Source organism: Peromyscus californicus, unplaced genomic scaffold (genome assembly GCF_007827085.1).
Source record: "Peromyscus californicus insignis strain IS unplaced genomic scaffold, ASM782708v3 Scaffold_16__1_contigs__length_79575227, whole genome shotgun sequence".
NCBI lineage: Eukaryota > Metazoa > Chordata > Mammalia > Rodentia > Cricetidae > Peromyscus > Peromyscus californicus.
The window spans coordinates 21,567,964-21,856,321 of NW_026294458.1; the positions used below are offsets into that span (position 1 = coordinate 21,567,964).

General features: G+C 43.2%; 4 protein-coding genes and 2 long non-coding RNA genes across 9 annotated transcripts; 4 read left to right on the forward strand and 2 right to left on the reverse strand.

The window, feature by feature from the left end:
• Positions 1–3,307: 3,307 nt before the first annotated feature.
• Positions 3,308–10,143, forward strand: LOC128111501 (uncharacterized). 2 transcript variants are annotated; one of them, XR_008218665.1, is made up of 4 exons: positions 3,308–4,244; positions 5,564–5,647; positions 7,327–7,385; positions 9,967–10,143. It is a non-coding gene; the product is annotated as an uncharacterized LOC128111501 (long non-coding RNA). The 2 variants fall into 2 exon arrangements; XR_008218664.1 differs by lacking the exon at positions 3,308–4,244 and adding an exon at positions 4,268–5,069.
• A 78,718-nt stretch (positions 10,144–88,861) lies between these two features.
• On the reverse strand, positions 88,862–200,838 carry Gtf2e1 (general transcription factor IIE subunit 1). Of its 3 annotated transcripts, none has more exons than XM_052740661.1 (5): positions 200,744–200,838; positions 116,806–117,278; positions 99,347–99,548; positions 92,161–92,402; positions 88,862–90,776 (listed from the first exon to the last, which is right to left on the reverse strand). In XM_052740661.1, exons 2-5 carry the CDS (start codon positions 117,251–117,253, stop codon positions 90,352–90,354), a joined length of 1,317 nt encoding a protein of 438 aa, XP_052596621.1. In that variant the 5' UTR covers positions 117,254–117,278; positions 200,744–200,838; the 3' UTR covers positions 88,862–90,351. The 3 variants fall into 3 exon arrangements, with proteins under 3 accessions (XP_052596621.1, XP_052596619.1, XP_052596620.1); XM_052740659.1 differs by lacking the exon at positions 200,744–200,838 and adding an exon at positions 121,598–121,721; XM_052740660.1 differs by lacking the exon at positions 200,744–200,838 and adding an exon at positions 121,421–121,581.
• Positions 121,794–156,614, forward strand: Rabl3 (RAB, member of RAS oncogene family like 3). The gene is made up of 8 exons (XM_052740662.1): positions 121,794–121,902; positions 125,809–125,900; positions 140,634–140,763; positions 143,762–143,876; positions 146,252–146,402; positions 150,819–150,890; positions 154,244–154,282; positions 154,850–156,614. The coding sequence occupies exons 1-8, from the start codon at positions 121,857–121,859 to the stop codon at positions 154,913–154,915; spliced, it is 711 nt and encodes a 236-aa protein (XP_052596622.1). The 5' UTR covers positions 121,794–121,856; the 3' UTR covers positions 154,916–156,614.
• Hgd (homogentisate 1,2-dioxygenase) lies at positions 168,062–217,339 on the forward strand. Its single transcript, XM_052740658.1, has 14 exons — positions 168,062–168,557; positions 175,912–175,983; positions 176,923–177,011; positions 180,812–180,917; positions 195,707–195,766; positions 197,583–197,674; positions 199,794–199,828; positions 200,817–200,896; positions 201,769–201,868; positions 203,997–204,121; positions 207,612–207,716; positions 209,935–210,061; positions 214,321–214,502; positions 216,999–217,339. The coding sequence occupies exons 1-14, from the start codon at positions 168,543–168,545 to the stop codon at positions 217,146–217,148; spliced, it is 1,338 nt and encodes a 445-aa protein (XP_052596618.1). The 5' UTR covers positions 168,062–168,542; the 3' UTR covers positions 217,149–217,339.
• Positions 217,340–233,762: 16,423 nt separating this feature from the next.
• Positions 233,763–240,449, reverse strand: Ndufb4 (NADH:ubiquinone oxidoreductase subunit B4). The gene is made up of 3 exons (XM_052740664.1): positions 240,184–240,449; positions 235,224–235,370; positions 233,763–233,880 (listed from the first exon to the last, which is right to left on the reverse strand). The coding sequence occupies exons 1-3, from the start codon at positions 240,361–240,363 to the stop codon at positions 233,818–233,820; spliced, it is 390 nt and encodes a 129-aa protein (XP_052596624.1). The 5' UTR covers positions 240,364–240,449; the 3' UTR covers positions 233,763–233,817.
• Positions 240,450–267,962: 27,513 nt separating this feature from the next.
• On the forward strand, positions 267,963–281,570 carry LOC128112012 (uncharacterized). The gene is made up of 4 exons (XR_008218819.1): positions 267,963–268,274; positions 273,690–274,004; positions 275,713–275,974; positions 281,254–281,570. It is a non-coding gene; the product is annotated as an uncharacterized LOC128112012 (long non-coding RNA).
• The last annotated feature ends 6,788 nt before the right edge of the window (positions 281,571–288,358 follow it).

Sequence of the window (288,358 nt, forward strand, 5' to 3'; positions counted from 1 at the left end):
TGTTTGAAATTTAGAGTGTAAAGACTTAACCTGTCTATAGCAATATGAGTTGGGTCTTTGGGAAATGATTGGAATTAGATAACAGTGATTATGGTACCCCCATGATGCAATCCTGATGCCTTTCTAAAAAGAAGGGAGACCAGAGGACATACACACCCACACATTCCCAGTCTACAAATCCTGTGCCACCCCATGACTCAGTTAATAAGACCATCAGCAGCTATGACCCCTAACCTTAGACCCCCCCAGTACTGTGAGCCAAAGTAAAATTACTTTATAAAGTTAATCTGTGATAGTCAGTTAGTAGCAACAGAAAAATTGACTGATACATGGTGAAATTGGTTTCTTTAATAATATCACCTTTCAGATGAAACCCTAATTCTTTGCTTTCACATAACCATAATTTATGGGACACCATGAAAGTTAAGAATTTAAAACAAATTACTTTTAACAGTAGGAGACTTGGTCCCTTACAGTAACCATTGTCTTCAACTGAGTTAATAAAGAGAATGATGAATTTGGAGTAAGGAAATTCAAGATTGAATTTAAAATTCACCATTTACTAGTTGTAAAACAAAACTTCATAAAGATTCAGTCCTCGTCTGGAAAATGAGGGAAATCATGTCAGCTCTGTCTGCCTCACCATAATATTTTAAAAGAAAAAAAGATGCATTAAAAAGTTCTATAAATAAAATTTTTTAAACAAATACAATCTATTAGTGTTGTTGTGCTTGTTAGCTTAAGGGAAGACCACTGAGGAGAATATGGAATACAAACAAACAAGCAAATACATATACAAGAAAAAAATGGAGCTCAATTTTACCATGGCACAGCAGAAAGAAACATCTGTTTAACAACTGAAATAACAGTGGTGATTTTAAAAAAACTAAAAATTAATATAATCTTTGCAGAAGTCTCTCAACAATAGCGAGTGTGAATTTTATCCCAACACATAGCAAAGGTCCTTGAACTTTTCTTTTTCATCACTCTGTACACCTTTTGTCTTCTCAGTTCTTCTCCAAATGACCCTCAAACCTCAAAACATCCCCTTAAGCCAGTCTATTTCTTTCAGCATTTAGACCTATTGCTTCATCCTCCGGCCCCTCTGTCTTCCCGTATGACAGACAAGTTCTTTTTCTGCATCCTTTTCATTCCACTTCTTCACCTCTCACACAGGTTCTATACAAAAAGATCCATAAAGTCCACTGAGAAACATAATGGAACAAGAGAAAAAAAAAGTTCTGGCTATTTGGGGTTATTGTTTGTATGTCACAATAAGCATTGTATTGATTGTCTCTTCATTTTTCCAAATGTGAAGTAAAAGCTCATATTTGAAAACTCATATTTTCCAAGTGGTTGCCCCCTATCCTGTTTACAGAGAGACACTGGGTTCTCTGTCAACTCCTAGACACCATTCCATTTAACTCTTGGTATTTTTCTCTGATCAGCTGTTCTTTCTATTCTTTCAAAGTTTTTAGTAACTATACATTTGTTTGCCATGCATCCATCCACTCGGTCTAGAAGAGAGATCCCAAATACATGACGCACTGCCGTTATCTCTCCTTCTCGTGTTCATTGTAGACATCACATCGCTAATAAATTACTGCATGCTTTCCTGTGGAGCCTAGATTGTAATCCCCATGTTCTGGTGAGCTGTTCTCAAACTTTGCTATATATCCTAAGCTCTGGAGGACTTACTAAAATAGAGATTACCTTGGACTTTCTAATGTATTAGGTCTGTGGTAAGGACCAAGAAATTGCATTTCTAACCATGTTCCCAAGTACTGCTGATGGTTCTGGGTTGACGGGCAGGGGTGTGGTGTGTGTGTGTGTGTGTGTGTGTGTGTGTGGTGTGTGTGTGTGTGTGTGTGACATCCAGACTCTAAGAAACGGTATTCCAGCGAACTACCAGCAACTCTAAAGACAGCTGTCCCATAAGTAGGATCCTGTTGTATCTCTTGTGTTGAACAACTTTTCTCCATGGGTCTATAGAAACCATGTAATGGCCATCTGAAGCAAGTTAGATGCCTTAGTCATTTAGAATTGCAAGTGTCCTATAAAAGCTGTCTCCCCATTGATTCAGAAAGCTCTGGTTTCTTTTTTCCAAAATCCTTCCACTCAATATCACGTATCCTCCATCACAAATCCTTAGTTTTGGACGTAATTCCAAATTTTCATACTTCCTGCTGTAGCACATCAAGTCAATTTCCAGGTCCACCTTTGATGAGATAAAAATCAATGGAAGGAGCTCTGGTTGCCTTAGAAGATAAATTGAGTAGAAATCGGGAGGCTTTCCAACAGAAGGAAAGGGGGGCGTAAGCAGAATAAACCAACCAAGAGACATTTTGCTAGACTTTACCTGCTTCTGTGCAATCAAGCATTCATTTTGTGGAACTAAATGGTTAAAATTTAGGAGGATATGTACCTTTTTAGATACTAAATTTAGTGCTAGATAAAATCTATTTCCCAGTAGAAACTTTTAAATGTCTGGTAAAAATACTTAATTCGATGTAGTAGTTGTTGTTGTTGTTAAACATTTGTTTCTTTTTTTTTTTTAGTTAGTGTCTCTGTGTGGGTACATGCACATCAGTGCAGGTATACACAGAGGCCAGAAGAGGGCACTGGATCCCTTGGAACTGGAATTAGGTTACAGACAGCTGTGAATACCTTCATGTAGGTACTGGGAACCAAACCTGGGTCTTCTGTAGAAGTAGTACATGCTCTATATGCTCTTACCCATTGAGCTATCTCTGCAGCTCTTGTTTTTTGTTTTTCAAGATTTATTTATTAATTATGCATACAGAAGAGGGCACCAGATCTCATTACAGATGGTTGTGAGCCACCATGTGGTTGCTGGGAATTGAACTCAGGACCTCTGGAAGAACAGTCAGTGCTCTTAACTTCTGAGCCATCTCTCCAGCCCCCTCTTGTTTTGTTTTTTAATAAGACATTGCTATAGCTTTTCTTTAGTATTTCTCATGCACAAAGAGTGTGACATTTGTTCTCTAGGTTCTCACAATGTTCCTCATTCATTCAGTGTTATGGTTTTTCACACTTTATTTAGCAGTAAAATCTTTTAGTAAACAAAATCTTTCAATAGAAGACTCAATCAGCCACAGTGCTCACATGGCAAACTCAAACACAGATGGACAGCCCCAAAGGGTGAGTATAAAGCTTCTTAATGAAGGGACTATTCACAAAAACCTGTGCTGGGTAGAGGGAAACGGACAAAAAAGGTGAGATTTCCTCAAGACTGGCGAGTACCACTTCCTCTAGACATGAAATGGCAAAGAGGGGGCAGAATGGTTACCAGAAGCCTAGAAGGGGATGCAGCTGTAGTAGAAGGAAGGCTACCAGATATGAAGTGTGGACTCTGGTAGATGTAAACAACCATGACCAAACCACAGCCACAAAAGAAAAGAGTCAGGGGAGTTGATACCTTTTCCTTCTACCTTCCAATGTCTGGATGTTTTCTTTGATTGGCTGGGCCCAGTCCGAATGCTTGAGGACAAGGAAATTCAGCTGACAAGGTCTATCAGAAGCCAGCCTCCTATGAACAGAGAGGCAAGGTGGAACAAGGCAAGGAAAAACAAAACAACAACAACAAAAAAACCCTAAACAGATCAACAAAGGATGTGCACAGCACAAACCCCCAAACATGAGACTCATGGAACAATTTCTCCTACTGAATCAGGATGGAGAGGTACAGAGCCAATCACCATGTCTCCCTCTCTGCTGATTCATTGGACCATAGAATCTCTGGGGCACCCCTGCTGAATTCTGGTCTAATCCTTATGTTATGAATACCTCAGCCACAGTCAACAATAGGCCTGTGTGCTTTGCACATAACTATGTCCTAAAACCACGATTGTGTGTATATGCTCTTCACCACTGAGCCTTCTCTGCAGCTCTTGTTTTTGTTTTTAATAAGGCATTGCCACAGCTTTTCTTGAGTATTTTTGCATTCACAGAGTGTGACATTTGTTTTCTAGGTTCTCCCCAGCGCTCCCGGTTCATCCAGTGTCATGGTTTTCCAAATTTTATTTAGTAGTAAAATTCTTTGCTAAACAAAATCTTACAACAGAAGATTCAACCAGCCACAGTGCTCATAAGGCTGTATATGTTCTTAACCTGGAGTTACCATACTGTGACAAGAAGGGCACCAAATCTGTCCCTATGCATGTGATCACACTGAGGGCCTCAGAGTCTGGAAGCCTGATGGCTACATCATTTGTATATGATAGGTAGGTTTGTTGAAGACATTTGTTCCCCCATCCACAGGCTCCGAATTGATAGGCTAAATTTGGGAAGACTCATCAGTTATTAAGTGCAACCCTCCCCAAAAGAATTCATGATTAATTTTTGTGTATACATTGAATTTTGGAAAGGATTTTATACCCAAATATATTAAAAATATGTAGTTACTGACAAGAAAAAAATAAGGAGATAGATGAGAAGAAAGGGGAATTAAAAAAACAAGATAGTGGTAAAAAAAGGGTTAAGATGACAACCAATAATATTAACCTTATTATTAATCAGAAAAGCGATCACAGAGAATCTACTGATCAAAAAATGCAAAGCCTAATGCTGCCATCAGTAACCAGAAGCAATGTCCTCCAAATGTGCTCTGAAGCACAGCCTGGCTTCCTTCACGGAGGCTGCTGCAGGTCTGTCAGTCACTGGGCCAAGTGGTGAGCACACCCTCTGCCGCTATGCAGAGAAGTCAGAGGAGGGAAGCCAAAACTGAGACAGGGATGGGCAGGGATGGAGAGGTGCCAGCACACAGGAGCCAGACTGCCAGATATTCTGTCACAGGAGCTGCTGCTTAGATCTCCTGGTTCACTGGAAGAAGGGCATGGGGAAGGGCTGGCGGTATGGGGGTATGGGAAAAGATGTTGCTTTCAGTCTCAGTAGCTGGAGTGGCCTTCACAAGGAGCAAAAATAAGCTGAACAGAAGAGAAAGGCACAGCTGTTCTTTGCTTTCTTAGCTCTCCAGATTTCTTATTTTATCATGTGTTGGTGCAGCTGCACAGCCAGAGGAGCACGGGCTTCCTCTATGCCAGACCCAGGTAGGGATTAAGGTAGAGTGAAATACAGTCAGGCTGCATCGACCCCAGTGCCCCCTGCACCCTCCCACACTGGCCCTATGCCCACCTTCACTGCATGCCTCTCTTCTAGACTGGCAAGACTGGAATCAATAGAAAGCCTTTGTCACACATAAGATGGAATGCAAATCATTTTACATATATTACCATATTTAATTCTCAAAGCAAAAGTATGAGGGAGTACCATTATTATCATATGCTTTTTGTTTTTGTGTTTCAGATGGGAAAGTTAGGAGTTAGAAAGGTCAAGAAACTCAATGGAAAAATAGTAAGCTGCAGTTTGGGCCTTGGGAAGTTGCCTTTAGTAACTAAACTTAAACATTGAGCCATCTTATCTCGATTGTGTATACCCAGAACTCGACTTACTGCCTTGTTTCCTCAGAGTCTCTGGGATTCACTGTTTTTAGCCCTTTACTGGTCATTTAACCTCTGATTTCCAATTGTTTTCTCTGTCAAAGATGCTAGGCTTTTATCCTTATGAAGGCCTGTCAGAAGCCACCCTATGGGTTAGCCAGAGCTGATCAGTGATGTCAAGCATCCAGGTAGGCCTCAACTTATAACCCATTATAACCCCATTTTGACATATTTTAATCTTTGCAATGTAGTCCCACTGTGCCATCAAACTTGCCACCCTTCTGCCATAGGTTTACAGGTGTGCATCCTCACATCAGGAGCCCAGTTTCACAACTCGTAGTGGACACAGAACCCTACCTAGAAATGTAGTTCCATCAAATGCAGAGCACTCCCAAACACTGAGCATCCTTTTTATAAGAAGCTGGACTATTAGCCTGAATCCATGGCAGTATCCACAATAAGTGATGCTCAAGGCAAAACTGAGTACCAGTGAAGAGGAAAACAAGTCACACTCCTGAACCACATTGCCAAGACTTTTCAGAGAATTAAGGGTGATTGAAATGCTCACATATAGGACTTTGATTGCAATTCAGAAAGTCACAAAGTCTTCCTTATTTAAAAACCCATGAGTTTAGAATGGCTTTTTGGTTGGTTGTTGAGAATACTTAAAATAGCTGAAGAGAATGGAAAAAAAAAGACATTTAAAGTCTCTCTTTTTAAATTAGATAATGTCCATTCTTCGTGTGCATATTTTATTATTGTAGGAGTAGATTTTAGACTGTTTGGTTCCTGCATGTATCATGGAGCATGGTGCCTCAGTTCCATGTCCTCTGCTTTCTTTCTTTTTCTGAGTAATGCTTTAACCATTTTTATGGTATATTTGGCATATGGATATAGTCATACATATGCACTCACTCAGATTTAAATGAAAGTGTTATTTTAAGAAAATTCAAAGTAAACTTTATATGAATCACGGAGGCAGTTACTTTGCTGATTTTGTTTTCCTCTCTCCACTCAGCCCCGGTCTTTGTGATGCAGACTCTGTCCTCTGCTCTGGAGAATAAAAGGATATACAGAATGACATGTGTTTAAAGGCTTATCTCAGGGGTTGTTTGTGGGCTTCGTTTTAAAGCTTAATTTCAAGCTTGGGATTCATTTGATTCTTTGTGTTAGGGCAAAGCTGGCGGAGGGAGGAAAATCTTAAAATGACCAGGAGAGAGTGGCTATGGGAACTGTAACAAGGACGCTGATCCTCTGTGGCTCAAGAGGTCTCTCGAGAATCAACCAAATCGGAGGACCTGAGTTGTACTCATTCTCAGTTTCCACTCTAAATACCACTCAGCTACCCATAGTCTCAATTTCTAGGTTTCTTTATTGGAGGGAGGGAGGGGAGATAGAGAGAGAAACCGACTGGCCAGCCTATACATTGGTTCTCATTAAGTCACATGACAACCTCTGTGGTCCATGTACCCAAACAAAGTGGAAGTGAGTTACTTGCCACCAACAGAGTTAGCAGAGGTACATTAGAGATTGTTCCAGTAGATCATATTCTCAAGTATACATGTGTGTGTGGAGTTGAATGTGTGTGAAGGCAAAAATTACAAATATCAATTTATAATATATGAATTCAGGAAAATCTAAAATGGATAAACAACTATCGTTCTCTTTATTTACGTTTTTTTATGATACATTTGCACGCACATGTGGGTCACAGCACATGGGGAGGTAGAAGACAACTATCAGGAGTCAGCACTCACCTTCCAACATCTTAAGACAGGGCCTCCCTTTAATCTCTGCTCTGTGCAGTACCCCAGGCTAGCTTGCCCAAGAGTTTCTGACTAACTCCTTGTCTCTCATCTCATTGTAGAAGTGCTGGGATCACAGAAGCATCCAGTTTGCTACATGGACCCGAGGGATCAAACTCAGGTCACTGGGCTAATAAGGTCCTTGTTCTTACCTGCTCCGGCATCTCCCCAGCCTGGTCAGGGTTCCTGAAAGTCTCTTCTTGTTTGTCAAAACCCTGTATTTTCCCTTTTAAAATCATTTGTATCATTTTATGTGTATGGATGTTTTATCTGCACATCTGTCTGTGTACTGTGTGTGCCTGTTGCCCTCAGAGGTCAGAAGAGAGCATCAGATCTCCTGGAACTGGAATTACGGTAGTTTGTGAGCTGCTGCATGTGTTTGCTAGGAATCAAACCTAGGTCCTCTGCAAGAGCAGCCAATACTCTTAATCACTGAGCCGCCTTTCCAGTCCTGTGTTTTTATTTTAGAGTTTGATCAAATATTGTGCATTAAAATATCTGTTCTTTGGCCCCTAAATTGTACCAAGGCCCAGGGACTTAGGTCATGAAAATTAATACATGAGAACAGCATACAACATAACAGTTGATTACGTCCTACATGTTTATTGGTGTGTTAGTGTGCTCGGGCTGCCATAACCAAGCTTTATAAAGACAGGATGAGTTAAACAGCAGAAATCAGGTTTTTTCCCATCTGGAAGCTGGAAGTCTAAGACGAAAGAGACAGAGGGTTAATTTCTAGTGCCCCTTCTCTTTGCTTGTCCAATTTCCTCTGTATCTTCCAGAGCAGTGGTTCTCAACTTCCCTAATGCTGCGGCCCTTCAATACAGTCCCTCATGTTGTGGTGACCCCCAACTATAAAATGATTTTTGTTGTTACTTCGTAACTGTAATTTTGCTACTGTTATGAATCTTAAAGTAAATATCTATGTTTTCCGATGGTCTTAGACAACTCCTGTGAAAGGGTCGTTTGACTTCCAAAGGAGTCGAGACCAACTGCTGTTCTAGAGTCTTCCTTCTGTATGTCTGTCTTAACATCCTCTTTATTTATTTAGCTAGTTAGTTAGTTAGTTAGTTTTTTCGAGACAGGGTTTCTCTGTATAGTTTTGGTGCCTGTCCTGGATCTCGCTCTCTAGACCAGGCCGGCCTCAGACTCACAGAGATCCGCCTGGCTCTGGCTCCTGAGTGCTGGGATTAAAGGCATGTGCCACCCGCCGCCCAGCTATAACATCCTCTTTATATGTGAAATATGTGCGCGGGTAATGGATGAGCCATATTGTGTCAGGGCCACCCTAACTTTCTTCATTTCAATGTATTCATATATTTCTTCAAAGCGGCTTACATTCTGAGGTATGAGAGCTTAGGGCAGCTGTTCTGAACCTATGGGTCATGACACCTCTGGGGTCGTATATCAGATATTTGCATTATAGTAGCAAAATTACAGTTATGAAATAACAATGAAATAATTTTATGGTTAGGGGTCACCACAACATGAGGAACTGTATTAAAGGGTCACAACATTAGGAAGGTTGAGAACCACTGGCTTAGGACTTCAACACATGAATTTTTGTGGAGTTATAATTTAGCCTATAACAGTCGATGTCCATTATTTGGAACTAGGAACAGAAAATACATTTTCCACATCTCTCCCAGTCTTCTGGTTTCCTCACTTTAACAAGCTACGAATAACCCACCAGAAAGCCACTAGCCTGGTCCTTCTCTGTATTTAAAATCTAATGTTGACATTCCTTGGTTAGGTAACTTCTGTGACCCACATCACCTTAAAGTTCAAAATTTTCCTATAGTGAAACTTCAGTTTCCCAGTCTTCCCAGACTCACTTCCAGCCACTCCTCTTCCACACCATGTGCATTGTCCTTAAAAATCTGTCTGTCCTCCTTTCTTCCTCTCTCTCTCTCTCTCTCTCTCTCTCTCTCTCTCTCTCTCTCTCTCTCTCTCTCTCTCTCTCTTTCTTTTTGAGACAAGATCTCTTGGTACATAGACCCAGGTTGTCTCAACCACGATCCTCCTGCCTCAGACTTTTGAGCACTGGGACTACAAGATGTGAACGATCATACCCAGTGAATTTCTGAACTGGGCATTTTATGTTCTTATTTAGTCTACATTTAAATCAATTTTGTATTACTGTGAAGAGGATGATGTCACCCCACTCCTCCCTACCATTACCTGCGCGCATATTTCAATTGCATTGTAAATGAAATAGCATTTGGGGTTACCTAGAAACCCAGCCTAGGATTTCTGATCGGTTCTATAAATATTTGTTCAGTACCTATCACGTGTCTGGCACTCTTGACATTTATTACATAAAGATGAAAAGCAGAGTCAGGCGTTCAGAAATCCACAGTCTAGCAGGGAAAAAAGACAGACAGAGAAACAAAGAACTGTAATACAGTGTGTCAAGTGCAGGAAATAGAAAGATGCATGCGGTCCTCTAGGAACGCAAGATAGATTAATTTTACCTGGAGTGGTCAGGAAGAGCTTTGAGGACAAGGGTTGGTATTGGAGCTTCAGTCACAGGGCTGCAGAAACAAAGGGAATAGTTATGGGCAGACACCTGCCAGGACTCCAGGGAACCCTGAGTGCTGCCCGGCCCTCTTCTCTCAATGAGGATCTAAAACGTGGGTTGAGCAGCCTTTTCTTTTGAATTGTCAGTACACAAGGAATCTAATTACACCCCTCTTCTCCAGACAGCAGCTGGTGAAGTTTGGACTCCAGGGGGCTCCTCTACACACCTGCCTGTCTGAAAGAAACCACCTTGGAATTCTGAAGTAACTTCTGTCTCAGGAAGAGCCCTAAAACGATTCCAAGGCACCTTTATGCTACGTCTCTCCAGAGAACTGAAAAATAAACTTACTTTCTGGGAAGTTCCTCTGTTACATATTATCATTTCATTTCAAAGTAGCTCTCAGTCTTGACTATTAGATTAGATTTGCCTGTGCGGACTTCAATGACACCAATACACCCCAGACCAATTAAACTAGAATTTCTAAGAATAGGGCCTAGGAGATGTATGTGTGTGTGTGTGTGTGTGTGTGTGTGTGTGTGTGTGTGTGTGTGTGTGTGTCTGTGTGTGTGTGTGTGTGTGTTCAAGCTCCCAGATGATTCCAACGTGAAACTTGTACTGAAAACTACTGATTTAGGGTTTATTGTGTTTTCCCCCTTAATGGAGAATTTAACTGTAATTCTCAGACTTCTCTAGATTGGGCTCAGGCCTACTTAATAGTTAGTTCTCTTGACCCTTAGCCTGAAATGCATCTCTTCTTGTTCTGGCTTATCTCAGTTTTGTAGCTTCCCTGATTTCTCTCAATGTTCATCTTCCTGATGAGTGTGTTCCTTCCTCGGGTTTTAGTCAACCGAGTCCAAGGAAAAGGTCTGCAACTTGCCCCACTTTGGAATCATTGTTTCTACAACTAAGGGATCCCCTTTGCTTAAGGATACAGCCTTCACCCAACTTAAGCTTCCTTAGAGCCAAGTCTTCACAGTTCTTCTTTATGTCTGACCTGCTCTCCAGCCCCGACCTTACTTTCTGTGTACTGTTTAGGGAGAGGAAGAAGGGAACAGAGAACTTTGGAGCCCAGACAGAGAGAGAGAAGGCTTTGGGATTAAGAGATGATAGACACACACCCCTCACCCTGAGACACAAGACTTGGTTTCTGCTCCCCCTTTTTCCTGATTGGAGGAGACCGTGGGGGTTGGGACTGGGCATGGGAGGGAAGACTGAGCTAACCAGCTTATACTCAGGTCAGCAACAGAATGTAGAAGAGAGGAACATAGTGACTGAGAAACCCCGGAGGCACTGAAGGGGAAATGAAGCTCGGACCAGGTGAAGATGCTGATGCTGCAGTCCACTGACTCCGGGAGAGCGGAGTTTTCGTCGCATTAACCAGCTAACGCCTGTGGATGAAGCAGCCCACACAAGTGTTGGCTCTAGCCAAGCTGCTCATTTGTCAGCATTGAAGTGACATCATGTAAATTCACAGGCAGATGCCAAAATTGGTGAAAACCATGAATCACTCAGAGTCTGTTGGCACTCACAGCTGTCTGGATGACCTCTAAGGCCCTTTTGGCTTTTTTTTTTTTTTAAGTAGTACTTTGAGAATTTTCTATAATGTGTTTTGATCATGTTTATGCCCTCCCCTGTAGCATGAATCTTAAAAGTTCTTATTAATAAAACAAACCCGGGGCCAGGTATTGGGGTGAAATGCTGGATGGTCAGAGAGACAGAACAGGCCACAGCCAACCTCACCTGGCCAACTTCTCAGCTGATCTGGTTTCCTCAGACTGGAAGCCTCTGAGTCCTCATATCCAAATGGCTCTCAGCTGAACTGTGCTGCTAGAAGCCTGAAAGCTTAACCAGCCAAATGCTTCTAGTTTCTGGTCCTCATGCCTTATAAACCTTTCTGCTTTCTACCACCACTCCCTGGGATTAAAAGCTCGCTTTCTGGGATTAAAGGCGTGAGTCACCATGCCTGGCTGTTTCCAATGTGGCCTTGAACTCACAGAGATCCAGAGGGATTTCTGCCTCTGGAATGCTAGGATTAAAGGTGTGAGTGCCACTATTTTCTAGCCTTTGTATCTAGTGGCTGTTCTGTCTCTGACCCCAGATACGTTTATTGGGGAGCACAATACCACCACACTCCCCTAACTCCTTCCAGATCCATGCCTTCTTCCCTACCTACCCAACTGTGTATCCTTTATTATTTTTTAACCTGTCAACTATATTTGTGCTGTCCATATACTCTTGATTGTGTGGCTTTCTATTGGAGAGTAGTTGACCTACCAAGGGCCACATATTCAAATAAGACTCTCCCTCACCCAGCAGCTTTCAACTGTCAATAGCTCCTTGGTTAGGGGTAGAACTTCCTGCCCACATCACCCCTCCATGCTGGGGTTTTGTCCAGTTTGAGCTTGTGGAGACCTTGTGTCTGCTATCACCACTGCTATGACTTTGTAGGAGCAGCTGTCCTGCTGTGTCCAGAAGACGCTGTTTCCTATAGTCATCCACAGCCTCCAGCTCTTACAGCATTCTGCCTCCTCTTCCACAATAATCCCTGAACCTTAAGAGGAAGCAGTGTGACATAGACTTCCCATTTCAGTCTTATAATTCCAGTCTGCACTCTAACTTCTTGTTAAAGTGTTAAAGGGTCTTCTTATTAAAGGGTCTCTGTGTTAGTCACTACCTACTGCAAAAAGATTTTCTGATGAAGATGCGCTAATTATATTAGACTGTGGGTATGGTGATAAGTCACTGGAAGTCTGTTTAATACTATGCCCATTTAGCAGAGTAATGGTAGCAGAGTCTCCTCTAGGGCCCAAGCCCTGTATAGGTCCCAGATCTTGGCCCTGATAACAGTGCCAGCTATGGAGCTGTGGAGTGGGCCTTAATTCCAGGCAGAATGCAGTTGGCTGCTCCTGTGACATTTATGCCACTGTTGGACCAGTGGGCATGTCTCTCAGGCTGATCATTACTGCAGCTCATAGGCTCACAGCTGGGTAAGATGGATACACTTTGCTCTTCCAGTTGTGTGCAAAGCACTTTCTGGCACTATGAAAGGTAGCCAGTTGGGACAAAGCTTCCAGGTAAGTACCAAGCTTGATTTCTCTATGCTCTACGATCCAGGTGTGTGGTATCTTCGTCAATAGGGTGCTATCTTTGACTTCAATGTGTGTTCCATTTGGAACACCCACAAAGGTCAGCAATCATAAGGGACATGAGGGGAAGACTCCAAGGGAGGGGTGATAGAATGCAGTGACGTAAGTGAGTAAAGGAAAATAATGCAACAGGAAAGGTGAAATGGAATGGAAGATGGGAAGCAGGGTAAAGAAGGGAATACTGGGGAGAGGAACGTATGAAAACCTACTACTGTAGATACTTCCCACAATACATATAAGCACATATATAAAAAAGGGTTTAAATGGAGTTAGCCCTAACAGGGCAACAAACCCCTTCTAGACACCAGAGACTAACAGATAAAAAGCCCAGGGACCATAATGGGTTGCCTCTTTTGGAGTTGTTGGCCAGCGAAGTCCTATAGATCCCCAAGCATTTCAGGCTATGGCCAGGGATTTTGATTACCTTCCAGAACCCCAGAACCTTGACAGCAAGACCTTTCCTAGCTTTTGGACTCTAACATTCTGTGATTCCAAGTGACTGCCATCAACCTAGCAAGTCCCAAAAAAGTGCACTTGGGTGATTTCCAAACAGCTTGTGTTCTGGTGCTACTTCATTTTATGTGAAAAATGAGGCACTTTCCACGCCAAGGAAAGAAGCTTGCCAAATGGCAATTTCCAACATAGGAACGACCCACTGTTCCTAAACAAACCTCTAAATGGTATAAAAACCCAGGACAGCACATTTAATAAGTCCCTACTAGGGGAAAAGAGGTGTTTGTCAGTGAGAAATCTTACTCTTCCTCCTTCCTGGTCACCTATAAACAGCATTCCCTTGGGTCCATGCGTTTGAAGCCATACCCACCTCCCTTTGCTAGGGACAATCTGTCCAGCCTTCTGTGGCTTTCTAAGCTTACTTGTTCAAAGGCACCATGGGGGTTTTGGTCTCTATTTCTGATGCCTCCAGGTAGTAAACATCGTGCCAGTTCCTTCTGGACTGGGCACCACTGACGGCCGAGAACTCAGCGGAAACAGGGCTCTGCGAAGATGGAAGTGGACCATGTGTTCCCCTTGTGAGCATAACAGGTCTCTGGGCTCCTGCTGAGGGAGCAGCTGTAGCCCCACACCCCATCCTTATCAGACCCTGCCTCCCTCTTTTTAATCACTTGTTCTGGCTGCTCTTCTTCCTGCCAACAATAGCTCGTGATGATTTCACACACAATGCCCATCTCTTCGTGGTGCGGTATAAACAGTGAAATTACAATGGAAAGGATAAACAGAGAACCCAGGGGAAGTCTTAAAATGTTCTCCGTCTAGTCATGAATTGGAAATATTGTGGATTTTGTGTTGTTATCCTTTTTTTTATTTTTGTTTTTAATTCCTATTTCTGGAATTCTCTTACCATATTAAAACCTGTGTTAACAGGAACCCAACTGTGGAAGCAGAGTTCTATGGCACTCTATTTTTGGAAAGAAATGAAGGGTGAGAAAAGAAGAAGATATCATTGATTTTTAAAAATTAGATAAACATGTAATAAATGATTTGATGTTAGTAAGTTAATATCTAATTAAAATTAGATATGATGGATTTAATATTTCTAAAAGAACAAAGGATATTATGATGTAAAATGAACTGGTACAATCTTAGAAATTTTTGTTGTGGACATCATTTGCAACATTTATGGTAACTAGTCAGAAAGACTCATCCATTCTACAAAATGCTCAAACTCTGAAAAAAGATTGACATTATCTAGTAATCCAGTGTCTTCAAATTATCTAGAATTGTAGGACTGATGATATGATCTTAAGAGGGGAATAGTTCAGTTATTTTTTTTTCCAGATCTGGGGATAGACCATATTCCTCAGATGAGAAATCCAAGTCAAATGGGAGAGTTGTGCATGCCTATGATCACAGCCTGTAGGGGTTGAGGCAGAAGGATTATAAGTTCAAGGCTAGCCTAGGCAACAAAGTGAGACCCTGCCTCAAAAAAAAATCCAAGCAAGTAAATAAGCAAACATTGGGAGCCTCGTTGCCATCGTCCTTGGCTACCCACAAGAACTTAATGGGAAGACCCTGCTGCTGAAGACACAACATACTTTGGGCACAGGACATGCAGAAATCAAGTTGATTCTTGTCTGGAAGTGTCCTCTCTGATGGCTACCTTTCATAGTGCCAGAAGTGCTAAACAGACTGCTGGGGAAGAAAAGTCCTCACCACTCTACTCCAGCTGTTATCTCTGTGATCCACAACGATGAATGGCCATTGGTGAAATAATGGCCTGAGTGTTACGGGAATAACCAACCACCTTCTGTGTTGTGGGATACTATTTTAATGGTGTAAGTGTGTGTTACATGTGTTTCTGCTGCTCCTGTTAACGATGCAAAGGTATTACATTTGTTTGATTACATAAAATTAACCTGGGGTCAGGAGGCTGAGTCAGCAACTAGCTGACAGGAAGTGATACTGAGGAACTAAGGGTAGCAAGAGTTCTTAAGTGGGGGCTGAGCAGAAGGACATCCTTCTTTGAGAGAAAAGGAGGAGAGGAGGACGCCAGGGGCCAGCCACCCAGCCACACAACCAGCCATGGAGTAAGAAAGAAAGAAAGAAAGCTATATAGAATAGAGAAAGGTAAAGGCCCAGAGGCAAAAGGTAGATGGGATAATTTAAGTTAAGAAAAGCTGGCGCTGGGCAGTGGTGGCGCATGCCTTTAATCCCAGTACTGGGAGGCAGAGCCAGGTGGATCTCTGTGAGTTCGAGGCCAGCCTGGTCTACAGAGCGAGCTCCAGGACAGGCACTAAAACTACACAGAGAAACCCTGTCTCGAAAAAAGGAAAGGAAAGAAAGAAAGAAAGAAAGAAAGAAAGAAAGAAAGAAAGAAAGAAAGAAAGAGAAAGAAAGAAAGAGAGAGAGAAAGAGAAAGAAAGAAAGAAAGAAAGAGAGAGAGAGAGAGAGAAAGAAAGAGAGAAAGAAAGAAAGGCTGGCTAGAAATAAGCTAAGCTAAGGCCAAGCATTCATAAGTAAGAATAAATCTCCATGTATTTATTTGGGAGCTGGGTGGCAGGCCCCCAAAGAATAAAAAACCAACTACACTTCTGATTGAATTGAAGGCCCACTTCACCAAAGGAAACTCATGTCTGGTACTGTAAACCTGGTCAACAACCTGTGCCTAGGGAAAGCATCAGCCATATAAAAGAACCTGCTGCTTTTATTTTGCTAAATGGACACAATATCAAACTGCCTTCTAAATACTTTTTTATAGCTCTAAATTAGCGCAGCCCTTAGTTCCTATTAGAGAAAATTCTTCTTGCAGTGGTTGGTGCTTAACACATACATGACTATGGAATGGTAAGTCCTAAATTTGAGATCTACATCACTCCCATCCACCCCAACTCAAGGTACATTGTGGAAGAGGGGGCAGAATGAATGTATGGGCCAGAGGTTGGGAAGGACTGTTTTGAAACAATATCTTCTAGACAAGAAGACTGATGCACTCATGAACTCACTCATGGCTGTGGCTTCATGAACAAGATTTACGGAAGACCGGGCCTGTCTATTTCATTATGGAAGAAGAGGGACTATGAAACTTCACTTTTCCCTGAGAGATGATTGACAGTTAATGGTAGCTGGGGAAAAGGTGTATTACTCTCCTCAGTGGTGTAGCCGTTGATACGTTGCCCATACTCCAGAAAATAACCCCCTACCCATACTCATGCAGGCAATTCTATTTAGACTCAATGGGTCTCACACAGACATAAAAATCTGAAAATAGGAAAGGGAATTATTGGGAAGAAGGTTTCGGCAGGAGAAGGAGGGATGAGATAATAGTGGATGAGAAGGACTGAAATTCATTGTATTCATGTATGAAGCTGTCAAAGGATAGAAACATTTCATTACAACTTGGGAGCCTTAAGCTGGATGTGGTGCTGCATTCCTTTAATCCTAGTACTCAGGAGGCAGAGGCAGGTGGATCTCTGAATTTGAGGCCAGCCTGGTCTATAGGGTGATTTCAGGGTAGCCAGGGCTATATAGAGAAACTCTCAAAAAAACAAAAAGATTGGGAGCCTTATAGCAGACAAAAGAAATTGTCCCATGAGTGATCAAGAAGTGTCATTAATCCGCTACTCAGAAAACAGGATGTAATCAGACCTAGCCAGGGAGAGACTGGAACGTGAGAGGAAAAATGGGAACACTAATTGTGAATTTTCACCATGTATTGAGAAAAAACGTACACTTCAGATAAGAACATTTTAAACTCGGGTAAGTTTTTCTCACTTTGTTAGAGATTCTAACAATCCAAATTATATTTAGATAACATATCTAATATAATCTAAATATTTAGATATTTAGATACTATCATCTAAATAATAATTCTAACCGATTCTCTAAGAAAAGAAATTCTGTTCTTTTAAAGATTAGATAATGGCAAAGGTTTTTGTAGCTTTTCTTATTTTCCCGTGCTCTTAAATTATACGGGCACTTTCATTATCTTTTAAAAACTAATATTCTACCACCTTGTGTAGGATTTAAAAAAAAACACTTACCTATTTGTTTGAGTGTACTTATATGTGTGCATGTGCATGAGTGTATACACAGCATACATGTGGAGGTCACAGGACAACTTGTGGGAGGCAGTCCTCTCCTTCCACCATGGGGGTCCCAGGGATGGAACTCCAGTCACCAGGCCTGGCAACAAGTGCCTTTACCTACAGAGCATCCACTGGCCCAACTGTAGCTCACCCCTCCCCAGACAGGGTTTCACTGTGTAGCCCTGGCTGTCCCAGAACTCACTCTGTAGACCAGGCTGACCTCACTCAAAGATCCACCAGCCTGTGCCTCCAGTGCTGGGATTAAAGGTGTCCATCTGGACCCTGATAGCTTTTGATTTGGGACTGCATCTTCCTGCCCAACTTGGTCTGCTCTTAGGCGATTATATTTACTAAGATGAGACAAAGACTGTTAGGAAAAAAAGTTTCCCATGTACAGTTAAAATTTTTCCCCTGACTAACATTAAATGTACAAAGAGTCGATTTCACAGATCCATTATTGGTAAACGTTTAGTAATCACTGAAGACAATATAAGATTCTTAAGAGGGACTGGATAATTTGCACAAAAGTGCCAGAGTGAATGACAGGAGCTCTAGGAACTATGGGAAATCAGGTATAAAATTGTTCCTTGCCAAACACCAACAACAGATTGATTTAAATGACTTACTAAGTACATAGAAAAAGACAGAGCGACCACCAGGTATATGTGTAGTTACCTTTCTTTTTTTTTTTTTTTTTTTTTTTTTTTTTTTTTTTTTTTTTTTTTTTTTTTTTTTTTTGGTTTTTCGAGACAGGGTTTCCCTGTGTAGCTTTGCGCCTTTCCTGGAACTCACTTGGTAGTCCAGGCTGGCCTCGAACTCACAGAGATCCGCCTGGCTCTGCCTCCCAAGTGCTGGGATTAAAGGCGTGCGCCACCACCGCCCGGCGTAGTTACCTTTCTAAAAAGTAATTTTCTTTGTTAAAAATGAGAGGTCTACAAAATCAACACTATAAAGACAGATTTTGATTTCAGGATAGTGCTTCTATATCAGGGACAGGGTGACTGGGGTAAGTTATGATGATCATTTCATTCGGTGTTGAATCTTCTCTGTAATGTCAGTTTTTCCATCACACTATGAGCTAGATGGCAGAAAAAGAGTATGTTTTATGTTTCCTGTATCTTTGGTGTCTAATTTAATGCCTGGAAAATACTAGGCATCTGATGTATCCTTTCTCCCACCCCAATTCATGTACAGTTAAACCTATTCAAAAGGAGCTGCACAATACAGCAAATATAATTCTTACATAACATACTGCAAATATTCTGTGTATGTCCACTATCTTCTTCAACACTCTAATATGAGTATTAAAAATAAATAAATAAATAGATTCCGGCAAGATGGCTCATTGGTTAAGAAAACTTGTTATACTTCCAGAGGAACTGGATTCAGTTCCCAGCACCCAAATGGCAGCTGGCAACCATCCATAACTCCAATTCCAGAGGATCCAAAGCCCTCTTCTGACCTCTGTGGGCACTAGACATGCTGTGCACATATGTACAACACAAAAAAGCCATAAAAAATAAAAATAAATGAATCTTCTAAAAATAAATAAATTTTAGGTAAATATCTCAGTGAAAAAGAATTAAAAATAATAGCCAGGAAAATAAACTTTTTTATATTTTATAATGCCTAATATAATGTTTTGTATATAACATGTATATATAAATATTAATGGAGATTTTATGTTGATTGGGACAATTAGATGTAGTCATTTGTACCTGTACCTCATACAAAAATGAACTCAAAATGGATGAAAGACCTAATATAAGAACCAAAACCATAAAACATTTAGAAAAAAATATAGGTGTAAGTCTTACAATGTTGTATTGCTGAAAAGTTTCTTAGATACGAGATCAAAAGCACAAACAAAAAGAAAAACAAGCTGAATATTATAAAATTTTAAAAATTCTGTTCTTCGATGAACACCATTAATGACATGAAAAAGACAACCCACAGAATTCAAGAAAACACTTGCAAATTACACATATGATCAGGAACTTGCATCTGGAGTCTACAAGAAATTATTACAACTTTGTAATTAAGGGATAATGAATCTACCTTAAAGTGAAATAAAGATTTGAGCAGAAATATCCCCGCAGAGTTATAAGAGGATAGATGTTCCTTATTATTATCTGTGAACGAAATGCAGATGTATCATTTAAACCCCTGGAAAGAATATAAACAAAAGAGCCAACAATAACAAATGTTGGAGAGGACATTAAAAACAAAAAAAGCAAACACCTAGAAACTTCTTAAGCTACATAAGAATGTAAAATGGAATAGCTACTTTGAAAAATACTCGGGCATGTCCTTAAATAAATTTTAAAAATTACCATGTAATCCAGAAATTCCTATATCCAATGGAAATGAATCCATGCCCAGTGTTCATTCACAAGATCACACATTAATATCAACATCACAAAACAAAACATTCCAACTTTTCAGAGTTCGACAGTGTTTAAAGTTTGGTCTCTTAGAGGCCCTAAGTTTCTGAGGCATGTCTCTCCACTTTCTTCCACAGTGATTAATCTCTGATCTTGAACCCCAAAATATCTCAGTATCTGCTTCATGGAGCAATACTAAACACAGAGGATTAAGATGTATCTTCCACTAAATACCACTAAACTAAGGTAATGTAATTGGTCTTTTTTTTTTAACTCACTAGGTAAGAGAGAATAAGAAACTCAACAAATGACAGTTGTTATATATTAAAGTTATATATTCTTTATATATTAAAGAAACAAAAATTGTTGTAGACTATTTATGAGAAGTTGACTGGTAAAATTCCTGTAGACTTTCCAAAAGGCTTGGGACTGGACAGAAACCTATGAACACAGGTGCCCCAGTGCAGCTGATAACCTGGAACCTAATTAAAATAAAAAACCAAGTGATGCCAGTCACGGGTCTCTTCTTTTATCCTTGCATGGGACTAGAAATTGGAAAATAGATCAGAGAGACTGAATTTCAAGGTGATAGGAGCAGTAGGGGAGGGGTGAAGTTGGAGCAGAAAATAGAGGTGTGATACAGGAAAAGAAGAGAAGGGGACTATTCCCCTCCAGTCTTCTGCTTTGTGTCGTCTCTCAAACAGAAAGTTCAGTGTGGTGCTTTCAAACAGTGGATGGGAGATTCCTCCTGCCCCTCCCCTGGAGAAACTGAATCTCTGCAAAAGAAAACTATGCAACAGGAACTGGGGCTTGGGAAAACTTGATGAGAACACTCTGCGGCTGTTCTGTCGCTCTACACTGCCCCATATACAAGTTAAAGAAGGAAGGGTTGATTTTGGTTCATAGTTTCAGGGGACCATAATGGCAAGGAAGGGGTGGTAGCAGAAGCAGAAGGCAGCTGGTCATGTTGTGTCCACAGTCAGAAAGCAAAGGCTGGTGAATGCCATGCTCAGCTCACATTCCTCTTTTCATTCAGCCCAAAACTCCAGTCCATGCAATTAACCTAATCTAAGTATCTCTCACAGACACACCCAGGAATTTATTTCCATGATGATTCTAAATGTCATCAAGACTCACTATTACACTCAGCTACATAGGAAGTTTGAGGCCAGCCAGGACTACATGAGCCCCCTATCAATAGTCCTGAGATATTTTCAAAATCTACAGAGTAAAGTTAACAATGGGAAACAAAGTCATTTTAAAACTGTGACATTTCTTACTCGAAGGAAAGCAGAATCTTGTACCACAAGGAAACAAAATCACGATTGTCTTAGGGTTTCTATTTCTGTGAAGAGACACCATGACTATGGCAACTCTTATAAAGGAAAACATTTAACAGGAATGGCTTAACAGTTTCAGAGGTTTAGTCCATTATCATCATGGCGGGAGGTATGGCGGTGTGCAGGTAGATGTGCTGGAGAAGGAGCTGAAAGTTCTACATCTTGATCCACAGGCAACAGAAGTGAACTGTCACAATGGGCATAGTTTGAGCATAGGAGACCTCAGAGCCCTCCATTACAGTGACACACTTCCTCCCACAAGGCCACACCTCCTAATAGTGCCACTTCCTATGAGCTTATGGGGGCCAGTTCCATTCAAACTACCACAACAATACATTATGCAGCTAGGCTGTAAACAGTATTTATGATGTCATCATAATGTTAGCACTTAATAGTCATTTACCTACAAATTATATAATTGCCAAGAAGATAGAACAGAGACGGGAAGAAGAGGTGAAAGTACACAAAAGATAAACCCTCATTTACAAAACCAAATCTACCAAGTAACATTTAAAAAGGAGAAGGCCGTCCACAGAAGTCTGTGTACATGATTGGGAAACTAAGAGACATAGGCAGGATTGGAGAAGCAGTGACTGGTGCTGAGGATGGGAACATAGACAGGGAACTGAAAGATTGGGCTATAAGTTTTACACTTGACTTTTTAAGTTGGATGCATATATGACTCTGACAAAAATAAATTGTAACTGGAAAATAAACCTCTAAAGTCTCTCACCTTCTCAGCCTAGTAGATCTGAATTACTCTATTTCAAAGGATTTGGGAAGAAGAACAGGTTTTGATAGTGTGTCATCCATTATCTGCAAGCTTTGGTCAGCTCTGAACCCTTTTGCTTCATCATCAAAAACAGGATTCGTGAAACTAAAATAATATAGTGTGGGGCTGGAGTGATGGCTCAGCAGTTAAGAGCAATTACTGCTCTTGCAGGGGACCCGGGTTTAGTTCCCAGTACCCACCCAGCAGCTCACAACCAGCTATAACTCTAGCTCCAGATGACCCCATGTCTTCTTCTGACCTCTGGGGGTACCAGGCACATATGGTGTGCATATACATACACGCAAGAAAAATATTCACATACATAATAAACAAACAAATCTATAAAATAAGACAGAGTGTGTAGCTATAAGTTTTCTTAGGTCCCGACTGGCCCCAAAGTCCTTTAACCACTTATAAAATAATCATTCAGAGGCTTAATATTAATTACCAATTGTATAGCCTATACCAGGCTTCTTGCTAGCTAGCTCTTATAACTTAACCCGTTTCTATTAATCTGTAAGTTGCCACATAGCCGCAGCATTACCAGTCTACTGGCATCTTGCTGCTTCAGTGGTGGCTAAATATAAGCCTCTATGTGCTTACTCGGGATCAAGCTGCTGCGGGACGCAGGAGGGAGAGATTCGTCCCCAGAGAAACCTTCCGGTTACAAGGGTGTTATGATAAACTCATTGTGCCTAATACAGAGCCCATCTTATAACTTCATAAACCACCTTATAGCTTGATAAACATTAGCTATTGTTATTGTTAATCTGGTTTGGGGAAGCTCTAAGACTTCACTCCCCCTTCCCCAATCCCCATACTCTCTTCCCTCCTGGGCCCTGTATTGTTTTTCTTTAGCGTCAGCAGAAACTCTTGCTCCACACTTGTTATTGGCATCGTGCAAACCTCTATCTTCAAATGGAAAACTGTCTCCCACACGTCTGTAAACCCTCCACGAACTGTTTTCTTTAAAACTCACTCCTTTTCGTAATTCCAGGACGTTTTAAAATGCTGAACTTGGGGATTTGGGTAATTTGTCAACCGGATCTAAAGTCGGTTGGTGGACTTATTCTGAAACTGAGGCAGTACAGCACAAGCATCTCAATACTGGATTGTGTTTTCATTTGAAGTAATTTTGGAATGAAGATGATTTGGTCCACACCCACCTAAACCACCACTTGGCACTGTATTCTCTTATGCCTCGAAGTCACACCTGACTCCTTCATTAGTTAATGACTATTTTTTCTCCCCTTATGATATCTCATTCTTTACCTTCCAAACTAAATGTTATGGTACCACTTCCTATTTGTTTTATATATTCCCCCACGACATCTGATGCCTATCCTACTCCACAAACCCTTGATAACCATTACTTGCTTCTACTGATACACACAATGAGGTAGCTTGCCATATTGAAAGGGAAAAAAAAGAACCAGAAATGCAAGCATGTCCTTGAAATCAATCCATTATGAAGAACCACGAAGATCCATCCGCTTGGGCTTCTTCAAAGGAGAAAGTATAGCTGGGAGAGTAAGAACGAGAGAAGCAAGGCCTGAGCAGGGGGACAGCAGGAGTCTGGTTGGTTGGTGGCACTGCACAAATGGAAGGGTAGATGTGTCATCCAAATGATCATCGCTTTCCTCCAAGGAGGCTCAGGTAGGACAGTGGTACCACGGCTGGCAGGAGAGAAATAACTATTATTATTTCCATCTTCAGAATGTGCCCACCACCGAGCCTTACAACACACGTACAGAAACAAACACATGTTTCAATATTTACTCTCTAGGGCCTGAATCCATGATGGTACAGTTGTCAATCCTCCCACAGCCATCAGGCAAATGCTTGACTAAACAGATGGCCTTGCCAGGATTTTTCTCTCTTGGGTAGGAGGATGGAGGCTTGCACAGCCAGAATTCTTAATTCAATATGTCTGCCCGAATACGTCCTCTGAACAGTCCACCTTAAAAGCACTGCATGGAGTAGGGAAAGCAGTCCATGGGAGAGTGAAGGAAAAGAGAGGTAGCTGCTATGGTTTTTTGTTTTGTTTTGACTTGTTTTGTTTTTAAGGAAACCATAGAACTTACAGACTGAAAACGTAGGTTCAGCCATTTCTCATCACTAAAATGCCATGCAACTCTGCAAACATCTTCAGACTTTTCAGTCCTGGTTTCCTCATCTGTGGAACGATGTTTGTTTTGCCTGCTTCTCATGCTTTCAGAAGGATCTGGCAAGTTTAATTTGTGTCCAAAATACACTGGAAGCTGTAAAATATTGTGTCATCTTATGATCCTAGTCTAGTGTCTAGTTCAGGGATTTAAAACCTCAGTTTTTCTAAGGAGGAAAAGAAATATGTTTTATTTTAGGGTCTGTAAAACTCTTTATTTATATAAAAATATTTTTACTACCAGTTGGATAACCAATTAGGGGAGCTTCCCTAGGGAAGACTATTTTCACGTGTTTATCTTTGCAACAGGCAGAGATGGTTACAGAAAACCACAACCGTCAAAATGCAGAAACAAGTGATCTTGTGGTGCCCAGCTGCAGCTGAGTCATCGCCAACACAACTCCTACACCAGAGGCTCAAGGAATGGCTCAGAAGAAAGGGCAGAAAGAGTCTAAGACACTTCCTGTGAGATTGTGTCTCCCAGACCTGTCATAGAAGCTGCACCCATGAAATCTCAACAACATGGCTGCCTAAACAAGACCTCAACGAAGATAATACCAACATGGAAGAAGAAAATCTCATGAGGCCCCAATCCTAGACAAACAGTCCTATTTAACCTTTTAAAAATATGTATCATTCAATTTCTTAATCATACCTAGCTGTTCTTTTTGATTTTCTAAGTGTCCTGAAAGAAAAAAAAATCAATGATTTACAGGTAACCATCCTTTTGGTTACATACAGGATCTACAGAAAATAAATTAACAGCAGAGAGAAAGCAGCAATCTTTCAAAAGACATGCCAAACGGACTTGAATCCTTAAATTCAGCAAACCACTGGAACCAGGAGGCACGATTAATCTTCAGCGTGTTAATCCAATAATTAATCATTTGATGGTCTCAAGAGAGATTTTAGCAAAATCTAGGTCAGGGGACTGGCCATGCTTGATCGCTGATTAGCCTGGAAACCCAGTGGGGGTTTGTCGAATTATAGCATGCTGTGTGCCTTCAGCAGGGCAGCATTTTCTCTCGAATACAATTAGAATTTTTTGGAATGCAAATATTTTTACAAGTTTTCTCTCAGCCTATTTCAATTCAGAGTTCTCATTGCACAGTTTTATTGAGTTGATGTCAGCTTATTTCTGTCCTATGAAGATAAGGTGCCATTCAAATACCATTTACCACATATTTATTGAGTATCTGTAACACAGATAATATAGATAAATGTTTAAATCTATATGCTGTTGACCTCACGTTGAACTAACCAAACATAGTTCCTGTCTCATTTTTAGAATGCATAGCCTCATGAAACAAAGAAAATTAAATAAGAGATAAGTGGTATACAGCCATATCTTATTACTACACTAGGAAGAAAGCAAAAATAATGGGAAAAGAAGACGCAAAGAACAAGTAATGGTGGTGAATATGATCAAAATACATCATATGCGGGAAGAAAACTGTCCAACTTTTTTAAAGTTGGAAATTCTTTAGAGGGTTAGGGTCTCTAGACAGTGATATTTAAGTTGAGACATAAATGATGAGAAGGAACAGCTTTATTAAACTTGTTAGGGAGACTAGCATATGTAGCAGACTTTCTTTGGGCCACCAACCAGCTCCCAAATAAGACTTAGAGACTTAATATTAGTTATGAATGCTCATTCTTATCTTATGCTTTTCCCACTAGCTCTTATAACTTATTTTAACCTGTTTCTCTTCATCTACATTTTGCCTTGGGCTTTTTACCTTTCTTTCATTCTGTATGTTCTGCTCTGTGTCCACCTGTCTACTGGCTGGCTGGCCCCAGGTTTCTCCTTTTCTTTCTCCCTCATTCTCTCTTCTGTCTCCTGTCTCAAGCCTAGATTCCTCCTCCTGCTTATTCTCCCTGACCTCCAGCCCCGCCCATCCCTCTCCTGCCTAGCTTCTGGCCATTCAGCTTTTTATTAGACCAATCAGGTACCTTAGGCAGGCAGGCAAGGCAACACAGCCCTTTTTGTTGTTGTTTTGAAGTTTTCACGTAGGATTTATTTCTCCTTACAGAGTGTTCTACAAAAATGGAATGATTTAAATTCTTAACCAGGAAGTGAATTTCTTTTTTAACATTTTAATTAAATTTTTATTAAAAAGAACTTCCAAAAAAAAAAAAAAAAAAAAAAAAAACACCAGTCACCAAAACTGTCCAGACCCAAAATCTGTATCTTAATGAACTTCTATACAATCAGAACAACCATTCTGAAGTGGTATAATTTAAAACCGTATGTCACACTTTCATTAGTTAATATATTTTTTTATTTTCTTACAGACCACCAAAAGAGAAGATCCATGGCAGGGTCAGAACTAGAAAAAACAATTTTTTCCATGTTCATGACTGGTCCCCATTACTTTGATTCAAGTTTCCATATCCCCCTTTTCCTATCCCTTTCCTGTTTTATTTTCTTTTTTCTAATGTGGATATTTTTTCATTTTTATTATTCTCTGATCTTTTATTTTTAAGCACTTTTATTCTTTAAAACAATTTTTAAATTTAAATACAATTTGATCATATTCTTCCCCTCCTCCAAGTTCATCCAAATCCTCTTCTCCTCCCTACCCACCCAACTTTTTCTTTCTCAAAAAAAAAACCCAAGACAACAACAAAACACCCCAAACCTAGAAAACAAAACACATCACCCAACAAGAAAACAAAAATCCAAACTGTAAACAAATAAAAATGTATACACACACAATGAACAAACAACAAAAACAAAACCTGTGGAGTCCATTATTTTTTGGTCAAATACTCCTGAACAGGATATCTGATCTAGAGTGATTGCTATACCCATTGTCATTCGATCAGAGAAAACTGATTTTCCCTCTTCCTAAAGATATAAATAACAGTGTCACTGTTAACCTTTAACCTAGTGCCTAGGTTTACAGTCATTCATTTATTTACAATACAACAAAATAAAATAAGATAACTGAAAACAAAAACCATCACATCAAACTTTGCATAAGACAAAGCAGCAGAAGGAAAAGAATCCAATACAAGGCACAAGAATCAGAGACCCACTTGTTTGCACATTCAGAAATCCTGTAAAAACACGAGACTGGAAGCCGTAACATAGACACAGAGGATGTGGTGCAGCCCTGTGCAGGCCCTGTGCACGCTGCCTCCACCTTTGAGCTTGTACGTACTTTGCTCATGCTGATTTACAGGGCTTTGTGTTCCCGGTGTTCGCCATCCCCTCTGGATCCACATTCTTTCTGCCTCCTCTTCTGTATGGTTCCCTGAGCTCTTAGGGGAGGAATTTGATGGAGACATTCCATTTAGGGCTGTGTTTCAGTTCAGTTCAGTTCCATGTTCAGTATGTTGTTCTCAGCAACGGGGACCCACCGTCAGTTTACAGACATGAGCCTTTTGTCTCAGCAACAGCCCGGGTTGCTTGGGGATTTCCATGGGATCCTTTCGACCAACAGCTCAACTGAATGCACCATATTCCCACTACTGGAAATCTCACCTGGCTACAAGAGATGGCGGGTTGAGCCTTCATATCCCCCATTACTAGGAGTCCTCATTAGGATCACCTTCATAGATTCCAGGAAGTTTCTACTGCATTAAGTGTCCACACCACTGTCCAAATGTCCACCCAGTTCCAGCTGTCTTTCCCTGTAGTCTCCTCTTCCCCTCCATCCCCCTACCTGACCCACCCCTGCTCCTGTTACCATCCACCTCCAGTCTGCCCACAAAATCTACTCTATGTCCCCCTCCTAGGGAGATCCATGCATCCCCCCTTAGACTCTTCCTCTTTACCTAACCTCTCTGGGTCTACAGATTATAGATTGGTTATCATTTTACTTAATGGCTAATATCCCCCAATAAGTGAATATATGCCATATTTGTCTTTCTGGGTCTGGGTTACCTCATTGAGGATGATTTTTTTTCTAGTTCCATCCATTTAAGGCAATACATCTTTACATCATTAAACAAATGCAGCGCAAACAAATGTAACATATCATTACATCGTTAAACAAATGAAGCATAAACAAATACAACACATCATTACATAGTTAAGGTACTATTCCACAACAAGAACATGCCAAGGAGCCAGTGTCGTTAGCAAAGAGTGGACCACATCTTTAAAAATCCTCTGTAACTGACAGATAAATTTTTCTTATGTTCAAGATACACATGATATTGTTTTGATCTAGGCATGCAGAGTTATTTCCTTATGTAACTGTCATTGTTGGTGAGGAGAATACTGAAGTGGATTTTCTCAAAGGCAGTGTAGTGGAGAAAGAGAAAAGAGAGAGGGGGGGATGGGAGGTCTTTTGGAGTGTGCAGGTCTAAAGGCAGTGTTCCTGTATATAGTTACCTGAGAGAAGGTTGACTAGGTCAACTAAAAACCAAAATTTAAATTGTTGAAAGGCTCTCCTACCAGAAAAAACAGCAGAAACAGTCACACAAAGGCCCCCAAAGACAAACGGTGACATTCCATTAGAAAGCAGCCCAAGTCATGCCTCAAAATTCCAAGCACGTAGAAAAAGGGGATCTGGATCCCCAGAGTTCTTGTGGACCATCCCTTTGACGCCAAGGAGCCAGTTCATAAAAGCGTTGTATGTTAGAGCGGTGTGGACCTCTGTCTCCCCCAAGTCTGCTCAGCCTCACACCCTGCCGGGCCTCAGCTTTACCATTAGCAGTTCCCATGCAGGCTTAGATCCTGAGCTGTCTATGCACTTCAGTGTGTGGAAGGGCTGCTGCGGGGTACCCCAAATTTGTGGTACTTTGTGGGGAATTCACAGCTGCTTTGGAGGATTCTGAAGTGGGCTCTGGTTCTCTGAGAAGCAGCGCTGTAGACAGTTGATGATAAACACTGTGGACTTGACCCTCCAGCAAGGATGACCCCATAGCCTGGCTTGTAACTGGGGGCGGGGGTCACTTGTCCTTGCATCTCTAAGCACTTCTCTTGATTGGTACCTCTTGGATATATGAGTAAACAAAAAGATCTCTCAGCTCAGAGGTTTAGTCAGCCTTCCTATAAGTGAGGGTCATGCTCTAATTTGATCCAAAGACTGCCAGTAAAACAAATAAATAAACAGAAAATCATTTCTGACGTACAGAGCAGTCAGCCTAAGGGGATGGAACACTCAGAAATTACTTTCGATTTTCATTGGCCTCAAGTTTCCAGTCACTTCCAGAGATAGCTGTTCTAATGATGCTAAAACATCACATGTCAAAAACTGTTCCTGTGAAACATTGCACCTCCCTAGAGTCCCCATTGTCATTAGTGACATGTGTATCCTCATTTTATCCTTCAGCATGACCCCAAGTTGAATTTTTGCTTTTTGAGTTTCATACTGGTGCAAAGCCCTGTGGCTCATCTCAGTGCATCTTTCCTAGCTCCCGTTCCTGCTGAACCCCAAGCCAGCATTCCTATCTCTGCCCTGTACACCTCGCCATCCCATCTTCATGAGCCCCTCAACAGTGAACACCCTCCTAAGGCTTTCAGTTCTTTCTGCGCTGCTTTCCAAACAACCTCTCTACCATGTCATTCTCTTGCTTAAGAACTGCTAGATTGGGGCTAGAGAGATGGCTCAGTGGTTAAAAGCACTAACTGCTCTTCCGGAGGGCCTGGGTTCAATTCCCAGCACCCATGTATGACAGCTCACTACTGTCTATGACTCCAGTTTCAGGGGATCTGACGCCCTCACATAGACATCCATGAAGGCAAAACACCAATTCATATAAAATAAAAATAAATAAATTATTTTTTAAAAACCTGCTAGTTCAAGCCATGAACAGTAGTATATACCTGTAGTCCCAGCCACTTAGAAGGCTAATGTACAAGGATTGCTTGAGCCCAGAAGCTGGAGACAAGCCTAGGAAACACAATGAATAAGAGAACTATCAGAGGCTAAACTGTAGCTCAGTGATGGAGAATGAGACCCTGGGTTCCATGCCCAGCACCACAAAATAAAGCATACTAATTCCTTCTAAGTGCCTACTGGCACAAATATTGGTAACCAGATACATGCGTTTGTGTTACTATTCCCTTAGGTTATTTTTTTCATTTTTGCATGGTGTAATTCAAATTGCACCCTAATCAATTTTCTCTTAATATTTTTAATGTGTGCATGCATATTCATGTGTGTGTGTGTGTGTGTGTGTGTGTGTGTGTGTGTGTGTGTGTGTGAAAGAGAAAGGGAGAAAGAGAAAGAGGAAGAGAAGGAGAGAGGAGAGAGGGAGAGGGACACAAAGAGGGAGGAAAGATGGGGGGGTGAGGGAGGGAGGCGAGCTTGGGGACAGAACTGTGTGGTCTCCTCTAAGCCATCTCTTCAAGCTCTCCCAGCTCTTGATGGTTCTTTTGTTCAGTTGCCTACGATTTTAATTTTTGCCTGAGTGGCTCTCAACATCTCCCCATCAATTATTACTGCCATCCACTTAAAATCAGATTCAGACTGAGTGTGGTGGCACACATCTTGATCCTAGGACTCAGGAGTTTGAAACAGGTGAATTGCAAGTTCAAAGTCAAGTTCAAGTCTTCTACGAAGCAAAACTCCATCTCTAAAAACAAAACAGAAATCAGAAGGTTCACTTGCAACATTACTTGATTAAACCCAGGCCACACTGATGACACCTTGATTTTCATTTCCTTGTCCTATCAGATGTCTAAACAGATATGTAAAAAGGCATATACACATGCAAATATATAAAATTATTATTAAGTGTTAATATTGGTTATTTCATGTCTCAAACTAGTTTATATAAAATGAAGGAAAATTAGTACTTTAATGATTCATCATTATAGAGTGAGATTAGGCACAAACTAGATTACGACTAATGCCTTTTAAAACATGAATGAGTGGGCTATACTGAAGCATGCATTTGATCCCAGCAGTAGGAAGGCAGATGCAGTTTGAGGCCACATAATTAGGTTGTGTCTCATAAAAAAGAATGAGTTTTGCTTTGGAAGACTGACATTGCCACTCATTTTTCTTCATGAATATCTAGATGACTTGTGCCATCCATCCATCCAGTCACTCATTTACCCATTCAGTCACTTGTCGAGTATCTCCTGAGTTCTGCATCCTGCCTAAAGTGACATGGAGATCCCAATCTGGATAAGACACTGTCACTACCCTCAAAGATCTCACAGTTCAGTGAAGAAGCCAGGAAAAACTAGACAATTACAATGATAGCAGACACCTGGAATTATCATCTGCCTTTCTAGAAAGTGCTATTTTTCAGTCAAATAGTCACAAAGGCAATATTACCTAACTTTTCTCACCCAAGATGTGTAAACAAAATTCTAAACGGTCTTATTAAATAAGAAACACAGAGCCAAATACAGAGTTAAAGCCCAAGAGTTCAGAGCAAGAGCCACAACTCCCTTTAGCTTACCACTTGATGTCATCCTTCCTCTCAGAGAGAGAAACCTGCTTCCTGTGTGTCTTGAGTTTTATTGCTTTCCTGTTCTGCCTTCTCATTGGCTCTAAGCCAGCATGACTTCCTCATCACTGCCTGTCTATACAGACCTCCTGGTCTCTATGGTTGGCACTGGGATTAAAGACTCAAAGGTCACCACGCTTGGCTGTGTCCTTGACTACACAGAGACTCTGTCTGCCATGTGATCTGATTAAGTGCATGGGCTACCACCACCTGACTTCTATTCCTGGCTCGCTAATGACCTCTGATCTCCAGGCAAACTTTATTTATTAACATACAAATAAAATCACATTTCAGTATAATTAAGATATCACCACAAAGATGATTGGTTCACCAGTAAACAATTCATTCATGAGTATTCTATATTTTTGTTGAAGCAATGATCCTTCTGACCAATGCAATGATCCTTCTGACCAATGAAACAAGACAATATTTCTTGCACTTAAAATGTCTGTGTCTCAGTAAGACAACTAGAGTTAGATTGAACAAACCAATGAGGATCTAAAAAGAAAATTAAGCCTTTGGGACCAAAATTAGAGCTACTCTTATCATTCTTTAAAATAAATAAATAAATAAATAAATGCTCTGAATAAAACAGAGAACTTATAAATAGCCTACTTTTTGAGACCATCCAGGCTATGGAATTTGGATATGCAATATAATTTGGTCTTTCCAGTGAACATTATCTTTTTCTCTTCCCTTGTGCTCCAAATTGAACAGCTCCTATCTGATGGTCAGTCACTGATTTCCTCACAACCTGGCATTCTTTGTTCTTTTGTTTCTGTGATCTTTGGGGCAATCTGGTTTCTCCTAGCGGTCTATTGAGGGTCACTTTAGTGGTGCCATGGTTTACAGCTTTCTAGTACCACAGGTTCAGGAACACATTTATGTGGTAAGATGAAATAGAAGAAAAAACATATTTCCAGTGACCTTGATAAATGAGAAGATAGGACAAGAGGAAGAAAATTCAGTAAAGAACTTTCTAGGTAGTTGATGTACAGATAGAAGCACAGGCAGAGAATAGCACTTCATGGCAGCATAGAACTCTGTAGCTCTGTGATCTGTAGATGGGAAGAAGGAGTCAAGTACATTTCAGCAGCTTGCATACTTGAAAAAAATTTTAAAAAGACTAATGTTCATTAATTATCCTTCATGAACCAAAACGAGGGAGGTGGGGAAGATAATATAAGGAAGAAAGAAGCAAAATTGCCTTAGAATAAAGAACTCTGGTTTTAATCAGGTACAAGCAAGCCTTCCTTTCCTATCAGAAGGATGAAATACTGAAATGGGCTCCCAAGGGACTTGGTGGAATATGCAGTCAGTCAATAAGATTTATTGCTATCCTTGGGGAATCATCATCAAGAGAACTGAAAACTCCCTGAGCTAGAGGATTTAGTTTTCTGTTTGCCTGAAGAAAGGTAGCTGAGCCAACTTTCAGCGTTTGCCCTGGCTCTTCATGCTTTGAAAAGTAAGATTCAGGGAACTTGGGAATCTATAATGCAAAGTGTTTAAAGCTGTATGTAGAATCTGCCCCATGCTATATCCTGAATATATACAAAACCAGAGATATGTGTATGTTATAGGCCTTTCTCTTTTAGATTTTAAATCTGACCCTTTAAAGTTTGTTGATCTCCCTAATTAGCAGTGACTTAACAAAATAGTTCCTAATTTATACTGGTATCTCCTTCACTTATCATGTATGACAGCTGACATTATTTTTAAGCTCAGGATAAAAACTAAAGACAAACTAATATATCTTCATTGGCAAACAACTTAATCAAAATAGTTACATTACAGTTAGCAAATGTGGCTCTGTGGACCTCTCCTCTATCCCAGAACCTAAATCCCCTTTCTCTACCTCTCTCTCACAAATTACACACTTATGATGGCCCTGGAGTATCCTCAGTTCTAGAAATGCGGACCCCATGCTTGTATTTCTTGATCCAAGGGCCACAGAGTAAAGGATTTTCAGGAAGATGAAAGACACTCAGTAAGATAAAAAATAACTTACCTAGCAAAGCAAAATAGATAAGTAAACTAATAACAACACTCCTATTTCAAATTTTGGATCTGCATTGCCCAAGAGAAACACCATTCGAGCTGTATGCATATTTTCAAATTTTGTGGTAGCTGAAAATTAAAAAGTAAGGTCAGATGAATAAGATTAATTTTAAATATATTTTACTTACCCCAATACCCAAGATTATTATTTCAACATAAAATCAGTATAAAAATGTTAGTGAGTAACTAGGCATTGTACATACATTTTTTGAAAGCCTATTTGTCTTTTTCACACTTGAGGAATATCCAGTGTGGACAAGCCAGTGCAAAAAACCAGTCTTTGAACTACTTACCCAACATGTATAAACTAGTACCCATCATGTATGAACTACTTACCCAACATGTATAAACTGCTACCCAACATGTATGAACTACTCACCACCCCGTGCATAAAAGGAAAGGCACAAAATAGTTTAGTTAGCAAATGTGAAATATATTGATAGCACAACAAATTTGTATTGGGTTATAAATCCCTTGGAGGCAGAGACTGCCTTGTTCATCTTCCAATCTCCCCTTCCCTAATCATAGAGAAGGCTTTACACACAGTAGGCGCCGAAGTGGTAAAAGAAAGAATGGCCAATGGTATCAGTTTGTAGGATAAGTGTGTTTTTCTTCCAACACTGACGATGTTGCTGGGTTCACCACGTGTTACTTTTCCGCTATGGCATGGAGGTTCAGGATGAGGTGGACACCTGCCACTGTCAGCAGTGAGTTTCTAGAGCCAAAGCACTGAAATCTTAGGAAAAAGAGTAGACGATCCTGGAGTTGGATTTTAACAACGAGTAGTTCCAAATTCCCCTTCCAGAAGCATCAGGGCCATGAGGGTAGCCTGAATAAGAGGAGATGCTTTTGATTCTGAGAGTCTGGGTTTTGATTTCTCGGGTGTGTTTTTCCCTGATAGAAATCCACGTGGCGATGACCGTAAGGCTGGTTAAATCAGTGATGAGAAGGGTTCTCACGGGCACTAGTAATAAAACTCGGGTACCCTGGGACCTGCGCTGTGTGACTTTATGCAAATAGAATATCTCTTTTTTAAATAATGCTCACCAACATCATTAATCCATTGATACCCCTGAAAGGATAGAAATAAACAATGCTTCCTTTCCTTTATTCCAGGAGAAAGTGAAGTTGGAGAGAGAGATTTGTTTTTTACTTAGAAAATTATGAGGTTTTGTTGTTGTTGTTGTTATTTGTTTTACCAGAAAATCCACATCTACGCACTTTAAAGATCCTCTAAAAAGACTGGCTAAGAGTTTGATGATCCTTGATCTCTTTTTGAACTAAAGGTCACATCCTCCATTTAAAAGCAAGACCCAGAGAAGTCTTATTCGCATAGGAAGCCCATAGTCAAGAGTTTACAAAAACATGCTATTGGCATCGTAGTCGCTTGCTCAGCTTGAACATATGCTATCAGATCCTTTTTTAGAATCATAAAAAAAAAAAGTGTCACACTGGAACTTTGGGTAAAGCTTAAAGTACAAAGCCAGGACAGCCAGAACAATGCCCCCATGACTGAATTTGAGGCTCGGTGGAGAATTTCAGTAGCTTTGAAATAATACATTGGATTTGATTTTTAAGTTTCTTTCCCAGGACTAAAAGCCGAAAAAAATATTAAAACCGAGCCATATTTTGCAGATTAATTTGGCTGGCGGTATTAATGTCTTAATTTGCTATGGCTGAGATCCAATACAAGAGAGACAGTCTTCAAAGGCTACTGCTGGCCTGGACTGGTAGATTATTACCAGGCAGGTGCTACACAAATGCAATTTGAGTTTCCATCTGTGAAATTCATCGTATATTACTATGACTCTGAAGCCAGCCAAGTAGCTAAAGAAAAACAACACATTCTTGGAGGTCAGAAGAATAGTTTAAACCCAGCTCAATAGCTTGACATCTATGACCTCAAATCACCAATTATCAACGTATCCTTTCTGAGCCTCGGGCCTCTCTTTTTTGTTAGAGAGGGCTTGGGGTCTTACTCTATAGCCCAGGATGGCCTCCAGTTCATCCTCCTCCTGTTTGGCTTCACCAGTGCCAGCTCTACAGGCATATGATGGTACGTTCAAGCTTAAGCCTTGGGCTTTTCATGTGGAAAAAAAAGGGGGGAGGGGAAAGAGTCTAGAAGAAGAGACATTATAAAGAGACTTAGAGGTAAAAGTGACAGAAGACCTGAGCTTCACTAGGACCAAAACTATACATTAAAATAACAAAAGATAGTAAAGGTGTCAAGGACAGACTTAGATAAGTGGAATGAGAATAAAGATGTAGACTCAACTCAGTGGATAACTGGTCCCCAGAAAGACATAGGGGAGACTTTTATGATATATTGCCAAGGATAGTGGCAGAATGAATCTAAGCAAACAAACAAAAAACTCCCAAGAATACTGACTGGGGATAGAACTCCATGACAGAGAGCTTGCATTACCTCCAAGGCCTTGGGTTTGGTCCACCACAGTGGGGGTGAAGAATGAAGAGCTTAAAGTGATGGTAGGCCAGAGAGTTTCCAAGGGAAAGAGCTTCCTTTCCTGGTCGAAGGGTGTGCTCTCAAGCACAGGGAAGGCCGACCTCTGGGTGAGGGTACCCCAGGGCGCCCTAAGACTGCCTTCTTCTCAATTTCTTACATATAGAATAAATCTGAATGTCAACAGCTTTGTCAGTCAGTGGAATTCCCAAGAGCTAGATTAATTGGTCATTCAGACATTAGCTGAGAGCAATGTGAAACATGATCTGTACATCTGCTGTCTGTTTGTTTTAAGCAACTGTGTGTAAGGCCATGCTTACACTAGCTACTTAAGATCAGGCCAGGTCGGAGCCTGCTTCCTTGTGTTGAAACTTACAGGAATCAGCATCAGACAGAACAAGGACCTCTACCTTCTGATTTTCCCTTCAGCTTCATGGTCTCTTGACCTCAGACCTATATACCTGGACAGCTCTTTAGTTAAACAGGCCTCAAGTGTGGCCTCTTAAATGTCATGGTGCCCATGGAAGCCACGTCGGCAGACTACTACAAAACCGGTCATTCACTTAACACATGCCGAGTTTCTCTTTTGATCGGGGACGACAGCACCCACACACAAAAGAAAGGTACAGAAAACGGTGAGCCAATGAATAGAGAGGGGACCGGAGAGAAAATAATTAGCAAAGGCTAAAGAGATGCGGGCTGTTAAAAAAATGCCACAAAGCATTTACGGCTTCATCTGTCTTTATAAGCTCGCTCCTGTTTACAGCAGAGAAGACAATTAAATGTGTAGGCTACTCCATCCTAATTTCTGGAGTTAGGAAGGAATGAATGCTTCCACAGAGAGGAGAGTTTTACTGCATTTTCCCTACACCCATCCAGCATGAACACAAATGCATGTCTGTTAAGGCTGGGGGAGGGAGGGAGGGAGGAGAACATGCTCACCGCCAGCACAGGCTCAGCAGACAGGGACGGGAAAGCATTTTACTGGCAGAAATTAGAAATTGTTCTTTCTCACTCCACCAACACATAAGTAATAATGCAGAGCTACCTTCTGCTGCCTCAGAAGCTGTGTTACAGAAAATGATGCCTCAAGGGATAGAAGCAGAAGCCGAGTGCAATAAAACTATACCACCCCACCTTGAACACCTGTAACTGCTGCAAGGAAAAAAATGTTTTTATTCATGGTATCTTTGATGTGGCTTCAATAACACGTTAGTTGATAAATGACACTGATACATTTGGGCCCTTACAAAATCTCCAGAACCGAAAAGTATATGTACCACCCTAAGAATTAATCAAAATTCACACACGCGCGCACACGCACACACACACACACACACACACACACACACACACACACACACACACACTCCAGTGTTTCATGTATGAGATGGTATTTCAGATGATACTAGATACGTGACAGGGGACTAAAATGAGACTCCGTTTCCATACGCCAAAGCTCCTAATGTAATGGGTGCCAGCTACTCCCACATTCCAAAGGTGGTGCTACATGCCCAAAGCAGAGCTTGCAGTTTTGTGAACATTAGTTCATCATCTGTCCCTCCTCCTCTAAAAATAAGGTGAATGATGCTGAGGGAGGTTTTGCCTTGGTTTGTTTTGTAGTGCTAGGGATTAACACCCCCTTGCCCTGGGCTCTCGTGCATGCTAGCTAGTGATCTTCCACTGAGCTGATAGGTTTTAGAGATTTAAAAAAAAAAATCTAGGGAGTTGTGCAACTGAAATGGTGTTTTCCTTCACCCTAATGGCCACCTTCCACCAACATGGCACCTCCAGTGCAGCAGGAGGGGTATAGAAGAAACACCAAAGGGTTCTGAGTGTCTCCAGGACACATACGAGAACATCCTTAGGTTGCCTGGAGTAGTTTGAGGCAGCCGAGTAGAGAGCACTGTAGCTGAACTACGTGCCTGCCAACAACAAAGCTAGGATGCTGCTTTGGGCATTGTAGAGGAAGGCTGTTGGGCTGAAACTGGATCTTGTGTGAGCAGACAACCTTGTGTGAGCAGGAGAAGGGTTGGAAGGTCTCGGAGGGCTTAGAAGTTGTGACCTGGTGAATAAGCTACGAATAAGCACCCCCCTCTGATGAATCTTTGAGGAGCCTCAGAAGCACCTACCAGAGGGTTCCTTTGCCTCTCGGCCACGACCAGAGAAATGAGGATCCACTACATTAGTTCTCATTAGATGTTTCCGTCCCACCCCTCTCCTGGCTCCCTCACATCAATCCTGAAGGAGCCAGAGAGCCCAGTGAGAGGAGCAGAAGACAAGGAAAGAAGCCACATGCTCCCACCCACATCCACTTGCACAGCAAGCTTCCACTTGAAGCAAGTCCAAGTTGAGGGGAAGAAGATGTATCTTTGAATGAAGTTCAGAATTTTTACTTACAGTGAACTAGCTATATTAATTAGTGAATGAAGACTGTTTTAGCGAGTCAAATAGTCAGAGGAGACAGATTTTATTAGCTAATTGTGAGGATACAAGCTGTGAGGCCTGCTCAAGACTCTGTCTGAGGACAGAGGAAGACGGTAAAGGCACCAAACACGGGCAGAGAAAGAAAGCCCAGAGTTGGTTTCTGACTGGACTCTACTCTTCCATCTCTGCCCTCTTCCACATCTGTCCAGAGCTCTTACTGAAAGAAATCACGTTTGCTCCTATAGGTTCCACCTCTTTCCTGGCCATCAGTCAGTAGGCCAATGAAGGGCATTTGACTAAAACCAGCCAAGTGACAGACCAGCCAACAACCCGTGAACATCCTTATGGTAAAATATACAGGAGACCTTGTCTCAAAAAGCCCAGCAGCAGCAACTGTAACGGGAAAGGGTGCAGACACTCGGGATCCTTGGCATGGGAACCTGAGAGAAACATAAACAGAAGAAATAGTGTACTTACCCATGGGAACTGAAACTAAGATGTCATTCAGCCAACAGATATTTACCAAGATCTTCTGTCGCCATAAATATTAAGAAACAAAATTTCTGTCTCTAAAGAACTAAAGTTCTAATGGGAGAGAGGAAAAACAGCCAAATAAATACATGAAATAATCACAGATGATTATTATTTCCCTGGAGGAAGTAAATAAAACATATAGGTAAGAAGCAGTGAGCAAGAGAAAGAGAGATACTTGTTCATCTTGGAAGGCTAGGAAGGACTGTCTGGGGGGTGATGTTTAAACTGAGGGCTGGGGAATAATTGGTCCATGTCTATAAAGAGCTAAGGGAAGGACTGCCCCCAAATAGAGGCAAACACAAACACACTGAGGTAGGAAATTGCTCAGCGCATTCCCAGCACTGTCAGCCGGCCAGAGAAACCAGAGCAGAGTGAGCAAGAGGGTGGATGAGATCAGAGGGGAACAGGAGCCAGATCACGCGGAAGTTGGGAAGTGCTGGTGAGCACAACTGTCTAGTGAGGCAGGATGGAAGTCAGTGTGAACTGGAGGAAATAGACCCTGGTTCAAAAGGCCAGGGACTGAGGCTAGCTAGCCAAATCTATAGCTAACAATGACAGCCATCTACATGACATAATGTCCATCAACAATGGATTGCAGATGTGATGAAGAATTCCTATCACTTCGGAGTACAATTGCCACTGTAACTTCACAACACAATGCATTACTCACGTGTCTGTGATACTGACGTAAGTCAGCCTACCATGCTGACAATATAAAAGTCTAAAACACACAATTCTATACAATACACGATGCTTGATATTGATAATAAATGATTATGTCACTGGTTTATATTACACACTATATATTATTGTTATTTTATATGTCCTTCTTTTACTTATTAAAAAAAGAGTTTACTATAGAAGTTGCCATTTCATACCCCATACATCTTCTGTTTCTTCCCCCTTCCTCTGCCTCCTTCCCATCCTACACCTCCTCTTTCTGGTTCCATGTGCCCCAGATCAGCTTGGAATTCCCAATCTTCTTGCCTCAGCATCCCAAGTGCTGTAACTTGTAAATATATATGGTGTGCCACTGTATACATCTCTGCTGTGTTTCTTGATTGTTTAAAGCTGTTTTGATTGACCTACACTATCTATGTTTTTGTACGTACACTCTGTAATAGTCACGTGATGATGAGATCATTTAATGCTGCACTTTCTCAGACTGTATCTGCGTCGTTAGGTAACACATGACTATAGGAGCTTTCATGTTTGCCAATGCTATATGTCAAAGATTGGCAAGCCTGTCTAAAAGCGAGTAGGTGTCGGATACAAAGGAAACTCCAATTCTCCAAACTCCAGAAGACATTCCAAATATCTAGAAAGGAGCTCAAACTGGACTACAGGATTTTGGGCTGATAGTGAAAAGCCAGCATTCCCCAGGACCTTGTGAAACTGGTTCCCATCTGCCAAAAGGAGTCATTTCCCTTACCTCTGGCAGAAGGGATATGTGGCTACCTGTGATGCCTATCAGCATATCAAAGCCCATGCTGGCCTCCAGGCTCCCTCAGTATCACAGGTACCAGTTGTACATTTCAAAGCCCCTACCCTGGACCTTTTCACCTCCCCACCTCCCCAGGCTTCTCTCCCCCTAGATAACCCTCCCAATCCTGTTTCTCTCTCTCTCTTTTTCTCTCTATTTCTCCCTCCCTCTCTCCTCTTGGTCTCTAGCTTTATTCTATTTTCTCCTGTCTTACAGATAGCCCGGGCCACATCCAGTCTTGTTCTTTTCTCTCTGCTCTGGATTCTTCCAGGTGCCCCTGGATCTTCTCTCTCTTTTACCATGGAGTGGTCAGGTCATATTGCTGTCTGTTTGCTGAGCCTCCCAGTCTCCCACATTCACTAGGTAGTAAATACCTGAGGCTTTTTAGGTCGTACAGTGTTGATAGCAGCTGTTCGGCTTTTCTGTTGCAGCATGAAAATAAGTCGCAGACAGATAACACATAAATGAATCAGCATAATATTATTTGAGGACACTGAAATTTTGAATTTCATATGATTTTCATGTAAGAAGAAACAGACTTTCAGGGTTAGAAAGATGGCTCAGTGGTTAAGAGCACTGGACCAGGGTTCAATTCCCAGCACCAATGTGGCCACTCACACCTATCTGTAACTCCAATTTCAGGGTATCCACTACCCTCTTCTAGCCTCAATGAGCACTGCATACATATCCATAGACACATATGCAGGCAAAACACATAAATAAATTTTAAAATAGAGATTTGTAAAACATTTGTAAATAAAAACAAAGAAATGGCCTTAGCTCGTGGCCACAAAAAAACTAATTCTAAGGACTAATCCCTCAGTCATAGTTTCCCAACTGCTGTCCTAGATTATTGGCTGGCTAATAATTAATTTGATATCTTCAAAGCCAAGACAGATGCAATTCATATATTCATTTCACATAAAAAGAAGCTGAGGCAAATATCTCAGCACAACCAAGATGTGAAGCCAGGCAAACATGTCTCCAGATCACATGACGTTAATTTTGTAATGCAGCCTCGCACTAGGTAATCAGACTTAACAAACAGAAGAGACATCTGGAATAAAGGACAAAGGACCTTCCAAATCTGTTCCTCCAAGGAATGCGAAAACTGTGGGGAGGTCTGGGCTGTCAGACCGAGTTTTCAGAACTCTATAAATTAACCAAAGGGTTGAAATTATCAAAAGGAATTTGTTGAACAAAAATGATCAAATCTTCATATAAACAGGTTTGTGGTACTATTTAAAGAATTATTTATGTTAATTTGATTATTCACATTACTGTTTTGCCTGAATATATATATATACACACACACACACACACACACACATTTTGTGAACAAGAGCCAGAAGATGGCATTGGAGATCCCTGGATCTGTAGCTATGGATAGTAATGAGCTATTATATGGATGCTAGGAACTGATTCCAGATCCTCAGTAAGGACAGTGAGTGCTCTTAACCACTGAGTCATCTCTCTACCCCTAGTTGGTGGTATTTTAAACTTGCCTATCTCCCACCCCCACCCCACCCCCCACCCCCTGCTTTTTCCAACTACTAAGTAACGCTGGAAATCAGCAGCTTCAAAAGTACAATAGCTGTAAGAGGCTGCAGCCTTGTGGCCCCTGTGAGGGGGCAATGGCATGAAGCTCCCCCATTCCAGACAACCATCCTTGGTTTTTCTTGTACACCAAAAACTTGGAAACTGCACTCACAGAGTTTTACTTAATATGACTTGGAGCTCACTGGGTGTGAACAGCCTTTCTTTGGGATAGATGTCGAAAACGATCCATGATAACTGTTTAATGGCGTGGCTACCTGTGAGGAAGAAAAAGCGGTGTTGGAGTCAGTGGGAGACTGGCCAAACAGAGTTAAAAAAAAAAATCAGAGAATGAGATATCCCTAGAAAGCTTTAGAAAAATCCCAACATATTCCTGAAAACATGGGGATGGTGGCGTGAATGTCTAGGTATGATCTGAGACCTGAGGGGGCCATAGTCTCTGTAGCTTAGCTGAGACCGAGGCACCCACAGAAGCAGAAAGTGAAGGGTAACAGCACAAGGTTGTAAATTGTTGGAGTTTCTCAATAGGCACACAAGACCCATAAACAATAACTAGAGACTGGCTTAAAGTATTTAAGGAAATCATTGTGCAATCATTAGTTACCACTAAGATTACTAAGTACAGGCTTCAGTGACTAAATTTGATGGAAAATGAAAAACTGGCATAATTAGATTAGGAAAACTACTAAACAAATAAATAATAATAAGAGTATAATCAACAGGTGCTAGAGAGATGGCTCAGTGGTTAATAGCACTTGCTGCTCTTCAAGAGGACCCAGGTTCAGTTTCCAGCATCTACACAGTAGGTAGCAACCATCTGTAACTCTAGTTCCAGAGGATCTAGCCCCCTCTTCTGGCTCTCTTAGGTACTGCACATGAATGGTACACAATACATACAGGCAAGACATCCAGACACATAAAATAAAAATAAATATTTAAAAGAGTAAAGCCAGCATACTTTGATGAAAAGAGCAATATTGTGTTCAAAACGTACACATTAAGTAATTTCAGTGGCTAGTTAGCAACAAAAATTTAAGGTATATACAAAACAAACAAGCAAAAAAGGCATTCAGCAGAAATTGGTTACCAAGAAAGCCAAGACACTGGATATTCTAAGCAAAGACTCTATAGCAGCCTTCACAAATATGTTCAAAGAAAGAAAGCGACATGGAAAGAACCAGTGGACAGCATGGCAATGTCTTACTAAGTGGAATATCATTAAACTATAAATTCTATTTTCTAAAAAATAGAAATGAAAAAGAATCAAGCTGGGTATGGTGGCACACACCTGAAATCCCAGCACTTAGGAAGTGGATGTTGAAGAGTAAGTTTAAGATCATAGCAAGCTCATGACCAGCCCAAACTACATGTATCCAAAAAAAAAAAGTCAAAAAAAATTTTAAAGATGCAAATATATATTCCAGAGTTGAACAGTATAATAGAAGTAGGAACTTTACTGCTATGACTTAGTTGCCGATCAGAGCTGGTAGGAGGCAAACATAAACAAATTTGAAGACAGATGAGTTTCTATTATCCAGTTTTAGGTATCAGGGAAAAAGCAGCTAGTGGAATCAAAGTAACAGAACACTGTCAGAGCTCTTTAGGAAACTATAAAGCTTACCAATACACATAGAATAAGAATTATAGAAGGAAAGGGGGTAGAAAAAGAAACAAAGAAATAACAGAATACTGGCTTCAACTTCCAAAATTTGATTAAAAACATTCAACACACCCAAGAAACTCAACAATTCCAAATGGGAAATTGCCAATATTCTCAGAAGTCTAAACAAGACACAGGATGAAATATGGTTGGGAACTAAAACAATAGATGATGCTGTAATCAATGAGACATGACGGAGAGACATGATGAGTTCATCATGTACCAAGTGGTCTTGATAAAGCTGCTCTATAATCACAAGCTTAATGAGGTGAAGGTACTCAGATGATGCATTCATTCAAAGTGAAAAAAGTAAAGAGACAAACCGCAGTCAACAAAAAATTTTACATTCTGTAAAATTATCTTTCCAAAAGAAAAGAGAAACTTAGAAATTTTCAGACAAACCAAAAAGAAAACAACTTATGTCTGATATGCCTGCCTTATAAAAAAAAATAACTAAAAGGAGAATAAGAGAATGCTTGGAAGTAATTCAAACAAAGCTACACAGACAAATAAATAGATAAATAAATAAAGATCACCCAAAAGTTAATTATTTAGGTATCAAGGACTGTTGGTTGTTTTCTTACTCTTTATCTCTCCGGGGGACCGCCACCCAGCTCCCAAATAAATCACACACGGAGGCTTATTCTTAATTATGAATGCCCAGCCTTAGCTTGGTTTGTTTTTTGCCAGCTTTCCCTAACTTAAATCATCCCATCTGTCTTTTGCCTCTGGGCTTTTACCTTTCTCTATTTTTGTATACCTTTCTGTTTTACTCTGTTGCTGGTTTTGTAGCTGGGTGGTTGTCCCCTGATGTCCTCCTCCTTCACTCCTAGATCACTCCTCCCAGATTTCTCCTTCTATCTATTCTCTCTGCCTGCCAGCCCCACCTATCCTTTCTCCTGCCTTGCATTGGCCATTCAACTCTTTATTAGACCATCAGGTGTTCTAGACAGGCGCAGTAACACAGCTTCACAGAGTTAAACAAATGCAGCATAAACAAAAGTAACACACCTTAAAATAATAGTCCCTAACAAAGGACCACATGAATGCATTTCTGTTGTGACTCATTTTTTTCTATCTGATTTAAAATATAAAAATATAAATCAATAGTTATAAAACCTTGTTAATAGCTACAACATATACAAATATAATTTATGTGACAGAAAAAGTATGGAGGTAACAAAGCTATTTTTTTCGGGGGGGGGGGGGTGGAGCTTTCGAGACAGGGTTTCCCTGAGTAGCTTTGCGCCTTTCCTGGAACTCACTCTGTAGCCCAGGCCTCGAACTCACAGAGATCCACCTGCCTCTGCCTCCCGAGTGCTGGGATTAAAGGCGTGTGCCACCACCGCTGGCACAAAGCTATTTTGGAATATATTTTTAAGCATGCTATTGAAGCTGAATTGGTATTAATCTGACCTAGATCATTAAAACTAAGATTTTAATTTAATCTTCAAGAGAATCACTAAGAACATAACAGGGCAGTGTGAAGGCTCAGGGTGGGGTGGGGTGAAGACTCTTGTTACCAAATTGGATGAGATGAGCTTGATCCCTGGAACCCGTATGTTGAAAGGTGAGAACTGACTTCCATAAAGTGTCCTCTGGTCTTCACATACACACTGTGTCACAGTAAATAAATAAATACAAAGAGGAGGAAATAACCAAAATAGTAAGAATAAATGACAAGAGAATGCAGTGTACTATAAAATATCTATTGAACACCAACCAAAGTTTCACTATAAGGCTGGGTGTGGTGGGGCACACCTCTAATCCCAGCACTTGGGAGACAAATGCAGACAAATCTGTGAGTCAGAGGCTAGCCTTGTCTACATAATGAGATTCAGGCCATGCATAGTTACATACTGAGATCCCATCTCAGAGAAAGAGACAGAGAAACAGAGAGAATGAAAACAAACAAACAAAAAACTCTTTGTCCTGGCTAGTTTTGTGTCAATATGACACAAGCTAGACTCATTTGGGAAGAGGGAACTTCAACTGAGAAAATGTCCCCCTTACTGGATTGGCCTGTGGGCAAGGCTGTATTTTCTTAGTTGATGATTGATGCGGGAGGGACCATACCACAGAGATTGGTGTCATCCCCAGGCTGGTGGTCCTGGATGGTATATAAAGGCAGTGTGAACAAACCATGAGAGCAAGCCAGTAAGCAGCACTCCTCCATGGCCTCTGCATTGGCTCCTGTCTCCAGGTTCCTTCCCTGCTTGAGTTCCTGTCTTGACTTCCTTCGATGATGAACAGTGATGTGGAAGAATAAGTCAAATAAACCCTTTCCTCCCCAAGTTGCTTTGGTCATGTCATGGTGTTTCAGCAGAGCAATAGAAACCCTAAGACAAGCCCCAATCCAGTTAAGAATAACACAAAGTATGTCCTCCAAACACATTAGTATAAAATTAAAAGTCACTATCAGAAGGAAATTTAGAATTGGGAACTCAACAAATAAGTAGAAAATTTTGAACAACATACTGATAACTAGTGAGCCAAAAGAGAAGTCATGATGAATGAACTCTGGCCCTTTCTGTGTGACCTGAATTAAAGCAAGTCAGGAACTTGCCTGTGTCTGTTTACTTCTAATTTTTCGTGCAGAATAACTGATTACACTATATTAGACTAATACTTTATAAAAGGAACATGTTATCAGATGTTTTCTATTGCTTTTTTTTATTACTAGGCTTGCCATAGGTAATTTAATGTTGTTTAACCTTACTCGTAAAATGTCACCATTGACACACTCAGTTTACTGTGACAAGTGCTTTAGAAATGCCCTTGAGAGTTAACAGACACATTTGCAGAGGATGGCGACATCCGGTTCCACAGGCCAGAAAGTTTAAAGCCACCCTTGATTTCTTCATAGTCAATATCTAATTCACAAGCAAATTCTTCAAAAATGCCAACGCAGTCCCTCTTCTGACGGGCTGTCACCGTCAGCTCTGGGTCATCACACTGTCCCACCCCCTTCCGCATCCCCCATCCCTCACCCCAAAGCTGGTTTCTCTGCTGATGCTCCTACAATCGAGCAGCAGCAGGCAGAACAACACTGGTAAATTGCAAATTAGATCGGGACTGTCCTGACTATGCCCTCAGGGACCTGCTTCATCTGAGCTCTGAATGCTTCTCTGGCCCTGATGTCTGCGACTCTGGGCATGCTCACCGCGGCTGACTTCTGGGTTGAGCCCAACACTACAAACATGTGCTTGCCTTTAGCTCTCTGTTCTCGCTGTTTCTCAGCCAGGGACAACCTTACGTCCATGGTTCCTTCTCTTCATTCATTCCGGTCATGTGGAATTTGACTCCTTCAGGGAGGTTTTCTCTCACTATCCATCAGAAGTAAATCCTGCTCTATCCCATCTTCTACAAACGCTGTGTCGTAGCATTCATTGCTACCTGACATTGCATGTTTTTTAATGCCGATTGCCTGTCTCTTCCTAGTAAAAGTTGAACTCCGTGTGTTTGTCTCTTGTTTACGGCTACACTTTTTTAGTTCCTACCTATGACGTATAATTCTTACCTGGCACATAGTAAAATGGAAATTAACTATTGATTGGAAAATGAAGGGGCAGAAACTTTATCTTGAAGAAATAGGAGGGCTGTAGGGATGGAGGAGAGCCAAGTCCAAGTAAAAGGTAAAGCCAGAGGCAGACAAACTATGGCCCCAGGACAAATCGGCGTCTTGGGCCTTTTCCAGTGACTTCACTCTTTTCCTTTCTTTCTTTCTTTCTTTCTTTCTTTCTTTCTTTCTTTCTTTCCTTTCCTTTCCTTTGCTTTTCTTTTTTTTCAAGACAGGTTTTCTGTGTAACAGCATTGTCCTGGAATTCAGTTTGTAGACCAGGCTGGCCTCAAACTCACAGAGATCTGCCCGCCTCTTCCCCCCAAGTGCTGGGATCAAAGGCATGCGCCACCACGCCCAGCTCACTCTTTTTTTTTTTTAATTATTTTCTTTCAAGATTTATTTTTATTTTATACAAATTGGTGTCTCGCCTGCACGTGCAACTATGTGAAGGAATCAGGTCCCCTGGAACTGGAGTAACAGATGTTGTGAGCTGCCATGTGGGTGCTGGGAATTGATCCTAGGTCCTCTCTGGAAGAGCAGCCACTGCCCTCAACTGCTGAGCTGTCCCTCCAGCCCCACTTAACTATTTTTATAAATACGTTTTTTACTACAACATAGCAGAACTCATTCCTTTGCATATCTTCTAGGACTTATTTCATGCTGTATCATCAGGGTTAAATAGTTGAAACAGAGACTATGTGGTACACAGAGATGGAAAACATCTGCTATCAGGCCTTCACAAAAATTCCACTGAACTCTGATTATAGTAGCCGAGTGAGCAACTCTCTTGTGACACCCCTACCTCAACACCATCCTTCTCTTCCATGTCCTCCCAAACTCCATACTTAAATCTTCATCAAAACCCTTTATTTTTAATAAATTTCAACTCTGCTTCAAAGATAAAATAGCTAAGTAAGGTGGCCAGATACCTGGCTTTCATAGTTGGTGGATTCTGAATTTTACATATGAAAATTTTAGATCATCAATATGATCTGCGCTGTGACCACGAGACGGCGATAGCTGTGTACAGCTGGGACAAGAACAATGTTGATTTACCTAAACAGTGAATCTGCCTTTTTCCCCTAGAGGAGTTCTTGTTTCTTGTACTTTCACCTCCGGACTTCGCATTTTCCACTTATAAGACCTTTGGTCTGCCTGTTGAAGCATTTACGTCAACTCAGACTGATAAACGATAATAGCCCCGACAAGTCAGCACGCATGTTGTAGCTATCCTTTTCATGGAAAGTGGGGAGACTAAATTCTCTTAAGCTAATGAGTTGATCTCTTCAAATAAAATACCAGTGTACGAAACAAATACAAATCTTTTCCAATTTTCAGATCAAATGTACACCCTCCTCCACGGGGGTCGGGGGAGTTCTCTGCTCCACTAGATGAAATTAAACTCAGCCTCTTTCACCTAAAGCATGTAGTTATTCCTCTGATGAATATGTCATGTTATGCGTTGATATGAAATTGCTTGAGAATAGATCCATACCCTTCTATAAAATAGGAGTTCTTCACTCATCTGACTTACCTTGGTGGTTTCTGAATGCCCCATAGCTGGGCCAACACGTGACCCCAATAACTGTGTGTTGCCTCTTAGCCTCCACCGTATCTTTTCTTTGTCTAGAGCTTGTCAGTCTGCTTTGGGGGATGTTTTGAATGTGGCCCCCAAAAGTTCATGCCTACATTGGAAATGGCAATCCTCAAACTCCTGTTAATGGTGGTTAGAGGGAAGGCATGTTGACAGGCAGTTGTGGTGAGATGAGGTCATTACCATAAGGTTCCCATGACATTAGTGGCTTGGTAAGAAGAAGAAAGACCTGAGCCAGCATGCCTAGGGTCCTTTAATATGAAGACTTCCACAGTGTTGTGATGCAGCTTAACAGTCCTCATCGTGTGCTAACAAGACACTAAAACATTATTTTGGACTTCCCAGCCTTCATTTCATAAGCCCCAAACTTCTATTCTTTATAAATTCCCTGTCCTCAGGTGCTTTGTTGCAGCAACAGAAAATGGACAAAGATGTGTCCCTTCTTCACTTATGGATCAATATAAAGTATATAATTCTAAAAAATAAATGTGTCTTTGACATTGAAATTTTTTTGATACAGGTTTTCCGTCACCTCTAAAGAACTCTCATTGTGTGATAGTTTTCTTCCCTAGATACTGTTTTCCCGCACTCCCTTCTCTGTCTTTAAATCACAGTCACCTTCGTGCACTCCACTGAGCAGTGGAGCAGAAAAGAGAGAAAAAGAACTTTGATTTCCCTGTGTTCCCAACTCCCTGCTTCTGTGTCTCATCGATCCAAAGTCCTTGCAACCTTTTCTGGCAAGAGCTGGCTGGTGAGAAGTGCCGCAGCTTCCCTGCCCTGAATGTTAAGTGCCAGAACCCAGAGGCTCTCTGTGGCCCCACCCTCATCAGAAACATGACTTTTGCTATTTTTATATACGACATATGTTTTGCTAAGAAATCATGAAAGCAGGAACTTGTAAGAATAGAGATTCCCACCACGCCTGTAGAAGGCCATGGGCCAGCCCGGCTACTGTCATCAAAGATCCAGAGGCAAAAGGAAAGGGATGTGCTTCCTTTCTGTCCCCAACCCTAGCTGGGCCTGTGGCCCTTCTGCTTTTTCCGGCTGCTGCTGGGGCTGACTCCCAATCCTCTCTTCCCAAGAACCTACCAGATGCCGCTGCCAGACTGAAAGGGAAGAAGAATTGATTTCAGTTTCCAACTTGAGAATGTCCTCACTGCTTTGACCTTGACCAAGGCTATTTCCCTTTCTTGACAATCCTCAGCCTGTTAGCTCTCCACATAGTGTTGGTGCATTTTCCTGGAATTTTTTTTCTTTATTTCTTCTCTGTGGCCTCTCATCTTGCCTGGCCTCATGCCCTGACCCTTTCCAAACCCAGCAGGGCCTCCCAGCCAACCAGGATAATGATGGGCACCAAGACAGAGATGAGACACTGGCTCTTGGCAGGTTGGCAGATACCAGGAAGGACTGGGAACTAGGAGGGAACTGGGGCTGCCTGGTCCATCTTTCAGGCCGAAGAATTGATCTGACCCTTGTTAATGAAGAGCACATGGTACTAATCTTGAAGTGGGGTGACCTTTGTCAGGAATTATGCCTATTTTTGTCTCCTGACTTTATTTATAAGATGAAAATACCTGGAAGGCACAGATATTCAGGGAAAGATAATGTCAGGACAGTGGTCAGTGATCCTTGGAAGGAACCAGTAATTGCTTTAGGCTAAGAATGAGAGAAAGTCGTACAGGGGAACTCAAATTTGATCAGACTATCCAACAATAAGATCCAAACGAGATTAGGAAACTCCATCTCCGAGCAATTATACTTCCCTTTCCAATGACTATATCTTATTGCCAGGACCTGGGGCCTGTCTAGGAAATAATGATTCCTGTGCAACACTATAGAAATACCCATTTATCCAATGGTCCATTCCTCCTCTCCAGGAGCACATGCCCACCAAAGGTAGGATGTGACTCTGAGTCAAAGTATGGCTTTATCGCTCAGATGCACAATGAAGATCCTTATTCTACAGAGTAGAAGTCAGGAATGGACACACAATCTGGGAACAATTTGCCCTCTAAGGATTTATGAACTGGAAGCTTGGTCCCCAGTGGGGTAGTTATTGAAATGGAGGAAACTTTGGGAGGTGAGGACTAGTGGAGGCAGGGTAATTAAGTCATGGTGCCCCAGACCTCAGAAAGGATGAGAATGGTGGTCTAGTACAGTTGGTTAGTTCCTGCAGGAGTTGGTTCTTTAAAAAGTGAGCCTGAATGCCGGGTGGTAGTGGCGCATGCCTTTAATCCCAGCACTCGGGAGGCAGAGACAGGTGGATCTTTATGAGGCCAGCCTGGTCTACACAGCGAGATCCAGGAAAGGCACAAAGCTACACAGAGAAACCCTGTCTTGGAAAAAAAAAAAGTGAGCCTGAACCCTCCCTAGTCTCTCTAGCTTCCTGCCTCACCATAACATTACTCCACCTTGTACAAACTCCCACCATTAGGACATTAACTATACTGAGCATTAGCTGGAAGGTCTTCACCAGAGCCAAGGAGATGCTGACACTGTGTTCTTGGACTTCCAGAAATAGAATAAAATAAACCTCTTTTCTTTATAAAACACCAGCCGTAAGTATCTTGTTATAGCAGCCCCATGACTAAAACACAGTTATATCTAAGTTTGCTTTATTTCTCTAGACCTCAATTTACTTCTCAAGCAAAAATAAATGGATTCTTTCCTTACAGTCTCTTCAAGGCTCTAATAAAAATCTTCTCTTCTAGATGCCTTTGGTGTACCACACTGAAGCAAGAGGGGGGAAAAAATGGCTTTCAGGTCTATTCACTTCTATCTGCAGCATGAAGGGAAATTCTTCTCAGAGGACCCGCCATATAGCCTTAGACACAGGGGAAAGGAAGTGGTCGGAGACTGCTATGCCCCAGAGTCCTGGGCATCGGCATCAATTCCTTAGAAAAGTAGTGGACGGTCTAGAGATCACCAAGAATCTTGTTTCTCAAGCATCATTTCTTCCCTCCTGAGTCTCGACCAGTTCAAGATCTAGGGAGCAATGTCCATTAGAGGAACAGCAAACTGGGCAGACACGACCAGGCACGGGGATAATTCTCCCCTCTCCTGTGCCCAACCGTTAGATTGGAACTAACTCAAATAAGCGTGAGCGTAGTGAGAACGCTAAGGCTGGAGGCAGTCAGTCACGGCACTCCTTAAACTGCATGGCAGGGTCTTGGAGGAAGGTCTGTTCAGCCTATCCCAGCAGCTGCCCACATTGAAACACACACACACACACACACACACACACACACACACACACACACACACGGCAGATTAATGCAAAACCTAACCTAGGCTCCCCCAACAAAGTCATATGAACAGAGAGTGAAGAGAAGTCAAAAGAACCACTAAGCCATGAGTGAACAGAAAGGGGGCTTCCAGGCATGGGTAAATTAGGCAGCTAAAGTGGAATAGGATGCAAGTTAAAAAAAAAAAAAAGCATCTACACAACAGGATACAGAATTTTCCCCTGCTTCTTCTCTATCCCCTTAAGAAGCTTCAGCAAGGGCCCGCATTGCTCTTTAGAGTTTCCTACTTTGGGTTTTCTTTAGCCTCTGATAATGTGCTCAACAGAGACTTTAAGTAAGAGCTGGAGACCTAAGCTCAATCAGCCCCACTCACAGAAAGAGTCTCCCAGAATCCTTGTTTTATCTTGTTGATAGTGAGGTCTCACTGCTTAGGAAAGGCTGACCTCAGACTCACAATCCTTCTACCCCAGCCTCCAAATACTGGGATTGCAGATGTGTGTACCACACCTGGCTTCTCAGTATATTTGAGAAGTATGTTAGATCCAGAAAATTGTGTTTCTCGTCTTTTTTCCTGAACACAGTGGCTCAAATGAATGAAGGAAGCTGGGAAGACAAGGGTTTTCTTGGTGGAGCAGGGGAGGAAGATACTGACTTGTGCAGAATGTCATCAGTGCCATTTGCTGGAGATGGAAACAAGAACCTAGACCAGAGTCTTTATAATCCTGAAGTTTATCAAAGAAATCTAAGGCTGAGGCTTAAGGAAACTGGACTAGAGGCTGCAGTGAAGCCACATTTCAGAGAAGAGCTTGAACTGGGCCGAAGGTCCATTGTTCCTCCCCTTCCTTAACATCCTGCTCTTGACTTGTCCATCAACTCAGGAAACAGACCTTATCTCCCTCTTCTGGTGTTGCTGGTGGCAGAAAGAGCAGCAGGGCTCTGTTCAAAGAGGAGCTGTTACAGCCAAATAATGGGATGTAATGAGTGTGTGAGCCACTCAAGGAGAGAAACTCAAATCTGCTGCAGAATTCGGGGCCTTATTTGCATTTGAAAAACAATCTCATTAGGGGAGCATATTAGATTATAAGACATTCTCCAAGAAAGTATTTTAGAAGAACTATAGCACGCACGTGAAAATGTATGTGCACACGTGCACACACAGAGGAAGATACATACTCTTAATGTTGCAATAAAAAGTACATGCATATTTTTTCAATTGAAGACCAATAAATAGATCACTGGAGGTTCCTAAATCTAAAGAAGGGAAGACTTGTGGGTAATTGAAAAGAAAAGGACCAGGAGCCGGAGGAACAGATATTAGAAAAAGGCATATGAAGGGCTAGGAGAATGGTAGAATTAATGCTATTTAAAAATAGTTGCATTAAAACCTTCCTAATGGGATCTAGTGCATTTCATTGACTTGGGTGATTATAGAAGCTGCTCCCATTTTAGGCTTTTTAATTGGGTGGTTATAAACAGATGCACACAAGGCATCATTGCTGGTTACTAGAATTTTAATCTGCATGTTCAATACAACAGTGCAGTTCAGTTCATCAGCTGGAAAAATCCTACAATTTAAAGGACTTCACATGAGGGCCTTGGAAATGGGTCAGTGGTTAAGAATACTTCTTCTTGCGGAAGACCCAGGTTTGATTCCCAGTGCTGAAATGTCAGCTTATAAACATTTATCATTCCAGTTCCAGGGGATCCAATGCCTTTCTGACCTCTGTGGGAACCAGGCATGCATGTGGTGCATAGACATGTATGCAAGCAAAACACTCATACACATAAAATAAAATAAATAAACCTAAAAAAAATATCTATTACAGAGGATTTTATGTACTACCACATAGAAATCACCCCCAAATGGCTCCTTTACTCTCCTATTCCAATATCAAGGGTTTGCATTCCTGAAACCCCTTCATATTAAGCTACTTGTCCACTTCCATTTTCCCTCACTCTTCCTTCTCAAATCATTTCATAGTCTTCTCTGATGTCAACCAGTATAGGCATGGAACTGTTGCAGGATATTTGATCACGTTGTGAACCCCAAGATTGCCTTAACTTAATAAAAATCAACCTTAGGTCAAGAGGCAGAGCCAGCAGCTAGTTGACAGGAAGTAGCCATACAGAGCTGGGGTCTAAAAAATGAATAGAGAAAAGCACAGGAAGTAGTAGGCAGGGACTTTGAGTTTGGTGGTCCTTTTTGGTTTAGAATGGCAGAAGGGAAGGCTCTTTCTGAGATGCCTGCTAAGGAGGAAGTTCAGCTGGTTGCTCTTCTGCCTCTCTGAGCTAGCAGGTTTTCACCCCAGCATCTGACTCCTGAGACTTTATTAATAAAATCGTAAGATTGAAATTCAGTTTTAGAACATGGAGCTACTTATATTGCAAAAGATTTAATTACCATCTGTCTTAGGGTTTCTATTGCTGTGATAAAACACCATGGCCAAAAGCAACTTCAGGAGGAAAGGGTTTATTTGACTTATACTTCCAGGTACATTAAAAGGAAGTCAGGGCAGGAACTTAAGCAGAGCAGAAACCTAGAGGCAGGAGCTAATGCTGAGGCAATGGAGGAGTGCTGCTTATTAGATTGCTTGGCCTGCTTTCTTGTAGCACCACCCAGGACCACCAGCTCATGCCCACTAAGGAGTGGCCACTCACACATCAATCACTAATTTTACAAATGCCCTGTAGGCTAGGCTACAGACTGATCTCATAGAGGCATTTTCTCAGTTGAGGTTTCTTCCTGTCAGATGGCTCTAACTTGTGTCAAGTTGACAAAACAAAACAAAACAAACAAAAGAAAAGAAAAGAAACTAGCCAGCACATGATCTTTCTCCTTTCTTTATTTTAATAAGAAAACAAAATTGGTTGCCTTCCCTAGTACCATGCAGCCTGGGTGGAGGCAGATGTGCATAGGCCTAGAACCCCTATACTTCTGCAGATCCGCTGTGCTGCTTGCTCTTCAATGGCCCTCAGAGAACAACTTTCTCATCTTCCAATTTTCCCTCCTGAGAGCTTCTGCCAGCTCATTACGGTTCCCCTATGACATGGAGATCAATAGTACACACACAATATGTTTGTACAAATGCAATTTCGCATGCCCTGGTTTGCTTCCTAACACGTTTGGTGGCCTTTTGGCCTAGTTTGTACATTGGGCATATGTCTCACTGTAAGTAAGCTGTTGGGCCAAATGCCTTCCCTCTACAAAGAAGGCTTAATATGGGAGAAAGGAACTCAATAGGAATCATCTACTTTTTTTTAAAAGGTTTAACATAATACAAACACACAACAGAAAATCAGATGTTATGATCCAAGGATAGACGTGTAGACACAGCATTTGTCTACCACGTATAAGGCCCAGAATTCCATCTCCAACACCATACACACAAAAATATTTATAATCCCATCTCTCTGCCCACTACTGTAATTGTCATACACCTAATTATGGCTTCCTTCATAGGTGTCCCTTTTAAAATCATTGTTATCTTTCCTTTACCCAACTTACCTGAAACCCAGTATTCCAGCATTGGAAAGCATCTATAAGCTGTCTTGACCTTCCTTGGAATTGATGAAAAGTCACCCTGAGAATGTGGATACATCTAGAGGTCTATCCAACACATAATTCAGAGCTGGAAAAAATTAAACATTCTATGGTTAGAAAATGATAGCATAGATGGCTACTTGCCTATTGAGTACCCTTAATTCTCATTTATCTTGTTAAAAGAACTTTCATTTAAAAAATCTGGGGCTGGTGAGGTGATTCAACTGGTCGGGACCTTGCCACCAAAGCTGAATTCAACCCCCGTAGTCCACATGGTTTGTCCTCTGGCTACCACCTGCATGTCACACATGTACACATCTACATAGACACACAAATGCATTTACACACACACAATCTAACCTAAGTGCTAAACCTGGAAATTATATTTCAGTAATCTGCCTTCTAGTTAGGATTTGTCATATCAAGCAGAAGTGCTGGGGGAAAAAAGTGTAAGTAGACATTATGAAGTGGAATATTACAAGAAATATTCTTTTTTTTTTTGGTTTTTCGAGACAGGGTTTCTCTGTGTAGCTTTGCGCCTTTCCTGGAACTCACTTTGGAGACCAGGCTGGCCTCGAACTCACAGAGATCCGCCTGGCTCTGCCTCCCGAGTGCTGGGATTAAAGGCGTGCGCCACCACCGCCCGGCCAAGAAATATTCTTTAAAGGAGATTGACTGAGTCAGTAAATAAGCGCATGCTCATCCTTCCTTTCTTCCTCCTCCCGATGTGGTGGGTATGGTGGTTACAGGCGCAATAATCTCAAAGGTGGAAACCACGAGCTAAAGATGTTGGCATTAAAAAAATAAGTTTGGGGACTCAAAAAATGGCTCCATGAGGAAAGGGCTTGTTATACAAACATGAGGACCTGAATCTGGGTCTCCAGAAGTGACACCAAACAAACAACAAACAAATAAAAAACCCAAAAGGACATGACAGCATGCATCTGTAATCCTAGCTTTGGGGATGGTGAGGAGATACGCAGCTGAAGGCCCACTGACTAGCCAGTCTAGCCAAAACAGTGAGTTCCAGGAGTGAGAGCTCCTGAGTCAAAGATTATGGTGGAGAGTGATGGGGGAGACACTGGACATCAACTCTGGCTTCTGCACGTGCACATATGGAAAAAACACCTGCACACACTGTGCATTCACACAAAAACACACAGATGCACGCACATGGTCGGGGGGGGTGGGAGAGGCTTAAATAGTCGTTATACACCATACTGCTACTGTACTGGGTCTAGACTACCAGCTTCCCAACTTCATGTTATTTAAGAGAAATGTATTCTATCTTCTTTAAGTCTCACTTAAAAAGAAACATTATCAGCTCTTTGAGAATATTGTTCAATGTATTTCGATTATATCCATTCCCTCCCCCAACTCCTCCCAGGTCCACCTCGCCTTCCCTACCCACACAACTTTGAGTCCTCTTAACAGGGTAAAAGTAATTTGAAGACAGAAATGCGGAAAAGAGGGCAGGGGACAACACAAAAGTAGAGGAAAGAAGGTAAAATAACAGTAAGGATGTCTTTAAAAGTCATAAGGAATCATATTACTTACCTAAAATTACATACAATACCTATAAGCTTATGTGTATAGTATGTGGAGGCCCACAAAGGTTTCCTAGTGAGATCTGACCTTGCTTTACCCAGCAGGGCTGCTTTAGAGGATTGCTTTACTATGTGTGTGGTTACCAGGTGATTGGAAGGGTCTGCACTTGGCTGTGCTAGGGAGAGCTCTTTTGCTCCACCCCTTGGCATTCCTATAAAAGGCCCTTTAGAAGATACAGGAGGGGCTGGTGGATATTGATCCAGGCCCTCCTGAGGCTATCCTGTGTTTCTGTTTCTCTCCCCTCTATCTTTCTACCTAATATCTCTTACCCTTCTCTCCTCAAGAGTACCCTGGGGAAAAAGTGGGGGCGGGTCCTCCCACAGTGTATATGTAGACATAAATCTTTTAAATGAAAATTTCCCATCTGGGCTGGCAATGCTATCCCTATGAGCCATAGACTATCTAACAAAAACACGAATACGAGGCGCGAGAAGTCCCTTACAAGTTGTCAGTCAGGAGAGTGCAAGAGACTCCCCAAACATTGTAGGTGATTTACTGTTGCCCTTGGTTGCCTTCCAGAGGTGCACTGTATTCTAAATATTTAGCCTTTTACCCACAGGTAAATGTAGCTCTCCTCCCTCAACAACAACAGCAAAAACTTCTCTCCGCAACAGAGAGAGATCATTACCCAAAACCACAACAAATGCAGAGACCAGGAGGTCACGAAGTGCCCAGGTTCAACTGGCCCATTCACAATACAACTCCTGTGCTCGAGGTCCAGGGAACACCACAGAGAAGGAGGCAGAAAGAACTGTAACGGTCAGAGGAACGGGATGTGTGCTGTGAGATTGCATCTCCTAGAAACGTCAGAGAAGCTCCGCCCATGAAGACTCAACATGGCTGCCTAAATAAGACCTGTGGAGGGGTGACACCAGCAAACAGGCTAACATGGAAGGGGGAAATCTCACGGGGCCCCATCTTAGACAGAGGACTACAGGTAACTAAGGACTGCTGAGAGTAGGGGAAAACTGTCTTCCCCGGGAAAGAGTCCGCCAATTGATTATGCAGCTCCGAGTGGTCAGCCCTGAAATCATATACATAGCAAGCAACATTATAGAAACTGAGAAGCTTGCTTTATAGATTTAGGACTATAAATATATATTTAAATGTATTGTATACATATATAATTAAATATATACTGTATACAATTAAAGAAAATGAGGCCAGAGATAGGGAGGGGTTGGAGAGAGGAAAGAGGAAAGAGGAAATTCTGTGGCTATATTCTAATTTCAAAAAACTGTGAAGTCCAGTTTGCACTTCCTACATACTCTTGGAGGTGTGGCTTTCCACTGCAGCGTGGTTGACTTGTCAGAGGTCACACTCTTAAAAGAAACTGTCCCTCTCCTAGCAGCTTTCGGTTGCCAATAGCTCCTCGGTGAGGGGAGCCAGAGCACCAACCTCCCTTCTCTGTGCTGGTGTCTGGTCTGGTTGGAGCTTGCACAGGTCTTGTTTGTGGATGCTGTCACAGCTGCTGTGACTTCATGTGCGCACTGTCCTGCTGTGTCCATGTGTTTCCTGTAGTCATCCACTGCCCTGACTCTTACATTCTTTCCATTCCTTCTTCCACAGTGATTCCGGAGTCTTTGGAGGCCAGGGTGTGATATAGCTGTCTCATTCAGAGTCCAGCATTCTGCAGCCTCTTATTCTCTGCACTTTATCCAGTGGTAAGTTTCTGAATTAATCACCATCTACAGCAAATAGCATATTCTCTGAGGAGAGCTGAGAAACATATTAATCTATGGGTATAACAATAAGTCATTAGGAATCAGTTTAATACTCTGTCCACTTAGCAGAATAATAGTAATAGGTTCTCCCCTAGGGCCTATAACCTGTCTAGCTAAAGGTTCTTGACCTGATAATGGTGCCAGGTGTGGGTTTCATCTTGTGGAGTGGGTCTTGAAATCCAATCAGAAAGTATTCAATAACTCCCATGATGTTTATGCTGCTTTGGTATCAATGGATACGTCTTACCAGGCCAGTCATTATTATAGCTCAAAGCATATCCAGCTGAGTAAGATTAATAACTCCTTTGCCAGTAGCATACACAGCTCCTCCCAGCACTAGACAATAGGGATGAAGCTTCCTGCTTGATTTCTCCATGTTCTATATAACTCAAATATGTAATATCTTCAGAAATAATCTTACCTTCAGGTTCTAGAAGGTCACTAGTAGCATTGGCAATATATTGCTTCTAATGTTTGGGGTTCCATGGGACCTCACTGACCAACAACTCCAAAAGAGATAACCCATTCCTGGCACTGGGCATTTTATTTATTAACATGGTGGCTGGGAGGGGCATTCTGGTATAGGGCAACTTCATTTTAACTCACTTTCTCCCTGCCCCCACGTCGTGTGTGTGTGTGTGTGTGTGTGTGTGTGTGTGTGTGTGTGTGTGTGTGTGTGTGTGTGTGTAGGGGGGGGTGCTTCTACAGCAGTATGTTTCCATATAACTTTCTACATGTCTTTAGTGTTATTTACCCCTCCCCCCATTCCCTCTTTGATCAAATGACCAGTGGACAAGGGATGGAAACAGCTCTGAAATGCTCTCCAGAAGAGCCTCCCTGGAACACTCGTGGGAGCACTGGGTCTGGATCCTTAGGTATTTGAGATTTTTCATCCTTTCGATCTATGTTCCTCCACTTTCCACATCAATACATTGGCAAAGCCAGAACTTCCGCCCTTGGACTCTTTGGGTTGGGCTCTCTTGAGTCTTAGTGTGGAAGTCCATTTTGGGTCTAGATTTACTTAAAGAATACTCGAGAGTATAACCAATATACCAGTGCTTTTGGCTGCTGGTTTGTGGAGAAATTCCTCAGAGGGCAGCAACCTCTTCTAACACTACCAACAGCATGTCCAGAAAGCAATAAAGAACAGGATTCCAACTGAAGGATTGGAGTTTGTGACCCATGGCAAAGAAAAGCCAGAAACTTGGGAGAAGTCAGGAAATTGAGATTTTGTCTGCTAAGGCTGTGAAACTAGTTATGAGATTCCAGGAACTTAAGAGGGGAGTTTTGTTTCTTCCTTCTTGGTGTTCTCTTCTCAGTTCTAAAGGATCAATTGTTGTTCTTGCTTTGACACAATTTCACTTGTGCTGGCATCTTGCAGGAACTCTGTGTGCATCTTGGGGTTATGGTTGTAATGCATGGTCTAGAATCAGCTCTAATAGCTTTGGATGTACTTAATATAAACTGGCATGCTTTGGCTGCAGTGGACATTAGGTACACTCCATGGGGGTCATTATTCATGAGTGCAGTTGGTCAAGACCTCTTTTTCCTCTCAGGAAATGAATGCTCTAAACAGAAATCCAGACACAACAGTTTCAATCAATGTTTGGTTGTATTTTTGTATAGTAACAGTTATAGTTGCTGTGGCCTGGGCTAGCAGAGTGGAAGACAGATTTACTCAGCTCCTTCCTTAGCAAGGTGTTGGATTAGCATGTAAAAGCTTCAAAAATGATGTAAACATTTTGGAGCTCACAGCATGACTCATAGTTCCGGCACCTGGAGTAGCTGTGGAAGAACCATGGCAACATCCATTGGTGATTATAAATTACTTTGGCCAAGTATTTTCTCCTTGAATTCTAGTAGCTGTCTTTAAGCCAAGTGCATAGAAAATAAATCTTCTTGGTGTAGATTCTCTATTAATAAGGCATGGATACCCCTCCTGGCTAACAAGGTTTTAGTTGTGCTATGGTGCTCCCACTTTCCTAAGAGTTTGAGACAGAGAAACATGAACAAGATCATCATGTCTACCCTAGGTGAGACTGCCTTGGCTACCCTGGATGAGCCTACCATGGCTACCCTGGAGAAACCCACTATGACTACCCTGGAGAAGCCCACCATGGCTACCCTGGATGAGCCTACCATGGCTACCCTGGAGAAACCCACTATGGCTACCCTGGAGAAGCCCACCATGGCTACCCTGGAGAAGTCCACCATGGCTACCCTGGAGAAGCCCACCATGGCTACCCTGGATGAGCCACCATGGCTACCCTGGAGAAGCCCACCATGGCTACCCTGGATGAGCCCACCATGGCTACCCTGGATGAGCCCACCATGGCTACCCTGGAGAAGCCCACCATGGCTACCCTAGATGAGTCCACTATGGCTACCCTGGAGAAGCCCACTATGGCTACCCTGGAGAAGCCCATATGGCTACACTGGATGAGCCTACCATGGCTACCCTGAAGAAGCCCACTATGGCTACCCCAGGAGGAGTGGGCCAGAGAAAAGTGACTTGGAGTGGGTGGAAGCTAGAAAAGGGCTCTTAGCACACCCTTGTCAGGCTCAGCTCTCAGATTCATCATTACTCTAGGAAAACAATGCAAACTCAAATCAAAGATATCACAGATTGGACCTATCCTTACAGGAGCCATTCTAAGACTTGGGGCCACCAACGGCCTCGACAGAGACTGCTCAGAGAATCCAAACCAAGCCATTTCTCCCCTGGGGATTCTCACTTGCCCATTCTGTTACCTCAGTACTTTACCGCACCAACAATGGTGACTAGGCAAACAAAGGACCTCTTCTCAGGTCCTATACAACAAGAGAATACTTTACCACACACATAATAAAAGAAAATGAATCGAAATCTGTGTGTTATAACTCCGTGTGATTTTTTTCCTTTCAATTCTCAGTCTTCCCACAGTTTATGTGATCCTAATACATATTAATGAGTGCAAACATTTCCTGTACAGACCCTAGCCAGGCACTCTGCAAGCATATTACATATTTCATGTCTTAATCTTCTTTAGCATTTTTTAAAAATTACACATAAGGAAACCAAAAACTTAATTTCTCAGTGACTAACTTGCATGTGACTCCAGGTATATCCAATATTACAGTCAGAACAATTAGCTACTATGTTTATTTTTATAATAAAATGCATACTTTAACTGGGACAAGGTAGCATGTACTTGCAGTCCCAGCATTTCAAAAGGCTGAGTCAGGACGATGCTGAGTTTGAATGCAGCCTGGACTGCACAGTGAGACTCTGTTTCAAAAATAAATGAATTGATGCATACATGCATACATTTAGAAATACCTTAAGATATTTAAATTAGAAACTTGTGTCATGGATTTGATTCAGAGAACTGAACTGTTGTAAAAATAGGAGGAAGCATGGTATGGTGGTCTACGTGCACTAGTATATGGTGGTATAGATGCAATATTATATGGTGGTATGTGGGCAGTCATATATGGTAGCATATATGCAATAATATATGGTAGTATATGTGTAGTAATATATGGTGATATATGGACAGTAGTACATGTTGATATCCATGCATTAGTATATGCTGATATCTGTGCAGTAGTATATGTTGATATCTGTGCAGTAGTATATGTTGATATCTGTGCAGGAGTATATGGCAATATATGTGCAGTAGTATAGCATCTAAGAACCTGAATTCTGGAATCAGAAATCACAAACCTAACATCCAGTTTTCTGTCTCGCTATCTCTGTGATCCTAGACAAGTTACATAAGTTCTCCCCATCATATTTTCTACATCTATGAAATGGAGAGCATAATGGTACCTACCACTGGATTATTGCCAAGATTAAATGAATTATGATATATGAAATAACCTAAATAGTGCCAGGCACATACCAAGCACTATAGTTATATTTATTATTGCTGTTGTTAATATTATCATTATCCAAAAATACTTTGGAATCAGGTTTATATTCTCTTGTGGTGCATGAAATATATTTGTTCTCCATTTCCAGGCACACCCACCTCAAATCCTTGCAGCTTCAAAGTGCTTATGTGCCTTTCTGTATGCTCTTTGGGTGATGGGTTAGTAGAGGTGAGGAACTCTTAGGTAGTCTCACGTTGGAGCATTGTTGCCATGGGAACCAATCTTGCAACTAGAGAAGCTGTTCTCAATTTGTGGGTCACCAATCCTTTGGGGTTCAAATGACCCTTTCACAGGAGTCGCATATCAGATGTTTACATTACAACTTATACAGTAGCAAAATTACAGTTATGAAGTAGCAATGAAGATAATTTTGTGGTTGGGGGTCACTACAACATGAGGAACTGTATTTTAGGGTCACAGCATTGGGAAGGTTGAGAACTACTGGATTAGAATTTGGAAATTTTAGGCCCACCCACAGACCTCTGAGGATGGGAGACACTGAAGGTTGGGTTGATCACCAATGACCAATCACTTAACCAATAGTGCCTATGTGAGAAAGCATTTATAAAAATCTCATCTCAGGGAACTGGTGGACAGATGCTACATAGAAGTGAAGTGTAGTGGTATTTGCTCTGCCCATGACCTTGGGCTATGCTTCTTGCCATCGTATATGACCTCTTAAAAGGGAAGGGAGAGGGGTCACGAGGTCCCTTCTCCCTGGTTCCTGGTGTGAGTGGACTGCCAGATGGATTCACTTCCGGTCAGAACAGAGGATGACTTCAGCTGTTTAGTTGGTTCTGTATTCATGAGTGTATTTCATCAACTTATATCCTAATGAATTCTCTAACACTCCTTCAGCAGACTCCCACGGATTTCTCGCTTTAGCGAAGGCTCATGTTCCTGAAAGAACATGGAAGCTATGAAGATTGCTGCCCTGTTCCCCTGGACCTTGTCCCATGCATCTTTTCATCTGGCTGTTCACCAGTACCCTTTCCCACAATCCTTTATAACCAAAGCAAAAGCAAAAGCAACAATAAATGTAACTTCTGAGAGATGCTCTAGGAAATTCATTGACTCAAGGGAGGTTAGTCTAGGGACTCCAGTTACACCTAGTGGGTCAGAAGCAGGTACTGCAACTAGGGGTTTGCAACTGGCATTGAAATGAAAGTCGGTCTTGAGGGACTGAGGCCTCAGCCGTGAGCTCTAACCCTGGGTTGGCTGTGTTGGTTAAGTATGATAAGCAGCAGCCAGGTGGTGGTGGCACACACCTTTAATCCCAGCACTCGGGAGGCAGAGGCAGGAGGATCTCTGTGAGTTTGAGGCCAGCCTGGTCTACAAAGCGAGATCCAGGGCAGGCTCCAAAGCTACACAAAACAACCCTGTATTAAAAAAAAAAAAAAAAAAAAAAAAAGAATGGTTACCTCGAGGAAAGGGGAAAGGTCACAAGCCACGACAAAACCCAGTATCAGAGCTTTATTTGAGGGGGCAGAAGAACCAGGCCTGGGGGAGACGCACGTGCAGAGAGCAGAGAGAGAGAGACAGAAAAGAGATAGTGGAGCGGAAGAGAGAAGAGAGAAGGGAGGAGGAGGAGTCTGTGTCTGGCTTCTTGAGGAGCAGGCGGGCTTATGGAGCTACGCCAGGCATGTGCTGATTGTATGGCCACACCACACGCCCATAGTCACCAGTGAACACTGATGGCGTAAGACGCAAGACCCTTTGCTTAGCTCCTGAACTGCACACGTGCGGTCATGCAGCTGGAGTGAGGGCAGAATCCTAACAGTGCTACCCACCGCAGAATGGTCTGTGGTGTGTTGTGTGGAAGGCCTGCACACATCTGGTGTCGGAAGTGCTCAGTTGGGTGTGTCAAAGTAGGAAAAACACTTTGGTTTTCCTTGTTTCTTAGATCCCCTGAAAAGAAATTTAAGATGTGAGTTTCTTAAGCTCCCAAATAAGGATTTCAAGAATGAAACAACCTGCTTTCCTAATGGGAGAGCTTCAAGGTGACAAAGATCTGAGACATAGTTCTCAGTCTTTGGGATGACTAGATGTACCAGAGGAAGTCTCTTGGTACCGTTGTTGTTAGCACAGCCAAATCTCAGAGCAGAAATGTCCATCTTTTCTTTCATTTTACTAAAGGCTTGTTTATTGTTCCTAAAGACAGAAAAATAGTGTTTAGGAATTACCAAACAGAACACAGAAAATAAAATACCATGTGTGGAATAACAAAGATTTCTGCAACAGAAACAATAATTACCTAATAGATATTCAAAAAGCAAAGTGAGTCCATTTGTTATCTGGCAAAAGGATGAGAGCATGAACCACAGTTCCCCTGTGGAAGAATTCCTAAGTATGACTGGTTTATAGGATCAGGTGCTCCTAGTGCCACAGAAAGTGGCTGTGAGCCCAGGCTTGCTCCTTCAGATAATGTGTAGCATCCAATCTGGGACACACTATGCATAAAATAAAAGGTGAAGCTACAGCCGTGAATCCAACTAGTGCAAAACAGACGTTATAATGTTTCATTTGATCCAAGGAACAGAACTCAAGCTGATGATGCTTTTTCACTTCTCAACTCACCTCTGCTCCATGTCAAGGTTTCCTCCAAGGCAGCTACAGCTGAAAAACTGCCAGATACTCAGGGCACTCCCCTCCCCCGCTTCTCTCTGAAGGACAATGGTTCAGCTATTTGCAAGCTCTTACTGAGGCTGAACTGAAATCTGCCTTCTTTGACTTCAGCTCTTTGGTCTAGCTTTACATCTTGACAAAGCTGAACAAACTTATTCTACCTGTCATTGGACAGTATCCTAAATATTTGAGGACAATGATGTAGTATTCTTTTGATGAATGATTTTCCCCCCTCCGTCTCTAAGGTAAATGAAACCACTTCCACTACCTTGGTTTCCCGACCCTCACCATTCTATCAACCTTACTCTAGTTGGTTAATAGCCCCCAAGTAATGTGGTAACTACCACAGAACCCAATATTCCAATATGATCTGACCACAACCCGTTGCAACAAGACCCAGAGGTGCCTGTAATCTGCACCTCGCATCCCTTCATGTAGTTAAAGATCAGTGTGTTCTTTTTCTTTTTCAGCAGAATGGTGAATCACAATGTTGGCAAATATTCAACTTGTGGGTAATTACAGTCTCCAATCCTTTCATATGAACAAACTCTATCCAGGTAATCACCTCAATCCAGAATTCATGGGGCTGGTTTTCCTTTTACTCTAAACATAGAATTCTGCAATTATTTCTGAGATATCTCATCTTATTGAGTTAGACAAGACACTCTGGACTGTCTAGACAATGTTAAATTCTGATTTAGCTCAGTGGCTGTCTTTTCCAACTATGTGTCACCTGCAGGTTTAGTAAAAATGTCACTGAACCTCTTGATGTGTTGCAAAAGTGAAGCAAACTTTTCTGACATTATTGAAAGTATAGGCTTGAGTATGAGATGCAGAATGACTTCAAAGTTAGCTAGAGCAATTTATAGACAGCCTTTTTCAATTCTCTCCAGCCCACCTGCACAACGTGTAATACAAAGCACACAAAGAAGAAGAGGCAGCCTATTGAACGTGGGTAGTGAGAAAGGAAGAAAACAGAAGGAGGCAGCCTCACCTGTGCCTCCCTCCCTTTTCTAGGTGTTCTGCTGGACCTGGCAGTTTGGGGATCTGGTCCAGGCATTACCTCTTCATGATGGGTATGGGTGATGTGTTTATAGTTTCTCTTAGACTCTGACTCTTTTAAAGTTCCCTTCTCCAAGGGAGATAAAATGACACTGTCCACAAAAATCCACTTACATAGGCTGATGTGTGTTCTCCTTCCTTATAGACCATGAATCACATAATCTCAAGTTGAATTTTAATAAATGTCCTACATAGTTATCCGAGTAGGAATCCATAAATAAGAAAATAGAAGATAAAACTGTATAGAAAGCACCTGGCCCTAGAATTGGGCCTGGCCTCAGGACTGGCCTCTCAACTTAATAGTCCTATAATCTTGGGCAAAGCTCTGTTCCTCAGAGATGGATAAATAAAAATAGAGTTGATGTGTGTGGTGGTTTGAATGGAAATGTCCCCTACAAGTTCAGATGTTTGAATCCTTAGTCCTTGGTTGGTGGTGCTGCCTGGGGAGGCTTAGGAGGTATGGCCTTGCTGGAGGAAATGAAACACAAGACGCAGATTTTGAAGTTCCAAAGCCACATGACATTCCCAGTTCATTCTCTATGCTTCCTGCTTGCAGTTAAGACCTGTTCCTGCTGCCGGAACTGCCACATGCTGACACTATTTCCTGCCATGATGGATTCTTAGCCCTCTGGAATCATAAGCCCAAATAAACTTCTCTATGTTCCCTTGGTCATGGTGTTTTATCACAGCATTAGAAAAGTAACTGATGCCATGAGATGAGAATTAATTGCAATATGATGCAAACAGTTCAGTATCTTCCCTGGCAGTAGCTGTTATGAAATATTCTTTTAATATGTGCTCAGTCAGCTTTCTTTGAAAGAAGATTTATGAGAGAGAGAGAGAGAGAGAGAGAGAGAGAGAGAGAGAGAGAGAGAGCGAGCAAGAGAGAGCCTGTGTGTCTACAGGTGCCTATAGAGGCCAAAGGAGAGCATCAGATCTCCTGAAAATGGAGTTACAGGTGGCTGTGAGTGGCTTAGGGTAGGTGCTGGGAACCAAACTCAGTTCATGTATAAAGCAGCAAGGACTCCCATCTGCTGAGCCATCTCTCCAGCCCCAATGTTCAGCTTTCTTTACCTAGCATTCCAATGCTATGCTTTGATCTAAAACAATTAGGAGACACACTAATAGCTGTCACTAGGTCCTTTGAAACCTAGTATGGTAGAGATCTAATCAACCTTCCTTCAGTTGATAGAAATGGTGCACCAAAGGAAAATGGGAAACAGTAAGTGAATGGCCAGGTATCCTGATTCTCACCCTGTTCCACAATGGCCTTTATTTTATTCTGTAAGTAAATCAGAACTAGCTGTATAACCAAATGCAGATTTCGATGTTAGTGTATTTTGTAGGAATGTGATAGTCATCATTATGGCATATATTTAGAAGATGTGTATTTATATATGTCATTTTGCAGAGAGAAACTATAAGAATTATCTATAAATACACATGCACAGCACTGGGAAGCTTGTGCTCAAAATTCCCGCATGTACTGTCCCTGTCTGCTAACAGTACAGCATGGTGAAAACAACACAGGACTTGAAACTGAGTGAACTTGGAGTTAAATCCCATCACTTACTGCTTCCACGACCTTTAGCAAGTACTTAACCTTTCTGAGCCTTCATTTCTTCTGGAAAATTTATGGAACCATTCAGTGGAACCCATTTGGGGAACATAATGCCTGGATATAAAAAGATGGTCACCACACACTGGCACTTCTCTCTTTCTTTGCTTCCCTGTCCTTGGTGCTCTCGGAGAAGGCAGAAGGCAGGCACTGCCACGAGTTGGCAAGGTTATTTTCCTTGTTAAAGGTAGGGGGAGTATCCCTTAAGACAACCTGAAAGTGTAAGGTAGGTCCTAGAGTCCATCAGCTCAGGAGGCACACATGAACCAGTTACTTACCACTCCTTCAGATCATATCAGGTCTTGGTTTTATTGGCTGGCCTTAGTGCACCCTGAGACAGGCTTGTACCTCCAAATCTCCAAGTTCATAATCATGTGGCTTGTCAGCTGCTGTAACATCATCTTAAGTTTCCTTATGTGTTAGGTATTGATAAATCTTCAGGAAAGGGAAGCAGAGAGAACGAAGGAAGAAAAGGGAGGGCGAGAGGAAGGAAAGCTCAAAGATGCAATGGGGATTGGCCCTCGTGAACTAGGAAGTAACGTTGGCCCTGAGAATTAGCATATACAATCATTCTAAAGGGGATCTGAGGAGAACATGCAGAGTCATCTTAACTCGGTGTAAGAGGTTATGAAACAAATCAGATTTTCACAGGAGTTGTTCCCTGGCCTTAGTTAGCATCCCTGGGAATCCTCCAAAATTCTCATCTCCTTAGACCCCTCCCTGAACCTAATACAGTAGAATTGTCCCCACACTACACAAGTCTGTATTTCTTTACAAGGGCCCAGCTGCTGCAGCGGTAACCCGCTTCTCTGTTCAGCCGACACTTGGGGAGCCACAGTTTCCACACAGGAGGTCTACTGAGGATCTATAGAAAGACCAGTGTACTGTACTGTCCCAAAAATGGGCCAGCAGAAGGAATGTGGGGAATGGGGGACTCTTGGCACACTCTGGCTCATGCAAGCCTAGTTCTAGAACAAAGTTCCCCACTGAGATGCCTGAAATCCTAAACTGTCTAGGCGGTGGATTTCTGCTGAGGAGGTGGGGGTCCTGGATGAGCACAGCCTGGTGATGATGAACATTTCCATCCTCCGGCTTCTCTAGTCAAAATTCCCTGCTCCCCGAGCAACCTTCTGATGAACTCTCTTCCCATGTAACTGGTCTACAGGGAGAGAAGGGGCAGGCCGGGCCAAATGTTTCCCACTGTAAATTAATAAACTGCCATGCTGGTTATAGATCCGTCTCTTGTGGGTTAGCGTGAGTCAGCAGCCCCGAGTCTGATCAACTCAGAGCCTCTGCCAAGACCAAGTTCCTGATGCTGCAAAGTCGAGGGCTTGACCCTGGACCCCAGGGAATTGATCAGACAAATGTGTTCCCTCTGGGCCTCAGGAACCAGGCAGTTAGCCTCTCCAAGAGAAAGACGGTGAAACGGAGCCCGGTTCCTAGGGAAACACACTGTGGAAGATCGTTTGCACCTGCTTTCTCGGGAGCATAGGGTAGGGAGGACAGGGAGTCTCTGACTAGCATGCTTTTTAAGGAAGGCCTTTTCTGTTTCCAAAGGGCTCCTCGTGGCTTAGCTCTGTTTGATACAGGTGACAATCTGTGAGGTTGGGGAGGGAGGGAGCCAGAAGACAGAGTGGGGGAGGGACGGAGGAAGAGGCACAGAGAGGATATGAATAGATACATTTTTTTTTCTTTCCTTAAGTCAGAGATGAGGAACCTGAGCACATAGCCCCTACCCAAGGACCAAAGGAGAGTCACAGCTGGGACCAGAACCCGGGTCTTTTGACTCTGCGCATGGAACTCTTATTCCTCTCACTTAACATAACACCCTACACAGACCCCTAAATAAGCATTAGAAACACCCAAATGGGACAACAGGGCAGGAAGAACCATGTATGTTTGTGAGGTGGGGGAGATGAGGGGCCACGAGACTGGGGGAAGGGCATGGATATGAGGGGCAAACTGGCAGAATAGGGGAAAATCAGAGCAGAGCAGTATGTTTTTAAAAAGCATTCTTATTTTTTTTTAATGTTTGACCAAGAAGACTGGAGACCAATTGAACAGATAATTAATTAGTGGAGCACCTACTGTGTGCAAGGCTTCATGTGCTAAATGTTACCAAGAAGAGCAGAGCTTAGGGAAAACACTTTACACAGATATCCTAGGACCTGCTGTCTCAGCTCTGAAACATTCACTGGTTCTTGCTTCAGTGGAAAACCCTGACATGGTCTATGGTGTCTCCCTTACTGCTGGCAATGTAAGAACTAAAAAAAAAAAAAAAAAAAGCAAGGAAGCAGGAAGGAAGGAAGGAAGGAAGGAAGGAAGGAAGGAAGGAAGGAAGGAAGGAAGGAGGAAAGAAAGAAAGGAAGGAAGGAGGAAAGAAAGAAAGGAAGGAGGAAAGAAAGGAAGGAAGGAAGGAAGGAAGGAAAGAAAGAAAGAAAGAAAGAAAGAAAGAAAGAAAGAAAGAAAGAAAGAAAGAAAGAAAGAAAGAAAGAAAGAAAGAAAAGAAAGCAAGCATTCTCAACATGTGTTCATTCCCATGAGGTGATGATGATGAGTGATCTGGAATCTGCTTCCTTCTTTAAGGGCAGCATCGAGAGTGGCCGGCCAGCTCTGACCACAGCACTACAGGGGGAATGGGGGAAAGAGGCTGACTTTAGTCTGGATTCTGGCAGCTTAGACTGTTTAGACCTTCAGGCTTGATGCATGTCACCAGGGAGAATGCACAAGAAATAGGCAAGTGTGTTCTGAACCCCTTTCCTATCATTGCATTTTATTTAGTGATTTAAGTCCTGGGTGACTTCACTGTGACAGTTCCCAAAATGAACTGACTTTAAAAAAAAAAGCCTTATAAACTTGCACGAAAACAAACTCTTGATTTCAGAGGCCCAGCCACCGCAAAAAGGGCATGTCCCTGGGCTCCTCTTTCTCCTGCTCTGACACAGGTTTCAGCAACGTCCACAGCGGGACACCGGGCTCCAGCTGTTAGCTCCGGAGACCGCTGTTAACTAGCCCAAATGCCACCCCATGTCTCTTCTCTGTCTTCACATTTTGCTAGCTGGTTGATCCTGTCTTTTCTATAAATCAGTATATTCTGGGGTGAGCACTTGAGAGTGGTAAAGGGAGAGAGAGCTAGCTGCCTGTTCCCCACCCAACTGGTTCATGTCTGGCTGGATCAGCCTCCCACCTCTCCTGCTGATTCACCAGGCTCGGTCTATTCAAACAGATGGCACTTCTATTTAGGTATTTTAATAGCATGTATTTAAGATACCCTATTGAGAATCGGATCTGACAGGGCTTTGATGAAGCATTGATGTACTGAAAAACCAGGCTCACGAGGCAAATAACTTCATCCCCAAAAGCCGAATCCTCCAGACCAACTCAACAAACACGGGCTCTTAACTGAGGGCCTACTGTGTTCTGAACACGCTCAGCAGTTAAGTTGACAGCCAGAAAAGCAGCAGAATGCTTGCCACATGCCCTTGGGAATTTGTACTTTCTCTGGGGAGAAATGGCACATGAACAGATGTCTGCAATTTTATAAACATATTTGATGACCTACTATGTGCGAATCTGAACAAGCAGGCAAGTAATAGGGTAGGTGCCTACACCAAATATTCAAGAGACAATCAAGGGACATGGACTCTCTTTTGTCTTTTGTGACAAGGAAAGTGAAACATAAGATCTAACACTTACTAAGCCTCAACTGGATGGAACTAGTGTTCCCAGGGCAGCCTGTTCCTTCCTGGTGACATGCCATTGCTTCTGTGATTGCCCTAACCTGAGTCCCCAACTCTACCATGTTTATTCCACTCTGCTCACCCTAACTCCAACCCCTGCTTTAAGATTACACTTGGCTTTCTCCAAAAAGCTTTTGTTCCTGCTTCCAACCCTCAGGCAAGAATGCCCCATTTCTTTTATAGCCTTTGTGGTAAGTACCACATCCTTTGGGGGTCCCAGCTTGTAAGTAACAGCACATACTATCTTGTATTGGTCTTGAATCTTTCGAGCTTGGTAGACTTGGGCTTTCAACAATATTGTAGGATACATTGCAATTTATGTTTGTTCAGTTCATCCAATATTTGCCCAGCACTCACTTAGGTACCATTTGCCAGGGAAACAAATACACATAAGAAAAAAATTATTTCTTTCAAGGGGCTCACACATATATTTGCTGCCCTGATATGGAATATATTTGTTTTCTTTCTGGAAATCACTTAGCACAGTGGCATGTACACAGTAGGTCTTGGTAAAGGGATGTTATTGTTACCTATTACTTCTTTGAGAGTGTATGGGCTAATGAGAAGTAGAAATAACAGAAAGGAAATAAGCTATTTCTACATTTTTTTGTTTGTTTCTTTGTTTTTGTTTTTCGAGACAGAGTTTCTCTGTGTAGTTTTGGAGCCTGTCCTGGATCTCACTCTGTTGACCAGGCTGGCCTTGAACTCACAGAGATCCGCCTGGCTCTGCCTCCCGAGTCCTGGGATTAAAGGCGTGCGCCACCACTGCCTGGCTATTTCCACAATTTTGAAGTTTACAGCAAACTCAACTCAGGTGGCTTATACAATAAAGGGGATTTCTTGACTTTCCTAAGTGAAAAGGTCCAGAGGAGGGTGGTGATGCCAGAGTCAGTCAGGGCTTCCCCTTCCTTTGCTCTTCTCCCACTGCTCACCTGACGCTGGCTTCACCTCCAGGCTGGCACCAGGTCACTTCCAGTCGCTCCAGACTTTGTATTCACACATAAGATCCAGAGAAATGGGGGACTTGTCCTTCCCGGTTGAATGAAAAAAAGAAAAAAAAAGGACATGACTGCTCCTAGGTACAATGGAGGAGAAGGTTTATTGTAGAGAAAAGAGAGAGCACAATCAGGGGTAGAGACATCTGGGAGAGTCCAGAGTGAGCATGACCAAACTGAGCTGGGCCATGTGAGGAGTTGGGGGAGTGGGGGTGGGGTGCCGCTGGCCAGGAGGGAAGGCCGGGGCCAAGAGAGTAAAGCATAGACCAGAAGGGTGAGATCACCAAAATTGCTGGATTATATAGGGAAGGGCAGCTCAGCCCCTGGGCTGGAGAAGATTCCTAGGGTAGGGGCCAAGGTATGCCAACCAGGAGGGCCTTCCAACAGGTAGGGACTGAGGGATGCTGGGAGAACCTGGTGGCCAGCATACGCTTTGATATGTTAATGGGCACCTCCATTAGCCATTTATCCCTGGTTTGTGAGACCTATCACGGATGTGTCTATAAAAGTGCAAAGACATCCTTCCTTGAAGTCCTAACAACCTTTCCTTATCGTTTTATTGTCACAACTGAGCCATAAGCATTTTTCTTAACCAACTCATTGGTGACTGAATACTAGGGACTGCTCATTTCGGCCAGGTTGCTGACCCCGGCACTGTCAAAAAAACAAAACAAAACAAAAAAAACCAATAACAAAACAAAAAAAAAAAACCATGAGATTGTTCTATCTATTAGATCTGTCTTCTTATGCAATGGTAATTTAACCTCCAAATCCCAGCGGCTTAACCCAGCAGAAATATATTTCTTGCTCTCACAGCACGTCAGGGTAGGCTGACAGGGGGAGCTCAACCATTATGGTCACCCTGGGACACAGGATGATGGAGGCTTCATCTTTAGAAGGGCTTAGCGATTACTGCAGAAGGGAGGAAGCTGAAGTATTCTGTCTGCTAGTGGCCTGTTATTTCTATTCACAATTGATCAAAACAAGTTACATGACCGCCCCACTCACTAACTTCAACAATTGAGCTATGCCGCTCCAGGAGCATATATGCTTCCTTCCCCAGGAAAGGGATCCTTAGAAAAAAATTAGGTGTTATTCGAAAGAGTGCAGGCTGAGTAGACAGTTGATAGATAGTGTTTACTACAGAACTTTCACGAAGGCAAACTGGGCCCAGAGAGTAAAGGCACAGAGAAATGAAGATTATGAACAGATCGACAAAGGCCGGTCAACTATGGTAGGAACCATGCACAGCTGCAGGGGACAGATGGAAACAAGCAGCAAGACCAGGGAGGGGGGTGTGTTTCTACCCCTGCTGCTGCTCTCCCTAATACAGGACAGGGTGCTTAAAAAGACAACGAGGACGGTCTGAGGAAGACAGGGGACTCAGGGACTTACATTGCTCAGATCTCAGATTACTGGGACGTGGCCGAGTTGAAGAATGGGCAGCAAGGCCAAAGCTGTATCACAAGGAGGCAAACATCACATTCTTTCACTAGGGTATGTCCTTTACAGTTGACCCACAGCAGTTAAAAAGACTCGGGGTGCTTGGTACAGACCATTAAACAGAATCCAGATGATGGAAAGCGAAAGGCCACGGTTTGGAAAGAGATCCTGAGACAAAGGCAAAGTTTCTATCCCAGTGGATTCACGGCGGCGGCGGTGGTTTGAGCAGAAACGTCTCCACGGGAGAAGACAGTGTAAGTTTACATCCGAGCCCCGTTTCTACCCAGGGGAGCCAACACAACGGGAGAGCAACGTCTCTCGCTCTGCAGTCAGGAACCTTAGGTGTAAGTCTCAGCAGTGACTATAATTACCTCGACATAGGCAAATCATCAAAAACATCTTTCAGCTTGTTTCCTCAGCTGAAGAAAGGATGGCAGCTCCTCCTCTGCCTTCTTCGGGCGTTGATGTGAAGATCTAAAAAGGTAGTAAAACGTTTAGCCTATGCATGGAATGATTGGACCAACATAAGACAGAGACCCACTCAAACTGGCCTAAGAATAAAATAAAATGTATTGGGTCACATTCTAGAAATACTTGCCTGGAAGTGTGGCAAGGGACTTAGGTATTGGAATCTTTCTTTCTCTGCACTGCCCTCCTACCGTTCTGTCTGTTGGCTTTATTTTCAGGCAGGCTTGTCCTCAATCAGTGGTAGAGATTGCCCTTAGCAGCTACCAATTATACTCCACCAGTGTAGCAGCCCTTGTAGGAAAAGGGCTCATTTCAACAAGTATCCCCAGGGAGCTCTTGCTCTCTGGTCTGAATCATACACCCCTCTCTGAAATGATCATTTCCACAGTGAGCTGCCTGCTCCGAATACAGCATGCATGAAAGATGGGGAAGGAACGCACACCATGGGGAGTGAGGGAAAAACACCCGTGCAGGAGCAGGTTTGAAGAGCTGGCTGCAGGCGTGATTACGGTGGAGGATTCAGAAGCGAGGAGGGGAAATGTCAAGGGAAGATCTGAGGCAGAGGAGGTATCACTTAGGAGAAAGGCAAGTTCCAGAAGGGACTTAGCAACTGCCGTTTGTGAGAAGAAGGACACAATGTATCCAACACCTGTGAAGAGATCCACCCTGAGAGACGCAGTGACCAGCAACATATTTAAAAATTCCCAAGATGGCTCAACATATACTTTGAGAACTGAGCTTAGGAGAGGAACAGCTGTCACTGTCACAGACATTCAGTTAGTTCTTGGCTTGGTGGGTATTCTTCTGTTACTGGGCAGGAGGCTGGTGTTAGAAGCCGCACCAGCAGGAAGGAATGTGATAGCTTGCTGTGGCTGGAGATATGGACATAGATGCCCACAGTAACATCCACAGATGCTACAATAATTTTACAGCTTAATGAATCTCCATGGGAAAAAAAAAAAAAGGAAATGATCGCAAGTTACTAACAGTTACAGCCTGTCAAAAAGACGTGACATGTGATTGACACACACCTCACAGTTGGTCCTCTCCACCCACACACTAAACATAAAGACCCACTCTGTCTTGCCTTTCCCCTAACACGCCTACATGTACATTATGCCTGCACACAGGGCCCAGAGCAGCAGGGAAGGATCCTCTTGGAATGTTGTCAGAATCATTCTTCAGACCGCCCAGGTAGGTCACTACCCTGAAATGAAAAGCTGCCAGCCTTCCCCTTTGGAAGCCAGTGGAAGAGGGCTGATTAAAGCTGACTTCCAGCTGAGCAAATACTGTGAGAGGCAACTTAGCTCCTGATCCACCTTCTGGATGCCAACAACTGCCGTGACCGCCGCCCCTGATACTGGTACATTCGAAGCACGTTCAGACGGAAGGGCCTCACCTCGCTGCTCAACCAAAGGAAGACGCCAGGCCACCTCTGACCCTGGATTTAAAGGCTCGACTGTGACCAAATTGGAGCAGACATCACAGCTCCAGGTAAAAGCACTGGGAGACCATGATAAATCTAAACTTATGGTCTGAGTCCTAGGGGTGATAGTGGACAATGAAGAGGAGTGAATTCCTTTGAGGGAAGAGAGATTCAAAACTCACATGCATCCCCATCTCCTAACCTCTCCTCTGCAGCTATTGCCAGCAAGTGATGGTGTTCTCTTGGGACCACCACAGCCAAAGCAGACATCTTGGCTACTATTCCCTGGCTACTTACTCCCTATTGATTGACGGTAATTGTTGCACAGAGTGTAGGAAGAGAGACTATTTTTAAAAGAAATAGTACACAAATATTACTACTGTGTAAGCCAGCAATTCTTAGATTTACATCTGTCCCAGTCTGCTTTCTGTTGTGCTGATTAACCACCATACCAAAAGCAACTAGGGGACGTCAGGGGTTGTTTCATCTCACAATTCCCAGGTTGCAGCCAACACTGAGGGAAGCCACGACAGGTGTTTAAGCAGGAACCTGGAGGCAGGAACTGAAGCAGACACCATGGAGGAACACTTACTGGCTTGCTTCCTTGCTTCTTCTCAGCTACCATTTTAATACAAGACCACCTGCCCAGGCTACCTGTGAAAACAGGTACTTAATATCAATACACAGATGTGCAGAGCAGCACTACTCACAAGAGTTCCTAACAGAAAAACAGCCTAGATGTCCATCTACAGCTGAATAGACAGACTCAAATACATAGTCACAATATTAATACTATTCAGCCATAAAAAGAACGAGATTTTGACACATGCTTCAATGTGTAAAAGCTGTAAGAATATTGTACTGAAAGAAACTGAATGTAACAAACCATACCCAGTTTATTCCATGTATATAAGATATTCTTGAACTCACTGGCACAGGAAACGGCTTTCTGGACAGAACATTGATAGCACAGGGACAAAGATGGACAATTAATAAACACAACCTCATGAAACTGAAGAGCTCCTCTATGACAAAAGGCACCATCATTCACACAAAGTGGCAGATTTCTACAGAATGGAAAAAGATTGTTTTCAAAGTACACATCCAACAGAGGGCTAATATTTAAAATACATTTAAATAACTCAAAAAAAAACCCCTCCTGGATATCAAGAAAACAAGCAACACAATTAAAAAGTAGGATACAGATCTAAACAGGGATTTTTAAAAAGAAGAAACATAAATGACTGAGAAGCACTTAAAAAAATTATCAACATCCATAGTCATCATGGAAATGCAAATCAAAACTACTTTGAGCTATCGTCTTACAGCAGTCAGAATGGCCAAGAATAATAAAACAAATGACAGCTCATGCTGGTGAGGATGTAAGGGGAACGAACACTTATCTGTTGTTGGTGGGAGTGCAAATTTGTATAGCTATTATTGAAAACAGTGTGGCAGTTCCTCAGGAAGCCGAGACTCAATCTACCTTAAGATCCAGCTATATCACTCTAGGGCCTGTACCCAAAGGATATTTCAAAATTCTCCTACAGGGATGCTTGCACAACCATGTTCATTGCTGCTCTATTCATAACAGCCAGAAATGGGAAACAGCCTAGATGTCCATTAGTGGATGAATAAAGAAAATGTAGTAGCCGGGCGGTGGTGGCGCATGCCTTTAATCCCAGCACTCGGGAGGCAGAGGCAGGCGGATCTCTGTGAGTTCGAGGCCAGCCTGGGCTACCAAGTGAGTTCCAGGAGAGGTGCAAAGCTACACAGAGAAACCCTGTCTCGAAAAACCAAAAAAAAAAAAAAGAAAAGAAAAAAGAAAATGTAGTACATTTACACAATGGGCTATTATTCAGCCATTTAAAAAGTATGAAATCTACAGGCAAATGAGTGAAATTAAAAAAAAATCATTCTGAGTGAGGTAACCCAGACCTAGAAAAACAAATATGATACGTATTTGCTTATATGTGGATGTTAGCTATTACATCTTCAATAAGCAAGCTACAATCTGTATAACCACAGAGGTTAGGTATAGAGTAATGGAATATGGTAGGGATGGATATCCATAGGAAGGGAAAATAGAATAGATAGTTACAAATGGGGGGACAGGACAGGGTGATCAGGTGGAGAGGAGGATAGAAGAGGTGGTAAGCAGGAAATACAAGGAAGGTCAGCTAAAACTAAGGGCCATTTGAGGGATCATACGGAAACCTAATATAGTAGAAGTTTCTTAAAATACATACATATATGAAAGACGTCTAAATGGAGTCACCAAATAACAGAGGAGACAAAGCCCCAACTAGACACCTCTTACCACCAAATGAAACCTCCAGTGCTCGAAATAGGTTACATCTAATTGAGATGTTGACCAAAGGATTCCCAGGCAACTGCCAAGGCTATTTAGGTTGCTCTCCACAAACTGATGATAAGGCTTCGCTGCTGAAGACAATATCTACAGAACTCACTGAACACAGAGGAGTCAAACTGGTACTTATCTAGAGCCTTGGTCACTACTGACTAGTGTTAATGGTGCTGGAAGGTACTCTGCACATCACCAGAGGAAAAAGGTAAATACCAACTCAGCTACAAACCCTGAAATATGCAACGGTGACAGCCTGCAAGATGCACTGGTGCAATAGTGGTACCTGAGCTGTGGAAGTAACCAACCACTACCTGATTGGATTGAAGGCCCACTCCATGAAGTAACCAACCACTACCTGATTGGATTCAAGGCCCACTCCATGAAATAACCAACCACTACCTGATTGGATTGAAGGCCCACTCCATGAAGTAACCAACCACTACCTGATTGGATTCAAGGCCCACTCCATGAAGTAACCAACCACTACCTGATTGAATTCAAGGCTCACTCCATGAAGTAACCAACCACTACCTGATTGGATTCAAGGCCCACTCCATGAGATGGAGCAAATGACCAACACTGCCCTAGTGGCCAAGGGTCTGAGACTAGATAGTTCATAGGTCTAGCAGAAAACCAAATACTAGATCTGCAAAGGACCATTCCCATAAAATAACTCCTAACGATACTCTGTTATACTAATATATCAGTGCCTTGCTCAGCCATCATCAGAAGCTTCCTCCTGCAGCAGATGGGAGCAAATACAGAGACCCACAGCTGGACCATGTGCAGAGAGTGAGAGATCTTGGACTACTCAGTCTTAATGGACTAAACGTCTCCATTAAATCGCCCTCCTCAGGGTTCGGGGGATACTGCAGAGGAGGTGGTGGAAAGATTGGAAAGATTGTAAGCCAGAGGGGATGGAGGACAGCAAGGAATCAAGGCCTTTAAACACAGGAGGACCGACACGCATGAACTCAGAGACTGTGGCAGCATGCACAGGGCTTGCACAGGTCTGTGCCAGATGGAGTCCTAGAACTGAAAGAAGTGGACACAAGCCCCTAACCCGGAAGCTCTCTCCAGTTGATATACTTGTGAATGAAAAATTAGTTCTCTCCAATTGAGTCTCACTAGGGATACGACCATCTTAAGGGCAGGCCCCATGCCCAGCAGTAGATGGCCAACACAAAACGAACTCAGTGGCAGCTTTGGAGGCTCTTTGTCTCATGTTTTCTATGGACTTCTGCTTTGTTTTCCTTTGCATCTGTATTACGGCTTCCAGTTTGTTTTTATGGGATTCTTGTGTGTATGAACATATCTGCCCTGCGTTTGTGTGTCTTGTGCTTTTTTTTTTTTTGGCTCTTTTCCTTGTTTATTGTGTCCCATTCCAGTTAGTTAATTTTGTTTTATCTTGTTCTGTTATTATTCTTTAGATGCCTGTTTGTTTTCTAACATGAGACAGAAAGGATGTGGATTTGGATGGCAGGGAAGGTGGAAAGGATCTCAGAGGAATTGGATATGGAAAAAAAAATCTATTTTCAATAAAAGAAAAATAGTGGGATATTTAGAAAAAGTAAACCCATAGGATAGAAAACGATGGCAGGGGTTGGTGGGAAGGTAGAATTAGACAGCCTAGTGGTGTTCCTGGCTCATTACCACTGAGGGCTGTGCAGATGCCTGGGGTCTGGTCAGCCACCTGAGACCATGTTGGTGTCCCAGGGCCATGTTGCCACTGGGCCATACTGATCTGGATGACCTGGGCTGCCATCAGGGCCATGGTAATGTCCAGGCCCATGTTGCATCTGTAGTCCTGCTGCACCTGGGGTCTGTGTTGATGTCCATGGCCCTTGTTACCACAGGGGGTCATAGGAACCACACGTTGAAATCCGAGGGCTGTTCTGAGCCGGCCCTGCCCTTCACTGGTCCTGGGATAACTGGCCCTCCCTCTTGGTGGACATGGCAGCAGGAAAGTACCCCTCCCACCCCCCCAGCACTTGGGAGGGATGGCCGTAGCCCTCTCTACCGGGTTGGGAGAGCTGGCCCTTCACCTGAGGGCGATGGTTCCCGCACCCTGAACTGACCAACTCAGTTGCCACCTAGACCCACATCCTGGGCCTTGAGTTGGCCCACCCTAACATCTACTCCATTGAAGACCTGCTGGAGTGTATGAAGGAGCTGGTCCTGCTCCCAATACCACAGGACAAATGAAGAGGTGTTGGAGAGGTGGGAAAGATGGAGGAGCAAGGTTTTTGTTTGTTTTGTTTTGAATTAATTTGGGGGGATTTCTTTTAGGGGTATGCTGCAGGGGTGAGGGGCAGATATGGAGGGACTGGGAAGTAGGTAGGATTGGGGTACATGATGTGAAATTTCCTAAGAATCAGTAAGGAATTGTTGTAAAAAAAATAAGTAAAATCTAAAAATAAAAAACAAAAAAATAGAAATAATTTTATTTATCAAGTAGGATATAAATAAAACATAACTCATATTCTTAGAAAAAATGTAAACTAATTATCAGCACCATTTATCTCAGTAATACATTCTTCTCCTTTGTACATAAGTAATTTCACATTTGTGATATATCAAACTCATAAATATGACTGTATCTGTGTTTTAAAGCTCATAAAATTCCATGAAGCAGCAATCCTTTCAACGCCTTCATTTGATTTCCACCATTCACATACTGTAATCCCAATTTAAAAATAAAGATTTTAAACTAGTTAAAGAAAAAAAGCAAGCAAGAAACAGCCTGGTGCGTGCTGGGTTTCCTTTCAGATAGTAACAGCACAATGGACTGAATAGCGGTGGTTACAAAATATTTTGAATATATCAGATGCCACTGAAGTTTTCACTCTTTCACAATTAATTGTATGTCATGTGAATTTTACCATTCAAAAAAATGTACACTGACTCAACTGACAGATACAATGTTCTCTTTTACCTTCCCTTTTTTCCAATTGATAAAAAAGGAGGATCAGCCATTAGCATCCAACAAATATTTGTCCAGACAAGGCAACCCTCAAGATAGAAGACTCTGCATCTTTGACAACATGAAGACCAGTACAAAACCACCGATTTCATTATCAGAAAAGTTAAATTCTTAGTTGATTAAAAAAAAAAATGGGAGGGCCTGAGGATGTAGCTTGGTGGTAGAACGTTTTCTTAGCATGTACCAGGCCCAGGGGTCAATCCCCAAGGGTGTGAAAAGTAAATTAATTAAACAGAGCACAAACTGTTCTTGATACATTTTTCTCCTTAAAGGAGTATCTTCGCATACATGAAATAAGTTCATGTACAAGCCTAAGATTAGATGCATTTGTAAGATGGACTGTTGGCTAAGTAGTTTAAATAGTTGCTGGGGAAATGTCATTTGTAAAGATGCTCTTTTAAAAAGGACAGGGTGGACAGATAACACAAATCACAGACATCGTATGCAATGACAAAAAGAAAATGCACCTTTCATATAAACGGGTCATAGCTTACTCGTGGTCTGGAGAAACTGTCCTAAGTGTTTGGTCATTCATTCAGCCAATACATACTGGGGGCTACCACCTACATGCCAGGCTTTGAGCCTGGGAAGTGAACCAGGCGCTACAGTGAGCAAGAAGCAGAAGGCCTTGGCTTTCGTGGAGTGGGGTGAAGGTTCACCGAAAGCACAGGACAATTGAATTATAATATGTATTAGTATAGTACATGCAGATCAGCACACGGGGCTCCCAGCTGTCCTGGTTTAGTCCTCGAAGCTCCTCCACTTTTGGCACGGCTTCCTTTACTTCAAAGATAACACCTTTCCCAGTATTAGGCTATTGGACTAGTGAAGAATTTGTCAGATTCTTATTAACGCTGCTGCCAGTTTCTTTCAGGAAGGAAACAAAGCACCCCACCCCAAACTCCCCCATCCCACCCCAAACTCCCCCATCCCACCCCTAACTCCCCCATCACACTCCAAACTCCTCCATCTCACCCCCAACTCCCCCATCTCACCCCTAACTCCTCCATCCCACCCTAACTCCCCCATCCCACCCTAACTCCCCCATCCCACCCAAAACGGTAAAGAATAAGGCAGAAGTGAAGTCCTGTTACGAGTCTTTCTCTGTCCCACCAGCTCCCAAATACCAACACAGAGACATATTAATTATGAAACATTGGCCTTTAGTTTAGGTTTGTCCCAGTGGCTCTTAATTAATATAAATTAACCCATTTATATTAATCTACATTTTGCCTTGTGGCTTTTTACCTTTCTTCCATCCTGTATGTCCATCTCCCTCCATGTCTCATTGGCGTCCCACAAGAGCCTAGATTTATCTCCTCCTTCCTCTCTCTCTCTCTACCAGGAAGTCCCGTCTATACCTCCTGCCTAGCTATTGGTCATTCAGCTTTTTATTACACCAATCGCAGCAATATACAGTCATACAGTGTACAGATACCCCACAACAAAGCCAACCTTCCCGCTAGATGATGGGAGGAGCAAAGGTAGCAGAGCCTTCAGGCAAAAATGTGTGAATGGGAACTATCAGCTGTCATTAAGTATAATACTTAGGGCTACAGGGCTGGGGAGACAGCTCAGCAATTAAGAGCTCTGTTGCTTTTGCAGAGGACCATTGCTTGGTTCCCAGCACCCATTCCAGCAGGCTCACAACAGCCTATAACTCCAGTTCCAGGGGATCCAAGGCCTCTGGCCTCCGTGGGCACGCACCCACATATGTGCACACATAATTATTTTAAAAAGTACCCTCGACTATGTCTGTCCATAGAAATACTCAAAGCAAGCTACAAATGTGACCTCTTACGGAGTTTTCAGAGTTCTAATGGCCACTTTAAAAGAAGGAAAAACAGTTAAAATTATTTTAATAGTATTTTTTCTTTAATCCAGCACATCTACAGTGTTACTTTAAAAAAAAATCAATATAAGAATTATATTGTGCTATTACTCCCCATTTGAAGTCTTCAAACCATGCGTGTATACTCTTCAGTTACAGCATATTTCCATTTGGGTCAGATACATCCCAAGTATAGACAATGCAGCCCCAGGAATCACTAAACTTCCTTTTGCACAAACATCAAAGCTAATGGCTCCCAGAACCAAAGCTTCAAGATGTCTAGCTGTGCCTCAGCAACTGTATTCCAGCACCCCCTACTGTCAGAGCCCTAGGCACCATGAATCACAAGTGGGCATAATTATCTGATTAAGAACATAATTAACTAATTTGCAATTCAGGCAGGAACAAAATGATCAGCTTCAGTACAGAAAAGGTCAGATTCCCCTACTGCTAACTCATCTGCCCATCTCTCCATTCAACACTTAGGAGTCGACTCTGAGGCAGAATTAATTCTACATGCTAGTATCCTGTCCTCTGGTGGCTTAGTCTCTTTTGGGGGAAGGATGATGGGGATAAATAGGACATTGATTTCAAGTTTTAAATTTGCAGTAAATAAACAAAACAGGAAAATACAGAGTAGACAGGAAAACAGAGAACTGGTTTCTCAGAGGTGGCATTTGTGCTTAAGAATGAAGTAACAGGCAAGAATGGGTTAGTGTTTTATACTGACTGTAACTAGACCAAGGCCTAAGGCAGGCAAAAAGATGCTCTAGTCAAACTAAGAGTTTTCAACAAAGAAATTAGTGGAAGAAGCAGGTAGTTAGAGACCAGGCCAAATAGGGACTGGTGGAAAGGGTAAGAGATCTGGAGGTCATCGAAATTAAAATCTGATTATGATTTGTTACTCTTTTAAATCCCTCTGTGGGGGTGAATGGTTAAAACCTTGTGTGTTGTGGAAGCAGAGAGAAGAGCTGGGGGCAGCTGCAGTGGCCACGGGGAGAGCTGACACAGCTGACAAGAGGGTGACAGTGGTGAAGCCACCACATCAGATTTATAGTCTATCTCCATTCATCAGCAGGTCCAGGTCAGCTCTGCCTTCAGAGGTAGGTTATATAAGTTAGATTATATTTTGAGTCTGGCAAAACTGGATAAACCTGATGCAGGGTAAAGAACGCAAAAATGGTCAATGATTATGACTTTTAGGTTGACCTTGTAGGTAAAATGGTGGAGTTGTCTGCTGAATATGGAAAATCTCCGGCCCCTCCTGGTTCCAGTCCTGATGAGCAGTGCCAGCATCCATGTAGAAACTTCAGATTCATCCCAGAAAAACCATCCTGTCCAAAGTCACCAAATCGTATTACTTCTATCTCTTTACCATCTTTCAAATCTGTCCCCATCTTCCTATCCACATGGTCTCGGACACCAAGACTATGAAACATGGCTTTATTATTCTCCAGATGTAAACTCTCATCAAGTCTTAACACTTCACACTGTTCTTCGGCTCAATACCACCCAACCATCTTTTAAAAGATAATTTGGCAGTGTCTACTGCAGTGTAAATGGACACGTCCTGTTGATTTGGATGTTTTGTGTGCTAGGCTGGCCCCCTGTGTTGTGGGAGTGCTGAGATGGAGGAACATTTAAGAGTTGGACCTGATGATGGTCACATCACCAGGGATGGAAGGGGGACTAACGCGGCCTCTCAGAGCAGGTTCTTGTAAGAGCATGTCACAATAAAGTAAGTCCATTCCTTGTACTCGGCCTCCGCTGCAAACAGCCATTTTTCCCTTTCCACCCGTCTGTGTTGCTGCCAAGTGGCCCAACAGATGGGGATGGCTGATCTTGGGACTTTCAGCCTCCAAACCTCACTAAACAAACCCCTGTTCCTTAGAGAGTATCCCGCGTCGGCTACTTGTTACAGCAACATAGACAGACTAACACACCCTTTGGCTATTTCTCTTAGGAGTCTATGTCACAGAAATAACCAAAAGTAATGAAAATGTAAGGATAGGATTAGTCATCGATAAAGGAGGTTGCATAAAACCATATTTTAAAATTCTATATAGCTCTAATTTTTACAAAAGCAAATGGCAGTGTATATAATTCCACTTATACAGAAGGGGGCTAAAGGCATAGAAGATGTACGGAACAAGCAAACTGTCAACAATGGTTTCCTCAGAACAGTGAAATGGGGGTGGGCCGAGGAGTTCTCAGTTTTTACTATCTATATTTCTAACTGGGTAATTTAAAAACATTAAATACATTATGTAACAATGAGACTATACAACCATCTTGTATGTCTTAACACGATTCAAGAACCTGGCACTTGTACCCTTTCTAGGCTGATTTCACAGACTTATTTACATTGGGTAGGCGATAATGTACTTTTGTATGATGGGAATCGTGGGCTGACTGTTGAAACTGGGTCATGCACTAGGCCTAGCGGCTTTAGAAGTGAATTCGAAAGGCTGCTTCTGGTACTCAGGACATAAAGCTCATTCTGAAGCAAGGCCAGTTATCTGCTCCTGCACTTAAAGGCACTTGGGAATTGGCTCATCCCTTTAGCTCTCCAAAGGAAGATTTCATTACCTTCCCCTTTCTTAACCCACTTTGGCTTCACAGGTTTTAAGAGTTATCTGCACTAATCCTGTTCAGTTTACTTTATTTCTTTTATAGCAGGGGGAAGAAAAAAACATGAATAGGCAGTGAGTTTACCACAGTACCAGTTTCTTTCTAAAAGTCTCCCTTTTCCGGGAGAGAATTTTTAGCTATTAAAAATGCGATTGCAACCCAGCTGTTAAAGGTAACATAGCTTTGTCGAAAACAAAGCACAAAACAAATAAGGAAGCGAACTGTGCCAATTTCAAAACTCTGAAGGGCTTTTTCTTTATTCCCAGTGGTGGGGCATCCAACCTGCGGTCTGGATGCTAGGCAAGTGCTCTACTAAGGAGCTCTATTGACTCAGGTGACTCTTTTTTTTTTTTGGTTTTTCGAGACAGGGTTTCTCTGTGTAGTTTTGTGCCTTTCCTGGGACTCACTTGGTAGCCCAGGCTGGCCTCGAACTCACAGAGATCCGCCTGGCTCTGCCTCCCGAGTGCTGGGATTAAAGGCGTGCGCCACCACCGCCCGGCGACTCAGGTGACTCTTGATGGTCAGAAGGAGAAACTGTTATTTTATACTTCCTTTTTTTAAAACTTGGGAATAAAGAGAAAAAGCAACATCTTTTTGACTGTGGTCCTGGCTGGAAATTTAGGCATGGAGCCAACTGATGGGATAAAGTGAACTTGCCCTTGCTGTTCTCATCTCCTGCTGGTACCCCAACCTCTTATGATAGCAACCGTTATAAAATACTCATTTCTCCCTTAGTCATGCAGATGACTAGAAATTAAGCACCAAAGCAAGATGGGGAAATAGAAACCCAACTATCTGCCATTCATTTTGTGGCTTGTGACACTGCCAATTCCAAATCTGCCCTCTACCTTGGTCTCTCCATTAAAATACTCTTCACCTGGTTTTGACTTCCTTCAGCACATCACAAGGCATTTTTTGTGGGTGTTGTTTAGCTTTATTAAAAAATACACACACACACACACACACACACACACACACACACACACACACACACACACACACAAAATTTGCCTCCATAATAGCTGGAATAAACCTGGGGACCCTAGTAGAAACGTTCCATAAACGACTGTTGAGAAAATGGCCAGGAAATGTCACACTAGGAAACAGCACTGCATTGGAGGTAAGGGTGTCTGGTCAGCCAGTGCTAGGGTTAACACCTCGTCCCGATTTCCACTAGGATCTGCTGAATGCATTTTTAAAAGTCATTTAAATTTAATATTCCTTAAGATGATTTGTGAAAAGGTGGGGGGAAGAGGCTTCAAAATAAACAGAAAGTACCAACTTCAAGGGCAGATCAAATAATGCAGCCCCAGGTGGGCCTGGATCTCCTAGGGCTAGGGTAGTTTAGCTCCCTAGTTTTGGGGAAAAGTGTAAGTGAAAGTGATAGATATCCAAGTGTACAGGATATGGGATATAGTTTAGTGGGGGGGGGGGGAATTTGAAGGAAAAAAAGAAAACAGTTAACCTCCCATGCTGGTTCCAACATTAGGGAGCCATCTTGATAGGCCTCTTTGGATGTTACAGATGCTTTAAAGGCAACCATTTGAAAGGAACAGGAATAACTTAAACACATGAAAACTTTCTAGGGCCTTTGGGAAAATGGATGATGTGGAAAGAAAAAAGAAAGCTGAAACTTTAGTCAAACTTGATGGCAGAACTTCTGAGAATGACTGAGAGATTCTTAAAGAAAAGGACATAATCCCCTCCCTCCCCTCTTCCTGATTCCTCCTGCCTCCATCCTCCAGTGAAGTTCGCTACAACACAGCCTGATGTTAATGGAACCCAGGAGTAGTATAGATGGAGAAACCAGGGTAGCAGAGAGGTAGGGACAAAGAATAGAAGCCCCTTGCTTCCCTCCCCTCAAAGGAGAGGTGGTTTCCCAAAGAAATCATACTAGAAGTAGTCTTCCATGTTAAGAGTTCCGTGAGCATCTTAAGGGCAACGGAAAAGTCAGGCTACATGGACGGCTCACATGAGCATAATGATAAGATAGCCAAGCGCATCCAGAGAAATTGTGTTCCTGCCTATCCTTCACCACATGCCGCGGGTGGCAATAATTCCTAATATCCTGGGGTCCCTCTTTACTACATGTTACTACATGTATTTGCCACCTATGGGGCTAGATTCACCCTCAGTAGAGGTTCAGTTGGCAGCACTCCCATTTTTGGTGTTCTGTCACTAATTGGCTTCTCTTAACAAGTTACTGAGCAGCTTGAGACAAACATGCCTGTCTGACAAAATAAGAGCAGGCTCTCCTGAGGTCACACATGTTATTGAAATATAGAGGCAATAGTCAAAAATTTACATATTAAATTATATTGTCTTATTCTTTTAATTTGATTAATCTGGGCTTTAAATATGAGAAAAAGAATGCACCTAAATATCTTAGCATTCACACAGAATTTGCCTTTGTCATTCCACTATTTCTGCATATAATCCATTATCCATGTGCTATTTTCTAAAATGGGAATCTCTCTATTGTGTAGCACACTAAGATTACTGCATATCCCATTCCCAGTATTTTCACTCACACATACCATCCCTGACTCATGTTTGTTCCAAATGCTCAGTCAAATAAAACAGCTAAGAAAGTGTCTTGCAAACAGTACCAGAAAATGTGAATCCTTTTACATGAAACTCAATAGGGATGGATACCTTTCCTTCCTAATGCCTTCTTAGGAATGACTGTATTTTCCTTGGAAAATATTTAGTTCCTGGTTAATGCACATTAGTGAGTACAACCATCTCTCTAGTCTAATTCAAACACTGCTTTAATGAGTTTTATTAATACATTTTTCCACAATAGAAAAGCACACTCATACACATACTCATATAAAATGCAACAAAGAACATATTTTAAACATTAATCATGTTTTAAAAAGTAACATCTTTCTAGAACCATGAAAGTTTAAAAAAAAATTAAAAGCTGAACAGTTCATGTGTTTAAAAGATAAACACATAAAAGGTATTTTAGGGTAATTCATTGCCCCCCCCCAAAAGTTCAGTTGGCATCCAATTGCACCTATGATATTAGATGATGACCAGAAGTCTCGGACATCTTTAAATGGAAGAGTATACATTCTAGTTATGCTCCAAGATGTTAGAGCTAGAAATTAACAAATTTTAAACAATAATAAGTAGACTGTTAATATTCAGTCATCCAACAACCAGGTAAAGGAATCATCACTTTATACAAGGCTCAGATACTCTACAATGCTGTTTCACACACAGACTACAAAATGATAATTAAAAGTCACAATGGAAGAGAAAATACTGCAAAATGTAATGGTTGTAGACCTTAGATGAAAGCCCTTTATCTTTAAAGTTCTGCCTTCAGGGATAACACCACGCTCCATGACTACAATCCTTGAGGTACGATGTTCAACAACACAGGGGAGGCACTAGAATATAATGTCTGACAAAGGGCTCTGATGTGTTTACAAGACCAGAGGGAGAGTGGAGCCATCAACAATTCTCTACTGCTTTCTACTGGAAGGGCTCCTTAATTGAGAGCACTGGCAAGAGGCCTCTAGACCAGGAGGGAAGTGCTGACCAGGCTCAGCTTTACATGGCAGGTCTACAGAACACACTGGGGCAGTTCTAAGGCACTGTCCCCACGCTCTCAGTCCTTCAATCTTGGACACAGACTCTTCGCCCTTGTGGGTGCTCCTCTCACTTCTTCATGAGGGTCTACACAGCCTGCTCTGCTACCTGTAACCCTGGGCACATGGGCGTGCTCTCCTCTCCTTTCTCTCTGTCTCCTGCACTCTCTCTCTCCTTTTACAGGTTGTCCCCAAACTCAATTTGGAGGAAAGATGAAGTGTTTGGGGTTCCCCTAACCAGTGATCTGCTTCTCGGTAAACTGCTTTGGTTGGCAGGACAAGGAATTTTTTCAGATGCTTGACCAGAAAACACTTATACTAGGGTAAGTTCATCCTAGGGTCTGTAGGTAAACAGTGAGAGAAATAGGTCTTCAAAATGAAGGAAAAAATTAGATAAGGAATTACAGAAAAATATTAATACTTTAGTAAAAAGAGGGAAGGGAATACTTATAGCCCACCTACCTTTCTTGAAAGTTTCTGACATTAAAAACAAACAAAAAAGCCAACTTTCTCTCCTATTATGCTTTTGTACTAGATTAATAGGTGCTTCCATCAAGAGGGCAGGAAGCCACTTAAGCACTTGGTGGGGAGTTTCTCTCTGAAATGAGCTCAGGATGAGGAGAGAGCAAGGAGAGCTCACTCAAAGAGGTCCTCAAACATTCGCTGACCCATGGCTATGTATGCTTCCTTCTCCTCTGGTGTCATCTGGGCTACCAGCTCTGGCCGTTGGCTCACTTCACTGTAGGAGAATGGGCAGCCAGCCACCATAACAATGGGGTCATCTGCTACTTCCTCAAACTCATCGTCTTCCTCATCCTCGTCCCGATGATGGCTAGCCACAGCTGCCGGCCGGGGTGGGGAGTCCTCATCCGACTCGCTGGTCTCACTCTCCGAATCGCTGCCATTGGCAGCGGTCACCGGAGCGGCTGCTCCCACCGAGGCAGCTGCCGCAGAAGAAGTCTTTTTCTCATGAATGAGTAGAGCCCGCATGACCTCCTCATTGTCATCAGGCCCTGCACGGGCCTCCTCACGCTCCTGAAATGTGTCCATATCGATGCCACCTGGAAGTCAAAAGCCAGAAAGTCACGATCCTTAAACACAAAGAGCATTCACCTGTAACTAATGAAAAACAGACTTTTAATGTGTTATGTTTCAACTGATAAATAACATAACACAGACTTCACTGGTTCCATTTTCTGAGCTGCTGTTTGTTCTACAGAATATCTAAAATGTTTCTTAAAAACTAAAGCTTACGTAGCACAATGACTAAGAACATGGAATTTACAGGTTTACTAAGTTCACATGGATGTGAATTCTCTCCCTCCCCCACACAAGCTGTACTATTTTGAGCAAAATTTTCAATTTCTAAATTTTAGGAGGCTGACAAAAGGTGTACCTTCTAAGACTCTGGGTAAGATTGTGTGGGATAATGCCAAGAGGACCAAGTATGGTAGCTGCTATAACAGGGAATGAGGTCACGGCCCTTCACCTGGCCCAGAGTAAAAGCTAGAAATGGCCTCTAATGTGCTCCCTCCTCCAGGCCATCTTCCTCTGACCCATCCTCCCGCCCTTACCCACTGCTCCAGCTACAGTTGGTGTTCCTCGTAAACACAAGGCGCACACTCCCTGGGGTGGGGGTGGGGGTGTACTGCCTGTTGGCCCTGACGGAGTTCTTCTTTCTCACTTCCCTGTGTCCTTTATGTCTTTACCAACTGCCGCTTCACCAAGGTTCTGTCTTCCCCACAGCACTCACTTTATACCTCGATGACTTAGGCTACTGCCTCTGTCACTGTCTAAGGATAAGGACTCTGTCACAACAAACTTCTCTTTCTTATTCACTGTGACCCCAGGCACTAGAACAACACCTGCCACCTATTAGGCGCTGAGTAAGAATTTACTGAATGAATCAACAAATGGTAGTTTCATTTTCCTGAAGCAAATTACACCAACTTTAAACTCATTAAAAAAGGTGCATGGAGGACCCATATGTATGTATAAGCAAGCACTAATACACATAAAAACAAATAAATCTTTTAAAAAACAGATTTAGGGCTGGAGAGATGGCTCAGAGGTTAAGAGCACTGGCTGCTCTTCCAGAGGTCCTGAGTTCAATTCCCAGTACCCACATGGTGGCTCACAACCATCCGTAATGAGATCTGGTGCCCTCTTCTGGCCTGCAGGGATACATGCTGTATACATAATAAATAAATAAATCTTTAAAAAAAAAAAAAAAAAAAAAAAAAAAAACAGATTTAAAACCCTATTTATTGTTTTCACTAAACCGAAAGACAGTATAACATGTTGGCTGCTTTTAATGCTTATTGCTCAATTTCATACAATGAATTTTCATTAAAACCAAGAATTATTCAGGCATTCTCTTTCCAAGCAGATTTCATTTCCTACCAAATCCAGGACATACCCATCTTACTGACTTCTCACTCTTACCTTCCTTCATGTCTTCAGAGCTGTATGCCCCTTGGACAGTGCTCTCTCTCAACCAAATGGGCCTTTCTTTGGCACATTTCCCCTCCAGCGAGGTGCGATGAACGTCATCTTGGTCATCCATATTAATGACAACATTCTGAGTATATAAGTCCTCATAAGAGGGGCCTTTGCTGGTCCAGGCTTCCCGGTGGTGCCCACCTGCCAGACCAGCAGCTCCAGTAGCAGTTGCGGCTCGGTCCTTGCTGTAGAAAAAAATTAGAGAGGAACAAGAAGAAGAAAAGTTACAGTCTGGGCATTGAACAGGAAGGACAGCTAGAGAGAGGGTTAATGCGGCAGTCATTTGAACAAAAGCTACTTAACTATCCATCAGGCATGCATCAACAACTCTCAGAAAGCTCTTCTTTAACCCAGGGTGAAAGCTGGATGGATTCCATCATACTTAAGTTCTGCAAACACTGTACCCTCTCACATACATGAAGAACCAACGTTTCAGAGACTGTTACCTGTCCATTAATTTGTATGGGGAGGAGAAGGAGAGTGAAAGTTACTAAAGATACCATTCTGGCCAAACAGCTCCCAGTCATACCTTCCATGAAGATTTTGTTTAAAACTAAACAAAATCAAGATTGTATCTTAAAAAGATTTTCTGTAGTTTAACTTTAATCTAGGGTGGTTTTGTGTGACCATGGGCAAAGTTAGGCAATTACTCTATAGGGCCAGACCTCAAGTTAGAATTAACAATCTCCCCCTGCCACTCAGTAAACAGAACACTCTTCAGAATGCAGTCCCTTTTCTATCCAGCTGCATCTTTCTATTTCTATACCTATACTGATTACCTGCCCAGCCATCCCCAACATCCCCAACAGGGACTCTGATCTGTTTCCTGGTCTGGTTTGCTCTTTACCTCTATGGCCTTCTGGGCCTGACGGGAGGTTCCTTCTTTCTCCAATCACCCGGCTGCCCCATTTATATGAGCTTAGCCAAGTTTGCCTTCTCCCTTCTGCTTCCTATTTTCCCTGCTTTCAAGTTTTCAATCTCGATCTATAGAGATTTGTCTCTAACGTGCCTGCTTAGAGGTTTCACCCCACAAGCCATCCCGTTCCCTGAACTACCTGCTCACTCCATACCTTTGTAAGGTTTTTCCAGTGCCCACACTGGACCTTATGATTTCCCTCAACTTCTCTCACAGTTCTCTAAATCATTTTCCTGCATTCTGTTATCCTTTTGGAAACCAGCTCATCCTAAATCTGACCAACATTTCATTAATCTTCCTCCCTCATGAGCCACTATGAACCACTGTCCTTGTTCTGCTAAGTTGTGTTCTCTCTTTCTCTTTCTCTGTCTCTGTCTCTGTCTCTGTCTCTCTCTCAGACTACTTCAAAGCTCCTTGGACTGTCCATCACATGCTGAGCTGAGGTTCCTCTGATGTGTCTGTGTCCAAGAATCTGGCTACACGTCTCTTACAACACCGTGTTTCTGACCATTCTCTAGAGGTAGTCTCCGGCTTGTCTCATCCCTCCTGCCCTGCTTCTGTACTAGACTTTTGAAACCAAGAACTAAGCTCCTTCCAGTTATTTAACGCACACTTTCCAGCTACTGCCTCCACATTCTTTTCATTAGCCTGCCTGCACCAGGGATACTCTCTACCATTCTTGCCCACAGCCTTTCTTCCTGGTTCTATCTGGTCTCAATACTTTTAACTCCTCCCTGCTGTCTCCTTACTCCCACTCTGGATCCGACCAAATACATCCACTCCATCTTTCCATTTCGCTTTCTTTGGTGTCTCATGCTACAGATGCAAGCACTTGTACCTTCTTCCTTCTGTTCCTTTCTGCATTCAATGATGGTACTTTTTGCATGGCTTACCACTGGTCTCAATTTGGCCGTATCTGTCGCTAGACACTCTCCCTCCCTAATCGTGAAGCTGCCTTTACTGCGATCTGACTGTTTCGCTTAGCAATCACGTTCCTTTCATTTTCCCATCCTGCTCCATTTCTGGTTTCGTGCTTACACTACATGCTGAGTTCCCCCTGCCCATCTCGCTGTTTCCTCAGCTCCTTGCAGTGCTGTGTCTATCCGCAGCCAACATCTTCATCTATCCTCAGTCAACATCTTCATCCTGCTGTATGCAGCCTGCTTTTTCTACCTGCCTCCAAATGTTGCTTCCAGAGTCAGCTAAGTCCAGTCAGGAGAGAGAAGAAAGGCACACTGCTCTAGCGTGGACCTGTCTTTACTTTATTATCGTTATTATCTGTCTTTATCAACTCTCGGACACTGTTTCTCTTTATACGTACTCCTGAACACAGCATCATAGGGCTAACTTTGAAGACTATCTCATGCAGTCAAAAGAGGTACTTTGAAGAAAGAAAGACAAGAAAAATAGAAATAATAACCAGAATGAATGAAGACGACCACCCTTAAAATCTTATTTTTCAATGTGTTTTTTTTTTTTTATAGAAATTCAAGGTAGATTTTATTTGGGGCATCAACTAAATAACAGTAAGTGTCTACACCTCATCAATGGGTTAACTTACTGAGTTAAACATGAGAATGCCTGTGATGTGGATGGTAATGTTTCCCTACTAATCTCAATTTTTGTTTATCATTTTTATTTAAATATTAATGGCTAGTTGCTCAAAAGAACTTGGAACTTCCCCAATCAAAGTAAAATTTAGCTGGTTTGAGTACCAATCACAAAATTTCATCCCCCTTATCAGATATTGGTTTAAAATAAATATACAAAGTAATTCTAGCCAATAAGACATTGGGGAACAGATAAGATGAAGGGTGTTTTCCAGGAATGTTTCTTTAGTCCTATTTTAAAATAAGATACAAGGAAAAAAATGCCATCTTCTCTGCACTTGGATGCTTTCATCCGCAGGTAATCAGGACACATGGCGGCCTTAGGGGAGTTCCCCTCATAGTCCTAAGAGGGCAATGCAACAGGGGAGAACAGAGATGGAGAAAGAAATCTAGACCCTCAGTGTGCGACTGAGTTATGAACTGTACTAAGTCAGAGCCTCTGGTCACAGAAGACAAGTTAGCACAGGCAAAGGCATCCTAACTGACACATGGGGTTAGGGTTAGCCCACAATAACTGATAAAGTTACAGAATTCTCCATACAACTGGAAGGAGGAAACGCAATTAGCTCACGACTCGCTATTTAACAGTAAATAACAGAATTAAAAAAGAAAAAAAAAGAAGTCCACTAGAAAAAAATCATGCTGAGGCAGGCAACCCAGACCCAAAGGACAAACATGGGGTATGTTCGCTTCTATGTGGTGTGGGTGTTAACTGTCAGGTCTTCGGTAAGCAGCCTGCAACCACATAACCATGGAAGTCAGGGACAGAGCAGGGCACTGGAGGGTGGGGAGTACGAGCTCCCGAGGAAGAGGAAACAGAACAGACAGTAATGGATGGACAGGGGAGTAGGGGTGGACTGAAGAGGGAGGATCAAACAGGGAGGGCAAGAGAAGGGGTAAGAAGAAAATACAGAGGCACAACTAAAACTAAGAGCCATTTGAGGGGTTGTATAGAAACCTAATACAGTTTCTCTCTCTCTCTCTCTCTCTCTCTCTCTCTCTCTCTCTCTCTCTCTCTCTCTCGCTCGCTCTCTCTCTTCTTTTTGAGACTGAGTTTCTCTGTGTAGCCCTGGGCTGTCCTATAACTCGCTTGGTAGGCCAGACTGGCCTCAAACTCACAGAGATCCACCTGCCTCTGCCTCCTGAGTGCTGGGATTAAAGACGTGCGCCACCACCCCCTGGTAGCTTCTTAAAATATATCCATATATGAAAGAAGTCTAAATGGAGTCACCAAGTAACAGGGAGACAAAGCTCCAACTAGACATTCCTTGCCACCAAATGAAACCTTAGTGCTGAGAACAGGTTATATCTAATTGAGTTGACCAAAGGGGTCCCATGGGAACCCTCCCCCCAAACCTAGGCTACTGCCAACCCAGATTTAGGTTGCTCTCCACAAACTGACAATAAGGCTTTACTGCTGAAGACAATGTCTACAGAACTCACTGAACACAGAGGAGTCAAACTGGTACTTATCTAGAGCCTTGGTCACTACTGACTAGTGTTAATGGTGCTGGAAGGTACTCTGCACATCACCAGAGGAGAAAGGTAAACACCAACCCAGCTACAAACCCTGAAATCTGCAATGGTGACAGCCTGCAAGATGCACTGGTGCAATAGTGGTACCTGAGCTGTGGAAGTAACCAACCACTACCTGATTGGATTGAAGGCCCACTCCATGAAGTAACCAACCACTACCTGATTGGATTGAAGGTCCACTCCATGAAGTAACCAACCACTACCTGATTGGATTGAAGGCCCACTCCATGAAGCAACCAACCACTACCTGATAGGATTCAAGGCCCACTCCATGAAGTAACCAACCACTACCTGATTGGATTGAAGACCCACTCCATGAAGTAACCAATCACTACCTGATAGGATTGAAGGCCCACTCCATGAAGTAACCAACCACTACCTGATTGGATTCAAGGCCCACTCCATGAAGTAACCAACCACTACCTGATTGGATTCAAGGCCCACTCCATGAGATGGAGCAAATGACCAACACTGCCCTGGTGGCCAAGGATCTGAGACTAGATAGGTCATGAGTCTAGCAGAAAACCAAATACTACTGTTCTGCTAAAGGACAGTAACAATAAAATGACTCCTAATGTCATTCTGCTATACTCAGAGATAAGTGTCTTGCTCAGTCATCATCAGAGAAGCTTCCTCCTGCAGCAGATGGGAACAAATATAGAGACCCACAACTGGATAAAGTGCAGAGAGTGAGAGATCTTGGAACACTCAGTCCTAGATAGGTTGTCTTCATTAAACCCCTCCCCTCAGTGATGAGGGAACTCTGTAGAAGATGAGGCAGAAAAACTGTAAGAGTTGATGGGGATGAAAGACATCAAGAAAACAGGCCTTCTAGACACAGCAATACCAACTCACATGTGAACTCACAGAGACTGTGGCAGCATTCACAGGGCCAAGCCAGATGGGGTCTTAGTGCTGAGAGGGGAAGTGGACACATGCCCCCATCTTTAATCCAGAAACTATCTCCAATTGATAATCACTCACAAAGGGAAAATTAGTTTTCTCCAATGGAATCTGTTTTTGTTTTTTGTTTTCCTGATAATGCTTTCTCTGGGCTTTCCCCCTAACCCTCTTTTCCCTTTGCTTATATATCATGGTTTCCAATTTTGTTTTATGAATTTTCTATGTGTGACTATGTGTGTCTCAGCATCTGTATGTATTTCTTGTGCCTTTTCTTTGGCTCTTTTTTATGTTTGTTTTGTCCTATTCTGGTTTATCTGTTCTTATATTATTATTATTATTATTATTATTATTATTATTATTTAGATGCCTATGTTTTCTACTGAGAAAAAGAAACTGTGGATTTGTGTGAGTGCAGAAGTGGGAAGGACTTAGAGGAGTTGGAGGAGGGGAAACCAGATCAGAATATATAGTATGAATGAAAATCTATTTTCAATAAAAAAATAAAGATGGAACAGAAGCTCGAGAACCCCACACAAACACAAGAGCAGGTCGGTGGGTCTGAATTCACCTCGGTATCGGAAAGAAGGAAACAAGGACAGAGCAGAACAAGAGAACACTCCCTGACACCAGCTCTCACTCAGAACAAGAGAACACTCCCTGACACCAGCTCTCACTCAGAACAAGAGAACACTCCCTGACACCAGCTCTCACTCAGAACAAGAGAACACTCCCTGACACCAGCTCTCACTCAGAACAAGAGAACACTCCCTGACACCAGCTCTCACTCAGAACAAGAGAACACTCCCTGACACCAGCTCTCACTCAGAACAAGAGAACACTCCCTGACACCAGCTCTCACTTAGGCATCTCGAAAAGTAATACAGTAACTCCTGTGGGCTAGAGAGAAGGCTCACAGGTTAAAGGCATTTGCTGTTCTTGCAGAGAACCTGGGTTCAGTCCCCAGCACCCACAGGGTGGCTCACAACTATCTGCAATTTCAGTTCCAGGGGATCTGACACCTTCTTCTGGCCTCTGTGGGCACCAGCCACAGATGCAGACAAAATACTCACACAGAAGCTAAAAGTAAATAAATCTTAAAATATAATGACTTTTCATGACATGGAAGAACTAAGCCTGCCTAGCAATTCAAACACTACAGCACACTGAAGAAAGAGGAAGCAGCCACTGTTAGCAGTATTAGCTCAGGGGTAACTATACCGTAACAAAGTCGCAGTAAAACTAAGTAAGACAAGAAGCGTGTGTTCAAAATGTTTCAGAAGAATAAAACAACATGCTCCATGTTCTCACTCATACATAAACCCTAGCTTTTAAGTCATGCATGTGTGCATGTGAGGGTATACATGTGGGTGCAGGTCATGGAATTAGAAAGAACAAAGCTAGGAAAAGGGAAAGGTTTTGAGGCACGAGTGGTGTGTGTCTGGGGTAGCAGAGAATGAAATAACTGTGACATCCAAGTGGGAACAGGACAAGGGACTGCGTGGGATGCCACGGTGTAAGGCAGGGGCATGGGGGAGAAATCAGGGAGGAGGACCAACAAACAAAAACAAAGTATGTATGCAAAGGCTATCACAAAACGTACATGCTAATAAAAAAAGCAAACAAAAATCTATAGGAAACTGCTGTACTCCTGAAAGAATTTTGGCCTTTAAAAGTTGACTACAAGCCAGGCAGTGGTGGTGCACACCTTTAATCCTGGCACTTGGGAGGCAGAAGCAGGTGGATCTGTGAGTTTGAGGCCAGCCTGGTTCCAGGACAGCCAGAGCTACACAGTGAAACCCTATCTTGAAGAACCAAAAGAATTATGAAAAAATTTAAAAAAAAAAAAGATGACTAGGAAAATTCAAATATTCCCAAGAGGCACAACTAATTTCAGATTAGCTACCAATTGGCTGAGTGCTGCAGGCCCAACCAGGAGTGGCTGAGGTGAAATCTGACTACTTAAAGATTTTTGCCGCAGGCCTACGTTGTACTGCATTCAGTCCCAACAAATCTGATTATGGCACAAGTTAATAAGAGAAGCATGGCAGAACTTAGAACCTCTGTGACATCTCAGTCTTTAGTCTCTAGAGTATTCACTCTAGCCCTCCAAAATGAAACCAATGCAAAGTGTAAAAGGTCAAGCAAGGCCCAGGCTTCCACTCACCTCTGCTTCAGGGCTGGGATTTCTGTGGGTTCTGGTTCAAGTATCTCATAGGCCAAGTTGACATCCTCTGTCTCTCGAAGCAATGCATAAATGGGCTCAATTTGTTCATTAAATCTCGCCAAAAGTGTGCGAGCATCTTTTTTGGGCATTGCTGACTCATCTTCTTCTACCTCTGCTTGGCAAAAGGTACAGCGGAAAGTTCCTACAGAAAACGTCAAGTCTCAGGTCAGAAGAGGGAAATCGTCCAGATAAGCCTTAGTTCCATGCCTCCACCAATGTTATAGTAAAACTTGCACACACAAAAATCTACAATTTTCTGTCACATTTACCACAGATCTGTCCATCTTTATATATGCTCATCATTTCATACATTTCAAAATTTCATCCCTAATAGCAGTTTTTGAAAATCACAACATTTCTAATATAGTTATATTTATTTTAACTTACAGCTAATTATTTACACAGGTTAGTACTGAATTTGTACCCTTTTCCAAAAGCTTTCTTCATACATTACACATTTGGATTATTATTTTAGAAATGGCGAAATAAATACCTAAAACTAAAAGCTTTTCAGGGTCCTAGACATTGTCAAAGGGCTATTTCTTTTATTTGGTTTTTTTTTTAGAAGTTATTTTTTAATTATATGTTTGCGTGTGCACACATACACGTGGATGTGCAGGTGCCTGCAAGGTCAGAAGACAGTAAGGAATCCCTGAAGTAACAGGAGGCTGTGAGCTGCCTGATGGAGGTACTGGAGACTAAACTCTGACCCTCCAACACAGGCATCGAGTACTCTCAACCAACGGCTACCTCTTTAAGGACTATTGTTTCATGTTTATAAATCAGTTGTATTTAAAGATACGTATTCAAGTCAATCTCAAAAAAAGTCCAAGAAACTTATTTTTGTTTTCATATCCCTTACAGTCAACATAGAACTGCAGTGATTTCAAAACGTCCACCTTTTCATCACTGCTGTCATTTTACTAAGTGTGGCCCCCACTGTAGCTTACAACAGCCTTTATAAGCATGCTTTTTGATCTCTAGGCTCTCCTCCCCTCCAAGTCCCAGTACCACACTAGTTATTACCCTATCCTCCTGGTCTAAAGTCTATTTGATAGCCCAATCTATAACACCTGCAAAATAATATCAAGACACTGTAAAATTTGGTCCCAAAACATTATAATCCAGTCATAAACACCTGTGATTAACAATTACTTTATTTACACAGTGCTGCTTTTAAAATACTCCCTTGCATTTTTTGATCTATACCCTAATTCTGGAAAGAGCTAGCAGAACTATGGCTCTCAAGGAATTCATAATTTGTCCAAAGTCAGACAGCTAACACAAGAAAATAACAGTACCTTTAACTGTTGTACCTGGAGTGTTTACTAAGTACTATGTAGCGTCAAGGTCACTCAACTAGCTGGGGTAATGGGGAGGAATCAAATCAGCTCAACTATGATGTTAAACTAATGTCTTATTACATAAAGTCTACCAGATATGCATTTCCAGTTTGGCCTTACTCCCAGACACGCATTCTTCCTTTCCTACAGAACTTACCTGAGGGATTAAGGACGATAATTAAGTACTAGTGCAGAGCACATAACAAGGACTTTCCCCTCCTCCCCTCTCTTCCCCGGTAACAGAATAAACAAACTAGGCATTTCTATTTCAGTATGACACCAAATCCTCCAGACATGTTCCCAATTGAATACGTTTCCATGCCTCCCACCCCCATGGCCAAGAATAAGTGAATGCTTTGATCACATATCACTTCTAGAACATTACTCGTCCCAATTTTCTAGGGTAAGACAACCCCTCAAAGCTAGGAGGCAGCCCAATGCTCAGAGCTAGGCTGGCTTGTTTGTCAGAAAGAATTTCACATCCCATGTAACTATCACACAAGTGAGCCAGAGCCAAGCTCTGCAGAAGCCTGCCTCATAGATAGGCATGGCCTCTGCAGAACCATGAACAATTTCCAGTGAACCTAAGCTACTACTAACTCTTTACCAATCAGTTTACCCTTTTGCTAGTCTAGTCATATATGTAAGATTTATTAAAACAACCAATCAGAACTACCCCTATTTTTCTTTAACATTTTAAGTGAGATTTATTCTAGTGTGTGAGTGTGTGTGTGTGTGTTTATACAATCACATGTAAACACACACATACATAGTGTAAGTGTACAATAGTCAGCTTTCTCTTCCAACTCTGAGTGTAGGTCCCATGGGTTAAACTCAGGTTCTCAGGCTTGGACGTAGGTGCCTTTACCCACTGGGCCAGCCAACAAACATATAAGACCATTTTTTGAATCCTCTAGAAAATTGCCAAAGTTTCTCTGTAGTAGGAAAGGCCCATAGCATCGAGGAAATTGGCTCAGACCAGTAGCCAAGGCATGTGCATAATGTACTCCTTAAGAGCCAACCTGGAGTCTGCCTGAGGGCCTAGCAACAGGAGCTGTCAAGAGTTCCCGGTCAACATCAGAGTTCCTGATCTTGCAGTCTGCCTGAAGGCCTAGCAACAGTCGCTGTCAGAGTTCCTAGTAGGTGCCGGAGTTCCTGATCATGCCAAGTCTGCCTGAGGACCTAGCAACAGTCACTGTCAGAGTTCCTGATCATGCCTAGACAATGAGGGATGACCACACAGACTGGGTGCTGGGAGGAGGGTATATAAGGCCTTCCCTGTTGTTGAATAAATGAGTTCATTATTTGCTTTCAATGGACTCCCGGTGTCTGTGTTGTTGACACCTCACCTTCTCACCCCCTCCCCTGAGGGCAACGTTAGAATCCAAGCAACATCTCTCAAACACCATGCCACTAAAACAGTTAATCACACCTCTTGACAAGTAGTTCCTCTTGCTATAGAAAGCATGCATAAATTGAACTGTCTGCTATATGCACTTCTGAGTAGAGAGCAGCACAAAGATTCTGGAGTAATCAGGGCTGGTAAGACAGCTCAGACAGTAGGCAAAGTGTTTACACTGAAAACATGAGGACCTGAGCTCAACCCCATAACCCAGGTTTAGAAAAGAAAAAGAAGGGCGAGTAGCATGTACTTATAATTCCAGTACTGGGGAGACAGGCAGATCCCTGAGGCTCAATGACCAGGCTGCCTAGCCTACTAGGCAAGTGCCAGGCCAGGGAGACGCTGTGACTTTAAAATAAAATAAAAAGGACAGCATCTGAGGAACCAACACTACAGGCTGCTTGCTCCTGCATACAAACCAACATGTACACGCAAAAGACATTAGAATAATCAACTGGACAAGGCTACCATTTAGCAACGTTAAAAACATGAGTAATTTTCTTTTTCGATAAAGAAAATTGGTTGCTTTTGGATATTTGAATACAGGCTATTCATTAGCTGTGAAAACAGATATGTTTTAGAAGCCCACTTATTACAACGACTGAAAGCACAAGAGAGGCGATGATCAGACTAGAAAATTAGATGTGAGAGTACAAAACACAGGAGTGGTAACTAATGCCCAAGTAGATCACAGTACTCAAAGAGATTCAGGAGAGCAAGTATAAGAATCAAGGTACAAACTCAAGGCAAGAAAGATCCTTAAAACAAGAGATGGCAACTTCATATGGAAAAAAAAATGCAGGATAACTAAAGCAATCCTGTAACAATAAAAGAACTTCGGGAGGTCTCACCATCCTGATTTCAAGCTCTATTGCAGAGCTAGAGTAATAAAAACCACTGGTGGCATAAAAACAAACAGGTGGATCAACGGAATCAAAGACCCAGAAGTAAATCCCCACACCTATGGACACTTGATTTTCAACAAAGAGGCCAAAGTTATACAATGGAAAAAAGAAAGCATCTTCAACAAATGCTGCTGGTATAACTGGATGTCAACATGTAGAAGAATGCAAATAGACCCATATCTATCACCATGCACAAAACTCAAGTCCAAATGGATAAAAGATCTCAACACAAATCCAGATACACTGAGCCTGATAGAAGAGAAAGTGAGATATAGCCTTGAATACATTTGCACAGGAGATAACTTCCTGACAGATTACCAATAGTGCAGACACTAAGATCAACAATTAATAAATGGGACCTCATAAAACAAAAGTTTCTGCAAGGCAAACGATACCGTCAATAGGACAAAACGGTAGCCTACAGAATGGGAAACTATTTTCGCCAACTCCACATCTAACAAAGGACTAATATCCAAAATATATAAAGAACTCAAGAAACTTGACATCAACAAACCAAATAATCCAAATTTTAAAATGGGGTACAGACCTAAACAGAGAATTTTCAACAGAGCAATCTCAAATGGTCAAGAAGCACTTAAAGAGGGAGGGGAAACTGAGGGCAGGATGTAAAATGAACAAACAAACAAACAATTAAATAAATAAAAACAAGAGACGATAAAAGCAGAGGGCAGGCTGGTGTCTCAAGAAAATAATATAGGACCAATTTTTCAAAGTCAACCAGAACTGAAAAGCAGACTGCTAACAAAAGACCAGGACTTCAGAGGTTCTCGATGGTGTACCAGCTTTGACTACTAATTGTTCCCAGCTGTCTCCCCTCTCCATAAAAACATAATATATGCAAGACGTGTTGAGGAGCTCAAGAATAAGCCATGCAAAGTAAGGTCATATACAGCTTCCAAATACCTGCTGAACTAAGAACACCCACACCAACGCAGGCCCGAAGTTGACAGGTGGAATATGGTCATCTAGAGACTATCAAAGAGAACCAAAAGTGCTTTTGGAAGAAGTCATCTAGTTTAATAGTTCATAGAACTTTGCTTTTAAAGGAAGGCATCTCACTCCTCACATGTTAACACAACAGCAAGAGGCGCTGGTAGAATCTGGCAATCAAACAGCTAACAACCTCCTATGACAGGTCTTTCCTATAGTCACTGCATCCCAGAAGGCTCTCCCTCAGCAACGTTACCTAAAATCTCAACACAGCCCTGTCTTTCCACTGACCTTGAGTGTGTCACTGCACAATATACAATTTTTATTATCAACTTAGTTTATTAGCTTACTTATCTTTAAAAATGTCATACCTAAATTGAAATAGAACTGTTCTCTCAAATCCTCCCATTTCTTTATTGAAGGCAACATATATTCAGATTCAAGTAAATAAATCAACATGCTTGCTAATGTAGCTCCTGTAATAAAATTATGGGTTACTTCTGGGGAAAAAGAACATGCCTGCAAGCCATGTGTGCAAACACACTCTTCACATCACCATTTTGTAAGAGAACCACAGGGTACCAGTCCATTAACTTGAATAAACTGATTTTCATGAAAAAAAAAATAGGAAAAGAATCATATATATATATATATATATATGAAAATCTGAATTCTAGCTAACCTCATCCAGATTTTGCAAGAGTTAATTAAAGAATGGCCATTTTGTAGTTTGAAAAGGGTGGTTTTTATATTACTGTCAAGAACTATGAAGGATTTGAGAGTTTACTCACTTTGTAATTTAACAAACTATTCAATAGTTTCATGGAAGCTGACTTTTTTGAAGCCTTCGAAGGCAGAGATAGTTTGGAATGAAACTGCCCAGTATATATAAAAAAACAAAAACAGCCGGGCGGTGGTGGCGCACGCCTTTAATCCCAGCACTCGGGAGGCAGAGGCAGGCGGATCTCTGTGAGTTCGAGGCCAGCCTGGTCTCCAAAGCGAGTTCCAGGAAAGGCGCAAAGCTACACAGAGAAACCCTGTCTCGAAAAACCAAAAAAAAAAAAAACCTCTATGTTTATATGTTTATTTAATATCCAATATTGTATCATCTCCCAGAACAAAAGATGGACATATTTAAGCCCATTAAAAAAACTATAGTTTCTTTTGAAGTTTAAGGATTTTGTTTGTTTATTTGTTTGAGATAGGGTCTCATGCCACCCAGGCTGGCCTCTAACTCAGTATGTAAGCCAAGGCGGGCACTGAACTCCTAATCTTCCTGCCTCCACTTCTCAAGAGTGGAGATTACGGGGGAACACCATCAGGCCTGGCTTTAGGGTTTCTTTCTTGTTCACATACCCAGTGTATGCAGTTACCACCTGACCCTCTTGTATCACTGAAAGGAAACTGGAGTTTAGGAACTGGCTTAAGTACAGATACTAGCTAATATTACTTCCATGAATAATAATTACTTAGGTTAGTTCCTTGACCCTCAGTTCCTACATCGTTATAAGAGGACCAGGTGAAAATTGAACATGTAGTTGGTTTGTTACAGGAAAAGAAACCCTAAAGTTAAAAGGAACCCAGATCTTTTATAAAGAGTATAAGCATGCTCCTTATAATGCTACTAAATCACCAAATACTGAGTATTCAATAAGCAAGCTCTAGAGGAAGATAATATTTTTATTATACTAAGTAAGCACTTTTTGCTCTAAAAACAATGATCTCTTATTACCTAAGTCTGCTTCTATATAACCATTCTTGAAAAAGGATTTTTAAAAGATCAGTGAATACCTCTACTTCTAAGACAGAGTGAACTGTCCCCTTTAACCATATCTGGCAAACATTTCCAGAGAAAGTTGGGCTGACATCTGAGTCCTGTGTGACCACAAAAGCACAAGTTGTAAATAAGGAGCAGCCTGTCAAAAGCCGAATGTATAAATGTGACATTTTATGGAAAATGATGTCACACTAGTTTACCATACCACCATCATTTTTATGAACTTTACTACATTATGAAGATGCAAATCAGCTTTTCCAAAATCAGAAGGGATGGTGGACTATGAGAGAGGGACCACAGAAATTCAGCACATACTAAGAGCGGTGGTGAGATATTCACAAAGAACCTGTCACCAATAAGCTTAAGGTTTAACAGAGAAGCAAGTTACCTGGAGATCGAAATGATCAGGGCCAATGCAAGAAGAAATTAAACACACCAGTGTTTTAGAGTCCAAAGAAGCTATGTGACTTCTGGCTGAGGTCTGAGAAGGCTTATCAGAAGGCCATGATAAGCTCTGCTTTTCTGAGATAGGACTTATAAGATAGAAGTTTATTCCAGAGGCCAAGGAAATATGGGGAAGGAAACAGGCTGTCCCAGATCATCATCAGTAGGTAGTAAGCTGCAGTTTCAGTCTAGTAGGAATACAGTTATCAAAGAGAATGGTGGTCCTGGGGTTTATAAGACAAATGGGATCATAGCAAGAGTGCCTTAAACAGTAAGCTTTACTCTGGCTTTAGTCACCGAAAGGTTTGAGAAAGAACATAGGGCATCGAAACTAATATTTTAAAATGTTGCTCTGCTCTAGCAGCAGAAATACCTAAGCCCTATCCAGGAACACTGATCCAACAGGTCTGGAGTGGGGAACAGGAACATGAATTTTCAAAGTTCCACAAGGAATTCAATATACGGTTGGTGGAGAACTGCTATTAGGTCATTAATGACAACTCTTCATGTGACTAAATCACTCGGTACTAAGGTGTACGGACAGACTGCCAAGTACAGGAGAAGACACTGGAATTGAAAACCCAGTGCACATTCCATCTTTCCCACAGGAAAGACAAGAATAAACCAACCAAACAAGCAAACAAACAAACAAAAACAGAGCAAAAATACTGAAACCAAGTTGTGTTAGAGAGAATATGCAAGCCAGATCTTACAGTGTGGGAGCAGAGAGAACATGCAAGCCACACCAATTCCGTGGGCAAAGTCTGACAATGATGGGACTGACAAGGAAAGGGGTTATCTGTTCTCACAAACCATCAACGAAGAAAGCTACTTTATAAATACTCCCATGCACTCATCAGAGGCAAGTCTGAATAATAATATTGTCCAAGTTTGACACATACGAGAATAAAGGCTTAGAGACACTAAGTTTACTAGATTACATCTTGAAAACAAAAACCACTAAACCTGGATTCAAAACACAAATTTGTCTGATTCAAAAGACTAAACTCACTGTACCAATCCAAATCACACAACCTACTCCAACTTCTCATCTCTGCCAACTCTGATCTATCAACCTTGCTTAAGTCCTCTTCTTAAGAAGGGCCAGAGAAAGGAAGAAATTGTATCAAAGAACTGAACAAGCATTAAGTGCTCATCACATGGCTGGCATTTACTTAGCTGACCATTAACCTATTGTGTTTGCTAGAAGGATCAAAGTAAATCCAGTTGCAAATAGGCATTTGAAGTAGGGAGAAAAAGATACTTTTACAAAGAAGCATTTCAGAACAATTTTAGGGCCATCTATTTGATAGTACAGCAATGTCCTTGCTCTGTAATGAAGGCAAGTCACACTTCAAAGAAAACGGGAAAGGAATTTCTACACCATGTTCACTTTCCAAATATAAGAAAAGGACAAAACTGAATTCAGAGTGGAGAAGGTGGAAGATAAGGACCTGAAAGAAAGGGGTAAATGAAAAACAACAAAAAGGTCAAAAAAGCCAGGAAACAGAAGAAAATGTAAGTGCTGATTATGCTGGGCAGGGCCTGCACCTTGTCTGCCTCTCACAAGTTAACTTGCTTTAACTAATGCTACCCAGTTGAGTATTCAGTCAAGGAGATATTAAGCACAAACAAAACCAAAGTGAAAAGCCTGGTTAGCATCCTCGTTTGACAATGGAGTGCTTGGGACATTCATAATCAAGAAAAGGGGCAGAGATAGCAACTGATGACACTCAGGGACAGAAGGCCACAAGAGTCAAATCCCCAGACAATTAATTACTAAAAACTGCATGCCTCTCTCCTCCTTCAATGACAGGCAATCAAAGGGCTACATACCGCTGTCCATGACTCGCTGTCAAAGATCTAGCAAAGGTGTCCATCAGACTGACATAGCATTTAGCCACTTTTCCTTCACTTTTTTTAAAAATTTTTAATTTAAATTTTTAAAAACAAATTACAAAGGTTAAATTTAAAAATCAAAATAGATCAGACCCAACTACTTTGATAAAGTGCCGTGCTGCAGTGAGTCACAATGCAGCCCACATCCTCAGGGCTGGACAGGGAGAAAGGAAGATCACATGACTACTGCACAGAAGCCTCAACCAAAAACAGTAGGTCTGATGTCCCACGGCTTTTCCACTTTATGCTTTCCTAAATCCAGCCCATCCTATTCTGAGCTCTCTTCTTGATGCTCATGTTCACTGGCAGGTAGTCAAGATGAAATAAACAATAAATAAACAACATCGACTATGGACAAGTATCAGGAAAAAAGGGAAAGACAGAAGAAACAGTGCAAGAAGGGGATACTGCTTCATTTCTTTCACGAGGAATTCAAGGGAGTCATCTCTGATACCACAGTAACATGAGTGGACACTCCACAGCGGGAGGAAGGCCCACAGGCACTTGGGCAGTGATCCCTGCTGCTCACAAGATACAAGTAAGATGGCTGCTGTGAACGGGGGACAGGGCAAAAACAGTCCCAAATCTGAAAGACTTTATCAAGTCTGGCGCTCTGACCTTCTCGAGTATAGAGGTTTGGGGGCATGCCGAAGGAACAATTGCCAGGACCTGGTGTACTCTTTAGGAGTGGCTGGCTACTACCTACTTCTTCAAAACACTGTCCATTACTTTGTTACAAGCTTTAAGAGTTCATTTAGGGGGATACATATATCAAAATATTAAGTCAAATATTGATATCTCAAAAAGTCACTTATAATTCTGTCCAATTTTCAAACTACTTTCCTAACGCAAATGGCTTCAGTTTAATTGGATATGGGAAAATAGATGAAAAAAAAATAATCACTATTATCTAACACATATGACAGGAACATAATTAGTGTACCTATTATAAAAATAAATTAATCCATCCCTTAACAAACAGCAACTGCAAAAATAAATGTGTACATAAAAGGCCAAAATACGGTAGGTTTAGCATTTTTTGAAACTGAGATCTTAAATGTACTGATGATGTACAAAATACAATCCCTCCCCCTAAACAGAATTTATCAAGGGAGCTATCTGGCTTTTGTCTGCCCACAAATGGACATTTAGCTAGTTTAACCATCAACTATTCCTAGGTTCTGGAACTCATCATAAAGAGGGGGGAATATAGCATGGCTGGGGGGGGAAGAATAAAAAAATGGCACACGGAACTACAGTACATAGATAACTACTAAAGCTTGCAATACATTTTCTAAACCAGGCTTCAATCAAGTTCATCTCAAAATACGGTGGACAGGCAAGAAGTCTGAGGTTTTGACACATTTGAAAGACAATAATCAACTGAATATTATGCCAGAATCAAAACTAAAAAGCAACTCTTCACATGTAAGTTAGTTCTTATGTCAGCATTAACATACAAAAATAAATTTTAAAAATAGAGCTCTCGGTGCTGGAGAGATGACCCAGTGGTTAAGAGCACTGGCTGCTCTTCCAGCGGTCCTGAGTTCAATTCCCAGCACCCACATGGTAGCTCACAACCATCTGTAATAGGATCTGACGCCCTCTTTTCTGGCATGCAGGGATACATGCAGAGCATTCATACATAAAATATAAATTAAAAAAAAAAAGCTCTCAAACTGTCAAGATCAAAAGCCAGGCGTGATCACAAATCCAGGCGTGGTCATGAATGACTTAAATCTCAGCTCTCAAGAGGTAGAGGCAGGGCTGGTCTACAAAGCAAGCTCCAGGCCAGCCAAGGCTACATAGTGAAACCCTGTCTCAAAACAAACAAGCAAACAAAAGACCAAAAGTAGCAGAATTTGGGGGCTAAAGCCATAGTTCCGAGGTTCAGAGCAGTTGCTGCTCTGGCAGAGGCTGCGTTTGCTGTTAGCTTCCACACCACTGGGTGGCTTACAACCCCCTGTACCTCCAACTCCAGGGTTGCTGACACCCTCTTCTGGCTTCCTGAAGTACTGTACTTATGTGCACATACCCCACCTCCTACACACACACAGACACATATACACATAATTAAAAATAAAGTAAATCATTTAAAAAGTTGCAGAATTTTAAAATAAAAACTCTAAATCTTTGAGATTTCCCTAACTTTTGTGTGCGCGCTTATGGATGTGGTGTATCCACATGTGCGTATGTGCAGGTGGACACGCCCATGTGCACAAGCCCACATTCACACTGATGGGAGGACAGGTCATTGGATAGTCTTCTCTGTCACGGCCTTATCCTTTTGAGGCACTCTCACTGAACCGAAAGTCTGTTTGGGCTATGCTGGATAGCCTGTGAGTTCTCTGGATCTTCCTTCACCCTGCAATACTGGGTGGGGTTGCAGACATGCATGACCAGCCCCAGCTTTTACCAGGGTACCTGGGATTTCAACCCATTTCTCTCATTCTTCCACTCCATAGCTTTTTGGCATAATTTTCTAATTAATGCATCTTGCACACAATTTCTAAGACTGAGAACTCAGCAATTGAGCAAACAATCCTAGATTTCTTGAGTTTGTGCTTTGAGCACTTCGGCAACTGCAAACATTGCTTACAAGACATCTGCTCTAAGCAGTAAGAGATGAAGACAGGAAAAAGCAATTGGTCCTATTAAGGTACATTGACACATCTGAGTTTCACAGTTTACCAGAATATTCTAAATTACTCCTAACTCATCAATAAAGGAGGTCTATTCCCATTGCTGTCTTTGAGACAGAATCTCACTCTTCAGCTTAGGATGGCCTGGAACCTACTAGTTTAGGCTGGCCTTGAACTCGTAGCACTCATCCTATCTTGGCCTCCTGAGGGCCCAGATTACAGGTGTGAACCGCTATGCTCAGTTACTGTCAGCTATCTTTGAGTTATTTAACTAAAGATTGTATTTAGCTAGTAAACATTTTTTTATGCTAGTCCTAAAATTGACTATATCTTTTCCAGGGAATCAGAGAAAATCAGCTAAATCCCCATAAAGACTCCTATACACTGCCCTGATATTCTTTGCAGAGCATCCTAGCAGCCTTTCCATCCCTAGTCTTGTGCCATTACTGTAGAGCTTCTAAATCAAAGAGTACAACACAGGCATGTGGGTGTGGCCCCCATACACACAGCATTTGATGACTTAACTACATCATCTCTAAATGTCGATGTCAAGATTTTATTAAGTAAATGTATCCCTTTAAGAATTTCTAATTACACCCTCTCATAGTTTATTTAAAATGAGTTTCTGTGGTCTCTAGGTAATCCATAATAAAGGCTTCCAATGTATTTCTAATCCCAACATTTGAGAATTTTATTCTTACAATAAAACCACAGTGCCACATAAGCATTTATAGAAGTCACAAAAACCACGTTCTTTTGGCATATTCTTACTACTGAGAAAAAATTTTAGCAAGAATAAAAGGCAATATATACAAGAGAATACAAAGCATCTTATTTACAACAGAGGGCAAAAAAACAACGTACTCATGCTATGGCAGGGAAAACTAGACCTATTAACTATATTTTGAATACTATAAAATATTACATTAAGCAACCAAGAGACCAAAAATATTCTTGGCTACAATTATAAATATAGGTAAAATATAAAAGGCCGGTGGTTTGGGTGATTTCTTTTTTTTCTTCTTGAAAAATTTCTCTGAAATTACGGGTGCATATTTTTAAATTAAAAATGGAAAACAGCTATTTCCATTCCATCCAACCCTAACATATAAAAAGAGAATAACACATGTTGCTAAACTTAACTCAGAAGTGCCATTAACTACATCACATGTGGCTGAGAGTGCTAAGATAGAAACACTAAATCTATTTACATTGTTAGAAAGCTTGCTAAATCTTAAAGCATGCACTCAGGAACCACGAGATGTTATTCTGCTCATCTGAGGGATTTCATGTCATGTCTGTTTTAATTATATAACCTCCCCATATTTCTGGAACTGAAACAGCTATTTTTGTCTGATTAAACTTCTGAAGCCCAGAACTGGTGGGCAAAGACTACCAGGCTTGTCCAACCTGCAGCCCACTAGCCATATGCTAACTATGAATGCAGTCCAATAAAAAAAAAAAAAATCATACGTTTACTTAAAACATCTTTAGGGTTTTTTCTTTTCAACTGCATTGCACAGTTCTCCAGCATGAACTGTGTGGATGACCAGGCTGTGTTGCTTGCTAAGTGCTGCTCACACTGAAAGCTACTCAAAAGGGGGGGCAGGGGAGAGAAAGGATCTACATATACCAAACATTTACAGTCAGACCCAGGAAGATCAAAGGTAAAGCATGAATGACAGATACGAAGAAAATCTACAGGGGTTGGAGACTTAGCTCAGTAGTAGAGTGCTTGCCTAACAAGTGCAAGGCTCTGGGTTCGGTCCTCAGCTCCGGAAAGAAAAAAAAAGAAAATCTACAAACCTGTAGGAAAAGGAGAGAGGGGTAAGGAAAAACCGTACTAAAGCAGGAGCTCACTGGCCTGTACCTGAATTAACAGTGAAAGAATACTTACTCATTAAATACAGAACCCCTGCTCCTGGGGAGGTCATCTGGGAGTTACTTCCTTTGGTTCAGTGGCAAAGAGCTGCCCACATTTGAGTTAAGAACTTTCACCAAAACTATCAAAGTATGGGAGGCTCCAAATCCAATTACTGAATGTTCCCTGATGGCTAAAATAAACCACAGCTCAACCGAAAATTACGGAGGAAGAAATAGAAAAAGGGAAGCTTTCTGGTCCATCAAATAGCTAGTGGATGACAGGTCTATATTCCTAGCACCTAGAAGGTAGAGGCAGAAGGATCAGGAATCAGGTCATCCTCAGTTACATACTTGTAACATCTTCAGTTACAAGTTCAGTCGGGGCTACCCGAGTCCCTTTCTCAAAACCTAACCAACCGAACGAAAGAAGCCCTTTAGTCATCTCCATCCTTAGACCAGAGACACCATTAATCTCTAGTATCGACTTGTGAGGAGTGTAGAGGACTGAGGTTAGACTGAAATCTACTGTGTACAAATTGCAAAGGTGCGTAACTATTATCAGAGTAAGGACCAGCCTGCACCCCTGCCTCATGTATGTTTACTTCCCATTTTCTCCACAGGAAGGTAGGAGAGATCAAAACTAAACAAAACAAGAAGGAAGCAAAGGATTCTAAAGAGGATGTGCAGATAAAGGAAGAATATCAAGGTATTAGTAGTTTAAGAATTAAAGCGCACACAAATGCTTATTACCTCTGAATTAACACACAGAATGGGGCCTAACATCAACCAATCAGCACATTTTGTTCGTCCATAAAGCCCAATGAAAGCCACATTATTATCAGGTGGCAAGTACATTCGAGAACAAGAGTCCTTAACTGATTACAGATTTTCAGTTATATTAAGTCAGGCTGCACCACGAGCAAAAAGTCACCAACTAAGCTTTAGTACAAGCTTCTGAGAGTGCTCTATTCTGAGTGACATCAAGGGTTAAGTGGCTTTTCTTGCTCTCCCACACCCCGTCTTCCTACACTCATGTTGACTATTGACCTCATACTGAAAATACAGTCTGTTGAGACTAGCTACAAAACACTCACCTCAGCTTTAGTTTTCTTTCAGAAAAATCTTTTCATGCCTTTATCCTATATCAAGTCATTTTCGCTAATAACTCCAGCTATACTTTGTAAATCAAGACAACTTTTCCAAAGGCTATCTGTTGACTGCTGTGGGATGTCCTGTATGCTGTGAATATATGTTGCTATGATTGACTGATAAATAAAACGCTGATTGGCCAGTAGCCAGGCAGGAAGTATAGTGTAGGCGGGACAAAGAGAGGAGAAGGCTGGAGAGAAGAAGGCTGAGTCAGGAGACACTGCCAGCCGCCACGAGGAGAAGCATGATGTAAGATACCAGTAAGCCACGAGCCATGTGGCAAGGTATAGATGTATAGAAATGGGTTAATTTAAGATATAAGAACAGATAGCAAGCAGCCTGCCACAGCCATACAGTTTATAAGTAATATAAGTCTCTATGTGTTTACTTGGGGGACGCGAGTGGGAGAGAAATGTCCCGATTGCTGGCAGGCTGGGACACAGGAAAACTTCAGCTACAGTTGATCACAACTAGTTTCATTCACACTAATCATGAGTGAAATTCAAAGAGCAGCACGGATCAATTACCTCAATGACTTTTTAGAAAGCTTCACAAAAATTAAATAAGACTCAAATGATGAATAAGTGTAGAAGCATATTACTACAGATTATCTTTCTGAGGAAACAGATCACCTTTCACTGACATCCAGTACGTTAAGACAAGACCACGGCAATAGCAACAACAACAAAATCCATGAAACCAGAACCCCAAGCTTCTGTAAGAAATTAAATTTCTGTAATAAATTTCTATTAGAGTAAATGGCAAAAATCCCAAGACATAGGTAACCTATTTATGAAGAGTTCTAGATAAATTCTAGAATTTCCCCTGGTATACTCAAACAATGCTTATACCCAGGATAGATAATAAGAGTTTCTTATGATCAAGATCCACAGCCAAGCATTGTGCCTCATACCTTTTTAAGGTTTTTAGGGGCCTGAGGTAGGATTACCAAGAGTTCAAAGCCAGGCTGACGGACATAGTGGGCTCCTGGTCATCTCTGGCTAGAGTGGAAACTCTGTCTTGAAAAAAAACAATAAATGAGAAAGAGTTCTAGTTAGGTGTGGACCTTTGAATAAAAAAACACCTCCCACAGGCTCAAGTATTTGAATACTTGACCTCCTACTGATGGTACTGTTTGGGGAAGGTAACCATTAAGAGGTGGACCCTTGCCAGAGGAAGTGTGTCACTGGGGCCAGACTCAGGCCCACTTACAGTTAGCTCCCTCTGCTTCCTGCATGTAAATAAAGACATAATATCTTAGCCTTGCTGCTCCAACCACCTGCCACCATGCCTTGGCCACCATTACGACTCTCCCTCTGAAACCGTAAACCAAAATAAACTCTTTCTTCCAGAAGTCAGTTTGGGGCATGCTGCTTTATCACAGTAACAAAAAGCAACTAATGCACGAGGCACAGTGGTGGGGATCTATGATGCCAACACTTGGGAGACAGAGGCAGAAGGGTCAACAAGAGTTCAAGGTCAACATAGTGACTTCCAGCCTGAGCATATAGGGAGATCTTGTCTCAAATAACAAATGACAATCAAAACAAAAAAAACACAAAACCCTCTCCTAGATAAAATAAGCCCACTGCAAGGTAACAAGACAAAACTGTTCCAAGTATTTGATAAAAACTGTCCCATGCCTAGTTTAATTTAAAAACAACCACTGAACCCAGCACGTCAATGTTTCTCATGTTAATGCCAGACATACTGTATTTTTGGAAAACACAGTTCATAAATTGTGTTAATGAAAGTTCTTCAAAGTAAAATATCTGATTAAATGAGGCAAATCATGTATGATGTTAACAATTCTCTTCCATTAATTGATCTAAATTATTGATCCATTTTTTAAATTAAAAAAGGTTCCCCTCTTACTTGATCTGGCTAATTCTCACTTACTCTTTTAGGTCTCAGCTACTCCTCCCTCTAGGGCATTCCCTCAAATGCAGATCACAGGCCTAGTCACACACTTCTACTGGTACAATGCACATCCACTAGCAAAGCATTTACGCATATTGTCGTATATGAAGGGACTCTGGCCAGCCCAGGCCTGGCAAACATGGCTCTGGCAGGCCTTGCCCTTCTCTCCCATTCCCTCTGCCTTGCTAAAAACCATTAGATTACATTCTAAAGCTAGCACCACAGTCTATTCCCTTATGTGGCCTCCTGGGGCTGACTACCAAGGTTAAGCTATCAAAAGCCCCCTTTGGCTCACCTAATTAACACACCTAATTAAAATTAAGCACCTCATCCTAACACAGGGTTTTGGCTTTTACCTTTATAAACTGCCACTTTCCTATGTGCCATGCCTGTCTCCTCTCTATCCAGAGGCAGTCTTTTGTCCCTCTGGGACAAATACCCCTACCCCCTTTCCCTTCTCCCTGGTCCCCTACCTCCTTTACCACTGCATCCTAGCCCATTCTAACACAGACCTCCCCTTTTTTCTCCTCTTAAAAATTACACCAAGGTCATTTGCTGCTGTTTTCTGCCTGAGTCAGAAAGCAGTTACTTTAACTTTTCTTTTCTGCTTAATAAAGGATCTCTCTGTGAAAACAGGTGTTTGGGTGTGGTTTGTGCTTAATCTGGGGTCCAAGAGGGAGGCCCTGCCATGCAGGGGTCTCCTTCAATATACTTATAAGCTTGTTTGAAAGTGATAGCCATAAATAGACATTAAAGTAATTTGCTGAAGAATGAGGTCACATGTAAAGTCAGACTAGCCCCAGAGTGGTAGAGAATCAATCCTGAGATCAGGCTACAGCAGGAAACAACGGGTGGAGGGCGGGGCTTCAGGAGAGCCATCAGTGGGAAACCTCCACGGACAAGTACACTTTCTTGTGAAGAAAAAAGGCAGTACAAAAATCTCTCAAAGTTATATGTCAGCCAGCCAAGACAGCAGGGCTGTATGCTGATTCACACTGATCTATTTACTCCTACAAAGCCTATGATTTAGAACAACTAAAAATAATAAGAAGAAGAAGAGTACACATCTTATTTTACTTGATTCATAAACTGGTTAAGTCTCACCTGTCATAGGTTCAAACAGCTGATTAGCTTCTAGGTCAGTGAAAGTACTGGAACAGACAGGACATTTGAAGGAGGCCCGATTGGTGGAGTTCCTCTCATCCGTTTCAATCCGCCTTCTCATGTGGTCCAGTTTATATTTTACTACGTTAACCAGAGTGCGATAATTGATGAAGTAGTAGTTATGGCGCGTGGTTTTCCCATCGGCAGCAGTCTCTACCCTCATTCTGCATTTGATGAACTTGTCTCCCTTTAAATTATTTAAAACAGATCGAAGTTGCTTCCGATCAAACTTGAGCAGCTCCAGCATGTCCTCTTCTTTTACACAGGGGTTGCGGATCAAGATGTCCAAAGCCAACACGTGCTCAATGCCGTAAAAGCCCCGGATTACATACTTGGCTAACCGCTTCAATGCTGCTGGAACCTCGGTGAGGACATCAGGGTCTGCCATCTTCAACAGCAAGCTCCAACTTCAACTATATGGATGGGGGAGGGGGGGGATTAGCAGGCAAGAGGACATGACAATCATTTTAATCTACAACTACCTCTCACTGGTAGCTATCATTATTCTTAAAGTGCCACAAAAGCATTCAGCATTCTTTTAAAGATCTCTAACACTTAAATATTTAACAGAAAGCCAGGATTCTTCTCTATAGTACACAAAAGACTACACCTAAAAAGTTTAACATAACCCTTAAATAGTTACTTTTATGATCAACAGTGTGCTCGACTCCAAAACATCATCTATTATTTCTGACAATGATATATTACATCAACTCCATTTTATTTCAAAAAGAGAAACAAAAAATCCCTTGAGAGTGCTCACTATTCTAGCATGCTCTCTAGGAATGGCTAGAAATCCAGAGATTGCTAGCAATTACCCTAGATTTTATTTCTTTTCAGTAAAATTTCCCTGCTAAGATTCAAGAATGTTTTACATAGTCACACTTTCACGATGAAATCACAAAAAAACTCCCCAAACAATAAACACATAAGTAGCTGCCAGTTGGGATAACAAAGTTAAGGACTGTCATAACTGAAGGAAATCACTGCTAAAACAAAAGTGCTTTAGCAACTTTGCAAGTTAAATCTGATCATTAAGTAAACACCTTCTAGATCTTAAAAGCTGGAGGGAGGGGGAGACGGGGGAAACAGATACCCTTTACTACCAGGTCCCTTGAAGAGCAAAGCAGAGCTGACAGTGTCTAACTTCTCGGCCATAGCCCAGCAAGCTGACCTCTCCAAGTCTGACTTGTGACGGCACCTGGCTGTATTTTGGTTGCTGTACGAGCCTGATCAAAGCCTTAGATAAACTCAAGCCCTGCTTTACTCTCAGAAGGAAAATGGGGTACTGTGATGAATGAAAATGCTAAGTGGTACCTAAGAGGACTTATTAACTAGGCCAGCTTCCACATAACTTTACTATGACCAAACTGAAACTAGCCAGCCGAGCCACAGGCTACACCTGGAATTTCTGGGTAATAGAGAATTTTTTTTTTTTTTTGGTTTTTCAAGACAGGGTTTCTCTGTGTAGCTTTGCGCCTTTCCTGGAACTCACTTTGTAGCTCAGGCTGGCCTTGAACTCAGAGATCTGCCTGGCTCTGCCTCCCAGTGCTGGGATTAAAGGCGTGCACTGCTGCTACTGCTGCTGCTGCTGCTGCCGCTGCCGCCGCCGCCGCTGCCACCACCACCCAGCTTAGAAAAAATTTTAAGACATCCTGCTGAACTATTTCTATGAGCAGTCATATTGTTATTAATACCAGTTTTCAAATGAATCTTTAATTTGAACCTGAAGAAACCAACCCTATTAATGCTTCTTTCTGTAATAGTATCTGCAGCACTATATTATTAAGTCCTAAATAACCAATGTTCACACTTTTTACGGGGGTGGGGGGTTGGGTGGGGAGGTGGAGGGGGTTAAGGCCATATCTACAATAAAGGAAAAATAAAGTTACAATATATATTTTAATCCTCAGTACTCAGGCATAACCATTACACACGTGGGGATAACAAAGGAGCATCTGGACTCACCAGGTCCAAACTGAAGTCTGAGAGCCTTTCTGTCACCCTAGATGTTTAAGAATGCCTGGGTTCACTACCAACTCAGAATCACAGCACAGAATCAGATACGTTTTGATCTCCTTTCCAATTCTGTACTTAAAAAACCAGATTTTGCTTTTTGTTTTACACGCCCAGTTGCTGACAAAACATACGGGTTCAGAAGCATTCGAAAGCCTGAAGGCCAGACAAATGTCAGCACAGCCTATCATTTTCTGTCTTACCTTTCATTACTCTCCACTGTCCCCATCCTCACACACTCTAAGATTCAGACCACTGGTTCTCAACCCTGACTGTAAAGTAGAATCCTCCAGACAGCATTTTAAGCATACTAACTAACCCTGGGCCCCATTCCCAGCAGCTTTGTTTCAGCTAATACAGAAGGGCCAGATTAGGAATGCCCCTAATTTTAAAATCCCTTTAGATTAATCAAATATGCAACAAAGTCCCTGATCATCGCTCCAATCTGTCCCATGGCTATTTCGCGCACAGGAAATGAACATCCTGTATGGAGAGGCCCCTGTACTACTTGTTGTTCAGCCTGTTTCCTTTGTCTGATATACCTCTGGGGTCTTGATCAGTGCAAAGGAGTGACATCAAGACTTTTCTAGTCAATAGTTTGAAGCTTGACAATCCCAGGTCAATTTCTTAGTGTTGGCTCCAGAAAATCCACAACCTCAGTTTCTTCACATATGAAATTAAAGTGCCTTCCTCACACAGTTAATGTATGAATTAAATCAGATAATTAATATAACATGTTCTGTTTCTGGGCTGGTATATGGGTTCAACTGAACTATTGGCGTTCAGAACAATATCCCCCATTTAACTGATTCTTACGCCAGGGAGTTGATATGAAGGTGGTGGCATTGTGGTTGTACCGGAACAGTAGTAATAAAACCTAAACTTAGGCCAGGCGGTGGTGGCGCACACCTTTAATCCCAGCACTCGGGAGGCAGAGCCAGGCGGATCTCTGTGAGTTCGAGGTCAGCCTGGGCTACCAAGTGAGTTCCAGGAAAGGCACAAAGCTACACAGAGAAACCCTGTCTCGAAAAAACAAACAAACAAACAAAAAAAAAAACCTAAACTTAGGTAGAAATGCAAGGACATGATAAATGAAATTTACCACAGAAACAAAATCAAAAGGACCCAACAATGTACCAGGAAAAGATGGTAATAGCTGTTTTGAGCCATTGTAAGGAGGGAAAGTACCAGAAGCCCGTCTTTGATGAAATACTATGCTATTCCTCTGAAGACATACACAAGGTAGCTGAACTAATGAAAGCTCAGGTGGGCTACGTGGTTCAAAACTCTCCAATTTTAAATCTTCCTTCCTGACCAGGGCCTTCACCCCTTCACCTCTTCCCCAGTCAGGATGAATCAAGATTGTTCGATCTCTGGATTTAAGCTACTAAAATCAAGTTCTGAAACTGACAGCCCATATGAAATGTTTTCAACATTTTATGAATTGGTTGTCAACATTTAAACATCTTGAGTGCGTGTAAATTTCAACTTTCCACTCCTCTTGAAAAATTGGAAGTCCGTGAAAAACAAGTGAGTCCACATTTCTACATTAGTTAGTTTCTATAGCAGTTGACACTTAGAAAGGGACTTCTCTGGTCTGTTAAGCCGTTTTGGTGTAATAGCTAATGGTCTTCATTCTCTTTCTCTGTTCACAGTAAGCAGGCATCTCCCGACTTCACCCTACTCAGTTCAGACCCATACTCTAATTGGACAAACATTTAAGGACTACTGTGCCCCAGATGTGGAGTTGGGAGAAACAAGTAGAAATCACTCTGCTTTTGCCATAGTTAGCCTCATGTCCACACACCGTTTCCCTCGGCCCTCAAAGCTAAGCGCAAACCTCTCTCCTAACGTCCTCAGGCTTTGGGTGATGCTTCCTGGCCTTCCCAAATTCCCAACAGTAGCATCTAATACTCTCCTTCGCATTTCCTCATAATTTGTACAGTTTCTACCTACATCTCTAAGGCCGGAAACTTCATCTTGTTCACCAACACTAGTACCTAGCATAAGCTACTCAAGTACTTAAATCAAACTTTCAATGCATCTTCTGGGCACGTGTTCTTGTAGCACAGACATCCTGCCAGCTTCCACAGAATTAATTCACTTGTTTCACACCTGCATCCACAATAATGACAGCAATAAGCCATCCTTTTCTTTTTAAACCTGTAACTGCTTTAAGCAAGGAGTTACGAGATTAAATTTGTGATTTTTTTTAAAAAAGACTACGCTGGATGAAGAGTGGAGGATAAAAGAACAAAGTGGGTGCAGGACGCCCGGTTAGTTAAGACTACTTCCAAGTACTACTTCCCAAGTTCTAGGAGAGCTTGGATTCTACACAGCTTCTACAGTTTTTCTGTTACTGTACTTCAGGAACTCTCCATCTCTTCGTACTGTAAGGGGCCCACGACGGAGGAAGTTCCGGACCCTGGTGCCCTCCACCAGCTGTGCTCAGGGGTGTCCAGACCCCGAGACCCCACAGACCCTCAGACGCGCCCAGGGGGCTCCCGGGCCACAGTCGACGCCGCCGAGCCCGTCCTACCCGAGGTCTCACAGAGGCCGCTCCCGGGCAATGGTTCTTTGGAAGACTAAGAAGAGGACCAAGGCAAGAGGGTGGTCGAGGAGAGGGGACTAGAGAAGGCGGGGGCGGACAGGAGAAACCATGAAATCAGACGCCAGGTCAGAAAACCGGGAACAAAGATCAGGGAATAAGGTTTACCCAAGCGGACGCTCGAACACTCCCACTACAGCTGCCTCAACTACCGGCTTCAGCCAGCCCACGCCACGCGCGAGACGCGGACACACGCCTAATTCCTGCGACCAGTTTGGAAACCGCCCGTTCATCCGCACGGCGAAGCTTTCAATCAAACCAGTCATGCTCTGACCGACCAATGAGATGCTAGGCCCTGCCCTCAACCCCTGCTCTGATTGGCTGAGGATCCAGGAACGGGCGTTACCCTTAAGGAAATCGTGGCAAGATGGCGTCCCTGGATCGGGTGAAGGTTCTGGTGTTGGGAGACTCAGGTGAGCCGCTTAACCCACGTCTGGCACTCCCGACACGCCCGAGCTACCCGATACCCCTCACTCTTCGCTGTTTTACCCCCAAACTTCCTAGCGTTTGGGTTCATGGCCGAAGTCCTTTTCAAGACCTTAAAACTACACTTCCCAGAGGACTTTGCTCCTTTTGACGACGTGGTGGCGTGGCGGGAGGTGGGGGGCGCGGAGCCCGTGTCTTTCTCTGCCTTTGCATTTCATTACGTCGGTCTCCCAGGCGACCCCAGCCGAGAGGATATTGTCCATTCCTTTATGGCTCTCGTTAGGCATACATAAGTTGATAAAACCGCGCCTTCAGGACACTTTGTTCATTAAGTCAAATATACACTAAGAATACACTGACATGTATTAATTCCTTTAATTCTAGAATCAGACCTTTAACTCCATTCTACAGATGATAAAAAGTGAGGCGAGCTGGTTCGAACCCAGAATCGTAAGCTGTAGCATGCAAAGTGATATTAGATGGTAGTCATGATTTCCTTTTTAACTTCCTTGTTCTCATCTAATAGTTGACTGCCTATTAGGTTTCAAGATGTACGAAATAAAGAAATTTTATAAGGGCCACAATCTGAAGCATCTTAATGCTAAGCACAGTTTAATTTAGTGTCAAAATCTTTTTTCTACCTTGAACATTTTAGAACTGCTATTGAAGTCTTTATTTCGCTCTCCTGCCTCGTTATCCTTCTCTTTCCCATTTCCAGCTCTTAAGAACTTCAGTGTACCCTGGCCATGCATTGTGTAGATGCGCTTTTCTGGAGATGACACTTTGTGCTCTAAACAGACATTTTGCTGGGTGCTTGGAAGTAGAAAGGACATATACCACAAATAGCTGACTTATTTCATTCTAAGACTGAAATCAGTCGTAACTTCCCAAAATCCCCCCCGCCCCCCACTTTTTTTGACATTTCACCCCTTTTATAATTTTTTTAAATTTTGTTTATTTTTGAGATTATAATTTTTTTTTTCCGAGACAGAGTTTCTCTGTGTAGTTTTGGTGCCTGTCCTGGACCTCGTGCTGTAGACCAGGTTAGCCTCGAACTCACAGAGATCTGCCTGGCTCTGCCTCCCAAGTTCTGGGATTAAAGGCGTGCGCCACCACTGCCCAGCTGAGATTATAATTTAATTAGAATGTTTCTCCCTATCCTTTCTTTTCCTCTAAACCTTTAAATTAACCCCTCCCACTTTTCTTCAAATCCATGGCCTCTTTTATTTGTTAACCGTTATTGTGTGCTTATTTGTATTTGCATATACATGTATATTCCTAAATATAACCTGTTAAGTCCATAGAATGCTACTTGTTTATATGTTTTCAGGACTGATTATTTGGCACTGGACAAACAACTGGTGTGTCCTGGGTAGGACATCCTCTCCCGTTCTCAGTTTTACTTAGTTGTCTGGTGTAGGGGTGAGGCCTCATGGGTTTTCTCCCCCTCCCCCATCCAGTGTGGTATGTTCATTGGTGTCGTCCTTGTTCAGCTCATGTTTGGGCAGTCATGTTGGTGAGACTTCATGGATGTAGCTTCTGATGTTACTAGGAGACACAATCTCACAACAAACTCCCTGATCCTCTGAGTCTTACAGTCTTGCCTCCCCTTCTTCTGTAACGTTCCCTGAGCATTATTATGGTGCAAGAGTGTCTTATAGATATCGCCATTGGGACGGGGCTCCACAGCTCTGCATTTTGATTGGTTGTGGTTTTTTGTAGTGGTTTTTTGTAGTGGTTTCTGTCTGTTACACCATGAAGTTTCCTTGATGAGGAGTGAGGACTACACTTATCTGTGGGTGAAAGGACATCTGTTTATAGATTGATGTTTATGTTTCAAAATTCTTAAAGAAATGGATAGTTAACCACTTGCTGTTCCCTAGGATGTTGTCTGTTCTTACTGCTGAGAGCTTTGTTTCCTTTTGGCTAACACACCTAAAGCATTTAGTTCACAGAGAGCTAAATAAACTATATAATATTAATACATAGACATGCTGATCCTTATATAGTTAAGCCAACTTTGGGCTTAAGCATGTATCAAGATGATAACTAGCCAGGCAGTGGTGGCACATGCCTTTAATCCCAGCACTCGGAGGCAGAGCCAGGCAGATCTCTGTGAGTTCAAGGCTAGCCTGGGCTACAGAGTGAGTTACAGGAAAGGCACAAAGCTACACAGAGAAACCCTGTCTCAGGGGGAAAAAAAAATAACTAAAGCCCTAGGTAGCCTCCAACAGGAACTTACATGTAAACCCTAAAATCAACAATATACTCTGAAGATGACAGGCACTATGCAATAAGTATAATGACAAAGATGATTTTGAGTGCCCTCAAATCTTAAAGTTCATATGTAAAAGGATATAATAGGAACCTAAGAAAATGTTTGCTTCAGTTACATGAGATGTTTAATTCTTTTAATATGTAAAGAGGTCCTATAGGGCTGGATGTTTCTCCACGGTAGAGCACTTCCGAAGCATGTGCAAGAACTTGTATTCAATACCCAGTATCACAGTATGACACAAAAGGTCGTGTAAGTTAATAACACTAAAACCCATTATTAGCTAAATGGGCAGAGTACATCAGCAGAAAATTCATAAGAATGAGAAAAATTAATTTGCAAACATGATCATAATATATATCATTGTGGACTTTTTTTTTTTTTTCCAAGACAGGGTTTCTCTGTGTAGCTTTGGAGCCTGTCCTGGAACTCACTTGGTAGTCCAGGCTAGCCTCGAACTCACAGAGATCCGCCTGGCTCTGCCTCCCGAGTGCTGGGATTAAAGGCGTGCGCCACCACCTCCCGGCTCATTGTGGACTTTTAATTACTTTCCACATAGCTGAGAACAGAAGCCAAGGCTCCTCAGCAAAAACAACAAAGGCTCTTAATGGCTGGACCATCTCTCCAGCTCTTCCATCTTGTATTGCTCTTGTTGTTTGGGGGGTGGAAGTGTTTGAGACATGGTCTCACTATGTAGCCCTGGCTAGTGTAGAACAAGGCTGGCCTAGAACTCACTACGTAAACCAGGCAAGCCTAGAGCTCAGAGAGTCACCTGCCTCTGCCCTCAACCTTCTTTTTATGACGACGACGTCTCCCCTTGGCCTGGAGCCCCGAAGCTAAGGCTGTCGGGCTAGCACACTGGAGGGATTGCTTGTCTCTGCCTCCTCAACACCGGCATTACAAGCATGCTCCTCTGTGCCTGGCTGTGGTGTGTCGTTTTGTGGATGCAGCTCTGGTTCTCAGGCTTATAGGGCAAGAACTGAGCCTCAGCCAGTTTTTACTGTTCCTAAGTAACTGTGTATATGGTCACAATAACAGCATGTTCGTAGAAAACCCCATATGTTTAGCAATAGTGGTCTAAGGTGATTTTTTCATTTTTATACTTTCTTAGTTGTTAGAAATACAGCTTTCATAATAAAAAGTAAACATGAGTTATAGGCCTATATATAATATCTCACACAGTGAGATTTCCTGACTCTTTCATACAATTAACAGTTCATAGTCAGTTAAATGAATGAGTGACTCCACACCATTTCCTCTCCACCTAGATCTTCAAGAGGTGCCCTTTAGTGTTAGTGACAAGATTACCTGAGCATAAGAGATCTAGAAAGAGATAAAATACTGCTTCAACATAAAAGGCCACAATGAAGAAAAGAGAGTAGAATTATTATTATTATTATTATTCAGAGGATAAATCTGGGGTGAAGTGGTTAGCTGCTTTTTAAAAACCTATGTGTGAGAACTAAAGTCCTTTGAGTATGGATCATGACATCGTGAGTCCTGTCACTGATGGAATTCAAATAATTTTGTGACATGTTCCCTGGCTTACGGGCAATGGTGTGGATGTCCCATTTAGGGTTATGTATTCAGCTGACTAGAGCCCTTGTATCTTCCACAGGTGTTGGGAAATCCTCGCTGGTCCATCTTCTATGCCACAATCAAGTTCTGGGAAATCCATCATGGACTGTGGGCTGCTCGGTGGATATCAGAGTATGTGTTCTTATTTCAGTTTTCCTTAGTTATATTAAATTACAGGATTTACTTAAAATTAAGTAATAATGATAACTGGGATTGATTTAAGTAATAATGATAACTGGGATTGATTTAGCTCCTACTGTGCATCAATACTGTCATTCCTTATTTAATCTTAAGTCATGAGAAAGTAAAAAATGACCAAATTCCTTCAACTCATAAAGCAAATCAACACATGAACCCAGTTGTCTGATTGTACAGGCTTTTATTTTAATCACGATATTTTGAGAATTCAGTTAATATTCTCCATAAATAATTCTGCCTAAACCTATAGCTCTAAGGCTGCAAACTTGTGCCCAGAAGTACAGTGTAAAAGCAGAAGCTTCCAGAGCCTCATGTAGATCACCTGTTCTGTGTCACATTTAGGTATTCAGTGCAGTTTCACTGAATTAAGTGCTAATGTTTAATTCTGGGCAAGTCTGTCATCTGTTGTCACGTCTTCTTACCATTGAATTAAGAACAAATATGGGGCCTGATTAGAACAGCTCAGCAGGGCAAGGCCCTTGCCATCAAGGCTAAGGACCTGAATTCAGTTGCTACCAGATCACATGGTGGAAGGAGAGAACTGACTCCAGCAAGGTGTTCTCTGGCCTCCATATGTGCACCCTGTCACCCCGCAAATGTACACACAGGGAATAAATAAACATAAAAGAAAATGGGAGGAAATAGGAAGAGATGGTAGTTACAGTAATAGCTATTTTCTTCTGTTCTTTGGAGCTATGGTGTAGGCTCTGACATGTCAATTAAAAATCTTCCATCCAGTTAGTTATTATTCCCTCCTAAGGGAATTGATTTTCTCCAGCTGCTTTTTAAAGACTCTTTTTGTCTGGTGTTTTGCAGTAATGCTACCTAACCTACATCTTAGTCCATCTCAGTCACACCCACTATCCTGTCAGAAGACGTACTGCTCATGTTTCATTTCTCAAACGATCCTTCTTCTGTTTGTCTCTCTTCATCCCTCTATTCCTTCTTTTTGAATTTCTAACGCATTTGCTGTTTATATCTTCATCCCCATATATCCTTTTTTTCCCCTCATTTTTCCTAGCTGCCTTCTGGAAGATGCATTCATCTCTGCCTTCCAATTGACTAAAACTTCTCAATTATACCTAATATAATGTTAATATATTCATTCTGTTTTTCAAGTAATATAATTTTTAACTTCTTGAAGTGTCTATTCATTCTTTAAATGTCAAGTTTTTCAAAATCTTATTTTTCATTGTGGATTTTATTTTTAATTAACTTATTTTCTACATAGTCATTTTGTAGTTTATTTTGGATTATAGTATCTTTTTTTTTTTTTTTTCAAGACAGGGTTTCTCTGTGTAACAGCTCTAGCTGTCCTGGAACTCGCTCTGTAGACCAGGCTGGCCTCGAACTCACAGAGATCCGCCTGGCTCTGCCTCCCGAGTGCTGGGATTAAAGGCGTGCGCCACCACCGCCCGGCTGGATTATAGAAATTTTTAAGGTGAAGTGAACATCCTACTTGTTATATATGTTTTCCTACTTTACAGAACAAATCTTGTATGATTTGTAATTCTTGGAAAATGTTCTATCTTTTAGAGATTTTTCCTTGTTTATGTACATCAGTGTTTGCTCAAATGTACATCTGTGTACCACATGTGTGCAGTGCCTACAGAGGCCAGAAGAAGGCATTGTATCTCCGAGACTATTGTTACAAATAGATGTGAGCTGCCATGTGGGTGCTGGGAATCGAACCCAGGTCCTCCAAAAGAGCAGCCAGTGCTCTTAACCCCTGAGCCATTTTTCCAGCTCCATGTTCATACTTTTCTTTAAAAAAAAAAACAAAACCAAAAAAAGTCCCACATCTTGTTAGGGAAGCCCTGTGTGCTATGTTGTGCAAAAATCCCCATTTGCTTTGTTTCTGTTGTTGCCCAGGGACCTAGCAAGTTCAGTGGTGCTCAGAATTGCTATCTCAGACTTCCTGTGCCATCTAAATCCCATGATTCCCCTACCACCTGATTGGCCACAGGCCTGAGGTTTGCATTTCATGTGTATCTTTTATGTATTCAATGGCAGCCCACCTATAGTCCCTGACAGGATTCCTTAATCTATGGACAGTTTTAGCTGCCTCCTCCCCTGACTGAGAAGCTCATCCAGGGTTCACATTTCAAGATGGGGATGGCAATCTATTCCTTATCACTCACCCACACATGCTTTTTCCTTAAAAGCTGGAAAAGGAGTCCACCATTCCTAGATTCCCACTAACATCCCAGGCACCAGCCCTTAAGCTGTGTCTGAGTCTGTGGCATTTCCCTCACATGAAGGTTTTTCTTCATTTCCAGCATCTATGAAGATCTCTTCCTTTCTCTTCCTCGATCACTAGTTTATGTTCTCTCTCTTTCCCTCTCTACTTTCTGCCCTTAAAATATTTTTATAGCATTTCTTTGAGTTTGGAGTAGAAAAGGACTATAATCATTTCAGCCTAATATGTGCTTATATTCTTAGCTATGTAAGAAAACTAGCCGGGCGGTGGTGATGCACACCTTTAATCCCAGCACTCGGGAGGCAGAGGTAGGCAGATCTCTGTGAGTTCGAGGCCAGCCTGGGCTACAGAGTGAGTTCCAGGACAGGCTCCAAAGCTACACAGAGAAACCCTGTCTCGAGAAAAAAAAAAAGAAAGAAAGAAAGAAAGAAAGAAAGAAAGAAAGAAAGAAAGAAAGAAAAAGAAAATTGGTTCTGGGTAATGAATTCAATAGCAATTTTATCTAGGTTTGGGAGACCCAGTAACATATTCTCGACAAAATTTCCTTTAGACTTTTCTAACTCCCTTCCTGAGATGATCATAGCACATTAAAAAGAAACTTAGGCCGGGGCGGTGGTGGCGCACGCCTTTAATCCCAGCACTCGGGAGGCAGAGGCAGGCAGATCTCTGTGAGTTCGAGGCCAGCCTGGTCTCCAAAGCGAGTTCCAGGAAAGGCGCAAAGCTACACAGAGAAACCCTGTCTCGAAAAACCAAAAAAAAATAAAATAAAATAAAATAAAAAGAAACTTAGACCCTGGATCAATTGCCTTTTCTACTTAAAGAGAGTTACCTTAAACTAATCAATATACCTCCTGAGGCCTAGTTATATCATTTATAAGAGGGAAGAAAATTACACAGTTCCTGACTTATGCACAATTTTCTGCCTCTCCTTTTATCCTTAGCCCATCCTTCATTTCCGTCCCCACCCAGGACCAAAGAGGCTCATGTTATCGTCTTTTGTCTTGTGTGTTTTCACCTCTGTCTTATTAAAGTGGCTAAAATCCACTGCATTTTAGAATGGGTGTGCCTGTAATAATTATCTCTGTTTCGTTCCCAATCCCAGAGGAAGTATACCACATTAAGTACAGTGTTTGCATAGGAGTTATATTTATATATGGTGTTGGGGGTTTGACCTAGAGCTTTGTGCACACCAAGCATGCACTTTACCACTGAGCTATATCCCCAGCCTCAGTATATGTACAGAATAATATAGATTTGTACATACATATTATTTTAAAAGTTTCCTGTACTGGTTTATTGATGAGAGTTTGTATCCTGAATGGTCATTGAATTTTATTCATTCTGTCTTCATATTGATCATTATTTTCCTGCTTTATTCTGTTTATTAATTTTTAAACACTAAACACACCTTGCCATCCTGGACTAAATCCAAACACACACACACACACACACACACACACACACACACACACACACACGCAACTTTACCTTTATTTTTATTTGTACAGGTGTTTTACCTATATGTTACAGCTGTGTACCACATGTTTGCAGTGCCCTCAGAGGCCAGAAAAGGGTGTAGGATCCTCTGTAACTGGAGTTTGTGGTGATATATTGTGTTCCCCAATATATTGTGCATTCTAATAAACTTATCTGGGGTCAGAGGACAGAACAGCCACTAGATAGACATAGAGGCCAGAAAATGGTGGCACACATGCCTTTAATCCTATCACTTGGGAGGCAGAGAGCTGTCTGGATCTCTGTGAGTTCAAAGCCACACTGGAAATAGCCAGGCATGGTGACTCACTCCTTTAATCCAAGGAAGTGATGGCAGAAAGCAGAAAGGCATATAAGGCGTGAAAACCAGGAACTAGAGCTAGTTAAGCTTTTAGGCTTTTTTTCAGCTGAGATTCATTCTGGATGAGGACTCAGAGACTTCCAGTCTGAGGAAACAGGATCAGCTGAGGAATTGGCAAGGTGAGGTAGCTGTGGCTTGTCTGCTTCTCTGATCTTCCAGCGTTGACCCCAATCCAGGTTTGTTTTTATTAATAAGACTTTTTAAGATTCGTGCTACAGGAATTACATACAGACTGCTGGGTGGGTGCTGAGAACCGAACCCCCGTCCTCTGGAGAAGCAGCTGGTGAGCTCTTAACCTTGAGCCATCTCTCCAGCCCTGCCCTCTCCAAGCTTGACAAGTTAGTCTAGACAGTTTTCTAGGATCTAGACTCAGTTATCTAGTATTTTTTTTTCAGACATTTGCACCTAATTTCATGAGAAGATTAGCCTATTTACTAATTTCATTGTGGGGTTTTGATACTGTGCTAACCTGTTCTTCAGAAGGACTTTGTAAGATTGATGCTATTTATCCTTTGAATTTACAAGTGAAACTGTGATTTTCTATGTGGGAAGTTTTTTGTTTGGTTTGGTGTTTTTTTATTTTGTTTTGTTTTTTGAGACAGGGTTTCTCTGTGTAACAGCCCTGGTTGTTCTGGAACTCACTCTGTAGACCAGGCTGGCCTCGAACTCACTGAGATCTGCCTGCCTCTGCCTCCCAAGTGTACCACCACCATCCGGTGGGAAGTTTTTAAGTTCAGTAAAGAAAAACAAGAAAATGAAATGATTGCATTTATTCCCTTGTTGATTTTGGAGATTTGTGTTTGAAAAAGAATTTGTTCATATCAAGCAAATTGTTAAACATTGTTTCTCTGGCTTAATTTCTCTTAATAAGACAGTTGAACAGTACAACCATTACTGCAAATCCTATGGATGTTTTTTTTATTTTCTATTTTTTTAAAATTCTGATAGGAGTAATTTATAGCTTTTCTTTTAAAAAGTGTGTAGGGGCCCATATGTAGCCTGGCACACATGCAGTGGGCAGAGGACCACTTGCACGAGTGTTTTCTTCTTCTACCTATGAGGTCTGGGAATGGAATTCAGGTTGTTGGGGTTGGAGGCAAGCCCATTACTCAATGAATGATCTTGCCAGCTCTCGTTTCTTGATCAGTCTTGCCAATGGTCTAGCTCAGACACGTTTCTGTTTTGGTTGCTTTTCTATATGTTTTGGTTTTGCGGGCAAGGTGGAGGGGGGAGTAATATGTGCATACCCGTGCAGGTGCAGGTACGAGCGGGTATGGATCCCCGTGGAAGCCAGAAGTTAGCACTGAGTGTCGTTCCTCAGGAACCACCCATCTTGTCTTTTGGGACAGGGTCTCATCAAACTGGAACTCACCAAGGAGGCCAGGCTGTGTGGCCATCAAGCCCCAGGAATCTACCAGCCTCTCCCTTCCCAGCTTTTGGATTATGAGCGCATGATTCCACACCTAGATTTTTTAAAACATGGGTGCTAGGCAGGGAACTCAGGCCCTCATGCTTGCCCATCACGGACTTCACCAACTGAGCAATCTCCCTGTCCCTGTTTGTTTTGAATCTCACTGTGGTGTCCATACCTCTCTGGGCTTAATTTGCTCTCTTTTTCAAGCTCCTTGAAATGAGTAGTTACTTCATTGATTTCTTTCAGGCTTCTTACAGAGCTCTGAGACATGGAAATTTCTGTCTAAACACAGCTTTAGCTGCCTCGTTATTATTCAGTTCAAAACACTGTCTCATTTCCATTGTGATTTCTCCTCTGGCTCATTTGTTATTTGAAATGTGTTCCTTAATTTCCAAACATTTGACAGTGTTGACGATCTTATAATTACTGGTTTCTAGCTTATTTTCACTGTGCTCAGAGAATATATATACTATATAATTTCATCCTTTAAAATTGCCGGAGATTTGCTCCATGTCTTGTTTTATGGTCAGTTTTGTTAAGTAATTGTTGAGTATTTCATATCTAGGTCAGAAAGAATGCACAGATGCATATTTTGTCATTGCTGTATGCAGTCTTCTGTCTATTAAGTCAAGCTTGTTAATTGTCTCTGCTGGTTTGCTTTTTCTTATCTGTTTGATCATTTTAAGGAGTTAATGTTGTAACCTTTCACTGTATTTGTAAGTGTGTCACCATCTTCTTCCTCCTCCTCTTCTGCTTTATTTGCCTGTTTTGAGATATACACTAGTTTGAGATTGTTTCAATTGCTTGAAGGATTTCCCGGAATTGAATTCAGGTTTTCAGGCCTGTGCAGCAAGCACATTTACCCACTGAGCAGTCTGACTGGCCCCTGGGTTTAACATTTTATCACTGTACGTTTTATCACTGTAATATGTCCCTTTCCTGGTTGGCAATGTATTGTGCCTTGAAGTGTATCTTCTCTGGTCCTGAAATAGTTTAAACGAATTATTTTTAGTGTTTCTGTAGTGTGTCTTATTCCGTCTTTCACTGAGCTGTTACATGCCATGTCTCCTGTTAAGTAGGAAATAGACAAAGTTTATTTTAATGGTCAGTCTGATAGATTCTGTCCTTTAATTTGGTTTATGGGTCTTGCTCCAGATATTCCACATTTAGAGATATATGTGGCACCCAGGAATCTGCATTTTAAGAAACATCTAAGTCAATTAAGTAGAGATGAATGGGATGTTGAATCAGTTTTCCAGATGAATGTAGGTCATCAGTGGCTAGTCCGGATGCTCACAGAAAACTGTTAAGGACTGCAGTAAGAACAGAGAGAAGGGAGTATAAACGATGGTCCAGACTCCAAACAACACTAGTCTCTTAGGTAATGGTAGAGTAATTAACTGAATGGAACTTTGGGGACAAGCAAGGCATTTCAGAGTTTTCAACACAAGAGTGTTGAAGAATAAATAGCATCGGAAAGGGCATACCAAGTTGTGTGTTAGGGATAGAGATAGTTATTGTTATTACAGAAAGGTGAGGCTAAGAGTAACAGAATTTTGTAATCATAGGGTAAGGCTCCATAGGGAAAGTAGAAATTCTTGGAGGAAGGAATAACTGAGGTCAAATGATAAGTAGTTTGAGGACCAGGATTCAAGAGTTCCAACAGAGCCCCTCCCCCATGTGTGTTCAGTGAGGAAAACAAGTGTATGAATGTCCTGAGTGTAGCTGGCAGCAAAGACTCCAAGCCAGACTTTGTCTCTGCAGGGCCCCCTGAAAGGAAGCTTGATCGTTTCTGCAGTTAATGCTTTTGTGTAAGTCCTAGAGAGCACGTCAGCCAAACTAGATAATTCTTAAAGATCTGACATGCTGAAGTACCAGCAATTCCTTGAGAAAAATCTCTGCTTTGGGGATTACCAAGTTAAGAGTTTCCTTGAAGTCCTGTAGGTCGTGGGGGGGGGGGGGGGGGGGGGGGAGTGGTGATGGTGGTGGTGCTTCTCCTCCTCCTCCTCCTCCTCCTCCTCCTCCTCCTCCTCCTCTTCCTCCTCCTCCTCCTTCTCATTACAGAGCTCTAAGAATTCTGTGTAGCACGAAACTGCCCCAAGGGAAACTGGAATAAAAGCTGAAGTAGGAGGACAAGGGTCCCGAGAGCAGGCTAAACAGCCCCAGCTATATGCAGAGGACCTATTCCTGGGAAGCCTGCTCTTTTCTGAAGGGAAACTGAGCAGCAGGAATTGGGGAGAAGGGAGGCTGGAGGTGACTGGGAGGAGTGGAGGGAGGGAAGGCTGCCATGGGGATGTATTGTGTGAAAGAAGAAGAAATAAAAAGGAAAGGAGAGGGGAAAGTTATAGTAGACAGAGCTCATGGAATGGTGTGACTGGTCTTAGTGGAACCAGTGTGGTGCTCATGATTCCCTTGAAGCCAGGCTGACCGAATAACTCTGTCGAGGACTAAGGCATGTGGGCCGAAAGGGGCCTAGCTTTATTACCGCTCCTTGTTGATCTCTGGCTTCCTTCTCCAAGAAGCATGTGTCTCATGAGTGGTGACATAAGGAAAAGGCATTTTGAAAGTATAATCTAAAGTTGTCATAGAAACGTAAATCACGACTATTATAATAAAATGAGCAGTTGTTCCCTGTAGAGAAATGATGTAAGTGTATAACGGCCTTAGGAATGTCTTAGAACAGTGAGTCCTGGAGCTTTCCCGGTGCAGTCATTGCCGCGCCTGTGGTGGTGGGCCTGCAGGAGGGAACTCTAGGACTAGATTCCGAAATACCCACTCTTCAGAACTCTCGGACACAGTTGCCCCACTGAACTCACTTTAGGTATGTTAAGTAAGAGGCAGCTAAAAATAGAGACGACGAAGGTGATAATGTGATTGTTTCAAGTGTTGCATGAAGTTAATGAATTTACTCAGCCATTATAACATTCTGGATCCTTCTTCTGTGCAGAGGCCCCTAACTGAATTGAACAGGGAGTTTTATTTTGTGCTATTCTTCACTCCTGGTGTCTGACTTTGTTACCTCAAATCTAATGGACTGATAAGCACATGGCTACTTCTAATAATGACAACAAGATGTTTAGAGCTCAATCTCTTCACAGATTATAAATAAGGAAATTGATTTGTCGTTTCTAGTTCACTTTAATGGGATTTTAACTCTCTAACTTGTACATTGCATGCAATCAATACTTATTGAATTTCTCTTTGGGTAACGAAACAATGTACAGGCACTTGGGGAAAATAAAAAGGCATTGTTTGTATCCTCACTAGGGATATGAGTAGGTTTACTTGGTTTGTATATAGTCGCTTTAACGTGACAGTGATAATGACAGCTGATGTTCTTCAGGGCTTGCTCTCGTTAGGAACCCATGTCCATAGTAGTTCATTGATTTCCCACAACTCTGTGAGTTGGGTATTGTTGGTACCACGTTCAGCACGGGGAGCAACTGAGGCCCAGAGGCGTTGTGTGATTTGTCAAGGTCGTGTTGCTAGCGAGTGACAGAATTGGGATTCAAGTCCAGACAGCCTGCTCCAGAAGCCTGTGGTTCTTAATCACTTTACTGCCTCTTATTCCAGAACAATGTAAGGAAATCAGTACGCTCAATGTGGTAACAGCTAGCTTCATGTGGCAACAAGTTTGAATTGACTAAAATGAAAAAATTAGTTCAGAGTTGAATGAGCCATACCTGGATGGTTTGGTTCCATTCTGCTGGCAGTTAGTCCTGGACATGCGCATCACTGAAGACAGAACCACAGGGCAGTACTAGTGAACAAGATGATCGCAATCTGAGAGAACGTGAGTGATGTGTAGAAGATGCTGATGATTGGGTGCTGATGATGGCCTGAGTTACTGGGTAGGCGGACTTAACCCTCCTCCCAAAGGCTTATACCATAGGGAAGAGAGAAGGAAATCAGAAGAAATGCAGTTCTAAACATGGTAAAGGATGCATCTCTGAGCTGTCTGATCATCTGAAGTTGATCAGAAAGCATTTGATAACAAGATAGTAAAGTTCAGGGTAATTTGGAATTGCAATCATGTATATAGAAATCATCCTAAATCGTGGTAATCAATGAGTTCAAAAAGATGAAGGAAAACCTTGGGGTGTATTTAAAGAGTTGACGTTCCTAAAAGAGGGGTCATAGAAAAATGATCAAAGTAGAATATAGCTAAAAGGATGAACTACTACATGAGCAAACCTGGGAAGTCCTGAAGGGAGCAGCACTGGACTTCACTATAAAATGCCTGAGCTACAAGGTGGGAAGAAAGAACAAACATCGGGAAGTTAGCACTGACCTCTGGACGTGTCATTACATACTAGTGGCAGAAACCGAATGGAGTGACTGGGCAGCCGGGAAATAGACACAGGTGTGACTCAGTCTCCCATGAAGGTTAGAGTTGAAGAAAGGAAAGAATGGTATAGGACAGAGGGGAAGATCTTTTTTAAATAGATAAAATGAGCTTGACTGAAGGCAATTGAGAAGTTACTAGAAAAAATGTTGGCAGTAGCCTCTATCCCATTAATTCAAACATCCAGGACAGTTGTTGCATCTCTAGTTGCCCTGTTTGTCCCACTTTTCCTTTTCTCCCAACACTCACCTAAGAATAATTCTATATATAGGCACAGTTACTAAATTGAACTTGTTAGCATCTGTTCTTTCTTGATGTGTATCACTTCCTTTATTGAATTTATTTCCCTTTAAAGGTTACATTGAAGCCCTCAAGTGAACTGAACCCATGTGTGGTGGTTATTTGTTCAGGAGACATGTGAGAGGGAGTGGCACTGAGGAGTGTTGCTCATTGTTGATGACTCCCATATAGTCCTGCTTCCTGTTGAGAAAGCCCAACTGAATTATCATAAAGCACTGAATGTCTTTAAGTATCAGATCCTTGAAGATTTAGTTTAAATAAATTTTTTTAAAAGCATCTTATAGTTAAGCATTACTCTACCTGTCATGTTAGACTCTTAATAGAATGGCAGATCCCACTTACTTGTCAAGAGCCATGCTTAGTATACTGTTAACTTTCTTGTAACCTACAGTTTTAAAGTCTTAGGACTCACTGCATATGGATTCATTTAGCTGAGTATTAATTAAGCAATTGGGAAGGAAGAAAGACACGTCTTCTAATTCTAGAAGGGAATTTGAAAACTTTGATTTGGGAAGGTATTTTGTGGTAGAGGAGAGTATAGATGAGTCATCAGAGTGACTTAGGAGTATGTATACCCAAAGTGACAGGCTAACAGGCTAGTGCATTACAAGGCTAAGAAGGCATGATCTGTAGGAGTTGTGTTACAAAAATACAGGGTTTGATCCTGTCTCAGAAGCTTCAGGGATGGTCCAGGAATCTATGTTTTTTTTACCAAGTTCTTATTCCAATTTGCTTCATCTCATAACTACACCTAAGAAAAACAGAAATTTAGTAAGCAAACTAAATATAATAAAACCTTGAAGGGTAACATGACATAAATATATTAACTTAACAAGCATGTTGTGAGTGTTGAACTATTTTCTAGGGATTCAAAGATGAATAGCACGTGACCCCTGCTCTCTCAAGCTCACACTGTGAGAGAAGAGACCATGGGTGTTCAGTAAGACAGAGCGAACAGTGAGATGACAGCAGCGTAGAGAGGGATACAAACATACAAGAAGAGAACCTAACACGCCCTGGCTTGGGGTGTAAGGGAAGGCAAGCTCATGAGGGGTTTGTGGACGGGGCCAAGCTTTTTCATAACAGATCACTCACTCCCTATTTAAATAGTTTTGCCTCGAATCTTTGTAAAATATGTCATATATTTCCTCACTTTCTTAACCTTTTTTGTTTGGATGATTTGGAGTAGTTATGTGTTATCAGTTATTTATGTCACATAGCAAAATAGCAGTGCTTTTGATCGCAATTTGTAACATTAATTTTCATTCTCTAAAACAGTGTCTAACGTCTGTGAGTTTGCTGTCATCATTTTCTATCTTGTTGTCTTTGTCTGTTCCTTATCTCCTTAATGTCAATGTGACTATCTATAGAGTACCACATGTACGCAAACGCTTTTCTGGCCAAAGGATTTCAAACTAAACAAATTAATTCAGCAAAATACAAAACGTTCTGTTGAGTATAGTATGTGAAGTTTAGTGGATTTTATGACATCTTTTAAACAGTTAAGTTGTCTTTTTGTCATTAATATTTTAAAGCCAGTAGATGCTTTAGAGATGTATAATGTGTCTCTTTCCTCAAGAGGCTCAGCAATACCAAGGCTGGTTCATAGCAGAGATCTAAGCCCAAGACCAGAATAGTTCCATTCTGTAAAAACAGCAGCTCTCCAGTAGAGAGTTATAGCAGAATCATTTGGAGATGTATATGCCTAGGCCTCACCCCCAAAGAACCTGATTCTGCTAGCTTAGCATGCCTAGTTTTCTTTTTTGGAAGGGAGGGAAAGAATATTGAGATGTAGAGAGTCAAAGTCCCACAGTATAGCCAAGGCCAACTTCAAATGCATAATCCTCCTGCCTCAACCTCTCAAGTGCTGAGATTACAGGTATACAACCCACCTGGCTCTATATATTTATTTTTAAGTTCCTTTGAAAAGTCTGATGTCTATTCTACCCTTGAATTATCATACATCTGATTATTGTATATCAGAATTTGTTCCCAAATAGTTAAATATTTGAATAGTTAAATAGGCAATCAAAGCCTAGATCATGAGGGATAAAAAGAGATTGACATTTATTGTGACTGAGAAAACCATTGGACTTTTGTAAGCATAGGGTTGAGATGATCTCACTTGGATTTTAAAATAATCCCTCTAACCACTTTGCGAAAAACAAATAGATGGGGACTGCTTCTAGTAGGCAGACTGGCTAAGAGACCATGTTAGTTAATTCAGGCAAAGAAGTAAACGGAGCCATCTCCCTAACGATAATATTGAGGTGGTGATCAAAGGAACAGAATTTGCTGACAGAGAGCAGTTGTGGAGTGGGCAAGGAGGCAAAGTTCACTCCTAAGGTTTTGACTCAGCTTATTGGAAAGATATCAAAGCTGTGTCACCAAAAGGATTGCCTTTTGTTAAGACTGTGAAAACTGGAAGAGGAATGGGTTTGGGAAGAAGGCAAGGATATCACTTTTTTTGATAGATTAACTCTGAAGTGCCTATTAGACATTCCTCGTGGTAGCCTGGTTAATGTGGTAGTCTAAAATTCCCAGGACTTATATAAATGTTTGATTCATCAACATACATAAAATCCTAAGAGTAGATGAACTTGCCGAAGAACAGGAATTGACAGAAGAAATAGAAAGGACACTCCAGCAGTAGGAGTGAGAGAGTGAGAAGAACCCAAGTGACACTGTAAAAGACCATCCAGTGAGACGGGGGACCCACAGAGTGGGTGTCACAGGCACCAGGTGAAGACAGACTGCAAAGCACAGGAGGCGACTAAGTGGTGGAGTGCAGTGAAAACTCTCTCGACCACTGACATTAGCGATGTGGAGATCATTGGGAATCTTGATCAGAAATAGTTTGAGAGAGATTTGCAAAGGCCATAGAGAGAGGAGTTCTAAAGAGAATGTGACGCCAGGGGATAGGATGCCCTCTTCTGACCTCTGTGGGTATCAGACATGTACATGGTACACATACATACATGCAGGCGAAACACTAGGGCACATAAAATAAAAATAAGTAAATATTTGAAAAAAGGAGTGTGCGGGCCAGGAAGATCGCACAGCATGTAAAGGTGCTTGCTGCCAGGCTTGATGGCTGAGTTTCATCTCTGGAACCCACTCTGTGGAGGAGAGAACTGCTTACACAAGTTGTTCTCTGGCGGCCACTTATGCATCATGGTCTGTGCCTCCCAAGTAATAATCATTATTATATACATATACATGAAAAGTATAGCACCTTCTAGTCATAAGCTGCACCGTGAAATCTCAACAATATGTTACCTAAACAAGACCTACATAAAGATACTACCAGTTGACATGCCAATGTGGATGGAGGAAATTTCACAAGGTCCCACCCCTGGATGAAGAGCTACAGGTAATCAATGGCTGCTGAGAAAGAGAATCCCTGGTAGAATACCCAATCCCAAGTTGTCAACCCTAAACATATCTACATACAGGAACACTAAACAGATTCAGTAGATGTATGTGTATACATACATATACACATATACACAGTAATAATTGAAATCGTGAATTTGAGGAGTGGTGGGGTCAGAGGGCAGACACAGTAGGAATTGGAGAAGAGGAGAAACAGAAATAGAAATGTTGTAAATACAGTACTCATGTATTGAATTCTCAAAAAAAATTTACGTTTAAAAAGGTGAGGAAAAATTGAGCTGGAAATAGGTAACTTTCTGGAGCCTTCTATGAAAATGAACAGAGAAGCATGGTAGCTGAAAGAAGACAAGGCATATCTGTATGTTGTTGAGAATTATCCAGCAGAGGAGGAAATGCCATGCTGGAGCTCGGGAATGGTAACTGCATCTTTGCAGGATGAAATGGAATGGGATTTACTGCACAGAGAATTCAGACCTAGCCTTAGGGGCACAGACAGCCTAAGGTAATAGCAGAGGCAAGTAATCCTATGGGCATACATTCGAGGAGGCAGAAAGAACGGGTGGAGGAAGTTCTTTTATTATTATTATTCAGTCCTAGGTGTTAAAAGTTACCTCTTCTTGGGTCTAGAGAAGAGATACTGGAAATTTCAAAAAGAAGCAAAAGTATGAAATTATTATCAGGGAAAGGAAAGTGGACAGCAGAATTGATGGGAGGCTGACTCCGGGGGACACACTGGAATTAGAAAAGAACTCAGTCTGCTGGGATGTAGTTTTCTTAGCTACACATTCTGGAAGCTGAATTTCAGGGGCAGAATGGAGGAAAAAGAGGCTGTTGCCAGGACTGGAGTTTTGTCAGATGAATGAGGCTAAGAAAGATAGATAGTGACAGAGAGTGGAAGAGTGGGTCATGGGGCTTGTGCTTAGTGGACGGAACTAAAGCTTTGAGAGCAGGAAGGGAGTTGTCCGAAGATGTTCATGTCAAATATAGGGTCAAATAGGACGGAAGATTGGAGTTGAGCTAGTAAAGAGCAAGCGTGAGAGAGAGGAGGTGATAATCAGAAAGGGCAGGGTGCTGATAGGAGTGTCCACTGCTTCAGCTGAATGAGGTGCTCACCAGTTTGTGTGGCGGCTTAATGACTGTCTTCATTAACCCCTTAGGTTCATGACTACAAAGAAGGAACCCCAGAAGAGAAGACCTACTATATAGAACTATGGGATGTTGGAGGCTCTGTGGGCAGTGCCAGCAGTGTGAAAAGCACAAGAGCAGTGTTCTACAACTCTGTAAATGGTAAACGCTTTCATTTCTGCCATATTTTAATGGTCTAGAAGTATTATTGTCTGATATGAAGTGCCGTGACCTGCTGGGCTTATCTTACTGTGAGGAAGCTGATGTGCTTAAACTCTTGATTTAAATCTGCATGTCACAGTCTAATCTGTTAGCCTCTGGTGTCTAGCCGGGGGATTGGTGCCTTGCTATAGGCTACTCCATTTTTACTCTTTTATGTATATATTATACACTCATTTTAGAAGCTCAACAGTGGTAGTTTTTCATACATCTTTTTCAAAGGGTATTTAGTGATATTTATCCCTCTCCATACTCCTTCCTCAACTCTGCTCTTCCACCCCATCCCAAGTTTAACCCTTCCTGTTCCATTCTTCCCTTTTAACCCTTAGTACAAGTTCATTCTATCTCACCTCCCTTTAAACCCCCTCCCCACGACCCCTTAGTAATTCCCCGGCCTCTGTAAGTATTCCAGATGAAACATATCTGAAAATAAGTACGCTTTCTTTTCTTCCCACCTTGATGAACCAGGCTACTAATCTCAGCAGAAAGCCTATGAAGTGTCTCTGACCCCTTAAATTAGACTATATTCTCATCAGATGTCAGTCAAGTTAGCCCCAACTTGACTTTTCGAGCTCATATTCTATAAAACAAATACCTCAGCCTAAATGAAGAAAGAAGACTTAGAAAAGAATGCTCAAGTATTCTTAAGAGTGTGAAAGTTTCCCCTAAAGATCCTCAAAAGATAAAATTCTAAAGTTGTTTCTGTTTTGTTTCGGTTTTTGTCCATCTAATAGCCAACCTAGGTGAAAGTATCTCGTTCTTGTGCCCCAGTGAGATTTTATTCTGCTTTTCCATAATCTTTTGCCATCAGAACACTTGACTACAGATTCGTGTTACCTCAAAAATACGCTCACCTGAGCAAGACCCGCACGGCAGCACCAGTGGATGTGCCAGTTGGATGGAATAAGTTTCACCAGGCCCCGTCTCCAGGTGGAGAGCTACAGGGCAATTAATGGCCGCTGAAGAGAGTCAGTCCTCGAGGGAGGGATGATCCCAGTAGGTGGTTCAGCCTCAAGTCGTCAGCCCTAAACACAGAAACAAGCAGCAATACCAGATACCCTCAGCAGGCTGTGTTTATAAATGCATACAGATGTAACAGTCATTGAAGGGGACATGAATTTGAGAAGGAATGGGGGACACAGAAGAAGTTGGGGGAGACGGCAGGAAGGGTGGAAATTAGATAAATGTACTCATGTATGAAATTCTAAAAAGATAATTGTAATTTGAAAAAAGAGTGTAGAAATCTATGGTCCTTGTATGACAAGATGATGTTCTAAATTCCAACAGGCATTGAGGTTTTTTCTTTTATCTCCATTTTATTACAATAATTACCTTTGCTTTTTCCGTCCAGGACTTTAGTTGATCTATTTACTTGTATTTCTGAGCCATGTTACATTTTGTTATTTTCTTCAGTCTCAAAAAATCCATGTCTTTTCTACAATTCATACTTCTTTTTTAACGTTTATTTCTAATTTTTAAAATTTTATATAGATCTTTATTATTTTATGTTTATTGGTGTTTTGCCTGCATGTATGTCTGTGTACCATGTTGAAGCTTGGTGCCTGCAGAGGCCAGATGAGGGCATCTGATCCCCTGAAACTAGAGTTACAGACAGGTGTGAGCAGCCATGTGGTTGCTGGGAATTGAACCTGGGTCCTCTGGAAGATCAGTCAATGCTCTTAACCACTGAGCCATCTCTCCAGCCCACATCCATACTTGACTACGTCCTCTTACTCTCGTCTAGTGGTGTGTTTCTTTTGCTAATTGAGATGAGACTGGGCATATTCACAGTGGTAATGGCTGTAGACTCTTGTTCTTTTACCTCAGTTAGTTCATTCTTCCTCCCTCCTTGTCCCCCATTTTTCTTTCCCCTCATTTGCCTTTTGAGGCAGGGTCTTGCTGCGTTGCCTTGGCTGGCCCCAAACTGAAGTTCTGCCTCAGTTTACCAAGTGCAGGGTTATAAGCATGTGTCACTATAGTGGACTCAACCAGATCTCTTAAAGTAATGAGCTTCCATAGCTAGCAGTGAACTCAAAGAACAACGAGATTAAACTGTTGAGTTGATGAGATTCAGAAGCTCTACAGTTCAATATTTGTTTATTAAAGAATAACAACTGAGGGGCTGGAGCGATGGCTCAGCAGGTAAGAGCACTGGCTGCTCTGGGGGAGGACCCAGCTCTGATTCCCAGCACCCCCATGGCAGCACACAGCTGTCTGTAATCTCAGCTCCAGGAGATCCACGGCCCTCTTCTACCTCCACAGGCACCTGCACACATGTGTGTACACAGACAGACACACATACACATAGATAGAAGTGAAAATTTAAGAACGGAAGATTAGCAGTTGAGCTGAAAGTGTAGCACAGACCTGTGTCTCGGATCTGAGAGGAAGAGGCAGGAGTCTGAAGAATTGCAGGCCAGGCTGGGCTGCACAGTAAGCCAAGCCAGTATCCTAGGTGCAGAAGACCCTGGGTTTTTTGTTTTTTTAAGGAAAAATAGCAGTTGTAACAATTAAAGCAATGCTATTTTAATACGGTTTACCAGTGCAGAAGCCGTATAATTTTTGAATGACTGTAATCCGTTAATAAATAATGTTCTTCATTGGTGAAGTGCTTCTATAAGCAGTTCCGAGCATGAAGTTGGCACTCGGGGACTGCTGGATGAGAGTATCAAAAGGCATTCTGAATATTTTATGACATTCTGCTAGTCTTTGGGAAAGAAAAAGAAAACATTTTTAAAAGTATATTAGTGGCAAAGCTTTATAGTTAGTTTTTTGAAAATGTTTAGAAAGGACATTTTGAAATACTTGTCTGATTTTGTTAGTCATACTTGAATACTAGATCACTAAGCCCCTGAGATTTGTACTTACTAAGCTTGTCCTTGTTGCTTGTAAAGTAAGAGGCGCTGATGAGTACTGACATCATTTTACTGGTTTATTTTAGGTATTATTTTAGTACATGACTTAACAAATAAGAAGTCATCTCAAAACTTATATCGCTGGTCATTGGAAGTTCTCAATAGAGATTTGGTCCCATCTGGAGTCCTGGTGACAAACGGGTAAGCCTGGAATTACTTTACAGTTGATTTTAAATATGTCTGCAACCCTGAGGATTCACTTTACAAAATAAAACTTGGTACGATGTGTGATTGGTTCTATATTTTAGCCTATACATGGTCTTTCCATTATCTGAATGGCATCTCTGGTGGCAGTGGTTTTTATTTTGATAAAATCTAATCACTTAGTTTTCCTACTCTGGATTTGGCTCTAAGAACTGTTTGTTTAATCTCAGATCTTCTGTGTTTTTTCTGTAAGTTTTATAATTTGGGGTTTATATTAGATTTATGATCTGCTTTAATTTTATATAGTATGTGTGATTTGGGCTTCAGTTAGTTTTAGATTTGCATGTCACTTGTTCCAGCATCGTTTGTTAAAAAGATTATCCTATGTCCACTGAGTCACCTTTATTGCTTTGACAAAGTCAGTTGACCGTATCTGTACAGGTCGACTTCCAGACTCTGTTCTATTGGCGTGTGTGTCTACTCCCTTTGAAAGCGTGAGCCTGTGTGACTAGTTCCTCCTTAGAGTTCTGACCCTGTAGCTCAGTACAGCCATTCTCTAGCATGCATGAAGTCCTAGGTTCAATCCCTAGCACCACTTTAAAGAATAAAATAGCAAAATCGAAAACCCGATTGTGTCTTTTAAGTATATTTCTTGGCTCTTAAATCTTATTTCAATGATAGTTATAGTGTTGAAAAGATGCATAATTGGTTTTGTTTTTCAAAGGGTTATTGTGTATATAAAACAATACAGATTTCTGGGGAAGTGCTAGCCATATCTGTCCATAATAAAATTCTCCATCAGTTTTTTATGTAATGATTTTAAAATGATTTCAAGATCTAATTTCAATTGGATGGTGGTTTTTATGAAAGAAGTGATAAGGAAAACCAAAATCAATGTGGTATAATTTTCTTTTAAAATTAATATTTAAGTGATGAATCATTGTATGCACTTGTAGTTCAGTAACTATAGTTCTTGATAGAATGAAAAGCTAACAAGAAAAAGAAGAGAGCAGGTATATATACTTACATGTAATCTACAAGAGATTATATAAGATTTCAAATAGCAGAGTGTATGTGTCGAAGATGGTATTTGATAGAAAACACAAATTTTTCCACGAGAGGATTTGTGAATATAAGAAAAAGAATAATTCTGAAGGAAGGTACCCCAAAAACCTCATCCTCTAGTAATTCAAATTTCAGTTCAAACCATGTCTCCTAAGTCAGGCATGTGTAGGTAAGAAGGTGCTGGTTCATAGGCCTTGAACTTGAACTAGTATTGGCTTTAGTGCAAATAAAACAGATGATGATATTTAGATGAGATGGGTTACGTAGTTCAAGCCAACTGTGTTCTGAGGTGGAACTACAGCTGAGGCTCTGTAAGCTCATTGTAAAGGATAGAGAGATGTAGTAGCCCTCTCCTCCCATCCCAGCTTAGATTGCTCAAAGAGAAAGACAAGATAGAAGAGAAGCTGTGCTCCAGTGGGTTTTATTGATTGAATTATGCAGTATTGATTGTTCAAAAGCAGATTTTGCTGACTATTATAAATAGAGCTTATAACATGTCAGAGATCTAGCGCTACTTTGCTTCTAACAGGTGAATAGAATTTCAATTAATTAACAACAATGGACTTTATGTTCCTTTCAGTAATGAGAAATATCATTCGTATTGTTACTCAGCCCTTTGGGTAAAAATGGAAATAAAATGAATTATAATAGACCCCCTTCTGTCCCTGAGAGATTCTGATGGTTGGTCCTTTGTCTCTCGTGGCTATCATGTTAGGATAATTATTTGGTTCTAATTCATCTGCCTTTTATTATTATGTTTAACATTTCAGCTGTTTCCTTCCACTCCCATTCCAAGCTCTGTCTCACCTGGGCTCTCTTTACTCCAGCCTGCAGCTGCCCTACTTCTTTTCGCTCTGAAGAGTTGTTTTTAACTACTCATAGCCAGGAATACATATGCAAGTTAGAGAATGTGTGCAGGGAGTGCCTGCACTGCATGCCAGGCCCTTGGGTTTTCCACACACTGAGCTTTAGACCCACGTTCTGCTTCTACACTGAAAAATTGTGAAGCTGGCACCTGTTGAAGACAGCGTTGTGGACAGTTAAGTCACATTAGGCCCTCGATGATCCAAGTTACCTGTTAGACACACAGGAACAGCAGTTGAGTAATAAGATGAATAATTGGAATTCAATGGATGATGGGTTGATAATGAATCACATGGAAGAAATTAGGGGGGGAAAGATTGCTAGGTGATGAGGAGGAGTTAGTTAATTATCACCAAAATTGTGTAAGCATCTTGCATTTAAATACTACACATCTTCATTGGAAAGGTAAATTCTATTCACTTCTTCATGGTTATTTATCACAGGGATTATGACCGAGAACAATTTGCTGATAACCAAATCCCACTGTTGGTAATAGGGACTAAACTGGACCAGATTCATGAAACCAAGCGCCATGAAGTTTTAATTAGGACTGCTTTCTTGGCTGAGGACTTCAATGCTGAAGAGATTAATTTGGTATGTGTTTTCAACAATATGCGTCTGCATTATATTCTAGTCAAAGAGGCTTTATACTCAAAGTAGAGGCTCATCACACACAAAGCAGACCAGAATCAGCATCTAGAATGTCACATGAGGATCTCTTTCACTTTGAACTTGCACATTGATCTGTGGAATCCTCAAACTGTATTCTGTGAATAGTACAAATCATAGACTCTTTCTTGAGAAAACTTAAAAAGCATACCAAGTTCAAAAGAATCATATCGATTAAGGTGACACTATATGTTGGTTATTGTTGCTTTTGAAAAAGTCTTTTAGCCCCAGCACTCAGGAGGCAGAGGCAGGCAGATCTCTGTGAGTTTGAAGCCAGCCTGGACTACAGAGTGAGTTCCAGGACAGCCAGAGCTACACAGAGAAACCCTGTCTTGAAGACCAAAAGAAAGAAAGATCGAGCCTCTCAACAGCTTACAACACAGAATTATCTTAAGGGCACACAAACAGATGTATGAGAAAGTTACAAACTGTAAACTAGGAGTGCATCCTAAAGACTAATGTATATAAAGTTTTGCATCTCGAACCTCACTGTGAGAGCTAGTTTAGTGAGAACAGAGGGCTAGCGAGGCTAGGAAACAGCTCATACAAACCAGTTCACATTCCCCAGTAAAGACCTCCCCTGCAGCTTCAGTGATGGCTACACGACATCATTGTTCATAAGCAGGCTTGCCACATCATCCGTCAGCACTGTCATTCCAGGTGTGCAGTGTTAACTGTGGAGAGTACGAATGGCCAGCGCTCTTAGAGCAGTTCTCCACCAGCTGCTGTTTTAAGGCTTTACAGCTATCACATCACATGTACCATCTCCACATCAACCTGTGAACTCAGACACTGACCTCCATTTTAAAGATGAAGACAAGAGAAACATGTAATCAAGCCAAATAAGGCACTCTGACTGTCCAGCCTGGGTTCTACAGTTACCCCTAATTCCCACCTGATTTTCCTTCAACTAAGATTTAAAATGTTGGCCCTAAAAGAACTCTGAAATCATCTATACCCACAGTTACCCTAAGCTCGCTGCCTATTATTACCAACAGTGCCAAGGAACGTCTTTAGTGACTATCCTTCAAGTTAGAGCTTTGTGTCCACAGTGCTGGCAGGGACAGTACTCTGCTGATGGTTTCTGAAATGTGGTGCTGGCCTCATCCATAAGAAACATACACTTTCCCACTGACTTACAGCCTCTGCAGTACTGTCACTTTACAGATTACTCAGGTGAGTCTGGTATTTTTTGCTCAGTGAATCAGCATCTATAAATACTGCCTCTACCCCATGCCTGACTCACTTCTGCCTGCATCCATTGTTTTTTATTGTGCAGTGGAATGTGTCCCCCTTTTTTGTAGCTGCCACCATGGAATGCTCAGTGTAAATGCTCAGTGTAAACATCCTGGGTAGTCAACGTTGGGCCATAGTATTCCAGAGGATCCCTACCACATAAATTATATAAATATGGTACCTCTGTCGAATCTGTGCTGCTGTTACTTTATTTGCACATTATTTTCAAAGAGAAATTTGCCATGAAATGCACAGTTTGTTCCAGTAGTAACTTTATGTGCTTCTGAATATGTCTTTGTCTAGTGCCTCCTGGTTTCTGTGACAGCCAGCTAAAAGCATAGTATTCCTCCTTAGCTTACAAAGGCTAGGCCAGCTTCAGTTGTTAGCAAAACAAAAAGATAAACAACAGGACTTGAGCACTTATAGTTTCCCAAGAGTTTAAGTTTAACATGCCTTTAGTTTCTCAGTGTATCCTTCAAGACCACAGCAGAAATAATATAGAAGTGGGTAATGGGGATACAAGGAATTATAGTGCAGGAGAGCAGCTGAGTATGGGAGTTTCAAATAGAACTTTAACAAGCAACTCTAAAACGTCAGACTGCGGCTAATATGACAGCATTACTGTCACTGTTTCTTAAACCTGTGGAGAAGAAGCATGATCTAACATTAATATATCAGAAATGAAGTCAGACTTTCTTTCTGTGGATGCAAATGCAAATTATTTGAATAAAAATGGATGCTGGGGTTATTTATATGGTACTTTTTCTCATGTGTGTCTATTTAGTTTATAGTCATTTGCCATATTTAGACAAGCTATTTAGAGCTATTAATTTTCAGGCTTTCCCTCAGCCATGATTAATGACAGATGACCCTTTCAACTCCAAAAACTTTTATTTTATTTTTTTTTTTTTTTTGGTTTTTTAAGACAGAGTTTCTCTGTGTAGCTTTGAAGCCTTTCCTGGAATTCACTCTGTAGTCCAGGCTGGCCTCGAACTCACAGAGATCTGCCTGCCTCTGCCTCCCGAGTGCTGGGATTAAAGGCGTGCGCCACCAGCACTTGCTTCCAACTCCAAAATTTTTACCCTAAAACACATGGAGTTTCAGATTTCCTGCTCAGCTTGAATTGTGGAACCCAATAGTTGATTTTTATGGGGAAGATGGGAACTTGTTTTTTGCTATTTGATTTAGGGGTTTTTTTATTTAGTAATTTTAACTCTTATTTAGAGTCATCATTTAACATTCTGATGATGAAATAATCAATGCCCATTTTGCAAAAACATCTAATGCAGGTCTAAGGTTAATTTCTTATCTGTCCCAACTGGTACAGAAATGTGTTCAAACATTATTGCAAATACAGCAGAGAGCATAGTGATATACCAAGGTAATCAATCCACATGTGGGATTACCTGTATTATATTAAATGAATTGGTACTTAAAAATTCAATCTGGCCGGGCGGTGGTGGCGCACGCCTTTAATCCCAGCACTCGGGAGGCAGAGCCAGGCGGATCTCTGTGAGTTCGAGGCCAGCCTGGGCTACAGAGTGAGTTCCAGGAAAGGCGCAAAGCTACACAGAGAAACCCTGTCTCAAAAAACAAAAAACAAAACAAAAAAAAGAAATTCACTCTGATAGCATCTTCTTACAATGAAGAAGAGAATTGATACTCCATTGTCTGCTGTGTGACGGGCATGCAGTAGCTCATTGACTCTCACAGAACTAAGTCGGATCGTCCCCATTTCACAGTTGAGTAAGCCCAACTTCAGATGACTCAAGCAGGTTACACAACCTGGAAATGTTGGCACAGGTATTTGAATACAGAGATTACTGGCTTCCAAGATTCCTGATTTCCCTAGTATTTTATAATTATAGTCAGCCAGCTTCCCCCTTCCCCTCCTACCCCTCCCTTTCTCTTTGTGTGTGGGGGGTGGATAGAGAACTATTACAGTTTCTGGCCATTGTTTAAAGTGTGATCCTTGAAATGCTGTGGATGAACAAAACAGGAAATGGCTTTTAAATGTATTAGAATGAAACATGTGAGCCTGGCTGTTACAAAAACATCATTATATCATTAAATATAGCAAGAGTAATTTCAGAAATTTCTCAAGGGGCACAGAGGGCCCACAGATGCATACAAGACACTTCTCTTCACAAAAGAGCCTGAGTGGTATCTGCACAGTTTGGTCTTGGTGGCATTTGAGGTAAACATCAAAGCCTACTCCATCTCTTGAGAGGGCCGGCACTGGTAACAGGCTATGATGGTGTAAGGCTGGCATTCGCCAGCTGTTGTGATTACTTCGTGTCCCAGATTGTTTCCCTCCTCCGAGTTCCATGTTCCTATTTAAAGAATCTTACTGAATACTAATACTGAATTCTATTACTGAATATTGATTATATTATATTGATTATATTAATAATAATAATAATATATCTCTTGCTTATTATTATCAAAACCTGCATGTCTTTGCAGTATATGAAGAAATGGAGAAATCTTTGCCAACTGTTTGTTCTTTGGCCCACTAAACCTTTTTTTTTTTTTTTTTTTTTTTTTTTTGGTTTTTTTTCGAGACAGGGTTTCTCTGTGTAGCTTTGTGCCTTTCCTGGAACTCACTCTGTAGCCCAGGTGGGCCTCGAACTCACAGAGATCCGCCTGGCTCTGCCTCCCAAGTGCTGGGATTAAAGGCGTGCGCCACCACCCGGCAGGACCACTAAATCTTATTTTCATATTTCCAGCCATTATGCAGCCTGTGGAGTACTTCATTAGTTGAACACTTAGTTCCTGGCTTTAAGTGTGTCCTGTTTGTAATGACAAAGTAAACATATGAAGGTCACCTGATCAGTCCCTTTGTTCTGCTAATAAACTGCTAGTAATTCTGCTTCCTTCAGGAATTATTTGATGATGATGTTGGCTCAGTATCCTCCAATATTGCTCAAATGGCAAAGCCTAAATGGCTTTCCCTTCTTTGGTGCTTTCCTGTTTGTGCATCATAATCTGAACATCGCTTTGTGTTTTATGAGAGTTGTGATGATTTAGTATGAGGAGGGCACAGTGGGGACAGTGGTACTGGCTTCCCTTCCTGGCTCTTCTGTATGCGTCTTTGTTTTCCAGGATTGCACAAACCCACGGTCCTCAGCTGCAGGCTCCTCCAATGCTGTCAAGCTCAGTAGATTTTTTGATAAGGTAATGGCTTCAATTAAGTTATTTTTAAACTTAACATATGATAGCTTAAACTCTTTGTAGAATGCTGTGGCCTTTTGTTCCTTTGCCCAAAACTTCACAGCCTGAACACCTGTTTTGATCTCTCTTATCTGTTGGAATAATTGCTCAAGGCCTGCTGACGTACTTATTCCATCACTAACATTCTCTAAGCAAAGAGTAAAGGCTATTGGATTCAATTCGGGTTCTTAAAACACTATCAGAGCCCTCCTTAAAACATTTATAGTTACCCATTTTTTTAGCTCTTTGTGTAATTATTCACTATTCCATATCACGAAAGACACTGAACAGAGATTAAAGTCTTTTGTTCTCTTAGCTGTTACTATTTTCCATGTAAATATTACTATTATTTTATAAATTACACTGTCTCCTTGAATCTCTGTTGTTGCCCCGTGAGAAGCGCTCACATTTCTTGTGTAGCACCCTCTTGCACTGGACTAGAATGAGAATGTGGTGTGGCTCACACACTGTAAGTTAGAGTACTACTCATCTTCATCTTGGGGCTGTACAGCTAGCTGCCTTGCATAGTGCTGATTTTGTATAGCAAAGTAAAGGACTTTTTTAAGTGTGGTTCTTAAGAAAAATACTTTTTAGTGCTGGAGAAATTGCTCAGTGGTTAAGACAATTGCTACTCCTGCAGAGGACCCAGATTCAGGTCCCAGAACCCACATCGAGTTGCTCATAACCACCTGTAACTCCAGCACCAGCGAATCCAATACTCTCTTCTGGCCTCGGGGTTATACATACAATCAAGCAGGTACACACACACACACACACACACACACACACACACACACACACACACCACATATACATATAAATAAAATAAGTTCTAAAGTTTAAGAAAGACCCTCCCCTTCTTACAGATCTTCCATACAGGTCATTTTTCTTTTAACTATTTGAGTCTCCAATATTTGGCCCCCTTTTCAATATGTTACTGTGAGGTTCAATCCCCTATGTGTCCAATAGGAAAATGTTATCTCACTCACAGCTTATTAACTGGGGTGTGGCAAGAGGGACAGACGTACACAGACACTGATTCTCACGGTTCTCAGAATAGCCAACCCTTCAAGCCAGGGGCTAGGAGATTAACAGCTTCTGATCACTGCCCGGTGCTGCATAGACATTAGCACTTTTTTTGGAAGTGGTGCAAGGGATTATATTTCCTCTCCATATTGTTTTCAAACCTAAAATGTTGCAGCATTTGCTTGATTTAGATCCAAGTCCCCATCTAATACAAAATCCTATCCATAAGAATAACATTCTATAGATCTGTGTTTGATCTGGAAAGGTTTCAGATCTGGACCTTTGGAAAGTATACTTTTAGATGTTTTGTTTTGCTTTAATTTGATTTGGTTTATCAAGACAGGGTAGCCGTGGCTTTCCTGGAACTCTGTGTGTAGACCAGGCTGGCCTCGAACTCTACCTCTGCCTTCCAAGTGCTGGGATTAAAGGTGTGCACCACCACCCCCCAGCTTGTTTTAAGTGTTTTCTAATATAAAAACTCTAAGTCCCATCCTAGAGAAATAATGGATTTTAGACCGCCATGACCAAAGCTCTCAGCAGCGCTTTATTTTAAATAAATAAATAGTACTTTGATTAGATTTAAGAAAGGAGCAATATGAGTAAGAGAGGCCCTTGTGAGTTGGGGGTGAAGGATTCTCAGCAAAAGAGAAAGCTCCCTTTGTTGTCTAGATCTCATGGAGTCCGTCATTAAGGAGACTGCCTGGTCTGCACGACATGTACTGATATGAAACCAAATCACCTGCCAATGCAGTTTGCCCTTTTTCTGTGGATTAAACCTTCCAGAATGCCGGGACTTGTTCTACAGAGGGACCCAAGTCCCCTGGATTCTCTCAGCTGGTGGTAGTTCTGAGCCAGAATGATAAGGTTTTCCTGTCCCGCTGAGAACCAGGAAAGACTCAGTCCTTTGGGGCTTGGTGTTTCAGGGTATATACTAACCAGAAACCAGCTTTTCTGCCTCAAAGGCTGATAAATGCATCTTTGCCCTGGGTCTCTTGTGGCTTAAATACTAGCCCAAACATAGTCTTCAAGAGAGAAAGCACCTGAATAATTTGTATTTTAGTCTATTGTGAGCAAGCTGTCCCAGGCTAGAAAGGACAGGCCATGCTCTCAGTCAGCTTCCTGAACGTCATCACTCCAGATGTGAATGCCTTAGTCTATCTACATCTCATCTATAATCACAGCAGCACCTCCAGGGCCAGAATGGGATTAGTATTTTATATAATACTCTCCACTGCCTGAAAGCATGATCCTTAAGCCCACTGTGTTAGGACACATTTTGTGAACTTTTTGCCAGCTGCAAGTTTTATGAAGATGTCTCCACTGCTTCAGCCTGCTCCTCCTGCCGACAAGTGCAGCAAGCTCTGAAACTACTGAGTAAGGATGCCACTGAAGCCCCAAAGGGAAGCTCACCGACAGCTTGATATCATTCCATCATCCACATGCAGGATGCACAGAATTCCTCACTGCCTCCCACAGTCCCCTCTTGAGAATAGATGCACTGCTGTAGTGATTTGTGTTGTCTTGTGGATCCTTTGGACCTGACTGCTAGGAAACTTGGCCCAATTGCTGCAATACTCTAGGAACCTGTTGGGACATCATTCTGTCCTTATTTAGTTTTTGTGTGTTATTTATTTGTGAGTTTTGTTTTCTTTTGAAGCAGGGCCTTGCTATATAATCCAAATCGTTTGAAACTCACTAAGTTGCCCAGGCTTGCCTGGAACTCCTGATCCTCCTGCCTCTGCTTCCTGCGTATTGGGATTGATTACAGAATCTCACCGTTATAGCATGTGGCACTGTATCCTGCTCATTGGTTGTTTAGTGTATCATTCCTTCCTTTTGGAATGAGTAGGCATTAGTGGAAATAATCTCAGTTTCAATCCCATTAGCACCAGATTTTAAAGGTGTGTGTGTGTGTGTGTGTGTGTGTGTGTGTGTGTGTGTGTGTGTGTGTGTGTGTATCTGTCTCTGTGTATGTTTGATTGTGTAGATACCTGCAGAAGCCAGAAGGTGCTGTGGGATTCCTTGGAGCTGGTTGCAGGTGGTTGTGAGCTGCCCAGTGTGGGTGGTGAGAACCGAATTCCAGTCCTCTCAAAAAGAACAAGTGCCCACCTGCTGAGCCATTCCTCCAACCCCAGCACCAGATTTTTAGCTCACTCTATTAAATGTCTATAGATGTTGAAAAGATTTTTAATTTGGCAATATTTCCTATAGTTACATTAATGACCATTATAATTTGTCACTTTTCCCAGGTAAATATGCTAAGCCCTAAAGTCTTTGCTTGTTTCTCACAGGTCATAGAGAAGAGGTACTTTTTTAGAGAAGGTAATCAGGTTGGTATCTATCTTTCCTTGATAAAATGGATTCTTAAATTTTGAAAGAGATGGTTTCCAGTGTTTTTCCCAGAGGGGATTTTTTTTTTTTTAAAGTTAGGAGACGCTCTCTGTAGGTATAGGCAATTTACTTTCTCCTGGCCTCTTGAATAAAAAGGAGAAAACCTAAGCAGAGGTGAGTAAGGAGCTGCACTGCCAGAAGAGTCCAGGGATGAGGTGACCCTGTAACATAAGGACAGAAGGTAGTTTGCTTCAGTCTTCAAAGGGGTTTGTGTAGAGTCTTCCACAGCAAAGACCATTTGTGTTCAAGTCCAGTCGGTGAGTTCAGCAGGTCTGTCCTTTCTGACTCCAGACGACACTGCCACCAGTTTGCTGGCAAATGTTTTCCATATTTGGAGAGTTTCTTTTTATTATTTATCATTCTATGGTTTTCTGAGTGAAATCTTAGAGAGCTGGTTTTGTGATGAGCAACAGGCTGGCATGCGAGAACCTGAAACAGGAGACAGTTCGGTTTTAACATTTGCATCTTTCTGCCTGAAGCCTGACAGGACTCTTTCTTGCCTCCAGATTCCAGGCTTTCCTGATCGAAAGCGGTTTGGAGGAGGAGCGTTAAAGAACTTCCATTATGACTGAGTCGCACTCACCCTGTGGAAGAGCGAGCGGTGGCAGTTTGCACAGCTTTCCTCTGCCTGTGTCAGGCTATTAACTTCTCAGGCTTTGATGAAAACATCTCAAAATGCTACCTCACCCTCTCATGGAAGATTGAAAGAAAGCAACGATGTGGAAGCTCCTGCTTGGCCCCTGTTCTCTGTGTTGCTCACCTCCCTGTCCCTGTTGATAGCTTATGTAAAAGCCTCCTGAGGACATGAGATATTGTCAGAGCAGTGCAGTAAAGGAGCGGTGTCGAGGACTGCACAGAAGACTGACTCTGGCTCGGAACCGGAGGGCGTTGTAGGTCTGCGATTTTCCCACACTCGCTGCTGAAGGCTTAATTAAGTACTTCAGAAACATACCTGTGTTGTTATACCTTTTTGTGGGGAAAGGTCATGTTAACCACCCCTGAGTTATCCACCCCAAGCCATCTCTGTCATTTTTAAGAAGCCAACTGGTGTTATTTCGATTTCTCCGGCCTCATTACACACAGGGATGCCTAAGAATAGCAACCCTGTCTCCTCTTCCCTGGAAAAGGCTTGGTGTCTGGGAGAGACGAACTAATAGCAGGAGTTAATAGAAATACAGATTAATAATATATGGAGACTAGACCAGAAAAGAAGGCTTCTGTGAGCCATCGATGGCTTCTCCGCTCCTTAGGGTGCGGCTTTCCAAGTGTCTCTGCTTTCTGTTTGGAAATGGGGTGAAATCTGAGAGCAGCACACGGGCAGTAAGAGACTTACTGCCTCTTTGGTGTTTGTTGTTTTTCTGGTTTGGGTTTTAGTTTTTAGAGGAAATTCAGCTCCTGAAATGCCCTTTAATATGATGAACAGTAAACTAAGAATATTATCCTTGAGTTAACACTGTATTTAAGTAAGTTCCAGAGTAACGCATTCACATAAATTATGCACCACTGTTTGGGGTTTCATAATCACGCCACAGCTTTTTAGCAGTGATATGTATGTGTTTGCATAATTGTTCATCAGTATTTCCTAGCCCATCTTTTTTGCCAGTTTAATTCTCTCAGCCCAGTTCTTCCTTAGTTTATAAAATGGGTTGCAAAAAAGGGGCTATAATTGGCTACTGCGTTCAACACCTTATTATCCAGATTCTGCTCTGCTGAAGCTCTCTGCTCCCTGGTTTTGCACCAAATTAAAAAATAGTAATATAAATGCACAGTTGCAGTTCTTTTAAAACCAGGTAAGAACTGCTAAGTTCATCTTCCGTTCATTTGGACTAAATTTCAGAAGGACTCGGGAAGGCAGGGTATGCTGGGAAGGAGTATGAGCAGCTCAGAAAGGTGGTCCTGGGGATTGGAAGAGCACTTCTCCTGAGCCGGGCTGTTCTGTCTTTACCTCCTCACTGGCAAGACCAAGGCCAGTTTCGGCTTCTTTGCTGGCTTGATTGTTCTCTGATATAATTGTATTATACAAATTGTGATCTGTGTGTGGAATTTGGCACAAGTATGTTGCGGCAGAGGCTGTAAAGTTGAGAAAGTAGAAACCAAATGCTATACGAAGTCCTATCTAAACTATCTAAAACTCTTCATATTTCTTTTCAAAGTTAAATCATGGGGCATGAAATGCAACTCAACAGTAGAGCATTTACATAGCATGTGCAAGGCATTAGATTTGTTTCCAATATCAAAAATTTTAATAAAAAGTAACTAAGTTAAAACCCATTCCTTTTTCTCTCCTTTCTTCTTAATTAAGAAACTCATTCCAATTTCTATCATATCTTTCCTATTAAGAAATAAGCAGAACACTGTATACATAATAAATAAATAAATCTTTAAAAAAAAAAAAAAGAAAGAAAGAAAGAAAAGAGCTGGGCATTGGTGCACATGCCTTTAATCCCAGCACTCCAGAGGCAGAGGCAGGTGGATCTCTGAGTTCTAGGTCAGCTTGGTCTACAGAGAGAGTTCCAGGACAGCCAGAACCGAAGTACTCCTGTAGAAGAGAGAGGAGGCAGGGAAGTGGGGGGCGGGGGAGACTGGAGCAAAGGGTCAGTGGTTAAGAGTACTTGCTGCTCTCGCAGAGAACCTGGATTTGGTTACCAGCACCCACATGGGCAGTTTACAACTCACTTCCAGGGGATCCAGCACCTTCTTCAAACCTCTGTAAGCACTCTGCATACATGTAAAATAAAAATAAATAAATCTTTTTTTTTTAAGGATGGGGGGATAAAAGCAACCCATCAGCAATGGCTATGGGATCAGACTTGATATATTAATAATCTTCAATTCCATTTCTTCTACCAGCTTGGTTCTTTGAACTATAGTTTTTCTTTATAATTTTATGAACTTTTTGTTTAAAAAAAAACTTGTAAATAAAATAAACATCACACACCCAAATTAACCTGACCCAAAGTCTATAGATCTCAGTGAGCGTCTGTACGGTTAGAGCAGCCATTATGAAGCTGGCGAGCTTCCCAGTGAATTTTACACTTTTACTGTCAAATATATCCATTTTTGCACTTAGTTTTGAGCTATAGTTTTCTAAGAAAAAATACATTTTAATCTAATCATCTGAAGTAAATTTGTTACAAGTATATGTAGCAGCAAATAAAGCTGTTTACCAAATGAGTGTTATTTGCCCGACATCCTCAAGAGAATGTTCTTGAAGCATGACTGTTGGCATTCTGACCCGCCCCTTGGGGACCTGCCCTGCGTCCTGATGTAAATCCTTTAAGGAAAAACCCTGCCTTCTTCTTCCTCTTCCCCTTCCTCCCTGCCTCGTCATGATGTGTGCTCACCTCTCCTTTCCCTCCCTTTCTCTTGCTTCCTCTCTCCGTCTTTCCCTCTCTCTGTCTCTCGTCTTTCTAATTTAGTAAACTCTATTTGACATGTGCCTGCATGGTGTGAGTGACTTTCCACTGACAGCGCCCCAGCCCAGCAGCCCCTCTGCATGGCGTGTCTCCCCCACCCACCAGGGCACCGTGGCCCAACCCACCAAGGTCTCCTGCACACTTTATCATTACAATGACTTTTAAAAACTTACATATACTACTTGTAAACAATAATTTAATATAATACAAAAAATAAATGACTGTAACTGCCAGAATTATCTTTTGATGTATTGAATCTTAATTATCTTCTTGATAACACAAGTTGCTAGTAATAGCTGTTATCCATTGCTGTTTTTCTCCCTGAATAACTCCAGAGCTCTTGACCAGTATTCTCATTCAGTGTAGAGGCAACCAGATATTAAAACATGGATGCATTCATCCGCCCCTTGGGTGGACAGGACCCTTACTTGGAACCTAACTGAAGATTTAGGTGGTCTCTCTACCTCAGTGCCACTGGGGTGCAGACACACTACTCTATCATACAATACCTGGGCATCTTAGAAAATAGCTAAAAAAATAAAAATAAAAAAGTGAGGGTACTCACACCCCTCCTTATTCCTTCTCCCCTAAAGCGGGTTGTAAAACCAGCTGCCTCTTCCATGAACTTGCTCACAAAAACCTTCATTCTACATGTCTGCTCTTCATCCTGGGAGGAAGGAGCATTGTCCTCAAAGATGGAGATACAAGCAGAATCTGAGAAGTATGCCTTACTATCAGGCACACCCAGCTTGTTCGAGGTTCAAACCATCTGTATGCTTTTCTCTTGTTAATCTACCTGTTGCTGGCGCCTCCACCATGAATGAGAAAAGAAAATGTCTTCCCTTACCTGGGGTGTCCATCTATATAGTCACTGTTACTTTTCTGTCCATTTTGGGTTTGTTTTTTTTTTTTTTTTTTTTTTTTTTTTGGTTTTTCGAGACAGGGTTTCTCTGTGTAGCTTTGCGCCTTTCCTGGAACTCGCTTTGGAGACCAGGCTGGCCTCGAACTCACAGAGATCCGCCTGGCTCTGCCTCCCGAGTGCTGGGATTAAAGGCGTGTGCCACCACCGCCCGGCTAATTTTGAAGTGGACTTCTTGGAACTGATGTGCTGGGCCATCAAACTGGCATGAGGTAGGTGTTCCTGATTGCTGCCTTTTCCCTCATCTCAATGGTGTATGTGTGTTAGAACACTTAACAGGTAGAGCTGTGGGTAGATACTTAATACATAGTGGTTTCATTGTAGTTTTTTTTTTGTTTTTTGTTTTTTTGTTTTTTTGTTTTTTCGAGACAGGGTTTCTCTGTGTAGCTTTGCGCCTTTCCTGGAACTCGCTTTGGAGACCAGGCTGGCCTCGAACTCACAGAGATCCGCCTGCCTCTGCCTCCCAAGTGCTGGGATTAAAGGCGTGCGCCACCACCGCCCGGCTTCATTGTAGTTTTTAAAGTACAGGTAACATCCTGTTCTAAGTAACCTGATGGTTTCAGTGGAATTTCGACATTGATTTAATGCCTTAAAATTCAGAAGACACTGAGGGAAAACAGGAGAAGAAACGAGAAATGCATTTCTTCATAGTTGAAAGACAGCTAAATCACTGCACAGGGAAAAGAGGGGTGCCAGGAAGTCTAACCCTGGGCCTCAACTCTCCCAGTGGACGTTTGCCAGTGCACAGCATACAGTTTGCCAGGGCTCTTCCATAGGATTAAAAACTATGCACCTTCCAGTTACAACTAATCCGCACCTCTGCAGTAGAACTCCAATCAGTTGCTTTCAAACTTAGAATTGTATAAAAATCTCTTTTAATGCTGGATTTAAATTCAGATTCCAAGGTTTTATCTGTTTTCTTTCACATCCGTTAGTTCTATGTTATGCAATAAGATAATAATTTTATATTTTGGACATTTTTAGTTTTCTCATGTGTGAGGGTGGGCGTGGGGAAGCATGCCTGCAGAGGCCAGAAGACAGCATTGGATCCCTGGAGCTGGCATTACAGGCAGTTGTAAGCTGCCTGATGTAGGTGTTCTCACCTGCTAAGCATCTCTCCAGCCCCTAGATTATATATATATAACAGACAAACCAAGTGACCCCCCAATGCAGGAAGTGAGTCTCTAGTCTTTCTGAAAGACAGGCGAACTAAGAAATACAGAATACATAGATTGTAAATCGTGTACTTTATGAGTAACATTTTAACAAAGTTTACCAACATTCAACTTTAATCTCTACTTAGTGATCTGGTCATTTTCTCTCCCTCTCAAAGCCATGCCACCTACTGGTAAACCAGGAGATATTTATCTTTGGTATATGGCTATCATTCTTGGGGATGCTATTTCCTTACAGGTATCTATTAGCTCTTTCTAATCAGTGTTCTGCTGGCTGTCCTAACACACTGCATCTGTTGACCGGGTTTTGTTTTGTCAACTAACTAACTGTGATTCTCATTACGCCAACTTCCTGAAGTTTTCCATTTTCTTGGGAGTGGAAAGGGGGCACCAATGGTCTTAAAATGGATTAGCACAAGCATCAATAGGCATGTAGGCACAGATCATTTTAGGGGGCCCATTTTGCCATTTTCGGTGGACTTCTGCGTGTTTATCTTTAACAGAATTGAGCTGCTTATGAATGCAGCCCATTGCTGGTTCTTTCTTCCTGCCTCAGCTCACTGTCACTTTAGTCCTTGTTGGCAAAGGAACAGCTCACTTGTACAGTAGTGCTGTGGTAGCCTTCCCCAAGGTGCGCATGTCTTCCAGATGCCAACCAAAGGACAACTCTAAATAGTTATTCACTTAAGGACTTTGCCTGTACCCATCCCCACCATTATTTTTAAATAGACCTGTCTTAGGTGTCTTCATCACTGTTCTACTGCTGTGAAGAGACGCCATGACCAAGGCGGCAACGCCTATAAAAGGAAGCATTTTATTAGGGGCTTGCTTACACTCCCAGAGGCTTAGTTCATTATCATCACAGTGGGGGGCAGGGCAGCAGACATGGCAGACATGATGCCAGAGATGGACCTGAAAGCTACATCCTGATCCTCAGGCAGAGCAAGAACCTGGGCCTACCGTGGGCTTCTGAAACCTCAAAACCTGCTCACTCCCAGTGACACACTTCCTCCAACAAGGCCACACCTCCTCATCCTTCTAATCTTATCAAAGAGTCCCACTCCCTACTAAGCAATGAAATTTATTAGCCTACAGGGGGGACATCTTATTCCTACCACAACAATACCTAATAGGCATGTGTGAAAATGTCACATTGAAACCCATTATATTGTACAATTGATAGATACTAGTAAAAAGCAGAAGCAACCAAAACTAAGATCTGAAAATGTTAAATAACTGTCAACAATTTTTTTTTTAATTTGGAAATCTCGAAAACATTGCAACAAGGAAGTTTGAAAATAAGTAACTGTCAACAGTTTCTTTTAAAACAACATTTTTTAAAAAATGTGGAATTCCTGAAAAGAAAGCTGTAGTGAGAAAGAGCCAACCCAGTGCTGCTTGCTATTGGTTGCTCAGAACCTATTTCTGAGGATGCCGCCCGCACGCCTTGGTCACGATACAGAGAAATCAAGCTGGAATACTTGTGCCCTGCTGACTAGTCCTCAGTGCCCAAAGATGCTCTGCAGATGTCGGGCGAGATTGCCATCACCAGTCTTCTCAGCCTTGGACCATGTGTACAACAATATCAACTAGCTAGAGTCCAGCATTATAACAATACCGGGTCTGTCACTGGGTAGCCAGCCCTCATCTGATTGGATTTGATACCCACTGCACAGGAAGGAATTTGTGTCTGGTACTGTAAGCCCCAAGAGCCCATGGCTCAGATATGGCCCCTAGTGGAGGAGCGGTTGCTGGTTTCCTACATAGACATGGCTTGCCCATCAAATTGCCTTCTAAACTAACTACTGTCAGCTTTGTTCAGAGAACCTTCTTCTGGTAGTAGTTGCAGTTACTGCCGGGACTCCTCACTGGACAAAGGACTGAGAATAAATGACAATCGGATGCACAACCATAAATGAAATGTTTGTATCATGCCCTCCCAGGCTCAGAGAACATTGTAGAAGGAATAGAAAGAGATGGAGAAGGCTCAGGTGATGGCAGATGCTGGCTTCTAAGCATACCGTGACTGTTGCACTCTTGAGAACTCAGCTGCTGTGATTGCCTACACAATTGGATCCATCAACACCCTGTCCTGATGGAGGAAGACTCCATGCCCCCACCAAGGATTTTTATACAGTTAATGGTTGGTGGGGGAGGAAGAGACATTCAGGAAGCTGGCAGACAGGGAAAGAGGGACATAAATGAGAAGGATGGCATACTTCTGGCTTCTTCACCCAGGACAAAGATCTGACAGGCTTCACCCCCTCCCCTTGGTAATTCCCTTTTGACTGACCGGTCTAAACTCCATGCATCCTAGGCAGGTCCAGACACGGGCTGGGGGCCAGCCAGCCCACTCTTCTTTGACTAAGCTGGCTTTGACAAAATGAGAGATAGGAGACCACTCCTCGGCCACTGTTAAAACCCCCAGCCCTCTAAGAGAAAAACAGATTTCAGCGTCTGGCTCCCCTTTCCACTTGTGAAAAGTAGCCTGTCTCTTTAGTGGGGTGGGACACATGCACTTTACTTTCAATAAAACTCATGTGTTTGCTGTGACTGGTTTATTTCCTGCCATTTCAATCTTTACTTGACAGAGAAAACAAACCTGACCCAGGATTCTTAAGACAGTAACAGCCCCCAAACCTATAAACAGACCCTCACCTGTGTTCTCTTAGGCAACTGACATGTTCACTGGAACACGAGAAACCAGAAGTCGTGAAAGTAGAAGTGGGGTGTTGTGGAAGAGAACATTTGTTTAACTATGTAAGTAAGTTTTACATTTGTTTGTGTTGCAAAATATTTGTTTAACCGTGAAAAGATGTATTGATTTTGTTTATGCTGCATTTGTTTAACTATATAAAGATGTGTTGCTGTTTTACCTTGCCTGCCTAAGGTGCCTAATTGGTCTAATAAAAAGCTGAGCAGCCAATAGCTAGGCAGAGGAGGGATAGGCGGGGCTGGCAGGCAGAGAGGAAAGGGGAGCCAGCCAGCCAGCCCAGAGGCCAGCCAGCAAAGGTAGGGTGAGGAGGAAGCCAGCCAGACATGGAAGAAGCAGGAAAGCAGGATGGACAGTTCATAGATGAGGTAAACGATCACATAGATTAATAGAGATAGAAAAAAAAGCCAGCTAGAGACAAGCCTAAACTAAGGTTGAGCATTCATAATAATAAGTCTCTGAGTCATGATTTGGGGGCTGGTGGGTCCAAGAAAGCCTGCTACAATGGGGCCAATTGGGAGGAAGAAGAAGTGTGTGTGGTGGAGGGAAGAGAGTAAAGAGGCAAGGGGTGAATGTGATTGGGATATACTGTATACATGTGTGAAGATGTCATAAGGAAGCCCATTATTATGTATAATTAATTTATGTCAATACAAAGGAAAATAAGCCAAGGCCTTGTCACATCCTTCCATGACAAAGCTTCTCTTTAGCCTCTCAAAGTAAGAAACAGGATAAAAAATGTTATAAAAATTAACTTTTTTATTTCCCCAGTCCTTTCTGAGTAAACAGGTTAGACAAAGTGTAATATTCAGTTAAAGTAAATGGTCCCAGTAGCTGGGAAATGAAGCCTTTTTCAATCAGGCTTCCAATTATCCCCTTTCAACACACACAAAGAAACCTAAGTAAGGTGTTGAATTATAGATCATTAGAAGTAATACTTGATAGTAAATGACTGGCTTTTGATACTGAATTTAGAAGTGAGTAAAAAAAATAAAATCTCATTCATTCATATCTATTTTTATGTGAAATTTTCTCAAATGTAAAACCATAAAAAGCAGGATTAAATGATACAATCTTGCTATTTCAGATGTATGGGTTATTCATTCATAAATACACAAAGGAGGAGAGAGAGAGAGAGAGAGAGAGAGAGAGAGAGAGAGATTTTCAGGGCTGGTAAGATGGCTCAGCAGGTGAAGGATCCTGCTACTGAACCTGACAACATAATTTGATCCCAAGACCCACATGGTGGAAGAAGACAACCAATCCCTTACATCAGTGGTTCTCAACCTTCCTAGTGCTACGATCCCAACCATAAAATTGTTTTATGTTTTACTCATAACTAATCTTGCTACCATTATGAATTGTAATGTAAATATCTTAAAAGAGTTTGGCCGGGCGGTGGTGGCGCACGCCTTTAATCCCAGCACTCGGGAGGCAGAGCCAGGCGGATCTCTGTGAGTTCGAGGCCAGCCTGGTCTACAGTGCGAGATCCAGGAAAGGCGCAAAGCTACACAGAGAAACCCTGTCTCGAAAAACCAAAAAAAAAAAAAAAAAAAAAGAGTTTGACACGCTCAGGGTCGTGACCCACAGGTTGAGAACCACAGTCTTAGGTTGCCCTCTGACTCCATAGGTGCACTGTGATGTGTGCAACACCCCCACCCCACAAAAAAATAAAGTACATTGAAAATTTCCAGAAAGTTTGTATCCCACATTTAATGCAAAGTTATCTAACTGTGTCATATTTCAGGCCACTGATCTAAAGAGTGGAATGCATGCTATAAAAGTCCTGAAAGTGCAGTAGCGGGGCGGGAGGGAAAGCTGGGGTTTGGGGGTTTGATTTTTATTGTTTTTCTGAGACAGGGCACGCTATGTTGCCCAAGCTGGCCTCTGATCCCTAGGCAAAAGTGAACCTCACCACCTACCTGCCTCAGCCTCCGAAGTACCCGGGATCACAGGCATGCGTCACCACTTAGGACACTTGGTTTTGATCCTTTCCCCCAACTTGGGGGTTTCTGAGCATTTAGACCTGTTCCCCAGGAGCTTCTTCAGAGAGTGAAGTTCCTATCTGCCAGATCAGAAAGCAGCAATCACCTGCAGGCTTCAGCTCTTGCGTTTCTATTCACTGTTCCACACATGCCCAATATTGGCTCCTCAAACCCCCTCCTCACTCCGAGTTTTACAACACTGTTTTTTGTTGCTTACTGCATAGGTATTGTCCCTCTGCTCTGGTCCAGTACTCCTTTGGCTTACCCCTACCCCCGACCCCCGACAGTGACCGTCTCATCCTCCTGCTGGGTGTCTTTTTAAATGTGGCTCCCCTAGTCAGGTCACTTGTGTTTCCTCAGCTTCGAAAGTCTGCCCAAGCACTCTGTTCTCGGAAGGCTTCTCAATAGGACCTCCCACCCACCCCTAATTTCAGTCACACGGCCCCCAACACAGTGTACTTCACTGCCACTTCTCTGTCCACACATGCTGTTCCCTCTGCTCAAGCCCTTTCTAACTCTTACCCTAGGAGACCTGGTTCAGAATCATCTCCACCAGGAGGCTTTCCCTGGCCCTCCTAGTCTGGGCTTGGGGCCTGTCTAACTAATCCTTCCAAGTAATACCCTGGACCAGGAGTCACTAGCTTAGCACGGAACATACACTGTTGAAATGGTCCTCAAGAAAAATGAGTGAATGACTATGGGCGTACGTTAGTTAAAATAGGAAGGAAGCCATTAGGCAAAGACTCAAGGCTACCCGTACCTGAGGATTTGTAGTCTCGTTCCCCGGATGTGTGCCTCACAGTACCTGGCATAGTAACTCCAAAGCAAATACTTGATTTATTGAATCATTGTTATAAAAATAGAAAAGGCAGGGAAAAAAGTTCACCCACATAGGAGGAATTCCTAAAGCCTATTAATAGGTTAATTCTGACTTAAATAATTTCAGGGCCCTAAAGAAAATTTCATCCAACCGGGAATCCGTCATCACTTTCTTACTCCTTCAGTCTCTCACATAGTGAAACTTTTTTTTTTTTTTTTTGGAGACAGGGTCTCTCTCTACATATCCCTGGCTGTCCTAGAACTCACTCTGTAGACCAGGCTGGCCTCAGACTCACAGAGCTCCACCTGCCTCTGGCTCCCACGTGCTGGGATTAAGGTGTGCGCTCCACACCCAGCCGTGAAACACTTCTCGAGCCTGTCTCTGAAGCTGGCTCCATAGAAAAGTGAAGCAGCGAAGCCTCCCCTTTGTCTTGTATTGGCTCCGCTGTATTGTTTCCTAACCACCAAAGCGAGTTAGTAGAAGCGCCAAGGTACTCAGAAATTCAGAATTGAACAGGATTTCCTTCCTCTTTCCAGTCTGCATACTGTCTCATTAGCCTCAATAATACAGGGGTCTCCATACACTTCCAAGTTTGCATATCAATTCCAGAGTTTATATACCTTCTAATGTCATTTGTCTATGCTCTAACATGCTGAGATTCCCTGGAAGCTGCCTGCCAGAAATCAGTCCACAAGTTTGTATCAACATCCCTTTTTTTTTCAGCTAACGTGGCCCCTAAGACTGGCCCTCCATGTGGAACAGCTCATACACAGACAAATCATTTCACTGCAACCGCAGTATGCCACAGTCCTGAGCTCTGAAGGGTGCTTAGTCACATCATCTAAAGGCAGGATCTCAGATTGGCAGCCTGGATCCATTTTAGACCTGAACACGTGATTTTTAGCTATATGGTTAAATTATCTGTCATTGTTAACCAGCCACTCCCAAACTTATCCGTGTAAAATATGCCGTTCTGTTCACTCACAAGTCTTTGAGCCGACAATCTAGGCTCGGTTTAGCTAACAGTTTGTTCTCACCTGGGATCGCTTACATGTCTGCAGTCATCTGGCAGCCAGATTGCCTCATCCACATGTGTGGCAGTTAGTGTGGGCTATGGAGCTGCCGCCTGGCCCCTGGAAGATAGTGCCACCTCTTCACACGTTAGTCTGAGACCACTGGAAATATACAAGTATCTATGGCCAATTTTTCAAGCCACTGTTTTCTCACGTCATGTTTACCAAGATCCAGAGAAGAAAAAGACTCTATCTCTTGGCTTGTTTTTGTATAGAGTCCCACTGTGTTGTCCAGGCTGGCCATGCACGCAAAATCCTCTTGCCTCAATCTCCCAAGCGCTAGGGTGGCAGCTGTATGCCACCATGCCTAGCTAAAGACTTCCTTGGTGGAAGGAACAGTAAAGTCACATTCAAGGGGCACACAGAAATGTGGGGAAGAAGCTAGGTAATGCCTGCAACTTACTGTAATGGCTTCTTTTCACCTGCTTCATTCCTCCTCTCCTTCCTTTCTTTCCTCCCTCCCTCCCTCCCTTCCTCCTTCTTTTCCTCCTTCCTTCCTTCTCCCCCCTTTCTTCCTCCTTCCTCCCTTCCTTCCTCCTTCCTTCCCTTTCTCTCCCTCCCTCATTCCTTCCTTCCTTCCTCCTCCTTTCCCTCCATTCTGAGATGTCCTATGTTAAGTTACATGCCAGTCAATAGAGGAGTAACGAGGTAAGAGAAGACCATTTAAACTCACAACTCGAGGTTAATGAGCAAAGAAAAACTCTTTCATAACCCTCTTCTGTGTGCTGAGGATCACTCCTCAGGGCCACACTGCATTCTGATTTTGGAACCAAGCAAGCAAGCAGTAGCAAGACTTCTCTTTGTGCACTGACCTAGGCCACTGTGGCCCTGTGTGTCCTGCCCGTCTTATCTGTAACCAGTACAGGTTCCATGGAAATGCTTTTTATTTCTTTTCTCGCAAATCGTATTATAAAACACCCCAGCCCTTGGGCTGGGTGGCCATGTTCTAGGTGTTCTCTAGTCCTGTCATTCATGTATTAGGGACTGTGGTCCTTTACCTTTTAGTTAGTGTCTACCCAGCCCAATAAGCCCTTTACTGTCAGAAGCCTCTAGCTGCAGAACTTTGTCTTAGCATTCACTTCTTTTTTGCCAGCATTTCAAGATTAGAATTTCGCTTCTGGAAAATCACCTTGCCTGATCGACTCAGCCGTTTTTCCTTCCCGTGCTGTTGCGTCTGAGTTTACAATAGTAAATCCTACTTTACAAAATTGTTCTTGTAAAATGAAGTGAGGTAACGTCTGTGGGAAAAAATCTGGCCCAGGCCAGCCTCGGTATATGTTTCCTTCCTGAACACCCCCAGTCATGAGGTCTCTACCTTCCAGTGACCGCAACCAGTGGTCAAGATGGAGGACAAGGGAGTCCAGGAGAAGGAGGCTGGACGGTGGTCGGCTCTCAAGGACTAAAGGCATTGTTAGGAAGCAAATGACTAAAGAATTTATAAACGTTCTAAATGTATTTTCAGAAATTAAGATGAATGACAGTTAAACATCCCAGCTTGCTTTAAGTGCAACACTTAAGGCTCTCGACAGTTCCAACCCTGGGAGCTGAGCTCATCCGTGGGAGGCAGTGGCAGGGAGTGTCCAGTCCTGGTCCCCTCCTTCCCGCAGCTCTTCCACTTGGGGCAAAGCACATTGCGTTTTCTCCATAGGCACTGATTACAGGCCCTGCTCCTTCCCGGCTTGAGTCAGGACTGAGAGAGAATTCTGTCACATCTGGCAGGTGCTAACTCCCACAGTTCCTTTCTCAGTTAGCATTACATTCTCTGCCTTTGGGGGGAAAAGAAAGCCTTCCTTAAAATGGAACAAATAATTGGTCAATATTTACCTCCGGAGAAAGGAACCAGTTCTCTGCAAATGCCCTCAGAAATGACCTGGGGTTAATAATACAAAAAAAAAAAAAAAAAAAAAAAAGTTGTGCAAGAATTTTAGATGCAAGCACGTTGGACTTTCTGCCTAATGTGTCCGTTAAGCAACTCTGCCTTGAGTGACGTGCTGACCAAGGAGACACGGTGAACTGGTGAAACCCAGAACGTTCCGAGAGAAGTTTCAAAGCGAGACAGAGGCGCTGGTGTCTCGTAGACTCCCTGGCCCGGGTTAAAATGGCAGAGTTAAAGGTAAGGACCCTTCCGGCTGGATTTGGATTAAGATGGGAGGATCTACCTAGGGGTGTCACTTACACAGGACAGTGGGCGCACTTAGCGTGTGTCAAAGCCCCAACACTAGAAAAAGAACTGAGAAGAGATGGAGAGAACGTGAGAGAGGAGGGAAGAGCAAGAGTGGAGAGATAGCTAACTGGTTTATCGTGCCTCCCTCGGCAAGAATGTGTGGAGTTTTCTGGTGTCAGAGGTGAAGAAGGCTTGGGGTGGGGGCTGTAGAGATGGCTTGGTAGTTGCGAGCACTCGATGCTCCTCCAGAGGACCCGAGTTGTTCAGCAGCTCACAACTCTAGCTCCAGAGGCTCTGACACCCCTTTCTAGCCTTTGTGGCCTCTGTAGGCTCATGTGCACACACACACACACACACACACACACACACACACACACGCGCGCGCGCGCGCGCGCGCGCGCGCGCACGCGCACACACACACACACTTGAAGGGGCCTGACCTTAGGCCCTGCGTTCAGATGCTACCTTGCAGTGTTGGTGGGTGATGACGCTGATTGCGCTGAGGACACGCGGGAGAAGTGATGAAAGAAGGCAATTGTATCCTTGCCTTTGCTAATTTCTGATATGGTCTTGTGGATCAGTGGGCGTGTTGAGAGCTCCCATTCTAAATGGACACTGAGCATTTCTCTCTGTGGCTCCTGCTCTCTGTCATCCTTGTGGCTGCAACTCCGCGGACTGCTTCAAGGCCAGCCAGTTCAATGTGCTCAGTCTGCTTAATCGTTCGGTAGCTCAGACTCGGCTGTGGACAGTACTTTTTTATTTAATGTGCCATTGAGAAGAATGAGTGGGCCACGTGCTACAGGTGCTGTATGAGTTAGCACCCTTCACAGTAACCCTGGGGTGTAGGTGCCCTTTTTTTCTATTTTTTTTTTTTTTTTTTGGTTTTTCGAGACAGGGTTTCTCTGTGTAGCTTTGCGCCTTTCCTGGATCTCGCGCTGTAGCCCAGGCTGGCCTCGAACTCACAGAGATCCGCCTGGCTCTGCCTCCCGAGTGCTGGGATTAAAGGCGTGCGCCACCACCGCCCGGCCCTTTTTTTCTATTTTAAACCAATAAGGAAAACAAGGTTCGTAGAGACTAAGGCACTATCCAAAGTCCCTGCTGGTAAATGATGGAGACCAAAGTAGAACTTGGGTTTCTTGGAGTTCAAATTTCAGGCCCCCAAGAGAGGGTTGGGGGCACCTGCTAGCCTGGTGCCTTTGGGCCAGGGAGAAGAGTGTGTTCCCAGTGTCTAAAGCTCACTGCATGCAACCAGAACTAGAACGTCCGGGCACATGGGCTCAAGCTGAGTGGCACAGACTACCTGGGCCTCTTCCTGGGATTAGGGATTGAATGTTGCCAGGATGCTTTTCAATCAAAGCTGGGATGGTAAATCAAGCAGCTCTCTAACTAATAGGCACCTTAAAGGCCCTTAGCACCACAGCAAAAGAGTTTTTCTTCTTTATCGTCACACCAGATTTAGAGTTAGCTCTCATTCGGTGCTAGTTCATGACATAGCCATTGATGCATGATGGGAATTTTGGAGAAGCTTCTGGAAGGAAGGAAGCTGTTCCTAGGTGAAGCAACAGGGGACTAGGCCAGAGGACATACCATGTGTGAAGGTGCAAAATATGCAGGATGATCTGTGCATCCCGGGAACCGAGTGTTTCAGCTAAAGTGGAGCTGCTGCATGAATAGGGGTGCCCAGGAGGGGACCCATGTGCAGATATGAACCGAAGGGGAATGGGCCCAGATAATGGAGACTGTTATGCCAGTGGTTCAGTTGAAGATGTGGAGGAGGGGCATTCCTCAGAGCTTTGTTTTCTGATAGAAATCCTATGAGGAAGCTCATCAAGGCATCCTTACCATTTATAAATAAATCATATCCAAAATCCTGTCCTGCTGCAATGTTTAAGCAACTTATTATGCATGCAAATGGCACCCTGGCCTTTGTTCTCAGTTTCAAAGGCTTGCCCGGCCTGCTGTCTAATCTCCAGAAGGAAAGGGCATCTCCAGAGGTCAGGAATCTTACCACAGAGAGCCAGACTGAAGCGCACCCATCCCAATCAATAAACATTATAAAACCTACTTTAAAATGTTCCTCGTGTTTCCTCCATCATTTCAACGGCTGTGTCAACACCAAACCCGGAATGAAGTCACATTTACATAAAAGCACGGCTAGAGGAAGAAAATTCAAAAGCTAAAGTGATGGCACGAGGTTTAAGGTGGAGCCACCACATGCTTGAGGATGTCACTTCCGTGCTGCCATTTCACAGATGCACAGCTGGTCTCACATGCAGACTTTGGGCCCCACCGGCGGACACTAGACTCGCTGGCTTTGGGTCTGAAATGATTCTTAGGGTTAGTGAGAAGGGGGATCCACTGGCCTACGGTTTCCTATTGGGCTACACCAAATTACTATAGATTTACTAGCGTAAGACAACACATGCATTCTCCTGCACTTTTGGAGAGAGGATATCTGAAATCAGTCCCACTGGGCCAACATCAAAGGGTCAGCATGGTTGAGCTCGTCTGCAGGCCGGAGAGAAGAATATTTCTCTGGCTTCAGTTTCTAGAGAGGCCGCATTCCTTGCCTCACAGCTCCTCCCTTACCTTCAAAGTGTATTACTCAGATCTTTGCTTCCTCTTTTTCAGCCAAATTACCTTTTACCTCTGTCCTAACAGAACACACGTGATTTCACTTAGAGTGCCTCAAATAATCGGGAATCTCCCTATCCCCAAAGCTGATTACTCAATCACATCCGCAGATGTGTATCTGCTCACGTTTCCAAGTTCATTCTTAGTTACCTTGGGGCAGCCGGGAAATTACCTCAGGCCGTGGGCGAGGCAGCAGAGGTTAGGGAGACCTTCCTTAGACTCCTTCCCAGATAAAGGATGGAGACCAGAGGAGACAGCGAGTAATAAGGTGACAGAGACCAGTGTGAACGACCGACTGCCTCTCCTCAGGTTTTTATTAAGATGAGCATGAAAACTGCAATTTGCTCCCATGACTTGAGAGGTAGAAAACCTCTGCTCTCCTTCCTCAGGCCAATTCAGGAAGTCAGAGTTAATCTGTCTTAGGATACGTTTGTTTTTTAACTTTGCAGTCAAAGGCAGTTCTTTGAACTGTATTTTTCAAATACCTTTCAAGGTATTGAGAGAAGAGATGGCTAACTCCATCTCTGGCCATGGGTTTACCTTTTAGCCTTTGTTTGCTTTGGGACAGGAAGGAATAACAACTTGTTTTTGGCTGTCATTAATTTATCTCTTAGCTTTAGAGCCAGTTTAAGCTCTGCAGTGGTTCCTCTACCCAACGGTTATGAACCCCAAACTGCTGCTCTGGTTCATTGGTCTGTTTTGTTTCATTTTTGTCTTTAATTTCTTCCAGACAGGGTCTTGGGTAGCCCAGGATGGCTTTGAACTCACTATGCAGAAAGGGATGACCTTGAACTCCCAATCTTCTTCATCTGCTTCACGGGAGAGATCATAGGCTGGGCCACCACCCGAGGCTTCTGGTTCATCGTTAACTAAGCCATAACAAGCACTTTGAGGGCTGTTTGCCAAAGGGCTGGGATTTCAAAGTCCTAAGCTGTCTGTTGAAAAGCCTGCCTCTTAGTCTCAGGCCATAAGAAGTAAGACACAATGATCATTCCAGACCATTGTTCAGCCTGCAGCAGCGACCTGCGTGTTTGCTTAACATCCTAGAGTCTATGATTCTGTTAAGGTTAGCCAAGAGAACTGGATCCTTCCATAGGGAAAAAAAAAATAATAATAATAATAATAATAATAATAATAATAGAAGAGCCCTGGGCCTCTGTCTCCCCACACACGTCCCTACTTCTATAGGCCCCAGCACAAGGAGACAAGGTGTACCATCTGCTCCCCACATCAGGTGTTACCCAGAACCTGACTCAAAAGGACCCCTTCAAAGGACTAACAAGTAAATCACATCCTGGGGGCCAGGCAAGAATTGAAAAACTGGATGCCAGTGAGCTGCCAAAGAAGCGACTCTACCCAAGTCACGTGGGCCCCAGAAATGTATTCTTTCATTTAACAAGTATGCATGTATTTCTCTTGGAGAGAAAGAAAATCGTATTTTTATATAGCACCAAATTATTCCGAAATCTGAGCTGAAAGAAATATAAACACACTCGCCTAATGTCAGGTTTTTATTTCACTTTTTGCAGAAGGTGCATCTTTATATAATCCCAGAGGCAGCTGAAGCTGGAGTGCCTGGCTTTTCACAGCTGATAAAAGCAGAGGCCGGAGTCTGTCCTTGGACTCAAAGCCTTGAGACAGCAGCTGCAAAACACAGCTCCCTCCTCCCTCCCTTGCAAAGCTTTCAGTGGCAAAAAAAAAAAAAAAAAATCTAACAAACGCCTCTATAATTTTGCTCCTGGAAGGTTAGGAAGACCAATGAGCTAACGGTGACTCAGCATCTTCCGGCCGCCTCTTAAGCCACTTCCATGAGGTGGGAAAAAAAAAAAAAAAGATATAAAATTGCTACCTCCCTCCCCCTTCTCTCCCTCCCTCCCTCCCTTCCTGCCTCCTTCCCTCTTTCCCTCAGAGCTCTGGTGGCTCCCTCCTAAACCAACAATTGTTCTTTCCCCTCTACCTTAGAGCACAGCCTTCATCAAATGCTTCAGAATCACTGATTCCCTTTTTTCCCCTTGTTCGGAATACACTTAGGACCTTTGTCCCGAGGCCAGCGGTAGCAAAGACCAGGGAAGGTTAATCAGTGAATCCACCCCTGCCTGCCAGAAAGCTCTGCTGGACAGGGCAGCTCTCAAACCTCCCCCCCTCCCCGCAGACAGGAACAAGGCCACAGCCCCACCAAGAGAGGCAGGCCTCTGTCATCCTCAGTGGCGTCTGTCACAGGCTGATCTTCCATTCTGTGTCACAGAATGGAAGATAATTGGAGGTCATTACTGATTCTCAGCAGCTCAAATTCAGTCCTGTTGGTGGTGAGCAGGAGGGTCATTTTAAGAGAAGAAAATTGTTACTCCGTGGAGGTTCGGGAGAGTGGATAGGCTCTGCCATCTCCCCAAAGCTATAATTCCAAACTGCATGCGGCTTGGAACAAATCTCATTAGAATAGAACTTGGTTGGGGGTGGGGGTGGAGGGGAGATTCTGATAAGTTTTCAAAGAGTTTTTTAAAAACTGGGGGGGGGGGGGGGGGTTGAGAGGTATAGCTCAGTGGTAAAGCGCATATGCATGAGGCCTCAAGTTCAATCCCCAGAAACACCTTCCCTCCACCCCCACCCCCAAAACCCCTGTGTCTGAAGGCAAATGAATAATTTCACTGCCGTTGCTTTCTAGGTCATAACATTTCACATTTCATATTCCTTCCAAATATAGACACTGCTGGCCTGATCATCGCTCACACATCCAGGCGTGTTACATCTAGCTCATTCTTCCCAGAGCTGCCAAGAACTTTGTAGGGCCTACCCTCCACCCACATCCATCCTTCTTATATCTCTTAAAGAACTGTGCTCAGATGGCGGCATTTCACTCACCCAGTCAGGCTGCACTCTCCTTACCCTAGGCTAAAATCAACTCGTGTTTGAGTTAGAGCAAAGGGAGTTCAAATCCCACTCACCACAGCAATCATGCACTCTGAGGACTGGCTCTGGGGGCTTACTGAATAGCTTCCATGGGCCAAGACACAAGGTGCACAGAGGTAAATAAAACTGGCATAGTCCCGACCTTCAGGAAACATGGAACAGCAAAGAAGCCAGGCAGTGACAGACCTACACCAAAAGTCAGGTGCGCTAAGCATTGCAAGAGTGAGTCTTGGCTCACAATGGATGAGCAGTAAGTGAGCCAAGCTGTTGCAGAATCTGCTGTTCTTCCTCAACTTGACCAAGAGATCATAAGCATGATTTCATGCAACCATTTTGTAAATAAATTTCAAGAGAGGGGAACTGAGCTGTGTTCAGGGGGCTAATGAAATTCCAGTGGAGCTGAAGTTCGGGGTAGCGGAGGCTTCCTGTATAGATCCGCCACAGCTCTCACAGTTTGTGGACCAGCGTATGACTACGTCAGCTGTGCCCTTGTTTTCCAAGAAGCAGGACTGACTTCGTTCAAACCAGCAGTTCCTTGGTCCTAGCTCAGCTGTCTGTGGATAACTGAGATATTCTTTGAGGATCAGTTTTTATTGACTTTACCAACTACCATCAACAAAGCAGTCTTTACCATTGAGGGGAGTATAAATTTCAGGAGACCCCTGTAAGTTATCTTGTTGAGAAACTTCATTTTGCCCTCTGTGTTGTGAACCTAAGAGATGGCAGTCATAGTAGGCTCCGTTCCATTGTTTGGAAAAGATTCTTGGCTGGAACATCTCCTAAAAACCATTCTGTCTTTAACCCTTCTTTTCTTGTATCCACACAGATGCAAATACACACCACACACACACACACACACACACACACACACACACACACACACACACACACACACGATGACCCAGGTAACATTGGCTCCCGTGGAAGATGTTTTCTAACAGACATCTTCCCGTCTCTTTAAAACCACATACCTCTTCCCAATTTGGGATTTGGGTTTCTTGTCTGTTTGTTTTAGGGTTGTTGCAGGGGAAAAGGAGTTGCAATGTAGAGCCAGTAAGTTCCTGCTGGTTTGGAGTTGAAATAGTGTCTGAGCCATCTCCCTCCCAGGAATTTCCAGACAGAACTAAAATTAAAGAGCATGTTCTTGAAATGGGATCATTAAAAGCAAGCTTATAACATCAGGCAAGAATGGTTAAGGGCAGAAAAGTCTGTGCAATATCCAGTATTCCTCTCTGGTTAACTGCAAATATTTAAAATGCACAAACACATATTGTATTTCCTAAATGGCTCAGCAGCCAAGACAGAGCAGATATTACAATGCATGGCCTTGTAGTTATCCTTGCCTTTGTAGAATGGCAATGTTGTAAAATGCTCTTTAAATCCTGTTAGGGGCTGGGAATATGGCTCAGCAGGTAGATCACTTACAGCTCAAGTGTGAGGACCAGAGTATGGATCCTCAGAATGCACCAGCTTAGGAGAGGTGGGGCCCGCAGGTCCTGCAGCAAACTGGCTAGCCAGGCTAGCAGTGAGCCTCCAGTTCAGAGAGAGACTTTACCTCAGTCAATAAGGTAGAGAGCAATTGAGGAAGACACTCAGTATCAACTGTGGTCTTCCACATCCACACATATATTCACCCACACCCATGTAAAAGCATGTGCACACACACATACACACACACACACACACACACACACACACACACACACACACACACACAAATACATCCCAGTAACAATGAAATTTGTGTCTTTGTCACATGCAGTACATTTCTGGATTTGGGAATGAGTGTGCTTCAGAGGACCCTCGCTGCCCGGGTTCCCTGCCAGAAGGACAGGTAAGTGTGAAGGGAATTCTTGGAGAGCTCCAAACTGCAGACCTAGAAGACAAGCCTGTTGGCCCAATAGCTCCATCCAACACAGCTCTTCTAATTTGGCAGACAAACTGTCTAGTTTGCAAGATCACTAGGACAATGGTGTTGCAGCATAGTAGTAACAAGAATATTAAAACTGGATTTAAATTGGTGATTAGCTACAGCAAAGGAACCAACCCAAATTAATGAAATTAACTACAGAACTTCCAGGATATGCCCCAAAGTCCAAGGGTGGAGGAACTTCCTGGGAGCCCCCTTTGAAGTACATCAGATATGACCATGATGAGAAAATAAGTTACTTGAGAAATATATGCATGACGATGTCCTCACCAATGCTGGTTATAATAGCAAAACTACTGGAAACAGGTTTATTTTCAAAACATTTTAGTGGCTATTTCATGGTATGTAAAGTACTTATAGACTGGGCATAGTGGCATAGCCCCGTAATCCCAGCACTCATGAGGCAAAAGCAGGGGATCTGGAGTTTGCAAGCAGGCTGGGCTACATATCAAGACTTGTCTCAAAACAAAACAAAAGAAAAGCTCATGACACGGTGTGTCCATTTCAAAAGAAAAACTCCTGATCATTATAGGCTTATATGTCACATAGGATCCTCACTTGGAGGCAAGAACAGAAAGAAATATATGAATATTAATATTGAGCAGCTTTGGTTGGTAAGTTAATGGGTCATCATATACGTTATGAATTTTCCACAGTAAGCGTGTATCACTCTTCTAATTGGAGGAAGTCACAAAGATATTCCAAGTGTCCATGGGTGGGTGATAGTAATGTACAGTGGCCCAGAGCCTTCCCCTTCAGGCCAGGATCTCTCCCCACTGTGCTGATTGGTGGATGATGCTTCCGGTAGTGGAATGATGCTGAGTGCTGCCTCCTTTGTTTTAGAATAATCCTCAGGTCTGCCCCTACAATCTCTACGCGGAACAGCTCTCGGGATCAGCCTTCACTTGTTCACGGAGCACCAATAAGAGAAGGTACACGCGGAGATCAAGTCTGACGTGCAGTCTGGAGGACCTATATCCCAGCCACAGTCTCCCCACGGTCCTCCTTGTGTGCTGCGTTCTAGGGTAACATCGGGGACATCCAGGCTTGTTCCCAGCGAGTGATTGGCAGAAGAAAGCTAGGGAACAGCGGCAAAAAAGCACCCAAGTCCAGTCCCATTACAAAGTCTCACTAGAACTTCACGAGAAATGTTTCTCACACTCTGACTTTCCTCTAAGGATTATTTAGTTTCAAACTGCAGTCAGAGAAGATTCAGACGTCTTTCTCAGCTGACTAGAAGCATTATGTTCTTTGCGTGAAAACCGATAATCCAAGCTGGAGTGCTTGAAAGGTCATGTATTATGGCCCCACGTGGTTTGAATTAATAGGGTTTTTCCTCTTCGGAATTTGCCTTTCCCAGAAACCAGCACATTCATTAGCACAGTATGGCATGTTCTATGCTCACTCTAATCCTACAAGTCACCTCAGTGAACTTGCTTTCTAATCAACGTCTAAGGAGGAGGTTGGATGCAGACCTGAAGACCCAGGAGGCAATTATGTGTTGTGGTTTGGATTCATAGTATCTAATTGTAGGGAGTTCAGGTCAGGTATGTGTAAAGAATGACGTTGCTGACTTTGGAGATTTGAAGGAGAGTTGGAGTGGTCTTATACTGCCTAGATAGAAGGAGGAGGTGGGTTTGCCTCCACTGAGTCCTCCTGAGAAGCAGATGGGCCAGTGAGCGCAACAGCACAAAGAGCCACATGTATGGTAAATATCACCTCCCTTCATGATGAATCATGTCCACTTTGCAGGTAGGCAGGCAGGCAGGTCCCCTGTGGTTAAGTCCTTGCTCCTACTTCTACTGTTGAATGGGTTGACCAAGCTGTCTACCCGCTCAGATCCTCTACATTTGTACATTGGATCCTGAGAGATAATGTAGGTGAAGGGATAGGATCTCTTATATTTGTCAAAAATCAAGGATTGAGCTGGGCATTGTAGTGAATGCCTGTAATCCCAGGGCTTGGAAGGCTGAAGTGGGAGAACAGGAATTTGAAGCCAACCTGGACTACATATCCTGCCTCAAAAAACCAAACCAACCTAGCAAACAAAACACAAAACAAAAGTGAACAAGTAATCAGAGTTGTTCCTATTGTTATTTGGCTATCTCTTCCTCTAGACAAGATAAGGTAACCCACAAACCATATCTGTTCTTATTTATGACTACCTGGCCTCCATGACTGTGTGCTTGACTTCATGGTCTATCTACACTCCGGCCACCCGGTCTCCAGAATCTGCTGCCTGTCCCCATTATTCAGCAATATCTTCAGCCGGCAGGAGCTGAGCTCTGTTCCAGGAGGCTGAAAAGGAGCTCTTGGCATTTCATTAAGAAGCTGGCAACATTCCCTGCATCCGAATTAAATCTCTGTCCAGGGCAACATAGTGTAGCCTGGGGAGTTTTCTAAACTCAGCTGAAAAATAAGGGACACTAGGCATGGCTCACCCATCTGCTTAGAACTCTCCAAAGGTATGCACAAGTAATGTATGAAAATGCTCGAACCTCCAGCGGGAAAGTATGTCCCTCTCTGTCTATAGATGGGTCGGCTTGGTATTCTCAGCTACTCACTTAAACACCAAAGCATTAGGAACACCAAAAATATTAGAGAGTCCATCTATCTCTCTGGAAAGCAAATGTGTAAAGTTTAAATTGTGGTAAAAACTCAGATGATTAAGAGAAAGCAATTTAATAATCATCCAGTGAGTGCCTAGGTGAACTTTTAGTGCTTACCATAACCTTAGGAGCTAAAGATGAAGAGGATAGGATCCAGAAAGTTGTTGAATCATACCATCAGGGCTAAGACATACATATGTGCTCAGCCCCACAGACCCCTGGGAGTTGGTAAGGTTTAGTGAGTCCAAGATCTGACTGAAGTCATTGCATCGAGAGCTGGGGAAATCAGATGGGAGTGGAACAAATTGAGCCCACTTATCACCTGCATGCTCAGTGACTAGACAGGCAAACTCCACTCTTGAGATTGGACTGTCCTGGGGCCTGGTGGGCACAGCAGGTCTTCCACTGTCGGAGAAGGGTCCTTCTCCCTCCTTAGTCAACCCCTGAGAAGACTTATGAGGCAGTGTCCCTCTCATCTTCAAGATTCCCTCAGCAGACTCTTTTTCCCTTCCTTGAGTCAGATCTGATCCTGGAGAAGAGACAAGCTCAGGCCTTGACGTCCTTGACGTACGCAATGGACAGCGAAACTTAGTAAAGAAAAGGAAAGCCAAACAAAACCATAAATACAACTCATTAAAGCCTGGGAGTACACTTTTTATAACTACATAGTAGAGAAGTGAAAATTCTAAAGCTTCTCTCAACTAATGCCAGAAAGACCAAATACAACCCGATTGAAATCAATATGGGATTCTACAAGCAATTCCTAGAAAAGGGATGAAGGACTGATAAATAAGCAAAACTTATTCAACCTTATTCAAAATAAAGGACACATTAAAAATAAGATACTATATTTCACTTTTAAGAGTATAATCATTGCCGGGCGGTGGTGGCGCACGCCTTTAATCCCAGCACTCGGGAGGCAGAGCCAGGCGGATCTCTGTGAGTTCGAGGCCAGCCTGGGCTACCAAGTGAGTTCCAGGAAAGGCGCAAAGCTACACAGAGAAACCCTGTCTCGAAAAAAAACCAAAAAAAAAAAAAAAAAAAAAAAAAAAGAGTATAATCATTGGAGCTTGAGAGATGGCTTAGTGGGTAAAAGCATTTGACCCGAGTTCAAATCCCCAGCACCCACATAAAAAGCCAGTATGTCTGCCCTCACCCCTAGCCTCAGAGCTAGAGAGCACCGAGACAGGAGGGTTGTCAGAACTTGCTAGGGGCCAGCCTAATTCTAGGTTTAGTGAGAGACCCTGTCTCAAGGGAATAGAAGGGGACTTATAGAACAGGACACCAATGTCTTATTCTGGCCTCTGAATGTACACAGGTATGTGTACCCATGCATACACACACATATGACCACACATCATACATATACACCACATTCACATACAAAAAAAATTAAAAATAAATATGTGTCTAAAAAGTGCAATTATAATAATATCCCAGATTGGGGATGATGTGGGAATGAGTTCTTGCCTGCATCATTAGTGTGTAAAGACAGTAGTCCTACAATTTGCCAATTTTGCTTATATAGGCATTGGAGATATCCAAGGAAATATATGAGACAAGTGTTAAGCTCTGCATATCTAAGGAATAGCCATAAAAAAGCTGGAGAAACGCTGATCACCCCCAGGGACTTTGGAATTTATGGAATTATTTCACCATTGTTATAAATCACTTTGTAATTTTAAAGGACTAAGCTGATTTCTATTTTAAGAAATAATGAAGGTAGTCCCTGTATCAGGCTATCGAGAATCCTTGTCCTGACTTGAAAGGCAAGAATTAACGTCTTATGTTGCTTTTCTGTGGATTTCTGTGCGCATATTCCCCATGGTACTTCCTTTTCCCTTACAGTTGTTGGGAAAGGCAAGACTTCATTTTTTGGCAGTATGTGAATAGGTAGGAGCCAGAGCCTCAACCTGATGAGGATGGGTGTCATGGAAGGAGTGAAAGGCCAGAGTAATGGGCAGGAGATGGCTATTGAGAAATGATGAGTCGCTGCTTCTCACATCAAAACCCACAGATGGTTGCTGGTTGAGTGTCTTCTTGACAGCACCTCCAGAGACAATCTGTGTCCCCTCAGAACATTACCAAAAACCGTGTCTTTCTGTTTTTCTTCTTTCCCTTAGCTGGCTGTATAGGATTCTCCCTTCAGTTTCTCACAAGCCCTTTGAGTTCATTGACCAAGGCCATGTCACTCACAACTGGGATGAAGTTGGTCCTGATCCTAACCAGGTAAGCTGACCCCATGAACTGAAACACACCATGTATCCAAAGCCTTGAACAGAAATGCCCAAATCTAGGCTGAAGTCATTGAAAACTTAGACTGCTTTTTAAAGTAAGTGCTGGCATGTCTGTTTGTGACTCATATTTGAGTGGGGATCTCGAAACGGATTGATTGATTGTGCGTGTGTGGGGGGAATAGGGGAAGTAAGCATGTCTTTTTGGTTTAATGCCATGTAGATAGGCAGGGGCATGGTTCAGACTGAGGTATGATCAAACTATCTGCACACACAGGTCTTTATTGTTGACCTCCACTTATCACGGAATGTAGGAAACACCTTCAGTACTGACATCCCTACAGAGAGACTTCTGAAGTCTGGTATAGGGATGAGAGAACTGCTGAGAAGGGTTCTCTAAGCCTTGTGGTGACAGACTGTTATCACGTTCTCTTCCGCCTCAGGTACATCCTTTTGTTTTTATTTTTTTGGTCCAGGAAGTTTCCCCTAATGACCAGCACTATTCATATCCTCAGCCTGCAGCAATGACCCAATACTATACCAGACAGAACTCTTTAAAGCCAAGGAAGTCTGAGACAACTCCTTTGTCTCTGTGTTTAGGTACATGTCTCTGCTCCCCGGTGTGATATCCTGCAGAGAAAAACAGACCTGGGTTTGCATCCATCCCTGGGCCTGATGCTTACCAGCTGCCCTTGAGCCGTGATGCCTCACTTATAAAATGTGCTGACAGCACTGGCCTTGAGGTGCTGTGGTGAAGATTACACACGAGAGAGTAGGTGTGAACGTGTTTGCATGGTGCCTGACAGGTAATAGGCAAGAACCCTGATTGGGATACAGCTGTCCTGATGCAGTCACTTACAGGCTGTGGTAGTCCCTGTAAGCCTCAGGATTTATATTCAGGTCAATTTAGCTCTTAGTTAGATTTTTTTTTTCATTCTGAGGACTCTGTCTGCACTTCTGTCTCATTTCTCTCCCAAGTCCAAGGAAACCTCTTGCTTCTCCTTCTTGACTCATGATATTTCATCGATTCCTGAAAATGTCTGCAAATGTCCCTCTCCTAAATGCTTAGCGTTCGTTTTGTAAGGCGAAAGCCAGAAAATTTCAGTCCTTTTGTTTCCTGCCTTGCTGTTTTTCTTCCCATGATTACAGGAACTCAGAGGACTGAGTAGTTTGAAGGCTAAATACTTTCTCCAGTAAGGACAGAAATGGAAGCATTTGGAGTTGTCAAAAATGTATCTTAAAATATTGTCTACTTCAGTCATTTTTCAACAGGGATATTTTTTCTAAATAATTGACCTTTAACTTTGTGTGACTTTCTCTTTTCTGCTACTGAGGATTGAACCTAGGAGTTTATGTGTGCTAGGCAAGAACTCCAACACTAACTAAGCTATCTCCTCTCTTTTTACTTTTTATTTCATAACAGTCTCACTAAGTTGCCTAGGGTGGCCTCGAACTCACTCTGTAGCCTGGGCATATCTTGAACTTGGAATCTTCCTGCACCAGCCTGCTGAGTAGCTAGAACTGAGGACCTGAGCCATAAGCCTGGCTTTTGGGGAAGTTTAGTGGTCTAGCAGATGCTCTCCCTGGTCCCCTCCTGTGTATCTCCTTTCAACCTAGTGGGAAAAAGCCAGCCCCTGCCTCGGCTCTAACCCAAACTCCACAGATGCAGTCCCCACCTAAGTAAGGACTGTAGGCTTTTATCCCATCTCAACATTTAGGAATTAGCATGGCAGAGCTTACTCACTTTACCACCTTCCACTTATCTCCCCAAGGGCCATAAAATCTGTGCTCATTCTCTGAGTTCCTGTTCGACCTCTAAATGCATGAGATGGACAAAGTGAAGGCACGAGCTGGCAACAGACAGAACTCAGGAGAAAGAGAAGCAAGTATATCAGCGTTTTGGGTGGAGGAGGGAGTCAGGGCAGACTGGTTACCTAACAACCAACAGGTTCCAGTGCTTAGAAACTGTCATCACGAGCTGCCAGCAGTATGAGCCACGGAACTTCACCGTGTACAGAGATTCTATCATGTAGATAAACACTCCCAGGTAACCTCGGGGTGCTAAATCAGAACAATAGGTGACTACTGCTGGGTTGTGTCATGCCAGTGACTTTTAGTTTCTTCTCTTTCTCCACAGTTAACCTTTCCTTGGGTGAGACTGCTAGGCAGGGAGTTCATGACAATTGCATTGCTTGTGGAAGATGGTTTCCCAGTCAGATAAGGACATTCCAGGCCCTCCCCGGGAGAGGAAGATGCAGACCTGAGTCTGACCTTGACTCCCAGACAGCTTCTTTGTCTCATCATGCCCAAGTGTCCCTTTGGGGGTTTCTCTTCCTGAGCCTCTAGAGTTAAATTTCAGAATTTCTGAGTTCTCTCCCAAAGTTGCCCGTCTGCTTAGCAACAGGACTCTATTTTCACCAGAAAAAATAGGAAGCGTGGCACCTATGGGTTTTATAAATGCCAATGCGATGCTTATTATATGCCAGTGTGGGAGGATTGAGAGGGCATTTGGACCACAGAGAGTTTTCCAGCTCTTTATTCAGGTGGCACAGGAAATCCTCAATTATAGTTCTCTCTAATAGAGCCAAATCTCCTATCACACAAAGGAACAAAGAGACTGTAAAATGACCAAACACGAAGAAACTAGGTACAAACGACATTATCTCTGAAAAATCTCTTAATCGACCCTAAAGTATAGGCTATATGATCCTGTACAGGCTACCCACAGAAGGAAATTCCTTGGTAAACTAAATTGAGAACAACTGAGCTAGACTAAATGAATGCTTACAGGGCAAGTTTCCTAGGCAGATTGGAGGAATGCGCCGGTGGAGATCACATTACTCATGTTAAGTGGGGAGGGGCAAAAGATCCAGTGTCCTTGCCTGTGCACATCATTCCCAGCAGCTGCCTCAACATTCAAACTTCAGTCTTGTCCGTAGTTGTGTGAGCGACAGTGAAGCCATTACTTCTTTCAAATGGTTTTATTAGGGGCAGGGTAGGTTTTAAATCTAACCTTTAAGGAAAATATATAACAAAACCTTCTGCAAGTATGAGGTGTAAGGTCCTTGGGAATAGGCTTTTATTACCTGTTGTTTCCATGACTACCGTGCTGCGCTTTGTTTCATGTGATTACACCTCTTCTTAAGGTCATTTGGAGGTACAGGTTCCATTTCATAGCATCTGTAAAAATCACAAAGTGTAGAGACCAGCAGATCTCCGCAATAAACTGTTTACTGATTCATAACAGGTGCTAGCCATAAAATGAGAGACAAGGTTCTGGGACAAGTTCCCATAGTCACCTACAACCTGGGTAGTAGTTAGCTGATGTCCGTCAGACCAGAGCTAAGGGTGTCCCTTGATAAACATAGGGGAAGAAATGCACCACACTGGCTATGGATGGGAGCAGTCAGATATAACACGGAAGGAGAAAATCTGTAGACAGAAGGGCAGTCCTTGAGGAGAGTTGTGGTCACGTCTGGATTGGTTGAGGTTACAACAATTAATATGTAAAATAGGATTCTGTGGTCCTGGTCATCACTGCAACTAGATTTAAGTCGGAGTTTCAATATAAACCGATATTTTATTGGTTTTGAATTAAATTCTGATTAATTTCTTTTTCTTATCACTTTGGCCTCTGTCATTAAGTTTGGGACACATCAGAATTATAAAGTTAACCTTAGGTCAAATACGATTCTTCTAGTTTGAATCTCTTTTTCTCTCTCCACCTCCCTACTGTGTTTATGTGTGCATGTAAGTGTGTGTGTGTTTCTCGGGATGGCTTCAAACTCATGATCCCCCTGCCCTGCCTCTCTAATGCTAAGAGTGTAGGCAGGTACCACCACATCCAGCCTTGCTTTCTTGTAAAAGTATCTAATTTCTAAAACCTCAAATGCTGTAGGAATCAATAATGTAGAAAGTGGAACCCTCTCACCCTGGGCAAGAGTCACACGGATTTCTGTTGTGTATGCTAAATCATTCTGTCACAACTAGTCAACATACATTTTGCAAAGAAGTTCCTGACACTGTGTTTAAAAGCTTGAGTCAATGGCAAGAAACCAAAACAGCTGTGTTGGAATTGATCGCTGCTTTCTAGTCCATCCCTAATTCACTGACTACCCCCTTTCCTGGGTTTTCCATTCTAACAAGCGCATTGGGGTTTCCTTTTTTTTTCTTTTTTTGTTTTGTTTTGGTTTTCGAGACAGGGTTTCTCTGTGTAGTCCTGGTTGCCTTGGAACTCACCGTGTAGACCAGGGTGGCCTCTTACTCAGAGATCTGCCTGCCTCTGCCTCCCCAGTGCTGGGGTTAAAGGTATGCAGCACCACACTTGACTTGACACTGTGACTTTTTCTTCTTGGACTTGTTACCTTAGCCTTGTTTCGAATTCCTTGAACACTTTGCATATGGCAGTGACCGAACGTCTTTTCCCCCTAGTGTCTCCTCTGCTCTCACACTGGGAGAGACGCGCCTCAAGACTCCTCAGTACCTTCGTGCTAGCAGTGTCGTAGACATAGCAGCCCACGATCTTCTTGACCTGTGATCTGCGTCACCTGCCATCGGCTCCCCTTGCCTGATAGACACTCTGGCTATTCTTGTACACATCTATCCTTTTGTCTTCATTTACTCCTTGACAAGTTAATATCTCTTTCCAATTTCATGCTTCATTAATTAACCACAGCATTCTGCGTTCATCACTTCCCCCTTCATAACCTTTTCCAAAGATGGACTCCAGGCTCTCATGACGGAAGTCTGAGGAAATTATATTTAGGCTCCTATCTGACAGGCCTTCCTGGCAGAAGCCTGTTTGGTAGGTGTGTCTTTACCTGTCAAAGCCCGATTCTAATACTCAGTAGCTGCACCAAGTACCCACGTTAAAGGTCGCTGAGACTTTGAAGATTCAAGGCTTGCTTAATACTTCCTCTAGTCTAACCTGAGTCCTACAAAGACCACCACCCACCAATAGGCTGTTGTGACGATCATCCTTGATGCCCTCCCAGAAGCCCGGGGACAGCCCTACCACAGGCTTCATCTTCTTTAGTTTATATTGGATCCGAATCTGAGAATTAATGGAAGCTCTCGAGTGTTTTTAAAACCAACCTTTGGAGGTTAGTTCAGTCTGTTAATATCTCATCTAAGAAGTATGCCTAATTCTCTCTATCAGATCTCTTCCCCTAACTTGTGGAAGCTCAGAATTGAATGAGCAAATCTAAATCCAATTCAAGTTAACAGATTCCAACTCACATTCTGAGTCAGCAATCTTTTCTAGAAGCTGGTCTTCTAGAGCTTGTTTTTATTATAATCCCTAATGTTTGATGGTTGGACAATCAGACCCTTGACACAGTTAAAGCCTAGACTATGGAAATTACCACTTGGGTTTCAACTAGTATGATCTGAACCATGTGGGAATTATTTCAGAATTAATTAAAGGTCATATCATAGAATTCCTTCTGTCCCAGAACACGCAACTGATCAAAAATGCTGCCAAACAATCCATCCTTCCAGAATATTTTCTAGTGAACTTATCCAACTCTCCAGATCTTGCCATACTGACAGACTCTTTCCTCCAAAATACCTTAGGCCTTCCTGCCTTCCTTATCCAAGTCTCTCTCAGCTGCTGCTGCCTCCCATCCCCCACCACACCTCCTCCTCCTCCTCTACTCTCCCTCTTCCTCTTGGCAGAGTGAACCTGGGTCTCCCGCTAAATATGGGCTCTACTCCCAGTCCTGACAGACATTTTAAGAAAATAATTTAACCCCTCACATCCAATTACCCCATTAACTCCTCCATCCTATATAAGTCGTCCATCCTGACAATTCTTAGAAGTTAACCTTGTGCTCAGGAAGCTGAGATATAGTTGGGTAAATAACAAGATCCTAACTGAAAAAAAAAAAAGAAGAAGAAGAAAAGAAAAGGGTGAAAAAAAAAAAGAAAAAGAAACATCCCCCCCCCCACCCCGCCCCTTTTGTCCCTGAGATGAAGACCTGTTATGTTTGCCCAGTCTGGCCTTGAACCCCTGGACTTGGGAAATCCTGTGTCTCAGTTCCTGAGTAGGTACTAGACTAATAGGGGACTACATCCCCATGAATAACACACTTTTATTCAAAACTTGCATAAAAGTAGCAATGCCGAGGAATTCCACCAATGCAGAATTAACTACATCTAATGTTTTGGCTTATTCCTTTTCATTTTATTCCTTGTACATATGCATGAAGAAGTATTCCTAGAGTTCCATGCAAGCAAGTACCAAAAATAATTGAAAACAACATCAATCCTTCCTTGATTCTCCTTAAAACATTAACAAATGTCTATACATGTCCTGAAGCATCACTTTGTAAAATCCTCTTCCTCATTTTACCCAGACTCCAAGCCTTTTCTGAGCTGGGATCTTCTCTCTCCTTCTCTTGCCTGCCCCAAGCTCTTTAGTTCGACTTTTCTACACTCTACCTTCTGCTCTAGAAAATGGCGTCAGTCACGGAGCTTCCCCACCCGCTCTTCCTAAGACACACAGACTGATATCCACAGTGAGACTGGAGTTCAAGGATATCCAGTGAGAATGTGCGAGTCAGAATTACTCTCCATGGAGTAGGGAGGAGCAGGGAGAGAACTAAATATGAATAATTAAAAAACATTATTTGCATGTGTCTACTATAATTAGCTCATGATGTAATAGTTTCATTTAAAAAAAACTTATTTTGTACCTTTTCCCATGTCTTATACTCCTGTTGGTAGATTTTTGTTGTTGTTTGATTTTTTGTTGTTTTTTGTTTTGTTTTTTTCCAATACAGGGCTTCTTTGTGTAGCCCTGGCAGTCCTGGATCTTGCTCTGTAGACGAGGATGGCCTCGAACTCACAGAGATCCTCCTGTCTCTGCCTCCCAAGTGCTGGGACTAAAGGTGCGCCACCACTGCCTGGCATTACTTTTTTTAATTAATTAAATTTATTTAGTGTATGTGTGTGTTGTATACACAAATGCCTGTGAGTGCATGTGTACACACACACACACACACACACACACACACACACACACACACACACACGCTGCAACACTGGTGTGGTAGAGAAGTCAGAGTTTCAGTATCTCCTGCCATGGGGCCCCAGGCATTTATCTCAGATCTTCAGGCTTGGTGACAAGCACTTTGGTGACCATCTGTAATGCTGTATTATAACCCATGTTGGTAAATGGATTCTACTGTCACATTCTCATACTTTCCATTTTCACTGTCATAAATCATCTGTGGCGATTTCAGTCCTTGTCTCCCCAGCGCTCCAAAGCATGAACGCTGACTTGCCTTTTTTTTTTTTTTTTTTTTCCTTTCTGAACCTCAGCCCTTCCCTGGGTACCAGGGCATTGCAGTGACTCAAAATCCACAAAATCAAATCAGGACTCTCCAGGTCCTGAACTAGACTATCACCTCCCCCTTGTGGCCATCTCCCTCCGGAAACTGGGGCACTCCTCACTCCCTTTCCTCTCCTTGTTTGCCAAGGACGCCACAACAAAACCAAAACAGGACTTGAGGCATCACTTTCTCAGAGCTCTGCTTCCCGAGACTGAGGCGGCTTTCTTCTGCTGTCTTGCTCCTCTGTCTTCTCACCTCTCCCTTCTGTTTCGTGCCTGTTCTTGCAAGGGCTCACATCCTATTTAGTTACCAACCCTATTTAGTTACCAACCACTCCCCTATGTATGCGGTCAAGAGTCTACCCCAGCTGGTCACCGTGATACATGCCTACAAGCCCAGCGTTCAAGAGACAGAGTCAAGAGGATCATGAGTTTGAAGCCAGCCTTGTGAGACCCTGCCTCAAAAACAAACAAACAAACAAACAAACGTTTCTATCACATTCTGGGGATAAGGATATATGAGTGTGTGGGGGGGGGGTCCAGACCATAATACTCTTCCTCACCCTTTCCTTCTAAATATCAACTGGCGAAATTCCCCGTTGTTGGACTCTCTTTACCGCTCGTACAAAGGGACAGGTATTGATGAAAAATGCCTGGGTGAGATGAACCAAGAGGAAGAATTCCTTGAGCAACTGAGGAATTTTCCACCTCACTTCAAAAAATTAAAGTGTGGGCCACACTTTAAGAAATTTTGCAGCATTTACTTCGGAGATATCTCTAGTTTTTCTCCTGCTTTTCCTTAACTCTAGATAACACAGAACTTATTTCCATTTACCTGGAGGAGGATAACAGCCTCATAACTGCTCCGATACGGCCTCCTCATCCTCTGCCTGACTCAGCTTATTCTTGTCTAAAAGTCTTCAAATCCTGCAAACACCCCTTGGTCCCACGGCCCAGTCTGTCAAGTGCAGGCTCCTCCACCAGAGAGGAAGAGCCTCATGCACTGCCATGAGTTTTTAAAACCTCTTAATTCAGTGGTTCTCAACCTGCCTCATGCAGTTCCTCCTATTGTGGCGACCCCCCAACCATAAAATTATTTTTGTTGCTCCCTCATAACTGCCATTTTGCTACTGTTGTGAATCAAAATGTAAATTTTTTTTGGAGACAGATGTTTGTCAGAGGGGTTGCGACCCACAGGTTGAGAACCACTGCTCTACTTCCTGCCATGTCCCCCCCGCTTGCCGGCCACACTTGGACCATCCCCATTCCAGGAAAATGCGCTAAATGGTTCTGCCTTGATGCTTTTTGTTTTTCTGTCTTCCTGGAATTTTTCTCTTCCCTTATAAACATCTATCTGTCAAAATCCCACGAATAACTTAAAGCTGGTCCTAAATATAAACACTGCTTTCTTCCATTGAACTGGAGCATTTTTTTAGGGTGTCTGGGAGGAGCTCAGGTCTCCATTGTCTCTTTCTGTTCTGCATCACCTAGCACATACCTATTTCCAAAAATCACAAATATTAGTTGAACGGATTCTCCGGTAGCTTGGCTCTCACCAGCCTATAAATAGACAGGATTGCATTTCTCTAAATGCATCTTCTGGCACTGGCCAGCACTGCAGTGCATATACTGCCTTGGGCAGCCTTTTTGGACAGCTTGCTAGCTCTTTTGTGTAGTTCATCTCTATCACCTTACATTTCACTCCCTGGAAAGATACTGGAGCTGTGTGCAAACCAAATGATTTCATGTATACAGATGTCAGATAGGCCTTGTGCCAGGACATATTCCTGAAGGAATGCTTCTATTTATGTATCTCTTCAAAGCCATTTCCACTATCTGTTTACTTTCCTACTTGGGAAATCTTCACACGTTGGGGTCTTGTGTAATGTTCTCAGAGTGGCACTGACGGGCAGTGGTAGGACTTTTAGGCAATGAAGCCTTTAGGTCAGTGTGGTTACAGTCTCAAAGGGGAGTACAGAAACCCACTCTCTTCTCTCTTTCACTACCTGACTCAGAGGTGAACGATTTACCTCCCTCATAACATTCTACCCTCATCAGAGGCCCAAAGCCTGGGGCTTCTCACTCTTCTACTAGAATCTCCAAAACTATGAATAAACCTTTTCTCTTTATAAGTTAACTGACTCTGGCATTTCATTATCATAATAGAGGGCTGACTAGCACATTTAAACCATAACACTGGATAATGAATATAAAATTCAGGAGCAAAGTCACATTGGGAATCTATGATGACTCTTTTTTTTTTTAAGTCCCATGAAAGACTTTAGGAAGTCTAAACAAATTACTGTGACTTGGGTCCTCTTTACCTGTCTGTCACCCACCACCTCAGCCTTTCTCTCCTTTTGACTGGAGAGCTACTGAAGACTTTGGGAAACTCCACAGCAGCCCATTACTCCAAAGATCTCCAGCAGATCAAGCAAAGCCTGATCTCTCTCCGCATAGATTATACTTCCTCTTCTCCTGAGACTGATAGATTTGCTGAAGTGAGTCACTATTTCATCCACCCCCTCTTCCCTCCTTGGTCTAAAAGTCAACATTACTGATTATCTTGAATCTCCTCCAATCATAGCTGCTGCTGGCTCTGGCTTAAGCATTACGGCTAAGGTTTTATCCACAAGTTACTTCCAAGTTCTTGGATGATGTCACCAGCTTGGAATAACATGTCTGCCTCTAGTCAACCAATGTGAAGAGAATCCAGGTCACCCAGGGTGGTTGAGTCCATGGCAGTTTTGGATGGAGTCAGTGAATCAAGGACTCTCAGTATTGAAAGGGATCTTCATGTCATCCAGCCAAACTTGAGTCCTCCAACTTCAGACATATTGAGGCTTCTTCTCTCTTGTTTCCTTTTCATCTCCAGGTATGAATTTTGAATCTCCTTCATTAAATGTTAACAGGGATCCTCTCATCCCCCTCCTTTGGAAATGCTAACGAATTTTTAATTCAAACATCGAACACCCTTGGAAATGCTTTTCAAACTCTTTTTAGCACCTCAGCTTTAGTGAATAGAAGTTTATTCTCCAATAGAATTTGCAAAAATGAAAAGCCAACTATGTGACACACTGATAGCCCTGAAAGAAAAAGTCGTGGTCGGGACTTCAACATCCCTCTTTCAGTAGTTGACACACTCACCGGACAGAAAAACAGAGCAACTTTATACACGTGTGAGGAACTGATTTACACGCTGGAAGTAATATTTGAACATTTATAAAGAATGCTCTCCATGCTTCTATTTATTAATCTCTTCAACCATTCAATAAGTATATATTCATACAGACTATAGTCTAGATATTAGCTACTAAAATCTATGCCATTGTTTTTGAAAGACTTAATTAAATTTCATATGGGAGGAGCTATTCAGTGGTTATATATAGTATGAAAAATAAATGGTTATGAAACTGTAGCATTATATTATGCCATGGCTTGCCACTTAAATAACAGGAACAGTACCCTCAAGGATTGGAGACTGGGAGTCTAATAACAAGGTCTACAAAGGGTTGATGACTGGTAATGGCTTTCTTTTTTGCTTTTTTACTTTTTTGGGGGGTTTTGCTTGTTTTGTTTTGTTTTTTTGTTTTGTTTTGTTTTTGAGACAGGGTTTCTTTGTGTAGCCCTGGCTGTCCTAGACCTCATTCTGTAGATCATGGTGGCCTTGAACTCACAGAGATCCACCTGCCTCTGTCTCCCGAGTGCTGGGATTTAAGGCATGCGCCACCTCTGCCCAGCTAGTACTCTGGGTTTTATTTTATTATTATTGGACAAGACCTTTGTATATATCCCAGGCTGTAAAACCTTCAGTTCTCCTGCCTCAGTTTCCCAAGCACCTGGATCTAATTCTTCTTAGGCTATCACTCCTAAATTGTATTATTTGATTTGACCTTATCTACCACTGAAAGGCCTTACCTCCCAGGCAGCCTCAATGGAGGTTAGCGCTTCAATATATAAACTGGTGTTGGAGGGGGAGATGGGTGTCAGTCCATATCAAAGAGTTTTATCAGTCACAAAGTGTCCCTTTACTGTCAGATGCTGTTCTATAGGAGCTCGTGGAATTATAGTCCCTTCCATAACCCCATTGTGACCTATAAGGAAAGCAATTCAAATAGGGAAAATAATTTGCCCACAGAGGCAATAGCAGATGCCAAATCTTCTGGTATGCCCCGTGCATGGTCTTATTGGCCTGGGCTTCCCACAGTGACTGCTCTGCAGCAAATGCACTAGGCTGAGCTTCCAGCCTCAGCAGGGAAGCTTCTGTTCTGTCCTCCAAGGACAGTTTCTGTTCACCCCTCTTCACATTCACCAAAACATCACATCAGGGCTCCTGACCAAAATCTCTTGCCTGATGATCCAAAGTTGAATTCCTCTTGTGGTCCAGGCCTTATCAGAAGCACATCAGGATCTTTATTACTCCTCACGATATAGGCTCTGTACCATCTACTGCCATCAGCCCCAACAGATGCATTCATTTTCTCCCTGGACCATCTGTCGTTTGAAGACGACCATTTTTACATTGGTGAGGAAAGGCTTGTTGGGGCTTCCTTCCTCTGGAATGTGGGTCCTGTTGACGCCGGGCTTCCTACATCAGCACACGTGGCTGCATTTTCACCCACCACCTCAGCCTTTCTCTCCTTGTGGCTGGAGAGCTGGAGAGTGCTACCGAAGACTTCGGAAAACTCCGCAGCAGACCTTGCCAACCCATCAGGCCTCGGGCTCAGTCTTTCCCACTCACAGAAGAGCCTCTTTTCTGTGAGGTGGGGCTTCATTTCTACCCACAACAGATATCCCACCTTTAGGCAGATTACACAGGTGTCCTAGTACAACAGCCCGGTAGCCAGCAGCAATTCACTTGCTACTAGGCTGTCTCCCTGCCCCTCCCCATGCTCTCCCTCTCTCTCTCTCTCTCTCACTCTCTCTCTCTCTATATATATATGATATTATATATGATATATATGATATATGTGATATTATATACATATATAGTCTTATATATTTTTATAGTACATGTTTATAAACATATTTATATATTACATATAAATATTAATGCATATGATATTTCTATATAATATATAATTACACATATACATATATAAAATGTCTCTCCCTCTTTCATATCCCCTTGCCCATCTCTCTTTTTTCCTTGGATTTGCTAACTCTTAAGCTTGTATTATTTAAACATCGCTGCTGTCTGGAAGTTGGCATTGCCACCACCACATCTGGCTTGAGATACCATGGTTTATTTGGTTCAGCTGGATGGCTTATCGCTTGATTGACTGGGTAGATTTTTCTAAGCATGATGTTTAGTTCAGCAATGCAGTAGTCACCGAATCTCTGAGTGCCGGTTGGCTGCACATAGAGGAACGTTTATAAAATGATGATGCCTAGGTCCCACTTTCCAGAGGTTCTGATTTAATTTGGCTGTGGTTTCAAAGGCTGTCCAGTTGATTCTCATGGGTATCCAGGGTTGAGAATCTCTGGTTAGCGCTGAATGGTTGCCAGGGCAACGATTGATCTGATACTTAAATATCTTCCTCTGGGAAATCTATGGTGATGACTCTTTTTCAGGTGATTTTCCTCCACTGCTACCAGAGAGAGAGGCAGTAAGCAATGGTTAGTCGTAGACCATGGCCACCCTTAAAGCTGCAGCAGTACTTGGGTGGGGGTGTTGCTCCATGGGAGAGCATGTGCTGCATATGTACAGAGTTCAGAGTTTGGGCCCCAGCACATACACACCATCCTACATGCACAGTACTCAGCTATGGCCCTTCCTGAGGTCAAGGGAATTTTCCTCTAGGTCTGTAGTTCTCGGCAGGATATTTGACTCGGAGGGGTGTTTTGACAATGGGGGTATTTTGAATCGCTACAACTTGGAGGAATGCAACTGGTATCTTGCGGGCAGGGGCAACGGGCAGTGCTGGGCATCTCTCTATGAACAGGGCAGCTCTGCAACAAAGAATTACCCAGCACAAAATGTCTCACATGCCAATGGTTGAAAGCCCTTTCTAGATCCTTGCTCTTTGGGTTCCCCCTGTGTCCCAAGAACTATCATCGTGAATGGAATCAGTCCTGAAGTATTCCTGCATTCTAATTTTAATTCGAGCACAGTTTCAATAGTCTTTTTCAAACCCGCACTTTGCATCCCTTTGAAGTGGTCTCAGAATGTCCTCATCCCCTTTGCTTTTAAGAAATGGTGGATACTGCCTGACTGCATGTATCAGAGGCAGGATAATCCCAGCCGCACCCTTTCCACTTGCTGCTCACTTTCCTGCCTGGCTGCCTTCTCAAAATACAGAATGAACAGAGTCCAGGACCTTGATGAAGTCCTTGCCCATGCAGCCTTCCCCAGATCTAACAGTCAAGGGAGCTAGCCCCAGGATGCCGGTCACTGGTCACTCGGCAAGATGTGCTCCGGGGCTGCTGGGCAGATGAGCTCCCAGCCTGGCTGCCTCGGACCTTGTGCTACGTTGATTCATAAACACTGCACTGATGCTTTGAGCAGGGACTGTACCTGCTGATTTCTCTCCCCACTCCTTACATCAGTTCATTATTGAATTAAAGATCATTGCGATTTAAAGTGAACCCTGGGGCAGCCTGGGGACGAACCCAAGGTCTGGGGAAGAAATTGAACCGGGCGCTGCAGTTACCCACTCCAATCTCAGCTGGATGCATTTTTCTGTCTCTTAAGGAAATAATTCAAAACTCCAAGGGCTGGAAGTAAAAGTAGAGCCTTCCCCTGCGGTGTCATGAGCCCACACAGAGAGGCTGGCATGCCAGGAAAGGGAGCCGATTATAAATAGCACAAAAGCGGCATCAGTCAAAACTCACAGATGTGCCTGAGCGAAATGTTAAAAGAAACACCTTCTGAGAGAGGGAGCAATGGGTTCTCTTTATTTTTATAATTGAAAGCACTAAGGAGCAAAGGCGCTTTATATTCATATTAAGTATACACACCCCTACAGCATACAGAAAGAGATATACAGCCCTGCAGCATACACACAGAAACACACACCCCAATAGCACATACACACGAGACATACAACCCAACAGAGCATACACACATAGCAAGAGAGAGATACACACCCCTACAGCACATACATAGACACACACCCCTCTATCACATACACGCAGACATGCACCCTTACAGAGCACACACATAGGCACACATGCGTGCACACGTGTGTGTGTGTGTGTGTGTGTGTGTGTGTGTGTGTGTGTGTGTGTGTGTGTGTGAGAGAGAGAGAGAGAGAGAGAGAGAGAGAGAGAGAGAGAACCCCTTTAAAGAAAGGATGGATAATCATTAGTTCTAACACAACAAAATCACAAATGGCCAGAACCTCGCAGAGGGAGCCATTGTCCTTTTCCTCTGTGTACTGAATCTATTTAATAAGCCTATGGTCTCTCCCTGTGAAGTCATTTTCCTGTATGGGTATTTCTTTTTCCAGCTTAGATGGAAGCCATTTGAGATTCCAAAAGCATCTCAGAAGAGAGTGGACTTTGTGAGCGTAAGTCAATATTCGCCGCGTCTTCCCACTGCCCTCCTCTGTCCTGCGGTGAGAGAGCTAACCATCTGCAGTCCGGAATGCCAAGCGGAGCAGCCTGAACCGGAGGCGGCAGAGACGAAGCCACCTGTGTGCAGTGTGGGGGCTGGCTGAGGGATGTCTTACTTACAGGCACCATATGGCTTCTGACACCAAAGGGCACCCAGGAGTTTTTTACCTCACAGAAAGGCCAAAGAGAGTCAAATTTCCTCCCTCCAACACTTCTTCTTTGGGTTAGAGTAGGCACTCTTAAACTTTTTGATCCATGGCGCCTTTGATGGTCTGGTGACACCTGCTTTTATTTATGTACTTATTAATTTTGTTGTTGGCTTTTAATTTGGGGGCTTGGGGATTTTGTTTGTTTGTTTGCTTGGTTGGTTTGGTTGAGATAGGATCTCCCCCTGTAGCTCAGGCTGGCCTTGAACTCACGACAGTCCTCTTCCCTCAGTCCAGTTGCTGGGATTACTGCTATGAGCCACTATGCCTGACATAACCTGTGTTTTTGACAGGGTAAAATAAGTTACATCAAATTATACAGACAATTATGTTGAAATGCAATGGTAAAATATTTTTTAAAAATACTGTATTTGTTTTATAGTTATAAACATGCCTCCTAGTTAATGTACTAGATCATAAGACCTATGGGAAAATCCATTCACTACAGTATGAGCCCAAATGATACTTTGAGATACCTGTGATGAATGAATGCTACAAAAGTGTCCCAGTCATTAACAAAGTTACAGGCACTTCCGGTGCTGTTTGTGGTTTGCTGCCTGCATTCATAATACTTGAAGGAAATGATAAATTTCATTCAGATTAGTAAAAAAAAAAAAAAAAAAAGACAAAAAAAAAATGTTCCCATCCAAGAACTTGAAACCTCTGAAATGGATCCTTGGGCTAGGATGGCATCAACTCAGGTGGTACCCGGCTAAGTACAGTGCCAGCTGGCAGTCCTTCTTGATTAGTTACAAATGTTGGCGGTACTGGAACACCTGCACCCACAGCAAGAAGCCTGTGGGTGAAGGGACCGGAGCTCTCGGGCGGTAGGGCTCCAAGAGGACCAAGGAGGGTTCCGAAGGCCAGCTTGGCTTTGGCTTACTTAGGAAGACTCCAGGTGCCCCGCTTTAGTCCAGACTGTTGAAAGCATCTCCAAGTCTTTGTCCTTAGAGGTGTCCCCACACCTTGTGAGGACTCGCTCTAGTAGAAAAAGAAATCCCCTGCCTGCAGGTTTGGGGCAGAGTGATATAAGAAGTTCCCCTCCCCCGCCCCCACGCTTCTTGCACTGGGGATCAGATCGGCTGGTCCTGAAGCACAAGGACTTGCAGTCAGTCACAAAGTCTTCTGCTCTGCTCTGGGGAGAGTAGCCTGGCTTTCTTCCCAAGAGAGGGCTGCCCCGGGGTGGGGTAGACTTGGAGGGCACTAAATGTCAAGGGAAGTTTCAGTCTCTCCTCTCCCCCGCCCCCCAATCCTTCTACCAGGTATCACCTCCTTCCTCCGGGTTTATTGGGATCATAATAAAATATCAGCCTCAAATCCATTTAAAGAAATTATGTTCTGTAAGTTCATCTGACACAGCCATTAAAAGTTCTCGGTCGACTAGGATGGGACACAGCCCACCAAGTGTAAGTCAATACATTTCAGGCAGCCTAGCTCCCAAAGACTTCTGGGACATTCTCAAAGAGAAGACTAGAACCTTGCAAGTTTCATGACTCTCAGGGGCCGGGGGCGGGCTGGGTCTCCGACACACTGCTCATTCTCACCCTGTCTCCTGCTCTCTCAGGGGCTGCACACCTTATGTGGAGCTGGAGACATCAAGTCTAACAACGGACTTGCTATTCACATCTTCCTGTGTAACTCCTCCATGGAGAACAGGTAAGAGGCTCGGTGTTGGGGCATGACCTACCCATCCCCCAGGGCCTGCCGGCCAGAGAGTGGGGGCCTAATAAAGTCACACATGCACAAACACTGTCCTTTTGTTAGTTTCAGAGAAACGGTGGTATGGATTTCTTGATAATGATATCAACTGAGAATTTCTATTTTGACTGGCTCTTAAGACAGAGACAAAAATGTCACGTAACAGGGTAGGTAGAAAGGAGAGGTTAGGACCCTGTGATGAAGGAGTAGTTCAAGTAAGTAGCTTGGGGACAAATGGAACTAATTTCTAAGGCTCCCTAGTATACCAGACTTCTTCTTTGGGGCCACCAAACAGCTCCCAAATCGTGACACAGAGACATTATTATGTCTGTTATTATGAATGTTCGGCCTAGCTTAGGCACATTTAACTTGTGTGTTGGCTAGCTCTTTTAACTTAAGTTAACCTGTCTTTCTTTATATCTTTTGACTTGGGCCTTTTTACCTTTTCTTTCCTTCTGTATATCTCACTTTCACAGCTTCTCATGTCTGGCTGGCTGGCAGCTGCCTGGCTTCTGCCCCGGGCATGTCCTTCTCTTTCTCCCTTGTTCTCTTCTTCTTTTCTTTCATTCTAGACTTCTCCTCCTATTTATCCGCTCTGCCTGGCAGCCCCACCCATCCTTTCTCTGCCTAGCTATTGGCCATTCAGCTCTTTATTGGACCAATCAGGTGCCTTAGGCAGGCAAGGTGAAACAAATGCAACACATCTTTACATAGTTAAACACACATCCTTACATTGTTAAACAAATGCAGCACAGACAACTGTAACACATCTTTACACAGTTAAAGCAATATTCTGCAGCATAAACAAATGTAGCACATCTTTGCATAGTGGAAATAATATTCCACAGCACTTTAGGGTTCAAGTCCAAAGTCATACTGCATGAGCAGTTATGAGGGCAAAGTGTCTGCTTTGGCTGAGAGCTGGCAGCTTTGTGTGAGGGGAATGTTCCTGCATATAGAAGTTGACATACTGTTGTTTTAAAGGGGTGTGCATGTCATAGCACGTGTGTGGAGAAGTCAGGGACAACTTGAGGGAGTCCCTTCTCTCCTTGTGTCATGTGAGTCCCAGGGATCAAACTCAGATCCTCAGGCTTGGTGGCAGTTGCCTTTACCTGCTGGGCTATTTCGCTGGTCTCTATATTCTGCTTTCTTTTCAATTTGAAAAAGTAAATGACAACCTGCCTTTTCTGTGGAAAGCAGAGTATCATGGCAGCTTTGCACACAACCTCTAGAACAACACCCTTGTGTCTAAAGCTGCAATCTGATCTTGCTGACTTCTTGAATTCATGTGGGCTATTCAACTTTTTTATTGTTTTTATTTTTATTTTATTTTGTTCTATGTGTATTAGTGTCTTGCCTGCAGATATATCTGTGCACCACATGTGCCCGTGGAAGCCAGAAGAGGATGTTGGGTCCCCTGGCACTGAAGATAGGGACAGTTGTGAGCAACCATGGGGGTGCTAGGAACAGCATGTGGGTCCTCTAAAGAGAAACAAGTGCTCATAACTGCCAACCCATCTCTCCTGCCCTAGCTGTTCCACTTTTTGAGTCATGAATCAAGGCCAAGATTACAGCCCTGTGAGACACTGGAGACCTCCCTTTGGGTCTAGCCTTGTGTCAGGTCACCTCCCTTCTCTCCATTTAAGCCACAATGGCCTCTCTCTACTTCTCTCTCAACATGCCATGAGCCTGCTTGCCCCAGAGCACCTGAGCTTGCTTCTCCTTTTGCCTGGAGTTCCTTCTCTTGCCTAGATGATACCTTTAGATCCATTGTCAAAAGTCTCATCTGTAGGGAGGCCTTTGTTTTCTCCCCAAACCAGGGCAGGTTCCTATTTCTTCATGTCCCTGAACTTGACTTTCACAGCACCAGGATGCCTTGCAGGGACAGAGTTCTGCACTTGTGTGCTTCCTGCTGCAATCTGCTAGACTTTTTAACTCCACAGGGGGCTTCTGTGGGCCATTTTATACCCAGTGCCTGGTCCGTGGTAGGCACTAAATAATAATTTGTAGAATGAATACACTTGTCCAGAATGTGTTAAAACTGAAAAATCACAGAAAGTACTCTTGTCTATTGCAGGTGCTTTTACAATTCAGATGGGGATTTCCTAATCGGTAAGCTCCAGAGTGGGAAGATTGACTGATCCCTAGTCCCGGGCTATGTTCCCGGTGGTGGTGTTGTATTTTTCTCACCTGCATCTCCCATCTGCTTTTTTTTTTTTTGGTTTTATCGAGACAGGGTCTCTCTGTGTAGCTTTGTGCCTTTCCTGGAACTCACTCTGTAGTCCAGGCTGGCCTCGAACTCACAGAGATCCGCCTGGCTCTGCCTCCTGAGTGCTGGGATTAAAGGCGTGCGCCACCGCCGCCCGGTTCCCATCTGCTTTATTAAATGAAGTATCATCTACAGAGTGAGGTCCAGATGCCACTGGTGGTCTGGAAAAGATTCCTAGCATACCTCAAAGTGTCTAATGTATGTTCTGGGCTTTCTGCCTGTGGCTGTCTCTCTCTGTTGGGCCTCTCTCATGTGGGAGATCTTGGCAGCTGAAATGAAGCTAATAACATAAGACTAACTTATTAGGAAAATTCTATTTGTTTTTAAACTCACCCAAGGAAAGCCCATTTGTCATCAATAACCACCATTCAGATAAAAATTTTAGGAGACCATCTAAAAATGTAAGTCCCATCAGAGATTATTCTGGTCTTCCCATGCGTTTGGTGGTGTTAGAATCAGTATTCAGGCGTGAACATTTTCGTGTAGTCGGCAGACATGCAAATGCCAGCATTCCCGCTGAAATGTCAGAAAAGAGTGATTTTTCTGTGCTATTTCTATGACCCTTTTGGGTCAATTCACAAAAATGCATATATACAAGCTCCTCAAAGGGGTGGGGGTCGGGGAGAAGATTGAGATTTTTGAAGAACTTTCAAAATCTTCTAGACAGCAAAATAGTTAACTGACATTGTCAGAATATAACTTACCCCCAAGAGACACAATAAAGGTCTCCTCATTTGCAATAACAAACGCATACAGACCTTAAGCCGGCAGGTTCTCCGTTAACAGGGTTGCTCATCACCGCACTGGATTTTTTTTCCCCCCATTTGCCAGTTCCCCAGAAAGGGAAGCTTCTCATTTACACAGAGTTTGGCAAGATGCTTCTGCAGCCCAACGAGATCTGCGTCATTCAGGTTGGTAATGAGCCCTCTCCCCACCGCCTCTCCCTAATTCGGGAGCAATCAGATGTTTCAGCTGCTGCTATTTCTAACACTGAAATGTCTCTGTCATGTCTGGGTACCAGAGAGGAATGTGAGTTCCACAGAAGACTTCAGAGTAAGCAGGCTTAGTGCCTGCATTGTTGAATACAGCACACAGTCACAAAGCAAAGAATGTTTATCAGTTCCTTTCCCTAAATGTTTGTAGTCTGCTTAAGGCTGGGTCAAAGGTAGGAGATGGTGGAGGTATTAAAAAAAATAGTTTTTTGGCCAGTTGGAGGCTGCTGTTATTCCTGGGCCCGATGAGAGATTAATTATGGGTATGATTAGGAATTAGATTTTTCTTTGTAACCCATTTTTAATCTGCTCGCCTTTCACAATTGTCTCAGTTAGGGTTTTATTGCTATGAGGACACCATGACTACTGGCAATTCTTACTAAGGAAACATTTCACTGGGATGGCTCATTTACAGTTGCAGAGGTTCAGTGCATTATCCACATGGCGAGGAGCATGGCGGGCGACCGGTAGCATGGTGGCGTGTAAACAGACATGGTGCTGGCTATATCTTGACCAGAAGGCAATAAGGAGTCGACTGAGACACTGGGCGGTATCCTGAGCACAGGAAACCTCAAAGCCCGCCCCCACAGTGATGCATGTCCTCCAACAAGGCCACACCCACTCCAACAAAGCCACACCTCCTAATAGTGCCATTCTCCATGAGATTATGGGGGCCAATTACATTCAAACTACCACAACAATATGCCTGGAAACATGATCACATTGCTTCTGCATATAACTACAAGTTATGATTTATTTAAGAGGGCGTGCTTGGTGTTTTTGTCCTCCAGAGAGGAATGCGATTCAGTGTCGATGTCTTCGAGGAGACCAGGGGCTACATCCTGGAGGTTTATGGTGTCCACTTTGAGTTACCTGACCTGGGACCCATTGGTAAACCTTCACTCTCAGCCTCACTTGAGATACATTGCCTTCCACCTCTTCCTCATTCTCACACTCCAACTTAACTTCCCTCTCCAGACAGCTTCCTTAGACCAGGTGCCTTCCTACAAAATCAGGAAATAACAGAAAATGACCCAAACCAATCTACTCTAAATGTCTCTAAAATAACACGACAGAACAACGATGATAAAGGCATTTAGCGGTTTCTGGTTAGATAGTATATATTACAAAGGACTCAGAAGGGGCCGCAAGAATAGCTTTACCAAGAATGAGATCTGAGATTTGATTTAAATTCTTCTGGGTTTTGTTTTCTGGGTTTTTTTTTTTTTTTGGTTGTTGTTGTTGTTTTGGTTTGTTATTGTTTCTTGTTGTTTTTTTTTTTTTAAGTTAGGGTCTCATATCCTGGGCTGACCTCTAACTCTCTATACAGATGAGAATGACCTTGAACTTCTAACTCTACTGCTTCCTGAATGCTGGGATTATAGGCGTTCACTACCATGCCCAGCCCCACGCAGTGCAGAGGACTGAACCCAGGGCTTCATGCATGCTAGGGAAGCACTTTACCAACTGAGCTATGTTCCCCCAGCCCTGAGATCTGATTAATTTTTGACGGCATATTAAAGAGAAGAGGAAAGGGAACCGCTTAAGCAAATATATGCTAATGAGAATGAGCTTTGTGAATAATTGTTTTCTTAAGTCAATAAGCTGTGTGTCTCCAACCATAAAAATGGCCTGGGTTCTATTCCCATGGAAAGATGGACTGGGCTGAGTGACACATGGCCTTTGAACATCACATTCCTTCTGAGCACATTTCACAAAATTCCCACACTTAACAAGTGTATCACTTCATGCTGTGAAGGAGCTATAAACAACAGCCCTATGAGGTAGATTAAAACTTCCTCTCTCCCTGCCCCTACTCTTCTTACAGCTGAAGGCAGGGGCTGCAGGAGAGAAGCAAGCGGAAGATCTTAGGAGCAATTGTTCTCAAGCTCCCATGGAGAAAAAAAAAAAAGGAGCCTGGAAATTGGCCCCTGGTTTCATCCTGGGTCATACCTCCCAGTTCTTTCCTTCCTTGTCAACAGCTTTTCAGAGCAACAAGGACAGGCCAGCATGTGCCTTCTGGTCACTCCCCTGGGGATCCAAATATTCAGAGGAAGGTGGGAGGCAGCAGAGAGGCAGCTGGAGCCGTGGTGGGCCGTCTGTCATCCTGCCTGCCGCCCACTCTCCCCACTTTGGTCTAGCTTCCTGCTGCTGTGCAGAGCCTCCAGGTTCCACGGAGCATGTACCCTCTGGAAAATATATATAATTTACTAACCAGCTGGGGCTTTTTTTTTTTTTTTAACCCCAGGAGCTGGAAATGATAAAACACTCCCCAGGCCTCTCCTCTCCGAGTTAAATTATGTTTTTGCACTTACGCTTTTTCATATTTTGTCGTTTGATTTATTTCCTTTCTCTGGAGGGCACACTCCCTCCTGAACAAAGCTGAACAGGCCGGTCCTCAATTCTTCCTCTCTGAATGGCAGGCACATATTTTTCAGGCTGGACAACAGCTTTATAGGCCTGGCTTTTGAGCTCTATCTACGGGGCAAAGGCCTGCCTAGAACAATAGCTTACTGCCTTTTTATATGAGATCAGGGTCCAAGGATGTGTTGGGGAGTCCCCAGGGCTTCCTAGGACAGAGACCTGCTGTTCTCCCAACTCTTCCCCTTTCCTACTCTCCAGTCTCTCCTCTCCCCTTTTCTCACCTGTGGTATAGGATTAATGATGAGGTAATGTATATAAAAAGCATATGAGCCATATCACTCTTCAACTTTAGAAGACAATGCAGCTCATGAGGATTTTTGAAATTTTCTGTTTTTCAATCAAATCTCTTAGATCTTTCTACAAATCTACCAGACTGAGATCCAACAGATTCTGTGCTGCTTGGGATTGAACCTAGGGGCTCATAGATGCTGGGCAGGCACTCAGCCATAGCTCCGACTGGGAACCCAGTAAGGATTGTGGTGATGAAAGTAATTTGTGGAATTACTCATGACATAGAAGAAAGCCTTCCCCTTTGCTGGCATCTTTCCTTTGACTGCCAAAGTTTCTAAATGGGTTTCGGGGCACTGTGTTCTAGGAGCAAATGGCTTGGCCAATCCTCGTGATTTCTTGATCCCTGTTGCCTGGTATGAAGATCGTCAAGTGCCTGGTGGTTACACTGTGATTAATAAATACCAGGGCAAGCTGTTTGCTTCCAAACAGGTAAGGTAAGACTATCGTTAGCCAGAGAGTGAATGTGGAGTTGTAAAGCACCAGTTGAGTGCCAAGGTCAGCCTTAGGTACATTATCTTTGTCTTTATCACACCACTAAGGTACTGCACATTACACTCCTGGTCATGGCAACAGATCAGATAGTGATGATTAATTTACCCATGTCTCAGTAAGTGACACTGTTTGACTGTTTGACTCTAGAGGTGGTGCTTTTTCTACTCCTCTAGCAATGGAAATTTGGCAATACATAGGTCTCTAAAAATGACGTGGGGCACATGACATATAGGCCACCTAATATGTCCTGAAAAAGAAGATGAGTCACCACAAAGATCAGCCAAGATTGATATTCCTCAGTGACCACCTTATTTCAAATATAAGTGATTGATGGTTGATCCAAAACATAGAGAATTTAGTTAATTAGCTTCAATTATATCAGAGGCCTAGTAAACTCAGGACATGAAATCATAGGCAATAATATAAAATTAATTTTGAGAGATGGTAACAGTCTATCCTTTCTGTAAGAATGTCACATGAAAAAATAACATAATATATAACCTATGCTATAATAATACTTTATGGCTTCTTGTTCATTTTTTTGAGACAAGATCTCATATAGCTCAGGTTGGCCTTGAACTTGCTTTGTAGCTGAGAGTGACCTTGAACTCCTGATCTTCCTGCTTCTACCTCCCAAGAGAGAACATTTCAGGTGTGCACCACCATGCCAGGCTATTACTACGTATTATTACTTAACTTATTGAGTGCATAAAGTTAGAACAGATTAATCATATAATGAAAGCTACCCAAGTAGCCCTTCTGTTATTATTGTTTGCTTTATTTTTTTTATTTGTCTGACGTACTGTCTATATTTGCCTAGCATGTGTTATTTTCCTTGAGTAGCACCAAAAGGCCATGCCAACCAGCAGAGGCACATGAGTTTGCAACTTCAGATTAAACCCTGGAGCAAACAGCAATGTGTCAGCCTCACATTCTCCAGGTCGAGATTTTTCATAAGTGGTTCAGGGACCATTTGTTTTAGAATCAGAAAGCTTTGTTTAAAATGCTCACACCTACATGAATACTCTCAGTGGGCAAAAATGAAATTTTTATTATTATTATTTTACATACAATTGATAGAGAACCTCTGTTCTGGCAGTAGCCAGCAGCTGCTGTAGAAAGCTTTCTACTTCCCAGGGGGCCCTTGTAATGGTCCCACTGGTCCATTTTCCTCTGCCATGGTCTATGCCCTGGGAGGCTGGCATTTATCCACAAAGTAGCCTGGGCTCCTTAGTCTACTATCGGTTGAGTCAACTGGAAGGGACTTGATGACAGGAGGGAGAAGAGTTGGGCATTTCTTCACTGCTTCCTGCCTATTTAAGACATAAATGAGCCTGATCTAACTACTGTTGAGTGGCCTCAGTGTGGGGAGTCAGTTCATTGCAACTTGTAAAAGCTGATGTGCACACGTCTTCCCACCCTGGTGCTCAGCAGTGTCACATTGGGACTCCAAACCAGATCTCAGTACATAACTAAAAGCACTGAATGTTGTTGTTATTTTTTTAACCAGGAAAAAATATTATTATTGGTGGGGGGAGATAAACTATCATAGTGAGAGTATTCATACCACAGATATCAGCAAATACTATAAATCAGAGCTTTATTTCCCCAGAGAAATAACTAAAAATATTTACAAATATACTTTTCTTTAAATGTACGGGAGTCTGTTTAAGAAGTATTAGGGAGGCCGGGCGGTGGTGGCGCACGCCTTTAATCCCAGCACTCGGGAGGCAGAGCCAGGCGGATCTCTGTGAGTTCGAGGCCAGCCTGGGCTACCAAGTGAGTTCCAGGAGAGGCGCAAAGCTACAGAGAAACCCTGTCTCGAAAAACCAAAAAAAAAAAAAAAAAAAAAAAAAAAAAAAAAGAAGTATTAGGGAAATTTATTAAGGTAAATTGAGGAAATACACTCACGAATACAGAATGGAGTAGACAGCTGAGGTCATCCTCTGATCTGACCCGAAGTGAATCCACCTCTCCACCTCGCAGGCAGGAGCAGTGAGAAGGGGCATGTGACCCTTCTCCCTCTCCTTTTAAGAGGTCACATACAATGGCAGGAAGCACTGCCTCCTTCAGGCCCTATAACCCAAGGTCATGGGCGGAGCAAATACCACTACACTTCTTCAAGGTTCTAGATCTTGCTGACATCCTATAACAGTATTTTCCCTCTTTATTCCTCATGCCTGGGAATGTCAATGCCTTCCCACTGTTGTAAGGCTCAGATACCTCAACACTCTAATCATTCCACTTAGCCTTAACCATGCCTTTGTGAGTAGCTTTTCCCTAAAGTTTTTTTTCCTTTGTTCTTGAGAATATCATAATATCATAAACACAATGATATATGATCATATCCCCAGTTTCCCCTTTTCCTATCTCCATATCCCCTTTAACACACCCTACTCCCAACTTCACATCTTTTAATATTTTTTATTGTTTATACTCCTCTAATGACAGTTAGTGCTCTCTGTATGTGCATGGATGTTGGGCCATCCTCAGGAACATGGGACTCTCCTAACAGCGGTGCGTCTTCAGTGCCTAGAGGCCTGGTGATCATTTTTGCCATTTCTACCAGAGTTTTGGCTATCTCACTCTTATGCATATCACGTACTGGTAACTTCAGCTGCTCTGAGTTCATTAGTTTGATAACCATGTCATGTCTAGAAGACGGTATTTTACTACATTCCTTCTCATCTTCCAGCTCTTATATTCTTTCTGCCTCTTCTTCTTTCAAGAAGGTCCTGGAGCCTTGGGCTGGCTGGGTGGGTGCTGGCAGAGATGTCCCATTTACGGCTGAGCACTCAAATCTCTTATTCTCAGCACTGTGACCATCCATCCATCCTGAACTTTAGAATATTCTTCCTCGGATCCTCCTTCTTGACTAGATGCACGGTACCCATGAGGAAGATCCTAATACCGTAGCCCAAAAGTGATCTCCTACCCAAGACGACATAGGGAACAGTGTGAATGTCGTTCTGAAATCTCAAACACTTAGGCTGGATCTCTTCAAGGTGTCTTCTTCCACGAACTCCACAGCAGACACCGTGTCTATGAGGAGTTCCTTTAGGAGAAATATCACAGCAAGCGCCTGCTGCACCAGGAAGCAGAGGGAAGCCCAGATTGTTTGAGAACTGCTGGCATCCACAGATTCCTGCAGCTATGTTAAAAACTGGAAAAGCATGGCTTGATGACTGTGCTAGGCTGACAGCTGCAGCTTATGAACTGGAAAAGGGGTTAGTGACAAAGGGAGGGCCTAGGAGAGGTCCTGGGAAGCAGCCACGGCATGATTATGAGCTCTGATGCTCCCAAAGGATGGTCTCATTAAATTTAGAACAGCATCAAATAAAAAGAGTTACGTCGGTAAGGATTGTTAAGTCTGCAGCTACAGACACATTACGTTCTAAGACCACGCTTTCCTGGTTTCTGCGATTAGGATGTCTCCCCATTCAATGTTGTGGCCTGGCATGGAAACTATACACCCTACAAGTACAACCTGGAGAACTTCATGGTCATCAATGCCGTGGCCTTTGACCATGCGGTAAGTCTGGGCCATGCGGGGACGCTGGGGATGGGACAGCCCTTGAATGGTTGGGACCCAGAGTATACCTGTGGCATTCACAGAGCTAAAGTTTTCAAGGTCATTCTTGCAAAAGCCTCAACAGGATCATTTGTCCTTTGGTGAAGGAATCCTTTCCGTGACAAATGAGGATGCCAAGAAATACTCAACCTAAATTGCTTTTCTTCAGTTGTAACCACAACTCTCGTGGATGGGAAAAGGCAAATCCTGCTGATGATAATAATGAAGTCAGGAGGAAAGGTCATTTACAGATCCGGCCACCTTGTAAACCTGGGGCATGTACTCTGCTTGCTCTGGCTGCCTACCTGCTCACCAGCCTGTGCTTCTGGCTGTGGTTGGCTGTGAAGAGCAAGGCAGCACTCTTCTAAGGTTGCTCAAAGGTTGAATACTTGGATTTTTAAAAAAAAAAAAAAAAAAAAAAAGCCTAGTGTTTGAATTCAGTCATATTTTTCAGTCAATTAGGGGGCCACGGATAGGTCCCTGGTCTACCGTACAGGCTCCCGAGAGCCCATCTGCTCGATACAGTGCTGGTTCTGAGACCCTGAGGGAAAGCTCATTTTGCAGTGTACTTCATAATAGATTAACTTTACCCACAAGCTGAGGGATAATTGGGGCAGAAGCCAGAGAGTCAAGAGATAGAAGGATTACTCTGAGCCAATTCAGTTTATCTCTGGGGGACCCGAACTACCTCTCTGAACAACAGTGGATCTTAATAAAACCAAAGGGGAGAAAGAAAATCAAGATTCCAAGCCCAAGGCATCACGGAGAAGCACCCGAGACCTTGCTAAAGCTCTGTTTGAGCCTTCTCACCTTGTCTTTCTTTTAATAGTTTCCGACCATTTCCCATGACAGATGGCAGAAAAAACGGTAACTCTTCCAGCAAGAAATGTTGGGTTGATTTTTTTTTTTTTTTTTTGCTTTGTTCGTGGTTTTGGGTTTTGTCTTCTATTTGAATGTACAGAGGTTCAGTCTTCTCTGTACTGCTGTGGTGGTTATCTCCCCTAAATTCAGATCTGGTCATCCCATCCATCGGCTGCTTTAGTAAATCTTTGCAGGCTCCCTGTGGTTTAGGATTAAGTCTGAGCTCTGAAGCATGGCATTTGATACTCCTCACCATCTGGCCCTGGGCTCCTTTCTCTAGTACCACATCTCACCCCTCTTTCGTCCTTCACTGAACCCCTGGCTTTAACCTTCCCCCTGCTTTACAAAATTTCAATGTACCTTGATATCTTTTCTATTTTCCCTGACAAAAATCCCCCCTCTCTTCCTCTCCCCCCCCCCCCCCCCCGCCCCCCCACTTCCTTTCTTTTGTTCACTTTTAAAGATTTAGCTCAAGTCACAGGTCTTTGAAGCTTTCCCTGATCCTGTCACAGGAGATGAGGATGGTTGGCGACCGGGAGAGGGTTGACTGTCCCCAGACTGTACTATATAAATGCGTGAAACTGTCAAAGAACAAATTCAACAAAGAGTTATTTTGAAAAAGACATAGCCACATTCTCTTTTCCCCAATTAAAGTTAAAGGAATAGAGAACAGATTCCCAATCTTTGAATCACCAGACGTCAGCGCTGCAGTCTGAAAGTGAACACGGGTATCAATCACATTGAACCTTGGTCTTTCCATCTCGGGAGTCTAAACTTCTTGGAAAAAGTATAATCTTGTCCTTCTGAGAGTCAATCAAGAGTCCAAATTAATTAATTAATGTTAACCAGTTCTCAGATTTTTCCTGCCCATGGACACCATCTGGAACCTCTGATGCCCCGTCTCCCCAAGAAGCATACCTAGCTCCACACCAGGATGTGGATGCTGCTTTGTGTGTTTCTCAACATTCTCTGAGCAGCACCCAGCTCCCCGCCCCTCAGCCTGGGAGTGGAAGTCAGGCGCTCTGGCTCTCAGAGCTGTAGGGTAACAGGGAGCCCCTAACGTAGACCCAGCAGGCTAAAAATGTCCTCTTATCGGGCATGAATGCATTTTGCTTCAATCACAGCAAGAGGACAGTCACATGAGTGATTACTGCCACCTCAATCAGAGCCCAAATAGTTAAGCCTGCCGTGGGTCAGTTCATCAGAAACTGTCACTTGAAAATCAGGAAACTGTCACATGTGCAGGTGACATGCTGTCGCTGTGCCATCACCTCCCACGCGTCTGTCTCACCTTCGGTGTCCCCTTGTGTATTCACAGGACCCTTCCATTTTCACTGTGCTGACTGCCAAGTCTGTCCGACCTGGAGTGGCCATAGCCGACTTTGTCATTTTCCCACCTCGGTGGGGGGTGGCCGATAAAACCTTCAGGCCTCCATATTACCACCGTAAGTCTCAGTTTTACCAGAATACCTCGGGAAAACCGGAAACAGCAGCGAGGCACTGGCGACAATGGCCAGGCTGTTCTTGGATCCCCTGCCTGCCGGGCCTTGAGTTTAGAGTCCGGCTTCTCTGGCTACTGTTGGGCTATAAGAGGCTCCAACGTCCGGATGTCTGCAGGGAGTCATGGACTAACCTGGCTCCGGTGTCTCTGGGCCGAAAGAGAGACAGAAATGTTGGGAAGAGTGAAGCAAGAAGTGCATTTCAGATTTTTTTTTTTTTTTTTTTTTTTAAATTTTCGAGACAGGGCTTTTCTGTGTAGTTTTGGTGCCTGTCCTGGATCTCGCTCTGTAGACCAGGCTGGCCTTGAACTCACAGAGATCCTCCTGCCTCTGCCTCCTAAGTGCTGGGATTAAAGGCGTGCACCACCACCGCCCGGCTCATTTCAGATCTTTTTGAAGGGTGGGGAAGAGTGGTGATTTTAGTTTGTTTGGGGGAAACCACTTAAATCTGGTATAAGAACAAGTAAAATGTTCCTTCTTTAATTATTTCGGCAAGCCAACGCAGATAACAATCTAAACTGGGAGATAAACTATTCTGGAAGATGGGGGTGTTGTCAAGTTTATTCTTTGACAATGTCATACTTGCCCTCACCTCTACCTTTTCCCATCTCCCCCATTCCCTGTATATCTCTCTCATCTCTATTCATCTCTTTCCCACATTCCTTTCTTTTTGTTTAGTTTGTGTCCTTCCGAGTTTGACTAAGACTTTCTCTATGACCTTCTACTCACTGGAGACTGGTGGGTATACCAGTTGATACAAAACTTAGGACAATGGCCACTGGCCATCATGGAGTTAGTTGGTCCCTTTCCTTGCACCCCCCCATGAGTGGCCTATAGCTCAACAGTAAAGGGAAAGTTCCCATCAGCCCCTCCCCAATCCATGACTGACCACTGAGAGGGCCTGCCATGTGCAGACCCTGCACAAGTCACTGAAGCTGCTGTGAGCTCATACCTAGCGTGGCTGTGCTGTATGTAGAGAATGGTGCTTACTGCTCTTCTTCCTGTCTTCCACCTTTTATGTTATTTCATTCTGTCTTTCCACCATATCCCCTGAGCCTTAGAAGGGATAGTATAAATAACTTGTTTAGGCCTGAGCTCTCATTTTCCACATATTTTCGGCATCTTGAGCAGCCATGAGACTCCGAATTCACCAGTGTCTCCTGCAAATAGAAGCCTCTTTGAGTAAGGTTGAGAGTAGCTATGGCTATTTAGAAGGAAATTTGACATTATGGCTATGTAGTTAAATATCAATAGTAAGTGTCCTTGCAGGGTCTACGACCTCCCAAGGCTGGGGCTTTGGCCAGGCTTTCAGAACCAAGCAAAGGATCCCTTCTGTGGCCCAGGCCTCAGATCTAGAGAGCAGTTGGTTACCCCCACGATACTCATACCACTGCTGCACACATAGGCACATCTCACTGGCAGGTCGATGTTATAGACTGGTAGAATCGGTAGAACTCACTCATAGGTTAAGGCCACTTGATAGCTTTTCTCTCCCAAGCCACCAGCACAGCTCAGAAGTCGATTCAAACAAATCCAGTTTTGTTTTATCTGTATTATTAAGGCTAATGACTAACGGTTGTTGGCAAGTTTCTAAGGCTCTATTGTAAGTTTTTTGAAAGTATTAACTTATTTGGGTTATAACAGCAGCAGGAGATAGAGAATATCAATTACCTCCCTTTCTGTTTCCCGGGAGCTGAGACTGACACAGGGGAGTGAGCAATTCTCAAGGTTTCACAGTTAGTTAAGTGGCGGGGTCAGGATTTAATTGCGGAGTGTCTGATGCTGAAGCAGACACATGTGACTGCTAATTGATGCAGCTAGTGCTGTGGCCTGTACATAATACACATCTAGAAATATTTATTCAGTCAGTGGCTACAGTACCAAGAATGAATAAGTACGCCGCAGCTGTGTTTAATGAGGTTGACATTTTTAATTGTGCAAATTAAACAAGGTCAAGGTACAATTCTGCTTCCAGGAGAATTTTACATTTTTTTGAACATAGAGTTCTGGAACGGCTCTAACATGCATTTTTCAGCTGGAGCGTTCTAGAAAACAAATTGCTTTCCATAGTTAACTACAGAACCTTCTGTTTATATGAGTTCCTCTCTGTTACAGTTCCCAGGTACCAGAGCTTAATGGTGTACAGCTGTGCTGAATGGGCCATTTAAGCATTTGTGAGGGTGGGGAAGTAAGGCTGTCAGGATAAAAGAAGGCCACCTCACAGTCAGATGACAGCCAGCGTGCCCCTTCAAGGTCACCATCAAGAGTACCCTCTCTCTTTTAAGTTTATTCTCAAACTTCCCTCTCCCAGAGTTTAATTCGCTGCCTTTAAAGTAGAAACTCAGAGGCTGCACTCTGAACTGGGAAGCCAGAGGCTTCTGACCCAGAGGTCTACAGACTTTCTGTTGAGAGCAGTGGTAGAGGGCTTCTCTCCCCTCCTCGCTAGAGACAACCACGGTGCTGCTGTCCTTCGGGCTCCCAATCCACTCCTTAATCTCCCTTTGTGCTGCAGACTGTGGGCCTTGTGAAATGCCTCCTATGGTGTTTTTGATGACTTGTTTTTGATGACTTTATGAGACAAATACCATCTCATAAAGATATGGCGCCCCGAGTCTGTCTGGAAAAAAAACCCCATAGAACCCGAAGTTAGAAATTAGTTTTATCAGAGATATAAAAATATTGCTTCAGCAATACTCCAAATCTTTGTTACTTTGATGTGACTTTAAGGGGAACTGGGGAATTATTTCTATAGAAATATTGCCTCTAGTCATTTTAATGCACCTTAGTCAACTAGATCCAGCTTTAATCAGAAAGGCAAGGTCTACCCTCCCACTGTCCTTTGAAATATCAAAGGTGATGTAGAATATCTTCACCAAACTCATTGCTAACTAAATTCACATTCAGATCAAAACCAAATCCTGTCTTGCTCTCTTCTGGAAATTGAGCCGTGAAGGTGACCCTGGCGACACGTAGTGATTGCAGACTGAAGCTGTGTGCAGAACTGTTCTTAGCATACAGTTTCTGAGGACTTCCGTTTGCTCCTTTTCCTTTATCTGCTTCATGAGGTGCATGTGGGGCTATGACCTGGGCCTCACTTTCTCCTCGGGGTTACCGCATGTTCACTTGGTAGGGCCTGGAGCAGTGTGTTGTGTGGGAGGCAGGGGATGGGCTGCTGTGCAGGTGATTACAGGATTATGGTACCTGCTTTATTTCACACGGAAGGAAGAAGGGCATGGTGCTGGCCTGTCAAGTGTTAGACTTTGTAAGGGCTTTCACCTCAGTGTTACATGCTCTGCACTCTCCATCTGCCCACAGGACAGGCAAGGAGCAGCTTTAAGCAGGCCATTTCTTACTTCTCGGTGTAGCACAGTAGTTAGAATAGTATCTAATTATTCATTTTCAGTGGATGGACTGGACGGGCAAACTAGTGGAGTGGAAAACAGGCAGATGAGTGGATAGACAGAGTTGGAAAGGTATTTGCATTCACCCAGGGGTCAGATTTCTTTATTTCTCACTCTTAGGTTTTTGCCATGTTGATGAAGAGTTTCAGTTCCACAGAAATAAAATACCAAAAGAATGGAAGCATGGCACGCTTTGTTTGTCAAATTCTGTGTGACTCTTGAAGATGATGTAAAATTGTCCATTTAGTTATTTAAAAAAAATAACCAAACACTGAGAGCCATTCAATTACGTGATAGGTTGCTCCATAGAGCCGTCCATTCCTTGAAGGCACGGAGCAGATCCCGGGAGTAATCCATAAGGAATGAAGTAGAAAAGCCTTCTGTCTGGAGTAGAAAGAAGGATCATTTCCAATGTTCAGCTTTCAGGTTCCAGGAGAACAGAGGAATAAGATTCTCTCCTGTTCAGATTCAGTTATCTGTTATGATAAATCACTGTGTTTTACAGAGACCGACCATCTGGCTCATAGATTATCACTTGATAATGGACTGTAAGTCTGGAGCTTATCTTATAGCATTACCTTCACACACACACACACACACACACACACACACACACACACACACACACACTCACAAACACCACTTCACTTTCTAGACTGGGAACCAGAAATGTGGTGAAACCGTGTGCTATAGTGGACTTTATTTGGTGAATTTGGAATATGAGGCCTGAACTCCTAGAAGAAATACTGTTTTTTATGGGTTTCGCCTTGGATAATAAAAATAATACTGCTTCAACCTTCCCAGGGAACTGCATGAGTGAATTCATGGGACTCATCAAAGGTCAGTATGAGGCAAAGCAAGGTGGATTCCTGCCAGGGGGAGGCAGCCTGCACAGTATCATGACCCCTCACGGCCCGGATGCAGACTGCTTTGAGAAGGCCAGCAAGGCCAAACTGGCACCTGAGAGAATTGCCGACGGCACCATGGTAAGCAAGCTAAAGCTTCAGGGGCCTGGCTCTGGGCTCTGAAACAGCTATAGAAAAAAGCAGCTCTGTTTTACTTCTCCAAAGTCACAGAAGTGGAGTGAGGATTGTTTTGTGTCTGTATGTGCGTGTTATAAGTATGAATACATACAGCCGTGTGGATATACTAGACTTCTGGTGTGATAGTGTAGAGTTTGAACCGGGCGTCAGACCAGTTCAAATCCTCTTCATTCCTATGTAACCTCTCCATGCTTTATTTCTCCATCTGTAGAGTGGATATACTGTCCAACCCAGGGGACATCTGTGAGTTCTAATGCCTTATGGAGCGTCCAATCACTTCAAATACAAGGAAACAGTATTCATTCTCTTTGAAGGATCTTGCTGGATCTAAATGGAGCCCTGTGTGTGTGTGTGTGTGTGTTCTGTCTCAGAGTATTCTATATGGAAAGTAATCCTGAGGACCACAGTAGCAGAGGAGGCAGATGTCACCTTCAGCCAGTTCCGAAAGCAAAGAAGGGTCAAGCAGCCTTTGCCTCGAGACAGTCAGGACTTGAGAGCAGCGAATCTCAGCTGCTTTTTTCATTTTCTTTGTTCTCCTTTGGCACGGGATGAAGCGGATGGGATTTAAACCCTGCTTTGTATTCCTCTTGTGTCAGGCTGTAAACACCGAGGCAGAACACGATTGCGGTTGGCTGCGGTCCTTGATTTTATTTTTTTTTTTGCATTCTTGGAAATAGACTTAACGGACCACAAGAAATAATTTTATGCTAAACCATATGCAAACTTGCTTCACATTTTAAAACAAATGCCTTCAGTGCTACATAGTTTAAAATCCGTAACACAGACCTGCTTGACTAAAAGCATGGCTTGTAAACTCCTTAGCATTAACTGTTCACCTGTCCAGTGGGGTTTGCTTTTAGGTGCAAGTCCAAAGCCAGAGCTGCTTTTATGGAGGAAGGGACACAGAGTTCTTCCCATCTTCTTAGCCTAGGCTCCATTAACCCTTTCAAGAGCCTCCTGGGAGTGTCTGTAGGAACCTACATCTTTGTGAGACACAGTTTGATGACCTCAGTTAGGCTATTGCCTCTGACAGCCCTTGAAAGTGCACAACCCACCCTAGAGTTGTTCGTGAGTCACCCTGGGGCCTTTGAATGGGCTTTTGAAAGCCATGCTACCAAGATCAGTGTTCCACAATAGTGAGGTGTAGGGCTGTTTTTACACACAGTAAGAATTTGAACAATGTCTGAGACCTGGATTGCTAGTGAGATGAAGCTGACTTGGGAAGGAGATTAGAATGATAAAGGACTGGGTTTCTGGAGGCCCAGAGTATCTGGAAGGCACCCTCCACAGGCACTCACATATACGTGTGCATACTCACACACAGAGATACACACATATACATAAACAGAAACTTTACTTCGGCCTAACTTTATGTCTCCTTTACCATTCCCCATTATATAATGTAGACACAGATCAATCTGTCATATCCCAGTGGGAAGTGGTTTATATGATTCTTCACAGCTCAGCCTGACAGCGAAGCTCCCAAGAAGTCAGCAGAAGACAACAATAATAAAGGCTGTAACATTTACCCTCATGTGCAACTGGGGCTTTATACCTTTGCATCTCATTCAGAACCCTACCTCTAAGGCTGTCGTAGAAGTCAGGCAAAGACACACATCTCCACTGACACAGACAAGAAAAAATTAATGTATGTGAGACCCCACACATTAATGCAGCTGTTCTGAGAGGTGTCACAAAAGAATAATATAATTTTCCTTTGGCCTGTCTAGAGTGTTTTTAATTTCCTAATGAGAACAAAAAGAATTGAAAGGTTTGGGTTGTTTGCTATTATTTTACAAAGGACACTATAGATAGGAAAATCAACCACTGATAAAAAGCTGAAATGTCTAATATATACAGAACATTTTTCAGCTTCTTTCTACTGTGACCAGAAACATCCAGAACACAGTGGGGTGTGCAGCATCAGTCCCTTTATGGACCATTTCCTTTCCCTTCTTCCTTTTCCTTTTTCTGAGCTGAACTCTTGGTCAGGATCCTGAAGAAACAGGCTTAGACCTCAGCTCTGCCATCACTTACCATCTTAAACAAGCCATCTCCCAGCTCTGAGCTTTGTTTCTTCCTTTGTGAAATAAGAATATGCTCTACATACAAGGACATCACCACAAGTGATGGTCCCTGAGAAGACCCCGGGTTGCTCCCGTGTCTGCCCTTGGAAATAAAGACTTTGCTTCCAGAATGCTCTGAGCAATTCTAGTCCCACACTCAAGGCCCCAAGTAGATAGAAACCTCATATACAGCTTCAATTTGGTAACCCAGATCCAGAACCCAGGGCTTGTGTTTCCTCTCCTCACCATGGCAGTATGTATAACTATAATTAGTCCAATGTTTGGTCTACCCATACCTTCTCTATGCATCTAATTAAACACACTTTATCATAGCCTTACCTCTTCTTTCTCATCTTTGTCTTATTTCCTGTAGGCATTCATGTTTGAATCTTCCTTGAGTTTGGCAGTCACCAAGTGGGGACTCAAGACCTGTAGTTGCTTGGATGAGAACTACTACAAGTGCTGGGAGCCCCTCAAGAGCCTCTTCACCCCCAATTCCAGGAACCCAACAGAACCTAAGTGAGACTGAAGCCTGCTCCTGTAATTGAGAATAGATTTGCATGGTTTCCTTGAGAACCTCACACCCTCTGGGGATATGGGGCAGGGATTAAAACAAGAGCTCACTTTTCATAGTCAAGTAACCCGGAGTGTTCGTGGAAATGCATTCGGAAATGGCTATGGCTTTCTAATTACTCAATAAATATGTGATCTGTGGATGTTGCAAATGGTCATTTTCAGGTCTCGATGTCCAGGACTGGTGGGCCAGATATGCCCATGGCTTGGGGCTTGGGGGTGGGGGCAATTCCCATGTGCTTAGCTTGGGGGCTTTACTCTAAGATCACATGTCTAGGTATCTGCCAGTGACTGGACCAGGCAGGCAAGACAAGCATTAGAACCATGAGCCAAGGTTGAATCCAAAGTCAAGCCTTAGGGCCAACCCAGGCATGGGGTCAGCAAAGTTCCAAACAACTAGCCATTTGTCTAAACTGTGTGCCTACCCAGAATACCAGGCATCTAATTCTGGTAGTCATGTCCAATGAAATTAGACAAGAGCTTCAGCCACCAAGAAGAAGCAGTAATCCATCCACTTTAGGGGAGCAGCTGTCTGAGGATGCTCAGAGCTGGGTTTCTCTGGTCTTTGCAGGAAACATCCTGTATCCTAGGAAACCCATTGACCTCCTTGAGTTGGGACAGTTCATTAATGGACTCATTTGGTAATCCTGCATGAAATCCCTACTACCAACCCTAGAGCAGGGTGTTTTGGATGGATGGTTGAAATGGAAGAATCAGTCTTGGGAGACAGAGCAGACAGAAATTGATACCCAAGGAGGAGGCCACACCAAAAGAAAAGAGGCATGATAATATAGCAAGCTGAACCCAACTTATAAAGTTTCCTTTATAAGGTCATCGTCCCTCCCAGTATGGGGCTGCCCAAGACTTTGGAAGTGGATTGACTATGTTCTTCTGGGGTGAAAAGATATGCAAGCCAGAACAGAAATATGGAAAGTGATAGCTGTCCTGGCTTTGATTTTATAGGACTAGAAAACCCTCTCTGCCTTGTTGCCATGGCAGCAACTTAAATTTGATGCTACCAAGTTTTCCTCTAATAATATGTGGTGAGAGTCATATGTTAGGACCCAGGGACTAGACTGCCAGATGAAGTACAAGATGCTCGGTTAAATTTGAATTTCTGATAAACCATAAATAATTTTAGTGGTTACTATGTCCTAGTTAATTCTTGGACAGCCTTACACTAAAAAGTTATTCATGGTTCATTGTATCTTCATAATTAACTGGGAAACCAATATTTCTCTTTGCTAAATCTGGCAACCTTACTAGAGACCTCAAGGATATAGTTATGATCCTGGCCTGTACAGAGGTTGTATTCTAGTGAGGGAAATAGATAAAATAAACATACAAAACTATTACAAGCTTGTCAGATAAAAAACAAATAGATTGGAATATAACAATGAGTGAGATGGACTAGGAAGGCCTTTCTCTAGGAAGTGAGGGCTCCAGGGAAGAAGTGACATTTAGCCACACCTGAAGAAGAGGAAGAAGGAAGTCATTGGGGGTAGGGGTGGGCTGGGGTGGAATGAGAAGGAGAAACGTGCCAACAAAACACCTTCTAGATTCAAGGAACTGAAAGAAGAATCGGAATGAGTCCATAAAAGGAAAGAAAGAAACAGAAAACGGCAGCCGTCACCAAAAACCTGACATTGTCCTGAATGAATGAGAAACAGAGACAGGAGAATGTTTCTGAGTGGACCTGAAAGGACTCATGGAAAGAGGAGTTGAGAGCAGGCCTGAGATAGTTTGGGGAAGTGGTCTTTTGTGGTCTCAGATAAACAAACAAATGAATAAGTAAGGTACAGGTATCTTTAATGTAACAGAATCTTTACTCAAAATTAAACATTGCTGCCGGGCAGTGGTGGCACATGCCTTTCACCCCAGCACTCAGGAGGCAGAGGCAGATGGATCTTTGAGTTTGAGGCCAGCCTGGTCTACAGAGCAAGTTCCAGAACAGCCAGGGCTACACAGAGAAACTCTCGGGGGCAGAGGGGAGGGAAGGAAGCAACTAAATTAGATTAGAAATAAAATTAATTAAAAAAATAAAATATTAAACATAGTTATATAGCAAAACTACCTTCAAATATGTTTGAAAATGAACTGCTGTAGCTGAAGCATATACCTCATCATTAATACCCTACCCATACCAACTGGCTGTTCCCAACTACCAGGCCCCACCACTCTTCCTGACGTCCAGTCAGAACACAGCAAAGTACTGAGGAATGACTGTGCCTGGATATAACACTCAGGCAACAAGTGGGACTCTGTGGATAAAGGTGGAAGCTCTTGCTGTGGGATGGTCTGTATGTCAAATTGCTCTGATTGGTCAATAAATAAAACATTGATTGGCCAGTGGCCAGGCAGGAAGTATAGGCGGGACTAACAAAGCAGAGAACTGAGAAAACAGGAAGGCAGAGGGAATCACTGCCAGCCGCCGCCATGACAAACAGCATGTGAAGACGCCGGTAAGCCACGAGCCACGTGGCAAGGTATAGATTTATGGAATTGGATTAATTTAAGCTGTAAGAACAGTTAGCAAGAAGTCTGCCACGGCCATACAGTTTGTAAGCAATATAAGTCTCTGTTTTTACTTGGTTGGGTCTGAGCAGCTGTGGGACTGGCGGGTGACAGAGATTTGTCCTGACTGTGGGCAAGGCAGGAAAACTCTAGCTACAAGCTCTCTTGTCCTGTACCTCTGAGGTTTGCATTCAGCTCTGGTTCCCTGTAGCTCTTGAAAGGATTACGCTCCACACAGGGCAACTTTCTCACTAATGCACCTATTGTTTATGCTCCCTTCCCTTTCACTCCCCAATTTTCATGCTACTTTCAATCCCAAACTGAGCCCACCATTAAAGCAGTTTATTCTCAAGTCTGGCCTTCCCTCCATGCATTCATTCGAACCCTACTCTGCCCCATAGCACCTCAGCTCTAACCCAGTTTTATCACTCTATTATCGGTTGGGTGGCCAGATGCCTGGCCTGGGTGTCCACGCACTTAGCATCCATGACTTTGAACTTTATCTCTTCACTTACAGCAGCATCCTGAGACAAGATCTCACTCAGGCCAGACTGTTCCCATTAAAAAAAAAAATAGTTCCCTTCTGTGTGCCTTAGATCAGTTAGGAAAATTTGTGTCATTTCCTTAATTTTCTGAGATGCTCCTTAAAAAAAAATTGCCATCTTTTTGCTTGGAATAAAAAACTTCAAAGAACAAAAAGCACCCTGATGAAGTTTCTTCCAGTGACAGGAATGTTTCCTGCCAGACCTCCTTGGCGTCTCTGTATATTCTGCCATTTAGAAGTGAGTGTAATAGCAGCCACCCTTCTCATTTTACTTCCTAAAAGACTTCTCACAGTCCAGGCTACTAGAAAGGTCCCTAGACCAGTGATTCTCAACAGGGGCCATCTTGTTCCTTTACCCCCAATACGACACATCCAGTTGGGAGAGATTTTTTGGGTTGACACAACTTGAAAGGGGACCATGGACATCTGATCCACTGATAAGTACGCGGTGGTACACAGGACAGTTGCATCAGCAAAGAACCCCCGGATGCTAAATGGGAATAGACAGTGGTTCTCAGCATCCAGTGTGCGTTTGATCGCTCGCGGAGTCTTTAACTTCCAGTGCCCAGGAAATACCTCGGACCAAGCAATTAGAAACACCAAGGATGGAACCAGGCTATGGGAACTTCAGTGAAAATCAGCAATGGAGATACTTCTGTTTCCAGGGTCAACAGAAGAAAGGTTTGGAAAAACCCTACGACTCCATTTTCCAGCAAACATAGTAGACAGAAAGGCAGTGGCATGGGGTAAGGGGTTACTCAGGGGGTAAGGACCACTGAAAATAGCATCTGCCTTCTAGCACTAGTTAAGGCAGGTAAATAAGTTAAGGTCAGTAAATTACACAGGGACTGGGGAGATGACTCAATGGTTAAGAGAACTGACTGCTCTATCAGAGGACCAAGAGTTCGGTTCCCAGCACCCATGTGGGCAGCTCACAATAACCAGTAACAGCAGAATGAAACCTTTCACAACATAAGCACTGTATAACAAGTAGCTATTATTTCTTGTGGGGTTGGGGTGTCCGTCTTTTTTTGTCTGTTTGTTTGTTTTTTGAGACAGGGTTTCTCTGTGTAGTTTTGGTGCCTCTCCTGGATCTCACTCTGTAAAACAGGCTGGCCTCGAACTCATAGAGAGCCGCCTGGCTCTGCCTCCTGAGTGCTGGGATTAAAGGCCTGTGCCACTACCACCCAGTGAAAATTGTCCATCTTAATATATTAGTTTTTAATATAATTATTAGGTCGTTACTAGTAACTATTTTACATGAATTTCATTTTCGGAAAGAATAGTCATTAAGAATATAGGTTCTGCCTCTCTTCGTATTCTCTCTGTCCTCTGCTCTCTCTTTTTCTCTCTCTCTCTCTCTCTCTCTCTCTCTCTCTCTCTCTCTCTCTCTCTTTCTCTCTCTCTCTCTCTCTCTCTCTCTCTCTCTCTCTCTCTCTCTCTCTCTCTCCTTCCTCCTAACAAAGCTCTAAAAAGGTTAAATAAAAAAAAAAGAATATAGGTTCTGAAATCCAGCTTGCACTTTTATAGCCAAATGAGCTTGATCACGTGACAACCTCCCTAAGCCTTGCCTTCTTACTTAAAGGAAGGAGTGATTTCTTTTACCAGGACCTTGTGGGTTAAATGAAATGATGCTGTGAAGACACCCTCGTAGCGCACACTTTTTATTGTTACTCTTATGACTCAGTGAGTATTGGGTTCCTACCTCAGGGAGGCTATGGTGCCCTCTACTGTAGGATCTGCCAGAATGACTAAGCAGAGGCCCTTGTGCCTAAATAAACCAGCATCTGGCTGAAGAGGAAGGTGCGCACACTTCTGATGCCATGAGAGACAGCTGTACCCAGTACGGGAGTGTTGAAGCCTTTCAAAGTCCTCTTGTTGTCTTTAGGTCTGAGAGCAAGAAATCATATGTTTTCATTGAAGATCCCAACAGTGTATATTAATAGGTCTAGCAAAGTGGAAGTTAAGACAGAATTTAAAGTGATTTTGATAGAAGCAGTTTCCATGTGAGCGTCGGAGAGCTTTCCCCAGAGGAATCTTGCCTAATCATGAGGCCCTTGGGACTTTCATTAGGCTAATCCAGATTTTTTTTACAACTGAAGTCATGTCAGAGTTTCAATACAAGCCACGACAAGCATGATTAAGAGCGATGCCTTGTAGAGGGCCAAACATATGTAATTCCATAGCACCTCCGCAAGGGAAACTTGACAAATGGGGACATTTTGTACATTTATTAGCATTTATTTTAGATTCTGTGAATAAAATTAAAATCTGAAGGATGCTCTATGTCTCTTAATAAAAGGATATGATCTGATTAAGAGTTTATTCAACTTTTTATTCAAGTATTTGAAAAGCTAACATTAGCTTAGCAACCAGTATCTCATTAAAGATGTCTGAGGTTAACAGTTCAGAATGGGGGAAAATGACAGCATAGAGGAATCCTAGGCCCACATTCTTTCTGATTTTCTGCTCCCTGTTTTTGGCATGTTGTTTTATTATCTTCTGTAGTGGTCTGAATAAAAATGGCCCCCATAGACCCATAGGGTGTGGCACTATTAGAAGATGTGGCCTTGTTGGAGCAGGTGTGGCCTTGTTGGAGGAGGTGTGTTACTGTGGGGGTGGGCTTTGAGGTTTTAGAAGCTCAAGCCAGGCCCAGTGGCTCACTCTCTCTTCCTTCTGCTTTTGGATCCAGATGTAGAACTCTCAGCTACCGCTCCAGCACCATGTCTGCCTGGACCCTTCCATGCTTCTCACCATGACAATAGTGGACTAAACCTCTGAACTGTAAGCCATCTCCAGTGAAATGTTTTCCCTTTATAAGAGTTGCTGTGATCATGGCATCTCTTCACAGCAATAAAACCCTAACTAAGACATCTTCATTCTTGAACTTTGCATCAACATTTAGGACATAGCAAAGAGCAGAAGACTTATGTCCACATACATCTCTTACCTAGGGTAATACTGTCTTTCTATTGAGGAAAGGAAGACTTTCCCTGAAGACTTCTCCTTTGGTCTTCTGGGCAGACAGGCACATGTCTACACTAATGTCTGGCAATATTGATTCAAGACAAGAGTTACCTCATTTTGCCTGATGAGAAAGATGATCCAGAAGCCTCCTGAGAAACCAGGCTTCTATTTGAAGAAAAGGATGGGTGGATGTAGGTATTGGTAGGCAACAGTTAGAGCCTACCATATGGTGGCAAAGCAGCAAGACAATAAGGAGTTGGGTTTGAATGTCTTCATCCTCATAGCCCCAGGGAGAAAAATGAATCGTTCAACATTGGTTTGCACAAAAACAAACAAGCAAGCAAGCGAGCAAGCCAGCCACAACCTACTTGAACAGCTTCTCAATCTTCTCTTTGGATGAGGTCAGAAAGTTGGGCAGCAATTGTCTAGTCCTGGCAGGATCACTTGTGATCACGACTAGGTGGCAAAGGAAATCAAGCAGCATTTCCTAGTCAGAACCCAGATCCTAATCTTCAGCTTAGTGGGTGTGTTGAAGAATCGGGGAAGTAATTTCTGCAGTCCAAACATTTCCTTTAGAATTATGATATGAAATCAGCCACTCCAGCCACACTACATACAACACCATACTCTGTGGCTTTCAATATTTTATGAAAAATGATGATAACTCTCTTTGGAAAACTTCATGTTTTTAATTTTTGAAAAATCAATGTAAGATTTTTAAGTCTGTGTGAAAATTTTCAAGAGTTGCTTATCACCTTCTCTCTCATCCTTGCCTCAATAATTTCAAATCTGACGACAGCCCTCAAGACCCTCCTAGACTGATTCCTCAAATGGCCCCAGCTTCTCTAAGATCCAAGATTCCTCTAGAACCTAGTAAGAGACAGAGTAAAGATGTGACTCAAAAGTATCCAAGTAAGATGGCATGCCTCTAGTCCCAGTCCTCGGGGGTGACAGAAGTCGGAGGCCCAAGAGTTCAGAACCAACCAAGGATACATAGCAAAACCCTGTCTCAAAAAAAGAAAAGAAAGACAAGCAGTAGAGGAGGGAGAGAGTGGGGCTGGGAAGATGGCTCAGTTGGTAAAGTTCATGCTGAGCAAGCATGAGAACCCAAGTTTAATGCTCAGTCCCAACATGACAAAGCCAGGAATGATCATTCCAGCATAGACAGCTGGGTCCTGGGGACTCACTGGCCGGCCAGCCAGCCTAGCTTAATCAGTGAGCACTAGGACCCAGGGAGAGACTCTGTCTCAAAATGCAAGGTAGATGTTCCCTAGAGAGGAACAACACCCAGAGTGTGCTCCCTGGCCTCACATGCATACACACATATTATGTGCTCACACACACATACACCCACACACTCAAAAGAGCTCATGCACAAGCAAGGAGGACGAGAAGGGACAGATGAAAAACTAAAGTGACACTCCTCGTGATGATGGGGGAAAGCAAACTTGAACTCTAGGGTCAGGTTTGCTCCAGATAATCTCTGGCATTCCACGAGTCATCCATGCTGTGGGATGTTCTGTATGGCAAATGTGTTGCTGATTAGTCAATAAATAAAACACTGATTGGCCATTGGCTAGGCAGGAAGTGTAGGCGGGACAAGGAGGAGAATAAAGCTGGGAAGTGGAAGGCTGAGTCAGAGAGACACTGCCAGCCGCCATGATGACAAACAGCATGTGAAGATGCCGGTAAGCCACAAGCCACGTGGCAAGGTATAGATTTATGGAAATGGGTTAATTTAAGCTGTAAGAACAGTTAGCAAGAAGCCTGCCATGGCCATACAGTTTGTAACCAATATAAGTCTCTGTGTTTACTTGATTGGGTCTGACGGCTGTGGGACTGGCAGGTGACAGAGATTTGTCCTGACTGTGGACCAGGCAGGAAAACTCTAGCTACACATCCATGTCCAAGAAAACCCAGATGTCAACTGTCAGAGGAGCCCTCTTTAACCCTTGGCATCTGACACTTGACTATGAGCTTGAGATTCATGGAACATTTCTAATAGATGATGTGGTATGGTGGGTGTTTCTCTTGGCCATGGTACTACCAAGAGAAGACATCCAACTCTGCCAGAAAAACCAAAAGAGTCACAGGGGGATGAATCGAAGTATCACTATCATAGTTAGAGCAACAAATGAATGCTCTGAAAAAAAATGGAAACACATCAGTTTCTCCACAAAAGCAGAAAATATGGATGGCAGCTTGAAAGCCCAAAATCTTTTTCAATCTTTTCATATATTTAAAAGTGTGTTTTCAGCTGGGTGGTGATGACAAATGCCTTTAACCCCAGCACTCAGGAGGCAGAGGCAGGTGGATCTCTGTGAGTTCAAAGCCAGCCTGGTCCACAGAGCAAGTTCCAGGACAGCGAGGGCTACACAGAGAAAACCTGTCTTGGAAGAAAAAAAAGTGTGTTTTTAGACATTTTAAAGTCCCATCCATGTTTTTTTTTACAATCGTGCAAATTTAACCAAAACAGATTCTTGTACATATTTCTAATTTCTTCAAATAGCCTATGAATTATCCTGAAGCACACAGAGATGGGTAACAATACTCTGCACCTGACCCCAAGATCTGAGAAGGTTGTTGGGCGACACTGGGAATTGAAAACATATACGGAGATTAGACCCAATGGGATTTCTAGAGAGCACAGGTATGATCTTTTCCTTATGGCAAGATCCAAGCGAAAAGGGGTAAGAGGCCATATCAATGAATAAAACAATAGCAGTCCGTCGGGGAAGCACACTGTTCCAGAGAACGGAAGTAATGCCATACAATGCTAAGGCAATCGTTGAGATGGTCTCTGCCTGCGTGTGCAGAAGGGGAACTAATAGAAATAACATAGAGAGACTTCCATACCGCTTTTGACAAGTTCATACCCGGATGGGCCATCCTGCAATTGGCAGGGGCTACTTTCTTCCGCATTAAGGGCTGTCTCAAAAGTTGAAAACCATGCCTGAAAACCAGCAGCCTGATTACCGGTCCTCCCAAAGCCTCTCTTGCTCTGTGATCAAGCTCCTCCCAGGAACCAACATGATCTTCGAGAATGTGAACCTAATCAGGCCCAACACCATCAGTCACTTTCACTGCCGTCTTGCTGAATGCTCAAGTCTGAGCTCTTTGTGTGACAAAAGATCTTCAGATCTGGATCCTCGTTACACATTTTTTTTTTCCATTTTGTTAATGCTCAGCAGTACCACAGTGTGGGCTCCGGTGCCCAGAGCTAGCAGCACCAGCCAGCCAGATGGCACATTTGGAGCTCAGAGGAGGTGGCAATTGGTGTCCTCATCAGACTGCTTCTTGGTTTGATTTAGGACATTGTTCCTGACTGGTTAAAAAAAAAAAATCTTGGGAATGATGAGAGTCTCAAGAACACATTGCTCAATAATTCTCAATGCTAAGAAATTATGCAAAAACTCCTCTGGGAACTGTCTTCCTTTAGCATTTAGATGACACCAAGAGTACACGGTGTTTTCCCCCATGGGAAGGGATGCTAGAATAACTTCTGATTGGTTTGATCAAGACTAGTCTTCATTTATCTTGTTAAAGCCTTAAAATCATCAGGAAGAAGCACCTAAATAAAAGGGCAGTGAGTAAATTTCAGCAAGCAAATAATAGACAAATGGACAGAGGTACATGAAACATGTTGAATCTCAGTAATAAATGAAGGGCAGGTTTGAGATAGTTTTATTCATTAGGTTTAAAAATGATTACAGTAAACATTCACTTAGACTCCATTTTCCCTTTATTTTTATCTTATGTGTATGAATTCAAAGACATGTGGCACCATGCACAGCACTCCTAAAATGTATCCCATGAAGAGAGTCAAAGACAAACACAGAAATTCTTCTACAAATGTCTATCACATTGATCATAAACGGAGAAAAAAAAGATAAGGAAATCCTCCTGTATAAGAAGGATTAAGTAGAGCCGGGCGGTGGTGGCACACGCCTTTAATCCCAGCACTTGGGAGGCAGAGCCAGGCAGATCTCTGTGAGTTCCAGGCCAGCCTGGGCTACCAAGTGAGTTCCAGGAAAGGCGCAAAGCTACACAGAGAAACCCTGTCTTGAAAAACCAAAAAAAAAAAAAAAAAAAAAAAAAAAAAAAAAAAAAAAAAGGATTAAGTAGGTTGTGATAGACACACACTCCAGAATGCTAACAGCAATCACAAAGACAGCGTTGCAGTCTGTGGTGGTCTGAATGTTCCCCATAGGCTCAGGTCTTTGAACACTTACTGCCCAGGTGGTAGCACTCTTTGGGGAAGAGGTGCAGTATCGCTGGAGGAAGCACATCGCTGGCAGGCGGCTTTGAGAGTTTATAGCCTTACCCCACTTCCAGTTCACACTCTGCCTCAAGGGTGCAGGTGAAGATAGGATCTCTTAGCTCCCTGCTCCTGCTACCACATCCTCTTTCTGACATGTCTCCCAGCCTTGATGGACCCTCATTTCTTTGGAACTGTAAAACAAAAATAAACTCTTCCACAGGTTCCCTCGGTCATGGTGTTTATTACAGCAACAGGAAAGTAACCAATACAAAATCATTGCAGGGAAAGATGTTCAAGACAAATCACTGGGCTCCAGATTTTTGAATCATTATTCACTTAATGGATCTTGTTTCTTGGGGGGGGGAAGATGCATAGGCACAGAGAGGGGGAAAACACTATAGGAAGTGTCTTAGAGTTTCTATTGCTGTGAAGAGACAGCATGATCACAGAAAGTCTTATAAAGAAAAATTGGGACTGGCTTACAGTTTGGAGATTTAGTCCATTGTCATCATGGCAGGAAACATGGCAGCCTGCAGGCAGACATGGTGCTGGAGAAGGAGAGTTCTACATCAGGATCCGCTGGCAGCAGGAAGAGACTGTGTACTGGATGTAGCTTGAGTATATGTGAGACCTCAAAACAGTGACACATTTCCTCCAACAAGGCCACACCTCCTAATAGTGCCACTCCCTATGGGCCAAGCATTCAAACACATGAGTCTATGAGGGTCATACCTATTCAAACCACCACAGCAAGATACACACCAAAAAAAAAAAAAAATCATCACATGAAATGGAATAAGGAGTGGTTTTTATTCTGTTATTTTACTTGAGTAATTTCTCATTATCTAGTAATAGACTGATACATTTGCATCATCAAATAACATACTGAAGTTATCGATAAAAGAAAACCAGAGGTCAAGGTAGAATTTCTTCCATTTTTGCTATCTGATAAAATAGGAACAAGGCAACATAGTTTGTTATGGTCTAGAGAACAATTAAATACAATAGCCCCAAGGCCATGTTGTTAATCCTATCCCGTGGGAGGCAGAGGCAGGAAAATCTCAAGTTTGGGTCCAGACTGGACTACATAGTCAGACCCTGTCAAGAGAGAGGGGAGGAGGTGAAGAACTTTGGGGCTGGGAACGCAGCTCTGTGTTTTCCTTGCATGTTTAGGCTCTGGGTTCAAGTGCAGAATTACCAAAACAGAAATGAAGAATAGTAGCCTATTCTGATAGCTCAGGCCTGCAATCCAGACTACTCAAGAGGCTGAGCAAGATAACTGCAATTTCAAGACCAACCTGGGCAACTTAATGAGACTCCAGTCATATTAAAAAGTAAAAAGGGGCGGGGCTGGAGATAGAGCTTAGTGTTAGAGCCCTTGCTCAGAGTATACAATGATGCTAGTTCCAGCACTGAAGGAAATTGGGGGAAGAGCACTAAGAGGAGGCAGAAACAGAGTGTTGCTGTGGTGGAGGGGGGCACGGACAAATTAGGAATGACACCAAGTGGAGGACGTCAGTCGCATGGGTCAGACGTTTAAACCCTGCTTGCAGCTATAGGCTAAACAGGCTTGCAGGCCCATTTTGCAGAAATGCATGCTGCTTCATTGGAACTTTCTGTCAGGGCACACAGCTACTTCATGTGTCTACCAGGCTCGCTCCTCTGAATTGTTTCTCACACCTTCTGTGGCTTCTGACCCAAGACTCCTGTTTGCTTACTGATTGGGCTGTTTATTACTCTAGTGCCCATAATAATCCGTGTGTGTGTGTGTGTGTGTGTGTGTGTGTGTGTGTGTGTGTGTATGTGTGTGTACCACAATATGTATTGTTCAGCTTTCTACGGCCCCATGTTGGAACATCGAAATGTTGTTGTTTTTGCTCTTTTGGGGGGCCCACCACCCAGCTCCCAAATAAATCACACACAGAGGCTTATCCTTAATTATAAATGCCCGGCCTTCACTTGGCTTGTTGCTAGGCAGTTTTTCTTAACTTTAAATCATCCTGTCTACCTTTTGCCTCTGGGATTTTTCCTTTCTTACTTCTGTAATCTTACTTTCGCTCTTACTCCGTGGCTGGCTAGCTGGGTGGCTGGCCCCTAGCGTCCTCCTCTCCTTGTTCTCTTGCACATATTTGTGTGCAGATGGCACATGCACAAGAGTGTGTATGGATGTGGAGGTCAGAGAACAGCCTTGGATGTTGGTGCTAATCACCTTGGCTTTTGAGGCAGGGTTTCTCACCTGCCCAAAAGTTCTGATTAGGTTAGGTCAGGACAGCTGGCTGGTGAGCCCCAGGGATCTGACTCTGCCTCCTCAGAGCTGGGACTACAAGCATTCCACTACATCTGGCGTTTTACATGGGTTCTGGGATTGAGCTCAGGTCCTCAAGTTTTACAGGGTAAGCTTTTTATTGACTGAACCCACTCTCCAGCCTTTTAATGGTTCATTTTGATTGCCATCTTGGTTGCATTGAGAAGTGCCTAGCATATTAATAAAGCACACCTCTGGGTGTATCTGTGAGAATGTTTCCAGATTAACTAAGGGAGGAAGGCCTACCCTGAATATGGATGGCACCGCCTCACAGGCTGGGGTCCGGGGGGCCATGAAGGGGGAAGAGAGAAAAGCTCACCGGGTACAATGATTTTCTTTGTATCTTGGCTGCCATGCCATGAACTGCTCTATGCCGTCCTGAGCACCCCTCCCCCATGACTGAAACTCGAGCCAAAATGGATCTCTCCTCTAGCAAATTGTCAGGTATTCTGTCGCAGTGAGAAATGTGACTAACACAGGCCCTGGAAGAGACAGCCAGAGTGGGAGATCATCTCTATGTAGGATCAGGAGCTTTCATTATCAAGGATTATGGGGCCCCAAAGATCTTCAGCATGCCAGGGCAGCCCCTCAAAAAAAAAAAAAAAAAGAAAAAAAAGAAAAAAGAAAAGAAAAAGAAAGGAAGGAAGGAAGGAAAGAAGGGATGAAAAGGGAAAAAAAGAGCAAGTTGTCCCATTCAACACCTTTCCTCCTCAAGAGATGGGGCCAGTATTTTGTGACTCTATCTGGATTCAGGACTCTACTTGGGCACACTATTCTCACCCACTAATGGGATGTTTTATAAAGCTACCACTTTTGAATGGAGCCTAGAGGGAGGTCTGCAGCAGATTCAGGCAATGGGGCCAGCAGCTGTCAATTATGTCTCTAACACAATCGAGCCTATATCCTAGGTATATATGGTACATGAGCGTGAAGCTTGGGGTCTTCTGCAGGACCCTGGCAATAACTGCAATGAAGACTCCTTAGGTTTTCGAGCATGGCAATATCTTCTGTGACAGTGAACAGTTCTGCTCCACAAGCAGCTAGTTATCAGTATAAAACCCAATCTATTCAGACAGAGCTGCTCACTGTGATCTGCAAAGTTAGAAGCACTGAGGTGTGCGGTAAGGTGGGCATTAACATCTCTAGGATGTAAGTGAACAGTAGCAAAACCTATTAAAGGTTAGCTGTAGAGTATTATTTTAAGATGTGTTTTGTTCATTTATGCTGTGAACATTTGTTTAATGATGCAAAGATGTGTTGCATTCTTTTATGTTGCATTTATTTATCTCTGTGAAGCTGTGTTACTTTGCCTGCCTAAAACATCTGATCATCTAATAAAGAGCTGAACAACCAATTGCGAGGCAGGAGAAAGGATAGGCGGGGCTGGCAGGCAGAGAGAATAAATAGGAGAAATCTGGGAGGGGAGATCAAGGAGCAAGAGAACAAGGAGAGGAGGACATCAGGGGCCAGCCACACAGCCAGTCACAGAGTAAGAGTGAAAGGAAGATACACAGAAGAAAAGGAAAAAGTCCAGAGGCAAAAGGTAGACAGTATAAGAAAAGCTGGCAAGAAACAAGCCAAGCTAAGGCTGAGCATTTATAATTAAGAATAAGCCTCCATGTGTGAGCTAGGTGGTGGGTCCCCAAAAGAACAAAAACAACCAACTACAGTTAGCTACAGTATCAGCTTGCTGACAGCATCCTAAAGGGTTGAAGCACAGGGTTCACCATGTAGTTAATGCACTGACCCAATGGTCATAAATAGTGCCACAGCTAGCCTTCATGAGTGGGAGGACCAACAGTAGGACTGGTCCTTCTTGCCCTCTAGTGAGTAATTGGTGGGGTGGAATATGAGCTTTCTTTCCCCACAAATTTTGGGGTTACTTTCCACTTCTTCCCAGAGCTAGATATGAAACCCAGATCCCAAATAACAAAAGCAAACACATGCTGGGCAAGCATTCTACCACTGAGCTCCATCCCTGATCCCACATTTAGGCTTTTCTTTTACATTTATTTGTGTTTGTAGGAAGGTGGTATGCTGCATCACACACATATTTTGTAGGACTTGGTTCTCTCCTTCCACAATGCAGGTTCCAGACATTTAAGTTACATCATCACTCCTGATGGCAAGAGCCTTTACCCTGAGCCATCTCACTGGCCCAATTTAGGTTTTGATGAATAAGATACCCCGATTCACTATGGGAGTAATCTGATAGATAGCTCAACTATATCCAGGTCATGTGGGAGAGTCAAATAAAAAAACCACACTTCGGCAGCCTGGTTTGTGATTGGAACACTGACGTGATTACAAGGGTAGTGTTACTGCTACACAATTGAGGGCAAGGGTTATTTCTGAATCCTAGGGCACTCACTAGAGTATCTTGGTATCTCCATTCCCAAGGTAACTATAAATATGTGATTGCTATGACAACCCCTAGAGTAACTAAGGCTGTCTGTAAAAATGAAGGTGGTGGCGACTACATCAGTCAAGCAATCTCCATCCAAAGTGATGGCCAATGAAGGGACATTGAGAAAGCAAGATTGAGATGACCACCACCAGCTACCTCCCCCAGGCCAGCTGTAGTAGTGTGGACCTCCGCTTGTTCCACTACCCATCCCATACTGTTCTGTAGCTTGTTATGTCGCCATCACCTACAGTCGTTATTTAATGTGTGCAGGTTGAAGATCTGCATGGTACAGATGAAGAAATGATATACTTGTGCCTGCTTCACATCCTCAATCTGCCTTCTTAGTCCTATTCCTGCTGCTGCTAATACGTGGCTTAGCTACATTCATTTGCTTTTTGCCCTAAGCACCTTCCTGATGGACCCGGCCAGCCAGGGGAGGAATGCCCACCCCGGGACATACACAGGCATTGCCAGGTTAACTCTTGATCACTGGAGATAGGACATTTGCTTTTGCCATGTTTGAAGGAGAAAGTCTGTGTACACTCCACAGAGGTCTTCAGAATGCGATGGAAGCCCATTACTCTGAGCCAAGAGGTCAACAGCACACAGTGATGGACTTTCTCCCTCCTTGCATCTCACTCTCCCCCAACCCTTAACTATCTGCATACAAAGCCTCTCAGGCTTTGCTAACTGTGGTAATGAGGGCTAATGCTAGGAACAGATGAGAGATTAGTTACATATGCTTTCAAAGTTAAGAACAAAGACACTTGCGTAAATAAGCAGAGTGTGCTGTTCACCCAGAGCTCAGGATTTGACCGTCTTTGTGGATGACACTGTTACTATACTGTTTCAAAACTGAACTACAAAGCACAGAAGTGGTTATTTTTATTGGTTGATACTCTTTCATTTTTTATCTTCATGGCTTTATGAGGTGAAAGGCATTACTATCTCCATGCTATAAAAAGAACTCTAGGGGCTAAATCCCAGCTAGTCTTCATCCCAGGCTGATTTCTAGCCTATGCCGATAGCTGTTATCCTTCTGTTCCTCAGTATGACCTCCATCCTCACTTTCTCACTCCAGAGGCACCAGGACAGATAAACCCAGCAGGCCTTGCCCTCTGATGTTCCTGTTAGGCCTGCCAGCCTTGGGATCTTCAGAGACCAAATCAAATGCCATCTCCCTGAACCTCTCAAAGAGAACGGCTTCCTTTTCCCAAGTCTCTGTTAAGTGTGTTACCTTTACCCATAAGGCTGGGACTTAGAGTGCAGACACTGAGTGCTCAACCGCCCAGTGGGCTCTCAGAGCTGTGCCCGACGGCCCTCCGACCGCTGTGCCCTCGGCACACATATCAACTGGCCACAGTTAGCACTCATTTGCTGAAGGACAGATTAAATGAATAAAGAAACATTTCTTCATTGAGCTGGAGTCTTGGAAAGAAGAGTCTACGACACGCAGCAAACACTGGCCATCCTTCTGACACACAGATTCCCAGCACAAGCCACCTTTGCCTCTGTTTTCAAGGTATTAACATGCTTCTACAATAAATCTAAGAACAAAAGAAACCGTTCAGTGATTAACAGAAGATTTATTTATGCAGGAATACAGTCATCCTTGCCAAACTTAATAGGACATCTTTAGAGTTCGGTCCACTTTTCCTTCCTGGATAAGTCTTTCGTTTCTGTCCTGTAGAGAATAAAACAAAAAGAGACAAAATATTAGAGAGCAATGAATTCTGGCATGGCCATGGAATAACTGCAAATCAGGAATAAAAATTCCCCAAATTTAATTGTAATCCCATCCCCTAATCCCAAGAACTCTGAGGAGGTAATAAGAAGCTAAAGTTAGGACAGTAAGAAAACACCGCTATTCAAAAGTCCCTTAGAGCTGCTTTTTAGTGATGAGAAAGGAGAGCCCCCTTCTAAAGCAGATGTTGTTTTTGTTTTGCTTTGAGGCAGAATCCCACAGCCTACAGCCCAGGCTAGCCTGGAACTCAGTCATTAGCCTAGCTGGCCTCAAACTCACGGTGATCCTCTTGCCTCAGCCTGCCCAGGGCTAGGATTAGAGGTGTGAGCTGCCATGCCCAGCTTCCAAAGTAGCAGTGAGAGCAAATGCAAAGGAGTCCTGGGAAAGCACAGCAGGTTCACCAATCAAAAGTAAGTCAAGAGCTCTGAGGGAAGAGCAGGTGGCTGGCTGTCGGAAGTCGCATGAGTGGCCCCCAGCCTAGACGGCTGCACCAGTCCTGGGACTGTGCTAGGAACTGAGAACCAGAACGGAGCAGCCTTCTCTGTGACCATGCAGCCAGGCCTCTGATGACAGTGCTGACAGACTATTTCTGCTTCCATTGTTAGGATACGTTTAAAGAGTAACTCATGAAGAGCTCAGCAACAGAGAGCATCCCAAGTGATCCCTATGTTGCACTGGACCAATAAGCATCATCTCTGACAAATGCACCAACGAAACTGAAGAACTTCACTAGGATATCTGAAGGTGAATTCCAAAAGAAGTCTAGTGTGAAGCCAGACACAGGAGACTCGTTCCTGTAATCCCAATGCTCAGGAGGCTGAGACAGGGGTCCTTAAACATGTGAGGCTGGCCTGGGTGACATAGTGAGACCTTCCCAATTCTGTCTTAGTAAAAGTTTCTATCCACCCTCTAAGCAGAAAATAAACTTTTAAAAAAGTTATCATGGTATTCATTTGCTTAATAACCACACTATAATTTCCTTACATTATCATGAGCTAAACTCTAATCTCATAAATTTAAACTGACCATTCTATTACTTTTTTTAAATGGCAGAGTAGACATTATTAAATCTGAAAGAGCCATAGGCTGCCATGGTTTTCAACAAAGTATCAAATCAAACTGAAAACTCCAACTCTTCCTGAAAGGAATGAAGGTAGCAGATGGAAAGGGAAGGACCGTTCCTGTAGGAGGGGCTTAGGAACAATCGCCACAACACTGAGCGGCAGCTGGCACCTTGGAGGGACCTCCCGCACCAATGCTAAACACCTGGCCCTAATACTTACCCTGTCTGTTTTGAAAATATAGTACCAGAAGATGAGGGGTCCAAATGCTGCCACAGCCCCTAAAAGTGAGTTCTTTGGAGTGGGTCTGAAAGTAGGATAAACATTTGTTGATTTTGCATAGACCCAACGAACCAAGGCAGGGTCAACCTGAAATTAATACAAAGAAAGACTTGTGAACCCTCAGGGCACGTGGAGAAAGAAACTCATGGGGCTGTTGTGAAGGAGCACAGGAGGCTTCTGTTCTCCTTGTTAACTCACACCCACCCTCAACTCTGCCTTTCTGACCTCTACCTCCCGAGCAGGATTCCAGGACTGGGCCACACTCCCACCTGACTCATTTCTAGTACTCAGAAACCGTTTTTTTCTTTCTCGCCTCCCTCTTTTTTCCTTTTCCTTTTCTTTTTTGGTTTTGGTCTTTATGAGACAAGGTCTTGCTTTGTAGCCCAAGTCAACATCATGACAATCCTCGAGTGTCTCAGCTTCAAAAGGGCTGGGATCATAGGTGTGCACCACCATGTTGTCAAAAAGAACCGTCTAAGGATTCTGTTCAAATGCTGCACAATTTCAAGATTCTTCTATCCTCTTCTAGTTTTCTATTTACTTAGGATTTAAGACTCCTAACTTTAAACTGGCAGAGAAGCCCCCTTCCCCAAGTCACTTCCACAAATCCCTCTGACTCATCCTCATCCTCCTTCTCTCTCGGAAAGTGGCCATCAGAACCACACCGCAGCCCTGACAAAGAGACCTCAGAGGCTTCCTATTTTGCTTCTAGGACCCTTTCTAATGCTGTCACAGTGGGCCTTTCCCTGTTACAGCATTTGCAGGAAGATGAAAGCAGGGTTGCTCTAACTGAATTATATGCTTTTGCTTTCTTTTGGTCCTGAGGATCAAACCAAGGGCATTGTGTAAACTAGGCATAAACTCTACCACAGAGCTCTATACCTTTCACCATGAACTGTAAGTTCTTAAACTTGCTTGGCTGATGTCTGAAAAACAAACTATTACATTCCACACTATTAAAAGTCTTGCAAAAAAAAGGTCAAAGTTGTCAAAAATAATCAGCTTATCTTGGTTAAGAAAAAAATAATTTAATATATTTATACTAAAATAATTTCCTAAAAATAGCAAATCTACCCCAAACACATAATTAAAGTTAATTAGCTAAATCCCCAAGTGATTTTGCAAAATTATTCTCTCCAATTAACTGACAAATTAAAATAAGCAAATAAAATCAGCTTTAGTCTTCAGTATGCAGCATGAATGTCTAAGGTGCTAACGAACACCAAACAGCCAGGATTGGCAGGACTGAAGTAGGTTCCACATTTACATTTCAAACTAAACTGAATTACAGCAATTTGACCCTGAGGTGACCAGCTGCAGCTCAAAGGTAGAGCAACCTTGAGTGGAGATGCTTCCAGCCTTTCAATCAGGTTGAAATCCTCAGCCATGGAGACAATCGCTCGCTACCAGTCAGAGAAGTCTAAAAATACCTTCACCGCTCTAGAAACGGTGAACATTACCACTCCACGCTAAGACCGAAGGGTCTGCACTGTTGTTTATTATTCCCTAGTTCAAAAGAAACAGGAGAGAGGAAGGCCAGAGGATGAAAGGATCAGTGCATCTGCCCGCTGCTAAAGCCTGGACCTGGACGCCACACAGTGAGACTTCTCAATCTCTCAGTCACTCACTGCTCTGCACTTCAATATCTTCCAGATGTCTCCCAGAAACAGAAATTTCATTTTACAAAAGTACCACTAACTTCAAGGTCAAAACCACAAGAGCGAGCCTGGAGAGATGGCTCAGTGGCTGAGGAGTCAGTTGTTGCTCTTGAAGAGGACCTGGGTTCAGTTCTCAGCACCCACATGGTAGCTCACAGCCATCCCTAACTCTAGTTCCAAATGACCCAATGTCTACTTCTGGCCTCCTCTGGCACCAGGCACATACGTGGTACACATACAGAAATGCAGACAAAACACTAATACAAATGAATGAACAGGGAAGGGCAACTTTCCATGACACCACCACGCAATGTCCACTGGGATGTCAGCAGCCTCCGGCAGAGTCCAATCCTCAAGACTTTCTGAGCCCAGCTCTGCTTGGTTTTCCTACTCTCTGCCCAGCTCGTTTGTTCTTTTCCTTCCATTTTTTTTCAATCTTTTAATACTGGGCCGCAGCTTTTGCTGGGCTCTTACATTCACTCCATTAAAGTCATCCAGTCACGTGACTTTAAGCCTTCCTAGGCTGATGGCTACCAACAGTCTACCTCTAGCCTTAGACCTCCATGTTCAATTCAACCTCTACCCACCTGGGCATGGAAAGAACCGTCTAACAGGCACCCCCAAACCGATCTGTCAATATTCCTTTCCAATCCACTAGCATACCTGTTCCTCTCCCATTCTTCTAGTAAAAGGAACTCCGGTGGCCTTGGAGTCGTCCTTAACTTAGAATTCTCTTTGTCTTACACCACTTCCATCTGACAATGGACTTGATTAGACCTACTTTTAATACCTACCCAGTACTTGCCACTTCTCACCACCTCCACAACCACAGGCACAGCAACCATTAACTAAGAGACTTAACTGTGGTAAAAGCCTCCTAGCTCATTTCTCTCTGCCCTCACCCCGTCACAGACAATTCTTGAGGAAACAGAGATTTTGTTAAGATAGAAGTCTCCATTATGGGAGTCCCTTCTCAGTAAAAATCTTTACAGTGCCACACAAGGTCCTGTGTGATCAGGTCCCAGGAGCCCCTTTGACCTCATCTTGTTTTATCATTCTGCCCCTCACCTTTCCCTATTTTATTCACAATGGCTTCTTCAAAAACCAAAGTGTGTGTGTATGTGGCCCGGACTTGACTCAGCCTCTGGAGTACTAAGATGGCTAATATAGTTTGAATTAGCTCTCTGGTATATTTTGAAATCTGCGAAAGCTGCCAAGCACACTCTTGCCCTTATACTTCCAGTCTCCTCTAACTAGCATGCTACTTTCCTCCCAAAACGAACGCCTTTGGTTCACTTCTTTCAGATCTTGACTTAAAGGTCCAGCTCCAAGGCTGGGATTGTAGCTTTGTGGTAGAGTACTTTTCTACCATGTGAGACCACAAAACAAACAAATAAAAATAAGACACCCAATGCCATGTTCCAAATGGGGGATTCCTCCCCTGTTACACACACACACTGCTAATCACACACTCACTTTTCTCTATGTCATTTAACACTATCTCACATACTAAATGATTGGATTTTTAAGTGTACTTAATATTTGTCATCCCCACTAGAGAGACAGCTAGCTCTGCAAGGACGGGGACTTTAACTGGCTTTACACTCTTACCTCATCATCTCCAATAGTCTCATAATAGATCCTGAGCAATTATTTCTGACCAAATCAGTCATTCCTAAGGATTAGACAAAGGGATTCACAAGTATTGGTTGGTAAATGATTAATGGAACAGCTAAAGAGGCAGGTATTATTAACTCTGCTACAGATGAGAAACGGAAACTGCCCTGGGTTACAGAGATGAAAAGACAGACGATTGGGGGTTCAAAGTTGACTGAGGCCTTATTCTATTTACTTAAAAAAAAAAAAAAATTAAACAGGCCAGGTGTTGTGGAGCATGCCTTTAATGTCAGCACTCAGGAAGCAGAGGCAGATGGATCTCTGATTCAAGGCCAGTCTGGCCTGCACAGTGAGTTCCAGGATAGCCAGGGATCTATAGAGAGATCCTGTTTGAAAATAAATAATAATAAAAATGACCAGCATACTATCTAGCATATCAAAAACAACTATGTGTATAGTTTAGAACAGATGTATCTCTTTCACCCTGTAAACAAAGGGCTGGTTGGAGATACATATCCAACTAGGTAGAAGACCACACTATGAGTCACACAGACTAGGGTTCAAACTGAGCACTGGGTATATCTGTATGAGCAATATATCCTGTGCATACTGTCTTCTCATCTAGAAAGCCAAAAGAGGAACACAGCTTAATTCTATGAATGGTTGTGACATATAAATGGAAAAAAAAATGTTTTTCAGGCCAGGTATGGCTTTGCAAGTGGCAGTAATGTGGAGCTGGGGCTGGGGGACCTGAGACACCTGGAGAACGTGTCTTTAAAAGAAAAACAAAACAAGACTTAGTACTGTATCTGGCCACTTAATGCAACTTTCTCTTGGTTGTTCTCACAATTTTCGAATATTCAGAGAGAATGAGTATACAACTGTTGGAAAGCCTTCATTTGAGATAGACAGCTTTGACAGAGGAAATCGTCTAAAAGCACACTTGTTAAAATACCGGTTTACTGACATGTTACATACTTTCTCATTTGATTTCAAAACTCTATGTCTAATGCACACCATTTCCAGGAGAACATTAAAAAGCTATGTTTTAAGAGAGATTATATAAATTTCCCAGGGGTCACAGTTTGTCAGTATATGATGTCATGTGGTCTGATTCCAAAGCCAGATGCTTCATCGAGTTTCAGGTTCTGTAACACACTTAATTTGAACGAGCTCTACATTCTCATGAGAGAGAAGCGTCCTTGGGCGTTAGGAACTCAAAACAGCTTTTTTTTTTTTTTTACGCTGTACAATTGGAAGTACGGGGCCTGAACCTGCCCTTTACAAGGAAGACACTGTGCTAGCTCGGTCACGTGTTACTCTGCCTCAGGAGACCCGAAGGACCATATTACAGCCATGTTTCAGACAAGAAAGCCGAGAACTACGCAGAGTTTAACCACTGTCTCCACATCAGGAGGGAAGTCGTCAAGCCAGGATGCAAGGCCAGCTGGGTTTGCAGCCGGAGCCCATCCGCTTGGCCACTGAGCCTGCGGCCGAGGTCACAGGGCCAAGGGCTGTGTGGCGAGGGGCCCGGGTCCAGCACATGGATTGGAGCTGGGCGGCCCCGCGTGTGCCCACGCGAGATGCGGCTGCCCCGGCCCACAGTCCCGCCCGGCCCCACTCACGATGTGCGATGTGCGTTTGGGGTCGTTGTACTGAAGCAGATATTCCCGTTTAAGCCGGGCCCTTAAGCTCATGCGCTCGACCTGCGCCTTTCGGGTCTCCGGAGACACGTCATACTCGGCGGGGTCGAGGGTGCTGGGGAGAGTGGCCAGGGGCGAAGGCTTATACTTGGACCCCGACATCTTGGCGACCGGCGCACATCTGCGCCTGCGCGGCTCTGAGAGCTGCCCGCTTTAGTTTGACCTTCAGGCTCAGGAAGTGCGCCTGCGCACGCTGTATCGCGATCTGGCAGGAAGGGGAGGAAGAAGGGTGGAGTCTGAGATGGGGCGGAGCCTCTGCCCAGCCTTCCTCCACGCCCCTAGTTACCCGTATTTTGCCTGTGCGTGCTGTTCACTCCTCGCGTCTTGCATCTTCTCTTGAGTTACACTTGTTTCTCCTCTGTGCTGCTCCTTTCTTGCAGAACTAGTTTCCTGAGGTTGAGCAGACTAGACGAAACTGAGAAACTGGACTGGCTGTGGCTCCCGAAGTCCTGCCGTTCAGTGTGGGTTCATCCAAACAGGGTGACCTTGGAGAAGGTCATTTAGTGTCTCCCAAATTCACTTTTTCTTATCCTGGAGAAATGACCTTGACCCTGTGGAGTTGTGGGGTTTAAATGAGACAATGAAAAATGCAAAGTGCTCTGCAATAATCCGTAGCTCCCACCCCACCCAAAAAGGAGAATAAACTTTTTTTGCAGATTACCACATTAGGACTGGTTCACTGTTAATCTCAAAAATGGGTGGAGAAAGAGATCACCGACCCAAATCATCAGGGCCAAATTAAATAAAGCAGGCAATGAAAGCATGCCTTTGTATTGTTATAAACGAGCTGCCATCCCCTAAGTCGGGGTTTGAGAGGTCAGCATTGATGCGAGGAAGACAGGTTTTTATAGCTAGGAATAGGAGGTAGGGGGTGTCCAAATGGGTGATTTGGCGGGCAAAGTAGGCAGGGTTATAGGAGCAGAACATAAGCATAACAAGTTAGCCATTACGACCTCTTTGCAAGGTGGTTGTAACAACAGGTAGTCATAACAACCCTTTTGAAGCAAAGGTAGGTTTGCAAGATGGTTATTAACTTTTTGAAACAAAGACATGGTTGCTGTTCCTGGAATAGGCAGTATAGAACTGTTTGTCGTTAAGACTACATGTGGGGCATAGCCCAATCATTGAGAAACAGGTTTAATCATAAACAGGAATGAACCTGCTTTGTTTTTGCTGTAAGATGGCTTTTAAGTCTAAGATGGAGGCAGGCTAGTTCTTTATCACCTAAGTATAAGCTTATATTTTGTAGACGTGAGACACTGTTTAATGGGAGACTGGTGTTACAGGGTGTAACCTGACTGTAGTTAATCAGAAAGAGTAAAACTTTTGAATAAATATCTTAGTTAAAAACAGACAAACAAACAAAAAACTCTTAAATCCTTAGCACTCCTCGGGTGCTGAAAACGAAAGGCATCCTATGATAGGAGAGTATACAACAGGATACTAGGGCATACTCACAATCCCAAGGCTTGAGAGGCTGAGGGAGGAGCTTTGAGCTCAAGGCCAGCCAGGGGTATAGACCACAAACCTCTGCTTCAAGAGAATAAAAACAGAAAAGATGATTTGAAGAGTAAATAAAGGTAACACATGTAGCCTTCAACATCTTTGCACACACACACACACACACACACACACACACACACACACACACACGATCATTAAGGGGAAAAAGCAACTTCAAGGCACACAGCAGGGTCTTCAGGAACCCATAAAACACTCCTCAGGAGACAACAACCAAAACAATACCACATAAACCCCAGCAAGGAAAGCTGGATCAAAAAAAGCTTCAGTTTGGCTGAACCTTCTGGGGACGTGTAGGTCTGCGGGGGGGAAATGGTTGCTAGGCAGAGGCAGGACCTAGCAAGTGTTGGCACAGACGTGATGAGCAACTGTACCGCTGTCAACTTTATTCAACACTTTAATGCTGTTTTAAAATATTTATTAAGCACCCCTGCATGCAGCGTACCTTATGCCATTCAGTCTTAGTCTATCTTCTAGGCTCAGCAGAGAAATTACGCAAGAAATGGAAGCTGGATCCTTGTTATTTTTTCCCCAGTAGCTGACAATCAAGCAGAGAACAGACAGAGCAGGAGATTTGCAAAGTAGTTCTATGTCCCAATGAATACAAAGCAAAATGGACTCGTGAGAAAGCAGGTTGCAGGCGAGTAAAAGAAAAATCACTTCCACTCAATTTAAAGGGGGAGGGGAAGAGAGAGGGAGGGAGGGAGGGAGGGAGGGAGGGAGGGAAAGAGAGAGAGAGAGAAAGAAGGAGAGAGGGAGAGAGGTTCTCAAAGATGTTCTAAAATAGAAGAAAAAATCAGCATGAAAAGCGGGTTCAGAATGTAACATCTGAATACTACATAGATAACATTTTAAAAACCCTTTTAAGACATGGATGTGGGAAGTGGGGAAGATGAAAGGAATGAAGGTATGCAGGGAGTGTGTGAGGACAAGCCAGCTTGCAAAGCTGAAAAGGGGTGTGTGGGTGTGTGGGTGTGTGTGTGTGTGTGTGTGTGTGTGTGTGTGTGTGTGCAAGGGAGAGGGGGAGGATGAGGTGGTTATGTTAAAGTGAAATATTTGAATGAGTTCAAGTGGTTATTCCTATGCTTTTCAGTTATCATAAACGTGACTCAAGATGATTGCTAAAGACGTGGAGTTTTGTTTTGCTTTATGGGCACCACATTCCACTGAGTGTTTACTGTATAGCACATGCTATCCTGTTTTACATATTTCAGTTCCTCAACTACTGATTATTCCCATTGGAGTAATAATGGGATGCCTTTTCAGTTTCTCTGTCAACAATAACTATGCATGGTAGTGGGTTTCACTGCGATATTTTCATGCATGTAATATAATGTATTTTGGTCCTATTCACCCACCGTTATTCTCTCTTGTCCCCCTTCTCCTCCCACTGATTCTTGTCCTCTTCCCAGCTCATCCCCCTCTACTCTCGTGTCTTTTTTACTGGTGGCCCAGTGAGTTTAATCAGGTTTGCATACAGGCGTACGGGGAGGGGTTATTTAGAAGAGCATCGACAACCTACCAGTGGCTACATCACTGAAGAAAATGTCTGCTCTTCCCTCAGCAGCCGTTAGCTCACCTGAGAGAAATGAGGCCTCATGAGCTGACCCACCTCCCCCAGCCATAGCTGACTACCTATAAATCCTCAGGGAGCGAGAGGAGCTCAGGAGTCTTTCCCCGGTCCATACTAGAATGCTGAAGGGCCCGATCTCGAACAGGCCTTATGCTGGCAATCACAGCTGCCGTGAGCTCATGAGTGCAATAGCCATTTCAGGCCCAGAAGACAGAGTTCCACCCCACTCTAGACCTTTCTCCAGCTCTTACATTCTTTCCACCCCCTCCTTTGAGATGTTTCCTGAGCCTTTGAAGGAGTAATAAAGATGTCTCATATAGTGATAAGCATTCAACAATCACTAATTCTCAGCACTTTGATGAGTTACAAGTCTCTACATTAACCACTACCCACTGGAAGTTGGGGGAGGGGAAGAAAGAAAAAGAGAGAGAGAGAAAGGGAGGGAGGGAGGGAGCGTGGAAGGAAGGAAGGAAGGAAGAAACTTCTCTAACAAAGAGCAGAGCTACACTATGGGCATAAAAATAAATATTGAATTGAGAAGGCATTTTGACAAGCACAACATGTCCATTTAGGAAAACATCAGTGGTAGCTTCCTCAGTAGGGCACATGACTCCCCAAGTCATGATCTTTTGGTTAGGTTTACCATACCAGGCCTCAAATCCATAACGGTCAATCCAGTAGTGTGCCAGTGGGCACATATTGCCAGGTGGGTCTATTGTAGCATACAAGGCCCAGAGCTGGGGAAGGCTGCTGATACATCTCATCCTCCAGCAGCCTGCATAGCCCCTTCCAGTACTGTGAAGAGGGGCCAGCAGAAGGGAAGCTTCCAGCTCGGATCCAACTTGACTGCTCCATGTCCTACAATCACAACATGTGCTCAGCTTCAGCAATAGGGTCTCACCATCTAGTTCTCAGGAGCACCAAGAGCAGTAGAAATAGCCTGCATTGTTTTGGGGTTTTCATGGTCTTCTGTGACCACCCTGACCAAAAATATGAAGTTTCTAAGCTCCTGCTTTTGGAGACTCAGAATTGGTTTGTTGTGGCGTGGTAGGTGAATTTATGGGGCAGAATTATCCCCAGTTTCCTGGAAAGATTCTTATAAAATTTTATGTACCTGGGAAACAAAAAGCTGAATATAATAGGTTTTCTTTTTTGCAATCAGGCAAAGTCCCCTAGAGCCTCTTGAAGATGGAGGCGTAAACTATACTGTGGGAGGAAAAGATCTGGTTGGAGCCTTATCTTGAGAAAACTCTAATAATTTTGGGAAATGAATTTAGCTTATATTCAATATATTTTAGAATTATATTTGTAACTATGTATCAATTCTGATAAATTGTGTTCATTTGAGGAGTATAATTTGTTAATATTTTAGTCATGTCTATGTGAAATTCTACATTATTCCAAACTTTCAATGAATTTCTGTTGTTATTTGGGAGCTTGATATTTCCAAACAAATGACTTTGACACAGGTGAGTTAAAAAAAAATCAGACAATTTAGATAGAATAGGTTCACAAGTTCTTATCACCGAATGCTTTAAATACTTGCTTAAGAAGTATTTTAAAGCACTGGGCAGTGGTGGCGCACGCCTTTGATCCCAGCACTGGGGAGGCAGAGGCAGGCGGATCTCTGTGAGTTTAAGGCCAGCCTGGGCTATAGAACTGAGTTCCAGGACAGCCAGGGCTGCACAGAGAATAATCCTGTTTCGGAAAAAGAAATGTTTTAATAGAATTTACCGAAATGTATTACACACGTATTTGTGTTTGACTGGAAGTCAGAGTGAGGTGGTAAAGTGGGAGTTAAGCACAATGTGCTGGGCTGGTTGCATTAATTACGTTCCTGTCACTGTGATAAAATGCCCTCATAAAAGCAACTGAAGGGAGGAAGGGCTCCCTCTGACTCATAGTTTGAAGGAAGAGTCCATCTTGAAGGATAAATCACAGTGGCAGAAGATTAAGCCAGCTCGTCACTGGCCTCTGCAGTTGGGAAGTGGGAAATAGTGAATACACCTGCTCAGCTGGACTCCTCCTTTTCAGTCAGTCTGAGATGGTCTTAGTTGCTGTTCTAATGCTGAGAAGAGACTTCATGACCAAAGCAACTTATAAAGAAGGTGTTTAATTGGGCGCTTGCTTACCATTTCAGAAGGTGAGACCATGGCCATCGTGGCGGACACCATGGCAGTGGGCAGGCAGGCATGATGCTGGAGTGGTAACTGAAAGCTTACGTCCGATACACAAGCAGGAGGCGCACACACACACACACACACACACACACACACACACACACACACACACAGAGAGAGAGAGAGAGAGAGAGAGAGAGAGAGAGAGAGAGAGAGAGAGAGAGAGAGAGAAGAATGGACCTAGCTTTTGAAACCTCAAAGCCTACTCCCCAGTGACAAACCTCCTCCCACAAGGCCACACCTCCTAATCCTTCCTAACAGTCCACCAACTGGGAACCAAACATTCAAATATATGAGCCTATGGGTGCCAGTCTCATTCAAACCACTACAAGGACCTCAGCTCAGGGAATAGTGCCACCAGTTAGGGTGGGTCTTCCTTGTCAATTACCTTGCCTCTTGAGTGATTCTAGATCCTGTCAAGTTGACAATCTGTTAACCATCACACTGACCAAGCCTCATGAGTAGGGTCAAGTTTCAAGAAATAGAAGGCCAACAGACAGATGCAGAAACTCTAAGGATGCGTCAGGAAAAAACTGAATTATTTTTCTTTTCCCTGTACAGAAAACAACATTACATACGAAGAGATGAGCAAATTGTATATGGCAAAACATAAAATACATAGGAAGACAATAAATAAAGGTATAAATAAAGGCACAGCCACACCCGTTATCAATGTCTTCCTCCAACAGAGTGGTACACTCCTTCCAAGTGATGGAGCAACCTCACACAACATGATCACCTGTCATCTCGTTTGCATTAGGGGTTGCAAATTGTGATGTCATTTATCCATCATTATAATGTCATGCAGAGTATGTTTACTGACCTACAAATCCTCTGTATTCTGTCTGCTCAACCTCCCTTTATCCAGTAGCCCCTGGCAACCACTAGCCTTCCTGTTGCTGTCATAGTTTCACCATTTTATAGTGGGAATCATACGATATTTGGTCCTTTCAGACTGCCTTCTTTCCCCCAGTCCTTCATGGCTGGATAGCTCTTTTTAGTACTGAGTAGTATTCCATTATCTGGACGTACCACAGTTCATTCCAGTTTATCCATTCCCCTGATGAAGAACACCTTGCTTGTCTTTGAATTTTGACAGTCACGACTAGAACTACCATAAACATCCACGTGTGAGATTTTGCACAAGGCACAAGTTTTCAAACCCGTTGGGTAAATACCAAGTATCGTGACTACTGTATTCTATGGCAAGAATGTGTTAATTTTTGTAAGAAGCTATCTAGCATCCTTTCAACGTGGCTGTACCATGTCACTTTCCCATCAGTCATCTGTGAGCTTTCCCGGTTGCTCCAGCCCCTTACCGATGTTGAACTTTGTTGATATCCAGTGTATGTGTGTGGGGGCAACTCATTGTTTTAATTTGCACTTTCCTGGTGATGGGAGGTGAAGTATGTTTTTGTCTGCTCATTTTTTTTTTTTTTTTTTTTTTGGTTTTTCGAGACAGGGTTTCTCTGTGTAGCTTTGCGCCTTTCCTGGAACTCACTTGGTAGCCCAGGCTGGCCTCGAACTCACAGAGATCCGCCTGCCTCTGCCTCCCAAGTGCTGGGATTAAAGGCGTGCGCCACCACCGCCCGGCTGTCTGCTCATTTTTTATTTGTTTGTTTGGTTTTTTTTCACCTGGCGTCCTCTTTGGTGAGATACCTGTTAAGGATTTGGGCCAAGTTTTAAATTTTATTTTTTAAATATATTATACTAAGTTACACAAAGCATTTTCATGCAAGTATGTGGCTGTCTTTGAGTACATACTACCCCCATCATCCCACTGTCTTCCCTTTGCTGTGGCCCATTTTCTAGCAGACCGTGAGCTTTATTGCTGAGTTTTAATCATTTTGTATATTCTAAATAACTGGTGTGTCTTTTTCAAATACTTTCTCACAGTCCTGGGTCTGTCTTCTTATTCTCTTGGAATAGTCTCTTTGGGATCAGTAATTGGTATCGAATTGAATCGATCCCATCAGTTATTTCTTTCAAGTATAACATCTGGTATTGTGTAAAAACAGCCGTTGCTATACCTAAGGCCATTTTGTCTTTTTCCTATACAGATCTTCTAGGACTTAATAGGTTTGTTTGTTTGGTTTTTGACACAGGGTCTCTCTGTGTCATACCACTGTCCTGTAGTTTGCTATCTAGGCCAGGTGGCTTGCAATTCATAGAGATCCACCTGCCTCTGCCGCTGCCTCTGATATGCTGGGATTAAAGGTGTGTGTCACCGTGTCCAGCTCAGCTTGATGTTTTAACTTAGGTTCGTGATTCATTTCGAATGTGCTTTGGTGGAAGGTATATGGTCTCTATGGAGATTCGTGCTTTGCTTGAGGATGTCTAGCTGTTTCTGTGCTATTGATTGAAAAGATTGTCCCTGCTTCATCGTACATTGTGTTTGCCAAAGGTCAGTTGGCTGTATTTATAGAGGTGTATTTCTGAGCTTCTTATTCTCGCTGGCTCATTTGTCTAGTTTTTTCCTTCATCAGTACCATGCAGTTCTAATTACTGTAGCTTTATAGCAAGCTTTGAGGGCTGGAGGCATCTGTCACCTAACTTTCTTCTTCAATAGTATTCTGAGTTTGTTCTCAACCTCTCCAAATGAACTTAAGACTCAGATTGTCAATACCTACAAAACAAGTTGCTGGGACTCTGTTGGGATTCTGTTTTTACTGTGCCTTAATCATTTATAAGTAGCAATTTTCCTTCCACTTATTCTTCAGCTATTCTTTCCTTTTCTCAAGTATCTTTTTTCTAGCTTCTTTTTTTTTTTTTTTTTTTTTTTTTTTGGTTTTTTTCGAGACAGGGTTTCTCTGTGTAGCTTTGCGCCTTTCCTGGAACTCGCTTTGGAGACCAGGCTGGCCTCGAACTCACAGAGATCCGCCTGGCTCTGCCTCCCGAGTGCTGGGATTAAAGGCGTGCGCCACCACCGCCCGGCTAGCTTCTTTTTTTAAGAAAAAAAAATTTGTAAGAATTTTGCTTACATGTGTGCATGCCTTGGTACTCTGGAGGCCAGAAGAGGGCACTGGAGCCACCGGAAGTGGAGTTACGGAAGGACCTGTGGAGGTCAGAGGATAACTTACAGAAGTCAAGACTCCCTTTTCACCATGTGGGACCCAAGGATTGAACTCAGGTCGCTAGGCTTGGCAGCAAGCGCCTTTACCCACAAAGCCATCTCATTGGTTCCTAGAAATGCACTATTTATTTTTCAAAACATGTTTTGTTTTAATTATATTTTGTTGTTAATTTCTTATTTAACTGCATTGTTGTCAAGGGACTTTACCCTTTGAAATTTGCTGAGCCTCTTTTTGGGATATGTGGTCAGTTTCTGCTCGATCTGGTTTAGTTTGGCTTGGTTTTGTCGTGGTGGTTGGGTTCTTCCATTGGTTGGGTATTTTTGAGACAGAGCCTTGTTGTAGAATTTACAGATAAGAAAATATGTTAATCATATTCTGTTCCATGAGTTGTTACAACGTAGGCACATTCTTTTAATCATGGATATGTTTAATTTTTCTTGATACGTTCAATTTTTATATTAAGTAGTTCCATATGAATGGTTTTTTTTTTTGAGACAGAGTTCCTCTGTGTAGTTTTTGGTGCCTGTCCTGGAGCTTGCTCTGTAAACCAGGCTGGCCTCGAACTCACAGAGATCCGCCTGGCTCTGCCTCCCAAGTGCTGGGATTAAAGGCATGCGCCACCACTGCCCGGGTCCATATGAATTTTAAAAGAATCTGTATAAATCTCTGTTCACTGATTTCAAGGTTAGATTGAGTCTGCTAACTGTGTACTTCAGCCCTCTCATGTCCTTACCCATTTTTGTTTACTAGATCTATTTCCAATATGGACTTTTATTATAACCTCTCCATGCTATTATGGTTTGTTAATTTTTCTTTGAGCAAAATTAATATGCCCGGGGTGAACTAGAGGTGATGGAATATTTTAATGTGCATGTTCCTGTAGATTGTTTTTGTCACAAGAGGAAGTAACTCCTGCAGAATGGCTTGCTCGCTCTATCCATTTAGTGTGCAGTATACAAACCGGCAGAGGAGCGGGAGGAGATCTCTGCCTAAAATATACAGTACACTTAGAAGCGCATCTGTCATGTAGACATCTCCCAAAGCTTATGAATATTACATTTTGCATTCCTCTTTTTCGCAGACAGTTTCTCTTCCCGGTGTTAGCATGTATCTGTTCTTATTACCAAAGTCACTTACATAAGCACCTATTTGTGCTTGAAAGGAACACTGCCTTCCCCACAAAACCGAAGATGACTTTTCTTGCAAGTCGTCGATTTACCATACAATAAGGCTAATCCTCTTAGTTCAGGCTGTGTCCCGCTTTCTTCTTTGAGATAGAGTATTGCCTGTCGTTGGCTTGGACTTGGGGACAGTGTCCTAGCTAGTTTTCTCACATACGTCTACTCTAGCCATACCTCCCAATTCTTTTCCATGCTTCAGCCAGGGTGACCTTTTTAAATATACATGATCCTGTCGCCTCTAATTAAACCCTCCCATGATTTATGGCTCTCAGGGCAGTCTGCTTCCCATTTCTTCCCTGCACTTAGCTCCACGCTCCTCAGCACTGTCTGCTCGACCCTCAGCAACCATTCTTCAGCTCATTCTTTCCACAGGCCCTTTGCCCCTTTTTTTCTTTAACAATTTGCCCTGATACTTCACTCTGCCTTGAACATCACATTCCATGATGCACTTTTACCCATCCTTTACAACTCAGTTCTGCAGCCCCTTAGCTAGGCTCAAGTCCCACTCTGACCTCTCATGGTACTATAGACCCATCCTTCATAACACTACTTAAAACCCCAAGCTTTACATTTTCAATTATTTAGTCCCCCCCACCCCCGCCACCTCTATCTGAATGTAGGCTTGTTGGAGACCGGGAATACATCAGATGTGGTCCATCTACATCCCAACGCCTTCGAAGGGCTGGGTGCATCTCAGAAGTGGCAAGTAATGAGTGGCAGCTGCTCTTCCTCACCTCAAGGTGAGTGAGTGTATGAACCTAATGGCTTCTGCACCCCTCTTCCATTTCTGCCTCCAACTCCACCCATCTCCCATATACTCTCTGGCGACAGTCCACATTTCTCAGCATAGCTCCCTGTGCACAAATTCAGAATCTAAGTCCAAAGCAGGATCTAACAATGTAGGCTTTTATATGACTACAGAAGAGGAGGATCACTGAGCAAAACACCTCAAATTTTCAGGTGAAATGACTCTTCTTTGCCCAGTTCCTTTTTAAAAGATTTTTTTAAATTATTATTTTATGTGTATGGGTGTTTTTGCGTGCAAGTATGCCTGTGTAACATGTGCTTAGAGAGGCCAGAAAAGTTCACTGGATTCTCTGGAACTAGAGTTACAGGTGGTAGTGAATTGTCATGTGGGGTACAGGGAATTGAACCTGCATCCTCTAGAGAAACAGCTAGTGAACAACGAGTGCCCTTAACCACTGAGCCATCTCTCCAGCTCCTGCCCCCCAGTTCTTATTTCTACAGCAGTCCAGGAACTGTCTCATCTGACCCCACCACCAGCACCAGCAGCATCCCTGCTCCCACACGTCTGCCCTGGGAGTTCCTGAAGCCAAGCTGCCGCCTCCTCATCCTAGTTTCTCTTTAAGGAAACCTGCGTTAAGGCCTTGTCGTGTGCTCTGCATCCTGAGCTGCATTCCAGGGAGTGTGCCCATCAAAAAAACAAAACTTGAGCTGGGTGTGGTGGCGAACACCTTTAATCCCAGCAATTGGGGGGCAGAGGCAAAAGGGTCTCTGTGAGTTGGAGGCCAGCCTGGTCTACAAAGAAAGTTCTAGTACAGCCAGGGTTGTTACACAGAGAAACCCTGTCACAGGGCGGGGGGGAGCAACAATAAATCGTCTGTAATTCCAAGTAAGGTAAGAAAACTAGGATGCACAGTCGGGAAAAATAATCATCTCTATTTGGAGGTTTTATGAAAAAATTTCCAGGGTATTTAACCACTCAAGTGCACCTTGGTGGCCATAATATTTTAGTCACAAATAGCAAGGAGAGCATAGGATGTCATTTATGGAGGAGAGAGTATCATCAAACCAAAAAAAAAAAAAAAAAAAAAAAAGATGAGTAAAACATAACACTTAAACTTCCAATTAAAAAAAAAATCAGGTGGCCCTATGAAGTGAGGGCCCTAAGGGATGTTGCTTGGCCTTTGCTTCACTTCACCTGTAACCCCAGCTCTGTATGGGTAGAGACAGGAGGATTGCTGGGACTTCCTGGCTGCCAGCCTAGTTCCAAATTCAGTGAGAGACCCTGTCTCAAATGAATAAGGTGACAGAAAGTGATAGATCAGGATACCCAGCATACATGCACATACAGAGAGGGATGCAGACACTTAGACATACACATTCATGTACATCACATATGTCAACACACACACACACACACACATACACACACATACACACACACACACACACATATGCATGCACACACATGCTTCTGGATTTCAGATTCTGAAGACCAGCATTTCCATTTCAGTATCAACCAGAAGAAGCCACTGTCCCTGCCAGAGCACTGGGTGCATACTGTGGTTGAGTGTGGTAAAGTTCTCGCTTAATAGTCTTGGGAAGCAGTTTTCCAGCTAAGTAAGAAGTTGAAGATTTCTCCTAGGGTAACCATGGCTTTCTAAAGTACATCACTTCTGAAGGCCTATCATTTACAGAATCTTCAGCCTGGTTAACTAGAATAAAGGAGGGTTAGATAGAGTAAGCCCAGCATATGGTAAATAGAGGCCAGAGGATCAAAAGTTCATGGCCATCCTCTGCTACATAATAAGTACAAGGCTAACCTGGGCTAAATGAGAGCCTTTTTCAAAAAGCAAAAACCAGGCCAGATAGATTTTTCAGTGAGTAAGGGTACTTGCCACCACGGCTGGTGACCTGAGTTTGACTCCTGTAGGCCACATGGTAGAAGGAGAAAACCAATTCTTTTAAGTTGTGCCCTGACCTCCAAATGCATACTATGGCATGTGCACACTCACATACACATATATACTGAATAGAGAAATAAATGTAACCTCTACAAAATTAATTCATTATTATATTATATTATATTATTATTATAAATGACTAAGGAAAAGGCTAATTAAAAATATTAGTATATGTGGTGGTGGTTTTTGTTTTTTGTTTTTGTTTTTTCAGAGACAGGGTTTCTCTGTGTAGCTTTGCGCCTTTTCTGGCATTCACTCCTGTAGCCCAGGTTGGCCTTGAACTCAAAGAGATCTGCCTGCCTCTGCCTCCCGAGTGCTGGGATTAAAGGTGTGCACACCACCGTCCGGCATATATGTGATAGTTTGAATAAGAATGGCCCCATAGACTTATGTTTGAATGCTTAAGGAATGGCACTAGGAGGTGTGGCCTTGTTGGAGTAGATATGACCTCGTTGGAAGAAGTGTGTCACTGGGGGTTGGGCTTTGGGGTTTCAGAAGCCCAAGCCAAACCCAGTGGCACTCTCTCTTCCTGATGCCTGCCGATCCAGATGTAGAACTCTCAGCTCCTCTCCAGCACTGTGTCTACTTGCATGCCGCCATGCTTCCCGCTGTGATGATAATTGACTAAACCTCTGAAAGCCAGTCCCAATTAAATGCTTTACTTTATAAGAGTTGCCATGGTCATGGTGTCTGTTTGCAGCGATAAAACCCTAACTAAGACAGTATATGAATTTAAGCTCCCGAGGTCTAGATGGAAGACTGATTGCTAGAGAGCCATTGTTTACTCTCATTGGTGTAACTGGGCTTCAGGTAAGCAGAACTCAGAGTTTCATTTCTTCTGATTAAGCAGAGGTATGGAGAGTCAGTGAGAAGCTTGTCTTGTGTGTCTGTGGCAGAGGGTATCCCCTGTACATCTTACCTTGACTCATTCAGGTTTCCTACCAGATGATGCTGAAGTTCCCAACATGAACTGTAAATACCTGTAATTTCTTTTATTCCTGTATGCATCTTCATTATCCAAATCAAACAAGAATTAAGAAGAGGAATGAAATCACATGGGCTTATTTTAAAGATATTGTTAATATTTTATTTCCATTCCATTTCGTTATAGGAAAAATTTCAAACAGAATGAAATACTAAAGTATTTTTTAAATATTTTATTTCTATGACTTATAGACATGCCATTTTTCTCTTCTAATTTTTTTGCATATAAAGGGTGTTTTAGAAAATCACAACTGTGATTGAGGCATTGCTCCACAGTACAGTGGTTGTCTCATATGTCCCAAGTCCCACCCTCAGCACAGCAAAGGTAAAAAAATTATATAAATAAACCAAATGTAATAATTGTATTTAAATGTACAATATATATGTGTGTGTGTGTGTGTGTGTGTGTGTGTGTGTGTATAAAATTATATTTAACCAATTCTACTACTTGTCCTTAAAGTTTATTTTTTCAAAAACAGAAAAATACAAGTAAATTTTTAAAAGCACTACTTTACTAAACACTCTTCATATGCTTCTCAGCCAGCTTCACCTACTTCAGCCTTCTGGGGTACCCACCAATGCTAGGCCATGACTTAACAGGCTACATGCGTCCCCTGGAGCCCTCACTTGGTCTGTGAGCCCTTGTCATCTTGCCAGCCCACAGAAATGTGCTCTTAATTTCTCTTGGCTTAGGACTGACTTAAGCAAGGCTGGTTTCCAGGAACCCCATTCAGTGGGAGGCAGTCAGTGAAGGACTTCTGGGATTGACAAGCTGCCGTGGGCAACCCTGTGACCTGGTATGAAGGCAGCAGAACATACCAGACCTTGGAGGCAGACATGTGGCGCTTGAAACATTGTCATTTTCTCAATACCGCTGCAGTTTAAAATCATTGACAGCTGAAAAAGAGACCAGACCCTGCAGCCTCAGTCTCTTTCTTTATGGACAGAGCTGCAGAGGCAAAAATGAGATTATGTTTGCAAGATCCCTATTGTGGAGCCATGTGGGACATGGCAAGTCATCCATGCTTTCCCATAGAGCAGTATTGGTGATATTATTAAGGCCACTCCACGTAGTTAAAAGGGAGGTTTATTTTGTGGGGTAACTCACAAATGAAGGGATAGGTAACAGGGTCCGGGAAAGGTGTAGCGCAGTCCAGCGGTGTTCTCTGGAGAACTCTGCTTGGTCTACCTCCAGCGTCCAGGATCCAGGAACCAAGAGGGCTGGCACTTCTGGATCTCGGGTCTTCAGGGTCCTCTCTTGGCCCCAACTTGTAGGCGTGACAGTTACCAAAGCCTCAATGGGGGTTGGAACTTCCTGATCAAAGCTGGAATGGCTACCCACTACAGAGCAGAGTGATTAACAAGATGATCCATATTTCTTATGTTTCAAAACTCAGCTCCTAACAAACTTCCTTTTAAATACCTAAAATCCAAACACAAACTCTTTTTGTGTTAATGGAGGGTTTTTAAAGATCCATTTTTAAACTTAGCACTTATATAAAGTGATGGACTTCATTATAGCATTTTTATAAGAACGTGTCACCATACCTTATTCTTACTCCCCCACCTCCCCCACCCTCTCCCCTCCCTTCTGCTCTCATGTCACATGGCTCACATCACTCCCCTTCCCCCTCCATAAAGATCTCTTCCTCCTCCCTCAACCCCCTCTTTCTATTTTCATGACCTGTACACACTCACTCGCAAATTCAAATCTAGATTGCACATATAATTGAGAACATGTGGCATTTGTGCTTCTGAGTCTGTTATTTTGCCTAACATAATGATTTCCAGTTCCTGCAAATGTCACGATTTTATTTTTCATTATGGCTGAAAACAATTCCATTGTGTATAAGCATTCCAACCATAGTTTCGCTATTATTTTTTTTAAAGACTTAAGTAATTATTTTTATACACCCAGACAAAGAAGTTTTCATTAAACATCCTTTCTAGTGGAAAACAGGATGAAAAGCACCCTCCAGACACCAGTAGGTGCTCTACTCAAGGCTTGGGTTCCCCCTTGTGCAGGAGGTGAGGAAGAGGAGTCCATCCTCCTCAGTGAGCTCATTTCCTTGACTCTTGATGTAACCCATGAGCTTGGGAGTTTTTGTGCTGAAGACAACATTCTGCAGCTATCTTCATATTCTATCTTGTACTCTTTTTGAGCCCAGATACCACCGCTTCCATGTGCACATTCCACCCGTTACTTTTTCAAAAGCATGGCACCGAGGACTCCTGTAGGGGTGGGTGTTCAGTCCTTTGGATTGTCCAGTGACCATCTAGGTTAACGCCCAGCCTTTTCTGAACATCAAAGGAAGGCCTGGCATCCCACCTCAGTGCCCTTGTCTCCTCCCTGGGCTCCCCAACCAAGTTTGAAAATGCAGGGCTTTTTTTTTTTTTTTTTTAATGGATGTTAAAGACAATTGGCTAGTGTATCTTCCCGGGAGCAAAAATATTTGGGTAACTCCTATTATTTTTTTAATTGTGAAAAATTTCAAACATAATAAAAATAGAGGAAATGGTATAAAGAACTCATGTATTTATTCTTCAACTTTTACAGTTTTAAATATTTTGTCCCTCTCTTTAAAAAATCTGTCTCTATATATTTGTGTGCACATACACACAATAGGAAATATATATACGCATATGTATTTCTTATCCAACGTATTTTATCTGAAGTCAAGCCTCGCCAACATTTCATTTTATCCATTAACTACTTTGGCATGTATTTCTAACAGTTAAGAGGGTTCCTTTCGTGCATAACCGCATGCTATTATCACACATAACAAAAGTACCAATGATCTCAGGAGCATTTTAAAAATAGGATTCTGGAAAAAGCGAGGCAAAGGAATGAGTAATACAGAGCTTTGAGCTGTGGCGAGAGCTCCAGGAAGATGCTTTTGGCAAATGGGGCACTTCACTTCTACAAATGACATCATAGCCTGGTGGCACTTTCTCCCACACGTCTGAAACTGGAATTGCTTTCTTAACCTCCAACTGTGTTCCCTAGGTCAGTTTAAGGCATCAGCCTCCTCCCAGATTAAAGAAACTTGGAGTCCTCACAGAGTCTTCATTCCCTGGTCTTTTCCCTCAGGGTTCTACCTAACCTGTTTATTTTATTTGTTTTTGTCAAGGTAAGAGCATTGAGCATGAAATCTACACTCTTAACACCATTCCAGGTGTACGAAACATTACTTTTTACTGTCTTAGATAGTTACAATGTGGGTACAACAGCTGTCTAGAACCTATTCACTTTCCTTGTTGCTCCTTGTTAGTAACTCCCCATAAATCCCTTCCCTCAGGCCCTGGCAGCCGTGGCTCCTCTGTGAGTCTTCACACTTGGCTATTTAGATAGTCATGTAAATGGGATTATACAGTATGTCTTTCTATGGCTGGCTTATTTCACTTAGCATAACGTCTTCAAAAGTTGTCCATTTGCTACATATTACACAATCTCCTTTCTCTTTTAAGTTGCATACTATTCCAACATGTTACCTAGTGTATCTATTCATCTTCTGACAGGCAGCTAATTGTTTTCATATCTTGGGAGTATCATCTCAAGATCTGGAAAGTGCTTTTGGATGAGTACTCCTAAGTGGGATTCCTAGGTCATATGGTAGTTCTATCTTGTAATTTTTTTGGAGGAACTTCCATGCTGTTTCCATAGCAGCTGTACTATTTTTGCGTTCCCACCAACAGTTTCAAGGATTCCAGCTTCTACAGCATCCTCTCTAGTTTTTGGAGGAAATGCTTGTTTGATCAGGTCTATGTTGTAGTGAGTGGTTTTTGTTATTGTTGTTTTTTAATAATAGTCATCCTGAAAGAAGTGACATGATATGTCATTGTGGTTTCAATTTGTATTTCTCTGGTAATTAGTGATAATACTGAAATTTTTAACTTTCTTTCTATTTTTTTCCTTTTTTTTTTGAGATGGGGTCTCACTATGTAGCTCTGGCTGTCCTGGAATTCACTATGTAGACCAGGCTGGCTTCAAACTCAGAGATCCACCTGCCTCTACCTCCTGAGTGCTGGGATTAAAGGCCACTATGACCACCTACATTGAACATTTTTTAATACACCTATTGGTCACTTTTTTTTTTTTTTGGAGAACTATCTGTTCAAGTATTTAGTCTGTTTTTTAGTTGAGTTTTTCTTTTTGGTACTGAGTTGTGGGAGGTCGTGTGTGTGTGTGTGTGTGTGTGTGTGTGTGTGTGTGTGTGTGTGTGTGTGTGTTTGAGTGTGTGTGTGTGTTTGAGTTTGAGATTTGGTCTCTCTCCTTAGCCCAGGCTGACCAGGTACTTACTCACAACGTAGTGAAGGCTATGGAAATCCTCCTGCCTCAACCTCCTAAGTGCTGCAATTAGAGACATAGGCCACCCCACCCAACTATAGTTCCTCATTTTGAAGTCCTAAATTCAAGGTAAGTAATCCTCTTTTTAATTCCTTCCTCCCCATCCCACTTCTGCTTCCTTTAGGTAAACCCATCCCCTATCTCTGTACTGTGATATCAGACAGTCTTTATTTGCTGGAAACAAGCATTTGACTAAAAAATGGTCTGAGAGACTGAGAGAAAACCCTGGGACCTTCATCAGAGGCTGGAACAAGAATGAACCTATGTAGGGCATGGTACCCTGAGCGCCACCACTGTCCCTAAAGTTACCCTAGAACACACCTCAGCATCTCCCAGCCAACATACCAGGAAGCCAAGGATTCACCCGGCAACCCAGGAGTGCTTCAGAGCTGGCAGAGCTGGTGGGTTCTCTCCAGCAGCCCTGCCTGTGAGGAGTATGGGCTGGGCATGGTGCGAATCTAGAGCCTAGGGACACACAAGCCTCTGGTGTAAAGTGGCAAATCCCAAGGGAACGTGGACGGACCCTGATAACATCCACTCCCCCAACATGAGGCTGAGAAATAACCTTCCTAACGCAAAGCAGACTGTGACATTCTCCTAGACAAAGAAAAGGGTCTGTGGGTGAGGCTAAGGCTAGCCTTGCTTATTTACTTAGTCGGGTGACAAGCGATGTGCCTGACCACCTTGATACTTCTGCAAGTGGCCAACGTGTAGACTAGACTTGAAGTAACTACTTGTGGGTGACTCCTCTGTTTTTAATTAAAATTCTGTCTATTGACAAAACAGGCTGGGAAGGGAAGGGATGAACAGAACACGGCTTCTGGCTCAGACGCCCCCCCCCCCCCCACAGATGCAGCTCTGTCCCCTCAACAGTTCTGTGGAGTCCCTTCACCTACTCAGAGTACAGCGTGGAACCCTTGGCCACTGCACCGGAGCTCCTGGTGGTAGTACCTCGTTCTCAATACAGACACATTATTTAGGAATCTCGGAGTGATTTACAGGCTTATGTAACATCCCAGTGAGTCAGCATGCTCCTGAAAAGGGGGTACGGTAGAGTGGGAAGAAGGGGGGCGTTTGGTGCAGAGAACACAGGTTCAATTCCTATGTCTGCTACTTCCTGAGTCTAGACAAGCAATACCACCCCTCCCAGCTGGTGCCTTCCTCCGCCACACTGCGGTTTGTGTGAAGATGCAGTGAGACCCACTGTTCCCTTTCCCTTCTGCATCCTCACGGCCTCCGACAGCACATTCTTAGACCCGCTGACCTCCAGTGATTGGAGCGCTCTGATTTTTCTCTGTCTGTTTTTAGTATCTGTGAATTTAAGACAGAAGTCCGAATGAGTTCTTTACCAAGGAAAAATGCTCCCTCCCATTCCCCTCTGGGTAAAGCAGCACTTTGCATGCGAAATTTATCGGTGCCAGCAGGGCCAGGCTCTGGGAGGGGCTGGTGATGGCCCAGGCTAGCTCAGCCCGGACTGCAGTGGCAGTCCAAGATCAATGGTTTTCACACACACACACACACACACACACACACACACACACACACACACACACACACACACATTCAGGAAAGGGTGCAGGATGCCGGAGCATTTAGGAATGGCCGCGCACTGAGTCTCTCCCTACTCTAAGAGGAAGCATGAGACTAAGGATGCTGCTGCCCTGCTGGCTTGTGCTGGCAACGCGTCTGGAATTGCTTTTCCCAAAAACACTGGGGAGGGGGGAGGATAGAGAGTGAGAGAGAGAGAGAGAGAGAGAGAGAGAGAGAGAGAGAGAGAGAGAGAGAGAGAAGCCAATCTTGGTCAGCAAAAAGTCCTGCTGCAAATGGTCCCTGCCGACTGCCACAGTATTAGGACAGGATTAGCAGAGAGAGCCTTTTCCAGAAGCTTTATAAGCGGCGCAATACATGTTAAGCAGTACAGGTCAGTGGAGGGAAAAAAAATGCATAATGTAGGAGTGACCGATGCACATGCAAAGAGATCTATAAATAGAGAAAAATAATCAGCAGAAACTACAATGGGAAGGGTCTTTCAGACCATCTCTTCATTGTAAGGCGATTTTAAATGCTACTGAAACAAACAAAACAAAACAGCATACCCGGGCTAAGTGAGCAGCATGCTTGTACAAGTGAAGTAGCCCAGACTCAGAGAGAGAAAGGGACTAATCCACAATCATGTCTAAACTGGGACCAGAGTCCAAATCACCCTCTCTCTTACGCATGCACACAGTTTTCTGTGTGGCCCAGCAGGCTCTGCGTGTAGGATCCCTCTGCCTCAGCCCACTGTGTACGCATGCACACACACAGTTTTCTGTGTGGCCCAGCAGGCTCTGAGTGTAGGATCCCTCTGCCTCAGCCCACTGTGTACGCATGCACACACACAGTTTTCTGTGTGGCCCAGCAGGCTCTGAGTGTAGGATCCCTCTGCCTCAGCCCACTGTGTACACACACATATGTGTCAATCACCTCTTGATTTTACGTGTCTCACTTTCACCTCAAAACTATGATTCACCCCCCTTCCATGTCCAAAGATAAAGTTACCTCCTTCAATAGCTTGCTAAAGGAAATAAATAAGAAAGCTAGAGACACCCCAATGTCAACACTGGCTCTGGAAAGGACCCAGTTTTATCTTGTCTGCAAGACTCAGTGTGGCTTCATTAAACTCATGGTTAAGGCTTTTAGCGTGGCAGTCCCAGAATCCAAAGGCACTTACACAGTTAGTGGTCTCTTAAGCCAGGATAAGTCTAGCCAATTTGCTCCTCATAGAAGTCTAACAGGGCATAGAACACTGCGACAGCTTTGCATCACCACGATACTACGTGATGTAAAGACTATCTGGCGAAATGAGGAAGAGCTGTAAAGTGGGGAGCACACAAGGAGGCCAACCCAAAATCCTCAAGCCGTGGCACAAGCATTTCAGACTCTCGTTTCTACGTCTCATCACTAAGACTTTGAACAAGTCACAACCTCGCTGGACTTCACTGTTTTGGGGTGTGTGTGTGTGTGTGTGTGTGTGTGTGTGTGTGTGTGTGTGTTAACCTATAAGATGATCAAGTCACTAAAGTTACCAGGTAGTGTCAAGAATCCTGTAATCGCAGCTCTCCAGAGACTAAGGCTAGAGGATCGGAAGTTCCAGGCCAGCCTGAACGATACAACTCCATAAGACAATAACAAACAGCTGAAGGCATTGGAAGTCAGTGCTCCACAGAACCCTGACATCAACCTTCCTAGTAAGCAAGGCCAAAATGCCACTGTGCCTGTTCAGTGTGAAGCAGGGGACTCAGTCTGTGAGGCTGAGGAACTGGTTCTTAGTTACTGTAGGAGAAGAGGCTGTGTGGACAGGGGCATGGGGTGATTGGAAGAAGGAAGGAGGACGCAGAATCAGAGAGAAGCAAGAGTCAGAAGGCTGGCTGGTGGTTACCATTGACCCTGTACGTTTGTTTATGTGGCACTTAGTCCCCAGAGGTCCTGAAACTGCAAGACAAATAGCGCTGGTGTGAGAAAAATCTGTAAGGATGTAAATCTAAACACTAACAGTGCTTCTCCTGTGCTGTTGATTATGAAAGTCCCCTCTGCCTCTTCTTTCTCCTTACTCACGTTTCCTGAACACCGGAGCATAGCTTGGTCTCTCTTGTGTTGCCCTCACTAAAAGGTAAGCCCCATAGCAGACGGGTCTTGTCTTGTTTGTGGCTCCATTTCAACTGCCTAGAATAGGGCCTAGCATTCAGCAGGTAGGTGTTTAACACATACTTGTCAAATGAATGAATGGGTACCTTAAAAGTGAGAAAAAAAAAATGAAGATGTAGGCAACAAAGATCTTGTCTCACAGCAATAACTGTTGGTCTTTTGCCTCCACAACTCACACTAAAAAATATTTTTAAAATGGTGCTATCACAGTACATAAATCAATTTACACATATATGATATATATATATATAAACAGTTCCACAAAATAATATTTATTACTGCTTGTGATGCACTTTGATATTTTGAATTCACTTTTTTTTTTTTTTTTTGGTTTTTCGAGACAGGGTTTCTCTGTGTAGCTTTGCGCCTTTCCTGGAACTCACTTGGTAGTCCAGGCTGGCCTCGAACTCACAGAGATCCGCCTGGCTCTGCCTCCCGAGTGCTGGGATTAAAGGCGTGCGCCACCACCGCCCGGCTTGAATTCACTTTTATTTCATGTGTTGACCCACTAAAATTGTTTCAAGACTATCAGGTTCCAACCTGCCACTTGGAAGAGCTGTAAGTTTAGACACAGTTGTCCTGTGAGAAAAGGCATGGAGGAGGACCCTACATCTGTTTGCACCTATTCTTGAACTAGATGGAAACGCATACTTGGCAAGGGTCAGATGAGGTCATGATGGCCAGTTATGTCCCCAAGCTCATCAGAAAGGCATGATGTCTTGAGTAGAATCAGTTAGCCAACTCCACCCTGTACCTAAAGAAAATGGCTCAGAAAAAGGAATTGCTACTGACAAGGTTTCTCTGTGTCATTTTGGTCCCTGTCCTGGATCTTGCTCTGTAGACCAGGCTGGCCTCAAACTCACAGAGATCCGCCTGGCTCTGCCTCCCAAGTGCTGGGATTTAAGGCATGCGCCACCCCCCCCCCAGCTGCTACTGAACGTCTTAAGGGGTAACTGGGGCTAAGAATCTAGGCTTGGATATTAATCCCTAATGGATCAATCAAAGAGACAACTAACAGTGAAGAACAGTGAAGGCAGATTTATCTGATGTGCCCACATTGGGAAGCGGAACCAATGATGGAAGAGGTCCAATGATGACCCCCTGAGTCCATTTTTGAATCCTAACATGAAGTTTGGGTTTAAATAGAGGGATCTCTCTCTCTCTCTCTCTCTCTCTCTCTCTCTCTCTCTCTCTCTCTCTCTCTCTCTCTCTCTCTCTCTCTCTCTCTCTGTGTGTGTGTGTGTGTGTGTGTGTTCCTGATGAAGGTGTGGTCCTATATTGGTGAAATTATTAAGGCCTAGAACACGTAGTTAAAAGGGAGGTTTATTTAGTGGCGTAACTTACAAATGAAGGGATAGGTAGGTTGCAGGGTCTGGGAAAGTCGTAGCGCAGTCCGGCGGTGTTCTCTGGAGAACTCTGCTCTGTCTACCTCCAGCGTCCAGGGTCCAGGAACCAAGAGAGGTGGCGCATCCGAATCTCGGATCTTCAGGGTCCTCTCTTGGCCCCGCCTTGTAGGTGTGACAGTTACCGAAGTCTCAATGGGGGTTGGAACTTCCAGATCAAAACTGGAATGGCTACCCACTACAGGCCTATCATCATCAGTCCATCGATGGTACATCCCCTCAGCTATTGGCTCCTTGGTACATCCTGCCGGTCAGCACCATGCGACATCTCGGGCTCTCCCTTTGACTGCCACCGGATTCCCAGTGCAAAATTTCTGGAGAAATTCCAATTCCTTTGGGGGACAATTGTCTCAATAGTCTACAGCCTAAAGGGAGGACACAAGCATCTCTCTTGAGAGCACCTTCGCTCCGGCCTGGATGCTCAGAAGATGACCTCCTCTCAGACCTACTCGTTTAACACACCTTAAGCAATGTTCTAGTCAAACCACTTGGGGATGTGAAGGAGAAGCAGAGGGTACAGAGACAAGAATTCAAGATTCCCCTTCCCACTCTGACTAGTGGTAAACACTTGGAACCTCAGTTTCCTCATTTATAAGAGAGGGAGTTGACGGTGTTACTAATCAAATAACAGCACTGAAAACTGGCATTCTCTGAGGAAAACAAACACAACAGCCTTCGCCAAGTCCCTCATAGGTCCCAGACAGCAAGCCAGTGGCTTACGTATAGGAGGGAGGAACATTTTAGAATGCAGTAGCCCAGGCATTTTAAGGAACTTAATTCATTCCTTGTAACGACCTTGAAAATTGTTCTTTTCTTCTGTACCTTATTGACCTAGATGTAGACAGGTTTAGGAACTTTTTAAAGTTACAGGTACTCAGTGTGCTGCCTAGCGTTGTCTCTGGTTCATGATCAATACACGTTTACCCAGTCACTAAAGGTGGTGACTAGAAAGAGTACAGGTTTAAACCTGGATCTGTCCAGCCCAGGATCAATCCTGCCACTATTAAACTTATTCAAAACAATTAGTATTTGGACAGTTGCTTGGAGCTCCATACAAGGCTGGGAGTTTGGTGAATTTCAGGGCCAATGGCCACTTGAACATCTAGCTACATAATTAGCTGCCAAGTCCCTGTCCCCTGGATGAATCTATAATTAAGCAAGTTTGTAAGACAGTTAGGCATATTCCCTTGGTCCCTAGAATGCGTAACACTTACCCAAAGGGCTAGACTTGGAGAAAAACACAGGCCCGGAAAATATTTTATCATGCTCTGGAAGGATTTTTCTCCCTAGCCAACATAAACAATTACAGAACAAGATTTTGTTTTGTTTTAATCAATAAACACAGCATTTCAGAGGTTTGATCTTATACAGAGTTTCTTCACAATGTGCTTTAGAAACAAAAATAATTTGATTTGATAGCACATGATGATATCAGTGTATTGCTGTTCCTATCAAGCAACTGGATGAATGTAAGAAAGATGGGTATTCCCCAGGGGAAGGATTTTTCTCATGTGCCTAAGACACAGCCCTGATTACGCCTGGACACTGGAAGACAGGTCCAGTGGGTGGTTCTTACAAAGAGCAAGCAAATAAGGAAATTCCTTTTTCCAGCTCCTTCCATGTTCCTCCTCTCCATTGTGCTCCTGCCTAGGACTCCAGTCACCCCGGGGTACTTCCTAGACCTTGGCCTATTTCTCTGTTGCTCCAATTTCAAGTGTTTTCTAGAGATTCTCGCAAGCTAAGCCTCTGGGAGGTGTTGCAGGGACTCCTACGCACATGATTATTAATTTTTCATTTGTTTATTTATTTATTTGGGGCGTGGCTGGAGAAGGCATGCATATGCCACAGGACACATATGGAGGTCAGGGGACAGCTTTCAGAGGTCCGTTCTCTCCTTCCACCTTGTGAGTCCTGAGGATGGAACTCAGGTGTCAGTCCTGAGAGCAAGCACCATTACCCACTAACCTATCTGGCTCAGCCTCCATTATTATTTGTTTTTGAGACAAAGTCTCACTATACAGCCCAGGGCAACTGCAACCTCCATCTTTTCCCCCAGCCTCCCCAGTTGCTATGATACAGGCGAGTGTCACCACGTGCCCTTTTAATGGTGATAAAGCTGGAACTCTGTGGCAGCAGGGGCCCTGGCAGCTGACTTGGTGACTTAATTATTATCACCTTTCTTCTTTCCTTGTCACTTTCTGAGAACTGGGAAGTCTTTCTTGTTACTGGAGCCTGAAGACTGTGATTCTCTCTTATTTCCCTCTGCACAGGGTGTCATCACGGCATCACCCATTCACGGCCCTGCTGTCTTGAGTGGAACAGCACCCCTTTACCACAGCCGTCATGATGGGAGGTGCAAATGCTTTGCATTTGAGCCTGCTAAAGAAGAAACAGGGGTAATTCAGCATCGTGGACAATTTCCTTTGTCTCCTACTCTGTGTTTAGCTACCTCTGTCTTCAACCTGGTTTAACTCTGCCCTGTTCTCAGCCAAACTATATATTTAATTGAGAGTGGGTCTGGCTCTCCCAGAAGCCAAATGTCTTAGTTGCTGTTCTATTGCTGTGAAGAGACACCATGACTAAGGCGTTTAACTGGGGGGCTTGCTTACAGCTTTAGAGCGTTAGTCCTGTCTGGTTAATTCTGATAATTAACGAGGCTGTGGCATGCTAACTAATTACTTGACACCCACCCCCACGCTCCCCACTGAGTCGTCATTGCCATCCTCCATTCTGCCGGGGGTGGGGTGAATGGAACCCGCCATCTGGGTCTCCGACCACCGAGAGAGAGAGAGAGAGAGAGAGATGAGAGAGAGAGAGAGAGAGAGAGAGAGAGAGAGAGAGAGAAAGCGCAAGCGCTTCCCCTCCATAGTTTTAAGCAGTCAAGTACCCAGAAAAAAAACACACCTCTATTGGGCCAGATACCCCAACATCATTGGGCCAGATACCCCAACATCATTGGGGAAGCGACTTCCCACAACATAGTCTATTATCATCATGGCAAGAAATGTGTTGAGAGGCAGGCAGGCATGGTGCTGGAGAAGTAGATGAGAGCATCCTGATCTTTGGGAAGCAGGGAGAAAGAGAGAGAGAAAGAGAGAGAGAGAGAGAGAGAGAGAGAGAGAGAGAGAGAGAGAGAGAGAGAGAGAGAGAGAGAGAGAGAGAGAGAGAGAGACTGGACCTGATAGAGGCTTTTGAAACTCCAAGCCCACCCTGAGTGGCATACCTCCTCCAACAAGGCCACACCTCCTAACCCTTCTCAAACAGTCCACCAGTCGGGGACCAAGCATGGGAACATGTGAGACTATTGAGGCCCTTCTCATCCAAACCACCGTACCAGAGATTCTCTTCGTAGGCTCATTGCTTTGAGTTCCCCTCTGTACTGTCGGTTATGGTCCAAATATTTGTTTTACATTGCCGTTTCCATATGTAGAATCCTTTCTCTTAAACAGCACAATTCAGCAGTTCTTCATACGTTCACAAGGTTGTCCAACCATCAACACTTCAGAATTCAGAGCACTGCCATCATCATCCCCCAAAGAAATCTCATTCTTATTGGGAGTCCCTCCTCCCCATCTCTCTTCCTCCGGCCCCCAGAAATCGCTCACTTAGTTTCTGTCTCTATGGAATATAAATGGAACCACACAGTACACTGTTTCTTGTAACTAGCTTCCTTCAGTTAGCTTGAAGATTTAAGGGTGCATCCTTGTTAACAGCTTCTGTAACTGAGACATTCACTAGATATGACCATCAGCCAAGGGACAAGAGGGATTTTTCCGCTTTGGGGCCATGATGAACAATTGTGTACAGATTTTGGGGTGGAGATATATATATTTAAAAGTTCTCCAGCGTGTATGCCTAGGACCGAAGCGTGAGGCTGGCCCAGAGCATAAGGAAATATTTCCCTTCTCTCCATTCCCGGGATTTTTCCACATTCACGAACCAAAGGGAACGATCGACACAGAGGACTCTTTACAGAGTCTGTGTGACACTGGCGCTTGCTTTTCCGAGTCAAATAGAAGCCCAAACACCCCCACCCCACCCCCGCAAACAATATGCGGCTTGGGGTGACTTTGTCGGGCCCAAGCCAGCGGCCAGCCACCGCAGAGACCGCGGCGCAGGCTACAGCAGCTTGCAGCACCCACCCGGTGCGGGTATGCAGAACCAGCCTTTCCACCAAGCTTGTAATCTACACAGAGACAATTTTACGTCAAGGACCTGGGGGTTACTTGAACTATATAGTCTCTCAAAACCTATGAAGAAGCTCGGGTTGTGATGGGGGGTGGGCAGAGGCTGAGTGGATATTTATAGCGCCAAATAAACAACAGTTTACAACTCAGAGCAGGGCTGGCGGCCCATACTTTCCCAAATTTGACGGAAGCCTGCCCCCTGCTGGCCATGAGCAGCAGGCACCCATAGCAGGGGCCGCTGAGCGGGTTTCTTCGAACATCATTTTCCCCATATGAGTAACAGCTTAGAAAATGTTACAATCCGTTCAGCTATGGCAACACAGAAATTCCATCTTCCGCAGAATATTCTTCTTTTGTCCTTTTTTTTTTTTTTTTTAAAAATGTGTGTTTTCTGCGTTCAACAGAGGCAGAGCTGGATGGTTTCGGTTGTGAATCTTTCATTGGCCATAAATATTAGTTGCATTATGTAGTGCCTGTCAAGGCCTTTTTGCTCCTAGGGACTCACAAGGCCCCCCAAATCCTTTTTTCTAGTGGCAATGGAAAAGGGCTATTCAAGATGGGAGATGGTATAATTTAGAGGCTGACAGCTTGCCAGGAATTTTGCAAAGGTGTTTTGCAGACGGAATAAAGGATTCCCTTGAGTTCTGTGGAATATGCTAGCTTTGCCAGATCGCCGCAGGGCGTCAGATGTGTTGGGACTCTCACAAACACATGCCAACCCCTTTCTCCTTTTCCTCCCACATCAGTACCCTGTCCGCGCAAGCCGACCCAGGGCAGGAGTGGAGTCAGCCCTGGGAGGGTAAGCTAAAGGCTGGTGGGACGATGAGAGGAAACCGTGAAGCTGACAGAGGGAAGAGGACAAAGGAAAGGCGGCTCCCCGCGCCCGAGGGAACTAAAGAGCTAGAGGCTGTTTCCCCGGGAATGCAGGGCTCCCTGCAATGCAATGAACCAACCCTTGTTCAGCTCCGGGTTAACAAAGAAAGGGAACCATCCAGTGTTCACCCAGAGCCTTTGAAAATAACCCCATGCTACCAACCTAAACAACGCTTTAGGGACATTTTCTTTCTGCCCCGAGAGAGGCTCAGCTCTTTGATGAAAGAAAAAGGTGCTTGTTTTGTGTTTTGAAACAGGTTCTCACCGTGTAGACCAGGCTGGCCTCTGCCACTCCGGGTAAGTTGCTAATTTTTGAAGAGGAGGTTTGGGTTTCTAACCTCTGAGGAGAAAGGGGACATAAGAAGGTCCTTTATGGGGGAACAAGCATCCTAGTCACAGGTCTGGAAATCTGTCCGTCCTCCATGTGATGCCCATGAACAGCCAGAGGGCGTGTCCACTTCTTATTGCCCAGCGGGCTCCCCTGCTGACCCAGGGAGGCTCCCCGCGGGTGTGGCGGCCCCATCTTGGGTGCAGACTCCTGTTTCCGTTTCTGATGCTCCAACCCTTTGGGTCCCTCTTTGGATCTCCCTCACTTGCCCTGCGCCTCTGGACTTGCTTTTCCCATGCATAAGGCTAGCCTCTGTGTCCTTTAGGAAGGACAGGGCTCCTGCATTGTTTAATATCGACCTTAAGGAGAGGCGATAAGGGAGAAGAGGGAGAGAGGCGGGGAGAGAGACTGAGGCAGACAGAGACAACGGGGGTGGGGGGCAGAGACAGAGAGAGAGAGAGGGGGGGGGGAAATTGTCCCTCTCTCCCTCTTACAGGGCTCTGTTCCTTGCATTTCTTCCTGTTTTTGCAGAGCTGAAGACCCGAGGGGAGAGGGAAGGCAAGGAGAGGCGGGGCCCCATCGCTGCTGAGGAGCAGGACTCAGTTTAGGATTTATTTTGGTTGGCCTCCGACCTAGACCCGTGCAGGCCGTCCCCCCCCACCTTAAGCGAAGAGATCTTGTCTAATGCCAGCGTCACATTTGAGGCAAGAAGAGGAAAGTCCAGAAAAAGTTCCCTTTTCAGGCCTTTTCGAAGCACTTTTATTTTCGTGACACGTGTTCGAACAAATGTTTGTCCAGCCACCCTCCGGCATGCCCTCTCATTAGCTTGGGTCCCTCTTAGCTGCCTTCTCTGGGCCTTAGGACCTTGGCAATCAGCCGGGGCACCCAAGCTCTGGCATTAGGCGGCAGGATTTGGAGATGCCAAGACCTTGAGAAAGAGGAAGAAAAACAAAAAAAAAGTGGTCTAAACCGAGTTACGTAATCCTATTCCTTTTGGGATCCGGGCGGTGAAGTTCTGCAGGGCGGCCAGTAGGGGGAGCTCCGGCCGTTTACCAGAACTCCGGCGCTGCTGTGGTCAGGAGCCAAGCCAAGGCACAAACAAACAATGAGCCTTTGTGGTTTCTCTTCGCCTCTGAATTCCACCAGGATGGCCTGATCCCCACCCTGGAGGACGCAGCTAGCTTCTCCCAGGACGCCGTCTTCCTTAATTGGCTTTTCGGAATCTGTAGGACCAAATTTCCCCTTTCTTTCTTCTTCCACTCCCTCCCTCCCCCGGGCGTTTCTCCTAAATCTCCTGTTTCCCAGGCGCTCTGAGACTGTGTATGTTGCTTTTGTCTTCCTGACATTCCCGTCTCTTAAGTTTCCTGTTTCTCTGCACCATCCTCGAGTCACTAGTAAATGCTGTGAAAAATGCATGGAGGTGAACCCACCCACAGACAGAGCTCTGAAATACACCCGAGCCTGGCACTTTTGAATAAAATTTAAAACAGGCTGGAAAGCTAAGATGGCGAAGTCCGCCACCACGTGGACATCTTTCAAGTCCTTGTCTTTGGATAAGCCCCCCTTACCATGCCACAGCCTTTCTGCTGTTCGGTGACAGCGGCCACTGACTTCCAAAGGCTGCCTCCCTCCCTGGCTGCCAGGACCAGGTCTCCTGGGTCTTTTAGAGAAGGTACTGACAACAGTGACGGTTACTGGCTTTCTGATATTTGACCACCAGTCTCCTGAGCAGTTCCAGAGCACAATGGAATTCTTGAGTCAGGGACTGCGGTAGTCCAGATAAGAAACGGAAAGACAGCTTCACCCGTTGCCTGAAACCTCTTGACCTGTGAGATTCAGGGTCTCTGGGTGGGGTGGGCCTCTCTGCCAGAATGACTTACTTTGCCTTTTTGTTTTTGTTTTGAGGTAAGGCCACACTTCGCCCAGGTTGGCCTCCTCGAACTCAACTACGTATCCAAGGATATTGCATTTCTGATCCTTCTGCCTTCTCCTAAGTGCTGGGATTAGAGGCATGCACCACACTCCAGGCCAAGTGCTTTCCTTTATTTACTGAAAATTTCTCTTAAGGCTAGCCTTCATTGTCTTTCTCTCCAAACTTGGATTTGCACGTGTATATGTATGTATGTATGTATGTATGTATGTATGTATGTATGTATGTATGTATACATGTACACATTCTTGAGAGAAATGGAGATTACATTCTCTTCCTGTGCTTTTGGGCCCTAGGGAATCTAGAAACGTGACTAAGCATGTGTGTAAAAAGCCGGGAGATTGTATGACAATCAACCGGCGCCTCCAACCTATGATGGAAAGCTGCTTTGCCTGGAGTTCAGAGGCAGTGTTGAGGGATGCTTTCTCAAATGCTGGTGCTGTGATGTTATGAGTGTTGCAGCTTCCTAATTTTTACCTTTCGTGGCCCCTGCCTCTCATCCCAATAGTAGGTATATGAGTCCGACAGGAAGGAACTAGATTGGATGGGGCACAGTACTCTTCGGTTTGGGCATGTTAGCTTTCTCCAGAAGCCAAGGACGGCAGCTGAGATCTTGTCTAACACATCCTTGCCTTGCTCAGTACTTAGTGGCTGCTCTCATTTCCTAGTTCCAGAAGCCAATGGGGCTAAGTTTAAGATCCAGGTAGGAAGTAGAGGGTAAACAGGCAATATGACTCAATCCAGCGTTAACACTTGCTTACCCTTTGCCAGGCCTTGGCCGTCTAGAAAGGCTGAATGAGACAGATCTGGCCCTGCGTAACTGCTTCTATTGCACTTGCACACACACACACACACACACACACACACACACACACACAGTGTCTCCAAAGGGGAATAAAAAGTCTGCTACAAAAGAACAAAACAACAACAACAAAAAAACTAATGGGGTAAAACCATCAAGCAGGCTGCCTCTACAGTGTGATCCATAATCTCCCCGACGGCTAGAACAACAATAACAAAGTTGCTCTGCTTTCTAAATGAAGCTTTGCATCACTCCGCAAACTAACAAAGCGTTCCTTCCTACAGACACTGCTCCGAAATGAAACATGTTGGGCTTGTACAGCTATTCAAATGTCGGTGGATTCTAAGATGGAAATGTTGCTGAGGTAGAGAAGAGAGGCGGGTCTCTAGACTGCAGATGGGGAAGGGGCTCTGTGGAGACAGGGCACTGCAGCTATTCTAGAACAGTGGGGGAAAGATGTAATCAGGCAGGCAAGGGGATAAAATGTGTTTCTAAAACTATTGGGTCTGGGTGAGTATAGGGTAAGGAGGCTCGTTATGGTCAAATATTTAACAGGGACTTCAGTGTGGAAGCCTTGAAGAAGTGCTACTCCCACCCCTTATCAGTAGGATCCAGAGGAAATAATCAAAACCTGCCAAGGCAGGAGGGTTGTAAAGGTCAACCACGAGGCCACCTTCTAAGGTCAACCCGACAGGGCCTAGAGGCACCTTCCTGCCTCTTGGGGGCACTTACTAAAGAACAGAAACTTCATGTTCTGAAACCCTGCAGGTCACATATGGGGGATGGGGTTGGGGATGGAGAGATCATGACCTCTATGAGCTGAACTCCCAGGACGCTTTGCGGCAAGCCAAAGAACTCAGAAGGTAACAGCTGAAGAGAAACAGGCAGAGGAAGGACGGGTCCCCGCTCACCCACCTCCCAGCAGCTCATCAGAGATGCTCTCTGAGCTACCTCTGTATCGTTTGTTCCACAAGCTTGTACTTAGATCTTGCTTACAAGAACTGTTTCCAGTGTTCAGACTGATGACTGAGACTCACTTTTCCACACAAGCTGCTCCCAGCTCATCTCTGAATCTTCCCCCACGGGGTCATCCGTTAAGTGGGATTGATGTAACGACAAATGGGAACCGTTTCCACAGGCATCATCGGCTGGAAGTAAGCAACAGAAATGAAGCTGTGACGGAGCAGAGTGTGGAGACAGGAAAGGCTGGACTCAGACAGATAGTGTTATCTGTGAGGCTGAAGGAGCCAGAGGTCCTGCCTGCCGCTACAAAGGGCTGGCAGAGGCAGAGAGATGGACTGCATGCTTAGGGGCTGTCTTTCCTACAGCTTGGAACACAGTTCAGAAGAGGCCTTTCTCTGGTCTTGGCTCTGTTCCAGCTTAGCTGTCTGTTCCTGGCCGTCTTCCCGGTCTTGATTTCATTGTCTGTGAGTGGAAAATATTAGACATCTCTAGGGTTTTGATAAGACCTATACTTTGTCATTCTTTTAGCCTTGGGTTTTGGTTTTAAATATTGTCCTTGTTAGGTTTCTACTGCTATGATAAACACCAAGACAAAAGGTAACTTGGGGAGCGCAGGGTTTATTTCAGCTTATAGTTTCTAGTCCATCCTGAAGGGAAGTCAGGGCAGAAACTCAAGGTAGGGACCTGGAGGCAGAAACTGAAGCAGAGACCATGGAGGAATGCTGTTTATTGGGTTTGGGTTGCTTCCCATGGCTTATTCAGCTTGCTTTCTTTAAAACAAACAAACAAGCAAAAAACACTATTTTTTTTTTTTTCTGAGACAGGGTTTCTCTGTGTAGTTTTGGTGCCTGTCCTGGAACTCGCTCTGTAGACCAGGCTTGCCTCAAACTCACAGAGATCCACCTGGGATTAAAGGCACGGGTCACCACTGCCCAGCTCAAAACACTATTTTTGTCTCATGTGTCTGGGTCTTTTGCCTGTGCATGCTATACATCATGAGTACGCAGTACCTACGGAAACCAGAAGAAGACATCAGATCCTCTGGAACTGGAATTAGAGATGGTTGTCAGCTGCCCCATGGGTACTGGGATTTGAACCCAGGTCCTCTGGAAGAAGAGCTTTCAAGAGTGTTCTTAACCTCTGAGCCACCTCTTCAGCTCCTTAGTTTGCTTCCTCAAAAAACCCAGGACTGCCTGCCCAGGGGTGGCACCACCCACTGTGGACTAGTCCCTCCCATGTCAATCAATAATCAATAAAGTGCCCCACAGACTCGTCCGCAGGCCAGTCTGATGGAGGCGCTTTCTCAACTGACGTTTCCTTTTCCCAGAGGGCCCCAGCTTGTGTCAAGTTGGAAAAAAAAAGTAACAAAACAAACAAGCAAACAAACCAATAAGACACAAATATTAATTGTGCTTCATGGAATTTTGTCTTATTTTGCTTTTTTTGTTTTGTTTTGTTTGAGATGTTAGGAGTTTAGACTGGGACTTTTCACACACAAGCCAGCACTCCCTCCCTGGACTGTATCCTCACACTTTTTTAATATCATATTTTATTAATTCGTTGACAATTTCATACATGCATACAATGTGTTTCGATCATATTCACACGCACCCCCACTCCAACTCTTTCCAGATCCACCTTTGCCCCCTTTTAACTTCATGTCCTCTTTTTTTTTTTTTTTTTTTTAAGCACACCAAGTCCAATTTGTGCTGAGGATATTCTCATGGGTGTTGGGCCAACCACTGGAGGGATGGCATACCTACCATGTAGTGGTTAGCTGTTCCAGCTTTGCCCTGGAAGTACTACCCCCATTGAGGCTTCCGCTAACTGTCATGCCTACAAGGCAGAGAGGAGAGAGGAGTCCTTAAGACCCAAGATCCGGATGGGCCGGCTCTCTTGGTTCCTGGATCCTGGACGCTGGAGGTAGACCGAGCAGAGTTCTCCAGAGAACACCGCTGGACTGCGCTACACCTTTCCCGGACCCTGTAACCTATCCCTTCACTTGTAAGTTACCCCACAAAATAAACCTCCCTTTTAACTACGTGGAGTTGCCTTCATACTTCCACCAGTACTACCAGGGGCCACAGCCTTAAAGGAAACTGATTCTCCCTCTCCTAGCAAGTATTAACTGTCAATAACTCCTCAGCTAGGGGTAGGGCCTTGTGAACCCTTCCTGCCTCCACTGAGATCTTTAAACAGTGGTCCCCAACCTTCCTAATGCTTCGACCCTTTAATACAGTTCCTCATGTTGTGGTGACCCCCAACCATAAAATTATTTTCATTACTGCTTCATAACTGTATTTTGCTACTGTTATGAATTGTAAATGTAAATATCTGTGTTTTTCGATGGTCTTAGGTGACCCCTGTGAAAAGGTCATTTGATCCCCAAAGGGCTCATGACCCACATGTTGAGAAACACCGCCTTTAAAAATGTTTTTATTTTGGCCAGGCGGTGGTGGCGCACGCCTTTAATCCCAGCACTCGGGAGGCAGAGCCAGGCGGATCTCTGTGAGTTCGAGGCCAGCCTGGGCTACCAAGTGAGTTCCAGGACAGGCGCAAAGCTACACAGTGAAACCCTGTCTCGAAAAACAAAACAAACAAACAAACAAAAATGTTTTTATTTTGAGATAGGGTCTCCTTAAGTTACCCCGACTGACCTTGAACTAACTTTGTAATACTGGCAGGCCTTGAATGCATGATTCTCATACCTCTGTCCACCAAGTATCTGGGATTATAAGCCTGCAGCACCAGGTTGGGTTACTGAATCTTATTAAAAAATAAAAATTAAAAAAAAACCCTCATAACTATCTACAAGATAAGCATAACAGAAATGATTCCCCCTACTGGAGATGAAGACAGTAAAGGTTAGTGCTATGAGCCACACAGATTAGGTCCTGGAACCCTGACTAGGGGCAGCAGTAGATTGAAGAAAGGACAGACACACAGACACAGACAACAAAGCTGGGATCGGGGATTCTCCAACCCACAGCTACCACTGTTTACAGCCTGCGTGTATTTACTCAGCACTGCACGAGGGGAGGGATTGGCTAGTCGCTGTCGGAGGTCTCTGTATACAAACCGTCTCAGACTGTAAACACCCAGGAGGAGCATGCCACAATTGCTATTCTTTGCACACACTGATCGATCATTCATAAACACTCAGACCCTGACTCTGGAAAAAAAAGCTTTGTCATTTCTCTGGAGCCTAGCCCAAACTGCTTTGCCAATTTCCCATGGGCCAATTGGTCTTGAGTCCTTGACAGGCCATGCCCATGTCAAAATACACGTGCACTCAAGATGTTACTTGCTCAGGGCTTGCTTTGCTCCCTATATAGGTTAGAGTGGTTGGGCAATCAGCTATCACACAGATAGCAAGTGGAAATCCAGGGACTCCATCAGGGTTCTGTAACAAGAGCTCAGCTCTTCATGCACTCTGGGGATGGGGTCCACTGTGACTCTGAAATAAGATAATTATGGATCTTCCAGAAAAAAAAAAAAAAAAACCAACTAACTTGCTTTAACACATAATCTCTATGGACTCTAGGGTCAAATCCCCCTTTGCTATCCTGGTGAATATTTGCAAATGTGTGTGTGTGTGTGTGTGTGTGTGTGTGTGTGTGTGTGTGTGTGTGTGTGTGTGTTATTCTCTGACTCGATTGTCAGCTCGTTAGAGGTTCACATCGTGTTTTCTCTTCCTTTCCACCCCCTCCAGCACATATCAGAGTCTGGTACCTCGCAGGGCTGTGGCAATGCCAGGATGTGGGACAGCAAAGCAGGAGTGTGAAGCGCACAGATCGTTGGTGCAGACATGTTTAACTGCTTGTTCGGCCGTGATTGACCTCATTCTCCATGCGTGCCTGCCACACTATTCCCAGTCCCTAGACCACAGTGTCGATAGTTTCCGATGGTGACGGGCATGAACAGCAGGAAGCAGCACAAGCAATGTCTTCCTCCACCTCAGCATGCATTTTCAGGTACTAAATGAGCTCCTGGGCACAGACAGACAATGTTTTTTCAAGTGTCTAGCCTAAGAGCCTGGCGTAAGAAGATAAGCCTGCTGCGGTGGCTGGGGGAAGAGAGAGGAACTAAGAACAGGACTACTGGGGGTTTCAAAATGGTAGTGGAGGAAAGGGAAGCAGGAACATCTGAACTAGACTGCCCAGGACATCTAGATCATCTGGCAGTGGGAGGGGAGAGGAGCCAGCAGAACGCACCAATAAGGCCGAGTCCAAGGTTGAATGGCTTTCTCTGACCATTTGCACACACTTGGCACCATGTTTCAGTACAATCTTGCTTCATCTTCCTGGCCTCTACTGTCATCAACAGCCATGACATTAGTCCGTCCTTTCATGAGAAACCGAGAGGACACCAGTGATGATTTAGATGCCGGGACAATTGACCTAGTTAGTAGAGATGGCTTTAACACAAATCTTGAGCTCATTTCTGCCTTGTCCTCCCTCCATCATATTTCCCAAGGGCTTGCTTTCCCAGATGGGGTGGAGAAGGAAAAAGATTCCAAGATCATGGTAAGAAGGGCCACTCCTAACAAAATGATCCCATCCTATGCCCAAGGGGATGACTCAATTGAGCTCCTTTAACTAGAGGATACGATTACATCCCACTGCTCAGAAGAATCAGAGCCCAGCCTGGGGAGGTCCCTGTCTCCTGCTTTGTAGAGGCTCATGAGTCCACTGTGAGGAGAGTCCAGGGGTTACAGAACACTAGAGTCAGCAAGACCAGGAGATGAGTGTCTCTGCAACAACCTCATGGATAGGTAGCCACAGCTACCCTGCAAGGTAGTGAAAGAATGTGTACTAGAATGCAGAAATCCTAGCATAATACCACATGGTTTTGCTTGACCCTGGTCCTTGAATGCCTAAGGTCGCCAACTCTGTTCTGGCAAGTCTGAACAGCCAAGGAAGGAACATTTGAACGCGTAGCGCTTCTTTCTGAAGCAGCTGCTCTTGAGATCACCTCCTTGTGTTGCAGCCAGCCCTGGGGACTGTCCCTTCCTCTCTGCAGCCGCCTGTGTTGCTAGTTAAGAGCACCTTTTAGCTGTTAAAAGCAGTCCCTGATCTCATCCTGATGAGAGTCCATTCTGGCACTTCTTCCTGGAGGGGATGGTGTGCCCATCAGGTATGAGAGAGAAATGAAGCTTCTTGTCCAAAAGTAGCATCACAAACCCCAGAAGCAATCAGCAAATTCCTTTACCACACCTTTAGCTCACCACTCCAAGGGCACTTCAACCCATGAACCGAATCGATCCAAGTGCATACACTTCTAGAGAGCTACTCTTGGAAAGGCAATGTGGCAGATACTGAGCCATGGACAAAAGCCTGAATCTTTACCTTCAAAGAACCCGCAAGCTTATCAGGGAAGGCCAGGAGAAACTGCATTCATGATGACTACCAGAACAGAGACAGGAGAAATTCTGTGATGCAACAAATGACTATTTGCACAGCTACAAGAAAAGGTCATGAGGACAACAGGTAATCAAAAGGGAAGACTGGAGTCGAGCAGCCCAGGGGAGCTTGTGCAAGAGGAAGAATTCAATGAAGACTTAAAAAAGAAAAAGGAAAAGAAAAAGAGAGTACTGAGAGAAAGCCAGAGCAGTTCAGAAGTTAGTAACTGAGAAAGAGCACAGAGCTGTTGGAAACATTCAAGCCAACAGGAAGGCAGTGTGTGGTGAGCACAGAGGCAGGCAGCCCTTGGCAGTTATCTAGTCTATTCTCAATTCCTAGTGTTGAGTTGGTTCCCTCAACTCAAAGTCTTACTGTTCTTATCCTCCTACCGCTGAGGACACCAAGGCACAGAGAAGTTTGAGAAACTCAGCAGAGTCAGGTGTAGTGGCAGAGGCAGGTGGATCTCTGGGTTTGAGGCCAGCCTCTGCACAGTGAGTTCCAAACCAGTCAGAGTACATAAGGAGACCCTGTCTCAAAAAAAGAGAAGAGAAGGAAGAAGAGGAGGAGGAGGAGGAAGAAGAAGAAAGAAAAGGAAAGAAGGCTGAAGATACAGGCATCGTGACTTGAGCAAAGATTTGAGTCTTTGGGGGCTTTTAACACAGCTCTTCTCGCCTTGAGTAGTGAAGTTGACTTGTTAGAAAGGCATCAACATTGAACATCTTGAACCCTGTTCATAAAGTCGGACCTGACTTTGGGGGCACTAGGAGACCCATCAAGGATTCCCAAGCATGGAAATGGGCCTTGATTAAATTGAGATACACAAGGGAGAAGAATCCAAAAGACACATTCACCTAGAAAAGAACACAGCAAAATTTGATAGCACATGTCTCTAGATCACCTTGCTTTTCTGTAAGTATTTTGTCCAGAGCTACCTCTGCCAGCTCCTTGGACTTTGAGCTGCAAAGGAATCAGGTGCTTGGTTGGTGGCAAAGTGGAAGCTTCTGAGAGGTAGGGGGCTTTTAGTTTGACTTGGGCAAGTGCTTCAGAGACAGGGGCAGAACTAGGCTTGGAAATGCTGTGTATTTGAAGATGGGAGATAAGTGAGAATTGGAAGGAGTAGAGAGGGCACACTACAGGTCACAAAATGCCTTGGAACTGTGGTATGTAATTCAATAACATCTTAAGCAGGACTGAATCTAAGCTTCTGGAAGAAAAAAATGATTGCTTTGATTTTGATTGCTTGGTAATGGCAGGTAATGTCTTTTTATTTCTTATCCTATTTTGCATGCTGAAATGGAAAATCTTTTCTTCTTGTACCAATGCTTTTGTAAGATTCGATCTTGCTGATACATCCCATCAAGGACTATCAAAGATAGGCTTGTTCTTTCCACGTTACCCGCTGTATATGACCCTCTACCATACTGAGTGTGGAGCAGATGAAGAAACAAGACCTCCGAGAGAGCCATAATTGAAATAAGAGCTCTAAACAGAATCATTTCCAGGAACTCTCTGTATGCACCAAGACGCCCACTAAACCCTTTGGAACAAAAAGATCAAGTAATTCTAAAACAGGGGGAAGGTTAAATAGCTGTCTTCTCTGGGAGTGTGAGAACAGAATGACAAGAGGCGAGGCATTCTCCTGTTCAGATGGTCTGCAGGGAATATCAGGTTTGTGTGAATGCTGTTTGGCTTCAGAGTCACAAAGCGTGGATTGTAGGACTGAGCTCAGTGAGGACTCCAGGCAGAGCGCAGAATGATGGACTCACTCTTGTAAATTGTGGTACTCAGTCTAAACATCGCCTGAATTTACAGCCACGTCTTCCTCCCCTGCTGTTGGAAATGGGCCCTGAATCTGAGTTCCAAACAGCTGTTTTGTGTCCACCCAGAGGAAGCTAAGAGATAACTGGGTGTGGGTGCGTGAGAGACGCTGCTAGCGACATTCCAATCTGGTTCTAATACCTACTTTTGTTGGAATGGTGACTTGATTAGTTGTGTCAAAATAACGTAAGAAACTAGAATGCTGCTCTGTGGACATCCCCTATCCGGGCTCAGGTTTGTTGCTGATGAACTGAGGCTGTTGCTGTGTGTTGACTTTGTTCTCGGCTGCAATGTGAGACGGCTTGGATTCATGCCTGACACTGAGTCTTTTTTTTTTTTTTAATGGAGCTGTGTATGAGGAATTTTAAGTCACATTTCCAGGCTCCAGTTCCAGGAAGAAAGCTAATGCTTTCAGGCTCCTGTGAATCTTTAATTCTTCCCTTGTAGATCTGGATCTTTAGGCACCAAGAATAAGTCTGGTGTATCAGCCAGTTTCCTGTCGCTGGGACAAAAGACCTGAGAGAATCGATCTATGAAGAGAAAAAGGTTATTTTGTCTCATGGTCTCAGCACTCCGTCCCTTGACAGCCCAGTACCTCATGTATGTGGCAGTAGAAACACACAATGGTGATCAGGAAGTAAAGAGAGGGAAGGGGGGGGTCAGTCTTGATACCTCTGATTCAAGGATGACTGAACTTCTTTCTGCTAGGTTCTACCCACTAATGTTTTATCTACTTCCCAGCCATCCCACAGGCTCATGACCAGGACATTAATACATGACCTTTGGGGAACATTCAAGATCTAATCTATAATACCTGGGTATCCATGTGGCCTAGGGCTACAGTTATTTCTAGGTCGGTGCTCACCATATGTTGGCCCAGGTTCCTGGAGTCGACTCATACCCTGGCCTCCCCTCTCAAGCTCCAACTCATCACCCCACCTGGAACTCAATTTTCCCTCCAAACTACTCTACACTTGTCCCATCTCGTCTATCTTATCCCCTTTCCTGGATTTTTCTGCTATGGCAGGCCATACAATGATTGTGCTGTAGGGACAGGGCATGTCTGCCTGGTGGGACCCTCAGATGAGTCCTGCTCAGTTCAGAGCCCCTGAAAGAGCAGTGACATCACTCCCCATGGGAAAGTATCAGACCCTTGAGGAAGCACTTTTGATCACCACAGTTATTGGTAGTGACACTGAGGGCATTTACTAAGAGGGGACCAAGAATGCTAGCTGTTCTGTCACGCCCAGCACAGGCACCACAGCCAAGAAATGTCATGTATCCCATGTAGTCTTCCAAAGCCACACAGAGATGACTCTGAACACATTGCTTATTGTTTCCCGGGTATGAAATGCAATCCCGTTTTATTTGGACACATAAATTACCTTTGTGAAGTTCTAACATAGAATTTTGCAGTAAATGCCCTTTCAACATTTAAAAGCTTTACCAACAGTGGCCTCGATGTCAGAAAAGCATTTCCCAGGAGTACCACTCTTGGCATTTTGGCCGCCCAGTCACCTGTCCCCATCTACTTGTCTCTGTCATGTTCATTCTGTTCTCAAATTATGCCTTCCTGTTAGTCATGCCCATGCATTAACATACTTCAATACATATTATTTTATTACAAATTATTCCTTGTTACCAGTGTTCTCTTTATTTTTTAAGAGTATTGAGTTCTTAAAAATAGGAACGAGTGGGAAGTTGTATTATTTGTGAATTTCAATAGTTGAGAGGGTGGAATGAAACATTTATTTAAAATTCGGGTCTGATAGGTTTGATCATCATTGACTTAAGGGAATACTGTGGGGCTCACTCTTGACGTCACACAGACCCCATGACAGTGTTTTATGTTCTAGGCTACGCTACTTCTCAAGAGCACTCCTGGGTGGGTGGTATCCCCTTGCAGAATCAACCACTTTCTAACATTTTGCTTCATCAGGACCTTAGAAACTTTCAAAGCAGAATCCAGGGTCTCTCAAATCAGTAGCATCTATGGGATTCATCTCACCAGCTTACTACATGTTTCTCCTCAGGGTCTGGGAAGCTACTGTCCTCTGTTCAGAGCACCTGCAGGAGGGCAACAGTGGATGAACACGGATGCTGTGCCAGGGCACTGGGGTGGAGAGCCCGGCCCAGGCACTGCTGTCCCACAGAAGAGCACCCTCCTCCAGCAGCCAGGAGGACACAGGCAGGGGTCTCTTCCACACAGTGCTTGGAAAGGCACAGCCATGCTATGGTTCTTTGGACTTTTATTTTCTGTAACCTAACCCTACCACCACCACCATGTTTACTCAGTCTACTGCCACACAGGGCATGTACCATACAACCGATTAAAGTCTTCTAAAGGACATTTGCACCCTGGACCTGTTTTTTTTCTGATTACACACAGATCTCTTGCCTTGATGATGACTTTGTTTGGTCTGCCCATTTCAGACAGTCTTCCATTTATCCAACAGATGGCCGATGGATTACATTCATTGTATATGAATTTCATGAGTTCAACTCAGAAGGTGACCTCATGTCTCTGATCTCCAAATTGGGGGAGGTGGAGTTTTCCCATTGGTGCTTCCGTGTTCTGCCAAAGGTGATGTCAGAAAGAAGGCTGGGACAGTTTCAGACTGCTTTCTGTCTTGGCATCAGTCTCTAAAGCTGAGACAATTTTTCTGATTTCATGTGTGGTGTGTGGTGTGTGTGTGTGTGTGTGTGTGTGTGTGTACACCTGCATGTGTCCAGGTTCACATGGATGTGTGTAAATATACATGTAGAGGCCAGGGTCAACTTCAGGTTGTATTCCTCAGAAACCATCCACTTCGCTTTTGAGTTAGTGTTTCTCTGTGGCATGCGGGGCTTGCAGACTAGGCTGGGCTGGCTAGCCAGAGCCTCAGAGACCCGCCTGTCTCCATCTCCTCAACACGGGGATTACAAGCAGGTGCCGTCACATCCGGCTCATTTCCTATAGGTCCTGGAGTCTGAACTCCAGTCCCTGTGCTTGCTGGGCCATCGTCCCAGCCCGTTGCCCTGATTCATATCTGAGGACAGTAAAGCAGAGTTCTATTTTACTCCAAGTCCTACAAAACCTGTATTAAGGAAGCGAGATGTATCCTGAATAGAAATGTTCTTTGTCACTTACTGATACATCTGCCAACCAATAAAAATATCAGGTCAGAGTCCTTCTAAAATGCTGTTCCTAACAGTCCACTAGAGGAAATTCAAATAACACAGGAAAGCCAAATGTCATTGTGATATCTGGTAGAGCTCAGATCTCCAAACTCCTTTAAAGACAGAATAGAGTTGTGATTACTGATTATCTGAAAACATTTTGAGGTCTTTGGCGATGGTATGTTATGTCCTTAGTTAAAATGTGCTTTCGTGCTTAAGGTGTAGCTCTGGACAGTTCTCAGCACTGACACCCACATCCTAAGGATCAGACAATTTTTCTCTCAGCCGGTCTTCAATCTTAACTTTAAATATGCCCATCCCTATAATTTAAAAGACTAAGAATATTCAAATACTCTACTTGAGAATAGTTCATTTCCTGTCCTCCAAGCCCAGGCGTTGATGTTCACTTGCTCTTCTGTGGTACACGCCATTGCCCTGTTGGTGGATGAGATGATGCTAAAAGACCTTCACCGAGTGTGTGAGGCACTACACAAGGCAGCTTTCTCAACTATACATCTTTGGGAGTTTTGAGGAAATTTGACCCCTTGCAAAATGAAACTGTTGTGAGAGTTGGTGTGACAAGTCTTTCTCTGTCCCACCAGCTCCCAAATAATGACACGGAGACTTCTTACTAATTATGAAAGCTCAGCCTTAGCTTAGGCTTCTTTCTAACTAGATCTTACAACTTAAATTAACCCATTTTGATTATTTTTACATGCTGTCACATGGCTTGTAGCTTTTACCTCTCCTCCTGTATATCCCACGCCCTCTGTGTCCAGCTGGCAACTCCCCCTTCCATCTTCCCTGAACTCTCTCTATCCAGAAGTCTCACCTACACCTCCTGCTTAATCACAGTGACATATCTTTACACAGTATAATCAAATACCTTGCAACAAGTTGGAAACTCTGCACCTGTATGTATATATTTTCAGCATTAAAGTGTGGGCTGAGAAGACACTTGTGTTAGTATGATTTAGTAGTATTTGGATAGTTCAGAAGAGAAGCGTTCAGGGAAGCATGGCTGGCTTCTGCAACCTTTGTTAGAACTTTACAGACTGAAATAGTGTTTATTTAAGCTTCTTAGCTCAAGTGCCCGAGCATTCTCAGTTCTTGTTATGGCGTTCTCTCTGACCTCCCGGGATTGAAGCTTCCATAGTTCTTTTTGTATCAGTAAGAAGGCACACACTTTCAGCTGCCTGGAGCTCCAGGTCACCTTGAAGTGCCATGAAGTTCACTCACTGAGTGTGAAGATGCTTCTCTCATCAAACCAAGAACTTGTGTAAGCACCCTTCTGTAAGGTGTGATTTAATGGCTTTCTTTTTCTTCAGAAGGCATGGTAACTATAACACAAGCCCATCGTTTTAAGTATTTTCAGATGCTGAATAGATATTGAACTGAAATTTAAGTGTAAGAAATATTTTAGATTGTATTTCATCTACTCGTTCACTTAGATATTTATGACATGGATGTTTATTAAGTATCCCTCATGGGGCAGATGCTGCCTGAGGTACTGGATGTACTAAGACAGCAGGCTGTGGGACCATTTCTCAAGGAGCTCTGGTTTAAGAGAGATTCACCGGTGTGTAAAAGTATAAGTGCAACTCAGCATTGGAGTCTTACATGGAGGTTCACTAGGAGATCAATGGTAACAAAGGATTATGATTAACAACGCTTAAGCAAGGATCTGTGAAATGAAGATGCTTTCACTGGGCCTTAAAGGTAGAAGTTTGCCCATCACACATAGCAAAGAGAAACATTTCAGGGAGGAGGAGGAAAAGGAGGAGGAGGAGGAGGACGAGAAGCAGCAGCAGCAGGAGAAGACTGTGTGCCAAAGTGTAGCGGTGAATCAGGCCAGTGTAACCTCTCAGAAAACAGTCAGATGAAGCTGGGGCTTGAAACAAAACATGGGGCTGGAGGGACTACGTCCGAAATGGTCTAGGATGCCTTGGTTAAGGGGTTATGCTGGGGGTGTCTTTCTGTATGCTGTGAATGTATTGCTCTGATCAATTGATAAATAAAACGCTGATTGGTCAGTAGCCAGTCAGGAAGTATAGTATAGGCGGGACAAGCAGAGAGGAGAATGCTGGGAACAGGAAGGCTGAGTCAGGAGTAGCCAGCCAGACACAGAGGAAGCAAGATATAAAAGTACCAGTAAGCCACAAGCCATGTGGCAACTTATAGATTAATAGAAATGGGTTAATTTAAGATATAAGAACTAGATAGCAAGAAGCCTGCCATGGCCATAAAGTTTATAAGTAATGTAAGTCTCTGTGTGTTTACTTGGGTCTGAGTGGCTGTGGGCCCAGGGAAGAACTGGAGAAAACTCCAGCTACATGGTTATACGTCTCTTAGTGATCAGTGGGCAAGAGAAAGTGTCACAATCAAATCTGAGTGAAGGAAGATCAGTATGGATTCCAAGTAAGTGGATGTGTGGTAGGACCAGAGGCAGGAAATGTGACTGAGATAGCTGGGTGGCCACTGAAGCTCTGTGGCTCCCTCTGTAGTGTGGACTTGAGGCTGGGAAGCATTTGTTCTGTGATCCAGGTTTCTCCAAGTGGGGGGACTAGTTTTGGCTAAAGGATTGTGAGTAAGAGTATGCATGTCACTCGGGATCAAGGTTCCTTGGACAACACATTCATGCTGTCTTCCCAGCCATGGCAACTCTGCAGCTTCACATTGGAGGTGGCTGTGGGACAAGATTAAAGAAACCTGGATTCTGAATCAGAAAGGTGACCGGAAGAGCACCGAGAACACCTATATCAGGTTTTCTCTGGGAAAAAGTAAAATTGTTTTGTATTGAGCCCAATACTGTCATCATTGCTAAGCAACCCCTAATGCGGTAGGCATGTTATGACATACACAGTAAAATCTAGACTTTCTATGCTCCACACTGAAGGACAGGAACATTGTATTATTCAGACTTATTCTGAGATACAGAACTAATTGGAAATAGAGAGATGCCAGATAGCTAAAAAACAGTGCTTTAATTAGCTTCCTAAATATTCCTTAATCTAGTCAAATTGGCTCGGGAATTAACCATCATCACAGAGCTGTTGGGAAAGGCGAGTGGGAGATGGAATGTAGGGAGTGACAATTTGTGAGAAATCCCAGAAGACAGGCTACAGAGCACAGGAAGCAGGAGCTCTTAGACAGAGGAGGGAGAGAGAATGTCTCTACTTCAAACTAACAAAAAAAAAAGTGGTTAGAGAGACATCCAAAGGCGACTAGTGGTGCTTACTAGTGCAGTGTATTTTCTCAGAGGGCGAGAGAGAGAGAGAGAGAGAGAGAGAGAGAGAGAGAGAGAGAGAGAGAGAGAGACCCATGGAGATGTTTTCTAACAGAATGAGACGATGCCAGCAGATGTCTTTCTGGAAAAGACAAACATAAAGGTAACATCCACGAAGAAAGGGAGAGGAGACACTTAACATGGGAATGACCACAGTACCTCAGGGTTACATCAGTTTTCTCCAGGCCAGCGCTGGAGCCCAGGTGTAGGGGGAGAGAGGTCTTACAGTTGATCTGAGGTCGAGCTAGTCCCGAGAAGAACAAAGTGTAATAATGAAGGAATGGTGGGGTGCACTAAGTTAGGGCAGGCCCAACAGCTAGAACTAAATCCCAGCTTTTCAGTGGCCCAAGCTTGATACAAGTTTCCAGTTCTGGGGAAAGTGGAGCAGATGTATTTCGTGTTAAGGATCCTGAAAAATTAAATGGTGGCTGGTGACTGGGGAAAATAAGGATTAGAAGTGTGATAAAACTTGTAATGAACTCCAAGCTACCAGAAGCTTCAATGTGGGCATCTTTGACACAGAGCTCTAGATGAAACACCTCTAGTTGTAGCTCAAAAGCATGGAAGGGTCTCCTAATGCTCAGAGGGAGTGGGCAAACACTTTCTTCCCTCTCTTCACTTACACCGGGCCCCTGGGAGATCCCACCGTGGCATGGAAGGGTCTCCTAATGCTCAGAGGGAGTGGACAAACACTTTCTTCCCTCTATTCACTTACACCCAGCCCCTGGGAGATCCCTCCATGGCATGGAAGGGTCACTAGAATAACAACAGAGACCTCCGGAGTCTAACCTGTGGACAAGGTGCTCACTTCTCCAGTCAAAGGAGATGAATCCTCAGAAGGTAGATGGAGCCACATTTTTATTGTTGTCTTCTGCAATCTGTCCTCCTGCTTCTTGGCCCTGGACACCAACGTCTTTGAGGAAAAATTATATATAAGAGAGAAGATAAACATAGCCACAACTTCCAGGCTGGGAAAGAAAAGAGAAGCCCAAGGAAAATAAAGAATATAGAGGAGATTATTTCCAGGGAGATGAGGAAAGCAGCCTTATGACATTGCTCCTGGTCTCCATCTCCAAGTGTCATGTGCATGGACCCGACCCTAGACAGGATACCATTAACCATTTACAGGATAGAGAGATCAATGCCAAGATCCCAGACGAGCTACTGGGTACTACACATGCATGCAAGACAGATTTGAATAAAACTTTGAAATCAGAAATTATTTCTAAATCACAGAAGGCCAGATGGCATTTATATCCGACCCCAGATGGATTGATTGTCCATTAAATCAAAACAAATATCCAGAATTCCATGATAATCGAAGTTTCTGGAGTGTGATATCATATTTATCAGCATTTGGAGAGCTAAGGAAATTGTAACATGGGAAAAAGGCAACCATAAGATGCCAATACCAAGATGATACACACATTGGTATTATCTGATGAAGGCTTTTAAAACAGTGGTTCTGAAGTGCTTCAAGAAGTAAGGGCAGGCACTCTTGAAATATGAAGAGCCAGAAAGTCCCAATAAAGGAATTTAAGACATAAAGAAGAAACAAAGGGAAAGTTTATAAATACTATAAAACCCAGGGGAAAAAAAGACAATTATATGTGTGGCCAAGTATATATGTGTGTGGTTGAGTGTATACATGTGAGGCTGAGTGTATTTATATGCACTACACACATACAGGTGACCAAGGAAGCCTACAGAGGACACCAGAGCTTGTGGAATTCGAGTTTCAGGTGGTTGTTTGATGCCTGACGTGGGTGCTGGGAACTGAACCCAGGTCCTCTGCAAGGGCAGCAAGTGTTCTTCCCTGCTGAGCCATCGCTCTAGCCCTGGGGAAGGGGGATTTCTAAAAAAGAGTACAGCGTCAGGGAACCTATGGAACGACACCGTGAAGTCTAGGGCTAATGTTATTAAAGACCTGTGATGGGAGGCTAGTGTGAAGAACAAAGAATCATTTAGAAAAATACTGGTGATGTTCTCCAGATTTGACCCAAAGCTGAGCAATCCGCAATTGAACTCAAAGAAGCCCGGGCCCAGATACATTCTAAGAAAACTTACAAACAACACAAAGGAAAGCAAAGGCGATCACGGGGAGAGATGCATGATTTATAAGCAACAGTTCAAACAAGCGCAGGACACGCGCTGGAACTATGTAAGACAGATGGAGGGGAACAACGTTTTTAAATGCAAGAAAAGAAAAACCAAAAGTTTATACTCAGGAAAAAAAATCCTTCAGGAGAGAAGATAAAGTAAATATATTTCCAGATAAAGGAAAGCTAAAAAGATAACAGACCCGCTTTAAAAAAAAAAAAAATGATGGGAAGAAGAACTTCAGAGACACCAGGAGGAAAAGTAAGACATCAAGGACAAAGACACAGGGACAAAATGGCGTGTACACAGACGCATAAAAGAAATGAGTATTTTCTTTCTCAGTTCTTTAAGGTGTATTTGACTATTGAAAACACAAATGGAGGAAATATTTAGAAGCAAACAAAAAAATGAATGTTTAACATATCAAAATTTGTGAATGTGTAGAATATGGTGGTGCACAATGTAATCCCAGCATTTAGGAGGCTGAGGTAGGCAAAGTCCTGAGTTCAAGGCCAGCCTGGTCAAAAAAAAAAAAAAGATTTGCAACATTAGATATTTATATTAGCTAGGAAGCAATTCCTCAAGTTAATAAT

What these genes read in the sequence shown, in the direction of transcription:
- Ndufb4 (XM_052740664.1), bottom strand. Translation starts at nt 240,363, where the DNA reads ATGTCGGGGTCCAAGTATAAGCCTTCGCCCCTGGCCACTCTCCCCAGC. An exon ending in CCAAACGCACATCGCACATC is followed by an intron (nt 235,371 to 240,183) that starts GTGAGTGGGGCC and finishes TATTAATTTCAG; the next exon opens with GTTGACCCTGCCTTGGTTCG. An exon ending in ATATTTTCAAAACAGACAGG is followed by an intron (nt 233,881 to 235,223) that starts GTAAGTATTAGG and finishes TATTCTCTACAG; the next exon opens with GACAGAAACGAAAGACTTAT.
- Rabl3 (XM_052740662.1), top strand. Translation starts at nt 121,857, where the DNA reads ATGGCGTCCCTGGATCGGGTGAAGGTTCTGGTGTTGGGAGACTCAG. An exon ending in ATGCTGAAGAGATTAATTTG is followed by an intron (nt 146,403 to 150,818) that starts GTATGTGTTTTC and finishes TTTGTTTTCCAG; the next exon opens with GATTGCACAAACCCACGGTC. An exon ending in TTTTTAGAGAAGGTAATCAG is followed by an intron (nt 154,283 to 154,849) that starts GTTGGTATCTAT and finishes TCTTGCCTCCAG; the next exon opens with ATTCCAGGCTTTCCTGATCG.
- Gtf2e1 (XM_052740661.1), bottom strand. Translation starts at nt 117,253, where the DNA reads ATGGCAGACCCTGATGTCCTCACCGAGGTTCCAGCAGCATTGAAGCGG. An exon ending in GCTGTTTGAACCTATGACAG is followed by an intron (nt 99,549 to 116,805) that starts GTGAGACTTAAC and finishes CGTTTTCTGTAG; the next exon opens with GAACTTTCCGCTGTACCTTT. An exon ending in ATCCCAGCCCTGAAGCAGAG is followed by an intron (nt 92,403 to 99,346) that starts GTGAGTGGAAGC and finishes TTTTTTCTACAG; the next exon opens with CAAGGACCGAGCCGCAACTG.
- Hgd (XM_052740658.1), top strand. An exon ending in AACTCCTCCATGGAGAACAG is followed by an intron (nt 197,675 to 199,793) that starts GTAAGAGGCTCG and finishes TGTCTATTGCAG; the next exon opens with GTGCTTTTACAATTCAGATG. An exon ending in AGATGGGGATTTCCTAATCG is followed by an intron (nt 199,829 to 200,816) that starts GTAAGCTCCAGA and finishes CCCATTTGCCAG; the next exon opens with TTCCCCAGAAAGGGAAGCTT.